The sequence below is a fragment of the Mobula hypostoma genome, chromosome 26 (assembly GCF_963921235.1).
Source record: "Mobula hypostoma chromosome 26, sMobHyp1.1, whole genome shotgun sequence".
Taxonomy (NCBI): Eukaryota; Metazoa; Chordata; class Chondrichthyes; order Myliobatiformes; family Myliobatidae; genus Mobula; species Mobula hypostoma.
The window spans coordinates 28485347-28773704 of record NC_086122.1 but is presented as its reverse complement, the minus strand read 5'-3'; the positions used below and the strand labels follow the sequence as shown (position 1 = coordinate 28773704).

General features: G+C 42.0%; 2 protein-coding genes across 4 annotated transcripts; one reads left to right on the top strand and one right to left on the bottom strand.

The window, feature by feature from the left end:
* Positions 1–107888: 107888 nt before the first annotated feature.
* Positions 107889–171186, top strand: stpg1 (sperm-tail PG-rich repeat containing 1). Its single transcript, XM_063033785.1, has 9 exons — positions 107889–107947; positions 123726–123873; positions 132545–132666; positions 149267–149368; positions 150924–151103; positions 154864–154975; positions 156547–156727; positions 160394–160584; positions 170727–171186. The coding sequence occupies exons 2-9, from the start codon at positions 123774–123776 to the stop codon at positions 170798–170800; spliced, it is 1062 nt and encodes a 353-aa protein (XP_062889855.1). The 5' UTR covers positions 107889–107947; positions 123726–123773; the 3' UTR covers positions 170801–171186.
* A 6710-nt stretch (positions 171187–177896) lies between these two features.
* On the bottom strand, positions 177897–266495 carry LOC134338168 (grainyhead-like protein 3 homolog). 3 transcript variants are annotated; one of them, XM_063033779.1, is made up of 16 exons: positions 266341–266495; positions 232791–232977; positions 230479–230549; positions 228772–229060; positions 225331–225395; positions 223271–223427; positions 218237–218348; positions 217568–217662; positions 204646–204804; positions 198790–198868; positions 194532–194671; positions 192920–192957; positions 190725–190813; positions 188511–188596; positions 185610–185674; positions 177897–181679 (listed from the first exon to the last, which is right to left on the bottom strand). In XM_063033779.1, the coding sequence occupies exons 1-16, from the start codon at positions 266355–266357 to the stop codon at positions 181565–181567; spliced, it is 1764 nt and encodes a 587-aa protein (XP_062889849.1). In that variant the 5' UTR covers positions 266358–266495; the 3' UTR covers positions 177897–181564. The 3 variants fall into 3 exon arrangements, with proteins under 3 accessions (XP_062889849.1, XP_062889850.1, XP_062889851.1); XM_063033780.1 differs by having other exon boundaries at positions 217568–217659; XM_063033781.1 differs by lacking the exon at positions 266341–266495 and adding an exon at positions 265922–265926.
* Between the last annotated feature and the right edge of the window lie 21863 nt (positions 266496–288358).

Below are 288358 nucleotides of genomic sequence, written 5' to 3'. Positions count from 1 at the left end.
GAGATGTCCTTGATGATAGGGAGGGTTGTGTCTATGATGGAGCTGGTGGCATCTACAACCCTGGCAGCCATCTTGCAATCCTGCATATTGGAGCCTCCATTCCAGGCCTTGAAGCAGCCAGTCAGAATGCTCTGTACTGTACATCTATAGAAACTTGCTAGAATCTTTGGTGCCGTGCCAAATCTTCTCAAATTCCTAATGAAGTATAGATGCCAGCGCACCTTCTTTGTAATTGCATCAATATGTAGGGCCCAGGGTATGCTGGAAATGTTGGGATCTCGGAGGTGTTGGCATCCAGGAACTGAAAGCTGCCCACCTTTCCACCACTGATCCCTTAATGGAGGCTGGTGTGGGTTCTCCCCATGTTCTTCCTGAAGTTCCACAATCCATTCCTTGGTCTTGCTGAGGCTGAGTGTGAGCTCGGTTGTCGCTAAAGTAAAGCCATTCATCCCTGGAACGGTTCTGGTAGATCTTTTTCCCTCTGTTTCTCACTTCTTTTGAAGGACAACACATTGAGTTGCTGCCTGTTAGCTGCAGAAACCCAAGTTCAATCCTGACCTGTGCTATATGTGCAATGCTTTGCATGCTCTGCCAGTGATCATGTGCGGTATCCTCTGGGTGCTTTAACTGGTTATTATAAGTTAGTGTGCAGTGAGTGGGGACATTAATAAGGGCAGCACAGTAGTGTTGTGGTTAGCACAACGTTTTACAGTACAGGCGACCTTGGTTCAATTCCTGTCATTGCCTGTAAGGAGTTTGTGCGTTCTCCCTGGGACTATGTGGATTTCCTCCGGGTGCTCCGGTTTCCTCCCACAGTCCAAAGATGTACTAGTTTGTAGGTTAATTGGTCATTGTAAATTGTCCCTTGATTAGGTCAGAATTAAATCGGGCGAATGCTGGGCAGCATGGCTCAAAGGGCTGACAGAGCCTTCTCTGCGCTGTATCTCAATAAACAAATAAATAAGCAAATAAATAAATATATATATATATATAGATAAATAAAGTGATAGACAAATACATAAATAACAACATGGGATTAATGTCGGATTAGTGTAAGGAAGTGCTTGATGGTCAACATGAGGTCAATGGGCCAAAGAATTGGCTTGAAAATAATGTATGTCCTTGTGCCCAGAAATAACTCCCATATTCCTGATGAAATATTAGCAGGAAATGATCTGCTGTCTAATCATTTCAGACTTCCACCCAAATCTGATAAGATTCCAGATAGTCTTATCTGCTCCTTCTCTCAGCAATGGAGTAATGCGAAGTGGCGATTTTTCAAATGTAGCACAATAACAGCCTGCTATATTACCACTTTCAGTAATCACATTATAATTGTTAATGTTTCAGCATGGATGTCATGAAACATCAACTGCCCGGGGCATACTGGCTGTCAAGATCAATCTGAGCATTGCTTTCATAGATTACAGTGTTAAACGAACCATCAGTTAGACCTTTTAATCCCTCCTGGATACTCATTACATTTCATGTTAAAAGAAAATATAGAGCTGACAATATATTCTTCAATTCTCTTTCAGTTGACATCAAATGTCAATGTCTCTTCATTTAATTAATACACTTTTCCCATTTTACTTAGGTATTTCGTTCAGAGTTGCTTTCATGATAGCGTTCATGCTAATTTTGGGCGAACAAGCAATAATTTCCACTCCTGAATTCCTTTTTGAATGTAATTCACTTATGCTGATCAGGACTTTTTTTGAAGGAAAGCATTGAAAACGATTCCTTTCTAACTGGTGAACAAAGAACTTCAGGGTAACGTCACATGATTGCCCTGCCCTTCCCATCCATTATGAATGTCCTATCAATTATTCTCATCATCAAGTCAAGTTGAGCAAAAAAGGAATAAAAAAGGATCAATTTTGGAAACCATTATAAAGTTCACTCACCTTAAAGTTGACGTAAAATCTCGTTGGGTACCCCGATGGCTTCTGTTAATAACTCCAGTTAATATTTTAGTTCCCTACCCACTAAGATCCCATCCACATTATTTTTTTAATTCAAAACAGCACAGGAACAGGATGTCTGGCCCTCGGTCTTGCACTAATGTAATTAAACTAGTTATTAAATATCCAGCTAAACTAATAAAGATTAAGAGATTAGTTTTATTTGTCGCATGTGCACCAAAGCTCTGAAATGTGTCATTTTCCATCAACAATGAATACAGTCTGAGGATGTGCTGGGGAAGCCCACAAGCACCAATGTAGCATGCCCGAAACATACTAATCCAAGCCTGTATGTCTTTGGAATGTGGACGGAAACCAGGACATCCAGAAAAAACCACATGGTCATGGGGAGAACATATGAACTCCTTACAGACGGTGGAATCAAACCCAAATCGCTAGCACTGTAGAGTGTTACTTTAACTGTCACACTATGAGGCCACCCGGATCTCCTCTCTTCTGCCTACGCAACGTACATGTCCCTCCTTTCTCTGAATTTCATGTGCTAATCTGAGAGCTTCTTAAGTGACGCTGCCGCATTTGCCTCCAGTACCACCAATGGCAATGCACTCCAAGTACCCACCACTCTCCGTGTAATTTAGGAAGTTCTAAAGCCTCTCAAACGTTCTCCGAAACACAATCAGAATCAGGTTTATTATCACTGACAGAGAGTGCTGTGCAAAAGTCTTAGGTACATATATATATATACCTAGAGTGCCGAAGACTTTTACACAGTGCTGTATATGTCAAAGTGGAGCAGAAAGCGAGTTTGTAAATCTGGCGGGAGCAAAGGACGTTGGGAATGGCGAGGGTGGAGCTCCACGGGATGGTGTGTGGGACAGGTAGCAGAGAAGGAGTTCCGGGGGCAGGGGATGGGACAGACGCAAGCGCATCAAGCCACGAGACACCAGGCTAGGTCATTTGATTCCAAACCATTGGTTTATTGATCATTACAGGATCTGGTGCTTCCCGCTCCCTCCCCTCTCCCTTCTGCTTTTCTCAACCATAATTCCCTTCTTCCTTCCCCCTTCCCACTCTCAGTCCACAACAGAGTTGCATTTCAGAATCAGCTTTTATCATCACTCACGTACCTAGGTTATGACATTTCTTTTGTTTGTGGCAGCAGTGCAGTGCAATACATAAAATTACTACAGTACTGTGCAGAAGTCTTAGGCACTCTAGTTAAATACTGTATACGTGCCTAAGACATTTGCACTATTCTGTAATTATTTCTGTTGTCTAGATGTTCCAAAGCTGTGTGGAGACAAGGTGAGATTCTGCCTGCCACAGACCCATTGTGAACTCTAACAACTGTTGCTATGTTGTTTCATGCAGTAGTACAGTATTCAATTGATGTTGTGCTACTGTTTGGAACTCCAGACAAATATATTAAAAAAAATCACAATTACCACAGGGTGTAAAATCACAAAAGAGTTCCAACACTTAATACAGTGGAACTGTTTTGCAGTTTGCCTACAAAAACTATCGGCATTTCAAAAGCAATTAACCGGTTGAATTGCTTTGAGATTCTTCAACAACAGAACTTTCCAGGTAAAAATTTGTAACAAATGTTTACTGAAACATTCTAAATAGTTAACAGGTTGCCACTGAGATGCAGAAGTGGTGAGCATCTCGCAGGAAAGGAGACACATTCGACTGTAGTAATTACAAAGGGGTCTCGCTGCTGTTTGCCACAGGGTTGTTAGTTTTGTAAACTAACTCAAAGGAAGATATGGGAGTTTGAAAATGTGGGTCTAATAATGTGTTACTTTAAGCGAGGCATCAACATGATAACATGATGACCTTATACACATAACCTGTAATAATAGTGGGCACGTGGCCAAGTGGTTAAGGCATTGGACTAGTGACCTGAAGGTCATGAGTTCGAGCCCCAGCCGAGGGAACACGTTGTGTCCTTGAGCAAGGCACTTAATCACACATTGCTCTGCAACGACACTGGTGCCAAGATATATGGGTCCTAATGCCCTTCCCTTGGACAATATTGGTGTCGTGGACAGGGGGCACCTGCTGGTCTTCCATACAACCTTGCCCAGGCCTGTGCTTGGAGAGTGAAGACTTTCCAGGCACAGATCCATGGTCTCGCAAGACTAACGGATGCCTTTTTGACTTATATAAACGAACAAGAATGCTTAGTCAATCTAAATATATATATATATATATATATATATATATATATATATATATATATATATATATGTATACACACACAAGATTACTCAAATATTACTTAAATATTAAATACAAAACAAGGACCATTCTCCTCCCTGTCCCATTCATGGATGAAATCCTTCCATCCAGGGACACAGTTGACTTGACCTTCAGGTATAATAACTACAAGAAAAATGCGGGGAGCAGCACCCATCACTATACAGCTTCATGAAATCCTTTGACTTCATTAATGAGGAAGGACTGTGGAATTCCCTCCTCAAATTCAGCTGCCCAGAGGTATTAATCTCCATTTTATACTTGTTCCATGACGGCATGGGTTGACCACAGAATTTCTCTCAGTGGAATCTTGATAACTAATAAAGCTGCATCATAGCCCCAGCATTATTCTCAAAATTTCTTGCTGTGAATTTCATCATATGTCCAAAAAACTTGACAAGGAATTGGAACAGGTATTGAAAGTTACTGGAAAGCTATTCAGTGTCTGGTGACTACACTGCAGAACCCAATTTATCCAAGCCACGGTGTTTTGACTGCTGTACGCAGTTGATGTTTGGGTTTGTGGACATTCAGAAGCCAAGCTCCAAACTATTGTTGATAAGACAATACACTAGTTAAAGAACGATTGCCAACTTGTCCCTGCTGTGACACACTGCCTTCCCGCGATGAGAAGTTGCAGTGAGATCCTGGAATACGAAAATATGGAAGAAACCAAAGGTTCAGGATCCAGTCGTCACTAGGAGATTGGAGGTGAAGAGGGGCAAATTTAAATTCCTTGCATGACCATATAGAAGGTTCTGTCATGGGGCCAGCGCGTAAGTGGCATTACAAAGAAGGTACACCTCTACTGCCTTAGAAGTTTGCACAGATTTGGCATGTCATCTAAAACTTTGACACACTTCTATCGATGTGAGGTGGAGAGTATATAGGCTGGTTGCACCATGGCCTGGTATGGAAGCATCATGGCCAAGAACGGGAAAGTCTACATAAAGTGGTAGATACAGCCACTCCATCAAAGGCAAAACCCTCCCCACCATTGAGCACAAGGAACACTGCACAGGAAAGCAGCATCCATCTGTGGTGGGTGGGGGGGAGGGGGGGAGGTCTTTGCTCTCTTTTTGCTACTGACATCAGAAAGGAGGTACAGAAGCCTCAGGTTTCAAGAACAGCTATCGCCGCTCAGCGACCAAGCTCCTGATCCAGCATGGACAACTTCTGATTCCACAATCTATTGACTGACTTTCATGGAATCTGAAACTCATGTTCTCACTTTCTTTCATATTTACACATTCTGTCTTCTCTTGCACATTGTTTGTTTATCAGCCTTCTGTGTGCAGTTTTTCCATTGCTTCTATTTTATTTCTTTGTTCTACTGTGAATGCCTGCAAGATAATAAATCTAGTGGCATAGACTTACTTTGACAATAAATTTACTGTGATGAACTTTTGAATTTATCATTATCTCAGGAGACACTTATCAGTAAAGAAAAGCATTGATGAGAAAATTCAACAACTCTTTCTAATGCATCAGGACAGGCATTGGTTGAGGGACTTTGTGTTATGAGCTTAATTGGTCCAGCACAACATCAGGGACTGAAGGGGCCAAGCCTGTGCTGTACTGCCCTATGTTCTATTAACAGCCCAAATCTAATCCAATTACACTGCTCTTCCTCTGTAGGAGAACATACTTCGTTAATTTAAATCAAATATTTATCTACTGCTACAAAAATATACACTGGCTTCCTTCTCATCTACTCCCTACAGCAAAGCATTCAATCATTTAGCAATGAAAAATGTTTCTTGTGAACTTTCTTCTTCCTTTCAATGACACTTTCAGTTCTATTTCTTCCCTAGAAAAATCCTTCATGATTTAAAAATATCCATCAAAATTGTCAGATTTTTGGCCTCAGTGGAAAACGGCAGCTGAGGAACACAACTGAGCTTTTAGCAGCTCAGGTATAACTGGGTCAGGGGCAATGCCAACTCATTTATTATGCATCTGCATTTTATTCTCTGCATTACATTTTTTGTTATCGTCAAATGGAGGTTGGTGTGGAAAGAGAACCATGTAAGTTAATTTGTGCTTTCTGGAGAGTTGAAAGAAAAAAAATTAAAGCTCTCAATTCATTTTTAATGAATTCTTGCCCATATTCCACATGGAAGACTTCAATATTTATCATCTTTGGGTGGCACATTAATGTAGTGGTCAGCGCAATGCTTTACAATTCCAGCAACCAGGGGTTCTATTCCTGTCACTGTCTGTAAGGATTTGTATCTTTTTCCCATGACTGCATGGGTCTCGTCCAGTTGTTCCAGTTTCCTCCCACAGTCCAAAGGTGGACTGGGTTGGTAGGCTAATTGATCATTGTAAATTGTCTCATGATTAGGCTAGGATTAAACTGGGTCTTGCTGAGCGGCGTGGCTCGAAGGGCCAGGAGGGCCCACCCTGCACAGTATCTCAATAAATAAATAATAAATAAATCAATCTTTAGCAACACACACAAATACTGGAGGAACTCGGCAGGTCAGGCAGTACCAATGGAGAAGAGTACAGTCAACATTTCAGGCTGAGACCCTTCGACACTCCTGTACTTTTTTCCACAGATGCTGCCTGGCCTGCTGAGTTCCTCTAGCATTTTAGGTGTGTTGCTTGCATTTCCAGCATCTGCATATTTTCTCTTGTTTGTAACTAAATCTTTAGTTGCTCCAGAGCACCTGCACTGACTGAACCGGCTAAGTTCTGAAGGAGATCCTGGCCTGCCTGAGTAGGCTGTGGACCGTGGGTTGGTAAGTTGTTTGGTAGGTTTTTTGCAGGGGTACCATTGAGACAGTCCTGGCAAGCTGCATCTCCATCTGGTATGGGAGCAGCAGGGCATCGGACCAGAAGTCTCCACAAAGACTGTGAGAAAATTGAGAATATCATTGGGGTCTCTCTCCCAACTATCGGGGAGTATTGTGTACGCAGGGCCATTGACATTATCAAGGACTCATCCATCCAGCATCCTCTTTGACTTTCCACCATCAAACAAGAAACTCTGATGCATAAAAACAAAAATGGTCAGGATGGGGAACAGCTTCTTCCCTCAGGCCATTAGGCTTCTGATCTTCCTGCCACATCGCAATCAAAATGTCATCGGATAATTTGTACTGTACCCTACAATATTTAATTTATGCACTTTACTTTGCTTATCTAGGCATAACTGATTTGTAGATTTAATTCTTACTTTGTGTTGTATGTATATTATGCGTACTACTGTGCATTGCACCCTGGTCTGGAGAAACATTGTCTCGTTTGGTGATATACATGTATATAGTTAAATGACAATAAACTTGACTTGACTTAATCAGTCACTATAAATTACCCTGTGGTATGAGCGTGTGTGGCAGAGTCTGTGGGGTGGGGTGGGGGATAAAGGAGAGTCGAAGGGAATGTGGAGGAATAAAATGGGAAATGGGTTAGGTTTTGTGTGCAGATTTGTTGGGCTGAAGGGCCTGTTTCAGAGCCATATTCCTTCATGACTCTAAGAGCAGTGCAGCGATTCAATGGGTTGTGCTGCTGCCTAGCAGTTCCTGTGACCCAGTTTTCATACCCGCTGTTGTCATTGTTGAGTTGTTACATTTTTCCGGTGACCCTATGGCTGTCCCCCTGGATGCTCTGGTTTTCTGTCACATCTCAAAGATGTGCTGGCTTGCCTGGTTAATTGTCATTACCTCCAGTGCAGATGGTGGTGATTGTCATGTGAGAGATAGAATGCAGGGAAATACCATGAGAGAGGTCCACAAAAATGATTCTGGGTTTGATAGGCTTCTCATATGAGGGGCGTTTGAAGGCAGTGGGCCTCTACTCACTGGAACTTAGAAGAATGAGGGGTGACCTCGTGAAACCTATCAAATGCTGAAAGGCTCTGATGGAGTGGATGTGCAGAGGATATTTCTTCTGGTGAGGGAGTCTAATGCCAGAGGACACAGCCTCAGAATAGAGGGATGTCCATTTAGAACGGAGATGAGGAGGTATTTCTTTAGCTAGAGGGTGGTTAATCTGTGGAATTTGTTGCCACAAGCCGTTGTGGAGGCCAAGTCATTGGGTATATTTAGAAATGAGACTGATAGATTCTTGATTAATCAGGGCAGAAGGGATACAGGGAAAAGGCAGGAGGCTGAGGCTGAGAAGGAAATGGATCAGCCATGATGAAATAGTGGAGCAGACTCGATGGGCCAAATGGTCTAATTCTGCTCCTTTATCATGTGGTCTTACAATCTCAATGGGCCAAATGATCTCCTCCTATGCCTGCTTGTCCTCATTGTTGCCAACCCACCTGTGGTACATGCAGTTGTCATTGGTAGTTGTGACTACAGTTTTTATGGAGGCAAAGCCATGGCTTCACAAGGCAGATGCCCTTCATGATGTTATGCATCACCATTGCGCTAAATTGCATAGAGTCAGAGGTCATAGAGGTTCCTATTCAAAACTAAAGCCACAGATGGCCAGAGATGTTTATTCCTGGGCAATTTATCACTTAGTAGCGAGGCAATTAAGATTTGGACATACAGGTTGATGTTGCTGCCAATGCGCGGCTTGGTACCATTGTGGTTAGTATAACTGGGTGGCTTGGTACCGTTGTGGTTAGTATAACTGGGTGGCTTGGTACCGTTGTGGTTAGCACAACTGGGCGGCTTGGTACCGTTGTGGTTAGCACAACTGGGCGGCTTGATACCGTTGTGGTTAGCACAACTGGGCGGCTTGGTACCGTTGTGGTTAGTATAACTGGGTGGCTTGGTACCGTTGTGGTTAGCACAACTGGGTGGCTTGGTACCGTTATGGTTAGCACAACTGGGTGGCTTGGTACCATTGTGGTTAGTAGAACTGGGTGGCTTGGTACCGTTGTGGTTAGCACAACTGGGTGGTTTGGTACCGTTGTGGTTAGTATAACTGGGCGGCTTGGTACCATTGTGGTTAGTATAATGCTTTACAGTACAGGCAACACGGGTTCAATTCCTGACGCTCCCTGTAAGGAGTTTGTACGTTCTCCCTGAGAGTGTGTGGCTTTCCTCTGGGTTCCTCCCACAGTCCGAAGACCTACTAGTTGGTAAGTAACTAGATCATTGCAAATTGTCCCATGATTAGGCTAGAGTTAAATTGGGGGACTGAAAGGGCCTATTCCACGCTGTATCCCAATCAATCAACTAATCAATCAATCAATCAATCAATTAATAAATAAATAAAATGAGCAACTGAAAACGCCATTGCTATTCACTTCTGCTACCAATCTAATGATGAATCTTTGATCCATGGGAAGTGCAATAGCTCAGCACCAGGGACACACATGTATATAAAACTCAGGTGCCAAGTGGCAAATTACAATTGTGAGCAAACCTAACATGCCACACACACACACACACACACACACACAGATAAGTTGTCGTGTAGCTAACAGAACAGACCAAATCTCTGCAGCCCTGCTCCATCCAGTCATGTAGGGAGAAGGGAAATTAAAAGACTAGTGGGAGGAGGGGGCACCAAGCACTGATCCAGCCTCAATGATGTCTCAAGGATTTGTAACTGAGTTTGGCCAGAAATGCCAGGTGAGTGATTCGATTCAACTTCCTCCTGTGATTCTCACCATCACAGATCCCATTCTCCAGTCAGTTTGAATCACTCTTCATAAAGAGGCTGAGAGCAACATTATTTTCAAGAAAACATTGTCTTGAACACCTGGGTAATGAAGATACAGATGTATGGATGCTCTTCATTGACTACAGTTCAGTATTCAACACTACATCCCCTCAAAACTCATCTCTAAGCTCCAAGACCTGGGCCTCGATATCTCCCTGTGCGATTGGATCCTCAATTTCCTCACTTGCAGACTCCGGTCAGTACAGATTGGCAACAAAATCTCCACCACAATCACCATCAGCACAGGGGCATCACGAGGCTGTGTGCTTAGCCCCCTGCTTTACTCACTTTATACATCTGAGCTTGTGTCTGAGTACAGCTCCAACGCTACATTTAAGTTTGCTGACGACACCCGTGTCGTTGGCTGGATCAAAGGTGGTGATGAGTCGGCATATAGGGGGCAGATCAAAAATCTGGCTGAGTGGTGCCACAACAACCTCTCACTCAATGTAAGCAAAATCAAAGAGCTGATCATTGACTACTGGAGGAAGAAGTCAGAGGTCCATGAGCTGGTCCTCATCAGGGAATCAGAGATGGAGAGGACCAGTAGCTTTAAACTCCTTGGAGTTATTGAATCTTGGGACGAGCACCTCTACTTTCTTTTAAGTTTGTGTAGATTCGGCATGTCATCAAAAATTTTGCAAAACTGCTCTAGATGCACTGTTGAGGGTATCAGTTGCATCATGGCATGTTATGGAAACACGAATGCCCAGTGATAGAAATGTCGACAGGAAGTGAAGGGTACAGCCTGGTCCATTACAGCCAAAGTTCTCCCCACCATTGAACACACGTGCATGGAGAGATGTCACAAGAAAGCAGCATCCATTATCAAGGACCACCATTATCCAGGCCATGCTCCCTTCTCTCTACTACCATCGGGCAGGAGGTGCAGAAGCTTTAGGTCCCACACTACCTGGTTCAGGAACAGTTATTACCCTTCACCATCAGGCTCCTGAACCAGTGTGGCATGGATAACTTCACTCACTAATTCTATAACTTACAGACTCACTTCCAAGGACTCTGCAACTCATGTTTTCGGTATTGTTTTTATTTGAACAGTTTCTCTTACACTTCATATTAATTGCTTGTCAGTTTTTATGTATAGTTTTTCACATATATTGCTGTGCAAAAGTCTTGGGCGCATGCGCACAAGTACATGTACACGACAAGGGTGCCTAAGACTTTTGCACATTGCTGTAGTTGTCAATGTGCAGTGGGGAACAAGTTTGTAAATCTGGCGGGAGCAAGGGATGTTGGGAATGGTGAGGGTGGAGTGCCATGAGAGGGGTGTGGGACATGTGGCAGAGAAGGAGTGTGAGGGGCTTGAGATGGTGCAGGTGCAGTCACACCCTCAGCTCTGAGAAACCAGGCAAGATAATTTGATTCCAAACAATTGGTTTATTGATCATTACAGAATGTTTCCCTGGTGCTTCCCACTCCCTCCCCTCTTCATTCCCCTTTTCCCAACTATGATCCCCCTCTTCCCACACTCAGTCCACAATAGAGACCCATATCAGAATCAGGTTTATCATCGCTCACATGGGTCATGAAATTTGTTGTTTTTTTTTGCAGCAGTACAGTGTAATACATAAAATGATGACTATTTTTCTGTAAATGCCTGCAAGAAAGTGAATCTTAAGGTAGTATATACTTACTTTGATAATATAGTTTACTTTGACTTTGATCTTCCTGACTTGTAAATAAAAAATTATTCCTTCTTCATCACTGGACCTAAATCCTCATATCCATTCGTGGCTTAAGAAAGTAACTCAGCATGACCTTTTCAAGGACAATTAGGGACAGACTATAAAAATATGCATTGCTGGTGAATGTGGAGAACCTGCAAATAAATATTCTTCAGGTTGAAATCTTGCTTTCACTACCATAAAACTAAAGATGTGGATTAAATCTTTCTTTCACTGTCCATGCAAGTTCATTACTCCTTTTGCAAACAATATCAGCAGAATTCTCAAACGGATATTGTATTAGCTGCATGCCAGATACCAGAGGAAGTGCCAAAATTAATTTCCATTGAATCTTGGAATAATGGGGCATTCAGGTACGTGCTGAGAAAACTCCGAGAGCTATGAAAATTCCTTTTCAATAGATAAGCAAGAACATTTAGCTTCTATGTTAGAGTCCTGTACTTTTTAATTAATTAATTTTCCTTAATTTCAAATTCATAAATTACACATAATCAAGGACTCTGCTGGTTCTAAACCGGATATTATACTTGCTGTATGCCAGTTTTATTTGTTTGTGCTCAGTGGATATATTTCTGAGTGTGTGTGTAGGTGTACAGTTGACTCACTCCATGGCAAATGTTCCTATTCCATGCCAAGGAAATGTTTGGCAAACGATGGGTCAAGGTTTAAAGAGGAATTGAACTTTCAGTAGAAGCATTATGCTTTCTCAGATGGAAAACATCCTATAACACTGCAAAACATGTCTCTATCATAAGAAGAAAATACTTTGAAATATATTAGGACAAAGTAGCAAAGTGTTAATGATGCTCAGTTTTATTAATGTTCCATTGACTCAAAGAAACTCAGGCAATTCTGAGAGATGTGAATTACAAATATGATGAACCTACCCCAGTAGACATCATATTTGAGATACTTTTGGAAAAAGAGACCTGCCTGACCCAATATTACATGAGAATTTTATATGCTAAAGATTGAAGGTAACAGCAGGACAATTCTATGGTTACAATGTATTTACAATGTTTCCTTTGAATTACATGTAACTTGCAAACACCTCCAGCTTCACTTTCTACACTCCAGACACCCAAAATTAATGTTAATTCCCACTGACTCAGGGCCACATTCTTTCATATATAGGTATCTGGAGTCAAATGGAATGTTTCTTTGAATGCATCAACTCCAAAATGCAGGTCCAGGAAGACCATTGTTCAGAGATGCATTTTAAATTCAATCTACAGTCCACGTTCAGGTCTGAAGACTGGCTGCTGTTGAAATTAGTATTTTCTATATAACATAACTCCAGAATATGCCCTAACACAGGTGATTCATGGCAATTTGTCACTTGCTTTCAAATACATCTTTTTCACCCATTGTTATTTTTTCAGCATGGCACGATTTGCACTTTAATTGCCAAATTAGGGGTGGAAGTTAATGATCTGACAATAATTACATTGCCAGTTAACCTCTCCAATCTTCACAGAGAACAATGTAAATTGTTCAGTCTCATTCTGATGTGTTAAAAAAAATGGACAAGTGAATAATATGAAAATTAATTTGTTTTTGTTACTTTTAAGTTAAAAAAAACCTTTTAAACCAATGTATCTTTCCCTTATTTCTCTTTCTGAATTTGTAATATGTCAATTCACCTCCATTGCTCCCTTCTTTAATCTTTGCTTAAGTTTACCTCAGTAATCACTGTCCCAGTAAGCTATGCCATTATCAACCTACATTACTTGCAAGTTACACTTACAGAAAAAAAACCCAGAGTTGAAGAATGCTGGTAAGATGGTGGCACACACAGACACGGTGACTACTCTGATCCAATTAAAGGCATATTTGTTCATCCTGCATGTCTTTTTTACGATCGCAAGACACAACTGCTACCAAGAGCGCCAAGTACCGCAGGACTATCCCATCAGCGAGTTGCTCGATAGCGATGGAGCTGGACATACTGCTTCCAGTTGTGTGTTGTTGCCTGGACTTGCTGTGTACCATTGTGCCGAGAAGGTGCACTGTCCAACAAATAGAGTGAGAGATTGTTTTGGATGTTTTTATTGTCATCAAAAGGCCCTGCTTATTTATTTTATTTAATTTAGCGATACAGCGCAGAGTAGATCCTTCGAGCCTCACTGTCCCAGCAACCCCTGACAAACCCGATTAATCCTAATCTAATCATGGCACAATTTACAATGAACAATTAACCTAACTGGTACGTCTTTAGACCGTGGGAGGAAATCAGAGGACCTGGAGGAAATCCACACATTCCACGGGGAGGACGTACAGAGATTCCTTACAGGATGGTGCAAGAATTGAACTCTGAACTCCAGAATGCCTCGTGTTGACCACTATGCTACCGTGGGACATGTTGGGCATTCATAACGTGGAATGCTGTAAGTCCTGTTCACTGGTTCATTAGTGAGACCGATGCCCGAGGAGCTATGTTGCCTTGGTTGTGGCGAGGACTATGCCCACACCCCAGGGTTGCTTACTGCAGAGAGGGGATGACTAGGAGAGGAGAAGCCAAGGTGGTGTGGGAGAGCCACTTTGGGCAAGCTGAAATCCATATTGGGTTGGGGGCTGGCCCTCTCCCATTGGTGCTGCCCTCCAGTGTTCACTTGGTGCTGCCCCCTGGTGTTCATTCAGTGCTGCGCTCTGGTATTCGCTTTGTGCTGCTCTCCAGTGTTTGCTCAGAAAGGCATTGGAGTCAGTGCATGAAAGCAGTGTGCAGTCTTACAGCGAGTGATTGTCTTGGACATTTCTCTTGTGATTGCAGGACCCTGTTGGACACCGGAAATGTAAAATACTACAAGTCCATTTTCCTTGTTTATTGGCAAGACAGACAGCGGGAGAGCTGCATGGCCTCAGTTGTAGCGTGGACTAGGCCTCAAGCCACAGGCTTGAGCATTTCCGTGGCCCAGGAGAGGAGATGCTGGAAGTAGTATAGCATGGGGTCCATGCTGGTTTGGGGGCTAGCATTCTCAGCAGTGCTGCCCTCCAGTGTTTACTCGGGGGAAGACAAGCTGGATCTCATGCGTGCATGTGTATGTTCATCTGTGGACTGCTGAGAACAGCTTGTCCTTGCCAATGACATACATGTGCCATCAATATACAGGGCATGTCACTCAGGGACTTGGGCTATATACTGTATTTTTTTGTGTGACTGTATGTTTACTGCTATCTTATTTGTGTTATATGTGCCTTGTGCGGTGCATGACTGTTGGTACTGTGTTTTGCACCTTGGCCCAGGAAGAACTTTGTTTCATTTGGCTGTATTCATGGGTATTCGTGTATGGTTGAAAGATAATCAAACTTCCAGTAAACTTGAACTTGAATGGCAGGGAAGGGGTATCTGGTTTTGTGTTCTATAGCATGAGATTGCATTACCCTGAACTGAACTAATATGACTACGCAATTGTTTCATCGAACATAAATTCTCTCAGCTGTAACATTGCGAGAAGTTCACAACGCTCCCGGTAACACATGGAATGCCACTTTATTGAATTCATTGAAAGTGACATCTTGATGCACAGAGTATTCAGTTTGTAACTGAACTTCTCAATAGAACATGAAGGTCAGGATCCTTTCAACCTGCTAATGTTGCTTCTAAGTGGACAGAATCACTGTACCCCAGGCAACATCAAACCCATCAGACATTGCGATGTACAACTAATCAATTGGTAATGAACCCCGCTGATCTATTGACTTTTATAATTAAATGTTGCTCGTGGAACCTTCATTTCCCTTCACTTTAATTATACAGCAGTGCTTCTGTTAGCAATAGAACCCACAATGTTCATACAACTTTTGCCCATAATTAATCCTGATATTATTTAAGCACTTTGACTTCACAAACTCCATGCAGCATTGGCTCTTGTTATAGATCATTTGACATCAAGCTAGACTTCCAAAATCAGTAACAAAACCAAATGCTATAAATAGTAATGACTTTAGCCCAGATTTTCTTCCAGTGCTGCAACGCGGAACGTTTCCTCTCTGTGATGCTAACCTTTCTGACTTTCCCTTCTCACCTGTTTCAAGCAAGTTGTTTGAGAGTGCTTCTTACCATGCTTTAGTTGTCTCTGATTTTATTTTTATTTGTTTCAATGTATCCTTTACTCCAATGAAGTCGCCTTCTTGGACTATTCACAAATCTGATAGCAATGGGGAAGAAGCAGTTCCTAAATTGTTATGTCTTCAGGTTCCTGATGGTAGCGATGCAAAGAGGGCATGTCTTGCATGGTGAGGATCAATAATAATTGGTGCCCTCTTATTGAGGCCCCACCTCTTGAGGATGGTAGAGGATGGTAATGCCCATGATAGAACTGGCTGAGTCTAGAACCCTCAACTGCCTCTTGCGATCTTGTGCATCAGTGGCTGTGATACAACCAGGCAGAATGCTCTTCACCATACATCCATAGAAATTTGAAAAGGACATTGGTGACATACAAAATCTCCTCAAATTCCTAACAAAATAGAGCTAATGGCTTGCCTTCTTCTGGATTGTATCAATGTGTTGGGTTCAGGATTGATCTTTGTGAGATGTTGATGTCCAGGACACAAGAACATAAGAACATAAGAAATAGGAGCAGGAGTCGGCCATCTGGCCCATTGAGCCTGTACTACCATTTAATAAGATCAAGGCTGATCTGGCCATGGACTCATCTCCACCTACCTGCCTTTTCCCCATAACCCTTCATTCCCCTACTATGCAAAAATCTATCCAACCCTGTCTTAAATATATTTAGTGAGGTAACCTCCACTGCTTCATTGAGCAGAGAATTCCACAGATTCACAACTCACTGGGAAAAGCAGTTCCTCCTCTTCTCCATTCTAAATCTACTCCCCTGAATCTTGAGGCTATGTCCCCTTAGTTCTAGTCTCACCTATCAGTGGAAACAACTTTCCTGCCTCTATCTTACCTATCCCTTTCATAATGTCATATGTTTCTATAACATCTACTCTCATTCTTTTGAATTCCAGCAAGTACAGTATCTTGAAGCTTTGATGACCCTCGCAATGACCTCCCCTTTCTGAAGTCCCCAGTCAGTTCCTAGGTAAATTCCACTATCTATCTTTTGGAAAGTGTTGTGACTGAATGAATGGATGATCCTGTGATGGGAAGTGGTGCACTGGAATTCTCCTGGGCAAAGGAAGGAAAATCTACATTTCGATTAGATTAGATTAGACTATGAGGACACGCAGTCCTCTTTTATTGTCATTTAGTAATGCATGCATTAAGAAATGATACAATGTTCCTCCAGAATGATATCACAGAAACACAAGACAAACAAGACTGAAAAACTGACAAAGACCACATAATTATATCATATAGTTACAACAGTGCAAAACAATACCATAATTTGATAAGAACAGACCATGGGCATGGTAAAATAAAGTCTCAAAGTCTCTCGAAAGTCCCATCATCTCACGCAGTTGGAGAAGGAAGGAAAAACTCTCCCTGCCATGAGCTTCCAGCGCCGCAAACTTGCTGATGCAGCATCCTGGAAGCACCTGACCACAGCCAACTCTGGAGTCCGTCCAAAGACTTCGAGCCTCCGACCAGCCCTCCGACACTAAGAACTGAGCACCAATTAGGACTGGTCCTGCAGGAGACATATCTTTTTCTCTCCCAGATGCTGGGGGTTGGAGGGGTCACAGACTATCTCTAGAATGGGAGGTTGCTCGGGCTGACATAGTGAGGAGATAGGTTTGTCTGCTGCACTTGCTATTAAGACACACTGCTTGCTCCTGTGGCTTGAAGGAAATGAATATGAAGGTTCATCTCCCAGTGTATGGAGCTAGAGTGCCCACTCCAACTGCAGCAATAACAGTCAACATTGCCGAGGTCAGCAGCCTGGAAAAGCCTTGAGGCCTGGACAAGGATCCTGATCTCCAAGGGCCAAGCAGTCCAGGTACACACAGCCTGTACTTGAGGCTGTAGGAGATCTCAATGAGGTCAAGAATGCTTTGGATGTTCAAATTGGGTGGCTCCAGAGGAAATGCAATATGTGAATCCAGGTTGCCCTGTGAGGAAATACCAAATGTTATTTGCAGCACTAGTGAGGCTCAAAATCTGCATGTAGGTATATTATGTTTGGTGACTACTGTTAGCATCATCTGGGGAGTTTTATACCACATAATAAAAAGTATATTGGAAAAAAGAAAATCCTGCTGAAAAGACAGAATTTGAATTTTCCAATGGAAAAGACAACCTCTCTAGTCCACAGTAATCTGTTCTACTAGCACATTTCTTCCACACATTACCATATTTTTTGAACCCACAGACATTATCTTTAGGTCACTCATGTTATTCCAAACTTCCAAGCATGTTATTCTAAATTCAGATTAAAAACTATAATACAGGAATATGAACACATGTTGCAGATTGTTAGTAAAAATCTCTGGATTACTAAATCAGCAATGCAGTTGCTAAGGCACAGTATCCATGCATTAAATGAATTTTAAAAATAATTTGGAATTATTCTTGGAGTTTTGAGTGCTAGGATTTAAATACCTGCCTCCCTGCCCTCAGGGAGTCAATGATGTACTTCAGTTGTGAAAATCTCTGCAATTCAGCAGTTAGTGCATGCATACCAAGTTGCTGTGAATAGCAATCTAAGGACCCCACAGTGGTGTAGTAGTTAGCAGGACACTATTACAGCTTGGGTCAGAGTTCGAAGTTCAATGCTGCCACTGTCTGTAAGAAAGTTGTATGTCCTTCCTGTTAACCTGTGGGTTTCCTCCGGGTGCTCTCGTTTCCTCCCACAGTCCAAAAATGTACTGGTCAGTAGGTTAATTCATCATCATTATGCGCTATGTCCTATGACGTGGGCAATTATGGTCTTTCTTTCTTTTTCAATCTTTTTATTAGTTTCATAATAATAAACATAGCATAGTATTGATACAAAGTTATTGGGAATATATTGTTGTAATTGACATAGTTAAATATAAGCCCAGTTGACACTTAAATGTTAAAACTCCCAGTCATACAGGATACAGATGAACAACATAAAACAAAGAGAAATATCTTTAAAAAAATCATGAAAAAGGAAAAAAATATATAACCCCCCCCCAAAAAAAACTAACCTAAACAGTGTTAATCAACAAAACTGAAAAAAAGACATGGGCTGTTATGTAACATCATTAAAAAAAAGGAACCATTAGTGTCGACAACTCCGTTCCTCTCAACAAATATTACAAAGAAATAGAATAAGTTTGGAAAAGGTCAAATTACATCATATGAAAATGTTGAATAAATGGCCTCCAAGTCTTTTCGAATTTAATAGAGGGATCATAAACAACATTTCTAATTTTTGCCGAAATTAAACACATCATAGTTTGAGAGAACCAATGAAATGTGGTAGGAGGATTAATCTCTTTCCAATTCAGCAAAATGGATCTTCTAGCCATTAATGTAAGAAATGCAATCATCCGACGAGCTGAAGAAGTTAAATGACTTGATTCTATCATTGGTAACCCAAAAATGGCAGTAACTGGGCGAGGTTGTAAATCAATATTCAAGACAATTATGGTCTTTCCATGACCATGATTGTTCTTGGCAAAGTTTTCTACAGAAGTGGTTTGCCATTGCCTTCTCCTGGGCAGTGTCTTTATAAGACAGGTGACCCCAGCCATTATCAATACTCTTCAGAGATTGTCTGCCTGGCGTCAGTGATCGCATAACCAAAATCATCCACCACCTGTTCCCATGGCTTCACGTGACCCTGAGCAGGGGGCTGAGCAGGAGTTATACCTTGCCCAAGGGTGACCTGCAGGCGAGTGGAGGGAAGGAGCACCTTACACCTCCTTTGGTAGAGATGCGCCTCCCCTCTGCCACCTTAACCTAAGTAGGTTAATTGCTCAATGTAAATTATTCTGTGGTTAGACTAGGCTTAAATCTTTGGGTTGCTGGGCAGTGTAGTTCACTGGGCCAGAAGGAATCTCTAAAATAAATAAAAATAACAGAGAATAGATAATTTAATTTAGTACTATTCAGTCCTGAGGAAGGGTCTTGCCCCGAAAAGTTAACTGTTAACTCTTTTCTGTAGATGCTGTCTGACCTACTAAGTTCCTCCAGCATTCTGCATGTGCTGCTTTGGATTTTCAGCACCTGCAGACTGCCTTGTGTTTATGATTTAATTTAGCTTTGCTGGATCACCAGCATAGCAGGCACTTCTTTGAAATGGTACTTTGAATTTTCCACATGCACCCGAGAGAAGACGTTGATTTAATATCTGCCCCAAAGATCAGCTTTTTCAGCAATTGGTTCAGCTATCCCTCTGTAATACATTGGGGGTGACATTCAAAACTCCTGTGCTCAGATTTGTTGAAACAGAACTTGGACCTATTCTGACTTAGAAAACATGAATGATGGAACAAAATAATCTGAGAGAAAATTAAATGAAGATACAGGTTAGGAATATTACTTAAGTATAGTGACAGCAGACTACAGCAGCAGAGAGGACCTATGCAGCACTGAAAATGAAAAACAGTTACATTAATCAGTCCCCGCGGCAATATCATTCTGCTGTGATCGTTTACCATTGTCTGGAAATATAGCTGGCTCATATCTGCTTGTAAAGTCTGCAAGTCCCTGATTGTTTGGGGATTCCAGAAACAGTTTGCCTTGGGCACCTAGGAGATAGAAGGCATTTTCACCAGTGAATTTACACAGGCTGTTGAAGGCACACCCTGCCGTGATTTTATCCTTGAATAATTATCTTCCAACAAAGCCCTGTAATTTAGTTTTAAAAAGCTTAAAATTACTAGAAGGTGGTTAGCCTTTTAGGCAGTCAGATTGGAGTTTCCAAGGGTGTAATGTAGAAACAGAAACGGCTGTCATCCAGTTTCACCTTTTAAAAACTCTACTCTTCCCACTGGTTCAGGAGAATAATTAGAAGTGTGTTGTCTAGAAAGTGAAATTCAGACTGTTTTTTGATGTGCTAAATATATAAGACCATAAGACACAGGTCATTCAGCCCATCGAGTCTGCCCTGCCATTTCTTTGTGGCTGCCTTACTGTCCTTCTCAAAGCTATTTCCCAGTCTTCTCTCCATTTCCCTTGATGCCCTTATTAATCAAAAACCTATCAACCTGCACTATAAATATATATCTAATGAATTGGCCTCCATGGCCATCTGTAGCAATGAATTCCATAGATTCACCACCCTCTGGCTAAAGAAATTGCTCCTCATCTCTTTCCTAAATGTTGCTGATTGTGCTAGTATGAATTCAGATTCCCACAAAAACATATAAAGTTGGCCAACAGTACTTGAATATCAATGCTGTCATGATTTGCATTTAGAACATTAGCAGAAAATATGGCGTCTCTGAAACTGAATGAGAACTCCCAATTTATTATTCTTTGCCAAATGGATGGAGCATCTGACATTGAAAGACCTTACCCAGTAGCAAGAACAGAAACATCCCACTGAGGGATGTGGTAAAGGTGATGGAAGATTCAGGGAGCGGGAGTATGGTGGTCTTCAGTGCCTGTGGCCTGATGACCCTGTGATTTCCGTCACTGAGGCCAACATGAGAGCATCCTTCACAAGGGTGAACCCATGGAAAGCATCAGACCCTGATGGGGTACCAGGCCAAGTACTAAAGATCAACTGGCAGGATTGTTCACTGAGATCTTTAACCTCTTGCTTCAGCAGAAGGTACCCAGCAGCTTTAAACAGGCTTCATTTGTACCCGTGCTTAAGAAGAATGTGGTAACCTATGGGCCAGTCGCAGACCCCAGTTAGTTCGGATCAGTAACAAACACCTCCTTCACAAACTTCATCAGCACAGGCGCACCTCAGGGCTGTGTGCTTAGGCCCCTGCTCGACTTGCTTTTCAATCGGCCCCCATCGAGTCTGCTCTGCCATTTTCTTGTGGCTGACTTATTGTCCTTCTCAATCCTATTCCCCTTCTTCTCTCCATTTCCCGGTGTGGCTGAGCACAGCTCGGCTCGGCCTGATCAACATCAATGGGCCTGCAGTTGAGGGGTGAGTAGTTTCAAGTTCCTTGGTATCTCACCTGGACTGCGCACACCAGCCTTATGGGCAAAAAAAGCACAACAGCATCTCTTCCACCTCAGGCGACTGAGGAAGTTCGGCATTGGCCCCCAGGTCCTCAAGACTTTCTGCAGTGGCACCATTGAGAGCATACTGACTGGCTGTATCACTGTTTGGTACAGGAACTGCACCAACCTTGACTGCTGTGCACTGCAGAGAGTGGTACAGACAGCCCAGTGCATCTGTGGATGTGAACTTCCCTCCATTGAGGACATGTATAGCAGCAGATGCAGAAAGACGGCCCGGAAGATCATCAGGGACACCAGTCACCCCAACCATAAACTGTTTCAGCTGCTTCCATCTGGCAAATGCTACCGCAGCTTTTAAAGCCAGGACCAACAGGCTACAGGACAGCTTCTTTCTACAAGCCATTAGAGGTTTAAATTTACATGTCTGTACATTGCAACGGAGTCATAATGCAAAGATTTACTCCCTCACATTGTGGAAGGGACGTAAGATTTAAATGAATTTGAAATTCTAAATTCTAATGTCATATTTAAGTTCGCTGATGACACCACTGTCGATGGCCGAATCAAAGGTGGTGACAAATCAGTATATAGGAGGGAGATTGAAAATTTGGCTGAGTGGTGCCACAATAACCACCTCTTACTCAATGTCAGCAAGACCAAGGAGCTGATTTTTGACTTCTCAATGGAGGAAACTCGAGGTCCATGAGACAGTCCTCATCAGGGGATCAGAGGTGGATAGGGTCAGGAACACGAAATTCCTTCAGGGTTATCATTTCAGACGATCTGTTCTGTGTCCAGCACAACAAATCTCATGGCCTATGCCAGCGATATTAAACCTGATTCTGATAAGTGCCATTACGAAGAAAGCACAGCAGCGGCTCTACTTTCTTAGAAGTTTGCAAAGATTCGGCCTATCATTTAAATATTTGATTTCCACACTTTGGAGTTTGGAGGTGAGCTCGAGTGCTCTCCCCTCACACATTCACCTGTCTGCATAAATTTCTTCTCCCTTTGCTGACCTTTCCCTCCCCACCTCTTGGTTCCATCTATCATCTATCAGCCCCTGTTCCCTCCCCCCACCTCGTACTCTCACCATATCGGTATTCCTTTCTCTGACCCTCTGAGTCTTGATGCAGGGTCCCGACCTGGAATATTGACACGCACATTTCTACCATCCAGAAAGCAGCAGAGAGAACATGGAATGGAATTGTAATCCATGGGGTGCCTCAAACTGATTTGGAATTTCATTCCTGTTCTTTCAGTTATCTTTAGGTCAGTATTTTGGAAGTCCCCACCTACATGAAATACCTTCACTGTGCAGTTCAAAGATCTTTGTCAACTTTTCAAAAGGGTATAATTAAAGAAGGTCTGAATGTGTCTGGGATGTTTTATCTCATGAATAAATGATTATTTTTTAAAAATGCTGATAAGGACGAAGCAGGCCCCACTTTACTGTGCTGGACACAGACCAGACACTTGTAAGATGAGGCCGGATCACAACAATGTCACTCCGTGTGCTCGTGTGGCACGAGGATGTTGATATGAGGAATTCAATTAGTTCAAATTCTTCAGAGGGCAGAATCCTGCGAATGTTCCAGGCATTCAGTGATGCTAAATAGAACAGGTGTGAGGAGACCAATAATTGAAATATCCCCACTAAGGAAACATAACCATTAATTGGACGATTAATTACACTCCCACGCACGCTAATTTCCTTTTAAAAAGAGACACCTCTTCAGCCAGTTTTATTTTATATTTATTTTACTTAGCCCTAGAGCATGGTAACTGGCTCTCTCAGCCAAACGAGCCCACGCTGCTCAATTATGTCCATGTGACTAATTAACCTACAAACCAATACGACGTTGGAACGTGGGAAGGAACTGGATGAACCCGATTAAACCCACGCAGTCGCATGAAGAACGTACAAACTTCTTACAAACAGCAGTGAATTGAATTTGGGTCATTGGCCCTGTAATATTGTTACATTAACCTCTACATTACCACACAGCCCATTGTCAGCGTGCTTTACCCACAGTTTTCCAATTCAAACCTTTCCATCCATAAAGTGGACAAATCATTATGCACAGTAATCTCACCAAAGGCACCAAAGTACCAGCACATGCTCTGTTCCAATAGAAGGTAGAGCATACACTTAGTAGCTACTTTATTAGATATGCCTTCTTGTTCACGCAAATATCTAATTAGTCAATCATATGGCAGCAACTCAATGCATAAAAGCGTCCATTTATGGTCAAGAGGTTTAGTTGTTCAGAAGGAGGAAGAAATGTGATCTGAGTGACGTTGAATATGGAATGATTGTTGCTGAAAAAGGACCTACTGCTTTCCCAGCGTATATGATGAATAACCTCTTCTCGGGCTTCCAGCTGGGTACAGATATCGATTTTAACTGACGTTTCGATAACAAACTCTGCCATCTTCATCAGGGATGATGCCTGGACATGTCTAGTCCGGTGGTATTTATACCCTGTCATCCATCCCTCCTGATTGGTTAGTCCTCATCCAATCAGGTTTCCGTTGTCCCACCTTGTTTACAATCGAATTCTACAAACGTAGTTCTTACTTAGAGCGAGACCTTTGTCTTTGATAAAATTCTTTTCCTCCAGTTTTATCTTGGGACTGTCTGGTGAAGGAAGCCATTGTCCGAGTTTTCCGGGTCCACATTCTGAGCTTCTCTTGTCTACATTCAAGGTTGTCAAGCTTTTCTGTCCCTCCCATGGCTCTCCAGGGGTCCGAGGACTATACCAGGTTTCTGAATTTGATTCCATGTCTTCGAGTTATATGCAACATTCCCAAGTTTACCAACCCCTCTCAAGAGCATCAGGCCAGTCTCAAGTTTGCCAGCCCTGTCTCAAGTTCCACAAAACCCCCTGAGCCATCAGGTGCCAGCCTTAGGCGGGGGAGTACTGTCATGAGCCCTGCAGACCTGTGCACCTGCATTTATTAATTTTTGTCTTATTTAGTCGTTAAGCCCTTGTGCATTCTGTTTAATCTTGTCACGTTTACTTAGACTGGCATGGGTCTTCCACTGAATGTGATTATTTAAAGTGGAAACCCAATTAGTGATGACTTTCGGGGTCCTCATATTTCGAGAATGACTTACTTCGTGGTGTCATTTGGTTGAGCTACCGATGTCCTATTGGAATTCCTATGAATAAACTCTTGTTTCTGTCTCTACATGGGAGTCTGTCATTCCTCACACCTGAGTCCAGTTGTCTGTTAGCACACGCCATGACAGTCATAATTAAAAAAGGAGAAAATTTAGCTAAGGTTGTCAAAGAGACTTTCCACCCTAAAATCCATGTCTTTCACACAGCAACTACTGATCTCAGTTTTCATTGGCCAGGATATCTGATTCTTCTTTAATGTTTGTAATTTGGTTGCTTGCAGGCTTTTTGTTCTGAGCACCTTGGAGCCTCAAGCTGATATCTCTGCAGCAATTTGGGATTTGGTAGGGCACACCAGTACTTAGGGCATTGACCAGCGTTCAAAGTAAATTTGTTATCCCACTACATAATATAGGCAACCATGAGATTCATTTTCTTGCAGGCATACTCAATAAATCCAATAACCATGATAGAATCAATGAAAGACTGCACCTAACTGGGCAGACAACCAGTGTGCAAAAGATGAAAAAACAGCAAATACAAAATTAATAAATAGGGAATAATCATCGAGAATGTGAGATGAAGAATCCTTGGGAGCGAGCCCTTAGGTTGTTGGAGCAGTTCAATGATTGGACAAGTGAAGTTGAGTGAAGTTATCTCCTCTATCTAGAGCCTGATGGTTGAGGGGTAATAACTGTCCCTGAACCCAGTGTGTGAGTCCTGAGGCTCCTCTACCTTCTTCCTGGTGGTAGCAATGAGAAGAGAGCATGCTCTGGGTGGTGGGGGTCCCTGATAATGGATGCTGCTTTCCTGCAACAATGCTCTGTGGAGATGTACTCAATGGTGGGAATTGAGGAGGAGATCTTGCCAGTCCGAACTGACTGGGGTTCGCAAGTGAGGACATCGAGGATAGAATTTCACAAGGAAGTATTGAGGTCAAAGCCTTGAAACATTGATTAGTTTTGAGGGGATGATAATATTTAATGCTGTTCTGTAGTGATAACGACCACCCTGATGTATGCATCTTTGCTGTCCAGATGCTCCAGGGTTGAGCAAAGAGCCAAAGAAATGCCCTCTGCTTTTGACCTGCTGTGATGGTAGGCAAATTGAAGTGGATGAAGAAAGCTCACCTCTGCCCCAGGATACCGACTGACTTTTACCGCTATACCATTGAGAGCATACTCACCAACTGCATCTCAGTGTGGTATGGCAATTGTCCCGTATTGGACCGCAAAGCACTCCAGCATGTGGTGAAAACTGCCCAGCGGATTATCGGCACCCAATTGCCCACCATTGAGAACATCCACCATAAACGCTGCCTGGGCAGGACGAAAAGCATTATCAGGGATGCATCTCACCCTAACCATGGACTTTTTACTCTCCTCCCCTCCGGTAGGCGCTACAGGAGACTCCGCTCCAGCACCGGCAGGCACAGAAAGAGCTTCTTCCCTGAGGCTGTGACCCTGCTGAACCTCATATCACAGCGCTAAGTAGTATTGCATTCATATTGTACTGTCTCAGTACTTTTATATTTGTGTGCTGTAGCACTTTTTTTATTCACAGTTATTTTGTAAATAACACTATTCTTTGCATTTCTGGTCAGATGCTAAATGCTTTTCATTGGCTTTGTATCTGTAGTCGGCACAATGACAATGAAGTTGAATCTAATCTAAGTAGCTTCTCAGACAGGTGTTGCTATGTTTCATCACCAAAACCTCAAAGTGCTTCATCACAGTGGATGTAAGTGTTACTGGATGATTGCCTTTGAGGCAGGCTACCATGTTCTTCTTAGGCACCAGTATAATTTGAGCCTGCTTCAAGCAGGTGGGTATATGAGACTGCTGAAGGAAAAGGTTCAAGATAGCGGTGAACACTCCACCTAGTTGATCAGCACAGCCCTTCAGTACTGAGCCAGGTACCCTGTCTGGGCCAGGTGCTTTCATGGGTTCATACTCCTGAAGGATGCTCTCATGTCAGTCTCAGAGACTGAAATTACAGGGTCATCTGGGGCTGTGGGAGTTCGTGAAGGTTCCTCCGTGTTTTGACAGTCAAAGTGAGCATAAAAGACCTTGAGCTCGTCTGGGAGCCAAACTTTGTTCTCACATATGTCACTTGGTTTCACTTTGTAGGAGGTGATAACATTCAAGGCCTGCCACAGCTGTCGAGCATCCTTCAGTGATTCAAGTTCGGTCTGCAATTGCCACTTCACATGTGAAATAGCTTTCTGGAGATCGTGCCCAGGCCTCTTCCATTTTACAATGCCAATGTCCTCTGTAAGGGGTCTGTCTGCCCTCCCTGTGACCATGTGGGTTTCTCCGGGTGCTTTGGTTTTCTTCCACAGTCCAAAAATGTTCCTATAACTTGGTTAGTTAGTGAAGAAAATTAAATCAAGTCTAGTTTATTGTCATTTAACTATATACATGTATACCACCAAACAAGACAATGTTTCTCTGGACCAGGGAGTAAAGCACAGTAGTACACATAACACACATGTAACACACAATAACATGGGAAAGTAATGATAAAAGCTATAGATAAACTACGCATAAATAAACAAAGTAAGGTGCATAAATTAAATATTGTCAGGTACAGAACAGATTAACCAGTGACACTTCAAATGCAATGCCACAGCAAGTTCAGAAGCCTAATGGCCTGAGGGGAGAAACTGTTTCCCATCCCGACTGATCTTGCTTTTATGCATCGGAGTCTCCTGCCTGATGGTAGAAAGTCAAAGAGGATGCTGGATGGATGGGTGGAATCCTTGATAATACTAAGGGCCCCACGTACATAGAGCTCCTGATAAATATCCCTGATGGATGGTAGGGAGACCTCTATGATCCTCTCATTCCTTTTCACAGTCCGTTGTAGAGCCTTCCAGTCCAATGCACGGCTGCTCCCAAACCAGGCGGAGATGCAGGTTGTCAGGACCTTCTCAATGGTGCTCCTGTGAAATTTGGTTATGATTTGGGGGTGGGAGGACCTGACTTGCATCAATCTCCTTAGGAAGTGAAGACGCTGCTGTGGCTTCTTGTTTAGGGAGTCATTGTAAATTGTCCCACGATTAGGCTAGTGTTAAATTAGGGGTTGCTTAGTGGCGTGGGTCAAAGGATCTGCTTTGTCCTGTATCTCAACAGATAAATAAACTTCTAGTCAATGGTCAGGATGTTGATGGTGAAGGATTCAGCAAAGGAGTGAATGTCCAGGTGACATAGCCAACTATGTTTAGGATGATGCTTATGGGGTGTACCTATTTCCTGTTGCTTGAATATTGTCATATTTTTGCTGAATATGTGGCACAGATTGCTTCATTATCTGGGGAGCAGCAAATGGAACTAAACATTGTATAACCAATTCCTAGTTTTGACATTTTTGTGGAAGAAAGATCATTGATGAAGAAAGTGAAAATATCAGGCCCAGTGCATTGACGCGGGAATGTCAGATGATTATCTGGGCTGCAATGACAGTCCGTAACCATCACCCTTTCTATTAGCTATGACTGGACAATAAAGAGTTTTGCCTGATTCTTATTAAATTCAACTTACTACACCTTCTTACTGCCACAAGTTTTGAACATTGCCTTGATATCTCTCAGAATTAAACATATTTCAAATAGACAAACCAACCATTCAGACATGTTGCTTTTAGTTTCCATTGCATTAATAACTGTTAATGAATTGTTAAGCATGTCGCAAATGGAACCTCTGCTACTCACAAACTACCTCTTCACAGAATCCCATTAGGTCATTGAATTTTGACAACACTAAACCCATCAATTGATCGTCATGGCAACTTCAATGCTGCATCAGAAATTCTTCAACTGTAATGGATGTATTCAGATGATTATCGTTTCCCAGGATTCCTTGCTGAAGCTGGTTGCCAAGGGAACCACCATTCAAGGAAGACTGAATAAATGAATATATGCCCCCAACACCACCACCCCCCCGATCTGCCAAAAGTAGGGCTGCAGACTTGTTATTAAATATTCAGAACCTTGTTGCCATAGTTATGAATCTAAGGCTGCTTCTTGTTTGGTAAAGAACATTTATTTGATTTAAGAGAGATGGAGAAGAGCCCTAGTTGTTGGTCACCTGTGATATGTTCGCAACTGCTTCCTTTAAGTCCAACTGCATTCATTCCCATGATACAGTTTCTGCAACAAGTGAACTTGTTCAGTCTTCACACACTTTCTGGACACACAAACCTAACCTGCACACAGGGTTAAAGAAGTGTAAATAATGCAGGGGCTGAAATCAGTAACCCCCCCTCCCCCCACATCCAAGAACGGGTACAGGGATCAGTAATTGTGATTAAACCATCCACATATTGAGCAAATCAATGGCTCTGGAAGTCCAGGAGTCAAGGTCTGGGAGAGTCCAGAGGTCAAGGCCTAAAGGTCAAAAGCAGCATAGTCTGGAGGCAAAGCCCAAGGTCAAAGTCTAGAGCATGGTGAACCCAGGGGTAAAAGCCTGAAGGCCGAACAGCCCTGAAGGAGTCATGAACGCTCAAAGGAGTCACAAAAGTGTGGTCACTGGGGTTACATGCCCCTTGCGAGTCTGGAAGTAGAGGTCGGAAAGTCAGAACGGTGATCAGCAGGTCCTGGAGTGAAGGCCAAAGTGGGCCTGATCTCTAAAAGCCTGAGAATCTGGAGACAAGGACTGGAGGCCCAGGAGACGCTGTCTTGGGAATAGAGGCCCATCTGTGTGTGTGAGCGGGTGGGTGTATGGGAGGGGTGGGAGAGGAGCTTATTTGCTATTCCTGTTGTTGCTGTTTGTGTTGTTCTGCAGAGCAGTGTGGGTATGTTATGTTGGTGCCTGAATGTGTGGCAACACTTACTGGCTGCCCCCAGAGAATCCTGGGATACGCTGGCTGTTGATGCAAATGACACGTTTTACTGCATGTTTCTATGTACGTGATAAATAAACCTGAATCCGAATCTGCTCCCTGTTTGACTGAAAGGTTTCAACATTCAGCCATTGCTAAATACATGCCCTGTACTGTGAGTGGTTCATCATCGTAGATAGGTAGATAGGGTAGTTAAGAAAGCTTATGGGGTGTTAGCTTTCATAAGTCAAGGGATAGAGTTTAAGAGTCGCGATGTAATGATGCAGCTCTAAAAAACTCTGGTTAGGCCAGAATTGGAGTACTGTGTCCAGTTCTGGTCGCCTCACTATAGGAAGGATGTGGAAGCATTCGAAAGGGTACAGAAGAGATTTACCAGGATGCTGCCTGGTTTAGAGAGTATGGATTATGATCAGAGATTAAGGGAGCTAGGGCTTTACTCTTTGGAGAGAAGGAGGATGAGAGGAGACATGATAGAGGTATACAAGATATTAAGTGGTATAGATAGAGTGGATAGCCAGTGCCTCTTCCCCAGGGCACCACTGCTCAATACAAGAGGACATGGCTTTAAGGTAAGGGGTGGGAAGTTCAAGGGGGATATTAGAGGAAGCTTTTTTACTCAGAGAGTGGTTGGTGCATGGAATACCCTGCCTGAGTCAGTGGTGGAGGCAAATACACTCGTGAAACTTAAGAAACTACTAGACAGATATATGGAGGAATTTAAGGTGGGGGGGGGAGTTATATGGGAGGTAGGGTTTGAGGGTCAGCACAACAATGTGGGCTGAAGGGCCTGTACTGTGCTGTACTATTCTATGTTCTATCGTCATCATTATGAGCCATGTCATTTGACGTGGGTGATCATGGTCTATCCATGACCATGATCGTTCTAGGCCAACTTAAATGTAAGCTAGAGAGAACCAAACGACACCACATAAAAAACCCAAACTGCAACAATACAGATAATTATAATTAATAAACAGCAGAGAATACAACAAAGAAAATTCAGAGTCCTCAGAATGCTGTACCGATAACCCAGGGTTGAGGCAATAACATTCTATATAGAATTTCCAAATGGGCCGATTCAGCACTTGCAGATGAAAGTCAAAAATGTTCTTATTGGATGTAGTTTAGAAGCCAGCACGGAGCCAGAATCTGCATCAGGTGAGTCACAGAGCAGGAGGACTCTGTGGCTAGTCTGGAACATGGGTGCTAACCCCTCTACAGGTGGGGTGGGGAAACTCCTTGGCAGGGACCCAGAAAAGCAAACAGCTGACAAAGGCGGATGAGCTTAAAGAAATAACTGCTTGGTGACGAGAGAGGAGCTTGTGGAGATGCAGCTGATGGCTAATGTCACAGCTCCCACTGAAAAAGCAAACTGGAGCATCAGACTATCAGAAATGGGTCTTTCTGGTAAAGCAGTTCGCTGACCTGTAAGCTTGCAACGTCGGAAACTATGAAGGCCAGCAAATTTGACGGTCCGTAGAAGAGATGTGGTTTAGTCAGATGTCTAAAAGTTGTTTTCAGTGGCTTCATGGATGGGGGCTGTTCTGGCCTCCCATATCACAGCATTGTCACTTGCTGTCTCACCATTTTCAAATGAGGAAGCGGTCATCAATAGGTCAACATTATTTAAAGCCAAGCTCATATTTGAAATACATGCGTCTGCTGGAACCCAGATCTGGCCTGTTGTCACGGTAACCTTGACAACCACTGGTAATGGATTTCAATCCTTCTCTCAGATTACACCTATGGCAGAGGCAGGTGATTATTTTCGGGGAGTACGAACGTAAAGCCATGTGGATGTTTGCTGCTGAGTTCCAGGTAAGGGAATTGCACTTAGGACAAGAATAGACTCCTGCTGAGAGTCTTCCTCCTCCTCCACTCTTTCTGATCCAAGATTGAGATTAATATGCGTGTCTCATGTACATCAAAAGTGCTCCGTTTGCATCAACAAGGATTGTGCTGGGCAGCCGGCAAGTGTCGCCGTGCTTCCAGTGCCAAGATAGCACGTCCACTAACCTTCACCTTACGTCTTTGGAATGTGGGAGGAAACCAGAGCACCCAGAGGAAACCTACGTGGTCATGGGGAGAACATACAAACTCCTTACAGGGAGTAGCGAGAATTGAACCCTGATCTGTGATTGCTGGTGCTGTAACATGATGCGCTAATCGCTGCTCTAACCAGAATTACCCACAATCCCACTTCTCATCATTTTTATTTTTATTTATTGAGAGATAGCGAGGAATAGGCACTTCCGCCTCTTCGAACCGCGCCTCTCAGCAACCCCCACCTTGACCCTAGCCTAATCACAGGACAATTCACAACGACCAATTAACCTACCAACTGGTACATCTTTGGACTGTGGGAGGAAACCCACACAGTCATGGGGAGAACGTACAAACTCCTTACGGGCAGTGGAGGGAATTGAATCTGGGTCACCTGTACTGTAAAGTGTCATGCCAGCCACTACGCTACTGTGCCGATCTCCGATCAGGTTGCATTCTGAAGGAAATTCCAATGAATGCACCAATGTCCAGTGGTTCACTGCTGCCTATAGACCTTTGTCAAGTGATAGAACTCTGGAAGAGGACCAAAGAAAGTCAGGAGAAACTTGAAGAAACTAACCAATAACTATCCCATAAGAACTGAATGTTTCATTTAAATAACGTCATTTGGCAGCCTTTCCTAATGTTGAGCTGTGTGAGTCCAAAGGAGGCTATAAGCTAGAGTATGGCATTCACAAATGACAACACTAGTATTGGATTTATGTGCTAGCTCATTATCTGCTTGCACCAGAAATGTTCAAGAGGCAATCACTTCATTCGCTCTAATGCCTGGTCAGTACGGTATTCAATCTTACCCACCTTGTTAGTGTGCAGGCTTACAGTTCATAAGACATTCCACTGCTCTAAAAATTCCCAGTGATGAAAGTCCATTCCTCACCCAATGTATCCACTGTGCTATGAAGAGGAAGAACTAGATATTGTTTGGAAAAGTAATCCAATTTCAAAGCGTATTTATTCTCACAGTGGATACACTCAGTAGCCATCTTATTAGAAACCTATTCTACCTAATAAAATGGCCACTGAGTGTATGTTCGTGGTCTTCAAGGTCCAACGTGCTGTGCATTCAGAGATGCTCTGTTGCACACCATTGTTGCAACGTGTGGTTATTTGTGTTATTGCTGTTGCCTTTCTACTTTGACCTCTCCAATTAACAAGGCATTTTCAGTCACCAAACTGCCACTTACTGGACGTTTTCTGGTTTTCATACCATTCTCTGTAAAACCTAGACACTGTTGTACGTGAAAATCCCAGGAGAACTGCAGTTTCTGAGATACTCAAACCACCCTGTCTGGCAACAATAATCATTCCACGGTCAACATCATTTAGATCACATTTCTTCCCCATTCTGATGTTTGGTCTGAACAACAAATAAACCTCTTGACCATGTCCACAAGCTTTTATGCTTTGAGTTGCCGCCACCTGATTGGCTGATTAGGTATCTGCATTAATGAGCAGGTGTAGAGGTGCACCTAGTCAAGTAGCTACTTCTAGCAGATGTCACCATATACTATCCTGAGATTCATTTTCTTGCAGGCCTTCACAGTAGAACAAAGAAATACAAAAGAATAAATGAAAAATTCCACACAAGCAAGGAGGGGGTGTTGGAGACAAAGAAACAAAGTGCAGAAGTAATTTCATCCATACAAAAAGCCTATGTTATCCAACATATGTTGTGCCCTGCATTGGACCTCATTTAACCTACTTAATGCCTACAGGGCAAATTTTGGAACAATTGCTTTCGTATCCATTCACTATCCATCAACCAAGGCAAGTTATTTGGAGGCTCAGTTACTTGTGTACAATTTTGTCATGAACTTACAAATTCTCAGCCTTTTCACACTTTAGATACTGATATGGAAGAAATCATTCCAAGGTTTAATCTCTTTTATGACATAACCCTTTTAAATGTAACTTAATTTGCTCTTGTAACTTAATTATATGTAATTTTCTTACTTGATTAGATGTAACTTAATTTCCTCAAAGTGTCCATGTCTAGCTATGTCGGAACAAGATTCCAGAAACAGGTACAATATTTCTTGTGCTTCAGGGGAGAGAGGAAGATATTTAAGGATGTGCTGAAAGCTTCCTTGATATTGTGTCCGTTAAATAGGGGCCATAGACAATTCTGATTTGATGGAGACGGACGTGAAAGCACAGAGGAACATCTGGAGAAATTTCTGAAACGCTCGTTTGCTGCAGTCATTACTGCGCAGTTGGGAATCTTCCGGAGGGAAGGCCTCAAAATCCCCGGCCTTGCCTGCTGTTGGCGACCGAGATTGAGGTCGAATCGCTCGGACAGAGATGGCGCTCAGTACTCTGTGTCGGAGAGCTGATTCGGAGGCTCGAAGCTTTCGGATAACTCAGAGACGGATTGTGGTTGGGCATGGCAGGGAGAGTTTTTCTTCCTCCTCCCGTCTGCGTGAGATGTGGGACATTTGAGAGGCTTTGAACTTTTTACTGTGCTCATGGACTTCTTCATCAAGTTATGGTATTGTTGCACTGTTGTAACTATATGTTATAATGATGTGGTTTTGTCAGTTTTTTCACCCTTGGTCTGTCCTGTGTTTTGTGATATCACACCGGAGGAAATATTGTATCATTTCTTAATGCATGCATTACTAAATGACAATAAAAGAGGACTGTGTGTCTTCATAATGTAAAAAAAAAGAAAATGCAACATTGCCAGTGATTGCCGGGAATCACAGACCCCTCAGAGTGGTGAATGGTACTGTGAGTCAGGAATACCTGCACAGGCAGTACGTGGATAAGCATCAGAAAGATGGAGTTATCTTGGAAATTATCTGTTGAACTTTGACCTGGTAAACCACCACCTTCCCCATTTGTGAGAGAGCGGTTCTCACTTTGGCCTCAGGAACTACCTCAGAAACCACAAAACCAGAGTTTAACTGAGGGTGCAGCCTAGAAACTGAGAGTCTGAAGGGAGTTACCATGGTCTAAGAAAACTACTCTCGGACATTGGAAATAGCAATGAATCACCAAAAGGAGCACATTTAATTGAAGCTGCAATAAAGCCGTAATAAAAGTAACTGAACGAACAATTTTCTGAATGTTTAGCCTTTGAACTGTAAGTATCTACTGACCAGAAATTTTGCTATCCAAACCGTACACAAAGCTCGATCAGCAGCACGCTGAGTAAATTCAAACACTGGCTGTTAGGAGCAAATGTCCTTTCTCCTCAGGTATCTGGAATATAATCCAAAAACAAGGGTATATAGCCTTTACCCACGACAATCTATCAATACCTGCCGGCTCTTGTGCAGGAGGAAATATGTGAGTGCATAATTCTAAAATGTAAATTCATCAAGTAAGAAGCGATCAAATTTCAATTAATGACTGACATATTTCCTTAACCTTAATTAAAATCAATTTGATAATATTTTTGCTGTTATATTTTTATGATGTTTTCTTTTGTTATTATAGCATAATCAGCTATTATTTTGATTAGTTTCATTACTGAGCCAGACAAACGTTGCATATTAATTGGAGAACTAGGCAGCAGGGCGTCAGACTGTGGCAGAAAGAGCAGACTCCATCAAAGGAAGTGAATGTGTTCGTCACACGTGCTCATTTGGAAGGAAGATTCCAGCTAATATTCCCAAAATCTGGAGTGGAGGGAACTGATGAAAGTATAGGAGATTAAACTGGGCTTTGTGTAGCTGCATGATGGTTACAACTGACTGAGCTGAATAGCCCATTTTTATGCTAAATGATTCTGGTTTCCCTTGAATGGAAAATCCTACACAAAGTAATGGATATGGCCCTGTGTAGAGCCCTCCCCATCATTGAGCCCTTCTACATGAAATGTTGTCGCAGAAAAGCAGCACCCATCATCACGGACCCCCACCACCCAGGTCATGCTCTCTTCTCACTGCCTGCCATCAGGAAGAAAGTACAGGAGCCTCAGGACTCACACCACCAGGTTCAGGAACAGTTATTATCCCTCAGCTGTCAGGCTCCTGAACCAAAGGGGACAACTTCACTCAACTTCACTTGCCCCATTATTGAAATGTTCCCACAACCTATGCACTCACTTTCAAAGAGTCTTCATCTCATGTTCTCAATATTTATTCCTTATTTATTAATTATTATTATTATTTCTTTCTTTTTGTATTGTACATTTTGTTGTCTTCTGCACAGTGGTTGAAAGCCCAAGTTGTTGTGGTCTTTCTTTGATTCTATTATGGTTATTATTCTATTATAGATTTATTATGTCCGCAAGGAAATGAATCTCAGGGTTGTATATGGTGACATATACGTACTTTGATAATAAATTTACTGCGACCTTTGATTTGAATATAGTAGTCTAGGTTGACACTCTGATGTAGCACAGAGGGACTACTGAACTGTTGGAGATGATATTAAGAATTTTCAAATGTCTTGCCCTCTGAGGTAGACACAAAATGTTGCATTGCGTTACGTTGAAGATGCGCATACCTTGTCATCCCTAGCATACCTGGCAACAATGACCTCTCCAACGACATTACAAAAGCACATGTCAATTATCAAATTGGTATCTCTGTGAGCTTATTGTATGTAAGATGGCTGCCACGACTGCCACATAACAGCATGTTCCACACCAAAATGTACTTTATAACAGGAGTCCCGAAAAGGTCATGAAAAATGTTCTAAAAATGCAAGAATTTCTTTTAGTGTTTGGCAGATTTTCTACATCAATGAACAGAGACCTCAGTTTACTCATTTAATGAAAAGTGAAGTAAAAACCTGAAATGATACTTTAGGATTATACAAGCTCAATGAATATTTAGTATTTTTAAAAATACACTAATAATCTTAGAAATGTGTGAATCTCTTTTTCATGATGCAACCACACCAGGAATAAAGGGATTCCTACAGCTTATTGATTCAACGTACATTTATTATCAAAGTATGTAATTCCTATCTTGCTGAAGTAGTGAAATTGTTTCATTTTCACTCCCAGTCGTTTCTGACATTTCTAAACCTGAATGCTTGAAACCGCAGTGAAAAAAACAGTTCTGAATTGTCTTACTGCTTATTTCTTGCCAACTATCAGTGACAAAATATCATTGCTTTTTGAACACAAACATACATAATTGACACTATTTAAAAACTGTTCACTTAAAGCACAATGTTGTGCTTAATAGCCAAGCAAACGCGAGTGACTGACACTAGTTAGAAAATGCTCGGCAATAGTCTCCTATTCCAGTTAAGCAGCATAGTGTCCCAAATAAATGAAGGGTATCCCAGCTATTTTCTCAATTTAGTTTTTGTTAAGAGGTGTCCCAAATGAACAGCTGCCCCGATTAACCAATGGCCCGATGATCCAGAATCCACTTTAAATATTGTGTTAAATTCCCGCCGCTGTCTAAGGAGTTTGTATGTCCTACTCGTGACCCCGTGGTTTGCCTTCCACAGTGGAAAGATGTACTAGTTGGTAGGTTAATTGGCCATTGTAAATTGCCCCATGATCAGCCTGGGGTTAAGTTGGAGTTTGCTTTGAGGCACAGCTCAAAGGGCTGAGGCGACCTATTCCACACTGCATCTCAATAAATAAACAAACAGACAAATAAACAAATAAATAAATGTTACAGATAACAGAATTCAGTTACAGATAATAGATTTCATCTCAGCAGCTCTCCTCTTTTCCTTTTTATATAATTTTTTTTTCCCCTCAACTTTTTTTTAATCTTGACAGGAGTGATGCTTAACAGTCAATTGATGAAGCTGAGCAGTGCGGAGTCAGGTCTACTGTTTGCATCGCTGTATATCTCAAGAGCCCCCTTCTCATTGCACCAACAGGGAGGAGGTATAGCGGTATAGAAGTCAGGTCCAACAGTCAGTGATTTAGGAACAGCTTCTTTCCCTCCACCATCAGAATTCTGAACGGTCCATGAACTGATTATTCTTGTTTTGCCTTCTTCATTTAGTTTTATAATTGATAGTAATTTTACAGTACTGTGCAAAAGTATTAGATTTTCTTACGTGGCTTTAGGTGGTATGGCCTCTACCGAGCCCTGATCTCAACCACATTGAGACTGTCTGGGTTTACCTGGAGATTCAGAAGCACGGGAGAGAGTCAAAGTCTGCAGAAGAACTGTGGCAAGTTCTCTAAGATGCTTGGAACAACCCACCAGCTGATTTTCTTATAAAACTGCCTGACAGTGTACCTAAAAGAATTGATCCAGTTCTAAAGGCAAAGGGTGGTCACACTAAATATTGATTTGATTTGCTTTCGATTTCTAGCATCTGCAGAATTTCTCATGTTTATTGACTTGATTTAGTGTTTTACTGTTTACTGCACTTTACAGTAATTTTTTGATACTTTGCAACTTTTAATTTCATTATTTTTGAAAGCGTCTTCATTTTACAGATTTTATTTTACAATAGAAAACAGACAATAGGTGCAGGAGTAGGCCATTTGGCCCTTCGAGCCAGCACCGCCATTCACTGTGATCATGGCTGATCATCCACAATCAGTACCCTGTTCCTGCCTTCTCCCCATATCCCGTGACTCCACTATCTTTGAGAGCTCTATCTAACTCTTTCTTGAAAGCATCCAGAGAATTGGCCCCCACTGCCTTCTGAGGCAGAGCATTCCACATATCCACAACTCTCTGTGTGAAAAAGTTTTTCCTCAACTCCATTCTGAATGGCTTCTTCTTAAACTGTGGCCTCTGGTTCTGGACTCCCCCAATATCGGGAACATGTTTCCTGCCTCTAGCGTGTCCAATCCCTCAATAATCTTATATGTTTCAATCTTATATGTTTACGTGTGCCTCAGACAGTTGCACAGCACGGTATGCCTTTACACTGTACTGGGGCTGCAATGAACCAAATTTCACATTTTGTACAGTATGAAAGTCACAAATAACAAATCTGAATCTGATTCTGAGAAGAGAGAAGCCCTGGGGCCAGTTCTCCCTGTATCTGAAATGAACTTTAGCATAATATTGTGGAATTAATTAGGATCACCAGCACCAGAAAAGGATCACGGTCCAAACCATAAAAGTGCATGAGCAATCCATTGAAAGTTAAATAATTTAGTACCTGACTCGTATAGAAATCACTTTACACACCCATGAGATTCAGCCATGCTGGTAACTATGCTGCTTCAACCATCCATGATATTTTTTCGTTTTCTTCGTCCTGGGCAGTTCATCTTTTTGAGAGAAAGATGGAGTAGATGCCGTTGAAACCTACTGCCACAACGTCACCCTCTCACATCTGTCTTTGTCTTCTGCAAGATACGGTTGCAAAAACAATTGATTGGATTCTGTTAGGCCATGTACAGTCTATTTTGGTCCTGAACTGCTCCCGAAAGAGGAAATGCTGCAGAGAGACTTTAAACATTGCCCAGTGCCAAAAGAAGAGCTAACTAACTATAACATTTACTTTTGAGAAGGAGAATCTGAAGGAAGCTTCTGAATTCACCGATTCAGTTTGGAATTCATCGCGCCCCTTCGAGCAAGGACAATGCAAGAGCTTCCTTGTTGGATAAGAACAGTTGCCTTTGTAGTTCTCAGTGTTTCAGTTAAAGTAGAATAATATTGTAATGCAAGCTAGCTTCTCATAATGGCTGTCAAAACCCAAGTGACTAATGCATTGTTTACTTGTCCAGATAGACAATCAGTGGTCCTCCATTGGTCGAGCTCGACCGTGGATCTCCACACTGTTGGTGCAGGGCGTCTCTGGCTGATGAGACTAGTGAGAGAGTGACAGTGTCTGGTGCAAGTCCGCTCTGCTGGAGACGCAGTGCCAGCTCACCGTAGGGGATGTCTCTTGGGATGCGGTCATCTTGCACGTGGCAGACACGGCCCAGTCAGCGTGGCCTACGCTGCCTGAGCAGGGAGTACACACTATGGACCCCAACGTGAGAAAGAACCTCAGCATTGGGTCCTCTGTCTCTCCAGGAGGTGGCCAAAATGCGACAAAGGCACCTGAGCTTCCTCTCCTGCTTAGCGCGTGATGTCCTGGTCTCGCTGCTGAACAGCAGTGTGCTAGTGACACCAACACTGTACTCTGCCACCTGTGTTTTGACCGAGAGTTTGGAGTTCTCCCAGACTTGTGTGGTGAAGGAGGCACGAGTTGTTGTAGCCTTCCCGGCGTGCTTGTCGATTTCTGCATCCCAGGAGAGGTTGTTACTGATGATGGATCCCAGATGTATGAACTGATGAGCAACATCTAGTTTGTAGACATCAGTGTTAATGACTGGTGGTGGCTCCAAAGTTCAGACAACATTTATTACCGCAGTGTGTATATATTATACAATATTGAGATTTGCAGGGCAAAAAGCATTATCAGGGATGCATCTCATCCTAACCATGGACTTCTTACTCTCCTCCCATCCGGTAGGTGCTACAGGAGCCTCCGCTCCCGCATCAGCAGGCACAGGAAGAGCTTCTTCCCTGAGGCTGTGACCCTGCTGAACCTCACATCACAGCGCTAAGCAGTATTGCACCCATATTGCACTATTTCAGTACTTTTATATCTGTGTGCTGTAGCACTTTTTTTATTCGCAGTTATTTTGTAAATAACACTATTCTTTGCATTTCTGGTCAGATGCTAAATGCACTTCATTGGCTTTGTATCTGTACTCGGCACAATGACAATGAAGTTGAATCTAAATCTAAATCTAAATCCACGGGCAGCCACAAAGCAAAGAAACACTATAGAACCCAGCAAAAAAAAAGACCGTCAAACACCCAATGTGCAGAGAAGAAAAAACAAATCGTGCAAACAATAAAAGGAAGCAAACCTCATTCAGAAGGAAAGTGAGACCACAGACATGAAGCCAGGTATCACTGCAGCCTCAGTTCAGCATAGACCCAAGTAATCATCGCAGAGCAGTGAGCTAAACTGACCCGATCCTTTCCTCTGGTCCCTACACCCTACCTCTTCAATCTGGCCCAGAATTTAAATTGTCCAAACACTGGGTCACTTCTCACTAAAGGACCCAGGCCCTATCGATCCGATATGCTCTGGATCTGATCCTCCCTGCCGCACTTCGACCCTTACCTGACCTTTACAAATCGGATTGATGCTTCGATCCATCAAACCTCGGGCCTTTCCTCGCTCACGGTTTTGGTGGACGGGACTCGCCTCCGCTCACCTTGACTCTGCCTCACCTCCCCTCGCTTCTCCACTTATCAGAAATTTTACCAGAAATAGTGTTATTAATGGAATATTTGGTCGTATTATTTGTTTCGTTTGCCACCTATAATTAGTCACTGAGCTTCAGCAGTGACATCTTAAACTAGAAGATACATCTGGTCCCTGTCAGCAGAAAGACAAAAATTGGGGAGGTGTTTTGCTGACCACTCAACTGTGGCAGATACAGTTTGAATTTCTGGAATACATTTTACATCTATAGCTTACACAACGAAAGTAATCCCTCTGAACATGCTGAAGTGAATAGTTATTTGTTCGAAGATGGTTCGGGTTCAGATTCAATTATTTATCATGTACATCAAAACGTGAAATGCGTTGTTTGTGTTAACAACCAACACAACAAAAGGATGTGCTGGGGCAGTCTCCAGGTGTCTCCACACATTCCGGCACCAACGTAGCATGCTGAATACAGTATAATGAATCAGAGGCACCTTCCTTTAGGGTGGCATATAGCGTAGTGGTTAGCACAACGCTTTACAGGACCGGCTACCCAGGTTCAATTCCCACCATTGCCTTTAAGGAGTTTTATATGTTCTTCCTGTGAACTCCAGGTGCTCTGGTTGCATCCCACAGTCCAAAGACCTACTGGTTTGTAGGTTGGTTGGTCATTGTAGATTGTCCTGTGAACAGGCTAGGATTAAATCGGGGGACTACTGGGTGGTGCGGCTCAAAGAGCTGAAAGAACCTATTCTGTACTGTATCTCAATAAATAAATGTTTAAATTAACTGATACATTAACCCTATCAGAGCTGGAAAGCAGATGATGTAACAGTTACAGTATTCATGCTAGCTTTTAAAAACACTCCTAAATAAAAATACATTTAACTGCTATTTCAAATGTTACTCTTCCTATGTAGAGGTTATGGCAGGGACTGAATCTGCATACCTGCTGCTAGCAAGATTTTATATATATATGTATGCATGTATACAGAGGTGAGTGATGATAAACCTGATTCCGATATGGGTCTCCTGCATAAGTAACATGGAAACTGTAGCTGATGCAATTGTACATTGGTGAGGGTGATTATTAGTCATAGAGTCATGAAGTAATAGAATACTACAGCACAGAATCAGGCCCTTCAGCCCGTTTGGTCTATGTTGACCTGATCTTCTACCTGTACCAAGACCATATCCCTCCAAACCCCACCCAACCATCCTAAATTTTCTTAAACATTACGGTGGAACACACATTTACCACTTCTACTGGCAGCTCATTCCACCCTCTGAGTGAAGAAGTTTCCCCTTGGATTCTCTTTAAATATGTCACATGTTCTCTAATCCAATGAACTTTGGTTGTAGTCTCATCAAACTTCAATGGAAAAAACCTGCATTGATTCAGTCTATCTATACCCCTCCTAATGTTGTTTCCCTCTATAAGATCTCCCTCCATTTGCCTGTGCTGTAGGGAATAAAGTTCTAACCTATTCAATCATTCCCTCTAACTCAAGTCCTCAAGTGCCGAAAACATCCTTGTAAATTTTCTCCTTACTCTTCCAAGTTTATTGGTTACTACTCTTCAATCAATCATCAGGGTCCTGAACCAGTGTGGAGAACTTCACTCACCTCAGCACTGAACTGATTCCACATCATATTGACTCACTTTCAAGGACATTACAACTCCTGCTATCAGTATTATTTATTTATGAATGTATTTGCATATTATTAATATTGCATTCGTGTAGGGTCCCAACACTAATCCCTGCAGCACACCACTAGTAACACACATAAAAGTTGCTGGTGAACGCAGCAGGCCAGGCAGCATCTCTAGGAAGAGGTGCAGTTGACGTTTCAGGCCGAGACCCTTCGTCAGGACTAAATGAAGGAAGAGTGAGTAAGTAACTCTGCTTGCTATCTCTGAGCCAATTTTGAACCCACCTAAATGGGTCTCCCTGCATAAAACTAATACTACTAGTAATAATAATAAATGTTATTTTTTCTTAATTTATTTATAATTTATGTATAATTTATTTATAATAACAAATACATTATTATTATTATTATTATTTCTTTTGCACATTGTTTATCAGTATTGATTTGTGTGTAGTTTTTCATTGATTCTAGTGTATTTTTTTTCTACTGTAAATGCCTGCAACAAAATGAATTTCAGAGTGGATTATGATGATATATATATATAAAATTAAATAATAGCTACTTTGAATTTTGATATATTTTCCTAAGTAGATGAGCAGAACTCCACACAATAATTTAAATTCAGCCTCATCAATATCTTGTACTTATTGAGTGAGATGACAAAGGAAACAAATACACTTTGATCAGATATCAAGAATGTGAATTATAATTGGCCAAAATGAAGCCTATAGAGATGTTGTGTTGAGAGACGAGGCAACGGAAGAGCTACAACAACATGCATCTAAAAAATGTGGAAGGAAAATACAGAAAAATGTTGGAGGAGTCTAAAAAGTAACTGAGATATCTGTTCCAATTCACAGTTCCTCATTGTTCATGTGTTCACGCCTGTGACAAAATGTGTTTCCATTCACAAAAGAAAGATTACAACCACTGGTGCTGAGATGTATCTGAGGATATATCTAGTGATGTAATCTGAGAACATCAGGTGTTTTGGGTCTTTCAACATCAGACACTCTCGCCAAGGTGACCCAGCCAGGGTCGATCAGGCCTGGCTTGTGTCCCAGCAGCACTGGTCCACAGGTCACACCTCTTGATCCATAGCCATCTGGATGCTCACTCAGCAGCTTCTGATGGCTCTTTTCTTTGCAGCCCTGAAGGCAAAGGGGTAATTAGATAGTCCAGAGTGAGCAGCCAGCAAAATCTCCACACCCCACCTCAGCAGGCTCACAACATGCCCTTCACCCCTGCTTCTGACACTGCTCTACCAGTTGCCGGTATTTGGCTTTATTACGCTCGAATGCCTCCTCATTCCGGTCTCCCCAAGGCACTGTCAGTTCTACCTTGACCATCTGCTTCGAGGTTTCTGACAGAATGACCATGATGTGTTGATGAAAAGGTCAGGGTGTCGGGGCCGGAGGAGAGGGACTGGCTCAGTCCACTGCTCCGCGAGGTTTACTCGGCTCTGCGCTGAACTGGGGCTGTGGCCTGCAGCTAACGGGCTCCTGAATCGGCTGCAGTGATGACTGGCTTCATGGCTGTGGACGCACTTTCGTGAACTTCAGTTCTGAACTTTATTCACTTACTTTCATTTGCTTTGCACGACTTGTTTTTTTCTCCGCATTGGGTGTATGACAGTCTTCATTTTTTAATTGGCTCTATTGGGTTTGTTTTTGTAAGGGGACAAATCTCAAGGTTGTATATACTATGCATACTTCGATAATAAATATACTTTGAACTTTGAAGTCAGGGAACCTTAATCGTTTGCCAAGATATACTTTCAGTTGCCAGTCAGACGCTGTGCTGAGCAATGCTGGTGACTTTAGGCTGAGGCTGTGGTTGGCAATGGATTTTCATGGCTTTTTTTACTCATTTATTTGGCATGTGACTTTGGATGGGCTAGCAATCACCCATCCTGCTTGAACATTTCAGAAACCTACAGAGATACAGAGGGAGTTCTAATATGTCGATTTAACCACATCTGGGAGATTAAGAATACCCTTTAAGAGTGATTGGCGTGGCATCAATATTCTTCAAATTTACTTTCACACTCAACCAAAAATTCATTTATTCTACCCAGACAGGGATAATTTTTCCTGAAAACTTCGAGCACTCATATAAATATAATTTACTCATCTGGAAATGAATGAGAAAATCCTGTTGAAAAAATGATTTCAGAAAAAAGAAATCAATAAAATGCGCCGCAAATTACTCATATGCCAACCAAGAAGGTTAAGCGTATGCTGCTGTCTCTGCCATTCCAAACTCTAATCTATATGGAAATTACACCACATCCATATAATAGAATTGTTATCAACTTTTCTGCCTTGGTCTCTGTGTGAGTTTAATTAGGATTTCTGCTCAAAGGATTCAGACTTATTGCGAAAGAGAAATTAACTCTGACATTAAATCTATCGCTCTTATAGAATGAGTTGGTGACTGTGGATACAGAGTTGTGACTTAATTGCCTTTTTTCTTTGCTCTGTTTCTGCTCTTTTTAAATTAAAACATATCAATCTGTCTTAGTGCTGCACAGAGACTGGAAGTCATCCAAGAAATTGACCTCAGCACTCCTTAACTTGTCAAACTGAGAATACTTTTGATCGGGATCAGTTTGATGACTCTGTTCTGGTGCTTTCAAGAATTGATTCATCTCTAGGACAACAGTGAGTGCAAGATCAAATAGCATTCGGTATCTTAATGCCTCTTCCCCATGGTTCAGAAATACAAAAACTAGTGGTGATTGTGAAGTGCCTGTTAACCCAAGTTGCTGAATTGATGATAAGTATCTTGAGTTAGTCCATTCCTAAGTACCGCCACCTACATTTCACCGATGCTCACCATTTGTGTCCAGTTCTGGTCACCTCACTATAGGAAGGATGTGGAAGCATTGGAAAGGGTACAGAGGAGATTTACCAGGATGCTGCCTGGTTTAGAAAGTATGCATTATGATCAGAGATTAAGGGAGCTAGGGCTTTGCTCTTTGGAGAGAAGGAGGATGAGAGGAGACATGATAGAGGTGTACAAGATAATAAGATAGAGTGGATAGCCAGCGCCTCTTCCCCAGGGCACCACTGCTCAATGCAAGAGGATATGGCTGTAAGGTAAGGGGTGGGAAGTTCAAGGGGGATATTAGAGGAAGGTTTTTTACTCAGAGAGTGGTTGGTGTGTGGAATGCACTGCCTGAGTCAGTGGTGGAGGCAGATACACTAGTGAAGTTTAAGAGACTACTAGACAGGTATATGGAGGAATCTAAGGTGTGGGCTTATATGGGAGGCAGGGTTTGAGGGTCAGCACAGCATTGTGGGCCGAGGGGCCTGTACTGTGCTGTACTATTCTATGTTCTATTTCCTGGTCCTGACAAGGGGCTGACTCGACCTGTATGGTCCAGACAGCATTGTCCGACATGGTGTGTGCACGATATCCTTGAAGCACTTCTGATACTCAACAAAGCTGGAGGCAAGATATTAACAGATCCCTGGCTTCCAGTGATTTTAATACTTTGACGGAAACAATCAAAAACTAACAAAATTAAAATTAATACAATATTTTCAACTTTATTGAAAAGAAGAATAAAGTTAACAAAAACACATAAAATAACAAATTCTAAACTTGAAATTAAAGTAAGATGATTTTAAAAGTAAATTCTTCCCCTTACAAGCCCTGCAGGACTCTATGGCTTGCTGTAGAGCTTTGGGCTCCTAGGTTTCACGAGCACCTGTATTTACTAAATATTGGCTTAATGAGAGTCATTAAGTCCTTCTGCTTTCTGCTTAATCTTGTCAAGTTAATTGTAACTGGCTCGGGTTTTCTGCACTCTATGATTATTAAAAGCGGATGCTTGTTTGGGACTTCTGGGAGTCCTTTTGTGGAGAGTGCTTTGCCTCATGGTGTCACTCAGTTGTGTCGCCGATGCTCTGTTGGTATTTTTATATGTAACCTCTTGTTTCCTTTTCTACATGGGAGTCTGTTGTTCCAGCGCACCTGGGTTGAGTCATTGCCAGTGCACACTGTGACAGAGCCTGACGTTCCTCCATGCCTGGGCTGAATCGTTGCCAGCGCTCACTGTGACAGAATCTGCTGTTCCTCCACACCTGGGTTCAGTCCTGCCAGTGACCACCATGACATCCCCTTTTTTCCTAAAACTTTGCCTTTGACTTCCATTCGAAATTAATGACAGATCCACTGCTTAATGTTTGTGGATGTCAGTAAGTCTCTTTCGTGTCCCTGACTTCCATGGAGCATTTCAGGATATTCAAAGTTCAAAGGAAATGTATTATCTATGTACATATTTGTCAAAATATATTCATTTTCCTGTGCAATCACAGTAAATACAAGAATCCAAGAAAGACAGTACCCAACAGGACAGACAACAACCAGTGTGCGAAAGACACCAAACTGTGGAAATACAAAAAGAAAGAAAAAAATAAATAAGCAATAAATATTGAGAACATGAGATGAAGAGTCCTTGAATCTCAGGCTATGGGTTGTGGGAACAAATCTGTGATGGGGAGACTGAAGTTGAGTGAAGTTATCTCTTCTGTTTCAAGACCCTGATGGGTGAGGGATAATAACTGTTCTTGAACCTGGTGGTGTGTGTCCTGAGGATCTTGTATGCTCTTCCAGATGGCAGCAGTGAGAAGACAGCGTGGCTTGGATGGTGGGAGTCCTTGATGATGGATGCTGCTTTCCTGCAACAGCACTCCATGTAGATGTGCTCAGTGGTGGAGGGGTCTTTACTCGTGGTGGACAATCATACCCCCACCGGATCCCCAACAAGAACATGGTCAGCAGGAAGCTTACAACTTTGCCGACCCTGAGGTAAATGTAGAGATCTGTCCTCAAGTCTCAAACTAACGTTACCCATTTATCTCCGCTCCAGCTCTAGCTCCAACCTGGCAATACACGCCTTGAGCGTTTATCAAGGTGGAAATCGCTTACCAAAGCAATTGTCTCACTCTCACATATTGCTCATCCCTCTGCTGGAGTAGCCAAAGCCAGCCATTGCAGTGCCTGGCACATTAGTAAGCAACCTTGCAGTGCAGAGCAACTGAATCTGGGAAAGATTTGAATCCTTCTTGTTGTTCAAAAGCAGGTATGCAGTGCATCACAAAGCTGGAATTTCTCCCAGTCCAAAGTTACCACAGTAAACTCTGACCCTTTCTTCACTCTGAGGGGCTACTGCGAGTTGGGGGATAATTAAGAGGGCACAACTCACTCCAGAGGTAACCACCTAATTATTATTCTGGGTAAGCAGCATGTCACCTCTCTGCTCAATAGATATATTACCATGAGCATGTGTGTCAACAAAACTGACATTCTTGAAGCGAGTACGGTTAAAGACTGTGTAGTAAGGCTGTTTTCAAATCTAGTTTCTGAAACTATTTGCAGGAAAGCAGCATCCATCATTAGGGAACCCCAAACCTCAAATCCCACCACCCAAGTCATGCTCTCTTCTAACTACTGCCATCAGGAAGAAGGTACAGGAGCCTCAGGACTCACATCGCCGTGTTCAGGAACAATTTCTACCCCTCAACCATCAGGCTCTTGAACCAAAGGGGATAACTTCACTCACCCCATCATTGAAATGTGCCCACAACCAATGGACTAATTTTCAAGGACTTTTCATTTCATGTTTGTGGTATTTATTGTTTATTTATTTATTATGATTTCTTTCTTTTTGAATTTGCGCGGTTTTTTGTCTTTTGCACACCAGTTGAACACATGTGATGCTGTGGTCTTTTACTGATGATAGTTATTGTTTTGTCTGTTATGGTATTGTCCTGTGTTTTATGCTTGGCACTGAAACACAATTAATTCTGGTTTGTTTCACATACTGGCTATAAAGCGATTCTGATTCTGGTTCTAATGAGATCATTGGAAGGAGGAGTAACATTTGGGTTATGATGTGTAAAATTTAACAGTACATGTAGGAGCTTCTGGTACAAATGAAGTTAATGACTCTGCTTCTCATGGAGTAGGTGGTTAGGGTCAGCTGCTTTATACCTGTTGGATATTACAAACAGGATATTGGCAGATCCAAATCTTGTTGTTGAGTAGCTCGCTGAGCTGGCTTGTTAGTTTGCAGACGCTTCATTACCCAGCTAGGCAACATCACCAGTGCAACTTCGAATGAAATGTTGGTGATCTACATTGTTTGTCTTTTATTCGTCCTGTGATTAGTCCATTTGTGTGTGTGTGTGTGTGGGGGGGGGGGCGCGGTATCGTGCCATTTCTATTGGTTACTGATTATATAATCTGCGATTGGTTTGTTAAAACCCAAATCTAGAGGTACTGATCCTCATTGAGTGTACTGTGTTTTTGCCTTCACAATCCTTGAATTGACCAACCTCCAGGCACACTGCCTTGCCACACCAGATTATTCCTTATTCCTGTTGATTCTAATTACCGATAAGAAATCCAATAGTTTATCTGGTGAACCCTTCACCTGCCTGCTTTTTATTCCTAGGTTCTTCACCACATCTATTGCTGTGACCGGGACCTTTGTAGTTACTTATTCTTGTGACTGCTCTCCAAGCTTCGAAGCCTGCTTCTGGCTTATACTGATACTTCCTGCATCTGCTAGGACTGAAGAGGTTAAAAAAGATCCCTTCAGGAAATGTTAATCTGCTAAAATTCCTGTTTGTGAATCTTTTGAGTCTCATTAAACCCTTTAAAAGATGGCTCCATTGTGAGTATTAATCAATTAGGCAATTAGGTTAAACTGAAGAACTGTAACTATTCAGGCATTGTCTCATATCGCTATGTGTGAAAGCACAGAGCTTTCTATGTCCAGAAGAGTGCAATGTGCCGCAGTGCATCAAGGTAGTACTCAGTACTTACAGCCTCTATACATTCTGTGTGTAAGCCTCATTAAATTCGCAGGGTTATTTAAATGAGGGGCTCAAACTATTGTCTGACATATTCAACACCTATTCTAAAACAGGCACTGCTCTTTCAATTAAATGCTATTAAGTGTACGCGGGTCCATCCCCACACATCCGAATATCTCCACATCTAAATCACAGATAAACAAGCTCTTCTGTGGGATCTTGGACAATTTCTTGACCCTGCGTTATTTGGTGTCACTGGGTAATATGTGCAAGAGGTTTAATTCTAGAACAGGCATGAAAAGTAACAAGAGAAATTAGAGGGCTCAGGGTGAGTTTTTTTTATTATCCATTTGAAGGATGGAAGCATCACTGGAAGCCCCTAGTTAGCCCTGAAGTGGCTATTTCAGAAGGTAGCCAATAGCCAGCCACACTGATGTTTGTCTTGCTTCAAATGTAGCCTAGGCAGTGTGGCCTGACAGGTTTCCATCTCTGCAGCCCAACATCAAATAAGATTGTCAGTCCACGTAACAGTTTTCGTATGTATAATGACATGGGAAAGCATTCAACATGTGAGATCAATCTCGTTAATCCAACTTCCCTTTTCCTTATTTCCTTGTCCACCTGTAATTTATTCTTTCTTGTGCACGCCCACCAACCTCACTTTTGGTCCTTTAGACACTAAAGGACAATTTACAGTAGTCAATTGAAGTTCTGTCCTTGAGACCCTCCAGCGCACCTAGAGGAAATCACACTTTCGTGCAGTCAACATGCAAACTCCACACAGACAGTATCCAAGGTAAGGATTGAACCTGGGACCATGAAGCTTGTGAGGTGAAGGCACTAACAAGTGTGCCTCTGCACCAGTCCAATTCCTCCAGTTAAACTGTAACATATTCATTAAGTAGAATCCAACTATTAAGTCTATCGTTCACAATGTTTTGATATCAAACCACAACAACCTTTCCCATGTAACTACCTCCAGAAAAGATGTCTTCACCAACTACACACTGTTGAACATTACTACCTTGAATGCTCCATTTTCTTCCTCACAATTCTATAAAGACTGCCTGCCAAAAGTACTATCAATACATCTAGTATCATTAATTAGAAATTATATTCAAATCTCCTGCTGACCTATTTAGCGAACTTTGTCCTGTTGTTAGCCTGCATGCTCTCCTTGTTCCTAATTATGTGCTGCTCTTTTTCAAGCAAAGCCAAAACAGACAAACAAAGGGTCTTGACCCAAAATGCTGACTGTCCATGCCTCTACAGATGTTACCTGACCCACTGAGTTCCTCCAGCATTTATTTTTCAGATTCTAGAATTTTCTACCTCTTGTAGTTCCAAACAAAATTAACACTGTTTTCCAGGAATAGTCTTGGCCACTTAAAGAAAAACAAATCTTCATCTGGCCATACAATAAAAGTTTCTACCGTGATGGCAGGAGGTAACAATCTCACTTACATTTTCTAGCTTGATTTTGGAATAAATGATCTTCTTCAGTCAAAAGATATGACCATTTATTAAAGCAGTACATCTCCACTTACTTGTCATTCAACTTAGTATCATTTGCATGTTGCATGAATTTTAGAGCGTGTTAACGTAAGCCATCATCTCCTAAACAGAGATCAAGCCCCAGGGTTGAGCAGGACCACCAGAGGGATGGAATATCCAGCTGAAGGGAGTAAAAGAAGGGAAATTGGAAGTTGCTTCACCAATTAGATTTCACTCTATACCTGCACCTTCTGGTAGTTTTGTTGTGTCCAACCAACTAAATTCTGCCAATTAGCCAATGACATTGTTATTGTTTAACTGCTAGTTATCAACAGCATAACCATTGTAGTTACTATTTCCAGAAAATGGCATAGATGGGACTTGGTTCAAACTGATTATCTCATTCTGCTAAAATAAACAAATGAGCATCTGGTGTTTTTTTTGTTACCACTTTCACAAGGGATGTCATTTGAGTAAATCTATTAAGCAAATTCTCCAGTGGGGGAAAAACAGATACCCGGTTTAAGGATTACATTTAACAAACTGTACTTGCTGCATGATTGTAGTAGCCACAAAAACCCACTGAGCGTTGTGGCGGAGCGCACTCAGTAAACACACTCCAAATACACACACACACACACACACACACGCACACACACACAACCATTGCCTTGTCATATTCTGCTGTCACTGATCTGAGTGTGCGCACTTCAATGTCTTCCCCGTGTAGTTTCTCATAAAGGGTCCCAAACTGCGCTCGGGTTGGCTTTATGGTGCCTTTCCCGCCATACACGGTGGAATATTCCATTTCTTTTGTAATGGGGATATGTAAATATGTATATGTTGTTTGTATACTGTATTTAAGGTAAATACTTGTGTTTATTTTGTAATATGATTGTAACTGCATTGTGGGGTGCATCATATTCTAACTCATGTGTAGTCTGAAGCTAACATTGTAGGTAATTAAAGGTGGTATGTCCTGGTGCCTAATAAAGGGAGCTCGTCACCCTCAGTAGGAGAGAGAGAGATTGGAGCTGCCAGGAGTTCCACACTGGACAAAATAGTATGGAGCCTTTATTGTGTTTTCTGATAGATATCTTTGACAGAATTGACAGTTCTCACATTTTTCACTAATTTTTGAAAATTTGATTTTTAATGCACTTTAATGAACACCCTTGCACTAAAGTGCTAAGCGGCTCCAGTCATTATTTTCTTTGGTCATAACCCAGATATTTAACAAGCATGGCAGGAAGGTAGATCTCCCTGGCACACTGATTCGCATGAGGGGTCAGTGATGTGAAACATCAGCTCTGTTTCGCTCCCTGCAGGTGCTCCCTGGCCAGCCCAGTATTTTTGATGTGTTCTGAATTCTAGGACTTGCATTTTGTTCTTGCTTCATTCTCTGTGGAAGAGAACAGATAAGGCATTTTATATTAGCATATTTAAGAAGATGCTTGACTCAGTCATGAAGAGAAAGGAAATGAGATAATCTGGTGTCAGGGCACGAGAAGGTATTTAATTACATTGAGAAGAGGCTTTAATGGAGTAAGACCCATGCATGCTTTCCGTTTGTTAATGACCCATTCCCCTGCTGAAAGTTCTATATATTTCTATGAGAAATGCACCTGATAAGAGACTGTAACCTACTTGAAACTTTGATGCAAAGGAATTTTTGTGTCAGACTCAAAGACATTCATCAAATTATTCTACTGACCCAAAATGTATTCCTCATCACCTACAGATGTAGATATTTCTATAGAGGTAAAATAGTGTGACAACAGACCAAATTATCAGAAGATTGATGCCGATAAGAGGACAATGGGGGAACATTCAGAAATGTTAATGGGGGATGAGAGAGAGTAACGAAAAGGAGACACAGTTCTGAGTATTGTCAAGACCGGTTGCTTTCAACCTGAACTGTTTGAAGTTTGATGGACAGGCGATACCCCAGCAGGGGGATAAAAGGGACAGGTTCACTAAGGCAACAGACACCACGACACCACGAGGTAACGAGACCCTGGAAGCGGTGTGCCCCCACAAGTTGGTGGGAGTTTTGGAGGTCTGGTCGTGGGACCAGCCATAGACGCACAGGGTGGAACGGTACGGTCGGCGGGAACCCGGTGTGTGTGTCCGCCCTTGCCTGGGTGCTGGGTTCACCGCAGAAGAACGATCGTATCTGGAATGGAGGGGTCACAGTCGGTGACCTCAGAAGACATTACAAAGGGCTCGCCCGAAAGCTAACTGCGAGGAATATCGAAGGTCTGTTTGGAATCTGATTTGCATATTCATTCGCTCTCTCTCCCTCCCCAACGGCACAACAGTGATTACTGCGAACTGAACTAAATTGAACTGAACTCTATGTCACTTGAGACTGATCACTTTACCCTTAGACTGCGATAGAGCTTGATTGATCCTATTATCCTAGTTCTGTGTACATGCGTGTTTTATCATTGCTAACCTGTTGCATTTATATCCTTATGAATAGAGTACTGTGTTGCTTATTTCTTTAATAAAACTTTCTTAGTTCCAGTAATCCAGACTCCAACTAAGTGATCCATTTCTGCTGGTTTGGCAACCCAGTTATGGGGTACGTAACATAAGCAACACATCATAAAGCAGCCATCGATCACAAGCTTCCATAAATAAATTCAAAGAGTGTTAAAGTTTAGGGTGGTAGCTCTGGTTGAGTCGTTTGATTTCGCAGTGTACGCAGTGTAATTGCAGCTTGGCAATTGGCTTGCAGACGTTTCATCACCATTCGAGGTGACGTCCCCAGTGCGCAGTTGTTGGTTTTACTCTCTGGGAGTGCTCGCGTTCTTATAGCCCTACCCCCATTCATTTTCCTCAGTACTGAACAAAGCTCAGTAAACACTCCAACATGAAGAGTTGAAGTACCCTACCGTCTAAGTCAGAATTTCACCTACCTTGATGTCATGTGGTCAGCTTGTGACATACCCTTGGTGGTGGATCAGTTTATCCTGAAGGGAAGATCTTCAATGGTTGGCGCTGGAATGTGTGGTGACACTTGCGGGCACATTCTTGAGTGTATTGTTGTTCACACAAATGATGCTTTTCACTGTACCTTTCAATGTATATGTGATAAATAAATCAGAACCTGTAACTGAATTTATTGGAGTCTAGACAAATGGAAGTCCAACCAGAAAAATTAACAAGCAAAGGTTTGTAACAATCCCTTTTGTTCTTGAAAGGGATGACTTAAGCGATCATACAAAATAGAATTCAAAGGATTCAAAGTACATTTATTATTGAAGAATTATGCAGTTTACGACCCTGAGATGCGTCTTCTCCACAAACAGCAACAAAACAAAGAAAACAATAGAACCCAATCAAAGAAAGCATCAAACACCCAAAAACATAAATTGTACAAACGGTGACAAGAAAGAATGAGCAAAAACATTGAAAATAAAACACAAAATTGAAAGAGTCCTTATTCATGAGCTCAGTGTTCATTAGTCCAGCCCACAAACCACAGACCTGGAACTTCAGTACCATCCTCTGACCGCATCAAGGGAAAGAGAGAGGCCATTCCAATGGAGGGGCCTTCCCTCAGGAGCAGCGAGTGAGAGGGAGAGAGAGCGAGAGACTATCACACTCAAACGCCTTCCTCTGGCTGCAGTGAGTGAGAGGTTAGTAGACAGCGCTGAACACTCACTCACTTTCAGCATTCTGCTCAATGTTTCAATCTTCCTTGATGCTTTGAACGGCGAGATCGGTGAGAAATGAAGCCAATTATGGGACTCATGCTCTGTCTCTTGGCCTTGAGGCCACTCGTCTCCTAGAACCTTATCGGAGACAGCAAAGTGCAAGATCGCTCAATCGGCCCAAGAACACCATCAAACAATGTAGCCTGTTTGTACATTAATCAACTTTATTTTTGCCTTTAATTTTTGTCATTCATAACTTAGGAATGTAGAAACATCTTCTCTCAGAGTCTGGTAGAACTCTAGAATACTCTTCCTCGGTGGGTGCCGGAAATTGGGTCTTTCGAAGTATCTAAAGTGGAGTTCTGGTGGCTGGTGGTGCAGTGAGATCAGTGCTGGGCTCGAGAACAGAGGTTCCCGAGTTCGATCCAGTGACAGACCACCCCTGTGTGTGCTCTCCATCCAAGTCGGGTTAATTTCTGCCCCACACAGCCTTTCGAACTGCACCTTGAAAGGCATGAAAATGCCCGATGCTGGCCTCTCAGGTCGGAGTCGATGTCATCATCATCATCATCATCGAAGTGGAGTTGGATAAGCATTTGCTGGAAGGGTGTGGACAATTGCCATGGAAGACAAATTGAGGCCATTGTAGATCAGTCATGATCATATTAAATGACAGGTTAAGCTTGATAGTCCTGAAGACCTGCTCCTGTTTCTATTTTCTACGTTCTTGTGCTCAACGGTATCATACAACCTTGCATCTATTCTGTGAAAAGTGTCATCTGAATAAGACTAATAATTATGTTGCATTGAAGAGTGAAAGGACTCTTCATTAAAACTAAGATATTATTATTGGAGGCATATTTTGATTGATTGCATTAGTAATGAGAAGGGGATGGTTCCGTACTTTGATTAGGATCCGTACTTGACCAATAAGGATTTCAACATCCACACTCTAATTTTTACGGAGGTAAACATAGAACATGCTGATAACACTTAGCAAGTCAGACAGCATTTGTGGACTGAGAAGTAAAGATCAAAGGTCCTGCTTCAGAACTGGGGAAGTCAGCAAAAATAGTTCTTTCTTTGACCATGTGAAAACGAAGATGTGGCTGAAATGGGCAACAAAATGAATGCGATTTTGATTTATATTTTAGTACAAAAATAATCCCCATGTAGTTGCCAATATACAGGAGAAGCATATGAGGGAGGGAACCGAATTAGTGAGTTTTGCAAATTCCACAAAGATCTCCAACAAGCAGCAGGTAAATGAGGCTGCTGGTGGAGAGGTACCTATTATGACCGTCTTCAAAGAAGAAATAGAGGGCACTATGTAATAAGCTCTTCGAGCTTGTACGGGGAGCCAAAGAGTGTTGGGCTCCGAGGTTTTTAGAGCTCATGAATTGGCTAATTGTTGTTCAACAAGAGCCATTAATCATTTAGGTTACTTTGTGATGTTTCTTGAGCGACTCGCTCTTTGTAATGTGGTTGTCCTGGTGATTTCAGTTTAAACTTGTTAAGTTTATCTTGATAGGTTTGGGAATCCCATGTTACTTGTATTTTTTAAGGGGACGCCTGATTGGCATTAGATAGATAGATAAGATAGATATACTTTATTGATCCCGAGGGAAATTGGGTTTTGTTACAGCCGCACCAACCAAGAATAGAGCACAAATATAGCAATACAAAAACCACAAACAATCAAACAACAAAATGCAAACTATGCCAGATGGAAAATAAGTCCAGGACCGGTCTATTGGCTCAGTGTGTATGACCCTCCATGGGAGGAGCTGCAAGTTTGATGGCCACAGGCAGGAACGACCTCCCGTGCCGCCCAGTGTTGTAACTCGGTGGAATATGGCCGAAGTCCAACAGTAAAAAGTTCAATATCCGGTCTACAAACACGTTCCTCGATCGTAATATGACCCGGATTGCACCATCTGTTGTCAACCAGAACAGTAAGCACCCAACTCCTTTATCCCATATCCTCAGGCCGTGGCAGTGTGGAACGATTGTGTAGAAGGATTGTAGGTGAATACGAGCTGTTTGGAATCAGTAAACAGGAAACCGTCAAAGTGGCAAGGAGCATTGAAGATTTCACATAATTAAGTGGAAGGAACTGAACCTGGGAAGTAAGGACAGAGTCATGATTGGAAGAAAAAAGATTAATGGGGCAACATTATGCTGTGTGTGTGGAGAAGAGGTTTGTATGGCTGTTGTTACTTATTCTATGTTGTCTGTGTGTGGTTCAGCTCAACACTGTTGGCCTGCTTTGTTGGCACTGGAATGTGTGGTGACCCAGATGCACTCACATCCACTGTGATTAAGTGCTTTGAGAAGTTAGTCATGGCTAGAATTAATAACTAGAATTAAACAAGGGCCTGGACCTTCTAAAATTTGCCTATCACCACAATAGATCTACAGCAGATGCAATCTCATTGGCTTGCTAGTTGGCTTTGGACCACATGGACAAAACCAATACACACACCAGGCTGCTCTTTATTGATTACAGTTCAGTGTTTAACACCAGCATCCCTCAGTACTAGAATTCTGAGCCTCAGACAGCTGCGGAACCTGTATTTCTGAATTATATAAGAAATCAATGGCATGGGAACCAGACAAATATGAAGAACTGTCACCAAATCTCAGACAATCTCTGGTTTTATTTCACTGGCGAACAGTTTCCAGGGACCATCTGATATATTGTTCAAAAACACTGGAGATCTTCCCAGGCATGGAAATTGTGGGTCGAAATGAAGTTAGAAAGAGAATGAGGAGGGTGGGGGCATGGGAAGTATCAGAGAGATGGTAGAAATCAAATGGGCCACCAAGCGACAGCAAGATTCTGACCAGGAGGGATGGCAGAACTGGGGAGACCTTTCCAGTACATGTGGTATGTTATCACACTGTACCATTGACTACACTGTCAAACGAACTACTGAGGCTGGATTTCACAAAGTACAAATGATCTTAGCCAAAATTGATATAGCACAGAAACACATTCATCAGCCCATCTACATTAATCTCATTTACCTGCATTTTTCAAAATGGGCTATAAAAAGTACTAAAAATAGGGGTCTTTCCTTAACATGATTATTCTTCAAAGCTTGTAACTTTTGCATTGTGGCCGCCCTCTCACAAAAGTCTGGGTTAGAAAATCAGTGAGTGCCGAGAGCTCTCAATCATCACTATGGTCTCTTGACACATGCATTTTGTATTGCTTTCCAATATGAAGTCAAAGTACATTGATTATCAGAGCATGTATACATTATACAACCTTGAGATTCGTCTTCTTACAGGCAGCCACAAAACAAAGAAACCCAACAGAACCCATTAAAACAAAAGAAGACCATCAAACACCCAACGCGCAGAGAAAAAAAAGAGAACAAAACCATTCAGACAATAAAAGTAAGCAAACAGCATTCAGAACTGAAGTTCAGAAAAGTTTGTTCACACTGTGATAGTTGTAGACCACAGCCAATATGAAATGCTTAATACCAATATGATGTGTTCCTTCTTCTTGGGCAGCTCTTACCAAACAAATTTGAATGAATTAGAACAAATATTTTTTGGTCAGAACTTGTTTCAGTGAAGATTGATTTTTTTTTAAACTTAAATAAATTAATAGTTGTTTAGAAGACTAGAAGCGCACATAAAGAGAAAGTCTCCATCACTGCTTTGAGAATTTAATTATTAATTTTTTTCTGAACACTTAAAAGGTGGAGTTCGGACCATTTATTAGTTGGTTCATTGAAATTTATGTTTATTAAAGATACATAAGTCAAATTCATTAATAGTTCATGAGATATTCCACTTATCCACCACCAACTGTGAGAAAAGGAGAACAAACAGATCAATTCTGCACCAATATTTTCAGTACATTAGTTTTCAGCACTATATACATAGAAAATGAGTTATTCACAGCATGGCAACGCACCCTTGTGCAGCACAGACAGGGGTTTGAATGATGCTGCCTGCGAAAATGTCCAGGTGCAGTTGGAACTCAATCCCTGCAGGTTGACAATCACTATTTAAATTTAATATGCTTGCTGGCAGCTTCCAGCATTAACTCACAGCAGGGCTCCATCACCAACTAGAAGTTCTCTTGCATAAATTGTAAAAGAGGCTCCAGAGGGGAGTATTCCTGTTGTTTTATGGATCATGAATCATCACCTTGTGATTGTGATAGAGAAGAGATTGCTTCCTCTATGCTGAAGGAGGAAATGTATAGAGCAACTATGAAGGGCATTCAGCAGCTCCAGTCTCCCTGCAGTGATCTACTCTGCACCCTGAAGCAATGCGGAAAGAAATTTATGTAATCTGCTATGTCCAGTGCAAAACAGGGAGGCACGGTAGCGTAGTGGTTAGCACAACGCTTTGCAGTGCTGGCGATCTGGGTTCAATTCCTGCCACTGCCTGTGGTTTTCCTCCTAGTGCTTCGGTTTCCTCCCACAGTCCAAAGACCTACCAGTTGGTGGGTCAATTGGTCATTGCAAACCGTCCAGTGATTAGGCTAAGATTAAATTACAGGATTGCTGGATGGTGTGGCTCGAAGGGCAGAAAGGGCCTATTATACACTGTGTCTCAATCAATCAATTCTATGTAAATAAATAAATTGATATAAGAGAGGAAAAGATGATGGTGCGACGCAGTGCGCGTGGCCGTTCCAAATGAATATCGATATGTGTAACTAGGGGTGCCGTGCACAATCCGGATTTGACGGAGACAGCCATGAGAAGCACAGAGGAACATCTGGAGTAACTTCTGAAATGCCTGTTTCGCTGCCGCTGCTACTGTGCGATCGAGAATCTCCGGAGATGGAGGCCCCAAATCCTCGGCTTTACGTATCGCCTGTTGCTGGGGCCGGGGTCGAAATGCTTGGCAGAGATGGTGCTCGGTGCTTGGTGTCAAAGAGGTGGCCAGAGGCTCGGAGTTTTCAGACGGACTCAGAGTCGGACTGTGGTCGGGTGCTTCCGGGATGCTGCATCGGCAAGTTGGCGGCGCTGGAGGTTTACCGTCTGCGTGAGATGATGGGACTTTCAAGAGACTTTGAGACTTTTACTGTGCCATGGTCTGTTCTTATCAAATTACGTATTGCTTTGCACTGTTGAAATTATATAATTATGTGGTTTTTGTTAGTTTTTAAGTCAGTTTGTCATGTGTTTTCGTGATATCATTCTAGAAAAACATTTTTATCATTTTGTAATGCATGCATTACTAAATGACAATAAAAGGGGACTGCGTGTCCTCATAATCATAAATTGGCGAACCAATAAATAAATAAATGGACGAATGAATGAACAAACAAAAAAGGAACAAAAAGCAAACAAGCAAACAAACAAACAAATAAATAAAATTCACACATAGAACCAACAATATATATAATTGAGGTCATGTATCAGATCATACATAACATTCCAGAATATTCCACAATACGGCTAGGCTGAAGGAGGGAAGAAACACAAGTATTGTGTCTTCAATATTTCAGTAAATTTGAGTATCATTGTAAATACATTTTTGACAGCATCCTTTGTTTGTTTACATAATTCATTTTGGGTTAGATATAAAAAGAATAAATGTGAATGGCATTCGTTACTATGTCATCATGTCACATGTGTGCATCTCACTAAAGAAAAGAAACTAAGTACACACCAGTATCTCGGGGCTCCAATGTTTTGCTTTCAATTCGTTTTCGGAGTTACAAAACATAACAATGGTCACATGTAAGACTTAAAATGAACCCGAAATGAATACTGACCCGCTGAAGTACAGCACGCTTTTTTTCTTTGCAAGGGGAGAGACAGGGAGAGAGAGAGAGAGAGAGATGTTTGAGTTTAAAAAAAAGCAGCTGTCTTCAGAGATGTTTGAGTAAAAAAAATGTCAGAAAACAGGCAAAATACACGGGTTCATAAACAGTGAATACTGGATTATAATATTAATAAATAAATAAAAGCAAAATGGATGGCTACATTGGAAAGATAGATGTGTTTGATTGTAGAACAGATAACTGGATGATGTATACTGAACAAATTGAGCAATATTTTAAAGCAAATGGAATAGCCGATAAGAAATAAGTGCCAGTTTTGCTGAGAGTAATACTATTGGTGGAAAAGTATACAGTTACTGGTGCCATGTAATCCAGTACTACCTGTCACATGGTCGGATGGTTGGCAACTAAACTGTCTCCCCCACCAGGCTTGCCTGGTGAGGAGGGTGGCTAGACACCCTTCAGGATGAAAAACAAGTCCTGTCAAAGGGTGGATGAACCCTCTCGTAGGGTCAATGGCCATCTAGCAAACATGTGCCGTGAAGCGCAGGAAGGCCATCCCTTGCATCAAAGCTTGGTCTGGCCATTCACTGCAACAGAACTTCCCCCAGCTGTCTTGGACCCCACCATGCCGCTGGATCCGGGAGGGAATGTCGGGAGGGTGGGTCTGGAACTATGCAACCCCCTACTCACCTAAACTCCACTCACGCACATGCTGTTCCTTTCTGAGGAGTGGGGTGTCTTCAACGCACCCAAGTCCTGTAGCGACGGACAAGTGGCGAAGCAGTAGGCTTGACCAGCTGGGAGCCATAGTCACAAGTCTGCATGCAGGTGGCAGGGGGAGAGTGGTCGCACATGGATTACAGAGCGGAGAATCAGTGAGGCAGCAGAGGGAGAGTGGTCGCACATGGATTACAGAGCGGAGATCCGGTGAGGCAGCAGGAGAGAGTGGTCGCACATGGATTACAGAGCGGAGACCGGTGAGGCAGCAGGAGGAGAGTGGTTGCACATGGATTACAGAGCGGAGACCGGTGAGGTGGCAGGGGGAGAGTGGTCACACATGGATTACAGAGCGGAGACCGGTGAGGCAGCGGGGGAGAGTGGTCGCACATGGATTACAGAGCGGAGACCGGTGAGGCAGCGGGGGAGAGTGGTCGCACATGGATTACAGAGCGGAGACCGGTGCGGCAGCGGGGGAGAGTGGTCGCACATGGATTGCAGAGTGGAGATCCAGTGAGGCAGCACCCTTTGCGTCTGAGCAGCCCTGTTTAGGGAGACACTGCTCACCCTATAATTAGGGAAGAACCTAGAAAAGGTGGCTCAAACAAAGCCCGCTCACACCAACCTGGCCATTCTGCCGCGGCTGGCGGGTCGTCCAATGCTAGCGGTAAGAATCACAAACAGAATCTGATCGTCGCCTCATGGAACATACAAACTCTGTTGGACAATGCTAACTCAGATCGCCCAGAGAGACGCACTGCACTTGTTGCTCGTGTGCTCAAGGACTACAGAGTGGGCATTACGGCGCTCCAGGAGTCCCGACTCGCTGGAGAAGGTGCGCTTTGTGAAGAGAAAGGAGAGTACACATTCTTCTGGCCTGGTAGGCCTGAAGAAGGACGAAGAGAATCTGGTTCACACACATCTGCTCTCACCCCATCCTCCCGCCACCCCACTAGGGACAGGGTACCCCTTGTCCTCACCTACCACTGCACCAACCTCCGGGTCCAACATATAATTCTCCATAACTTCCGCCACCTCCAACGGTATCCCACCACCAAGCAGATCTTTCCCTCCCCGCCTTCCTGCTTTCCGCAGGGATCGCTCACTATGCGACCCCCTTGTCCATTCGTCCCCCCCATCCCTCCCCACTGATCTCCCTCCCGGCATTTATCCTTGTATGTGGAACAAGTGCTAGGCATGCCCTTCCACTTCCACCCTCACTACCATTCAGGGCCCCAGACAGTCCTTCCAGGTGAGGTGGCTGGAGTGATATACTGCGTCCGGTGCTCCCGGTGCGGCCTTCTATATATTGGTGAGACCCGACACAGACTGGGAGGCCATTTCGCTGAACACCTACGTTCTGTCCACTAGAGAAAGCAGGATCTCCCAGTGGCCACACATTTTAATTCCACGTCCCATTCCCATTCTTATATGTCCATCCATGGCCTCCTCTGCTGTCAAGATGAAGCCACACTCAGGTTGGAGGAACAACACCTTATATTCCGTCTGGGTAGCCTCCAACCTGATGGCATGAACATTGACTTCTCTAACTTCCATTAATGCCCCTCCTCCCCTTCTTACCCCATCCCTTATTTATTTATTTATTATTATTTTTTTCCCCTTTCTTTCTCTTTTCTCTCCCTCTGTCCCTCTCTCTATATCTTCCTCTGGTGCTCCCCTCCCCCTTTCTTTCCCCCTAGGCCTCCCGTCCCATGATCCTCTCTCTTCTCCAGCCTTGTATGCCTTTTGCCAATCAACTTTCCAGCTCTTAGCTCCATCCCTGCCCCTCCTGTCTTCTCCTATCATTTTGGATCTCCCTCTCCCCCTCCCACTTTCAAATCTCTGACTATCTCTTCTTTCCGTTAGTCCTGACGAAGAGTCTCGGCCCGAAACTTCGACTGTGCTCCTTCCTATAGATGCTGCCTGGCCTGCTGCGTTCCACCAGCATTTTGTGTGTGTTGCTAGAATGTGATGTGCGCTTGGCTATCAAGAACTGCCTCACAGCAAAGCTACCAACCCTGCCTGTTGCTGTAAATGACCAAATCCAGACCTTGCATACACTTTTGCAAGGAAAACACCACCTCACCACAGTCAACGTTTACGCCCCAACCGTGGCTAATCCCAGTGTAGTGAAGGAGGCATTCTACAGTGAGCTGAAAACCAGCATCAGTAGTGTGGCAACTTCCGATAAGCTGCTGTTGCTGGGAGACTTTAATGCTCGGGTTGGCAAGGAGTCCTCTGTGTGGCCTGGTGTGATTGGACGCCAAGAGGTTGGCAACAGTAACAGTAACGGTCTACTGCTCCTCTCGATGTGCACAGAATTCAAACTGTGCATCACTAACACACTGTTCAGATTGCCAGACAAGCTCAAATGCACATGGATGCATCCACGATCTACAAACGTTTGTAAAAGCTGGCATCTCATTGACTATGTCATCACCCCACAACGAGACATCTCCGACGTTCGTATCACCAGAGTTAAGCGTGGAGCTGAGCGCTCAACTGATCATCAGATGGTGTGGTTGGATCTATGTCTATCGATCGAACCTCCACGCAGACTGGATGCTGCCAAACCACCCAAAAAGCTGAACACCACCAAACTGAAACATCGCGAGTGTGCTGATGCCCTGAAATCCTCTATGGAAACTGCTCTAAGCAGACTGGTTGAGAATCCACCAGACGATATTACTGAGCACTGGAATGCCTTCAGAGAAACAGTCTACAGCGCTGCCCAGGACACCATGGGGAAAGCCAAGTGTAAGCATCAGGACTGGTTTGATGAGAGCAACCAATCTGTGCAAGACCTTCTAAGAGCTAAGGCAGCTGCACACCAGGCTCCTCTTCGACACCCAAACTCAAGTTTCAAAAAACGTGCCTTTTTGAGTGCAAAATCAACTTTGCGCAGAGGCAGCTCAGAGCTATGAAAGACCAGTGGTGCGCGAACAAGGCCAAGGAGTTACAAGCCTTCTCTGACTGTAATGATTCAGGAAGCTTCTATGAAGCAATCAACGTTGTGTATGGTCCGTTAAAACAAGGCACCTCACAACTCCTGAGCAAAGATAGTACATCCATCTTCACTGAGAATTCAGAGGACATGCGACGATGGCAAGAGCACTTCCATGAGCTGCTGAACAGACCAGGAACCATCACCGATGAAGCACTGGGCAGAGTACACCCTCGACCCATACTGTTCAAGCTAGATGCTCCCCCTACTCTTCACGAGGTCATCAAAGCCATCAAACGGCTAAAACCCAACAAAGCACCAGGGTCTGATGGTATCGCAGCCCAGATCTACCAGTATGGTGGTCACACACTGACATCATGCCTGCACCAGCTGTTCACAAAGTTGTGGGGAGCTGCAGAACTACCACAAGACTTCAAAGACACATCAATCGTGACCATCTACAAGAACAAGGGAGACAAGAGAGACTGTAACAATTACCGTGGCATCTCTCTTCTGTCAGTCGCGGGAAAATGCCTTGCGAAGATCATCTGTAGATGCTTGGTGTCCAATATCAGTGACAACATCCTTCCAGAAAGCCAGTGTGGTTTTCAAACAGGCCGTAGTACAGTGGACATGATTTTTTCACTGAGGCAGCTCCAAGAGAAATGTGTTGAGCAGCAGAGAAGTCTCTATGTCACATTTGTTGATCTAACCAAAGCGTTTGACACTGTTGGTAGAGATGGCCTGTGGAAGCTCCTACCAAAATCTGGTTGCCCTCCACGCCTAACCAACATCATCCGTCAGTTCCATGAAGGCATGGAAGGCCACATCAACATGTGTGGTGAGTTGTCAGGCCCATTTTCCATCAGCAACGGCATAAAACAGGGTTGTGTTCTGGCTCCTACTCTGTTTGGACTATTCTTCACTGCTGTTCCTCAGGATGCCACATCAGACCTGAAGTTAGGGGTCTTCCTACAAACGAGGGTTGATATCGAGCTCCTCAACCTCGCAAGACTGAGAACAAAAACAAAAGTCAGGGACGTTGTGGCGCCTGAGCTACAGTTTGCTGATGACTGTACACTGGTTGCCCACTCTCTCGAAGACTTACAGGAGATCACCAGTCGCTTTGCCAGTGCAGCCAAAAGCTTCGGACTCACAATCAGCCTGAAAAAAACGGAAGTTTTGTACCAACTGGCTCCTGGCTCAAGCTACGAAGAACCAACTGCCCTCACTGATGACACTCGTCTCAATGCTGTCAACAAGTTTTGCTACCTGGGCAGCATAATAACATCCTCAACTTCTCTGGATGTAGAGATTGAGTCAAGAACCGGAAAAGCCTGGTTTGCCTTTGGTCAGCTGAAAGATCGAGTTTGGTCACAGAACATCAGGTTGGCCGCCAAGTGCAAGGTATACAGGGCCGTTGTCATATCAACCTTGTTATACGGATGTGAGACATGGTGCCCATATCAGAGACACTTACGCCAGCTTGACCAACTGCAGCAGCGTCACCTACGTTCTCTGATGAAGAACACCCGGCGAGACAAGGTCTCCAATACCGAGGTCCTCTCTTGAGCCGGAATGCCAGCAGTTTCAACCTTGGTGATGTCAGCCCAACTGCACTGGGCAGGACATGTTGTCAGAATGTCTGACGGAAGACTGCCCAAGGACATCTTGTACGGCCAACTGTCCAGTGGTACCCGAAAACGAGGAGGCCAGCGACTACGGTACAAGGAAGTTTTGCACAGGAGCCTCAAGAAAGCTGACATGGGAAGATCTGGCTCAAGATCACTCACAGTGGAGGGACGCCATCAGAAAAGGCGTGGACGCCGCTGAGAACAAGCTCAATGGGGCAACAGAGGAAAGGCACAGGAAGCGCCACAACACAGCTTCTGCTCCTGTTGACCCTCCAGGCCTCACCTGCCAAGTATGTGGCAAGCAGTGCCCGTCAAGGATCGGCCTGTACAGCCACTCCAGGACTCACATACCAAACCCACTAACTGACTGAAAGGAACCATCATCATCCTATGGGATGGATAGCCAGAGAGAAAGAGAGAGATACAGTTAGCCTAGAAATTTGACTGCTACAACCAAACCAGCTGAAGTATTTGCTGACACTGTGAGCCTAATGCAGAAACATTTAAAAGCAAAACCATCGTTTATTGCAGAGTAATGCCACCCAGCCAATAATGGCTTGAGGTTTGTCCACAGATCCTGCAAGCAATGTCAGCAGAACACATTACACTAACTCTAAATCAGAAGCTCATCAATTTCCTCCTTGCATATTGCAATCCACAACCAACAATTCATCAGCTGAGCAGTTCCTTGGTTATCCGTGTGCTCACGCTTGGATCTTCTGAAGCCCAGTCTCAGGAGTACGCAGGGCAAACACCTGAGACAAATTGAGGACTCCTCAAAGAAGAAGGTTTGATGTTTCACTACTGGAAAAGCAGTCCTGGCAAGGGACTACAGAGGTGATCAAAAGTTGGCACTTGAGAAGATTAAGTACGGAGCTGGACCACTCTCTTGCACAGTGGAGATTGCGTCTGATGTCATCTGGAGATGACACAGCAATCAGTTGTTAGAGGAGAAAGGTGTTCAGAACTGTCAGAACCACTTCCTGCAGTCCCAGAGTCAACTTCTACAACCGCAACAGATAAGGTCCGAAAACCTGAGAATGTTTCACAGCCAGAATTCTCACCTGCCAAGCAGAGTGAACTCCCTCCCCACCCCCAGTCAGGAAAGATGTTATCTCACAAGAACAAGAAATCGTCTACAGCGATTAAATCAGTAGACCTGAATGAGACAGTTTAAAATTTGCTATGCTGTGGATGTCTATGTCGTAGTTGTATTATATAGTATACTCTGTGCGTATATACAGTAGATGTCTAGAGAGCAATACATTATATATTCCAGTTGAGATGCATTCTATATTGAGTTGCAGGCTATAGCTAAGCAGGGAAGAGTGCTGTGCATTTAATATTTCAGGAATAATTGAGTAATATTGTAAATATACAGTATTGTTTGATTAAGCATTCTTTGTCTACATAATTCATTAGGGGTTATACGTAAGAAGTACATAAATGGCATACGTTATTACGGCACCAGGTCATATGTGAATGCCTCACTAGGGAAAAGAAACTGAGCACATCAGTGTATGAGTATCCCCGGGCTCCTGTGTTTCTCTTTCAATTAATTTTCAGAGTTACAGACCATAATGAATAGCATACAACACAACAGTGGATTCGGAAGTTAGGGGGAAAGGACAAGTAATTCTGTCACTGTAGACGAGACTGCAGGATGATTTCATGCATTCTAGTGCCGGAATCAATGATGGCACTGAACAGCTGACGGTAAAGTCAATGGCCAGAGGAATTTCCTGAAGATGAAATGGTTGACAATTAGAGGGCTCAGATATAAAATATAGAGAACTAGCAGCAACAAAGCAATGGTATTGTTGGAGTCTGAAATGGACTGCCTGCTGATATGCACAAGACAAGTTCTATTGTAACCATCAAAAAAAGTATTGGACAAATGCATGCTGAGGAAAAATTTGCAAGGGGCCCCCAGAGTGACTGGAAATAGAGTGGTTTTGCATAATGATTAATAGCAGGTTTCTCCTGCCTCACACAGCCCCAGGCACTGTTAAAATTAACCTGAACTACAACATTTATCAGGCACCTTGAACCAGGATCTTACTCCTCAAATGGGTTTGGAGCTCACCAAGGTATTTGTTGCCATTTTATCAAAGCTAAGAAAGTCAAATCACTGAAGAAGTTGAAAGTAAGTTTCAACTAGTAGAACTGAAGCAAATAAGACATGCATCTCAACCAACAAACCTCAGCTGCGCAATAACCTCAAATCATCCAGAATTATAAATTGGAGAGAAACTTACATTCTCATTTTCTCCTCAAACTGCTGTGTATTTATGGGATTCAATGCATTATGAAAACAGTGGCAGAGTGTTAATGGAGAATGTGGCTATAATTCTAAATGGTGAATAACTAACAAACCATAAATATTCCAATTAATGGAAATTGATGAATTTTGAGAAAGAGAATAAAACTGGTCCTTCAAATCCACATACTTCAACTAGAACTACTAAATATTAAGTTACTTTTGATGTAGGAGCTGCTTGGCCTGTTGATAACCTCATTTTCTACTATTTTGTAATACTTCCACAGAAGAGAATTTGCTAATAATTTTTTCCTTACTCAATGCAAACTTCCGCTCCATCTGCCAGAAGTGGAACTTCCTGGTGGCCAAATATTTTAATTCTGATTCCCAGTCACATTCCGACATGTCGGTCCATGGCCTCCTCTTGTGCCATGATGAGGCCGCCCTCAGGGTGGATGAGCAACACCTTATCTTCCAGTCTGGGTAGCCTCCAACTTGATGCCCTGAATATCAATTTCTCCTTCTGGTAAAATATTTTCCCTCCTCATTCCTTCCTGCTTATCACCTCCCCTGAGTCCCTTCCTCCTTCCCTTTTTCCTATGGTCTACTTCTCTCTCCTATCAGATTCCTTTCTCTCCAGCCCTTTAAATTTCCTAACCTCCTGGCTTCACCTGTCACCTTCCAGCTATCCTCCTCCCCCTCCTCCCTCCCTTTTTATTCTGGCATCTTCACCCTTCTTTTTCAGCCCTGAAGAAGGGTCTCAGCTTGAAAAATGGACTGTCTATTTACTTCCATGGATGCTGCCAGATCTGCTGAGTTCCTCCAGCATTCTGTGTGTGTGCTGCTTTGCGCCTAAAGGAGATATGCTAATAGTGATGCTACTTCATAGATCCAATGACCCAGGTTCTATCCTATTTTCTGGTGCTATTTGGAGAGTTTGCACATTTTCCCTGTAACTGTCATATGGGGGAGCGTTGGTGGTGGACCCAAATGCAAGACACATACACTGAAGTACTAGGAACAGGACTCGGAGTGTCAAGAAAGCAAGGGAACTGGGAAGAAAGGATGCTGGTCATTGACACAGGCCTTGGATGAGACTAGGATGCAGGGCCCGGGCTAGGACACAGACAAGAAACACAGAACTCGGACAAAGAACTAGGAACAAGGAGCCTGGACTAGTGACACAGAACTCCGGAACCAGAGCCTGGACAAGGACACAGAACCTGGGTCTTGGTTAGGACTTGGATTTTGGGTCTAGACTCAGAAGTGGAATCTGGGTCTAGGCTAGGACTCGGGACTGGGATCTTGGCAAGGACAGGACGTGGCTATAGAACGGGACGTGGAACTCCTGCACAGGACGAGACACATGGACTGGACGAGAACACAAAGCCTTGACTTGGACAGAACAAGGTTCTTGGACGTTGCTTGGACAGGACAAGAGACTCCTGGATAGGATGAGGGAACCCCAGCACAGGATGCGGGAACTCCAGCACCAGGCTGGGCGAGGCACTCCTTGGCTGGGTGAGACACATGGACAGGACGAGAACATGAAGCTTTGAATTGGTCGAGAGAGAACAGGAACGCAGAGCCTTGTCGAGGGAGAACAGCAATGCCGAGCCTTGGTCGAGGGAAAACAGGAACATAGAATACAGAGCTGGGACCCATCCTTGGGAACAGTACTTGGGGCCAGGGCTCTATACAGAGTCAGGACCCCTCCTAGGGAGCAGGACATAGGGCCAGGACTCATACACAGAACACAAAGAGACAGTTCTCAACTCAAGGTAGTGGCAAACGGCCGGACCTACCTAGCGAAGGCTTGGACACAGAGACAGTTCCAAACAACGATAGACAGTTCCTCATCTAGACACAGCAAGGCTCCGGTCTTGCTCCGGCGGTAGAACTTGACAGCGATACAGGTGAGGACGCAGGCAAGGGGAGGGGGGGAGAGGGGGCTGGGGGGTAAGAACAGTCCAGCAACTGAAACTGAACACAGGAGCTGTTTACGTAGCCAGCCCAAGATGAGAATCATGTGTCTCAATTAAGGCACACACAGGACAAGGGAAAACCAGAAAACCTGGAATAATGGACCAGACCGTGAACCAGAATGAGGACTTCACGGACCAGACCATGACAGTAACCACAAGACCACAAGACCACAAGACCACAAGAAAAAGGAGCAGAAGTCGGCCATTCAGCCCATCGAGTCTGCTCCGCCATTTTATCATGAGCTGATCCATTCTCCCATTTAGTCCCACTTCCCCGCCTTCTCATCATAACCTTTGATGCCCTGGCTACTCAGATACCTATCAATCTCTGCCTTAAATACACCCAGTGACTTGGCCTCCACTGCTGCCCGTGGCAAGAAATTCCATAGATTCACCCACCCTCTGACTAAAAAAAATTCTTCGCATTTCTGTTCTGAATGGGCGCCCTTCAATCCTTAAGTCATGCCCTCTCGTACTAGACTCCCCCATCATGGGAAACAACTTTGCCACATCCACTCTTTCCATGCCTTTCAATATTCGAAACCACATGGTTTTGTCTCACATCTCAGAGATGCAAGGGATGGTAGGTTAATTGGGCATTGTATATGGTTCCTAATGCTTAAGGGAGAGATAGAATGGGAGGTGGCATGATGGAATATGACAAGAATAAAATGGAAATAGTGTAGGATCAGTGCAAATAGGTTTCTGATGGTGTGAAGGCTTTGCAAATCTAAAGCAGGGGTCCATGTATCCCTTGGTTAATGGCAGGGATCCATGGCATAAAGAAGATTGGGAACTCCTGGCCTTAAGGGACCTGGGTCCATACACTGAAACTATGGCCTAAACACAGGCCGCTTTCAACCACATGATGAAGTACCTCACCCTCTGAGAGATCATGATTTCTGGCAAGGCTAAACATAGCTACTCAGATTTCATATTATTTAATCTTTTACACTCAGGCTACAACTAATTAAACAAATCACAGTAAACATTTTAAATAATCATGTTCCAAAGATGCCCGGAGGGAACCACAAATTCCAAAGCTAGCAGCATCTCCATTTGCTGACTGTTGATACATCTAACTGCAATGTAAATCTTTGGTTCCAAACTCCAGATTTCCTAGCAGGGAACCCTTGCTTGGAATTTTTAACAGCTTTTTTTTTGCAATAAATCCAACGCGGAAGCAGTAAAATGGTGAATTCTGTTATTCTTGACGTGTCCAAGTTGATTGATCCCCATCATAAATTAACCCTTTCATTGAAGTATTCTTAATCTGTTACAATAATTTTAGTCACCATATTATGAGTGTCAGGGTGGAGATACATCTCTACTAAAGGGGGTGTAAGGCGCTCCTTCCCTCCACTAGCCTGCAGGTCACCCTTGGGCAAGGTGTAGCACCTGCTTTGCCCCCCAGTCAGGGTCACGTAAAGCCATGGGACCAGGCAGTGGATAGTCATATGAGCAGCTGGTACTTTTGAGATCACTGATGCCAGGGCAGCCAATTTCTGAAGAGTATTGAAAATGGTTGAGGTCACCTATCTTGTAAGGACACTGTCCAGAAGAAGGCAATGGAAGCAAGACACATAATAATTGCTGGTGAACGCAACAGGCCAGGCAGCATCTATAGGAAGAGGTACAGTCGACGTTTCGGGCCAAGACCCTTCATCAGGACTAACTGAAAGAAGAGCTAGAAAGAGATTTGAAAGTGGGAGGGGGAGGGGGAGATCTGAAATGATAGGGGAAGACAGGAGGGGGAGGGATGGAGCCAAGAGCTGGACAGTTGATTGGCAAAAGGGATACGAGAGGATCATGGGATGGGAGGCCTAGGGAGAAAGAAAGGGGTGCCTACTCCCATCGACTTGCACCAGGACTCTAGCCCTCAATACACCTATCATTCATGTAACTATTCAAACTTCTCTTAACCGTTGAAATTGAGCTCACATGCACTGCTTGCACTAGCAGCCCATTCTACACTCACACGACCCTCTGTGTGAAGACATTTCCCCTCATGTTCCCCTTAAACTTTTCACCTTTCACCCTTAACCCATGACCTCTAGTTGTAGTCCCACCCAACCTCAGTGGAAAACACCCACTTGCATTTACCCTATCTATACCCCTCATAATTTTGCATACCTGTAGCAAATCTCCCTTCAGTCTCCTACATTCCAAGGAATAAAGTCCTAACCTGTTCAATCTTTCCATGAAACTCAGGTCTTCCAGTCCCTGCAACATCTTTGTAAATTTTCTCTGCACTCTTTCAACCATATACTGCAAATTTGAGAGCCAGAGACAACCTGGAGACCGAAGATGAAAAAAAAAGTCATTCAGATTGTATATATAAAATCCAGCAGCTTCCCTGTTTTCTTACTGGAAATGGTTAAATGGCTGCATTTTTTAAAACTGCCCTAACAGAATCATTATAACTCATTTATAGCAAGGTCTGAAAGTTACTTGAGATCACCTAAGAATAAATGTGACACAGACAGAAAGCTAAAATACAACATTCTTATTGTAAAATTGGATAATATATTAGACCTTAATCCAAATAAAGCTGATAGGCCACCATCACAATTTGCGCAAAATGCTGGAGGAGCTCAGCAGGTCAGGTAGCATCGGTGGAAAGCAGTAAGCACTTTATGTTTCAGGCCAAGGCCCTTCCTCAGGACTGAAAATGAAGGCATTGGAAGCCACAATAGGATTTGGGAGGGGGGTGGTTGGGGGGGAGAGCAAAGAGTACAAGTTGGCAGGTGATAGGTGAAATAAAGGGAGGGAGAAGGTGATTGGTTAAGGGAGGGGGAATGAAGTAAGAAGCTGGGAGGTGATAGGTAGAAGAGGTAAGGAGCTGAGGGAGGAATCTAAATGGATAGGACAGTAGGGCACGGAAAAAAGAGAAGGAGGGGTAGCACCGGAGCGAGGACGTGGGCAGGTGAAGAGAAGGGAAAGGATGAAAGGGAAACCAGAATGGGGAATGGAAAAGGAGTGAAAGGAAAGGGGGCAGAAATGATCAGAAGTTAAAGAAATCGATGTTTGTGCCATCAGACTGGGAACTACTCAGACAGAATACGAGGTGTTGCTCCTCCAACTTGAGTATGGCCTTAGGTTAGAGGATGCCAAGGACAGACATATAGGAATGGGAATGGGAAGTTGAATTGAAATGTACCCAAGATCTCAGTTGAATTGAGATCTTGCCTTATTTTTAGCAGATAGAGTGAAGGTGCTCAAAAAAGTGCTGGAATTCACCAATGTAGAGGAGGTTGCAATGGGAGCAATGTATACTATAGGTGACCCTGACAAACTCACTGGCGAAGTGTCGCCTCATCTGTTTGGGGTCCTGAATGGTGATAAGGGATGAAGTGTTAGGGCAGGTATAGCACATTGGCAGGGATAAGTGCCGGGAGGAACATCAGTGGGGAGGAATAAGTGGACAAGGGAGTCACGTGGAGACTGATCCCTAAGGAAATTGGAGGGAAATGTGTGCTTAGTGATGGGTTCCCATTGTAGATGGCAGAAGCTAAGGAGAACGATGTACTTGATATTGGAGGCTCGTGGGATGGTAATAAAGGACAAGGGAAACCCTATCCCTGTTATGGTGGTAATAAAATGCTATGAGGCAGAGATGTAGGTGAGAGCAGCATTAATGGTGGTGGAATGAAACCTCTATTTTCTTTTTTAGAAAAGAGGACATCTCAGATGTTCTGGAGTGCAAATTCTCATCCTGAGAACAGAGGCAGTGAAGACAGATATTGAAAAAAGGGAATAGCATTTTGCAGGTGACAGGGTGGGAAGAAGTATAGTGAAAATAGCAGCGAGAGTCAGTAAACTTGTAAAATATATCAGTAGGTAGTCTGTCTCCAGAGATGAAGACAGATCAAGAAAAGGGGGAGAAGTGTTTGGGATGGATGAGTAAATTCAGGGGCTGCGTGGAATGCAGTTGATGTAGTGTAGAAAGAGTTGAGAGTGTTACCAGTGTAGGCTTGGAATATGGACTGTCCTACATAGCTGACAAAAAAGCAGGAAAAGCTGGGACCCATGGCTACCTTTGGATTTGGAGAAAATGGGAGGAGCCGAAAGAGAAATTGAGGATGAGAACGAGTTCCACCAGACAGAAGAGGTTGGTGTTATGTTTTATAACCCTAAAACATAAAATTACTTTGAAGAAAAAGACAGGAGTCCAAAATGTGAGTCTAATTTAGTTTTACTTTAAGGGAGACGTGCACGTATCATAGGGTAGTGTCATGACATATGCTTACATATAACTGATTTAAACAACAAAGATACGTAATCAAATAATATATTTATGATATTAACACAAGTATTACTGAAATATTAAATATGCAACAGGTAGTGGTGGAGGGAAACTGGGTAAGTCTGTTGTGCAGAAAGAAGCAGAGAGTTTTAAGGCCTTCCTGATGGGGGATGGAAGTGTGAAGAGACCAGATGTCGATTGCGAAAATGAAGCGATCAGGGCCGGGGAGCGGGAAGTGATTGAAGTGATCGACAGCACGTGAAGTGTCACGGGTGTAGACAGGAAGGGACTGAAACAAGGTGGGGACAAAATGGAGTCGAAGTATTTGGACACGAGGTCAGTGGTGCAGGAGTAGACAGAAACAATGGGCCTACTAGGACAGTCAGGTTTGTGGATCTTAGGGATAGAAACAAGCTACAGAATGTAAAGGTTTCTTTGAGGTTGGTTGACAGTGGATGAGAGATCACCAGAGGTGATGAGGTGCGTGAGACAAAGGCCTGAATCTCCATAGTAGGGTCCTCTTCAATGGGTAAATAGCAGGAGGTTTCTGAGAGTTGCCATCTGACCACAGCAACGTAGAGATCAGACCGCCATTGAGGTTGGGGTTGGTGCAGAGAGAGTGGACGGGGTGAGGTTCAAATAGGAGAGGGGAGTGATGAAGTTGAGATGGTAGAAGTCTCATCAGCAGTTAGTGATGAAAAGATCCAGAGTAGGCAGAAGACCAGAGCAGGGTGTCCAAGAACAGGAGTGGGGTAGAAGGCAGGGGAAGACGTCATTGACACAGGTTGGTGAATCCCGGCCAAATAAATAGGTTTGGAAACGGAGGTGTCAATTGAGAAGCTCCACATCATGGTAGCCATGGAAGCTATTCATTCCACAATAAACTTAAAAGCATTGTTTATAGAATTTACCAAAGGTCAGTAAACAACTCAGGATTCACAGTGCTCTGAAATTAATCCTCACTCATTAATGCAGCTGTGCATTATCCTGTGTTGTAGAAATTTGGTTTCAGTTAATGGAAGAACATGTTGAATATAAAGGATACTGCCATTGCTGTTTAGTGATGTTTAAGCCACCTCAAGAACACATTTCATATCGCCATCTCTGAAGGTCAGGATTTAAAGTCAACAACTATGCTTGAGATTGCTGATAACACAAGCTTACAAATCGACACGCCGGCATTTCAAAGGAGCTTAATAGTAAAATCCACTAACATCCACTGGGCAGGTTTGCTTGGATATCTGCTGCAGGTTCATCATCAACATCATTATGTGCCATGTCATATGACATGGGCGATCATGGTCTTCCACTTGTCCTTAATCTGAGAAGTTCTAATAAACTCTTTCCAAATTTTGCCTCTCCATCACTCTCCATCATGAATGGCATGTGCTGTTGGCTGTGACTTTTTCATCCATCAAATTTTCCCATCACTGCAAGATGTTCGTGCTTCTCTTTCCTCAATGCATGACCAGAAGTTCCAGCTGCCAAATGAGGAAGTGTGTCACAACCAGGGGTCATTTTTAATTAATTTTTTTTTCCCAATTAGTATGTGGACTGTATTTTCTCAGCGTCACCTTGTGGGTACGCATTGTCTCTTGGATTGTTTACCTTTTATGTCTGATTGTTTGTCTTTGGACTAGCTCTGGGTTTTCACTTTGTTCTGCAGGTGTCTCATTTGAGATCATGGGGATTGTTAAGCTCTTTTTGTATTTATCACTGTTACTCAATTTGGAATAATTTAATTAGCATGGCATTTTCAATGTTTTTTTCGATTAGATTATGAGGACATGCAGTCCTCTTTTATTGTCATTTAGTAATGCATGCATTAAGAAATGACACAATATTCCTCCGGTGTGATATCACAGAAACACAGGACAGACCAAGACTGAAAAACTAACAAAGAACACGTAATTATAACATATAGTTAACAACAGTGCAACAATACCATAACTTGATGAAGAACAGTCCATGGCACAGTAAAAAAGCTCAAAGTCCCTCGAATGTCCCACATCTCACGCAGATGGGAGAAGGAAGAAAACTCTCCCTGCCATGCCCGACCACAGTCCGACTCTGAGTCGTCCGAAAACTTCGAGCCTCCGATCAGCCCTCCGACACCGAGTACCGAGCACCATCTCTATCCGAATGATTCGACCTCAGCCTCTGTCACCAGCAGCAGGCAAAGCCAGGGATTTTGGGGCCTTTCCTCTGGAAGATTCTCGATCGCCCAGTAGCAGCGGCAGTGAACCGGCGTTTCAGAAATTTCTGCAGATGTTCCTCTGTGCTTTCATGTTTGTCTGCATCAAATCAGAATTGTCCACGAGACAATATTATTTCACCCGAGAGCTGCGCGCGCTGTGTCGCGCCGCCATCTTCTCCTCCCGCCTTTGCGTTTCATATTGTATTTGTTGGCTTTGGGGATTTATTGTTTCATCTGGACACCTATAATTTCTGATTGGTCCAGAATTCCTAAGTGCTCCAGGGTGCATTTCAGGGGAACATTCCAACCTTGCTTTGCTCAGTCATCGTGGTTCCTAGTCTGTTGAAACTCAGCCCGAGTTCTTCTGTGTATCATGCGTAATTTTAGTTCCTCAAGGTTCTGCTTTGTTTGCTTGAGCTCTTGCCAGCTTTTGTAGTGAATTTATGTAATAAATCTTCAGTTTTTGCTTGAATTGCTGAAGTCTCTGTAATTCCTGCACTTGAGTTTGTTAATGGCCCTTACAAAGTTTTAGGCATTCTTAAAAAACTTCCAAGCCATTTAATATCTGAACATCAAGTGATCTCTTTCTATTATGCACTGATCTAAAGTTCAATGAATAGCCTACGCTCTTTCAGCAAGCCACCACATTTGTGGACAATGGTGATCAATTGCTTCACAATGAAATCTTCACTTCACATTTAAGATTGGGAAAACTCTTTGTGAATTGTGTCAGAGATTTAATTGATTTACAATACCTTTAGATAGCATCACTGGTCCAGGAAATCCAATAATAGTAAACAAAAAGAAGCCTAGAAACAATTGTACTAATTGATCACTCGAGGAAACTATAGTTAACATTAAGACACCTCCTAATGCATTATTTTAAGCATAACAAATCTGTCTTTTATCCAAAAACTCTCAAGGGACGACACAAGCCTGGCAGTGCATTTAAGATTCAATCCAAGATCAGTTGCAAAAATCAGCTGTTAAATACTGGTCAAATACATTAAAATGAAAACATGATATCCAAAAAGCAGACTAGAAGTCGGCATCCAGTGCAAAGTTCTTATCTTCTGCACTTGACATCACACCCACCCTCTGAAACTCAGCAACCTGCTTTTCAAAGAAATTGCCTTCCCACCAGTGAAATATTTTCTATGAAGTCAGAAGCAATTCCTGCTTTACCAATCTGAAGTGAATGAATCGGGTCAGGCAGGTTGCAGTTCAGTCTTCCCACACATCTGTTCTCGGTAAGATTTCAGGAGAATGGGGAATAGTGACCATAAGGATGCGAGCCAATCATCACATCCTCTTCAACACCAGGGAGGGGAAACTCATCTCCCATTCTACATGTTGAACAGAGTCAAACGAACCGCATTTGAAGCATTCACTTGGCACGCACCTTCAGAAGGATAAATATCTTACCCCTTTATGTTTGCAATCATGCTTAACTTTTATATTTCATTTGACCTTGGAAGATTTTTCTGCCCCTCGAGTCTCTGCGGTGTCTGAGCCCACCCATTCTGCCACTTATTTCCCTGTAAGCTCTCATTCGCACGTACTGCTACTCAGGGAAACTCGGAGCAACCAATTAACCTAACTTTCGGATGTGGGAGTAAACTAGAGCACCCAGAGGAAACCTACAGAGAGAAAGAATGTCAACTCCCACAATAGTACATGTGGCCGAAATAAATCTGCTGCTTCAGTGCTGCAAATTTCTAATAATAATAGCATTAAATTCACAAGGTGAATTGCAACTGAGAACTCGTCATCATTATGTGCCATGTCATATTATATTTACAAATTAATCTTGATATGAAAATCTTTTAAATATTTTGTTCGTCATTATCACCATTACGTGGCATGTCATCTGGCACAAGCGACCATGGTCTCATGATCATGATTGTTCTTGGCAAATTTTTCTACAGAAGTGGCTTGCCATTGCCTCCTTGTGGGGAGTGTTTTTACAAGGGGGGTGATCCAAGCCATTATCAATACTCTTCAGAGATTGTCTGCCTGGTGTCAGTGGTTGCATAACCGGGACTTGTGATAGAACCATCCATTACATGGCCTTGATTATGAAGGGGGGAGGCTATGCAGATGCTGCACCTTGCCCAAGGGTGACCTGCAGGCTAACAGAGGGAAGGAAAGCCTCACACCTCCTTTGGTAGAGACGTATCTCTACCCTACCACCCTGAAAACTAAGTGACTTAAAAGACTGGTCGACAGGTACATGGAGAGAATAGATTGAAAATGTTAATGGCTAGTGTTGGCAAATGCCTTCGTGCCTCACAAGACGCAGATTGGAAGTCTGTGTGGGGCGCCACTCCTCGAACAGGTACTAGAGCAACATGTGATTAAGTGCCTTGTTCAAGGATACAAACACACTGCCACAGCTGAGGCTCGAACTAGCGACCTTGAGATCACTAGACGAACGCCTTAACCACTTGGCCACATGCCCACACTAAATGCCCGACGCAGGCCTCTCACGGTCTGAGTCGACGTTGGCAAATGGGGCTAGATTGGATAGGTGTTTCTTGCTCAGCATGGCTCAGATGGGCTCCATGGCCTGTTCCTGTGTTGTTTGTGTTACAACCAGAGGTCATTTAAAAAAAAAGAGAGATTTCATGTCAGTTAGTATGTGGACTGTATTTTCTCTGTGTCACTTCGTGGGTATGCAGTGCTCCTTGGACTGTAAACATTTTATGTCTATTTTGGATATATTTTGGTCTAATAAGGGAATTAAGGGTTATGGGAGACGGCAGGTAGGTGGAGATGAGTCCACGGCCAGGTCAGTCATGATCTTATTGAAAGGCAGAGTAGGTTTGATGGGCCAGATGGCCGACTCCTGCTTCTATTTCTTATGTTCTAATTGTTTGCCTTTGGACTAGCTCAGGTTTTTCACTTTGCGTCGCAGGTGTTCTCGTTTTGAATCATGGGGATTATTGAACTGTCTTTATATTTATCACTTTTATTCAATTTGGGATAATTTAATTATCCCGGCATTTTCAATGTCTTGGACTGTAGTTGTGGGCTTTGGGATTATTGCTTTGTCTGTGTTGTCTGATTAGCCCTGAATTCCTATATGCTCCAGGGTTTATTTCAGGGGGGCATGCCAACCCCTCTTTGCTCAGTCATTGTGGTTCCTTGTCAGGTGAGACACAGACCAGGTTTTTCCGTGTATCGTGAGTGATTTCAGTTTTTCAAGATTCTGTACAGATTGTCTGATGTCTTGTTAGTCTTGCTGGTTAATGTCTGAAATAAATCTTTAGTTTCCTTTGAATAGCCGAAGTCCCTGTGATTCCTGCACTCGAGTTCACTAGTGAGGCCCATGAATGACTGTGGCATGCCCTTCAAACCTTGTCCATTTGTACTCTTGACTATTTCAACAGTAATCGCCAACAAGAAAAGTGGGATCGACAAATTTCAGAATCATAGCTATTGAAAATTAATTGTTACTCAAAGCATACATATTCTACAGCTTGATCACATGTTATCTGGCACGTAATTCAAGCCTATTTACTTTTTCTCTCTCTCTGTCCTTCAGCTGTTCCACAGATGCAGAATTTTTTTTGGCTTCAAGATATTCATTGCTCCAAGTATGATTAATGCACATTTCACTTTGCACAGCCACCTTTCAGAGCAGGGAAGAATAGGAATAAATACCAATCTTACTAAAGGCCAACTCTAATGGTGAGAAATTCAATGTAATGTTTCATCAGGATGTAATTCACGTCTATCAAATTCACAGGGAGAGTCTCTACAGAAACTGCTGCCAAAAGACTAGCAATTGAGATTAAGGCAGTAAGAATCAAGATGGCAACCAATCAAGTGTGATAACTCCTCAAGAATGATCCAAGATCTTTCATTCCGTGGACATGGCCAAAATTTTAAATTCAATGTATTGCAAAAAGTGACATCTGTACACCAAGTCAAAATGAAAGAGTCCAAGGATCAGAGAGTCACTGCTTCATTTTAAATCCAATAATCATTACCTCCTCATTCCTCACTGCTTTGGAGATAATTTAATGGCTCTTTCTTTTGATGGCTTGCGAACCGCGTGATTGAAGATAAGACATGCAAAGTCACAATGCAGACCCTGAGAAGAAATGAAACAAAACAATAAAACAAGGCTACTACTGGGATTTTAGTTAGATCAATTTTCCAAATGGAAATATGTTGGTATAAATACATTTTCCTGGCAGACAGTACCAAATCAGTCTATATAGACCATTGTAAAAAGATGTCAGTAATGAAGCAAAGTTGCATTACTAATTTTAGTAAAATAGCAATTCGATGGGCTGAAGGGAATAACTAATTTATCTTTTCATCAGTTTTTGTATGTAGTCATTTACCAGATCAAGTCCAATGTGAAGCATTGATGCCTGTCAGTATGCTACTGTAAGAGAAACTGGTAGTCAAGGAAAAGTTATTTGACGTGTCAAATAGAGCACTGAGGATTATAACTAGCACGAGAGATGAAGACAAACCATCTCTCAAGGCATCTGTATTTTTAAAAGCAATCAAGTTCAACATGAAGGGATTGTTATAGAAACACAATTAGGGATAAGACATCAAATTCATCTCAAATCAAGTTCTAAGATGAGAATTCTTGACGAGAATGACTTGGACACAAATGCTGGTGTATCTGACGCGAGGATTGAGACACATTTCAAACTGGATGGAGAACCTGAGCACAAAACGAACACTACATGAATTCATGAGTAGGGTTACGATTGAGCACCAAACCTCAATTCAGGTGCCCCTTAAATTCTCAATCCCTGGTGCCCAAAACGTGATTGCCAATTAGCAGGACTGTCCTGAAACTTGAAGGGGGCTGCACCAGCTATCCATACTCCGGGGACTTAGAGTGTCTAAACCTTGGAAGCAGGCATGGATGGGTGCATCGCTTAACAGGACCCCCTCCCCTATGGCCAACTCCTGACAGTCCTGGCTGCTCAGAGAGACGATGATTGTAGCAATGGTTGAAAGCCCGATCCAAGATGTCTCTTTCAGGCACCCAGCACCTCACCTCAAGTCCGAACCCTTCCCAGTCCATGACATGCTGCTGAACGCTTCAAACAGTACCTGAGTCCAAATTTTTTCTCACGGTGAAAATCTGCTCCCCATCAACAAACCTGGGTGGTGTTGGGGCTGATTGTGGTGTGGCTAATGGGCTGCTGTTCACTGGTTTTAACTTGGAAATGTGGGAAGTGGGAATGATCTTGAAAGTCTTGTGGAGCTGCAAGGTATAGACCACCGGATTTACTTTCCTGAGAATCCTGAAGGGTGCATTGAATTTGGGCGCCAATTTTCTGGACTCCATTCAGAGAGGCAAATCCTGAGTTAACAGCCAGATCTATTGCTCAGGCTGCAAAACTGATCCCTGTTTTCTTTTGTGGTTAGCCTTTATTTCAGACTTCTGCATAGAACCTAACAAAATCTCCCTTCCCCTGGTCCATCTCTCCTTGCAGTCAGATGAGATCTTTGGCAGCAGGAACCCCAACCTCTGCCTCCTGCTCAGGGAAGAGTGGCGGAGAATACCCAAATTGGCATTCGAAGGAGTCAGCCCGTGCGCTGACTGCCGTAAAGTGTTGTTGGTGACCTCTGCCCACATCAAATGGACACTCCGTTCGTTCAGTTTTTCAGAGTCCAGGCACCTTAGGGTACGTTCCATAATTTGGTTCTCCCGCTCTGTCTGGCCACTGGACCAAAAGAAAGACTCGCTGCTACCCCAGTCAATTTGCAAAACCCTCTCCAGAAATGTAATGCGAATTGCAGACTGTGATCCATCGGAAACAGTGGATCCAGAAGACCTGCTGCAACAAAATCTCAGTCATCTCCGCTGCAGATGGAAGTCCGTCCAAGGCGATGAATTTGCAGGCCTTCAAAAAATGATCCACAATTACCACGATAACAATCTCAAAAGAATCTCAAAAGCAGTAATCATGACTGGAAGAGGGTAACAATTCTTGACTATTAGGCGACTCAGCCTTTTATAATCAACGCAAGGCCACAGACTCCACTCCTTCTTCTATATGAAGAAGAAACCAGCTCCGGCTGGAGAGGTGAATGGCCAAATGAATCCCAGAGCAAGAGCCCCCTTAATATACTCCTCCATAGTGCTTCCCTCTGGGCCTGACAGTGCGTATAATCGACCTCGTGGAGGAAACGTATCTGGCAGTAAATCTATTGCACATTCATAGGGTCAGTGCAGTGGAAGAGTCCAGGCCTTTCCCTTGCTGAAGACCTCTTCCATTCCTTGTAGATGGAAGGAATTTCTACTGACTTGGGTTCTGTAATTACCCCTGAATCTTCCTCTGAGGATGACATCTGAGACTCTGTTGGGAATGAGGGTGCTTCGGCAGACCCCAGTCTACCCCATAGATCCACAAGAATCTTTAGTGAAAACAGAATCCAACTCACTGTCCAAATCCTTGTCTGTCTCCTCAGACATCTGCAGCAAGGTGTGACAAATAGTCCTTCTGCTCCTGGGAACAGGTTCCAAGGATCTCCATCTTGGAGCTTTCCCCTTAGACGGGGCCTGGCAACTGGAGCCCTTTGACTTGGCTGCTAGACTTCCAGACTGCTTGGGCACCTAGTCTGCTCCTGAGCTAGAGATTTTGTTCCAGCGCACCTCTGACTGGACTGGGTCGGGGCTCACACCTTGCCTATAGGCAGAAGCCGGCTTGTCTTCCCTTGAAGTTAGGACTGGGTTTCCTGAAGGCTCTAGATCACCCTGAGCAGAACTCTGTCTCCTTGCTGGCTGCTGGTCTCAGAAAAGCCTTGGGGTCAGAACGCCAAGCTGAAAACAAACCCTCTAGCAACGGCTGCACCAAGCAGTGATTCTCCCCTCCTTCCAGTCCACAGATGGGTTAAGCTGAAATAGACAGGGTACTGGAGGATCAGGGATATGAGTGGAGAGTCAATAGATAGATAGATAGGTAGATATACTTTACTGATCCCGAGGGAAATTGGGTTTTGTTACAGCCGCACCAACCAAGAATAGAGCATAAATATAGCAATACAAAAACTACAAACAATCAAACAACAAAATGCAAACTATGCCAGATGGAAAATAAGTCCAGGACCAGCCTATTGGCTCAGGGTGTCTGACCCTCCATGGGAGGAGCTGCAAGTTTGATGGCCACAGGCAGGAACGACATCCCGTGACGCCCAGTGTTGTATCTCGGTGGAATATGGCCGAAGTCCAACAGCAAAAAGTTCAATATCCGGTCTACAAACACGTTCCTCGATCGTAATATGACCCGGATTGCACCCAATAATGTAGAAACTAATGTCTTCCACATGATTCCCTATCCTCATCTGCAATTCCACAGTCTGTTGTAGGATCTGCCTGGAGCCTAGCGGGCGACTCTCCAGGATGGTTGCGGGTAAAGTCTGATTCAACTCTCACAGCGGTATATCGAACCGACAGGCGAGTCCTCTATCCAGAAAGTTACCTGCTGCCCCGGAGTCCACAAAAACCTACAACTATCTCAGGTTCTTACCCCAGGTAAACTCCGCCTTCAGCACAAATCCAGGATCCGTGGGGTTGGCTGCAGTGGCTGCTACCACCACAGTCCTCTTGACATCGGCTGGTGTTAGCGGTTCTTCAGGAGGCTGCAGATTCGGACATTCAGCCTGCAGGCGGCCTGCTTCCCCTCAGTAACAGGAGCCACCTTGCCTCCGGCGCAGGGACCGCTGATCCGCCAAGAGTCTAGCGCAAACCATCTGCATGGGTTCAACTGGATTGTGAGCAGGTGACAAGCTGGTTTGTGGTCCGTGGTTGGAGAGTGGGACAACGACAGGATGAGTCTGGGTTCGAGCTGGCGCTCTTTGACCTCATGATGCAGTCCCACTTATGCTCCGTCAGATGATCATTGGGACGGATGAACTGGTCGAAGAGAACCTCTGAGTTCTCTGCCGGCTCTCCCAAGGCAAGGGGATCCTGCAGTTTATCTCAGAATCCATGGTGGTATAGCGTGGCCAGAGCCTTCCCGTTCCTACTGCTCTCCGGGGCCAAGGTCCGAAACTCGATGACCATCGAACCTTCATCAGGCAGTCTGAGGCTCAGCTGGCTCTGGCAGCGTAATGAAATGCCTCCCTCATGGCAGACGTGAATTCCTCCAAGTCTGAGCAAATCAACCTGTGCCCGCAATGCGTGGTGACCCAGGCCAGGGGTCTCCCAGTCAGAACAGAGATAATGGAGGCCAACTTTCTTCACTCCGTAGGAAAGCAAAACAGCTGGAGCTCAGGAGCTGACTAGCACTGGTTGAGGAAGGCGTGGCAGGAACCCGCGTGCTCGCTACTGTGAAGCACATTTTTAGGCAACTTAGCAGAATAACAAGTACAAGTTTCAACTAACTGCATGTTTCTTAAGATTTGGCCTCTGCTATATTATATAGAATGAGTAATAACACATAATATCTTCCTTAGAGAATAAAACAGCACACTGTGCAGTATCATTGAGAGTCTTGATGAAGAGTCTCAGCCTGAAACTGTTTACTTTTTTCCATAGATGCTGACTGGCTTGCTGAGTTCCTCCAGCGTTTTGTGTGTGTTGCTTGGATTTCCAGCATCTGCAGATTTTCTCTTGTTTGAAGGAATGATCAACTTTGGTTTAAGTGCATCACTTGCATCTCAGCCAGAACACAAGTCAATGGACATTATGGATAAACATCCAGAAAAATTAAATTCAAACCTACCAAAACTGTTCCATAACACTGGTTGAAATTTTCCTTACTTCATCACTCTGAATTAACATTTTAGTGACCATTTATAGATACGTTTTAACGCAGGAAACAAATTGAAAGAATGAATTATTATTGCAGCATACCAATTAAAAAAGTTTTAAAGCTTGTCTTCTCTTTGAATAAAGGCATTTTACAGCTGAAGCCAGATCCTCTTCTCACCCAAGTTCCACAGCTTGTACAGGTTGTTGAAAACACAATATTGCTTCCAAGTTTATTAAGTACTTCTAGACATTAAAGATACTGCCCTCCAGCTAAATATTTAGAAGATCTGAAACCAGTAGACAGTAACTCCATTCCTCTGGCCACTAAAGTTACCAAGTTTGCAAACTACAGGCGGAGTAGATTCCTACTGACTGCAATAACAAGAACTCTTATTCTTCCAACCCTTGATCCAATTCAACCCATTTTTTAATCAGAAAATATCAACAAGGGAACTAACGAAAGAAAAGATTCCCTCAACAGCAGCAAAGCCAACCACATGCTCCCTTAGAATGATAAAAGACAAGGAGAATTGTGCTTGAATAAAGGCAGTTGAAATGTACATCCCAAAATAATCATAATTCTAGAAGTCCACTTGAATCCAGTTTTATATCCACAAGGCGTCTATGTTCCTCCAATTCCAGTCTCTGATTTAAAGTTCCTTTGTTGTCAGTTGGAAACTCTGAAGTTCTCCTCAATGCTACAAAAAGTTCCTTAGATACTACTCAAAGCCTAGGGAAACCAAATAACCTTCCATGGTTGAAATTTGTTTGATCAGGTTCTTCTGGGTTACTTTAATCACAATTTAAAATGTCAGGAAAGTCTTGCACTTTCTAGGTCCTAGCTTTCTACTATTTGAACCAAGAGTACATCTTAAATAAACTGATAAAAACCTTCCATTTCCAACATGGGTCATTGCACAGGCAAATTAAGTATATGCAAGACCTATATTCAGTTTGCTTGACCTTCATCATTACCACACCGTAGTTACCAAACACTAGCAGCACAAGAAAACTTCCCAAACTGCTTCACAGCTAAAGGGTCTCAGCTCACAACGGCAACTGTTTATTCCTCTCCATAGATGCTACTTGACTTGTTGAGTCCCTTTAGCATTTTGTGTGTATTACTCTGGATTTCCGGCATCTGCAGTCCCTTGTGTTTATCGCAGCTAAAACTGATAACGGGCTTTCAAGGAGATTAGTGGAGGGAGCATGGTCAAAGAGGAAGGTTTCAAAGTACACCCTTTAACAGTGGATGAGACGTGGGACACAAGCAAGAGCAATCATGACAGATCAGTTAAAGTTGGTGATGACTGAAATGGAGGAATCCTGATTGTGAGGGGCGGGGGAGAGGCTACTGCACAGGATCCAAATAAACTGCAGAAAGTTGTGAACACAGCTCCATCATAGGCACTAGTAGATATATGCTCACTGAAATTCACTGTTTTTATTATTATGTATTGCAATGTACTGCTGTCGCACAACAACTAATTTCATGACCTATGCCGATGATATTAGACCTGATTCTGGTTCTGATCCAAGGTTACAGGAGTTGGAGGAATGAGCGTGAAAATAATTTTTAAAAAATAAAGAACAAGGCACAGATTAATCAGATACCATCAGTAGTCAGAATGCACAAGTCTAATACAGGATGGGACTTACTTGTGGGATAGGACACAATAACAGTGATTTGAGTCACCTGAAATTAATGGGTGGTAAATTATAGATAAGACGAGAGCCCTGCTGGCAGCTGATGGAGTAACATCGTTTTAGATTGCTCCTACCTTATTTACTTTATTGTCTCCTACCAGCTTTTTTTTAAAACCTTATTATAATACTTTAATGCTGCTCTACTGTGGCTGGGAAAAGAACAAAAGCTTCTGCAAATGAAAGGGAAACAGAAGATGAATCCCCATTGGATTCAATCAGTGACTTCCTTAAACGGCAAAAATCAGAATTTTCTGAGGAGGTTCAACGACTTAATGGCAAATTGGATACAATCCAACAAACTTTAACTGAGCATGAGAACCAAATTCAGGAAAATACTTCAAAGCTGGTCACACTTGAAGAGGATCTTGAAGATACACTTAAACTCTGCAAAGAGTTATCCTCATCCAATGAAAGAATGATGAAAAGAATTATCAGTCTAGAAAATAGAAACAGGAGAAGTAACTTGAGAATTCTTGGTCTTGAAGAATCAATTGAAGGTGCTGACCCTACGAAGTTCTTTGCAAACTTTCTGAAACAGCTTTTCCCTCTTCTATTCACTTCTGAGCCGAAGCTCGATCGAGCATATCGCTCGCCAACTTCGAAGGCATTGTCGTCGGCAGCGAGACCTTGGTCGGTCATTCTAAGTTTTCATGAATTTCATGTTAAGGACCTTTTAATTCACCATACCCATCGACAAGGAATGATCAATTTCCAAGGTTACAAGGTCAGATTTGTGGAAGATTATTCGCCTGAAGTTATGGCTGATCATATGAACTATAATGAAGTTATGTCAGGACGTTATAATAAAGGATTTAAACCAACCCTTCGGTTTCCCGCCCATCTGAGTATTGCTTTGAAGAACGGATTGCGAAAAAGAATAAAGTCGGTTGAAGATGCAAAAAGAGTTTCTGAAGGATGAAGTCTAAAACTGTTATATTTCTGATTTGATCAATTTTTTCCTCTGTTAATATGAATTTGAAATAAGGTTTCAATAAGCTTACGTTTTGGCTATTCATATATTCTCTTTTGTTATACTTTTTTTGATATTTTTTATTAAATCCCTTTTTGAGGCTTTATTTTAATATAACTTTCTTTGAATTTGTTTAAGCTGATCCTTTTATATTTTCGAATACTGAGTTATTTTTCTCTTTATGTTGTGTCTTGGTAGGGACATATTTGATCTTGAAGGACCGGACTTTCTGTCACAGGATTTTTTGGGGAGGGAACTTAGTTGTTAGCTCACTGATTGTCTATTGGTCAGCTTTCTGGCTTTGGGTGGGGGAGGAACCAGGGCCTATTTCTCTCTGGGAGCTATGTTGGGTTGATTATATGATTGCCTGTTTGACCATCTTACCTTACGGTTTGCTTTCTAGTTTTAATAACTTATGGCCAGATCTTTTAATTCCATGATGATTTGTATTTAAAATGGTTCAAAATATTAACTTATTTAGTTTGAATGTGAAAGGGCTGAATCACCCCATTAAACGGAACAAAGTGTTTGCTTATATTAAAATTAAATTATAGATAAGACTACATCTACAGCAGTTGTTCCCAACCTTTTTTTTTGCCATGGACCGATACCGTTAAGTAAGAGGTCCATGGACATCAGGTTGGGAACTCGTGCTCTAGAAATACAGAGGTGATTCAGTAGATAAGTCAAAGTGGAGAATCAGTCCTCCAAGGGGACCACAGCCTTGTTGTAGGGTTTGGAGGGCTACGTGCTTCAATGACTCAAAAAGCTACCTTGGTTGGAGTCAGGGCTTTGTAGTTTGGCTCTTGGTAGGGTCACTAATGCCAAACAGGGTAGAGGCCAGACTAAGAGTTGTCCACAGGTTCTCTAGGATCAGTGGTTCAGTTCAGCGTTAACAACCCTGAGTGGTCAAAAAAAATTGTTACGGAAACAGCAATGAAGAATCCTTCTATACCTGTGCAAGGACAGACGGAGATGGATAAATCAGCCAGAGATAAATGCCAATGGCATAACGGGCAGTAAGTAAGTAAGAGAATCGGTGGGATGTTATTACAGAAGGAGAAAGTGGTCAAGTCCATGACTAGTATGTGGTCTGACACGTGTGGTTTATGTTTTTCTTCCAGCTCCTTTCATGCCCAGCTGTCTGGTATTGGGAGACAGTGAAATCTGGAGCAAATGAGAAGATTTGGTTTCATTGTTTCTAATGAGGCAAATCTTTTAAAATATTTTATGAATATACATAAATTGCTTCAAGGATGAATCATCAATAAAAATGAGACTGCAGGTCTTTGAAATCTGTCACATTCCAATGAATGTACAATGTTAATTTTATAAGCAGAATGCATCAATGTTTAACATTTTTTTTTGATTTTATAAGGACAATTACCAAATATGGATTCCTGATCAGCAATCCGTCGCAAGGCCCAGTCAGCTGTCTGCTTCACACTTGGCAGTGTTTCAATAGCATTAAACAAGAACTCCCAAAACAACAGAATGGAAACAAATTAGAATTAGATCAAGAATCCAATATTCCTTTAAAATGGGACAACTCTTCAATAAATAGGTTAATGCTTGTTTGTTCGGGCTACATCTGCCAGCAGCCAATTCCAAATTCACTTCATTGATTATAGAACCTAGAGGATGCAAGAAAATCAAAATTCATAAGTATAAGTAATAAATTGGATTTGGGCATTTAAAATAAAACTCACAGAGGTTAGAAAACACCTTCCATTCGGTGCTGTCCTTAAAAATTACAAATATTTTCTATTAGCTTCTCTTGGTGTTACATTGGAGCTAAAAAGTTGTGCCCCCAGCACCAGTCATTCCCCAAGGTTACACACTCAGCAAGCTAAAGAAACAAAATTAGCCTCTCCTGGTCTCAATTCAAACTCAAAAACAATTTATTTAGAGTCGTAGAAAATCACAGCATAGAAAGAGGTCCTTCGGCCCATCCAGTCCATGCTGAAACATTTAAACTGCCTAGTCCTGCCAACCTGCACCTGGACCATAGCCCTCTAGACTCCTCCTATCCATGTACCTATCTAAACCTCTCTTGAACATTGAAATCAAAATCACATCCACCACTTGCACTGGTAGCTTATTCCACACTCTCACCACTCTGAGTGAAGAAGTTTCCCGTAATGTTCCTCCTAAACTTCTCACCTTTCACTCTTAATCCATGACCTCTCATTGTGGTCCCACCCAACCTCAGTGGAAAAAGCCTGCTTTTGCTTATCCTATCTATACCCCTCATAATCTTGTATACCTCTGTCAAATCTCTCCTCAAGCTTCTATGTTCTAGGAAATAAAGTTCTAACCTATTCAATCTTTCCTTAAAACTCAGGTACTCATCAACATCCTTGTAAATTTTCTTTATATTTTTCCAAATCTTATTTATATACACCGTAAAAAGCATTCTTCTAGGGTGCATCACAACCTGATATGGAAGTTGTCCTGTCCAAGACCGGAAGAAGCTGCAGAAGATCATGAACACGGTGCAGCACATCACACAAACCAATCTTCCGACCGTGGACTCACTTTACACCGCACGCTGTCGGAGCAGTGCTGCCAGGATAATCAAGGACACGACCCACCCAGCCAACACACTTTTCGTCCCTCTTCCCTCCGGGAGAAGGCTCAGGAGCTTGAAGACTCGTACAGCCAGATTTGGGAACAGCTTCTTTCCAACTGTGATAAGACTGCTGAAGGGATCCTGACCCAGATCTGGGCCATACCCTCCAAATATCCGGACCTGCCTCTTGGTTTTTTTTGCACTACCTTACTTTCCATTTTTCTATTTTCTATTTATGATTTATAATTTAAATTTTTAATATTTACTTCGATTTGTAATCCAGGGAGCGAGAAGTGCAGAATCAAATATCGTTATGATGATTGTACATTCTAGCATCAATTGTTTGATGACAATGAAGTATAAAGTATATCTTTCCTGTAGGTAGATGGCTATTACTGCACACACTACTGCAAATTTGGCCTCACCATTGTCTTATACAACTTCAACATAACATCCCAACTCCTGTACTCAGTACCTTGATCTAGGAAGGCCAATGTGCCAACAGCTTTCTTAATGACCCTATCTACCTGTGCCGCCATTTTCAATGAACACTGGTACAGTATTACCAGATCCCTTTGATCTACCACATTCCTCAACGCCCTACCACTCACTGTGTAAGATCTACCCTAGTTGGTACCCAAAGTGCAACACCTCTCTCTTGACTGCATTAAATTCCATGTGCTTTTCTTCAGCCTATTTTTCAGCTGATTCAAATCCTGCTGTAAGATTTGATAGTCTTCTTCACTGTCAACTACACCCCCAATCTTGGTGTCATCTGCAAATTTGCTGATCCAGTTAACCACATTGTCATTGATATAGATGACTTACAAAAATGGATCCAGCACCAATCCCTGTGGCACTCCATTGTCACAGGCCTCCAGTCAGAGAGGCAGTCATCTGCTACTACCCTCCGGCTTCTCCCACAAAGCCAATGTCTAATCCAATTTACTCCCTCATCTTGAATGCCAAGTGACAAACTTCTTGACTAACCTCCCATCCAGGACCTTGACAACTGCTTTGCTCAAGTCCATGGGGCAACACCCACTGCCTTGCCTTTCCTTCATCAACTTTCCTGATAACATCCTGGAAAAATTGTACAAGATTGGTTAGACGTGACCTACCCTGCACAAAGCCATGCAGACTATCCTTAATCAATCCTTGTCCACCTAAATACTCATATAACCAGTCTCTTAGAATAACTTACAATAATTTTCCCACCACTGATGTCAGGCTCCCCGGCCTATAATTTCTTGGTCTTTCTCAATAACTTTTTTTCTACAGGCCACACTCCTTCGGCCATGTCCTATATGCTACATTCATACTTCCTTAAAACACTTAGAATTCCCAAACAAAACAGAATTAGACTTGGGCTTCACATTTTCAGACAGCTACAGTTTGTTAATTTCTCCAACTGAAAGGCAATTGGGAGGTTCAGAGAGAGAAAACAGAAGGCTATGGAATCTCTCATAGTCCACTATCTTCTATATTAAACTAGATTTTAAGAATAACTATATTTTAGGAACTTCTATTCCAGTTAATTGCTTTCTAACATCATCAACCCCATTGGACATTGCATGAAGTTACACAAGAGAATCCCACGCTCCATTGACTAATACATATTTACTCATTAAGGTCTTAGATACTGCCCAAAATGCCCTTGCTTCCAAGTTCAATAAAAGGCAACAACTTACAATGTCTTGAACGTAGCCAAATTTCCGCACTGATTTCGGCTCAGTTTGATTGCTACTGTTGTGTTAGACATTGAAGATTTCATTGCTTCCAACCTTGAAATGTTATCATTTCTCAAATCTGGTCATATTCATTCTGCAACAAACCTGCAGTTGCTCTTCCAAAAAGAATCTTTCTGAGTGTTCATGGCCTTTATGAAGAGGCTTTGGAGGGCAATCGAGTAATTAATTTTTATGAGGCAAATGTGATTGAGTGTACATGGCAGGCTACAAACACAGCTTGGAGAAGAAAATGGAATTTGCAATCTCAGACACATGAAATATTATTTTCAAAAACAAAGTGATGCTGACTGCTGCCTTGGCAGCATTTTTAAACCTTCCCACGTAGGGCGACCACTCTTGTGTTCTAAGCACGCCCTCATCTTGGCAAAACAGTCAATTGGATCTAATGAATTCTGAAATCCTAATGCTCAATGAAAATGAAGCCAGTCGTTATTGTACCACGTTCAACTCTCATTGCTGTTGTAATGTGAACAAAGTCGCTGGAGAACCACTGAAACTAATAGATATAGGAGTGTTTTATTCAGCAAAATCGAGCAACAGGTGTCATATTGAGACACACTTGGAAGACGAGGTCTGCTCAGCACAATATGACATAACATTTTTATATGTTAAAGATCAAAGTTAACAGCAGGACAATTCTATAGTTACAATGTATCTACAATGCTTCCTTTGAATAACATATAGTTTTCAAACACCTCCTTCTTTGCACCCACACTCCGGACACCCAAAATGAATGTTAATTCCCACTGACTCTGTGCTGCATTCATGCATATGCAGGTTTCTGCAGTCAAATAGAAGGCCATTGTTCAGAACTGTATTTAAATTCAATCTATAATCCACATTCAGGTCTGAGGATTGGCTGTAGTTGAAATTAGCATTCACTATAGACCATGACTCGAGAATATGTCCTAACATTGCAACAGATGCAAGTGAGCAATGAAGGTTTAGAGAGATGAAAGGGGCTCCAGGTAAGCTGTTCCATTTTGTTCACTGTGATATTGAGTTTCTTGGGAGTATTGGAGCTATGCTCATTCAGGGCAAGTGAAGAGTATCCCTCGTGTGCCTTGCGGATGGTGGAAAGGCTTTGGGGAATAAAGAACTCAGACATCGTTGGCAAAGCATGACAAGTGGTCCTTGTGCTCCCAGGATTAGGCTCCAAGTATCTCCATTTTGGAGCCTTCCCTTTAACTAGGACCTGGCAACCGGAGCCCTTTGGCTTAGCTGCAAGTGTTCCATACTGCTTAAGCATCTCCTTGGTTTGTTTCTGAACCAGAGATCTCGCTCCAGCACACATCTGACTGGACTGGGTTGAGATTTGCATGGGCCTATAAGCTGGAGCTGGCTTGTCTTCCCGTGAAGGTAGGAGTGTGTATCCTGAAGGATCTAAGTTACCCTGAGCAGAGGTCTGCCCCCTCTTTGGCCGCTGGTCTCGGGAGAGTCCGGGGGTCGGAACACCAGGCTGAAAATAAATCCTCCTACAATGGCTGTACCAAACAGCAGTCTCCCCCTCCTTCCAGCCCAAGGGTGTCCGAGGATCAGGGGTATGTGAGGAGACCCAAAGATATAGAAGCTGATGTCCACGTGATCCTCTATCCTTATCTGCAAGACCAATGTCTGCTGTCGGATCTGCCCAGAGCCAAGCGGATGGCCGTCCAAGACAGTTGAGGGTGTGGGCTGACTCACTTCCTGCAGTGGTATGTTGATCCGATAGGCAGTCCCCAAGTCCGGGAAATTTCCCACTGCTCCAGAGTCCAAAAAAAAAGGATTCACTTCTCATCGGTTCATAGCCCAGGAGAGCTCCACCCTCAGCGTGACACCAGAATCTGTGAGGTTGGGATCAGTGGCTGCTACCGTCACGGGACAGTCTTAGCAGTTCTCCTGGTGGCTGCAGCTTTGAATATTCGGCCTGCAGGTGGACCTGCTTCCCTGAAGACAAAGCAGCAACCTTGACTCTGACGCCGGCATCTCTCATCGGCGGAGAGTCCAGTACAAACTACCTGCATGGTTTCAACTGGATCTTGAGCAGGCGACCGGCTTCTCATGGTCCGAGGTTGGGGAGTGGAACTGCGATGTGTAGGGATTGGGTTCGGTTTGGCTCTCTTTGACTTCCAGAAGTAGTCCCACTTAGACTCTGCCAGACGAATCTCAAGACAGATGGACTGGTTCACCAGAACCTCTAAGTTCTCCTGGCTCTCCCAGGGCAAGAGCATCCTTCAGTTCATCTCGGAGTCAATGGCGGTATAGCATGACCAAGATCTCCCCGTTCCAACCACTCTCCTGGGCCAAGGTCTGAAATTCGATCACGTAGTCAGCCGCTGATCATCCCTCCTCTTGAATCTACATCAGGCGGTCCGAGGCTCATTTGGCTCTGGCAGGCTGGTTCCCTCGTGTCACCATGAATTCCTCCGAAGCCAAACAAACCTCTGACCTACATTCCCAATGTGTGGTGGCCCAGGCCAGTCAGAAGAGAGATGATGAAGGCCGCCTATCTATACTCCAAAGGGAACAGGGTTGGCTGGAGTTCAAATACTAATGAGCATTGGACAACGAAGTTGCAGCATTAACCCGGGTCATTGTCAAAGCTCTTCAGGGTTGGAAGGTGGACTGGCTCTGTAGAGCGACCAGCCGCCTCACCTGAGCAACTTTCGTTTCCTCCCTGCACACAACAATCTGGTGATCATGTATCTCCAGGCTCTGTCTGGAAATTTTCTCGCTGTAGCGGATCACAGCAGACGAAAGACCCTGATACCCCACTGGGTCCATGTTGGCTTAATCGTACTGTGATGAGAGTCCTTGACGAGGATGGCTTGGACCCAAACGCCGCAGTATCCAAAGCAAGGATCGAGACACCGGATCGAGAACTGAGCACAAAACAATTGCCGAATGAAATCACTAGAGGGGCTTATAACTGAGCACTGAGGCTCTGTACAGGTGCATTTTAAGTATTCAATATCTTGGTGCACAAAACACGATTGCCAGTTAGTAGAACGGTCCTGAACACTTATAGGGGCCGTGTCAGCTATCCACACTCCGGAGAGTTAGAGCTTCTAAACCCCGGAATGTGGCACATTTGGGTGTGTGTTGTAACATCCACTGTAGGAAACATCCGATTCAAATCTACTCTATCGAGGCCTTTCAACATTTGATTCATTTCAATGAGATCTCTCCTCATTCTTCTAAACTCCAGCAAGTACAGGTCCATAGCCACCAAATCTTGATCACACATTAACCACTTCATTCCCAGAATCATTCTCATTACCCTCTTCTGGAACCTCTCCAATGCTAACATATCTTTTCTTAGATAAAGGGCCCTAAACTGCTCACAATACTCCAAGGCCTTATCAATCCTCAGCATTACACCCTTACTTTTATATTCTAGCCCTCTCAAAATCAATGCTAACACTGCATTTGCGTTCTTTACCACTGACTCACCTGCAAGTTAACCTTTAGGGAATCCTGCACAAAGTCTCCCAAATCCCTTTCCACATCTGATATTTGAAATTTCTCCCCATTTATCAAATAGTCTAGGCCTTTATTCCTTCTACCAATGCACATGACCATTCACTTCCTTTTACCATATTCCATCTGCCATTTCTTTGCCCATTCTTCTAATCTTTCTAAGTCCTTCTGCAGACCCCCTTTATTCCTACTCTTTGCCTCCCGCCTATCAGCAAATCCTTTGTCCGTCCTAATACCTTTCCTGTAATACCATGGACTCTTATCTTGTTAAGCAGCCTCATGTGAAGCACCTTGTCAAAACCCTTCAGAAAATCCAAGTAAACAAAACCCTCTGACTCTCCTCTACCTACCCTGACTGTTATGTCCTCAAAGAATTCCAACAGATTTGTCAAGCAAGATTTCCTTTTAAGGAAACTTGCTGACTTCGGGCTACTATTTTACCAAGTACCCTGTAACCTTTTTCTTATTAATGGATCCAACATCTTCCTAACCACTGAGGTCAGGCTATGTGGCCTTTGATTTCCTGTCCTTTGCCTCCTTTCCTTCGTAAGAGTGGAGTGATATTTGCAATTTTCCATTCCTCTTGAGCCATTCCAGAATCTAGTGATTCTTGAAAGATCACTACTAACGCCTCCATAATCTCTTCAGTCACCTCTTTCGGAACCCTGGAGTGTAATCCATTTGGTCCAGGTGACTTATCTACCATAAGACCTTTCAACTTCCTATGCACTTACTCCTTAGTACTAGCAATAACACTCACTCCCACCCCCTGACATTCTCAAATTCCTAGCATACTGATAGTGTCTTCAACAGCGAAGACTGACACAAAATACAAAAGTTTGTCTGCCATTTATCTCCCAATGCTCCCTCTCCAGCAGTCCGACTCTAGCCTCTCTTTTATTTTTTAAATATCTGAAAGAACTTCTTAGTGCCTTCTTTTATCTGAGGATTGGAGAATGGGATTGAACATAACATTGCAGAATCATTGCTAATTGTTCGTCTTACGATATGATGGGGGGGAAGAAAGGGCCATGGACGAAGTAGCCAAGACACTGTCTTGCAGCAAAGTCTTGGGAATACCACCATAATGGATCTATGTGGTACGACTGCAACTTTAACTAAATATCAGTAAGCTGTTGATTGCTAAGTGACAGTAGCACTGTTGATGACGTCTACCATGACATTTCTGGTGATTAAGATTGGCTCCCAAGTGGAAAAAGCAATCTCACTGCCCCACTTTAGAGAGGAGTTGGGAAATTATTTGAGGTGTCCTGGCCTTTTTGTTAACCATAAAATAACTTCACCAAGGATGTTTGTGAAGCCTTTGAGTATCCAATGCACCGCTACATCACAGAATGGCTGCTGAGAGTAGCATCAGGAGCTGCAGACTAAGGATAAAGAGTAAGATGAAGAGGCATTTCTAGAGGGTTGTGAACCCGCATTCAGTTGCCAAAACATAAGATGGATACGGTTGTGCTGGAGAGTGTGCAGAAGAGAATCATTGCGATGTTACCTGGATTGCATAGCTTTAGGGAGAGATTGGATTGACAAGGCTTATTTTTCCTAGAGCAAAGTAGGCAGAAGAGGGATACCTGTCTGGGGAATATAAAATTATAAGAGACATGGATTGGATAGATAGTCAGACACGACGAATTCTGCAGATGCTGGAAATTCTAGCAACACACATCAAAGTTGTGGTGAATGCAGCAGGCCAGGCAGCATCTCTGGGAAGAGGTACCGTCGACGTTTCGGGCCGAGACCCTTCGTCAGGACTAACGGAAAGAAGAGCTAGTAAGAGATTTGAAAGTGGGAGGGGGAGGGGGAGATCCCCCTCCTGTCTTCTCCTATCATTTTGGAATGATCCAATTTTGGTCAACATTATCAATTAGCAATCAGGCATGTGCTGTAATTCTGGTTCAAAGTGAAACTGATTCCTACTTTGGGCTAGGCTGCTGATAGCATTTTGTATTGATGTACTTACAGTAGGAGCATGTCTGCAAGGATGAGCATCTCAAAATCTTCATCATAGAAACTACTGTCTTGTGTATTTACTCTACTAAAGGCAAAAATCAGTTTTATTGATGTGGTGATAATAATACTAGATGAGTTTTGTTATAATCTGCCTACCTCCTCTCCTTGGGTTCCCTCCTCCTTCCCTTTCTCCTGTGGTCCACCCTGCTCTCCTATCAGATTTTTTCCCCCCCCTGCCCTTCTCTTAGCACCTTCTAGCCGTCTTCCTTCCCCTCACCCCAGCTTTTTACTCTGGCATATTCCCCTTCCTTTCCAGTCCGGAAGAAGGGTCTCGGCCTGAAAGGTCGACTGTTTATTAATTTCCATAGATGCTGCCTGACTTGCTGAGTTCCTCCAGCATTTTGGGTGTGTTGATTTGTTGTAGTTGCTTACATCCTCCCTCAATCAATGATTATGTTTTATTTAGTGGCAAAGCCAATGAATTAAATTAACTTTAGGAAATCACAATCTTCTTGCCTGCATTCTTTTAACACCAACTCTCTGAGACTATTTTGAACTGATGGAATTAAAATTATAACGGCTTCCCTTGCTGCATTTGGGGTAACACTGAGGTGCTGCTTGCAGAACCCCTTTCTCAGATTCCCTGTTCAATCCAGACCCTTTGACACTGTCAGAAAGGCCTAAGCCCAGTGTGTATTACTGCAGCGGGGCCTGAGTCCTAGTGCGCGGCACGATCTGGTGTTTGGACGATTTAAACGCCGTCCCAGATAGTCTGAAAAGGCAGGGTGTCGACACCGGAGGTGAGGGTCGGGCCAATTCCACTCACTCTTCCATGATGTTTGCTCCACTCTCTGTAGCACCAAGGCTGTGGGACTGTTCCGGTTGCTAGGCGCTTCGGATTTGCTGAGCGTGCCCACAAGAAAATGAACCTCAGGGTTGTATATGGTGATATATACAGTATGTACTTTACAAATATACTTTGAGATTTGAATCTAACCTTGCGGAAGGTACCATTCTTTCTTTGGGACTCAAAGCAGCTCCTACTGCTGAGAGTATAAACAGCTTCAAAAGCCAGGAGAGGTGAGAGCTGCACTGAGTGTAACTCCAAGTGTTTGCATTTGCTTCGTTTTTGCCATAACAATGCTTAAGTGTATATTTATTTATTCAGACACAGTGTAGAACAGGCCCTTCGTGCCTTCGAGCCATGCTGCCCAGCAGTCCTTCGATTTAATCCTAGCCAATTTACAATGACCAATTAACCTACCACCTGGCAGGAAACTGGAACACCCGGAGGAAACCCACACAGTCACGGAGAGAATGTACAAACTCCTTACGGGCAGTGGCAGGAATTGAACGTGGGTCCCCTGTACTGTAAAGCGTTGTGCCAACCACTACACTACCGTGCTACCCCAAGTATCCTGGCAAAGAAGTATTCTTCTGTTGATTCAGATCTAATACATTGGCTGGAATACAATTGACATGGCTGTTGATGTTCCATTTGTAATTCTTGGCATTCAGTTTGAATGAAATAGAGCAGAACCTCCAATTTTTTTTCCCACAAATGCTCTATGCTTTGGAATTATGAATTGCACAGTGAACCCAACTGCTCACTCCATTTTCCCATTCCCCTGTCTATTTTTAATATCATTTCAGCTTCACAAATTAGCAATCATAATGTACGTCATAAAAATGTCAACAAAGAAATAGAAATATGGTTTGTTATGCTCTTTTGGGGCTTCACAGCAGAGCTAATCAATCATTTCTCCCTTCATCTGATTTTTTTTTCATGATCAACTATTTAATTATCATTAATAACCACATTAGTAAATTTTCATCTCCCCAGAACATGCTGGTGCAATTCTGCATAATATAATTCTTTATTCATTCTAATTGTTGAATATTGTTATTTGTGTTGTGTGCTGCTTCAACACACCACAGCAAGTTCCTAATACATGTAAATGTGTTTGGTGAATAAAGTTAAATCTTGATCCCTGATGTGGCAGTGCATGTTATCTTGTGATAAAGTTTATACTAAACCACGCAGCTACAATATTCACATTTCTATTAACACTTGCTCACATCAAGAGTACAACTGCATTGCTCCAACGCTTCTTTGGGTGAGACTAAAATATTCACTTATAGAAGTCAGCTGTGCAGGGATATTGTATAAACTAGGATTATTTTGTTTTCTTAAAGCAACAATGACTAAGGGGAAACTAAAATAAAAGTATTGATTCATTTTGATGGGTCAACTAGGAAGAAATAGAGTCGTTTAGAAAACAGAAGACTAGTCACAGGGTTATTGAATTAAAATATTTGTAAAAGGAATGAGACAGGGTCTGAGGAGGAGAATTCAGTCCGCTGCTAAGATCAGGAGTGTATTAAATTGTCATTACTGAAAATAAAATAAAATACCTAACTGGTCCAGAACCCACACACACGTACGACTCAAACATACTTTATTTTACTTGTGCACAAGGAGAACGGTGGCTGGCCACTGTCACCACACTGTTTTGAAGTCTAAGCAGAGAAATGCCATTTTTATACAGAATTTACTAGCGGTTATGGACATGCACATTTGGTAAACTGTATGTGTTTGAATTCATTACTTGTAAGGACAATGGCCATTCTCAATATGTGTCTTAAAAGTCAATAGAAACTGCAAGCTGGAAATCAGTGATACTTTGAAGTTAGTGAAGCAATTTTCCTTTAGTTGGTGTTTGTGCCTTGGACTGCTTATCTCACCTCCAGAACACTGCTATGCAAAGGGAAACTATGCTCTTCAGAGATCTTTCTTGCTTGGGCTGTCTACGATTTATCAGCAGACTATCCTTACCTGGATATTGTGTTAAACCTTGCCTTCACCGCAACTTCCACAAAATGAAGGGGGAGTGGATTCAAATTCTATAGGAACATTTAGTGTTTAAATTTGAAAAAAAAATTAGTGTTGTTTATGATCCCTCTATTAAATTCGAAAAGACTTGGAGGCCATTTATTCAACATTTTCATATGATGTAATTTGAACATTTCCAAACTTATTTTATTTCTCTGTAATGTTGGTTGAGAGGAACGGAGTCGTCAACACTAAGATTTTCTTTTTTCTCTTTTTTAAAGATGTTACAAAACAGCCCATGTCTTTTTTTCTAGTTTAGTTGATTAATTCTATTTAGATTATTTTTTTTTGGGGAGGGGGTTATTATCTTTTTTTCCTTTTTCATGATTGTTTTAGATATTTTTCTTTGTTTTATATTATTCGTTTGTATCCTATATGATTGGGAGTTTTATCATTTAAGTGTTACCTGGCTTTATAATCACTTATGTTAATTATAACAATGTACTCCCAATAACTTTGTACTGCTACCATGTTATGTTTATTTTTATGAAATTAATAAAAAGATTGAAAAAGAAAAGGAACATTTGAAGAGTATTTGAGTGATTGGCGGATTGACTGGTTATAAGTTCTAAATTAGGGCTGGTAGAAGAAATCAGTGAAGGTGGTGGGACAATAATAAATATGCAAGAGGGAACAAGTTTCTAGGTAATAGCAGGGCAAATGGAATTGCCCTGAGAGCCTGCCATACGTTTGCTTGGCTGATGAGCTTCCTTCTACGGAGTGTGAAAATGGTGTAGGAGCCATATACGTATCTTTTTTTGTCTGTATTGGATTTTGTGATGCATGTTTTTTATGTTTATAATGGGTAATTTGTCACGAGGGTTACCGTGTTATAGAAACAAAGGGTTTTGCTTTGACGTTAGTTCAGTTTAGTTAGCGTAGAGGTAGCGGGAGATATCTTTTCATTGACTCCCTAACTGCGCTTGAATACGCTAAATACTCAAATACATTTAAGAATGTTTGGCTTAAGTATGATTAAATACGCAAAGACTGTTGATTTTGTTATATTGCGAGTTTTAGTTTCATTAGTCTTTATCAATTCAAGATTGTTTTGCTAATAAAGGATCGAATGTACATTCTTCGACTTTGGAACTTCATTACTGTGGGTAGCACTTCATACAGTGTCAACTCCTGTTCTTAGTCTCTGAGCAGTTTTGCTTGTTTTCAAGTGACCGCGACAAATGGAATGGACACTTACTTGGTAAATTAATTTCCAAGTTTATGGAAAGCAAGATCATGCTCAAAAGACAATGAAGGTATGTCTGGCTTGTGGAAAAGTCACCGGTCAAACCAATAAGACAACTTTGATTATATACGGCATTCAGCGTCATTAAAAATATTGAAACACTATTAATTTTTTTAATCAATTAAGAAAGTAAAATGATTTTATTAAACAATGGATACATTAAATATTCAAATCAGTACATCAAATGGAAATAGTTGGAGTATGGTTGCTGTCTAATTGTGACAGAAACTGGGAGAAATCTTTTGCTTATATCTTATCTTTCAGAATTCAGAAATTATTCTCAATTTCTGAAGCCATAATGTTGATAGTTTGACAATGAGAAGGGAAGCAGACTGAAATTTTAGAGGATTAGAATAAAATATTGTTCGGATGGGGGGGGGAATCCCATTTGAATAATCTGATGATGTAATTGAGGGTAATGAAATAGCTTAGTTGATGTTATGTTTATGGACTTTAAAAGACACTGGATGTAAGAAATTAAAATTTAGTTAGCAAGATAAAAGTCCTTAAGCTAAAGCAGCATTGGCAACATGTCTATGAAATTGGTCATGGAATAGAAAGTGCAGAGTATTTTTTCACTTTGATGAAAGAGAAGTTTAGCGTGGTGTTCGATACAGGTAAGTATTAGAAACACTATTCTTTTTGACATGCATTGATGATCTGGACATGGATACCCAGGTCAGACTAAATCTTTGCAAACAGTCGAAAATTTTAAAAAATTCCAACAGGAATAAAGAAGTCAACACCAGAGTATTGAAGATATGGACATGTCGATAAAATTAACAGACACACGACATTATAGAACTTAGCACAAATACAATGGTGAGACAAATTTTGTTGGAACAATGAAGTATGGTTGGGTTTTTATAGCTTTACAGACAGTGAAAAAGTTAGGACATGCCATTATTTCACTGCACCTTTGCCATATGCACATGCTCTACTGCGTGCTCCAAAGCAGAAATACTTTTCAGTGATTTGTGCTCCTTGGGAGACTGTGTTGTTGGTGGGTTTTGTGCAGTCACCTTCAGATATCACTGATTTACTGAGAAGCTTATGATATTTACAAACTAATCTTGATAGAAAAATCTTTGAAAATATTCTGTTGTTCATCATCGTCATCATAACGTGCCATGTCATGTGGTGTAGGCGATCATTGTCTCATAACCATGAAGGTACTTGGCAAATTCTTCTACAGAAGTGGTTTGCCTATGCCTTCTTCTGGCCAGTGCCTTTACAAGATGGGTGACTCCAGCCATTATCAATGCTCTTCAGAGACTGCCTGCTTGGAGTCAGTGGTTGCATAACCAGGACTTGTGATATGTGACCACCTACCCCCCGACCCTGATCAGGGATTGTTGGGGAGGATGGAAGCTAAGCAGAATGTGCTACCACCTTGCCCAGGGGTGACTGCAGGCTTGCGGAGGGGAGGAGCGATTTACACACCACCACCCAATAATTATGTTGTTACCTGAAGTAAAATATTCTTGGTACAGGTCGACCTTCACTAATCCGGCACCACTGGGACCTGAGGAGTGCCGGATTAGTGAAAATGCCGAATTACAGAAGGATCACATTAAACGTAATCAGTGCTGGATTATTGAAGGAACTGGATTACAGGTAGTCAGATTAGTGAAAATCGACCTGTAGTAAGCAAACTCTGGCTTTGAAAAAAATTAACTAAATTTATGAAAATTTAAATTTTCTTAGGGAAATTCAAAATTGATAATAAATATATTTATTTATGCATTTTATTGGTAATCTGAGCTTCGGTCATAACCTTGTTTGCATTGCCTATTATGCATTTAATGTTTAAAATATTGCTTATGTTTAAAGTATTACTTGAAGTACTGTCTCAGTACTTCTCTATTTGAGTGCTGTAGCACTTCTTTTATTCGCAGTTATTTTGTAAATAACACTATCCTTTGCATTTCTGGTCAGATGCTAAATGCGTTTCATTGGCTTTGTATCTGTACTCGGCACAATGACAATAAAGTTGAATCTAATCCAATCTAAGCTAATCTAAAGAATTTCCCCTCCTGGTTTGCTATCCATGAAAAGTCTTTGCTGAGAATGGTTGTTCAGCAGCACATTGCTGGATGCCATGGATCCAGTTCAATTGAAATCTGCCAATAACAAATAATAAAATGATATTAACTCCTCAGAGATCACTGGATCTTTCACAACTTCCGCCAAGGTCAACACTGGAGGCAGTTGCTTGGTTACTCACCACAAAGGTCAAGGCTAACATCAGATTACAGAAGTTGCAGAAGGTGTGAAAGCTGGCAGTATGAAATCATTGGAGGTGGAAGGCAAGTTGAAATAATGGTGAAAGCAGCGGGTGGGTCAGTTTTTTTTTCCTGGAGCCCGGGATGGCATGCTGAATCTTTAATAAAATATGAGTTTATTTAAGCCTCAGGTGGAGTGTTGCCATCAGCTTAGAGTGCCACTTACAGGGAGCATGAGGGTTACTAGAGTGTATGGCCTCAATTTAGCAGAGAGACTTCAGCTAATGGATTTTTTTCTCCTTTCAGGATTTTAAAGATTAGCTGTATCTGTCACATGTACAGTACGTCGAAACTGCAAAGCATACAGCGAAATGCATCTTTCTCCAGTCAAATCAAATCAGTGAAGATTGCGTTGGGCAGCACGCAAATCTCGTCATGCCTCCAGCGCCATATGACATACCGACAATTTACTAACTCCAGCCGTATATCTTTACCGCTCAAGGGCCAACCCTACGTCCACGTTGTGGAGGTGGAAACGGCGAAGGCTGGCCAACAGGGCTCTGGCGAAGCTCTATAGGCCGGTCTGCTGTACAGCGCACACAACGGATTACAGAAACATTGATGAACTCCAGAGGCAGGTCATCGACGGCCTTTGCTCCAGCAGGAGCTGAGGGCCCAAGAAGGAAGAAGAACCGTATAGCTCTGGAATGTGGGAGGAACCCAGGGCACCAAGAGGAAACCCAACGTGGTCACGGGGAGATCATTCGAACTCCTAGCAGGCAGCAGCAGGAAGGGATGGTGTGGTAGTGTAGTGGTTAGCGCAACCCTTAGCACAAGTTAGCACAAGTACCAGCGATTGAGGTTCAATTCCCGCTGCTGGTACTATAATAATATATTATAATAATATAATAATACTATAATAATAATTCAATTACTCCTACCAGCGTTCTCCTTCCCACCCTTTCCCACTTTCTTTGTAGGGCCTCTGCCTCTTCCCTCTTCAGTCCTGACGAAGAGTTCCGGCCCGAAATGTCGGCTCATCATTTCCACGGATGCTGGCCGACCTGCTGAGTTCCTCCAGTGTGTTGTGAGTGTCGCTTTCATCCCAGCATCTGCGGATTATTTTGTGCCTGTAAGGAGTTTGTACGTTCTCCCCATGACTGCATGGGTTTCCTCCGGGTGCTCCAGTTTCCTCCCACAGTCCAAAGATGTACTGGTTGATAAGTTAATTGGCGTTGTAAATTGTCCCGTCACTAGGCTAGGGTTAAAATCACGGCTTGAAGGGCTGGAAGGGGCTATTCCGCACGGTATCTCAATAAAAAAAAAATAATTGAACCCTAATCGGAGTTCAGTGGCGCTGTAATAGTGTTACGCTAGCACTTAGGGCAATGAAAGCTTAGGTTTAATGGAGGTGCCGATGTCATAAATGGCTTTGAGATGGTAAACAAAGGTAAATTGTTCAGAGGAGGTAGTGGAGGCTGGAGCAGTAATAACATTTAAGTGACATCTAGAAAGGTGCTTGAATGAGCAGTACATAAACAAGATGTAATGAATGCAGACAAATAGGATCAGTATAAATAGACATAATGGTCGATATACTCATGGTGGGTTAAAGAGTTTCTACGTTATACAACTCAAAGACTCTGTGAGGTGGACCCTAAGTCATAATCAGAATCAGATTCAGGTTTAATATCACTGGCATATGTCATGAAATTTGTTTACTTTACAGCAGCAGTACAATGAAATACATGTTAAACAAATATAGAGAAAAATGACTGAATTACATAAGTAGTGCAAAAAAAAAGAAATAATAAAGTGGTGAGGTAGTGTTCGTGGGTTCGAAGTCCATTCAGAAATTGGATGGCAGAGGGGAGGAAGCTGTTCCTGAATCACTGAGTGTGTGCCTTCAGGTTCCTGTACCTCCTTCCTGACGGTAACAATGAGAAGAGGGCATGTCCTGGGTGGTGGGGGTCCTTACTAGTGGACGCCTCCTTCCTAAGGCACTGCTTCTTGTAGATATCATGATTATTACAGAGGCTAGTGCCCCTAATGGAGCTGACGAGTTTTACATGTTTCTGCAACTTACTTCGATCTTGTGCAGTAGCCCCTGCCCCTCCGCCCCATCACCAGACGCTGATGCAGCCTGTAAGATGCTCTCCAGAAGTTTTCGTTGACAAACCAAATCGTTTCAAACTCTGAATGAAATATAGCTGCTGTCTTGCATTTATTTTAGATACATTAGAATATACCGCATCCAGGTTAGGTCCTCAGAGATATTGACACCCAGGAATTTGAAATTGCTTACTATCTCAACTTCTGATCCCTCTATGAGGACTGGTTTCCCTCGTCTAACCCTTTCTGAAGTCTGCAATCAGCTCTTTGGTCTTGCTGATATTGAGTGCAAGATTGTTGTTGTGAGACCACCCAATGAACTGGTATATCTCACTCCTGTACGCCCTTTTATCACCATCTGAAATTCTGCCTACAACGTTTGTATCATCAGGAAGGTTATAGATCCCACCTGAGCTGTGCCTAGCCACACAGTTGTGGCTGTAGAGAGAATAGAGCAGTGGGCTAAGCACACATCCCTGAGGTGCGCCAGCGTTGATCGTCAGCGAGGTGGAGATGTTATTTCCAATCTGCACAGATTGTGGTCTTCTGGTTAGGAAGTCGAGGATCCAGTTGCAGAGGGAGGTACAGAGGCCCACATTCTGGAGCTTTTCAATCAGGACTGTAGGAATGATGGTGTTACATGCTGAGCTATAGTCAACAAACAGCATCCTGACATAGGTATTTGCATTGAGCATTTTGTGCATTTTTGATGGAGGCATAATATTCAGTCGAATTCTGTTTGTGCTAGACTGTTATGCCCTGTTATTGTAATGTGGTTCTTGGGGTGCATGGGGTGTCCAAGGAGGGGTAGCACCTGTGGTGGGGGGCCTGTTGTGCTCTTTTTCAGGACACCTCATCCACCTTTGGTCCCCACCTGGCGCTCACTCTCACCTGTGGCTCCAAGTAGTTGTAACATGCGCAGCGGCCACACCCTGGTAAACCGTCTCAGCAGACGGGCCAAACCAGGTGAGGGTAGCCGACAGATCTTTGACCCTTGGTGAGGTAGGGGATCTGTCTGTCCCAGCATGTGAAGTCTGGCCCTGGCAGATTGAACGGAGGAGACCGATTGATAGTCCAACGGTCAAGAAGGCAGGCCAGCAGGTGTTGGTGGAGTGCTAAGAGCACGACAAGACACGTAGATGACCTGGTCATCCACTGCAAGAGGTGGTGATCTCTTTAAACTCACCCGGCAGTAGGCAAATACAAACCACTGCTGTAACCTGCCACGTACATGATTTCCCAATATGTCAGAGCGGCGTGGAGGGAAATCGTCCACCAACTGGAAATTCCAGATGCGACCTAATGATGACGATGAACGTGGTTTTAAATGGGATGAGGTTACTGTAAATTCAATAAATATAACCTTCAGAAAAATCAATTAATTCATTCTGTTTTGAGCTAAAGGGCACATTCATTGCTGTGCAATACAAAACACAGTAGCGAAGTGGTCAGCACAACACTTTACAGTACAGACGACGCAGGTTCAGTTCCCACCACCTCCTGTAAGGAGGTTGTACGTTCTCCCTGTGACCACGTAGGTTTCCTCTGGGTGCTCTGCTTTCCTCCCACAGTCCAACGATGTACTGGTTGGTAGGTTAACTGATCATTGTAAATTGTCACACGATTAGGCTGGGGTTATATCGGGGGATTGCTTGGTGCCGTGGCTCGAAGGGCCTATTCTGCGTTCAATCTCAATAAGCAAATAACAAAAAAAATCACAAAAACTGCTTTTTTTTTGGATTATGGAACAAACTAATGTTATCTGTAATGCACTAACTGAAAGTGAGATAGAATTTTCAGAGAGCTGGACAAATACTTGAAAGGAAGGCATTTAAAATACTGAGTGGGATTATCAGATAGCTCTGCCCAGAAGCAAGCATTTCCACAATGGGACGAATGGCCTCATTGCTTCATCATTAGAAGATTACGATGTAAATAAATGGTTATTCTGTACAATTGTAGTCGAAGCTGATCTATTCCATACTCCCTACGACTTGGCCGCAGAGAACCTTGTTGCCCACACAAAATATGATTGGCAGAGCCGGTCAGGCGCTTCTCCCATTGGCGGAAGAAGGTAAGAAGTTATTACTGAATGGAATGGAACGGGAGGCGGCCCGGCTGTGCCGTTGCCACGGTGACGAGTATAAACAAGTCCCCGATGCCCAGAAATGAGGCACCGTCGGCAACGGAGGCAGAGCTTGGCGGAGGCGAAAGGGCAGCGGGTAAGGGGGACGCTGGGCGATCGCATGGGGTCGGGGTAATTGTTGACAGGCTCAGGCCGCCGGCAGCGTGTAAACACGAGGAGCCCCAGGCTTTCAAGTGAACAGAACGTCGGCTTCTTTCACTTTGCGATTAAAAAAAAAGTCAGGGAATGCAAAAGTAATTAATGAAGAATTCATCACTGTGATTTTATGTCAACTTGGTAACCCTTCGGGAAAGCAGTACAAATAAAGTTCAGAATTATCGCTTAAGTGTTCCTCTTCTGTAGACATTGATAAAAACAAAATGGTGAATATTCCGAACTACAGTATTCCCAGGTCAGAGAACACCTATGGAAAGGAATAGGTCAAGGTAACGGGCCTGGACTCTTCTTCGGGACTGCTTTTTAAGCTGCTTTTGCTTATCATCCCTCTGACACATATGGATCACTCTCTGCCCAGCATCAGGCTGACATGTTACCTTTTGCTTGGAACCTGTATTCCTTGAGCTCCTGAGACATTGCTTGCTCAACCCTGTGTTTCCAAGTGGCCTGACCTCTGCTTTACGTGGAAAACTCAGGGGTGCAAAACAAAAGCAGTGATTCATAAACCCCCCAGGGTGCCCTCATAATCAGTAGTGTGCCTGTTGGTATATTCTGGGCATCTCCAAGAATAGGTGACAGTCGAAGCTTCCCTTAAATACTCTCTTCAATGAAGGTGATTTCTTTGATGTTCTGCACTATTTTGATTAAATAGTTTTGCATTCCATTCACTTTTGATCCCTCCTCATGACCATGTTATTGATCAAGCTAAGCGTTGAATTTGACCTTCTGTTTTGGCTGGGGAAGATTCGGAACCTGGATTGGATTTATTATCATTGACTTGGTTGATGTGAAGTTTGTTGATTTGGGGACATGGCTAGAAGGTGTTGAAGAGCTGACGAATAGTTGGGTTGGTTATCGTTGAGTGGAGCAAATCCTGTGATATTTGTACTTGCATGCTTCCAGTGGTTTCAAGGCCTGCAATAACCTGCGGTGTTATTTCATTTTATTGACCAACCAGCAAAACGAAGTACATTTGATTGTTTTGAAGGTTATATTCATTGAAATGCAATTTCATCCTATTTAAAACCATGTTGTAAAGGAGATAGAGTACTGTGCAAAACTCTTAGGTACCCTGAGCAACACACACAAAATGCTGGAGAACTCAGCAGGTCAGGCAGCGTCTGTGGAAATGAATAAGCAGTCAACGTTTTGAGCCAAGACTCTTCTTGACTGGTAAGGAAGGAGGACGATGTCAGAATAAAAAGTTGGGTGGAGGTAGAGGAAGATAGCTGGAAAATGATGGGCGAAGCCAGTTGTGTGGGAAGAGTCAAGGACTGGAGAAGAAAGAACCTGATAGGAGAGGAGAGTGGACCATGGGAGAAAGGGAAGGAGGAGGGGACCCAGGGGAGGTGAGGTAAGAGGCCGGAGTGGGGAATAGAAGAAAAAGGAAGGGGGAGGGATTTTTTTTATGAGAAAGATTTTCCGCATCTGCAGACTTTCTCGTGTTTAGGCACCCTTGATTTTTTATATGGGTTCAGATGGTATGGCTTCTACAGAGCCCTGACCTCAACATCATTGAGACTGCCTGGGGTTACCTGGAGAGACAGAAGCAAGTGAGGCAGCCAAAGTCTGCAGAAGAACTGGGGCAAGTTCTCCAAGATGATGGGACAGCCTACCAGCTGATTCTCTTGTAAAACTGCACGACAGTTTACTTAAGAGAATTGATGCAGCTTTAAGGCAAAGGATGGTCACACCAAATATTGATTTGATTTAGTTTTTTACTGTTCACTGCTCTTTATAGTAATTTTTTTGATTTTTAGAAACTTTTCATTTCATTATTTTTGAAAGCATCATCACCTTTACTGGATGTTTTACATGTGCCTAAGACTTTTGCACAGTATTGTAAACATGTGTCACAGACAGATTATGACTGAAAATATGTATCTATTAAAAAACTGAATACACCTTATGGCTTAGAGTCCAGCTCATGGTGTCATTGCCTTCTTCTGGGCAGTGTCTTTACAAGATGGGTGACCTCGGCCACTCTCAATGTGCTTCAGAGATTGTCTGCCTGGCATCAGTGGTCGCATAACCAGGACTTGTGATATGCATTAGCTGCTCATACGACCATCCACCACCTGCTCCTATGGCTTCACATGACCCTGATCAGGGGCCTAAGAAGATGCTACTCCTTGCCCAAGGGTGACCTACAGGATCGCGGAGGCAAGGAGTGCCTTGCACCTCCTTTGTTAGAGATGTAACTTCACCCTGCCACCTAAGATTGCTTAGAAACGCATCTTAATCTGGAAACGGATAAACCCAGATGTTGAAATAAAAACAGAAAATGCAGAAATTGTTCTGGTCAGGCAGTATTACTGCAGGTAGTTTCCTTCCACATTTTCCAATTTTATTACACATTTTGCATCGGTTAAAGTAACTAAAATGCACAAGTAACTTCACTTGGAGTTGCCTGTAATCTTCCACTTCAATTAGTTCTGAAATCATAGATGATTTATCTTAAGATAATGGGACGACACAATAATGTAGTTGTTAGTGTACCACTGTTGCAATCCCGGTTGTAAGATCAGGGTTCAATTTCCTTCACTGTCGGTAAGGAGGTAGTACATTCTTCCTGTGTTTTCTCCGGAAGCTTTGGATTTCCCCCTACATTCTGAAGAAATATGGATAGGATTAGTGAGTTATGGGCATGCATTATTGGCACCAGAGGCATGACAATACTTATGGACTGCCCAGCACAATCCTCACTGATTTGATTTGCTGCACAATAATGCATTTCACTGTAGGTTTCGATATACGTATGACAAATAAAGCTGATCTTTATCTTTGTATAAAATCCAATTTTATAGAAAAAAATGCAGCAATGGAAAGGTTCTGGGTAACTTCCCTTTCTTTCGGTTGCCCTTTGCATCAGTCTAATCACGCCTGACAGCTGAAGAGTATTTTATATTTTTGTATTAGTTCATCAGCGTACCCCAGGACTCGCACAGTTCCAACCTTTGATGAACACGTGCAGAAGAAGCATCTAGGCTCGAAACGTCGACTACCGTATTCATTTCCATGGATGCTGCCTGACCTGCTGAGTTCCTCCAGCATTTTATATTTTTTGGACTTCCAGCATCTGCAAGAACTTCTTGCGCTTGTGATTTGACGAAGAATGTGCTGATAAAACAATGGTATTATGATTGGAATATAGCAGCTAAATGTTAAAACTGCAGATCTTAAATGTGAAATAAAGATATCACTTTTTGAATGCTTGCTGCAATGGTACATTTCATCTGCTGGCTGCTTCCACTCATTGTCATTATTTTCACACTATCTATCATCCAAATTCTATAGCCTGCAGTATTGACCCATACGCAAGGGCTGTTCAATGACACTGTTTTATTGCCGTTCCTCAGAGAATGCAGCAACTAAAGTGACAGCTTTCATTGATTCAAGTTTCTTATGAAATACCTAACAATACCTTTCAGTTCTGCCCTTTTGTACAGCTGGGAGGTGAAAATCAGGCACAAAATCACAACAATCATGGGGATTTTTAGTTCATGTCTTTCATTTTGTTGAAATCAGATGAAATATTGTACAAATCTTGCCTTCAGTAGAGTTCCAATTTGTCTTAGAAAAAAAACATAATTAGAAATGACCAAAAAATTTAATAATTGTCTTAGAGAGATAATGATCTTCATGCCAGCAAAAGTCAAATTGTCAAATGGCAGTGGGCTGATTCATGTTTTGTGTGTGAGTCTGCAGCTGGAAAATTCACCTTCCAAAGCTTCAGAGTTTGCACAGGAAGTTATTTATTGAAATATAGCACGGAATCGGCCCTTCTGACTCTCTGAGCCACACCGCCCAGCAATCCGCCCGATTTAATCCTCGCCTAATCATGGGATAATTTACAATGAACAATTAATCTACCAACCGGTATACCTTTGGACTGTGGAGGGAAACCAGAGCACCTGGAAGAAACCCATGTAGTCCCGGGGAGTAAATAGAAATTCCTTACAGGCAGCAGTGGGAATTGAACCCCAGTTGCCTGTCGTCGTCGTGGCTATCCCTCGAGGTCGAGGATGATGGTCTTCATTCTGAAGAAGTGGCCCACAGAGTGAAGATGCCTGTGCGTATATTTGTTTAAAGTGTACTTGCTGTTGCACTCTAAGAAGCACACGATACTTCACAAATCAACGGCATGGAAACCACGACGATTGGAGCTGATGGATTTGTTGCAGCCTTCATCCGCCTTCACGGCCGTTGAATTCGAAGTAACTTCATCCGCCTGTTCCACCGTTGAGGTCTTGGTTGGATTGTTCTTTGTCAGGGACCTCACCCTCGACCTTACCGCCATGGGTGACCCTACCAGGAGCATAGCACCATACGGCAATGCTCTCGGGATCACAGGACCACACAAGCTTCTCCACCACGACAAGGTGACAATCCACAGAGAAGAGTTACCTTTACTGAAAAGGCGTTGTGCTAACCACTACACCACTGTGCTGCCCGAAGTATGCCTGTCTCCACTCATCCCCAAATGCTAGAATCATTCTTCCTTCCTCTCTCTCTCCCTCACGCCCTCTCCGTTCCCATTTTTTCCCTCCCTCTCCCCGACCCACACACACACACACACACACACACACACACACGCTTGTTGACCACACACGGACATCTAAATTCGTAGAACGACATTTTCCACAAGAATTATTTTATTAATAACGGAAGGTAGGACCCTAGCAGAGTGTCGTAATAATGGTAGCCTTCATGCTGATTCATGGCACAGTCAGATGCAGACTCAGCAAGTTGTGCGTGGGTGAAGGGATGGGGGATGCAGTGAAACTGTGTGTTTCCCACAGGAAGTGAAGAAAAGCCAGGGGACTGTCTCTTCCAGTCACTGAGCAGTTTCCTGAGCAGCTCTCCTGTCAGCTTGTGTGTGATAGATAATTGAAAATGAAATCATTGTTCTAATTTTTAAAACAATAGCTGCATTCAATGTTTATTTTTTAAAGTTGTTGTGTAGCTTTCCTTGGTGTCGACATAATGAGCTCCCATCAGGACAGATAAAGGGTCTAGACCCGAAATGTCGACTGTGCTCTTTTCCATAGATGCTGCCTGGCCTGCTGTGTTCCTCCAGCCTTTTGTGTGTGTTGCTTGGATTTCCAGCATCTGCAGATTTTCTCTTGTTTCCCTTCTTGATAATATTGAGCTGACTCTAGAAAGTGTAAAGGCATTTCCAAATTGGATTTAATTTCCTGATAGAGCATCAAAATGTATGTAGAAACTTCCTGTTACTTGTAGATTTATGACCAGAATGTCCTCCCTTTATAAGCTAATCAAAGCCCAGAACACTTTGTGGGTTGGATATCTTGCGCCCTCTGGTGGTAGGCCAATTCCCAGTAGCTGCTTCAGCGAGAAAATAATGTCTCAGGATGTATAATGTGACAAAATTATTTTTAATTAACCAGCCAAAGTAATTTATAGGTCTTTCAAATTTCTTTTGATGTAGAAGATTCTTCCTTTTTCTTCTTCGGCTGCCCTCAGGATTGAGAATGGTTTCATTCCAGTTCTGTGGGAACTGCAAATTTTGCCGTAGGGGCAGCAGAAAGTGCTTGATTAAGTGGATGTGTGTGTGTTTCTTTTGGGGGGGGGGCTGGGGCAGTTTGCTGTACTGTTAGTTTTTGCTGGCCTTTCATATATTCCCAATGCATGGATTCAAGGTTCTCTGTTTTCATTGGGAAATGGATGTGAAGTTTAATAAGAGGACTTTCAAGAACCCTTGAATAATTTCCTCTGTCCTCCAGCAATCTCCTGCTGTGAACAACGTACCCGTTCCTGGAGTTTGGTGACAACTGTGTGAATGGCATGGCCTGCCATCACAATATGAATGTACTAAGAAACTCAATGAAAGAAACATCGGGACAGGAGATGACACTGATATTGCTTCTCCAATGCTGCCAGTATTTGGCAGAGGATTTTTCAGAGATGGTGTTGGTGGAATTTCTCTCGTGCATTGAGATGCCATGTTTTAAGTAGTCCATTACAGGGTAAAGTACAGCCAGGGATGAATCACTACTGCTGGTAGACAGATATATATTTCTAACCAGTTTGCCGGAGCACTTTTAGAATAGGATAGAATAGATTAGAACTTTACCACCGTTGCTCAAGACAACGAGATTGCGGTGCTACTCCAGTCAGTGCAAAATAGGTATATATAAGCATGTGATATGGCTTAATTTTTTTTTAAATCCCATATTTTCATGCAGCAAGTGACTTCGATAGTCCATAACACTCAAAAGCTATTGGCAAGCCCGAGTGTAGCTTTATACTTTATACTTTATTGTTGCCAAACAATTGATACTAGAATGTACAATCATCACAGCGATATTTGATTCCGCGATTCCCACTCCCTGGATTACAAATATTAAATATTAAAAATAGTAAAAATTAGTAAATATTTAACAGCCCTCGGGAAGAAGCTGTTTTTCAGACTCACTGTCTTGGCTAAGAAGTTTCTGTATGTCCTACCAGGTGGCAGGAGATTGAACGGACAGTGTCCGGGTTGGATGGGTCTTTAATGATGTTATGAGCGTGCAGTAGGCATTGAGATTGTCTCCAGGTAAAGTAGTTGAGTCCCAGTGATGAGCTGAGCCATTCTAATCACCCGCTGGATTACTTTGTGATTGGTCTAGCTGCATTTAGAGTACCACACTGTCACTCTTTTTCTCAGACGGACAAAGTCTTGCTTGTGCAAGGATAAGAGTTCTCCATCCACATCTGACTTCAATGAGTGACCCTATTTGCAGGATCTTGTTGCGGCTATTTACTGTGGATTGCCATCTTGTGCCAATGTTCTCTTTGGTGTTTATGCCCAGATGTACCTTGGAGAGCATTCTAACTGGCCGCATCATCGTCTGGCGTGGAAGGCCACTGCACGCAATCGGGAGAAAAAGCTGCAGAAAGCTAAAAATTCAGCCAGCTCCATCACGGGCACCAGCCTCCTCTACATCAAGGACACCTCCAAATAGAAATACCTTAAGAAGGTGGCATCCATCATTCAGGACTCCCATCATCCAAGACATGCCCTCTCTCTTTGCTACCATCAAGGAGGAGGTACAGGAACCAGAGACACACACTCTATGTTTCCGGATCAGCTTCTTCCCCTAAGCCATCAGATTTCTGAATGGACAATGAACCCACGAACACTACCTCAGTATTTTTTCTCCTCTCTTTTTGACCTACATATTAATTTATTTTTTAATGCATTGTAATTTATAGTTTTTATTATTTATTGTTTCAAATGTACTGCTGCCACAAAACAGATTTCACAACATATGCCAATGTTATTAAACCTGATTCTGATCTAGATTTTCTTGTACCCTTAAGTGAATGAGATAATGATGAGTTGGACTTCAACTTGGTGACTGAGTTCAAAATAAATCAAAGTTCAAAGTAAGTTTATTATCAAAGTGCATACTTTAAATGTCACCATATACATCCTGAGATTCATTTTCTTTTGGGCACACTCAAAAAAACTCATAATAGAATAATAACCTTAACAGAATTAAGTTCAAGACCGAACCAACTTGGGTGTTCAACCAGTGTGCAAAAGACAACAAACTGTGCAAATACAAAAAAAAAAGAAATAATAACAAGGATAAATGAGCTATAATTATTGAGACCATGAGATGAAGAGTCTTTGAAAGTGAGTCCATTGGTTGTGGGAATATTTCAATGATGGGACAAGTGAAACTGAGTGAAGCTATCCACTTTGGTTTAAGAGCCTGATGCTTGAGGGGTAGTAACAGTTCCAGCACCTGATGGCATGAACCCTGAGGCTCTTGTACCTTCTTGCTGATGGCAGCAGCAAGAAGAGAGCATGAGCTGGGTAGCAGGGCTCCCTGATGATGGATGCTGCTTTCTTATGACAGAGTATCATGTAGATGTATTCAATGATGGGAAGGGCTTTGCTTGTGATGGACTGGGCCGTATCCACTACTCTTCGTAAGAATTTGCATTCAAGGGCACTCCAGATTATGATGCAGCCAGTCAATATACTTTCCATTACATATCTATAGAAGTTTGTCAAAGAGTTTGGACTGACCTTAATTTTTAAGGTAGTACAGTTTCCCATTTATCATATCAATTAGCTCCATTCCCAAGGAAGTCAATATATTTTGTGCAGGAAATAATAGAAAAACAATTGTCTGAATATTCTGACCAATGATGCTCAAGTAACATTTTGTGTTTAGAACATTTTAATATGGAAATACAGCTGTCTCTTAAGAAGTAATATTTAAATTAAAATCAATCATTTGATTAATAATAAAAGCAAAACACATTGGAAACGTAGCAGGACAGGCGGTATCTGTGGAAAAAGTTGACATTTCAGGTTGAAGAGCCTTTGTCAACTGGGAAACTGATAAAACAAGTTAGTTGTAAGAAGTACCGGCCAATCACCAAACATCATGAGTTTAAAAATTACACAGTAAACAAAATTGATTTTCAAAAATGTAATTGTAAGGGAGATGGATATTGACAGCACATTTGATGTAGGCATATTTGACCAAGTCCTATACAACAGTCTGATCATGAAAAAGAAAGCACATGGGATCCAGGAACATCCAAAATTGGCTCAGTAGCAACGTACAGTACTGTGCAAAAGTCTTAGGCACACACACACACACACACACACACACACACATATATATATATATATATAGCTAGCAAATTTCCCTCTAAGACGTGCGCGTGTGCGTACGCACTTATCTTTTGCTACTAATGCACAAAGGAATTGTAAATTGTTTTAGGAGCCCTGCTACCCAGCTCATGCTCTCTTCTTGCTGCTGCCATCAGGAAGAAGGTACAGGAGCCTCAGGGTTCATACCATCAGCTGCTGGAACTGTTACTACCCCTCAACCATCAGGTTCTCGAACCAAAGGGATAACTTCACTCAACTTCACTTGTCCCGTCATTGAAATATTCCCACAACCAATGGACTCACTTTCAAAGACTCTTCATCTCATGGCCTCAATATTTATTGCTCATTTATTAATTGTAAAATGAGGCTAGGGTTAAGTCCGTGGGTTGATGACAGATCGAATGGCAGGAAGAGCCTAATCCACACTGTATCTCTAAATAAAATAAATATAGTTGCAATGTAATACGTAAGCTCAATAACTACAGGGTATCGTTTCCATGAGCTCCTCTGGGGAGGATGCTGTTCATCAGTGTTGCCTGTGAGGTGTGAGTGTGCACAAATCTTCTGCTACTAGTGCACAAAGGAATTTAAACTGCGCACAAATGATTGTCACCCTCTACCTGGTTGGCATGTTAAGTATATTTCACAATTCTACACAGTCACAATTCCTTTTCCGGTTTCTGATGCAGACAGTGTTGACCATGTGGAGTTTGCATTGATTTGTCTGCAGATTTTAAAGCTGGCTTATTTATACTGTTTTTCTTGAAGAAATTATTGATTCACTATGTCGAATTCCAAAGAAGCAAAGGGCGTGAAGTGCAAAAGAACTGCTAGTTCATTTGAAGTGGAATGACTTAATAAACCAGTAGAAACAGATACAACGAAAGCTCATGAGGCCATGAATGTACGGATATGAGAAGTGTTTATGTGTGATACGGGAGTTACCTGCATGTATTAGCGGGACAGAAGCATGGTTGCATTGTGTATTCCAGGGACCAGCTGATTGAGTTTATGCTGGCCGGTTTAGCAAGCAGAGCAGCGGACACCCCTGCTGAAATCTGAAGGAAAACACACAGAGGATGCAGAGGGGGATCACAAAGTCGAGGAAAGAGGACTGGGTTGAGACAACAGAGACATATGGAGAAGAGGAGTTCGGTGGGTTATAAAATGGACGAGTTCACGTCGCTAGCCAGGCATCAGAGAACATTTCGGGAGTGCAGTGTTATGTGTTTCACTGGAACGGGGCTGCACGAGGACATACCTGATCAAAACTTTTCCATGGACGGCTTCCAGACCATTCGGGCTGACTGGAAGTGCACTGAGAGCGGTAAGCGTAAAGGAGTTGGGTGCTTACTGTTCTGGTTAACAACAGATGGTGCAATCCGGGTCATATTACGATTGAAGAACGTGCTTGTAGACCAGATATTGAACTTTTTACTGTTGGACTTCGGCCATATTCCACCAAGATACAACACTGGGCGGCACGGGAGGTCGTTCCTGCCTGTGGCCATCGAACTTGCAGCTCCTCCTGTGGAGGGTCAGACACCCTGAGCCAATAGACTGGTCCTGGACTTATTTTCCATCTGGCATAGTTTGCATTTGTTGTTTGATTGTTTGTGGTTTTTGTACTGCTATATTTATGCTCTATTCTTGGTTGGTGCGGCTGTAACAAAACCCAATTTCCCTTGGGATCAATAAAGTATATCTATCTATCTATCTAGTCGTGATGCAAAAGTTGCTGGAGAAATTGCACGCGGGAAGAAATGGAGAGACATTTGGAAACTTGACTTTTTAAGGCAATCAGATCACATATGGATGGTGTTCAAAAGCTCTGGTGGGAAAATTATTCATAAACCTCGCATGACCTAATGATCAAATGCAGAGGAGATCAAAGTTTTTATTGACAGTTATTTTATTTCTTTTAAACAATGAACAAAAAACTGGACTTTGTAGCTTATTTTCCTTAGAATAACTTCAGGTTTACTTCCACTTAAATTTTTATGTTGTTCCCTCTGGGCAAAAAATTGCACAGCACAAGATTTTTGGGCACAAGTCGTCAATACAAATTAGAGGGAACGTTGATAGCTAGGGTGCTGAAGATTTTTGCACAGTACTGTGTTTGTCAACGTGGAGCAGATCAAGCTTGTAAATCTGGTGGGCTCACAGGATGCTGGGAATGGCGAGGGTGTAGTGCCCCGGGAGGGGTGTGATTGACAGGTGGCAGAGAAGGAGTGCCAGGGCAGGAAGGAGGGGGAGGTGGTGCGGGTGCAGACACACCCAGTCTTGAGATACCAGGCAAGGTAATTTGATTCCAAACAGTTGGTTTATTGACCATTACAGAATGTCTCTCTGGTGCTTCCTGCTCCCTCCCCTCTCCCTTCCCCTTTTGCCAACCATGATTCCCTTCTCTCTGGACCCCTTCCCATTTTCAGACCACAACGGAGACTCTTGTCAGAATCAGGTTTATCATCAGTCACATATATTATAAAATATGTTTTTTTTGCAGCAGTACAGTGCAATGCATAAAATTACTATAGTACTATGTAAATGTCCTAGGCACCCCAGCTATAAGCAGTATATATGTGCCTAAGACTTCTACACAGTATCGTAAATTTAATCAAAGTCTGTAATTGCTGTTACAAGATGATCACTTGCTAAGCAATTTAAAGTTTTCATCTCTTACCACATTTCAAGGATTCAAAACAGTATGCAAAGTGTTTACAGGAATGATAATAATCATCACAGATAACACACTGTGCTATAATTTCAGGAGTGCTTATGAACTGAAGATGTTTTTCTCTGCTTAATCCGCAGAGCAGACATTTCCTGTGTGTACAGATGAAAACAATAAGGGGAGAGACCCACGGTGGGAAGACTCTGCTGTATTTATGGTTGATGAACTTCTATAGTGCTTAAGACTTCCTGCTGTTTGTTGAATGAAATTTAAATAGTTCTGCTTGACAGAAGCTGAATGACTGAAATAGGCAACAGAGATTGGGAGCACTATCTTCAAAGATTTTAAATAAAATGGATAAACAAATTTTGGATTAGCTCCACAGTTTTCTTTTAAGAGTTGCACCTGCTAGTGATCAAGAGATTAAACTTTGTGGATCCAGGTGTGGTTGGCAACTCTGTTTCATTATCACTAGGTGACGTGGGCGATCACAGCCTTTCCATGACCATGATTGTGCCAAGCAAATTTTTCTGCAGGACTGGTTTGCCATTGTCTTCTTCTGGGCAGTGTCTTTACAAAGGCGGGTGACCCCAGCCGTTATCAATACGCTTCAGACATAACCAGGACTTGTGGTCACATCACCAGGACTTGTGATGTGCACCAGCTGCTCATACGACCATCCACCACCAGCCCCCATGGCTTCACATAACCCTGATCAGGTGGGCTAAGCAGGTGTTACACCTGCAGGCTAGAGAAGGGAAGGAGCATCTTACACCTCCTTTGGTAGAGGCGTACCTCCACACCGCCACCCAGTCACTTATTATGATTATGATTATGAGGACACGCAGTCCCCTTTTATTGTCATTTAGTAATGCATGCATTAAGAAATGATAAAATGTTTTTCCAGAATGATATCACGAAAACGCATGACAAACCGACTTAAAAACTAACAAAAACTACATAATTGTAACATATAGTTACAACAGTGCAAAGCAATACCGTAATTTGAGAAGAACAGACCATGGCACAGTAAAAATCTCAGAGTCTCTCGGAAGTCCCATCATCTCACGCAGACGGTGAACCTCCAGTGCCGCCAACTTGCCAGTGCAGCATCCTGGAAGCATCCGACCACAGTCCGACTCTGAGTCCACCCGAGAAACTCCGAGCCTCCGACCCACCTCTTCGACACCGAGCACCGAGCACCATCTCTGCCGGGCTCTTCGACCCCGGCCCCGGCAACAGGCGATACGCAAAGCCGAGGATTTGGGGCCTTCGTCTCCGTTTAGTTTGCCTTTCCCAAAACCTACCCAATGAAGTGGGCTGTGGGGTGATCACATCCAAACCGAGGGTGCTTACAGAGGCAATTAACAATTTTCACAGAGTGAGGAATATGGTTGAGAATGTAACGGGACACACTCCCTGAATGGCCTAATTCTGCTCCTATGTCTTATGATCAGGACACTCCTGTTTAAGGTGCAATTAGTGATGACACCTATGTCCTTTTTACCTTACAACTTGCATCAAAAGTAGTTATGAGGTAACAAATCGATGTGATCTAAGTATCACCACAAATTTAGGTCCTGCAAGCCCAGGGTTGAAGTAAGGACTGATTTTCAGAGGTTGGATCTGCCTGCTGCTCATGTGAACTATGTAATGATATGAACTTTACAGAATGCTGATGTTGGGTTTTGATTGGAAAATTTATCCTACAATTTTAAATGGGAGGCAGCATTCCCCCCAGTTTTTTTAACAGCTTGAAAACCGCGCGACACTTTAATAAAACATTATACAAAAGAAAATTCCAGCTGCGTAGCAACAAAGGCTATGTGCGTGGGAGCATTTCCGTGACGGCGCATCTTAGAGGGCATAGTGATGGGCGGGGCATAGGATGCAGGAGCTGACAAGCAAGGAAGATATATTGCTGATGAAGGGCGTCGGTCTGAAACGTCGACTGTACTCCTTTCCATAGATGCTGCCTGGCCTGCTGAGTTGCTCCGGCATTTTGTGTGTGTGTTGTTTGAATACATGCCAGCCCTCACCGAGGGATCAGCAGGGGAAAGGATGAGCAGTTTCAGGTCTAGGGTGTAAACATCTCTGTAGACCCATCCTCGGTCTAACATGTTGATGCAGTCACAAAGATGGAATGACAATGGCAAAAGTTCATTAGGAGTTTGAGGAGATTTTGAATGTTACTAAAAAAGATGTGCCATTCTAACTGGCTGAATTGCTATCTGGTATGGAGGGGCCTCTGCAAAGGATCGGAAAAAGCTGCCAGAAGGTTGCAAACGCAGCCAAATCCATCATGGGCACTAGCCTTCCCAGCATCCAGGACAGCTTCAAAAGGCAATGCCTCAAAAAGGCAGCATCCTTCATTAAGGACCTCTGTCACTCGGGATATGCCCTTTTCTCATTGCTACCATTAAGGAAAGGTACAGGAGCCTGAAGTCACACACTCAGAGTTCTAGAGAAAGCTTTTTCCCCACTGCCATCAGGTTTTTGAACAGACAATGAACCCATAAATGCTGCCTCAGTATTTATTGCTGTCTTTTTGCACTACTTTATTATATGTGACCCCGGCTGGTGGCGTAGTGGCATCAGTGTTGGACTTCGGGACGAAAGGTCCCGAGTTCAAATCCAGCTGGCTCCCCTGCATGCTTTCCATCTGTGCTGGGCTACGAGCTGGTGATCTCTTTGGAAACTCACTCGGCAGAAGACAATGGTAAACCGCTGCTGTAGCTTGCCTCTACGTCAGAGAGGCGTGGAGGGAAATCGTCCGCTAACCGGAAAAACTCCAGACGAAGACGTACCTTTCCTTTCCTTTATCATATGTATATAAGGTTTTTTTATTGTAATTTATATTTTTTTATGTATTACACTGTACTGCTCCCACAAATGAACAAATTCTATGACATACATGATGTTGAGGCTGACTCTGATTATGATTCTGAGATTGAAAGCTAGAATGAGCGGTGGCTGGGATCTGAGAGCCAGTGTGGTGTAATCAGATCCAGCCAGATGGTGGAAAAAATGGTAGATTGGGGCTTGAGGGTAGAGAACAAGTCTGCGTGAATGTGAGGAGATGGAAGGCTAGCCTTGGGAGATCCGTGAAGGGTTGCCTTAGGGTTATGAACTGGGGTTTGGCGGGAGTATTAGGCTGGTTTAATGAAGTGTGGAGAGGGTTATGGTGGTAATACTTTGGGAACACATGAGCTGAAACTAGGCAGTACTTTTAACATAAACCTACCACAGCAATTTATTCAGTATTGATTTCTATACAAGTGCCTGGTATAATTTCCTGTGCAGTTTTCTAACTGGCCAGTAGGAGGTGCATCGGTATGATTCAGGCTCTTCTGTGCTGTCACTGTGAATGAGTACCTGTTTGCATGAACCGGCAGGGTGAGGTCAAGCCCTTATTTTCTTCTTTTAGTAAATTTAGTTGGCTATCTATGTGGATTCCTGAACCATCCTGTCTGAGTAGGTAGATTTTGTGATAACATTCTAGTTTTATGGTTCCTTAAGGTTGTAATAGCACATTACCTACAAAATGCTCCCAATGGCATGTACCTCAAATAGTCTCTGACAACCAAGTCCAGCTCCTGGTATTCACGCATGGTTTAGCTACTAAGCCTAGCAGAACTGTTTCTACTGACAGAAGAAGGGGCAAAGGCAAGTTACTGGTGCCTTAAAACTAGTAGATGGGGCTCGTTAGCAGTGGCTGGCAGCTCATCTAGGAGAAGGAAAACTCTGACCTCAAACCGCTGCCTTGCGGTTATACCCACACATGCAGAAAGCTTCAGAAGTAAACCCCAAGAGAGAGAGAGCTGGAGTCCCTGAAGCAGCCTTATATTGGGTTCAACGCTGACTGGCAACTTCTGCGGTGCCACTGGTGCCAAAAAGTATTGGTCTCTGCCGTGGCTTTGGATTCATCAGCTGCATGGAGAGGAGGAGTGTGCCACATAGGCAGCAACTTGCTCTCCACGTCGTACTCCCCTAGCTTCTGTATCATGAAGAGAGCTGGGATGCACATAGTGGAGCCTGACCAACAAAGGGCCTCTCCTCTATAGATACAACCTTTGCTAATTCCTTACCACCAGAGCTAACTGGATCAAATACGTGCTTAAAGATTTATTTAAACTTGTGTAAAAATTTTCTCCTTGACCTCTGCCAATGCTGTTCTCCTGGAAGCAAATGTAAGGAGAGGACATGAATGCTAATATCATGAATCCTTTGTTTTCCTCCCTAAATCCCTAGACAAGATTCGGTAGCTAGCATTGAGAAGTCACTACAAGATTATTGGTTCCAAAAATGCATGAGCAGTTCCTCTTTTGTCTGATTATTGATTCCAAAGATGCCTAACAAGTTCTACTTTTATCTGATTAGATGTTCACAGCCTAAGACTGGAATACTTTGACTATCATCAGGGACGTTATGGTAGATTATATCCAGCCCTCGGTGCCTGAGAATAAACAGATTGACAAGCCTGAGTACAAAAAGCTTCACTACTTACCAACAGGATATTCCAGTAAAGGTAATACTAAACATGTCGGCCATATTTATCGTTATAATCTTCGTGCCTTTTTATTGGAAATTCTCAACCCAAGCTTGTCTGTCAGACTAAACTCTAATGAATTTACTGGTGAGTGTTTACTTTCAAAAGTATTGCCCTCCACCCCTCCACAATACTTTAAAAGTGTAATTTCAAAAAGAAATTAAAAGTGACCAAATCTTTGAGGAAGTAAAATACAATTCACAGAGTGTGGGTTGGTTTAGAGTCATGAGCTGGAGCTGGTGTTTAGATCAGAGCGGTGAAGGGTAGCGAAGAAGTGGGCAATTTAGGTTCCCATGGCTGGGATAGGATCTGGTCAGGGAATTACCCTGTAAATCAGAGGTAAAAACGCTATTAAAAATCAGTTATCCTCAGACTGCCAACAAGATGCATCCTCAGTGCAATGTAAACTAATTTTCCCATCAATGAGTTAAGGAGCATTTCAGAAGGAACAATGTAATGATCCAAGGGTAAAAGCATCATCCATGCCAGTGAGGTTCACAACCAGAGCTGCCTGCTGTTATTTCTGGAGTGATGTATTTCAACATGGAAGTCATACATCAACACTTGGACAAATGTCGATGTGTGACTAGCTCCTGAATTCCTGGTCCAATTAAATTTTACAAATTGCGGAGGTGTTGAAAGGAAGGATACCTTCATCCCAGCTGCCACCATAGGTGGGATGCCCAGGTGGACACCCATTGTAACTCCATGTCCCATTCCCATTCAGGGTTGTCAGTTCATGGCCTCCTCTACTGCCATGACGAGGGCACTCTCAGCTTGCAGGAGCAACACTCCATCTACCGTCTGGGTAGCCTCCAGCCTGATGGCATGAATACTGATTTCTTTAACTACCAGTAATTTCTACCCTCTCCCCCTCTCTCTGTAACACCCCATTCTCGCTCCCCTCTTACCCCTTCTTTTCTCCCCACTTGCCCATCACCTTCCTCATGTGCCCTTCCTCTTTTCCCTTCTCTCATGGTCCACTTTCTTCTTATATCAGACTTTTCCTTCTTCTTCAGCCCTTCACCTTTTCCATCTATCATCTCCCAGCTCCTCACTTCATCCGCCCACTTTCCCCTCACCTGATTTCACCTGCCGGCTGTCAGTTTGTTCACCTCCCTAACCTTCTTATCCTGGCATCTTCCCCCTTCCTTTCCAATCCCGATGAAGGTTCTTGGGCAGAAACATCAACTATATATTCCATCCATAGATGCTTCCTGACCAAAGACCTTAAGACATAGGAGCAGAATTAGGCCAGTTGACCCATCGAATCTACTCTGCCATTTCAACCCCAGCTCCCCCTCAACCCCATTCTTCTGCCTTCTTCATGTAACATTTCACGCCCTGACAAATCAAGAACCTATCAGTCTCCACCTTAAATGCACCCAGTGACCTGGCCTGCACAACTGGCTGTGGCAATTAGTTCTAAAGATCCATTTCCCTCTGGCTAAAGAAATTCTTCCTCAACTCCGTTCTAGATAAGTGTCCCTCTATTCTGAGGCTGTACCCCATGGTCCTAGACTCCTCCACTATAGGAAACATACTCTTCACATCCACTCTATCTAGGTCTTTTAACATTGGACAGGTTTCAATGAGATCCCCCCTCATTCTTCTAATCCCTGTGAATACAGGCACAGACCATCAAATGCTCCTCATATGGTAACTATTTCATTCCTGGAATCATTTTCGTACACCTGCTCTGAATCCTTTCCAATGTCAGCACATCCCTTAGATAAGAGGCCCAAAACTCCTCACAATGCTCCAAGTGTGGCCTCAGAAGAGCTTTATAAAGCCTCAGCTTTATATCCTTGCCCTTATGTTCTAGCCCTTGCAAAATGAATGCTAACTTTGCATGTGCCTTCCTCACCACCGACTTAACCTGCACGTTAACCTTTAGAGGATCTTGCACCTCAGATTTTAGAATTTTTTCCGAGTTCAGATGAGTCTATGCTTTTTTCCTCTACCAAAGTGTATGACTATACACTTCCTGACACTGCATTCAGCCTGCCACTTCTTTGCCTATTATCCTAATCTGTTTAAATCCTCCTGTAGCCACTCTGCTTCCTCAACCTATTTTCCACCTATTTTCGTATCACCTGCAAATTTAGCCACAAGGCCATCGATTCCATCATCCAAATCATTGACATACAAAGTAAGAAGAAGCAGTCACTGACCCCTGTGGAACACCACTATCACTGGCAGCCAACCAAAAAAAGTTCTCTTTATTCCCACTCTTTTCCTTTTGCCAGTCAGCCAATACTCTATCTTTCCTATAATACCGTAGGCTCTTGTCTTGCTGAGAGCCTCATGTGTGGCACCTTATCAAAGGCCTTCTGAAAATCCAACTACACAACATCCATTGATTCTCCTTTTTCTATCCTGCTTGTTATTTCCTCAACAGATTTGGCAGGCAAGATTTCCCCTTAAGGAAACCATGCTGTCTTTGGCCTATTTTATCATGTGCCTCCAAGTACCCCAAAACTTCATCCTTAATAATCGACTTCAACATCTTCCCAACCACTAATATCAGACTAACTGGCCTATAATGTCCTTCCTTCTGCCTCCCTCTCTTCTTGAAGAGTGGAGCGACATTCACAATTTTCCAGTGCTCTGGAACCATGCCAGAAACTATTGATTCTTGAAAGATCATTATAAGTGCCTCCATAATCTCGACAATTACCTCTTTTAGAACCCTGGGGTGTATTCCATCTGGTCCAGGTGACTTATCTATCTTCGGACATTTCAGCTTCCCAAGTACCTCCTCCCTAGTAATGGCAACTGTACTCACTTGTGCTCCCGACACTCTTCAACATTTTTTGCATATTGCTAGTGTCTTCCACAGTGATGACTGATGCAAAATATTTATTCAGATCATCCGCCATTTCCTTATCCCCTATTACTACCTCTCCAGCATTATTTGCAGCAGTCTGGCATCCATTCTCATCTCTCTTTTACTTATATATCTGAAAAAAACCTTTGCTATCCTCTTTGATATTATTGGCTAGATTACCTTCATGTTTTACCTTTTCCTTTTTTATGGCTTTTTGGTTGCCTCGTGTTGTTTTTTAAAAGAATCCCAATCCTCTAACTTGCCCATTAATTTTAGCTCTATTTTATGCTCTCAATTTTGTTTTTATGTTGTTTTTGACTTCCAAGGTTGTATCATTCTGCCTTTATAATATTTTCTCTTCTTTGGGATGTAATAATCCTGTACCTTCCAAATTGCTCCCAGAAACTCCAACCATTGTTGCTCTGCCATCTTCCCTGCCAGTGTTCTTTTCCAATCAATTCTGGTCAACTCCTCTCTCATGCCTCTGTAATTCCACTTACTCCACTGATACTGATACAACTGGCTTTACCCTTTCCCTCTCAGACGGCAGGGTGAATTCTATGCTATTGTGATCATTGTTTCCCAAGGGTCCATTTACCTTAAGCTCCCTAATCAAATATGATTCATTACATAACATCCAGTCCAGATTTATTGATGCCCTAATGGGTTCAACCACAAGCTGCTCTAAAAAGCCATCTCATAGGCATTCTACAAATTCTCTCTCATGGGATCAGCACCAACCTGATTTTCTCAATCCACCTGAATATTGAAATCCCCCATGACTATCATAACATTGTCCTTTTGGCATGAATTTTCTATCTCCCATTGTAATTTGCATCCCACATCCTGGCTAGCGTTTGCAGATCTGTATATAACTTACTTCTTTTACCCTTGCAGTTTCCTAACTAGATCGCACAGTGACGACTGAAGTTCTCCATCTTCTGATCCTATGTCACCTCTTTCTAAGGATTTGATTTCATTTTTTACCAACAGGGCTACGCCACACCCTCTGCCTACCTCCCTGTCCTTTTGATACAATGTGTAACCTTGGATTTTGAGCTCCCAACTATAATCTCCTTTCAACCACGACACAGTGATGTCCACAATGTCATTCCTGCCAATTTCTAACTGAACTACAAGATCATCTACCTTATTCTGTATACTGTGTGCATTAAAATATAACATCTTCAGTCCTGTGTTCATCACCCTTTTCATTTTTCTCTCCCTGTTACACTGCAACTCATCCCACTGACTGCAATTTTGCCCTATCATTTGCCTGTCCTTCCTTTCAGTCTCACTACACACTGCCTCTGCTTGTAACCCAACTGCCCCATCCTCAGCCCTATCACTCCGGTTCACATCCCCATGTCAAATTAGTTTAAAACCTCCACAACAGTTCTAACAAAAACCTGCCCACGAGGATAGTGGCTTCCTTCATGTTCAGGTGTAAACCGTCCCCTTTGTTCAAGCCATACCTTCTTCAAAAGAGATTCCAGTGATCCAGAAAGCTGAAGCACTGTCCCCTGCCCCAGTCCCTCAGCCATGTATTCATCTGCCAAATCATCCTATTCTCACCCTCGCTGGCAGATAGCACAGCCAGCAATCCAGAGATTACTACCCTGGAGGTCCTGCTTTTCAGCTTTCTATGAAGCTCCCTAAATTCCATATCCACGACCTCCTTCCTTTTCCAACCTATTTCATTGGTGCAAAAATGTACCAAGACTACTGACTGCTCACCCTCCCACATTAGAATGCTGCAGACCTGATCTGAGACATCTCCGACTCTGTCACCTGGGAGACAACATACCATACAGGTTTCTCTATTGCATCCACAGAATCGCATCTCTGCTCCTCTAACTATCGAAACCCCCATCCCTGCTGCTGTCATATAACCATATAACAATTATAGCACGGAAACAGGCCATCTCGGCCCTTCTAGTCCGTGCTGAACTCTTACTCTCACCTAGTCTCACCAACCTGCACTCGGCCCATAACCCTCCATTCCTTTCCTGTCCATATATCTGTCTAATTTAACTTTAAACGACAACATCGAACCTGCCTCAACCACTTCTGTTGGAAGCTCGTTCCACACAGCTACCACTCTCTGAGTAAAGAAGTTCCCCCTCATGTTACCCCTGAACTTTTACCCTTTAACTCTCAACTCATGTCTTCTTGTTTGAATCTTCCCCACTCTCAATGGAAAAGGCCTATCCACGTCAACTCTATCAATACCCCTCATAATTTTATACACCTCTATCAAGTCCCCCCCTCAACCTTCTACGCTCCAAAGAATAAAGACCTAACTTGTTCAACCTTTCTCTGTAACTTAGGAGATGAAACCCAGGCAACATTTTAGTAAACCTCCTCTGTACTCTCTCAATTTTATTGACATCTTTCCTATAATTCGGTGACCAGAACTGTACACGATACTCCAAATTCGGCCTTACCAATGCCCTATACAATTTCAACATTACATCCCAACTGCTATACTCAATGCTTTGATTAATAAAGGCCAGGATACTAGCATATCAACTTCTCCCACTTCCCTTCTGAGCCACAACACCTGACACTGTGCCAGAGACTCAGTTGTTGTGTCTCCCCTCTGGTAAGTCGTCCCCCTCAACAGTATCAAAAGTTGCATACTTATTACCATACACAACACATGTATAACCATTGTTAGCTGAGTTTCAGATTGTGATAAGAGGGTGTACAGGAGCGAGATATACCAGCTAGTTTAGTGGTGTCAAAGCAACAACTGTGCATTCATTGTTCGTGAGACCAAAGAACCGATTGTCGATTTTAGAAAGGGTAAGATTAGCGAACACACACCAATCCTCATAGAGGGGTCAGAAATGGAGAGAGTGAGCAATTTCAAGTTCCTGGGTGTCAAGATCTCTGAAGATCTAACCTGGACCCAACATATCGATGCAGCTACAAAGTAGAGATGAGAGTAGCTATATTTCATTCGGGATTTGAGGAGATTTGGTATGACTCCAAAAACATCTGCAGATTTCCAGAGATGTACTGTGGAGAGCATTCTAACTGGATGCATCACCGTCTGGTGTGGGGGGGATGTACTGTGGAGAGCATTCTAACTGGATGCGTCACTGTCTGGTGTGGGGGGGATGTACTGTGGAGAGCATTCTAACTGGATGCGTCACCGTCTGGTGTGTGCGGGGGGGGGGCTACTGCAAAGGATCGAAGTACGCTGCAGAATGTTGTAAAGTTAGTGAGCTGCATCATGAGCACTAGCCTTGGTTGCATCCAGGACATCTTCAAGGAGCGAACCCTCAGAAAGGTGGCACCCATCATTAAGGACCTCCATCACCCAGATCATGCCTTGTTCGCATTGCTGGCATCAGGCAGGAAGCACAGAAGCCTGAAGGCACACACCCAGCTTCTTCCCCTCTGCCACCCAATTTCTGAATGAATACTGAGCCCAGTAACACTACCTCACTGCTTTTTTTATTTCTATTTTTGCACTACTTATTTAGTTTAACTATTTAAAATATATATACTTACGATAATTCACAGTTTTTATATTGTTATGTATTGCGTTGTACTGCTGCCGCAAAGTTAAAACGTTTCATGACATACTAGTGACATTAAAACTGATTCTAAGCTGACTCTGATTACGAAGAGGAACAGCCACAGGGGTACTCTCCCTCTCCTGACAGTCACCCAGGGACCCGCCGCATGCAACTTAGGAGTTACTCCAGCATTTTAAGTGTGTTGCATCAGAGAGTCAGATGATGAAATCATTGTTCATGGTCTGTGGTTTTTCCTCCAGCTTTCAACAGATGTAAGCTAAAGAAAATGCTCAGAAATTAAGTTCTTCTTTGCAGCAATTGAATTTAATTTCTGGCTATGGATAAAATCTTCCATCTCACAGATCTAAAAAAAAACAATGTCACCTTTGAGCCTGATGGTAACTATAAAATAGAAGTCAGAAACGAAGAACCATCAAAACAATTACTTAAAAAATTGCAGAATTAGTCCAGGTTTATCAATCTGAACCCAGAAGAATGCAGTTAATGTCAAAGAGATCCTCACAGATAAAGTGACATTTAAAGTCTACACTATCTCCCCAATCGGTACAAATGACAAGGACACAAATCAGAAGGAGATTTTCTACCTAAGATAAGACATTCTTTCCATGTCACCTGGGTGTTTCGCACTTGGCTGTTATTGATGCAGAAACTATTTCAGCACAATTTATGCTCCTTATTGATGGGGTTAAATCAGGAATACAGCAATAAATGGCACAAAGGTTTTGGGCAATTAATCAGCCAGACAGAATCTGAAAGGATGCTCAGGCAAAATACTTTACAATAAAATCAGACTAGTTGCATTTTTTTTTTTAGCATTTTCACTATGGCTGCATCAGTGTGCTTCTAAAGTGGAACAAATATGTGATTTTATCACGACCCAAACTCACAGGAAGTGTTCAAAGTGTAAAGTAAGAACATCATAATCTGCTGAATGCCAAATAGTTCTTTGATCTGTCAGCAAGGTGGGAAGTCGCCCACACTGCAGGGCTACCTGACCCTTTTTACAAAGCTGTTCAAGTGGGACAGGTACTATATCTTCCTGAGTTTCTGGGGTTGGTGATGAACAGGGATGCCTTTACTTAATCAAAAATCATTATGAAAAACCTTAAAGGTACATAGTTTCAGGCCCAAGTTGGCCATTTCCTCCTGGGCGTAGGGAGGAGAGCAGGGGAGAAGGCTAAAAACCGGGAGTGCGGTAAGCAGGGAAATTGTATTGGCAGGAAGTTAACGATAGGCTGCACAGCTCCTTCCTTTGAAAATCTGGAAAGATGTTCTCCATGTAACTTTGTACAAAGTACAAAAATTGCAAGCCTAATTTCACAACATTCTAAGATTAGTACATACATATTTTCTAACATATTTGTAAATTACGTTGTTTTGGTACTAGTTACTCAGAGAAGGAAACCGGTCAGTAAAGATTTAGGCAAGATTAATCAGAATCAGAATCAGGATTAATATCACCCGCATATGTCATGATCTTTGTCATCTTTGCTTGCAGTACAATGCAATACATAATGACAGGAAAAAACCTGTGAATTACAGTAAGTATATATGTATTTAAAAAGCTAAATAAATAGAGAAAAAAGAGGAAAAAAAGTAGTGAGGTAGTTTCATGAGTTCAATATCCATTCAGAAATCAGATGGCGGAGGGGAAGAAGCCGTTCCTGAATCACTGAATGTGTGCCTTCGTGCTTCTGTACCCCTTTCCTGATGGTAACAGGGAGAACAAGGCATGACCAGGGTGACAGGGGTCCTTTATGATGGGCGCCACCTTTTTGAGGTATTATTCCTTGAAGGTGTCCTGGATTCAATGGAATCCTTGCACAATAACTTGATGTTATCTTTAGTAGCAATAAGTTAGCATATTTTAAGCTCTTTAATGCTTAAGGTATCAATCAATTTTCAGTTATAGTTACCACACTTGATCCTGGCAAACCGGGATTCCCAACCTTTTTTATGCTAAGGACCAGTGCCATCAACTGAGGGGTCTGTGGACCGTAGCTTGGGAACTGCTGCTGGCAAACGTTTTGGAATTGATGGCATGCAAATACACCAAAGTTACAGCGCAAACAATTCAGTTAGAGTTATTTTGTATCTCAATCAATCAATAAGTAACGCAGACTGGAGGTGCCTGTTCCAATTTACCACATTATATGTAATCGTTATTCATTATTTCTTGGCAGGATAGATTTTACTAGTTGATGAATGAAATAGATGTTCCATTCCCTGCATCTAATATCGTTGTTACTCTGTACTTGTGGCACTGTAGGGTTCCAGCCATCCATGGTGACCTCAACAATACCATCCAAATATCAAACTGTGATGTATGAAATCCCTGAGAAAAAAGGGTTTGGTTCTCGGGCAAGAAGGTTTGATGATAATTTAAATCAGGTAACCAATTTCTTTAAGTTTTCACTAAACGACTACAATGACAAAAAAAAACTTCTGAAAAATAAATTAAACCAATATATCTTCACAAAGATAACTCACTAGACAATTCCATCTTGGCTTTGGGGTGACTTGTCCACACCAGGGGTGTGTGAAAAGAGCTACTTTTTAATCAGGGCGGCGATCAAAATTTCAAAGGCAGAGTTTCATGGCAGTTTTTCTGATTTGAGGAGCGACCAGTGAGCAAGAGGGGTTCATTAGAAAGGGGGAATATAAGTAATGCAGCAAAGCAGCCATTCTCTTTGAGTGTACCGGTCTTTAGAGTGGCTTTGGCGAGATCAGGCTTGGGTGAGGTAGATTGCCTTGCAAGTTACTCTCTGAGTTCTTATTAGTTCATTTCTCATCTATTATTGCACAGTATCATGAGAATGGATCCGGGGGCAGTATTTCATACTGCATGTGGGATGTGAGATAAACACCTCTGCATCAGGTGTACTGAGCTTTCGGTCCTGAGGGAACATGGTAAGGAGCTGGAGCTGCAACTCGATGACCTTCCACTCAAACAAAAGAATGAGGAGGTGATGGACAGGAGCTACAGGGAGGTAGCCACCCCTAGGCTGTAGGAGAAAGGCAGCTGGGTGACTGTCAGGAGAAGGAGGGGAAATGAACTGCCAGGGTGGAGTTCCCCTCAATAATAAGTTTATAACTTTAGATACTGTTGAGGGGGCAACCTACCAGGGGGAGCCACGGTGACCAGGTCTCGGGCACTGAGTCTGGTGCTGTGGCTCAGAAGAACAGAGAGATGAAGAGGACTGCAGTGTTGATAGTTCTTTCCCTCAGAGGAACCGAGACAAGGTTCTGTTGGAGTGTTAGGGGCACTCGTATGGTACATTGCCTCCCTGGTGCCAGGATCAGGGATGTCTTGGATCATATCCATGGCATTCTCAAGGGTGAGGGTACACAGCCAGAAGTCTTGGTACATATTGGCACCAATGACATAGGTAGAGAAGGTGAGGGGGTCCTGTAGAGAGCTTTTAGGGAGCTAGGTAGAAAGCTGAGAAACAGGACCTCCGGGGTAGTAATCTCTGGAATGCTGCCTGGGCATGTGCCACTTGTCAGGGAGGGTAAGATTTGGTAGGTGAATGCTTGGCTGAGAAGCTGCTGCAGGGGTAGGGGTTCAGATTTATGGATCATTGGGATCTCTCCTGGGGAAGGTATGACCCGTACCAAAGGGACGGGTTACACCTGAACCCGAGGGGGTCTAACAACCTTGGGGGCAGGTTGGCTTGAGTTGCTCAGGTGGTTTAAACTAACTTGGCAGGAGGATGGGAACTGGAGTGACGGTGCTGAAGATGAGGTAGTTGAGTTACAGATAGAGGCAATGTGTAATGAGACTCCTAGAAAGGAGAGACTGTTCATAGGGCAAAATTGCAATCAACAGGATGAATTGCAACATAAAAGGCAGACAAAATCAAAAATGGTGAAGACAGGACTAAAGGTGTTATAGTTCAATGCTCATAGTGTATGGAATGAGGTCGATGAGCATAGCGCAGTTACAGATTAGCAAGTATGATGTTGTAGGCATCACTGGATCATGCCTGAGAGAAGATTATGGCTGGCAGAGAGGTGGCATGCCTCTGCTGGTAAGAAATGATATTAAATCATTAGAGGTGACATAGGGTCGGAAGGTGTTGAATCAAGGATTTAATGTTAAGACTTTATAAAGCACTGGTGAGGCCTCACTTGGAGTTACTGTGAGCAGTTCTGGGCCCCTTGTCCTTCAAAGGATGTGCTGAAACTGGAGAGGGTTGAAAGGAAGCTCACGGAAATGGCCCAGGATTAAACGGCTTGCCATATGAAGACCGCTTGATGGCTCAGGGCCTGTATTCACTGGAATTCAGAAGAATGAGAGGCGACCTCATTGAAACCTATCAAATGGTGAAAGGGCTTGATGGAGTGAATGTGAAGAGGATGTTTCCTGTGGTAGGAGTGTCGAAGACACGAAGTGACAGCCTCAGAATAGAGGGATATCCTTTGAGAACGGAGCTGAGGAGGAATTTCTTTAACCATAGGGTAGTAAATCTCTGGAATTCATTGCTCCAGGCAGCTGAGGAGGCCAAGTCTTTAGGTATATTTAAGGCAGAGATTGATAGATTGCTCATTGGTCAGGGCTTGAAGGGATACAGAGGGAAGGCAGGAGGTTGGAGCTGTGAGGAAAAATGGATCAGCCATGATGAAATGGCGGAATAGAATTGATGGGCCAAATGGCCTACTTCTGATCCTATATCTTAAGGTCTTATGGCCATAGTCCTGAATTTCTAAATGCAAATCAGGTGAGAGACAAGTATCTGTCATTTCTTAGATATACATGAAGCAGGACATTAGACTGCGGCACATTAAGTTGTGAGCCCTGTTTTCCAAATTCACTCATAATCTGTGAGATGCCATGATGAAATGGCAGAACAGACTCGATGGGCCAAATGGCCCAATTCTGCTCCAATGTCTTCTGGTCTTATAACATGTAATAGTTACAATATTCAGATTGAAGAGTAAGAATGTAGCTCGTGTCTGGTATATGACAGGTGGTCAACTCAGTTGTCGCAAATCTCTGTCAAATAGGAGTCACACCTAACATTCAAATATTTTATCTCAGCTCTGCTTGCCTAGTGCTGCTTCAAGCCTCGCACATTTCTCTTGCAGCCAGCGCAGACTGGGACCTGTTCAACATGCGTGATGCTCTCTGACACACGCACCTCCCTCTCAATGAGAGGCGTCAAAGTGCTTGCATGCACGAAACTCTGACCGAGACGATGCTAACTGTGACTGGAATAATAATTGCTTGGGGCCTGGGATTAAATTTTCAGAGATGAGCTACCTCCTAGCTAATCCACGTCTTGCTCCTTCCCCATTCCACAGTCTGCTATGATTCATAAGCTGCAGATCATGTAAGCACACACCAATTGTGTTCCTTCTTCCTCATCACAGCTTTTAGGCTTTGCCTTTCAGATGATCGAGAATCTACTTAATTGGGCAACGAGCAAAAAAGATTGATTTAAACATCCCATCTCTGAATTTCAATCTCACTGTCGGAGATGTGTACCTCTTTCCTGTCTGTATTGTATTTTGTGTTACAAGTTTATAATGGGTAGCTTGTCATTTGGTTGGGGCATGGTAGAAGGGAAAAGTATAGTTATGTATTCATGCTTTGCCTTTAGTTCAGTTTATTTTGGTTAGAGCAGGTGGTAGGCCAGGGGATTGATATTTTTTGTAGACCAGTAACATTTAAATGTGCTAAGATCGCTAACACTTAAGTATGTTTTAATACACTTGGACTGCTCACTAGTTCTATCACTAGTTTTAGTTTCATTAGCTTTTCCACGTTCATCCTTGTTTTTTTAATAAAGGATTAAATGTACTTTCTTCGACTTAGAAATTTGTAATTGCGGAATGCTTCATACAGTGGTTCATTTCTCAAGTAACCACGACACTCACAGTCTCCAAATATTGACATGCAAGTTCAAGAATACACAGAGATAAGATCTGCCTGAGGAGAATATTGAGCAAATACGGCCTTTAGTGAGATATGGTCAATGGTTTCTCTGGTCCCAATAGGCCGAAAGGTGAGATTACTACAAGGTTCATTGGCGTTGTGCTCTAAAGAAGGCTGAGTCAAGATTCAAGATTAATTTATTATCAAAGAGTATATAAATTATACAACCTTGAGATCTGCTTGCTCAAGGGTGGCCACAAAGCAAGAATCCCAAAAGAGCCAATTAAAGGAAAAAAAGAACAAAAATAAAAATAAAAGACCAACATTTGATGTGCAAGTTAAAGAAAACAAAATACCAATCATGTAAACAATTGAAGCGAATAACATCATTCCAAACCAAAGCTGACTCCTCTGATCCCAACCCCAGAGCACCTGGAGTGGGCCCATAGCCTTATTTATCAGCTCATCATATTAGCGGGACAGAGCACAGCAGCCAGGGCAGTACTCATAGCCTCTGCACCATGGAGATGACCATCACGGAGAACAAGCGAAATCGGCTCTCCTCCCAACAGGGACCCTGTCTTTTCAGATTATCTGGGCCTGTGCATAAATTAGCTCAATGAAGGAACATCAAAAAGCTTTAACACCATGGACAGAAGGGCGAAGATTGTGGAGAGCGAGCAAAATCAGCTCTCACCTCTGATCAGGTATTCCGCTGCTGAGAAAGGCTTCGGGCCTAAACCATGCCACCCAGCGACCTACTCCGGGCCCAGATTCCATCATCCAGCACGGCCGCCCTCAAGCTCTTCAGATCAGCTCGGCACCCAAACATTGCACCCGGGCCATGATGTTATGCACATAATGCTTACCATTTTGGGAACCTGCCTGAAAGTCGGCAATTCATCCCAAGGAGCTTGGAGGAATCCAGCACCAACTTGGAAAATAATTTTGGAAAGAATTTGAAGATTGTCCAGTCTAGCATGCAGATGGTGGTCAACCACTGTTACATATTTGTGGACCCTGTTAGAATGCAACACACACGAGCAGGTGCACGTGCAGGCAATGCAGCACAAACAATGGCTAACTTCTGAAGGGAGCTTCGATCTGTAAAGACAGCTTGGATTATTGCCTTATTATCAAAGGATTATAACATACACAGGGGCTCTTAAGGGATCAACAAACTCTTGTTGAGCCGTAACAATAACCAGAGAAACTCAACCAGCAATTAACCTGCAAGTAGTTAATGTTACCGTTGAGTGATTTCCATTACAAATATGCACCCATGTGTTGGGCACCAGTTTCATCCACATAGCACCATGGTATCAAAACCACGGACTCTATGACTTCCTATTTTCTGCCCACTCTTTTAATTGACTGAATCACAGGGAATATTGATTTCCAATGAACCATTGGCTATGCTAAACCTAAGGAATGATAGACTTCATAAAACAGCAATGTTGTACTTTATATGATAACTTTATTTGAATGAATCCGGCTTGGTGAAGTCAAGCAATTGAACTACTTATATTGGGAGATGGCTATTTTACCTGATATCAGGCCCAAAGTAGACCTGGCCTAGGGAAAGACGACATATTCACTGCTCTGACTCATGGCTGACACAAGACCTTAAATTGTCAAAACATTTGGATATGGCCTAAGTGTGGAGAGAGAGAGAGAGAGAGACACTGAAGCAGGTCAACAGAATTTAAAGGAAAAGAAAAACAATAAACTCTAGGTGAATACGGCCATTAACTAAAACTCTCAAACTGAAAGTTAATGCCAATACTGCGGTTGGAAGTAGTGACTACATACTATCGTTTGTAAATGAATACCGCTCCTTTGCAGTGTCAATCAAAAGGATAGTCTTTTCCCAGACAAGGATGGGTGTAGGCAGGGTGTGTAAATGTTGCTGTGCTTTTGGTCAAGTGTTGACAAGATTAGAATGGAAGCAGGGAGTTAAGTACCATCATAATGATACAGTAATTAGCTGGAACGTGTGTACTCACGAGCGTGATTTTCGAATTTGTTCTGTAGCTTGCCTGCGCGGGTGCGTAGACAACGCAGCAGAGTCTGTGGTTGTGACATAAATTCACTCTTCTCTTTAACACTGACATGTGAAATTTCAACTCTGTCCAGGATTCATTCATACCTGAAAGGCTCTTAATGCCTAGGTTACAGGAGGTGTTCTGGGTTCAAGGTTGTTTTAGGTGGTTTTAGGGGTGTCAGGCACAGCTGCAAATGAATACCACAGCCTTTCCATCTCATATTAAATAATAAAGTAAAATAATGCTGTATCTTAAGTTATGTAATAACTTGTCTTCTTATCAAAAAAAGTCATGTTATTCCTTTCACTAGATTTTGTGCAGGTGGACAGCTTACTGATTTGTCCAATATGTGAAGCGTTGAGTTTCTTTATTCCCAAGAAATTGAATAAGCTTTTGTTTTGATCACTAGATTCAACTGATACTATGTCTTGTCAAGACACATAATTCTAGCATAATAATCCTCCAAGTCAGGAGGAATACCAGTCCTAACATCTTTCCAGTTAGAAGTTTGACTGCATATTTACCTCAATGTCTGAGAATCGAGCAAAATACTGTGAGTGCAAGAAAGCTGAAATAGAAAATTCTGGAAGCAGCAAGTCAAGGCAGCATCTGTGGAAAGAAATAGATGAAAGGTCTTTGATTTGAAACATTAACTCTCTTTCATTGTCCACAGGTGAGTCTGACTTGCTGAATATTCCCGGAATTTTCTCTTACTGTGAACATGTGTCCCTGTTTTCAAAATAATCAAAGGAAATGAGCTGTGCCAGATAATTTCTGAATATCCATAACCTTCCACTTCCAAAATCAGGTGGCCTTAAATTACTGATCTGTTTTTCATCCTAAATTTTATTTAATTATTTATTTTATTGCTTTGATCCTTTGAATAAAACTAAATTCATAGTTCCCTTGCACTTAAATATAATACCACCCCCAGTGCAAGTGGATGGTTGTATGAGCAGCTGGTGCATATCACAAGTCTTGATTACATGACCACTGACACCAGGCAGACAATCTCTGAAGAGTATTGATAATGGCTGGGGTCACCCATCATGTAAAGACACTGCCTGGAAGAAGGCAATGGCAAACCACTTCTGTAGAAATCTTTGCCAAGAACAATCATGGTCATGGAAAGACCATGATCACCTACGCCATACAACACAGCACATAACAAACGAATGAAGTCCATTACAATGGACAAACAAATCCTGAAGCATGGCAGGACTGGTAAGGGAATTTTCAACCTCTTCCATAAAGTTTAGGAAGATAAAGCATATAAAAAATAGGAGAAGTGTTGTCTTTATATCCTGTTGTTTATACACTCAAAGCTTATGATCTTCCCTATCTGATTATCCCAAAAGAGCATAGGGAGTCGATGTATCAGCCACCACTCTTCAAGGTAACCTCAATATCTTCAGTATCATATATCATGATTATGTTGCTTGTTATGTCTTACAAGTGTGGGCACGTGGCCAAGTGGTTAAGGATTTGGACTAGCGACCTGAAGGTCGTGAGTTCAAGCCCCAGCCGAGGGAACGTGTTGTGTCCTTGAGCAAGGCACTTCATCACACGTTGCTCTGCGACGACACTGGTGCCAAGCTGTATGGGTTCTAATGCCCTTCCCTTGGTCAACATCGGTGTCGTGGAGAGGGGAGACTTGCAGCATGGGCAACTGCTGGTCTTCCAGACAACCTTGCCCAGGCCTGTGCCCTGGAGAGTGAAGACTTTCCAGGCGCAGATCCATGGTCTCGCAAGACTAACGGATGCCTTTATGTTTTACGTTTGTACATTTTGAGTTCGGTGCTGAAGCAGTTGCACATCAATGTTCTAACAGGCAGGAGCAGGATGGCTAGAAGAGACGGCTTGAGCAAGAAGTAAACAAGCAGCGAGATGAGGAAGTTAATCTGAAGGATAAAAGTTATGCACTGGAATGTAAGTCCAAGGAAGAGATTGATTATCAGTCATGCATTCCAACCCATACCTTCTTTTTTTTTGGCGTGCGCCTGCGTGCGTGAGAGTCTGCGTGCGCATCTGTGTGTGTGAGTCTGCATGTGCATCCGTGCGTTCATGTGTGCGTCTGTGATGATGTCTTTTTCATGGCTTTTTGCAAGGCGCAGAACGAGAGAGAGGGACTGTGTGACACGCCACTCCCCACACAGACACTTTCGCAGTATTTTCCCTTTATTTTACAAGGTCGAGTTGCGATCTCGACACTCAACCTGGCATGGATGGAAAGCGTACTCGGGGGGCAGACCCGACTGGTTTCGAACCCGGGAACCTCCGCTCCCGGGTCCGGCGCCGATGTCGTTGCGCCACCAGCCGGCCCCAACCCATACCTTCTAATACACTTGCTACAGCAGTAGAGTATCGAGAAGCAGTTCAACACACAGAGGCACCATTTCTGAATCAAGTTCACCCGATTTCATCAATTAAGCTGCAGAATGCAGACAATGACTGTGTGGCTGGGCACAACTCTAATGTCATCTATAAATTTGCTGATAACACCACCGTTGTTGCAGGAAACTCAGATGGAGGCAAGAAGGTTTACAAGAGTGAGATAGATCAGCTAGCTGAATGGAGTCATAAAAACAACCTCACACTCAACATCAACAAGACTAAGGAATTGGTTATGGATTTCAGGAAGGGGAAGTCATGGATTCATTGAGGGGGCAGCTTCAAGTTCGTGGACATCAATATCTCTGAGGATCTATCCTTGCCCTAACACCTTAATGCAAACATGAAGAAAGCATGTCAGTGGCTCTGCTTCATGGGGAGCTTGAGAAGATTCGATGAGTCACCAACGATTCTTGCAAATTTCTACAGACATACAGTGGAGAGCAGCCTAACTGATCACATCACTGCCTAGAATGGGACCTCCAATGCACAGGCTCGCGAGAGACGGCAGAGGGCTGTAGATTCAGCTAGATGTATCACAGGCACGAACTTCCCTACCATCAAGGACATCTTCAAGAAGTGGAGCCTCAAGAAAGCAGCACCCATCATTCATTAAAGATCTTCACCATCTGGGTCATGGGTGGATCCAGGGGACAGAGGAAAGGATTCAGGGGTTTTTCTGAATCCTCCTAAATCTCTGACCCTCAGACAATAAAAATAGAGAAGGAACACTTGGGGAGGTATTGTGACTCGTTGTGCTATCCAAGGAGCCACATAGAGCCCTGTGTGAAGGGCCTCAAACCAATGGCAGTCCTGCCAGCCGTCACTTGCTCCCTCCGCGGACGAGTCTGCAGCCCCACCTTGGCCTCAGAAGCAGAGAAGAAGATTGGAAGTAAATCATTCTTAATCCCAGGGACCTCTCCAACCTGGCCTACAGGTGCTGGGAACTTTGGCCCTAACATTTACTCAATTGCCTGTGAGGCGAATTTGGAGGATTCTGCAGTGACTGCATAATAAGAAGGTATGATTATGTAGATTACATCTCTGCAGGGTTAGCATCTGGTTACTGAATTGAAGGAGACCAAAGATGGGCTCCAGGGTGGCAGTGTGGCACAGCCAACAGAGCTGCCTCATGGCACCAGAGATTTGGGTTTAACTCTGATCTCAGATACTCTCCTTGTGGAGTTTGCTCATTCTCCCCATGACCACACGGGCTCCCCTGCGTGCTCTGATTTCCCCTTTCCATCCCGGGCACGTGCAGGTTGGGAAGTTGACTGGCCACTTTGATAGTGAATGGTTAAATCCAAGAGGGATTCGACGAGAGTGTAACCTGAAGAGAAAAAAATAAATGGGATAAATGTAGATGGGCGGTTGATGGTCAGTATGTACTCAGCGGGCCGAAGGGTCTGTATCCATGCTATATGATGCTGCAATATACTGGAAGTGACAGCGCAGAGATCCAAAATAGTCATCCTAAATAGCAGTGGTGATCTTGATAATGTATTTATTTTCTGCCCAATACCTTATTCACCATTTACAAGAAGACCAGGTAGTTAAAGAGATGTGGGTTTAGTGCCTACCCCTCAAAAACTCTCTGTGGGGAGTTTGACAGTCTCCCTGCACTGTTAATGTTCTTGTTCTCAATGTGTGGAGTATAGTGAGTTACAGGAAAGACCACCAGGTGGCGACACATACCACACTGAAGGGTGTTGAGCAGGCCATGTTTGATGCAGGTGAGGAGAAAGTCACGTCTGCATTCAAGTAGAGAATGGCTGTAAAATAGGCACAGATACGGCTAAAACCACAGTGCATGTATTCCAATTAACATTTACTGACCGGCCATGGGTGAAAACCATCGGCAAAATTAGGCAGCTTGGTCCCACAGCAGTTGGTGGTGCTGCCGCACAGCTCTGGTGACCTGGGTTTGAGTCTGATTCGCAGATTCGTCTTACGTATGAGCGCAGGGATTTTCCCTGCGTGTCCCAGTCTCTCCTCACTTCCGAGAGAGCTGCTGGCTGGTTAATTATCCCTAATTTATCCCCAGTGCTGGTGGGTAGCAGGAAAATTGAGGGGAGTTGATGGCGACGTGAGAGAGAAAATGTAACAGGGTAAGAGTGGAGGAAATCGGATTGATGGGAATGCTCTTCATAGACTTGATGGGCAGAGTGGGCTTGCTTCTATGTAAAAGAGAAACTGAGATATATCCTTGGTGTCACAGAGCTTTCCCTCCTCCCGGATTGTCATAGGAACTGGGACTAGCTTCAGTAGAGTAAATGAATTTAGCTCAGACAGACAATTGATGCAACTCAAGTCAAGATGAGTTTAATGTCATGTGTGCATGTATAGCGATAAGACCATAAGATATAAGAGCAGAATTAGGTCATCTGGTCCATCGAGTCTGCTGCGCCATTTCATCATGGCTGACTCATTTTCCCTCTCAGCCCCTATCTCCTGCATCTTCCCTGTATCCCTTGATGCCCTGACTAATCAAGAACAATCACCCTTTGCTTTAAAGATACCCAATGAATTGGCCTCCATGACGCCTGTGGCAACAAATTCCACAGGTTCACCATTCTTCTTCATCTCTGTTCTAGAAGTTCACTCCTCTATTCTGAGGCTGTGTCCTCTGGTCTCCCCTATCATAAGAAACATCCTCTCCACATCCACTCTATCGCGGCTTTTCACCATTTGATAGGTTTCAGTGAGGTCACCCCCTCCCCCCCCCAATTCTTCTGAATTCCAGTGAGTACAGGCCCAGAGCCATCAAATGCTCCTCATATGACTCGCCTTTCAATCCTGGAATCTTTTTTGTGAACCTCCTCTCAACCCTCTCCAATGTCAGCACATGCTTTATTAGGTAAGGGGCCCAGAACGATTCACAATACTCCAAGCAAGCAATCACCAATGCTTTATAAAGCCACAAGACTACACCCTTGCTTTTATTTTCTAGTCCTTGCACCTGCAGATGTACCTGTAGGTGCGCAGGTACAATGAAAACTTGCTTGCAACAGCGTCACCTGTAGGTACAGGCAACGCATGAAGTATCAATAGCCCATAAGTTATACAACATAAGGAATTAAATAAAAAGACATCAGAGCAAAAAAAACAGTCAGAGACAAATGCGAACAGCCCATCTTCTTCATGCAGACATCTTGGTCTGCATGAAGAAGATGGGCTGAAGGGCCCATTTCTGTATTGCACAACTCAATAATTGGCAGTCTTGGCAATTTACAGCTCAGTTCGGCTGTCACCTTGTCCCTCAGCACAGCCCGTTACTTTTGCCAGCTGTCACTGTCCTGGAAATCTGGATTAGGCTGTGATATGTTAACTTTATAAAACTGTTATATGAATTATGTCTCCATCACTGGAACCACCAACTGTGCAATTTTTCTCTGTGCATTTAAGAGATGACGAACAAGATTGTATTTTTAAGAAATTGCACTTGGTAGAATGCTGTGTTCTTTTGTCCATTTCACAGGCAAGTTGAAGAAGGTATTTGTCTGCAGAATAAAACTATTGTATTAGTTAGATGTTTTAATACGCAGAGAAAAAACAATCTACACTAGAATTGTCGTAGTGATGACGTGGAAGATGGAGGGCTTGCGTTCATAATTGTAGGCAGAGTTTTTCTATGGTGACAATTATCTTACAGGAGATAAGAGCTCCATGTCAATCTCTCTTATAAACAAAAAAATGGTTAAGCCAGAGAAAGGTTTTCAATGGGATTTGGAAGGAGATGAACAAAATGGTTATAGTATCCACAGGATCATTTCTTTGGCTGTGCCCAGAGTCATATTTGATCTTTCTAAATCTGTTAACAGGCCATGTTCTGTAGTTGTGTGGAGAATCATCTCAATTTTCAGTATAGTCGCGACGAAAGTCCTTGATGAGAATGGCTTGGACCCAAGTGCTGGAGTACCCATGGCCAGGATTGAGACACATTTCAAACTGGATAGATACCCTAAGTATGAAACAAACACTACGCAAAATCACATATAGGCTTATGATTGAACACTGAACCTCGGTTCATGTGCTCCTTAAATTCTCAATCCTTGGCGCCCAAAACAAGATTAGCGGGACAGTCCTGAATCTTTAAAGGGGCAGTGCCAGCAATCCGTACTTCGGTGAGTTAGAGCATCTTAACCTGTCGTGGATCGGTGTGTGTTGCATCAGGACCCCCTCGCCAGTGGCCGACTCCTGACAGTCCTGGCCACTTAGAGAGACGATGATTGTAGTCAGGGATTAGAGCCGGATCAGGCACCCAGCACCTCTCCTCCAGTCCGAATTCTTCCCAGCTCATGAGATTTTCAGAATACCTCAAACAGTACCTGAGTCCAAACTTCTTCTCACAGGGCAAACCTGTTCCCCATCAACAAACCTAGGTAGTGCTGGGGCTTGATGGTGGTGGGGCTAACAGCCTGGTGTTCACTGGCTTTAAGTTGGCAATGTGGAAAGTGGCATTGATCTTGAGGGTCTTGGGGAGCTCCATCTGGCTGTTGGACTGAGGGTGAAACCCAAAGGAAGGACTCACCATTACCCCAATCAGTTTGCAAAACGCCCTCCAGAAAAGTGATGCAAATTGTGGACCGCGATGCAACACAGTGTCCACCAGAAAACCATGGATCCCAAAGACCTGCTGCAGGACAATCTCAGCCATCTCCACTGCAGAAGGAAGTCTGACCTAGGCGATGAATCTGCAGATCTTCTAAATAAGATCCACAGTTACCATGACAGCAGTCTTTCCCTTGGAAGGAGGAGAACCTGTGACAAAGTCCATGGAAATGTGAGCCCATGGTCTTTCCAGAACAGGCAGAGGTGAAGCAGCCCCTCAGGCTGGGTGCAGGGCTCCTTGTTGCTTTTTTCTTTTTCAATCTTTTTATTAGTTTCATAATGATAAACATAACATAGTATTGATACAAAGTTATTGGCAATACATTATAATTAACATATTTAAATATAAACCCAGTTGGCACACGGGTATTAAACCTCCCAATCGTACAAGATACAAATAAAATATACAAAAAAAAGCATAAAAAGGGAAAAAAAAACCCAAAAGAATAACTAATCTAAACAATGCTAACCAACTAAACTAAAGAAAGAAAAAGACATGGGCTGTTGTGTAACGTCACAAAAAACGGGAACCATTAGTGTCGTTAACTCTGCTCCTCTCGACGTATATTTAAAAAAATAGAATAGGTTTGGAAAAGGTCAAATTACATCATATGGAAGTGTTGAATAAATGGCCTCCAAGTCTTTTCGAATTTAATAGGGGAATCATAAATAACACTACTAATTTTTTCTAAGTTTAAACACAGCATAGTTTGAGAGAACCAATGAAATGTGATGGGGGGATTGATCTCTTTCCAATTCAGCAAAATGGATCTTCTAGCCATTAGTGTAAGAAATGCAGTCATCTGACGAGCTGAAGGGCTTCTTGTTCTGGATGCACACCTCGCATGCCTGCATATATTTACAGAACTCCCTTGCCATTTCAGGCCACCGATATCTTCTCCTAATGAGCTTGAGGGTCCTGGCAATCTCTGGGTGCGATGTCAATCTCAGTGCATGTCCCCATCGAAGAACCTGAGACTGGCTGGGACTAGGAACAGACAGTCGACCCAGAGGGACGTTCTGAGGAATCTCCCCTTGTGTCTGGGCCTTGTGAACAAGTGTGTTGATGCCCCAATGAACTGACGCTATCACCTTGGCTTGGGGCAAAATGGTGGTAGACTGCTTTTCTCGTTTGGGTTGGTCTAACTGACAGGACAAGGCATCTGCCTTCTGGTCCTTAAATCCCGGTTGACAGGTCAGGATGACATTAAAACAGTCAAAAAAAAAAGAGACCACCTCACCTGCCTGGAATTCAGTCTCTTGACCTCCTGAGTATAAGCCAGGTTCTTGTAGTCCATCCATGTGATAAAAGGGTTCCTGGCCCCTTCGAGCCGGTGACGCTATTCCTCCAGAGCCAACTTGACCCTGAGCAGCTCCCTATTCCCAATGTAGTAATTCATCCCTGCCAGGGATAGTCACCTGGAAAAGAATTACATAGGTGCAGTTAATTGTCAGAAGGTGTCCATTGAGACAACACTGCACCCACTCTGACCTCTGAGGCATCCACTTCCGAAAGGTGTGGAAGGTCTAGGTTAGGTGCAACCAAACTGGGAGTTGTCGGGAACCACTGTTTGAGTTCTACAAAACCAGCCTCCACCTCAGTAGTCCAAACAAAAGGGCCTGTGGATCTCTTGGTCAGTGCTATCAGCAAAGCCCCCACTGAGCTAAAGTTTCTGATAAACTTTCAATAAAAGTTGCCAGATCCCTGGAATTCACAATGGATGGCTGTGACCAATCTCCTACTGCCTGCATCTTACTAGGGCCCATCATGAGAATGGCATTTGAGATGATGAAGCCCAAAAAATAAATAGTGGTTAGGTGAAATTCGGACTTTTCCAACTTGACATAAACTCCATGATCAAGAAGTCTCTTCAGGGTAACTCTGACATGAGCAACGTGCTCTTCCGTGGACTTCGAGAAAATTAGAATGTTATCCAAGTAGACAAAGACGAGCTTATGGAGTGCATTCCAGAACACGTTGTTTATAAAGGCCTGGAGAACTGCTGGTGCATGAACTCAGCAAGTCCAGCTTCAAGAATACTCTTGCCCCTTGGAGAATCTCAAAAGCAGTGTTCATGAGTGGAAGGGAGTAACAATTCCTGACTGTTATGCGATTCAGCCCTTTATAATCAATGCGAAACCACAGACTCCCATCCTTCTTCTGTATGAAGAAGACAGCGCCGGATGGAGAGATGGATGGCCAAATGAATCCCAGGGCAAGAGCCTCCTTAATATACTCCTACATAGCTGTTCTCTCCAGGCCTGAGAGCATGTATAATCAACCCCTAGAAGGCTACGTACCTGGCAGTAGATCTATTGCACAGTGGTAGGGTCAATGGGGTGGAGAAGTCAAGGCCTTCCCTTACTGAAGACCTCTTCCAAATCCTTGTAGATGGAAGGGATTTCTACCAGTTTGGGTACTGTAATTACCCCCAAACCCTCCTCCTATGATGACTTTTGTGACACCGTTGGTGGTGGGGCTGCTTCAGCAGACCCCAGGGTCTCCTCCATAGGCCCACAAGAGTCCTTAATGAAAACAGAAGCCAAATCTTCATCCATTGCCTCAGACATCGGCAGTGAGCTGCGACAAATGGTCCTTGTGCTCCTGGGACTAGGTTCTAAGGATCTCCGTCCTGGAGCCTTCCCCTTAAACAGGACTTGGCGCACAAAACATGATTACCAATTAGCGGGACTGTCCTGAATCTTGAAAAGGGGCCATGCCAGCTACCCATACTCCAGGGAGTTAGAGATTCTGAACCACAGAAGTTGGCGCGAATGAGTGCGTGCCATAACAATAGTGTTCAAGCATGAAAGCCAGGAAGGGAAGAGAACTCATCATGATTCGTGTTGTAATTGGGATTGGACTTCTCTAAAAGCAATGAGGGTTAAGGATTACAGCATGTTCCTGAGTATTCAAAGCAGATGAGGAAGAATTGCTGAAAGGCCTCTAGTCTTGGATATAAAGGAATCCATTAGTGGCTTTCAATGTTTGCATTCGAAGAGGGTGGGGGACAGAAACACCAAGTACATTGTCATTTGCAGTATTAATCAGTCACCAACGTCATTGTGTTCACGACAGTGAAGAATCCATAGGTAGTGTTTTAAGTTATGTAGCATGTAAGGAAGGAGCATAACAAAAGGGAAACAATATAATGACTCAGTAAAGCAGCCAGAATAATCAAAGACTCCACCCACACCAGACAGTCTGTTTTCTCTCCCCCTCCCCACAGGGCAGAAGATATAAAAGCCTGAAAGCACGTACCACCAGCTTCTGTCCCACTGTAATCAAACCCTTGAACCAACTTCTTCGGTGATAGGAAGGAATCTTGACCTCAAAATCTACTGCATTATGATCTTGCACTTTATCATTGTCCTGTGGGAGGTGTGCCTTGTTCTGATTGTCGAAGGTTGCTTCTGTTGTGATTGGCTAGTTTAGAAGCTGCAGCTGCTTTTCCCATTGGACAGATGCCTGGCGTCCAGTTTCAAATATCCTGGGTATATACAACCGCACATGGAAGGGACTTACTCTCTTCTCCCTTTGTTTAAGACAAGACCATTGGGAAGGTGCGCTCTGCATGCACTTTTAACTATGTATGTTTGTTGAATATACGTGTGTTTGTTAAATATTCAGCTTTGTAGTGTCTGTAACTTGGGGAACATGAATGTTTGGTCAAGTTTTTACTGTTTGTAAATAAATGATTAATATACCCACTCGCAGAGAGTGCTTTTTGTGTCACTTACTAGACCCACGAAACTGATCGAACATTACAGTCATTTACCTGCACTGCCCTTTTTTGGTGGTTTTTACTCTTTCTACCACTTGTTATTGTTTAACCTTACTTCACCTCAATGCACTGTGTAATGACTTGATCTGTATGAACAATATGTAAGACAAACTTTCACTGTATATTGGTACAGGTGACATTAAAGAACTAACACCAATACTGATATGGCAGGTATATAGAGAGGACGGAGCTTGGGCTCGTTTATAATAATAAATACTTTTTAATTCCCTGCTGATGGTTTGAATCAGTTCCAATCAGTTGTAATATTAATTTTCTTTTAGAGTGAAAACCCGGGGCCAGGTACATACGACTGCATTCATGCGCCGCTCGAAACCATCAGCACCTCCTTCTCCAAAAGAGGAATGGGTGGTCTTGCATCCAAGGTAAGTTTCATATCTCCACCCTACAGTGTTTGAAATATGTTTTATTTTTCCATAATGGGCAAAGTCCAGCTGATGATTACATGGTGCGGAACTGCAGAACGTGTGAATGATCTGATGTCCCTGCATCTGAGCTCTTGCTCTGCCGCTGTGTCACCACTGAATCCAGGAGTATTCGAGAACTAAGTGAAGCAGTGACCGTATACACATCTGTCCTTAAGCCTGTAAGACCTACAGTACTGTGCAAAAGTGTTAGGCACTCGAGCAATATATACGTACCTAAAAATTTTCCACAATACTGTAGAAGCAGAATTAGGCCATTCAGCCCATAAAGTCTGCTCCACCATTTCCATGGCTGATTTATTATCTCACTCAACCCCGTTCTCCTGCCTTCTCCCAGTAACCTTTGGTGCCCTGACTAACCAAGAACCATTCAAATTCACCCCCTCAAATTCATGCCTATCTTAGCTGGCACTTCTGTCATAATGTATTGCATTGCTGAACTTCAGTAAAGAGATGAGAAGGTAAATAGTTTGTTTATTTTATTTAATACATTGTTTCTAAGATCATTTGCAAATTTGAATGTGATTTTAGATTTTTTAGATTATGAGAACACTCAGTCCTCTTTTATTGTCATTTAGAAATGCATACATGCATTAAGAAATGATACAATGTTTCTCTGGGGTGATACCACAGAAAACAGGACAAACCAAAGCCTAACACTGACAGAACCACATAATTATAACATATAGTTACAGCAGTGCAAAGCAATACCATAATTTGAAGAACGGACCATGGGCACAGTAAAAAAAGTCTCAAAGTCCCGAGTCGATCGACTCCCGAGTCCCCGATAGCAGGCGGAAAAAGGGAGAAACTCCCTGCCATAAACCTCCAAGCACCATCAACTTGCCAACACCTTGGAAGCACCCGACATTGAGTCCATCCATCTGAAAACTTCGAGCTTCCGACCAGCCTCTCCGATACAGCCTCCCGAGCGCCATCCTCTGCCGAGCGCCTTCGACCTCTCCCCGGCCGCTGAAACACGCAAAGCCAAGGATTTCGGGGCCTTCAGCTCCAGAGGTTCCGGTTACCACACAGTAGCAGCGGCAGCGAAGCGGGCATTTCAGAAGTTTTCCAGATGTTGCTCCGTGCTCTCACATCTGTCTCCATCAAATCAGAATTGTGCACGGTCCCCTACTCGACAGATAACAGATATCATCACCGAAGTGGCCCCCCGCACTGCCGTCGGGCCGCCATCTTCTCCCCCCTTCCAGGAGAATTTTGAGAAGTTTTTTAATTAATCATTTTTATTTCTTTAAATTTATGTCATTGTTTCCATGGTTTCTAAATCTCGGTAATCATCAGAAACAGTGGATAGGGGCTCTGATGCCATAAGCTATTGTATACGATCAGGACCCCTCCAGATTTATCAGGAATGGGAGGATGTTACGGAAACTGCACAGATGAAGTGGGACATGAACTAACTTAGTGAAAGGAAGGGGGTTGTGACTTAGGGTCCATCAACACACCTGTCTGTTGTTCTCTTGATCCTGCTTAGGTACCCCGTGAGCAACGGAAGAAATTTATTCATACCCCAGGAGCAAATGCATACAACATTCCTTCCACAATCCTGACAAAAGCAGACTATCACTTCGGGAACAGCAGCATGTTCCAGCCGCCTATCGCTGTGAAGCTGGACAATGACAAAGACAGGACACCAGCTCCTAATGAATATAATGTGAGTTGTGAAGTTCAAAAAAGATGAGTACTTGGGTGGTACTTTGTTGTCCTAAATTCAAATAAGATTCCAATTTATTTTTCAGATCACGTAAAGCAATCTGACAAATACAGTCCAAATGAAGGTGTAAAGTAGTTTGCTGTTTGTTATTTAAATTTATTTTAATATCTTTTGCTGCACCTCAGGGCATTTGTGGGAAATTGATATAGTCATGAAGAACATGCAAACTCCACACTGACAGCATTCAGGGTCAGGATCAAACCCAGGAGTCCCGGAGCTGTGAGCTTTGAGGTTCAAGTCCATAGCCTCTTGAAGAGAGAATGGTGAAGAAGGTATCTGGCATGCTTAAGGAACTCAGCAGGTCAGGCAGCATCTACGGAAAAGAGTAAGTAGTTGACGTTTTGGGCAGAGACCCTTCTTCAAGACACTTCACGAGTCCTGATGAAGGGTCTCGGCCTAAAACATCAACCGTTTACTCTATTCCATAGATGCTGCCTGACCTGCTGAGTTCCTCCAGCATTTTGTGGGTGTTGCCTTGGATCTCCAGCATCTGCAAATTTTCTCATGTATATGACATGCTTACCTTCAAAAATCAGGGGATAAAATATATAAAAAAAAAAGGACATTATGTTGCACTTTATCAAAACCCTAGATCTACCTCACCTGGACTATTGTGTGTAGTTCTGGTTTGTCACACTGTAGGAAGGCTGGAGTTGCTTTGGAGAGAGTGCAGAGGTGATTCAACAGGATTTTGCCTACATTGGAAGACTTTAGTAATGAAGCAAGATTGGATAGGTTAGGCTAGTTTTCCCTACAGCGAAGGAGGATGAGGTGTAACGTGATAGAACTATATAAATTTTAAAGAGGCATTAATAGAGTTTATCCATTAATTATGTGCCGGGTTATGTGGGTGATCTTGGCCTTGACTATGATTGTTCTCGGCAAAATTTTCTACAGAAGTGGTTTGCCATTGTCTTCTTCTGGGTAGTGTCTTTACAGGACAGGTGACCCCAGCCATTATCAATACTCTTCAGAGAGGTCACACAAACAGGGCTTGTGATAAAGTTCAAAGTAAATTTATTATCAAAGTACATATATGTCACCATATACAACCCTGAGATTCATTTTCTTGCGGGCATACTCAGCAAATCTGGTAGAATTTTAACTACAAAAGGATCAATGACAGATCAACCAGAGTGCAGAAGACAACAAACTGTGCAATTGCAAAAGAAGAAATGGAATCAATAAGTAAATAAGTAACGAATATCAAGAACATGAAATGAAGAATCCTTGAAAATGAGTCTGTTGGTTGTGGTAATGGAGTTGATGTTCGAAATCTGAATCATCCATGCAGGATCCAGAAGCAGTAAGGCTTTATGATAAGAGGAATGAGTTTTTTTTTAAATTAAGATCTGAGGGGAGCGCTTTTTACACAGAGTGATCGAAATCTGGAACTGAGAGGTAGTAGAATCAGGTACATTCACTACGCTGAAGAAACCTTTGTATCAGACTCTTGAATATGAAGCTAATGTGACCAGATGGGATTAATGCAGATCAGTATACAAATTCCAGCATGCTTATGGTAAGCTGAAGGGCCTGTTTTAACACTGTTCAATTCTTTGACTCTACTATAGTCTGCCATTGCACGGTACTTGGAGGAAAGGCTTTTCAGTCCATCAGTGTAAGAACATTTTACAATACCTTAGGCCTCATGCTAAAATATTTGCAATGTTGGGCCCTTGGGGGAAGAAGTATTCTTTGGTCCAATCTGCACAGCTTGTTTTATATGGCTCCCAACAGCCTAGGAATTTCCTATGCATGGATTTCAACTTCCTTTTTGTTGCTTTATATCACTGTGGCTCATTAACATAAGGAATCTATATAGTATGCAAATGTACTTGAAACCTCAACAGTTATAAGCAGCCACGTTCACTGCAGGAAAATATTGTGGCAAGCATTTGGTCCATAATGACAGACGAGGAAGCTCATTAACTCAACAACTGTTTTACTGCGATGAACACAAAACAGACCGGGCACCCTGGCCCAGAGAGTGAACCCAAGCAGTCCCAAACTGACAGGGGAGGCGAGCATCACACACCCCGGTTACAGTCAGGGTGACCCACAAATACACAAGCAATTAACTGCATAACCCGAGCTAAAATGTAACAATAAACGAACTGGAACTTCCCACCATAGTCCCACAAAAGCATTTTAACACAAGAACAATAAATAGTATCGGTCATTAGAAATGCAGGGGCAGGCTGCCGACCGCGCCCCCACCTAGAACGTCACACTATCAATATTTTGTTCCATAACTATAGTAATAACACATTAGCACACTATTCTAATCCGGAAAATAATCTATTTAGTACATTGTGATTGAGGGAAATTCCTTGCTTTTCTTGCGCGAGTTGACATAGAAGAAAAAGATCAAGTTTCAAAATACATTTATTATCAAAGTATGTATAAGTTATACAACCTTGAGATTTGTTTCCAGGTAGCCACAAAGCAAGAAACCCAAAAGAACCCAATTAAAGAAAAATAAACAAATAAATAAAACCAACACCTGATGCGCAAGAGAAAGGGGAGATAAAACACAAATCATGCAAACAACATTCCAAACCAAATTGAGTCCTCAGATCCAAACGCTGGAGCATCCCAGAGTAGGCCCAAAGCCTCGGTATCAGTGCATTATTTTTGTGGCCACGGACCACAGCAGCCGGGGCAGTCTTCGTAGCCTCAGCCCCATGAAGAGAGGTGTCACCATCGTGGAGAGCGAGGAAAATCGGCTCTCGTCTCCGATCCTGACACTTGGTCTTTCCAATCGGCACTTAAGTTGTCCAAACAACCAACCGTACTTTGCACTAGGACCCGGGAGCCACTGCAACGAAATTCTCCAGTGCTCTGGGGAGAGCGAGCAAAATAGGCTTTCACCTCTGATCTGGGCAGGCGTTTAAATTGTCTGAACAGCGAATTGTACCTTGCATTAGATGCAAGCTTGATTATTATTTTAATCATATAGTTTTCAGTGGAGTTCACTTGAGTGTATTACTTGCTCAAACAACCGTTTTGTTTCAAGTTATGTCTATAGATGTACCATGGAGAGCATTCTGACAGGTTTCATAACTGTCTGGTATGGGGCTGGGTGGAGGGGGCGGTGGGCTACTACACAGGACCGAAAGAAGCTGTCAAGGGTTGTAAATCTAGTCAGCTCCATCTTAGGTACTAGCCTACAAAGTACCCAGGACATCTTCAAGGAGCGGTGTCTCAGAAAGGCAGTGTCCATTATTAAGGACCTCCAGCACCCAGGGCATGCCCTTTTCTCACTGTTACCATCAGTTAGGAGGTACAGAAGCCTGAGGGCACACACGCAGCGATTCAGGAACAGCTTCTTCCCCTCTGCCATCCGATTCCTAAATGGACATTGAACCCTTGAACACTACCTCACTTTTTTAATATACATTATTTCTGTTTTTTTGCATGATTTTTAATCTATTCAATCTCTGTTTACTGTAATTGATTTACTTATTTATTTATTATTTTTTCTTCTATATTATGTATTGCGTTGAACTGTTGTTGCCAAGTTAAAAAAATTGGTTAACTTAACAGCAGCAGTTCAATGCAACGCATAATGACATGCCGATGATAATAGACCTGTTTCTGATTCTGTTCAACAGAAGGTGGAGAGGCCAGTGAGTGAGACGACATTCAATGCAGTGTTTTGTGTTGCAGGAATTCATGTGTATATCTCTTTCTCCAGATTTCCAAGGTATTTCTTGGGAAAGCAAACAATGTCTCTGCCGAATCAGCATTTTTATCAAGAACCAAGAGAGGGGCATTTCCGCAAGGATTACTGCATGGACCCTCCCCATGTAAGTATGCACATTTTGTAACTTCAGGAGGAATAATCAAAAGTTAGTGGGTTTGTGCAATAATATAACAAGACTGCATTCCTCACTGAAGGGACCAGCTGAGCTATAGAAGAAGCTGAAATATGAACAACTTTAAACTGTAGTCTGATTTGCACATCATATTTTATTTCACTTTAGCTCCCAATATTTATTGTTGATAGTATTAAACATATCTTCTGTCACAAAGCAATAATAATTTCACATAACTCCATTAAAAAATTTATCAATCATTTTCCATTATTTCAGGTTTAATGGTTGGAGTTGTGAAGCTGTGGAAAGAAAAAGAACAAGTGACAAAAGATTTTAATCTCTTTTCCATTAAATCGGCCTGTTTACTGAAGTGCTTTGAACGTTTAACTCATAAAATAGTTTTCTGAAGTCAGATAATCAACGTTCATCTGTCCTGAAATGCTGGAGGAACTGAACAAGTCAGGCAACATCTATGGAGAAGAATAAAGAGTTGAAATTTTGGGCTGATATCCTTCAGTCCTGAAGAAGGGTCTCGGCCTGAAACGTCGACTCTTTATGCTTTTCCATGGATACTGCCTGAATTACTGAGTCGCTCCAGCATTTTGTGTGCATTGCAGACCTTTGTGGGTTTGTGATTCATCTCTCCTGACTGCCTGAGTAAAGTCTGAATCTTCAGTAGTGGCATATAAGCAGTTTCTCTTTCCTTCCCTGCATTTATGTTTTTTTTAAAATAAATATATGCCCAAACTTGCCAATAATTTGATCCAGCATGAAGAACTATCAATTCATTTATGTCTATGTCATCTCTGCTGCTGGGTTGTTCATGCATTGATCACAGCCATTAACCCATGTCATTGCAAGATTGAATAGAAGAAAAGTCCAGGGAGATTAATGAACATTTGCCAGTGTTACCATCACAGTGTGCACTCGCTTGACTGGACCCACGTGCGGAAGAACGGAAGGTTTTCTCCGTCACGAGGGTGCCTGGCACCGACTCAACCCAGGAGCGGCGGATGGCAGATTCCCCATGAAGAGACGGGAATAAGAGATTAGACATAGGAACAACAACAGAGCCCCGGAGGGACAACTGAGCAACGCTCGGAGACAATCCACTCTCTCCAAAACAATGACTCCACTGAGGCACTAAACGGGAGTCCTCTTCAAATAATCATAGATCGCGAGCAACCCGTGCCAGTCACAATTAACTGACTAGATTAATCAGAAAGCAAAGGGTTTTACGACTCTCGTTGAGACAACATTTAGTAACTACAGGTACTGGAGAACCCTCAAAGCCCAATGCTCAATACTGATGACATTCCCAAAGATGTTTTCCCTACCTGTGTGTAGGTAAGGCAGAATGCTTGTCAATCGGGGAAATCTTGTCACTGTTTGGCATAAGTTTCAAAGATATTAGACAATATAAATTTTCTAATTTTAACATAGTTTTCTGTATAACAAGGTTCTGTTATTGCAATTGTCATTGGGAAATAATTAGCAAAGTATATCTGTTTTTACATGCAGCACCACCAATGTTTTGCGTCAGCTTTTAAATTCTTTTCCAGGCCATTACAGAATCAACCACTCCCTGACCAAGGAGTCACCAAAGGCAATAGTTTCTGCTTTCAAATCCAAGACGGTGCGTCTGAAGTATCCAACTGACTCAACAAACCCCGGACCAGCAACCTATCAACCTTACAAGTCAATGGCAGAAGACAAGGTTCAATTCACACGTTTGCATCCTTGGTATGGGTGGCTGACTCCATTTCAGTAGCTGCTTTTGAAATGAATATCAAAAAGGCAGACTTGTCTGTGAGGGGAAAACAGTTGTGTGCAGATTCAGAATTTGCAGAAGGGGTGAAGATTTTATCCTTTGTCCACGTTAGATATTTTAGGGTTAGGAGTTAGTGAACAAAGGCCTAGATGTAGCAAGACCTCCAAGAGGACCACAACCTTGTCATAGGGTTTAGAGGCCTGCGTGCCTCAATGACCCAGGGATCTCTGTTGGCTAGAGTTAGGGCCTTGTTCTTTGGCTCACCCATGCCAAACAGATCAAAGGATAGAGGCTAGACTAAGGGTGATCCACTGGTCATCCAGGTTTGGGGGTTCAGCTCAGGGCAAATAACCCTGACTAGTCAAAAACAATTGTTACAGAAACAACAATGAAGAACCCTTATAAATTTATGTGCCAGGTATTGTCAGACAGAGATGGAGGACCTTCAATACTGCCCTAAACGCAAATGGCATAATGGACAGTAAGTAAGTCAGAAAGATGTAGCAAGAAAAAAGACACAGTGCAGATTTTGAGAACCAAAGCCATATTCACAATGGAATATGCATGATAGAGAAACTAAGACCATGTTTTCCCTCAAGTTTATTCTGGTTGAATTGATCTTCAACTTCATTTACTGGCCATTGTTCTATATACTTAGATTCCCAAATTGTCAAGAGAAACTAATGATCTTTGTCTTGATTGTGACATGTGAGTTATGTTCCTACTTTAGAGTCACAGAGCCATAGAGCCCTAGAGCACAGAAACAGGCCTTTCAGCCCATTTAATCTGTGCTGAATTATTTTCCTGTCTAGTCCCATCGACCCACACATGAATCAAAGCTCTCCATACCCCTCCCATCCAAGTACTTAGCAATGAACTACCCTCTGAGTGCAAAAGTCCCTGTCAGGTTCTCCTTAAATATTTCATCTTTCACCCTAAACCTATGATCTCTCGTTCAACCTCAGTAGAACCAGCTTGCTTGTACTTACCCTATCTATACCCCTCATAACCGTGTATCCCTCTGTCAAATCTCTCCGCATTTTCCTACATTCCAGTGGAGAACGTTCTAACCTATTCACCCTTTCATGTCTCCAGTCTTCATGTCTGTTTTCTCTAAGTATGGACAATGCAACGTGAATCCTGTTGTTAGCCAAAATCGATTTCATGTAGTCATGCAGTAACTGGATGGTACATGATGTGTAAAGCAAAACATTAAAATTAAAGATTTGTTTTATTTGTCACATATACATCAAAGCATACAGTGAAATGCGTCATTTGCATCAAATCAGATCAGTGAGGATTGTGCTGGAAAACCCAACAAATTTCATCAGGCTTCTGCTGCCAACATAGCATATCCAAAACTTGCTAACCCTAACCATACATCTTTGGAATGTGGGAGGAAACCAGGACACCTAGAGGAAACCCACATGGTCACAAGGAGTGCATACAAACTCCTTACAGACAGCAGCAGGAATTTCACCCCGATCTAAGGAGGGAGGAGAAGATGGCGGCGTGACGCAGTGCACGTGGCCATTCCGAATGAATATCGATATGTGTAACTAGGGGCCATGCATCAATCTGGATTTGATGGGGGACAGCCGTGAAAGCGCAAAGGAACATCTGGAGTAATTTCTGAAATGCCTGCTTCGCCGCTGCTGCTACTGTGCGAGCGAGAATCTCCGGAGATGAAGGCCCCAAATCCTCGGCTTTGCGAATCGCCTGTTGCCGGGGCTGGGGTCAAAACGCTCGGCCGTGATGGTGTTCAGTGCATCGGTGTCGGGAGGTGGTCGTAGGCTCGGAGTTTTTTGGACGGACTCGGAGTCAGACTGTGCTTGGATGCTTCCGGGATGCTGCATCGGCAAATTGGCGGTGCTGGGAGTTTACCGTCTGCGTGAGATGATGGGACTTTGAGAGACTCTGAGACCTTTACTGTGCTATGGTCTGTTCTTAGGAAATTATGGTATTGCTTTGCACTGTTGTAACTATATGTTATAATTATGTGGTTTTTGTTAGTTTTTAAGTTGGTTTGTCATGTGTTTTTCGTGATATCGTTCTGGAAAAACATTTTTATCATTTCTTGATGCAAGCATTACTAAATGACAATAAAAGGGGACTGTGTGTCCTCATAATCATAATCATATAATAATAATAATCTTTTAATAGCTTTACACTAACCACTACACTACCATGTCGCTAAACGTACAGTGCAATGTGTGAGAACCTAAACCAATTGGACGTGGCAGAATATGAGTAAGCAGCCATCAAAAATATTCACAGTTCAGTGGATAAGTATATTTGGCATTGTTAATTCTCAGTCATTCACTTCTGCTTGACATTCTGAGACCAGCTATATTTTAAAAATAAAATGCAACCATCTGTCTGCTTTAAAGTAATATTTTTAAAAATGTGTTAAGCCCTTGATCATTTTTATAAATGTCACTTGTAGCCGTGAAGAATTGCTAGAAACCTGCAGGCAGCCAGGGAGGAGCAGATGGAATGGGGGTGGAAGGGGAAGAGTTGGGGAAGGGTTGGGCGAGGGAAAAACACCAAATTGTTTGTTAAGGAGGTACCATTTTGTCTGGGATTCCACTGGTGGGGTCTTCTACTTTCCTTCAACACAGCAATAAACATTAGCATCAGCGCCACAGTGTGGTATGCCAGCTGCACGGCCGCTGAGCGACAAGACCTGCATCGCGTGGTGAAGGCGGCCCAGCGAATTGTCAGGATGGAGCTCCCAGGACTGGACACCATCTACTCCAGCAGACTCAGGAGGAAAGCAATCAGCATGACCAGAGACACCACACACCCCGGCCACTCCCTGTTTGACCCGCTGCCGTCCAGCAAAAGGTTCAGGACACTAAAAGCCAGAACAAATAGACTGAGGAACAGCTTCTATCCCAGAGCTGTGACCTCCATCACACCACTCCCACAGAACCATGACTGAAACTGTGAGCACACCCAAGGACTCAAATACTTGCACTAATGACACTTTGAGCATTACTGTGATATTCTGGTGCTGCTGAAACTTATTTTTTGTTACTTATCTATTTAAGACTGTTTTTCTATTACTGTCTTGTTTTTATCTACCGCTTTATTTACTCGCCTGAGAGGAAGCCAAACAGAGTTTCATTGTACCTATGTATAATGATAATAAAGATCATTCAATTCAATTAAATACCTGGCACCCTGAAGATGCTAAAACCAAACGACCCCAAAGATGGTGGAAGCCCTGTTGCAGGTAGATGTTCTGTACCTCAGAAACAATAGGACTGCTAGAGTTAGGAGATAAGCATCAGGATACTTACTCACAGAATCTTTTGAAACAGGATACAGCTTGAAACTTGATGGGAAATGAACCATAAATGATAACAAACAATCAGAATGAAATTTTTCTCATCTCTGAAACTCCAGGAAATGGTGATGCTGATTTTAGACACCCTAGCCAGGAGAATGACATAGCCAAGAAACAAAATAGTTCAGATTGAGTGCAAGACCGATAACAAATTAAAATGAGTTGTGGTCACCCTCACAAGTCTCCGAGTTTAATTTACAATTATTGTAACATGGGCTTATAATTTGATAAAATGTTTGTTATTTCTCATGTTGTTTTGTTGCCTTACAATTTTCTTTTTCTCCAGGAAGAAGCATTACATGTGCATTTCAGCTCCTCCTTTCCCAGTCCGCAGAAACCCAACACCTCCAGGACCCGGCTATTATGATGTGGTCGATTTTCACGATCCACCAAAACGCTACATGACTGGTGCAGTGTTTGTGTCCAACACTAGTCGTTGGACTGGAAATGTCCATGTCAAAGATGGTCCAGGACCAGGTAGGATGCTCTAGCAGTTGTAAGATAAGGAAAAAAAAAAGAGCAATGCTGTACTATTAAAATAATTGGTGTTTGTTATTGTTTCAGGGACACTCAGTGTCCACATTCTTAGGTACCTCCTGTATCTAATCTCATGGCCATTGAGTGCATGTTCATGGTCTTCTGCTGCTGTAGCCTATCCACTTCAAGGTTCAACAAGCTGTGTGTTCAGAGATGCTCTTCTGCACACCAATATTGTATTGTGTGGTTATTTGAGTTACTGTCACCTTCCTGTCAGCTTGAACCAGTCTGGCCATTCTCCTCTGACCTCCCTCATTTTAACAAGACACTTTAATCCACAGAACTTCTTCTCACTGGATTTTTTTTAACATTTTCGCACCTTTCTCTGTAAACTTCAGGGAATGTTATGAGTGAAATCCCAGAAGATCAGCAATTTCTGAAATACTCAAACCACCCTGTCTGGCACCAACAATCATTCCATGGTCAAAGCCACTAAGGTCAAATTTCTTCCCCATTCTGATGTTCGGTTTGAATAACAACTGAACCTCTTGATTAGGTCTGCATGCTTTTATGCATTGAGTTGCTGCCAAATGATTGGCTGATTAGATATTTACATTTACAAGCATGCGTCAAGGTGTACCTAATAAAGTGGCCACTGAGTGTATATTGATCACATCTGACTTCACATGCTTTATTGTGGCAGGGCCATGCAGCACTAAGATCTACAAACAGCTACCATCAGGAATCATTTTTCTATCCCTCGATCAGGGCGAGCACCACACTAACATTTTTTTAACATTACTTAGCAGGAGGGGACTTTCAGATCGTTGTGTCTGTTTCGCCATTCAATAAGGTGACGGCCGATCATTTATTTCAATGTCATTTTCCAACATTTACGCTGGACATTTTTATTAATTTGAAATTTAAAACACTATCAGCTTCTATCCTGAATATACTCAGCAATCAAACCTCCAGAACCCTCCTGGAGAAAGTTTAAAAGGTTACTACCTTAAAAGGCTGAAAGGCACCAACCTCATCAGCATCCAGGCCATCTTCAAGTAGTGGTGCCTTAAGAAGGCAGCATCCATCATTAAGGACCCCCACCACCAAGGACATGCTCTCTTCTCATTGCTACCATTAGGGAGGAGGTATAGAACCCTGAAGGCACACACTCAATGATTCAGGAACAGCTTCTTCCCTGCTGCCGTCCAATTTCTGAATGAACATTGAACCCATGATTTCCAGAACTAATTGCAGCGTCAAATGATGCCCTCAAGATAAATCAATTGAACAATAATTGGGATGTGATCTATCATGGGCACTAGCCTCCACAGTATTCAGGTCATCTGAAAGGAGCAATGCCTCAGAAAGGCGGCATCCATCACTAAGAACCTCCACCACCCAGGACATGCCCTCTTCTCATTGCTATCATCAGAAAGGAGGTACAGAAGTCTGAAGGCACTCACTCGATGATTCAGGAATAGCTTCTTCCCTGCTGCCATCAGATTGCTGAATGGACATTGAATCCATAAACACTACCTCACTATTTTTTTATGTCTATTTTTTACTAAGTTATTTTTTGTATGTACATATACTCACTGTAATTTACAATTTTTATTATTATGTATTGCAATGGACTGCTGCCATAAAGACAACAAATTTCACGACATGTGCCACTGATATCAAAACTGATTCTGATTCACAATCCCCTGGTGATAGAATATCTTCTTTGTATGGAAAGGAAGTTTTGTGTGCCACTCTGTTAGAAGTCATCAAGTATTCCCATTTAGGACTGCTACAACTGAAATCCGCGTCACTGCCTATAGGTACTTCTGTAAGCAACATTGTCTTAAGATATTTGAAAGATCTATCAATACTCAAAATCAGCCGACCCCAGACTGTAGACTCGGGTGATAAATGCAGATCCCCTTTAAGAAAAAGAAGGTGCGGAAGGTGAGCACATCTGCAGATACAATTGAAACACAGAGGCCTTAGACACAACTCCTGACTATCCTGCTGGCAAATGTACAGTCTCTGGAAAATAAAATTGAAGACCTCAGAGCTAAAGCTAGATTGCAGTATCAGAGAGACATCAGGGACTGCAGTGTACATGGCTTCATGGAAGCATGGCTCACTGCTGCCAATCTGGGCACAGCACTGCAGCCCAATGGCTCAAAATTTGCTATTACACAACTATTGTTTGCTGAATTTCAGATGATAATGACGAGACATGCAGGAGTGAGCTAGATCAGCTGGTTGAGTGGTAGCACAACAATAACCTTGCACTCAACGTCAGTTGGACCGAGGAATTAATTGTGGACTTCAGGAAGGGGAAGTTGAGAAAACACACACCAGTCCTCAATGAGGGATAAGAAGTGAAAAGGGTGAGCAGTTTCAAGTTCCTGGGTGTCAACATCTCTGAAGGTCTATCCTGGGTCCAACACATTGGCACAATTACAAAGAAGGCACAACAGAGACGGTATTTCATTAGGATTTTGAAGAGACTTGGTATGTCCACCAAAGGCATAGAAATTTCTACAAATGTACCTTGGAGAGCATTCTAACTGGTTGCATCAGTGTCTGGCGTGGAAGTGCCACTGCACAAGTTCGGAAATAGCTGCAGAATGTTGTAAGTTAAGCCAGCTCCATCATGGGCGCTATCCTCCTTAGCATCTAGGACACCTTCAAAGGGTGATGCCTCAAAAAGGTGGCATCCATCATTCAGTATCCCCATCACCTCTTCTCCTTGCTCCCACCAAGAAAGGGAATCCAGGAACCTGAAGACATACACTCAATGTTTCAAGGACGGCTTCTTCCCCTCTGCCATCAGGTTTCTGAATGGTCAATGAATCCATGAACACTACCTCAATACATTTTGCACTATTTATTTAATTTATATACTGTATATATATTTATTATTGCAATTTATAGATTTTTTTATGATTCTGTATTACCATATACTGCTACTGCAACAAATTTCACGACATGTGCAGTTGATATTAATCCCGATTCTGATTCTGCTGGTACAAGTGGAGGGGGAGAGAGGGAGGGTCGATGCTTCTACTACTGTTTGTGTGACAGAAGGAATGGTGCTTCTGGGCATTGATGGTTTTATCTTTCATTCTATGAGGTTTCTTGTTTCTTGGATGTCTGTGAAGAGTAAGAATTTCAGGTTGTATACTTTATACATTGATATTAAAACTAATCTTTGAACACCTTTCAGAATCCAACCATTTAAAATTACTCTATATTTTCACCATGGTGGTTGATTTCACATCATTTTGCATCTTTCTTTCAGTTAGTATGATTACTTTTGAAGACTTTTCACATCCTTTGCAAAGTGTTTTTCCCTAATTCCCTGTTTATTTTGTGGTTCTTCCATTGCAACCAGCACCAGCCATTTAAGGGTGCTAATCACCAGGCAACACTGTGCTACATCTAACTCCCATTAGATCCCTGGGATGTCATAAATGAACTGCTTGCAGTAAAAGCTTAGATACTTGCACAAACATTTGTCACTCCCCCCTTTCAAACAGGCATAAAGTAGCATATCTTGCTGGCTGTCAGCCTTACAAAATGCTTTTACCGGTTGTGTTGGATCCTCAGAAAAGGACTACTTCCATAAGCAGAGTTTCAGGAAGAGGATGAGAGGTCTCTCAACTCCTCCACCACCAACCCAGCAGCTCCCTCAACCCTCCCCCCCCCACCACAACTCCATTCCTTTGCTTATTGATCTGCCACCGTCCGAAGGACTGCAAAGTAGAGAGACCAAGGGCTGATCAAAAGAGAGATAATGCTGCTCCAGGTTCCAGCAACTTGCTTAATATCTCAGCTCAGCCATTGCACAATGTGACGCATCTGCAAACTGTATACCAGCTCTGCTTTGCAAACAAAATGCAAGCACTAAATATTTATCATCTTTTTTTGTTTTCCATCATTGATGCATGAAGATACTTCCTTTGAATGTTGCCAGCTCATCAGTAACTATGGGTCTTTGGAACCATGTTGAGGAAACAGTTTGTTCTGTTTTAAAACCATCTTGAAAGTAGTTTGCTCCTTGGAAGGATTTTGGATTAGCTTCCTTGTTGAGGATAGGCTGGGTTCGGAACTGTTTTGGAGAGTGTGGTGAGGGCGATGGGGTGGAACAGTGGAGGTGAGTTCACTATTGACAATGGATGAGCAGCTAGCAGCAGTGTTTTTGCGCTTGTTCTACACAGATTGAAACGTTCTTTATCCTTGTGTCTCTTCTTTCTCTTCCTCCTTGACGTTTAACTTTTCTGTTCCGGTAAATTTAAAAATTACTCCCTAAAACTGATGATTCAAATATTTTAAAGTGGAATTTTGACTCTGTCAATGGGACTGGCACTGAGAAATTAAACACGTAATGGTTGAGTGTTCTTTCTCCACCTGGCTTTGGATTATGAACAAGTCCATATATAGAGTCTAACACATTGTCCCCTCAACAAGATCAATGCAACAAATTGTAAGTGGATAATGCCCATAGTCTGGCATTTGCTCCACTCACTAACAATGGCAACCAGCTTGAAAATCAATCCATTTATTACTGCTGTTTGTTCACTTTTTTGTTATCAAGGTGTCACACCATGTTATCATCTCCCCAATCCTATCACCGCAGTTGTCCTTCAAATGTATCTTATGTGTGCAGCTTGGTGAATTTTGTCTGAAGTCTAAAAATAATACATCTCCCGATTTTTCTACATCTATCTCGCTACCCCAGGGGTTTCTGCTTTCCATTGAACCTGTTCACTCTGCCTGATCATATTAAGAAGCTGTGAATGCTTAACTCTGATGCGGAACTATGTGTTTCTGCAGCATGCGTGTAAAAGACAGGATAAGAATAAAATGGCAAAGAAAGAGAGAGAGAAAAGTGATTCCAAGTTTACAAACAATTAATTCAGTGCCACTTGAGCATATCAGCACCAAATTGAGGATTTTTTTTTGAGTAAGTTTCTTGCAGTTTGCTGTATTATTGAGGAAATCGGCCTCGAGATCTGTTATGGTTCAGAAGAGTTAATGTTTCCAACCTTTTACTGGATTGTGTAATGTTGTTAAATCAGAACCACTAGTCTCCTTTCTCTATTGCAGACCGATTCCGATTTTCGTCGATATAACCTTAGCACTGCAACATTTTTCTTCTCATTTTGAGAAGTGCAGATGCTGAAGACTGAAGTCATGAGGTTAATTATTTTAGCAAATTCATTTTTTTCTACACAAAAGAAAATTAGGGTCCAAATAGATGTCCAGTGCCTCACTGAGACAAATCTCTGGTCTGTAGTCATAGAGTCATAAAGTCACAGAGTCATAGAAAAGTAAAGTGCAGAAACAGGCCCTTTGGCCCATCTAGTCCATGCCAAAACCATTTAAACTGCCTACTTCTATCAACCTACTCCTGGACCATAGCCCTCCATACCACTCCATGTAGCTATCTAAAACTTCTCTTAAATGTTGAAATCGAGTTCGCATGCACCACTTGTGCTGACAGCTCATTCCACACACTCACGACTCCTGAGTGAAGAAGCTTCCCCCCAACTTCCCCTTAAATTTTCCACTTTCACCCTTAATCCATGACCTCTGGTTGTTGTCCCACCGAAACTCAGAGGAAATAGCCAGCTTACATTTACCCTATCGGTGGCAAAAACAGGAAAACAGATTATTATCTGAATGGTGGCCGATTAGGAAAAGGGGAGGTGCAACGAGACCTGGGTGTCATTATACACCACTCATTGAAAGTGGGCATGCAGGTACAGCAGACAGTGAAAAAGGCAAATGGTATGCTGGCATTTGGATTTGCATTTTGCATTTGCTGGCAAGAGAATTCGAGTACAGGAGCAGGGAGGTACTACTGCAGTTATACAAGCCCTTGGTGAGACCACACCTGGAGTATTGTGTGCAGTTTTGGTCCCCTAATCTGAGGAAAGACATTCTTGCCATAGAGAGAGTGCAAAGAAGGTTCACCAGATTGATTCCTGCGATGGCAGGACTTTCATATGATGAAAGACTGGATCGACTAGGCTTATACTCGTTGGAATTTAGAAGATTGAGGGAGGATCTTATCGAAATGTATAAAACCCTAAAGGGATTGGACAGGCTAGATGCAGGAAGATTGTTCCCGATTTTGGGAAGTCCAGAACTAGGGGTCACAGTTTGAGGATAAAGGGGAAGCCTTTTAGGACCGAGATGAGGAAAAACTTCTTCACACAAGGAGTGGTGAATCTGTGGAATTCTCTGCCACAGGAAACAGTTGAGGCCAGTTCATTGGCTATATTTAAGAGGGAGTTAGATATGGCCCTTGTGTCTAAAGGGATCAGGGGTATGGAGAGAAGGCAGGTATAGGGTTCTGAGTTGGATGATCAGCCATGATCATACTGAATGGTGGTGCAGGCTCGAAGGGCCGATTGGCCTACTCCACCTATTTTCTATGTTTCTATGTTTCTATACTCCTCATAGTTTTGTATACCTCCACCAAGTCTCCCCTCAATCTTCCATGTTCCAAGGAATAAAGTCCTGTTTGGACCTGGACCTGTTCAATCTTTCCATATAACTCAGGTCCTCCAGACCTGGCAACATCCTTGTAAATTTTCTCTGTACTCTTTTAACCTTATTTACATCTTTCCTGTAGGTAGGTAACTAAAACTACACATGATACTCCAAATTAGGCCTCACCAATGTCTTATACAATTTCAACATAACTTCCCATCTTCTGTACTCAATGATTGATATATGAAGGCCAATGTGCCAAAAGCTTTTTAATGAACCTTTCTGACTGACACCACTTTCAATGAATTATGGGCTTGTATTCCCAGATCCCTTTGTTCTACAGCACTCCTGAGTTCACTGCGTAAGACCTACCCTGGTTGGTCCTACTGAAGTGCAATGTCTCGCGCTTGTCTGCATTAAATTCCATCTGCCATTTTTCAGCCCGTTCTTGCTGATGCAGATCCCTCTGCAAGCCATGATAGCCTTCCGCGCTGTCCACTACGCCCCCAATATTGGTGTCATCCACAAATTTGCTGATCCTGTTAACCACATTGTCATCCAGATCATTGATATTGATGACAAACAACAATGAACCCATCACCAATCCCTGTGGCACACCACTAATCACAGGACTCCAGTGAGTGAGGCGACCATCTTCTCCCACAAAGCCAATGTCTAATCCAATTTACTACTTCATCTTGAATGCCGAGCAACTGAGCCTGTCTGACCAACCACCCATGCTGGACCTTGACAACTGCCTTGATAAAGTCCATGTAGACAACATCTACTGCATTGCCTTCATGAACTTTCCTGCCAACTGCCACCAAATACTCTATAAGATTGGTAAAATAGAACCATAGAACATTACAGCACAGAAACAGGCCTTTTGGCCCCTCTTGGCTGTGCCGAACCATTTTTCTGCCTCGTCCCACTGACCTGCACCTGGACCATATCCTTCTATACACCTCTCATCCATGTACCTGTCCAAGTTTTTAAATGTCAAAACTGAGCCCGCATTTACCACTTCATCTGGCAGCTCATTCCACACTCCCACCACTCTCTGTGTGAAGAAGCCCCCGCTAATGTTCCCTTTAAACTTTCCCCCCTTCACCCTTAACCCACGTCCTCTGGTTTTTTTTCTCCCTCAGCCTCAGCGGAAAAAGCCTGCTTGCATTCACTCTATCTACACTCATCATAATTTTATATACCTCTATCAAATCTCCCCTCATTCTTCTACGCTCCAGGGAATAAAGTCCTAACCTATTCAACCTTTCTCTGTAACTCAGTTTCTCAAGTCCCAGCAACTAACCAGATACTTAAATATCTGGTCACTTAGAATACCCTCTAATAACTTTCCCACTACTCATGTCAGGCTCACTCCTATAATTTCCCGGTTTATGGTTAGAGAATTTCTTATACTTGCCAGATCCTTTCTGATACCATCAAAATTGGCCTTTCTCCAATCTAGAATCTCAACGCATGGACTAGACCAATCTTTTTGCATATTTACTTTGAAACTAATGGCATTGTGGTCACTAGATGCAAAGTGTTTCCCCACACAAATTTTTGTCTTCTGCCCTGTCATATTCCCTAAAAACAGATCCAGTATCGCAAACTCTCTTATTGGCACTTCTGTGTACGGATTAAGAAAACTTTCTTGAACACATTTGATAACTCTATCCAACCTACAGTAATTTTACAGTAATTGTTATGTAATGTTCTATAGAATTATAATAATTAACTTAATTCTAGTGAACATTACATAAAGTTATTATAGCCAAAAAGCAGAAAACTACAGATGTTAGAAGTACAAAGTAAGAACAAAAAAATGATGGAAGTACTCAGTTAGGCAGGCAGTGTCTGTGGAGGAATTAACAGAGAATGGTATACAATGTTCAAAGTACATTTATTATCAATGTATATATACTACATACAACCTTGAGATTGGTCATCGTGTAGGTAGCCATGAAAGAAAAAAGCACAATAGAACCCATTAAAAAATGCACGCACGCACACACACACACACACACACTCATGCGCGTGACAAAGGCCATCAAACACTCAATATGTGAAAATGTGTGGAGTGGAGAGAACAGAAGGAATGCCTGTGATAGGATGGAGGCCAAGAGTAGCAGAGCTACCTGAGAAAAAGTGATGGAGACTTGCTTGTTAATAGATCTGCCCAGACCATGTGTAATTAGGAGATGAATAGGAGCAAGGAGAAGAACAGAGCAGGAGCTATGAAATAGAGAACATAGCTATTGAGGGAGACCTGAAGTATAAGAAAATGGTGGAAATAACCTGCAAATACAACATCTATAAAGAGAGAAAACTAAGTTAAGATTCAAAATTGTTTAATGTCATTTCCAGTACACAAATGTAAAGGAGAAGGAAATAATTGTTACTCCAAATTCAATGCAGCACAAAAAGAGATAAAAACACATAATAGGAAAAACACATTATAGGAAAGATGTCAATAAAATTGAGAGAGTACAGAGGAGGTTTACTAAAATGTTGCCTGGGTTTCCTCTCCTAAGTTACAGAGAAAGGTTGAACAAGTTAGGTCTTTATTCTTTGGAGTGTAGAAGGTTGAGAGGGGGACTTGATAGAGGTGTTTAAGATTTTGAGGGGGATTGATAGAGTTGACGTGGATAGGCTTTTTCCATTGAGAGTGGGGGAGATTCAAACAAGAAGACATGAGTTGAGAGTTAAAGGGCAAAAGTTTAGGGGTAACATGAGGGGGAAATTCTTTACTCAGAGAGTGGTAGCTGTGTGGAACGAGCTTTCAGCAGAAGTGGTTGAGGCAGGTTCGATGTTGTCTTTTAAAGTTAAATTGGACAGCTATATGGACAGGAAAGGAATGGAGGGTTATGGGCTGAGTGCAGGTCAGTGGGATTAGGTGAGAGTAAGAATTCAGCACAGACTCGAAGGGCCGAGATGGCCTTTTTCTGTGCTGTAATTGTTATATGGTTATATGGCTATGGTTAAAATAAAAAATGCAATAAATATACATACTGTACATAAGATGGTTTATATACATAGCCTGTTTGTATGTCCATAAAGTAACACTAGGTGCAGCAGTGTCTGTACCTAAGGTGACTCTGACAGGAAGTGGTAGTGTGGAGAGGTGGGTTAGTGGGTAGAGTTGTTGGTCAGCTCTACTGCTTGGGGAAAGTAACTGTTTTTCAGTCTGGTGGTCCTATGCAGCCTCCTCGCTGATGGGAGTGCGACAACCAGGTGAATATTCATGAAAGGTTCATCCCTCTCTTTAGAACTGACTATGAACGTCAAAATAAAAATCTGCAGCTGCTGGTCAGTCCTGACAGATACTCGAAAGGTTGGTTATCTGAAGTGAGTGCAACATTCAGCTAAAGAAATGATGTATTCTGAAGTATCAAGGAACTTCTGATGAGTACAGGAGTCTGAAAAGTGGTGAAATTATTTACTGGAGTCCATTCAAAATGTAAGTAGAAAAGTTTTTCTTGGCTGAGATCGAAACTCTTAGATAGGAAAAATCATGGGAAAATCTTTAATTGCAGGTATTATTTCATACTTGCCAACCTTGAAAGAGTCACTCAATTTTAACAAATAAGTACTAAAACAACATGTATTCATGTGCTATTTATCTCTCCTGCATCCCACAGCCTCGTATCTGCCAAAGCAAAAGGAAAAACAGTCATTCCTGTACAATCTTAATAGAAAGTGGGCGCCACCATAGACAGTGACGGAAGACCAAGCCTGGAGCCTGTGCCCAGATGGGAGTACTGTTCACTGCACTTCCAGTGAGTTTACCTTGCACAATGGATATGTGCTGTGTTTGATAAACTACATAGCTTTGTAGAACAAAAGAAAACTGATCATAATCAAATGCTGAAGATTATTTATGATTTTTGGGTTGGAAGCTGCTTCACCTGTATCAAGGATTAACTTTATTCGCCATATACATTTACATGTATTAGGAATTTGCTGTGACGTCTTCGCACGGCACGCAATGTAAGAAAAACAACATTCAACAATTATAAAGAATAAAGAATTATATACAAATAATACCAGAAGTGCGGATTTGGACTAAAATGTGCATAAATACATAAATATCAACATGTACTTCCTATCTTAACAGCATTATAAGACCATAAGGCCATAAGACAAAGGAGCAGAAGTCGGCCATTTTGCCCATCAAGTCTGCTCCGCCATTTTATCATGAGCTGATCCATTCTCCCATTTAGTCCCGCTCCCCCACCTTCTCACCATAACCTTTGATGCCCTGGCTACTCAGATACCTATCAATCTCTGCCTTAAATACACCCAATGACTTGGCCTCCACTGCCGCCCATGGCAACAAATTCCATAGATTCTCCACTCTCTGGCTAAAAAAATTTCTTTGCATCTCTGTTCAGAATGGGCGCCCTTCAATCCTTAAGTCATGCCCTTTCGTACTAGACTCCTCCATCATGGGAAACAACTTTGCCACATCCACTCTGTCCATGCCTTTCAACATTTGAAATGTTTCTATGAGGTCTCCCCTCATTCTTCTAAACTCCAAGGAATACAGTCCAAGAGCGGACAAACGTTCCTCATATGTTAACCCTCTCATTCCTGGAATCATTCTAATGTATCTTCTCTGTACCCTCTCCAACGCCATCACATCCTTTCTTAAATAAGGAGACTAAAACTGCCCACAGTACTCCAAGTGAGGTCTCACCAGCGCCTTATAGAGCCTCAACATCACATCCCTGCTCCTATACTCTCTTCCCCTAGAAATGAATGCCAACATTGCATTCGCCTTCTTCACCACCGACTCAACCTGGAGGTTAAAGCAGTATAAAGAGTTTACAGTGCAGTGACTAGATTGGTTGGGATTGCTATCTAGAATGGTTGTATCGTGTAAAGCAAATGTTCCTCATGAACTGTAAAGCATCCTTCCAGAAAAAAAAACTGTGGTTGTTCTGCAGTAATTAGCTATTTTGTCAAGTTTGACAATATCTCAAGTTTCTTTTAAGCTATTACTTTTAACATCAAGGAATATATCAAAGCCTTAGAAGTTTGGCTTTGTTAAACCACGAGAAAAGCACAGAGCTTTCAAGTCCTTTGAACATTCTTCCAGTAGAAGCAGGAGCAATCCCATTCCCAATCAGTGTTACATTTGTAGATCTATATATACAGTACATTAAGAAAATGTGCAGTCTGTTTGACATCTGCTAAAAATTAGTTCGGTCATGGCCTTTGTAGATATATTTTAGTACAACCCCACCCACACTTCCCTCCCCCTCCTAATGTTACCAAAATAATAAATTAAGAAATAAAACAAGCTATACCAATACCAGAGAGAGATGTATAATATTAAAATTAATAAATATTAGAATGATGTTGCAACGTTTGTTCACATCACTCCTGTTGAAAAATAAACAAATGAAAGTGTTAACAATTAGCAAATTCAAACAAATATTTCCCTAATTGATAAGTACATAAAGGCCAAGAATTCAGAGGACACACCATAAATGAACAGTGCACCAATGATGTCTTCTCATATGGTGACAAGTTGCTTGCAAATGGACTGCCAAGATCGGAGAACAACTCAACCCAACCAAGTGTTCTTTTAGGCAACATACATCAAAGTTGCTGGTGAACGCAGCAGGCCAAGCAGCATCTGTAGGAAGAGGTGCAGTCGACGTTTCAGGCCGAGACCCTTCGTCAGGACTAACTGAAGGAAGAGTGAGTAAGGGATTTGAAAGTTGGAGGGGGAAGGGGAGATCCAAAATGATAGGAGAAGACAGGAGGGGGAGGGATAGAGCCGAGAGCTGGACAGGTGATAGGCAAAAGGGGATACGAGAGGATCATGGGACAGGAGGTCAGGGAAGAAAGACAAGGGGGGGGTGACCCAGAGGATGGGCAAGAGGTATATTCAGAGGGACAGAGGGAGAAAAAGGAGAGTGAGAGAAAGAATGTGTGCATAAAAATGAGTAACAGATGGGCTACGAGGGGGAGTTGGGGCCTTAGCGGAAGTTAGAGAAGTCGATGTTCATGCCATCAGGTTGGAGGCTACCCAGACGGAATATAAGGTGTTGTTCCTCCAACCTGAGTGTGGCTTCATCTTTACAGTAGAGGAGGCCATGGATAGACATGTCAGAATGGGAATGGGATGTGGAATTAAAATGTGTGGCCGCTGGGAGATCCTGCTTTCTCTGGCGGACAGAGCGTAGATGTTCAGCAAAGCGGTCTCCCAGTCTGCGTCGGGTCTCGCCAATATATAAAAGGCCACATCGGGAGCACCGGACGCAGTATATCACCCCAGTCGACTCACAGGTGAAGTGATGCCTCACCTGGAAGGACTGTTTGGGGCCCTGAATGGTGGTAAGGGAGGAAGTGTAAGGGCATGTGTAGCACTTGTTCCGTTTACATGGATAAGTGCCAGGAGGGAGATCAGTGGGGAGGGATGGGGGGGACGAATGGACAAGGGAGTTGCGTAGGGAGCAATCCCTGCGGAATGCAGAGGCGGGTGGAGGGAAAGATGTGCTTATTGGTGGGATCCCGTTGGAGGTGGCGGAAGTTACGGAGAATAATATGTTGGACCCGGAGGCTGGTGGGGTGGTAGGTGAGGACCAGGGGAACCCTATTCCTAGTGGGGTGGTGGGAGGATGGAGTGAGAGCAGATGTATGTGAAATGGGGGAGATGCGTTTAAGAGCAGAGTTGATAGCGGAGGAAGGGAAGCCCCTTTCTTTAAAAAAGGAAGACATCTCCCTCGTCCTAGAATGAAAAGCCTCATCCTGAGAGCAGATGCGGCGGAGACGGAGGAATTGCGAGAAGGGGATGGCGTTTTTGCAAGAGACAGGGTGAGAAGAGGAATAGTCCAGATAGCTGTGAGAGTCAGTAGGCTTATAGTAGACATCAGTGGATAAGCTGTCTCCAGAGACAGAGACAGAAAGATCTAGAAAGGGGAGGGAGGTGTCGGAAATGGACCAGGTAAACTTGAGGGCAGGGTGAAAGTTGGAGGCAAAGTTAATAAAGTCAACGAGTTCTGCATGTGTGCAGGAAGCAGCGCCAATGCAGACGTTCTTTTAGGCCAAGTGTTTCCAATCTTTATTTTACACCAAGGTCCAAAACCATTAAGCAAGGAGTCCGTGGACCCCATGTTGGGAACCCTTGATTTAGGCTGTCCCTTCTGCTTAAGGCTGGGCTTCACCTTCTTGTCACAGGTAGATAGGGTCGTAAAGAGAGCTTTTGGTACATTGGCCTTTATTAATCAAAGTATTGAGTATAAGAGCTGCAATGTTATGATGAGGTTGTATAAGGCATTGGTGAGGCCGAATCTGGAGTATTGTGTTCAGTTTTGGTCACCAAATTACAGGAAGGATATAAATAAGGTTGAAAGAGTGCAGAGAAGGTTTACAAGGATGTTGCCAGGACTTGAGAAACTCAGTTACAGAGAGAGGTTGAATAGGTTAGGACTTTATTCCCTGGAGCGTAGAAGAATGAGGGGAGATTTGATAGAGGTATATAAAATTATGATGGGTATAGATAGAGTGAATGCAAGCAGGCTTTTTCCACTGAGGCAAGGGGAGAAAAAAACCAGAGGACATGGGTTAAGGATGAGGGGGGAAAAGTTTAAAGGGAACATTAGGGGGGCTTCTTCACACAGAGAGTGGTGGGAGTGTGGAATGAGCTGCCAGATGAGATGGTAAATGCAGGTTCTTTTTTAACATTTAAGAATAAATTGGACAGATACATGGATGGGAGGTGTATGGAGGGATATGGTCCGTGTGCAGGTCAGTGGGACTAGGCAGAAAATGGTTCGGCACAGCCAAGAAGGGCCAAAAGGCCTGTTTCTGTGCTATAGTTTCTATGGTTTCTATGGTTTCTCCATTTCTGTGGGTTCTGAGATGGTTGAATCCATAGGCTATTCCAGGTCGATGAACAGTACATTATTTCCCTCATGGCACAGTAATTTTTGTGGTCCACTCAAAGAGATACAAGGTTTCCACTGCTTTCTCACCTGTTCCTTCTCCATTTTGATTGGCTGTAGGCCAGGGTTTTCCATCAAATAGCAAGGATGGTACCTTTCTTCGATGAGTTTTTAAGAGCATCCTTGAAGCAATTTCTCAGCCTTCTAATACTCTTTTACCTTGAGGATTGTTATACTTCTCGACCTCTCAGCCATGGGAAATACCCTTCTCACTGCATCTAACCTGCTGAGTTCCATTAGAATGTTGTAAGTTTCAATGTGGTCACCTCTGGTGAACACAGTCCTTATTTAAGTGATATTCAGGGTGTTGCACTGGAAGAGGATGTTTTAGAAGATTTTTCAAATGCAGTATTAGTCTTTAAGGTACCTCCTGTAGGTTTTCCACGACTCTGAAGTATTTTAGAGGACAAGGATCATTTATCAGGTAGACCATATAATTGGTATTGGGATTAAGGTTAAATAGTAGATATGCTCCTATCAGAAAGGCGTATAGTCATACTAATTAGCCATGGGTTTACATGACCCTGGCCTTCATGGTCCCTAACCTGGAGTCAAAGAAATAGATGGAGACACAAGATTATAAGGGACTCAAAAGAACTCTCCTTCAGAGGAGAGTCCAGAACTAGGGTCATAATTTCAGTACAAGTGGTTGCTCCTTTAAAGAGAGATGAGGAGGAATTCATTTCCTCATGTGGCCATGAGTATTTGGAATTCTTAGCACCATAGGATTGCGGAGACTCAGTCAATGCATACGTATGAGGCCAAGTCAAACAGATTTTGGATTATGGCAGAGACAACACTTTACAGAGAATCAGCAAGGAAATGAAATTGTGACTGGGATCAGGTCAGATTGGACACAAGGTAGCTACATTATCACTTTTCACTAGGATGCTCTAGAAGATCTGGGAAATAAAGTACATAAGATCAGAATAGATCACAGCCTTTCAAGCTTGCTGTCCATTCAGTAAGGTCATGGCCTAAGCTCCTCTTTCTTACCTAAACTCTTTAACTCTTCTTCTGAGAGAACCCTTATCTCAACTTTGAATACATTGAATAAATCAACATCTTCAGCACTCTCATGCAGAGAACTCCAAAGAATAGCATCTCAGAGTGAGCAACTTCCTCTTCAACTCCACATCGAATAGCCTTTCCATGCAGATCCCAACCCTGCACTCATTTTTTCTGCATACAGACTAACCACCCAATCTTCTCCCCAATCATCTACTTAACTAGCAGCTCCAAACAACAACTCCCCCAACTAGCTATACCTGACTGATATTTTTGAATATCAATCCCCATGATCATATCAATCTATCAACCTAAGCTACTCCCTTTTTCAGTCAGCTACTCAGTGACAATTCTCATACATTAGATGAAGTATCACTGGCAGAAGTCTCACTGGCAAACAAAACTAGCTCTTCTCCTCCACTGCAATTACAATATATTATGCCTTTTCAGGCACTTTCCAGATTTTAACTCAGAGCGTGTATTGAGAAATTGGCTTCAGCCAGCAGGTCATCAGGGAAGGGGTGTGAATGTAATTGAGTTCATTGCAAATAATCTATAGCATTATAAAGTCAATTTAATTAAACTGAAGCAGTTTTCTCAAGAGCAGAGAAAATAGAATACAACTGAAATCATAGCAACTTTTCCTAGAAGAAGAGGGACAATTAGAACAAATGTTCTGCATAAAGTCAATATTTGCACAACACTGTCAATGGATTGATTGAGCCTCTCTACTTGAGGTGGGAATGGTGTCATGACTATATACAACCTTGAAAAGACTTGGGTTGGCACAGTAGCGTAGTGGTTAGCATAACGCTTTACGGTACCAGCGACCTGGGTTCAATTCCCACCGCTGTCTGTAAGGAGTCTGTACGTCTTCGTGGAATGCGTGGGGTTTTCTCCAGGTGCTTTGGTCACAGTCCAGACGTACCAGTTGCTAAGTTAATTGTTCATTGTAAATTGTTCCGTGATTAGGCTAGGGTTGAATCAGGTTGGCGCGGCTTGAAGGGCTGGAAGTGACTGTTCCACGTTGCATCTCAATAAGTAAATAATAAAATTATGCCATGGTTTAGGAAAAGACTTTCTCCTTCTACTGACAGAATGAAATTAGAAAAACAGAGCAAAATTGACACACATCAGGAAGGAACTAAGCCTTGTTGCAACACACATAAAAGTTGCTGGTGAACGCAGCAGGCCAGGCAGCATCTGTAGGAAGGGGTACAGTTGACGTTTCGGGTCGAGACCCTTTGTCAGGACTAACTGAAAGAAGATCTAGTAAGAGCTAGTAGGAGAGGATCATGGGACGGGAGGCCTAGGGAGAAAGAAAGGGGGAGGGGGAAGCCCAGAGGATGGGCGATAAACTGTCCCATGATCCTCTCATATCCCTTTTGCCAATCAACTGTCCAGCTCTTGGCTCCATCCCTCCCCCTCCCATCTTCTCCTATCATTTTGGATCTCCTCCTCCCCTCCCACTTTCAAATCCCTTACTCACTCTTCCTTCAGTTAGTCCTGATGAAGGGTCTCGGCCTGAAACGTCGACTGTACCTCTTCCTAGAGATGCTGCCTGGCCTGCTGCGTTCACCAGCAACTTTTATGTGTGTTGCTTGAAATTTCAGCATCTGCAGATTTCCTCATGTTTGCGTTTTTACAGCCTTGTTGCATCTGTTTTATCATCACTAAAGCGCATGGGAGAAAATTGATGGGAAAAGTCACATAACCAAAATAAGCAAGTCTAACTCACCACTTTACTTATTGGGTGCATCAACTAGCTGAGGGTTCTAAAATCATTGCAGATCGAAATTCAAGGGTACAAAGAAAAGAAAACACAAAGCAAGCTATAAAATTATTTTATTTACTTTTCATTTAAATTCAAATATAAAACAAATCTTTATCATTTGACAAGGTTTCCCAGTTAATAAAATGTGTCACATGTTCAATCACCATTTTCCTACATGATCTACAATCAGTTGTCACTGTACCTGACTCAAAAAGACAAGGCAAGGATGAACAGGCATTTGCAATTTACCTCATAAGGAAAGGCTAACTCATGAAACCACGAGCAGTATGGGTTCAACAAGGCATTCCATGGTGAACTTTGTCTTCACAACTCTCAATGCTTCCTTGATTCAACCGCCATTGCCATTAATCGGTTGACACTGAATGGGGTTCCCTGATGAAGCAGTGCTGATGGAAATGAAAGATTAACAGTTCTTTGACATTTTTGGAAAGCTTTCCCACTCCACCATCACCACCACCACCTTTATAATTCACTACTCAACATAATGGGCACCATTGGTCACTTTACAAGGAACAGACACAGTGATGACTAGTGAGGAGGACAATGCTTAGTAATGGTCCATGAGACATGTAGAATAATGGTATGGGAGTGGACCTTAACACTCTGTGCATTCTGTTTTGTTCTTACAAGGCTAGAATCAATTTATCTCTAGCAAGAAACACATGGACTTTAGCATGAACTATATTATCTACTGGTTCCCAGGAGGAGTGTGAACATAGAAGAGTGCAGCACAGGAGCTGGCCACCCGGCCCTCGATGTTGTGCCGAACCAGATAAAAAGCAAATGAAATCACCTAACCACTAATCCCTCCTATCCACATCATGTCCATATCCCTCCATCCTCCTAACATCCATATGCCTACCCAAACGTCTCTTTTAAAAGCCTTTAATATATTTACCTCCACCACCATACCAGGCAGCACATCTCCGGCATCCATGACTCTCTGAGCGGAAAACTTACCCCTCACATCCCCTTTGAACCAAACCCCCCTCGCCTTCAATGCATATCCTCTGGTGCTAGACACCTCAACCCAAGAAACAGAGATGCTATCTACCCCTCTCATAATCTTGTAAACCTCTATCGGATTTTCTCTCATCCTCTGGTGTTCCAGAGAAAACAACCCAAGTTTATCCACCCTCTCGTGATAGCACATGCCCTCTAAACGAGGCAGCATCCTGGCAAAACTCTTCTGCACCCTCTCCAAAGCCTCAATATTCTTCCTATAATGGGGTGACCAGAACTGTATGCAAAACTCCAGATGTGACCTAACCAGAGTTTTACAGACTTGCAACATAACCCCTTGACTTTTAAACTCAGTACCTCGACTAATAAAAACAAGCATTCCATAAGCCTTCTTAACCACCTTATCAACTTGCATAGCCACTTTCAAGGAGTTATGAACTTGGATCCCAAGATCTATTTGCTCAGCAACACTGTTAAAGACCTGTGCAATACTTCAGTTTGAGGATAAAGGGGAAGCCTTTTAGGACCTAAATTAGGAAAAACTTCTTCACACAGAGAGTGGTGAATCTGCGGAATTCTCTGCCACAGGAAACAGTTGAGGCCAGTTCATTGGCTATATTTAAGAGGGAGTTAGATATGGCCCTTGTGGCTAAAGGGATCAGGGGGTATGGAGAGAAGGCAGATACAGGGTTCTGAGTTGGATGATCAGCCATGATCATACTGAATGGCGGTGTAGGCTCGAAGGGCCGAATGGCCTACTCCTGCACATATTTTTCTATGTTTCTATGTTTCAGTGTGTATTGAGTAGGAAGCAGTGATGTGTATTAAGGGGAAGGGAGTCCTTATTGTATAATATCTGCGACTGATAGAAATATTATGCATTTTAAGCTTCAATGGAATTTGTTTAGAATGATTAAGTTTAAAAAAACAGCATTGTGAACACTCAACATAGAGCAAATAGGTAATGACACATGGACACAGTTGGAGTACCATTCCCTTGTGAAGTGAGGAATAGAACAATTTGGAGATCTATTTTTAAAACAAGTTACATTTTAATCAATTGAAATTTTTACAGGAATTTGGCAGTGAAGTTTATGTAACTCTTTAATATTTGAACTCAATAGTAACATCCAGAAAGTTACAATATTAGAGTGTTACACCAGACATACTAATTCATTATAATGGAATAACAAAAATATATCCCACCATTGTGAGATCTCATCTTCAGTTTGAAAAACATATCATAAATGTGAAATGTCCATCACCACAATGTCTATACTTGAAGCTAACTCTTTGTATTTACAATATATATGCTTTCACATCGTGGAGATCCTGAGTAAAATATTAAAGAAATTAAAGTAAAGTAAAATTGACCATGTTAGATGCACAAATATAGTAATGACAAAAGACAATTCATTGCAAGAAATGTTCTTGTTTTCCTCTAATAATGTTAGGAAAATATTTGAGCATGTTGCACATCTCTGACTTTATACCCAAGTAAGTGTTCTCAAAAGTATTAGCAAACAATTGGAAATCAACATTTAGTAAATCAGTCGGATGAAGACAGAATTCTCAAATCATCCTTATTACCATATCTTCAGGCATAGAAATGTCACATTTCTGCAAATAATTAGTCAGGTGAATGATCATCAAATTTGCAAACTTAGTAAAAATGCTATTGAACTTAACAGGAAACAATGCTTTTGCAAAGAAAAGCACTCCTTCTTTGATTAATTTCATGTGTCCAATCAAGGAAAATACTTGCTTCAAAGGGGCATAAACAAAATCTTCCTTCATTGAATTGGGCAGTTATTAGGGCTACAAAAATTTAAAACCTGGTAACCCGAATAGTACTTTGGTAACAGAGTTATTATCCTATGATACAGTATTTTACAAGCAAGCATAGTACAATGCTTTAAAGGTCTCAAGCCATGATATGATTACAAAACACCATGACTCTAAAAGTACATAAGTTCTGTACATGCTGATAATCTATGGAAATTCTTGATCACATCAGGATGAGCTTGGACCATCTGCAGCATTAAAAGTGAATACAGGCAAATACTTCTTCCACTGAAACATTAAAGAAGGTTGGGGCAGACTCTTGATGTGTATTAAGGAAGTGTGTTTCAGTGGAACTACACAGTAATATTTAAAGGAGAAATAAATGTTCTTTTTAACTATCGGAGGCAGGGTCCCCCTCCACAGAAGAAATAATGTTTCTTTATGAGCAATGAATTCTTCCAAATACTTCATGAGCACCATAAATAGTAATCCATTTGTGTAAATACTATATATTGAGAAACCGGCTGGAAATCTGAAAATGTTGAATTGTGGTTTTATAAAACAAGTAGATTACAGAAATGAACAAATAGTTCCAAAATATCACATGCTGTGACATACTGAAATATACAAAGACTGGCTGGCATCCTGGTAGATGGTCCAATAGTCCGCGGAGCTTGGTTAGATGGAGTGAAGACATACATGACTTTCAGATCCCAAAAGGAACATCTTGAGCGGTGTAGGTGTAGAAGAAAAATATTGCTTCAGCTATCACCCAGAGAAGTGTAGAATAAAGTTAACTCTTCACACTTGGCTTAAGCAAACCTGTTTTGGTGTTAGCTCAGAAGAGAAGCATGGCACAAAACTCTTTGGTCCAAAGCAGCCAATAGTATATGTTCATGGACAGAGGGACAGAGGTAGAGTAATTCCTGGTCTTTTCTATATTCTGTACTTCTAGGAATGTTGAGTCTGCTTAAACCTCTTTAAGTGTTATTTGATAGCCTCCATACGTGTCCTTTATTTCCACCAAAAATGCAGCATGGTTACAGTAATGCTGCACAATGTTATCATCCATGTTCACCAAAATTCTGTAGGAAGCAGATAGAAAAATGATTGTTAAATAGAGATAATTTATTGTGGTCCAAATTGCCAATGTAAGAAAAATTTTCTCGTTAACTCAAGTTTTATTGTGATAATCGTTAACTCGACACAAAACAGACCGGGCACCATGACCCGGAGAGTGAACCCCGTAAGAAAGTAATTGCACTGTAAGAATTCCATCTACCTGACTAAGAGAGAACATATATAATTACAGTGGCTAGGCACCAGAAGGTTGGAGGTGGAATTAATTTAAAGGTAACTTTCATTCACTAATGGCCTCTCCCTGTGCCATACATTTTCGTGATTCTCTTTTTGAGTACCTCCAGGAGGACCACAAACTTGCTGTTGGGTTTGGAGGCTTGCGTGCCTCAATGACTCGGAGAACTGTGTTGGCTGGGCACACGAAGAGCTGGATTAACTCAGCAGGCCAGGATGGAAAAGAGAAAACAGTCGACATTTCAGGCCGAGATCCTTCGTGAAGCCTGCTGAACTCCTTCAACATTTTGTGTGTGTTGCTTGGGGATTTGCAGCATCTGCAGATTTTCTTGTGTTTGTGCATGTTGGCTGGAGTCTGGGCCTTGTGCTTTGGCTCTTGGTAGGGTCACCCATGCCAAACAGGTCAAAGGGTAGAGGCCAGACTAAGAGTGGTCCACCAGTCCTCCAGGTTCAGGGGTTCAGCTCAGAGCTACCAACTCTGACTGGTAAAACAAAATTGTTACGGAAACAGCAATGAGGAATCCTTCTACATCTGAGGGTGACAGTATTCCTGAGACTGACTGTAGTGAAAACTGAGAGGAAGCTACTGACATGATGAAGGAAGCCCTGAACACTGGCAAAGATGGAGGATCTGTATTGCTGCCCTGACTATGCGTGGTGTAATATACCTCTCTTTATAAGACAGCAAAGTTTCTGACATCAGAGCTTTCTGCCTGACAAGTGTTAACTCCACTTCGTGAGGGAACCAGGAAGAAGACTGCTTCCAAGAAGGTAGCTCAAACAATAGGCAGTTCTCAACTTCTGTGAAATTATACCTTAAACTAGCAATCTCTCTGGTTTAGCATTCAACCTCACCTGTCACTGTGGCAAAAGCTGCCACATCAATTGCTCACCTGCTTGGAAAATAAAGTTACAATAACCTGACTGGCTTACAATATTCATTGTAACTAAAACTAAATAGAAAATTAATTCTAATGAACTGGGAACACCTGTTTTGTGTGCTTTGGATGAGTCATTGAAGAAGGAGCAAAAGTCAGTACTCAAATCAGCAATGGTCACATTCCGATCCAGTCACGAACAAACATTCCAAGGTCTTTAATGATTTGAAAACATTCACTTCCTCTTATTCAGTTCCTATTCCTTTTGTTTTGTATTGCTTTAATATTAGAATAATAAAAGACACATATCATATTTAATTAAGATTTTGACTGACGTTTTTGTGGATTGAATAAAACACCTTAAGGAACATCTAAATTTAATACAAGTCTCCTGCTGTACCTATTCTTCAATGTTTAAAATGCTTCACCTTTGGCATTACATGAATCAAATCATATCAAAATATGCAAATGTAAAAATTTAATGAAGATATTTTTATGAAAGTGTAAATTCCAAGTTCAAAAACAATCTTTGAAATCAAACTACTGGCATTGCAATCAAAATGTAACACTTCCCCAATAACCAACATGAAAATCATTTCATAGTCATGGAATCGTAACCATTTCCTAATCAATGATTACTGTGAATCTTTACAGTGCACTGCTTATTTAATTTAACTATTGTGTATATATATATTTACTGTAATTCATAGTTCTTTTCCTCTATTATTATGTATTGCTGCCGCAAAGTTATAAATTTCATGACATATGCCAGTGCTATTAAACCTGATTCTGATTCAGATTCTGAATGAAGTTAGACTTTGGCCCTTCCTTTGCACACTGTATAATAATCAAGGAATACTTACTTACTTACTGCCTGTTACGCTGCTGGCACTTTGGGAAGCAATGAAGGACCTCTGTCTCTGATGCACAAAGTTATAGAAGGATTCTTCATTGCTATTTCTGAAACAATTTCTCTTTTGAGCAGTCAGGGTTGTTAGCCCTGAGCTGTACCCTGAACGTGGTGGACTGGTGGACCACTCTTAGTCCGGCCTCTACTCTTCGACCTGTTTGGCATGGGTGACCCTACCAAGAGCCAAAGCACAAGCCCTTGACACCAGCCAACATAGCTCTCTGGGTCATTGCAGCACACAAGCCTCCAAAGCCTACGCTAAGGTTGTGGACCTCTTGGGGGAATCCAGGAATAAAACCAAGTAAGTTGGATTCTCTTGAGCAGTGCAGCCCTGCCTTGAGCAGGGAGGTTAAGGATATAATTGACTTAGCAGCATTCATAGAGTACAACAATAAATAATGAAAAGTGAACTTTAAAAGAAAAGTCTGACTGGAGATTATAGAAATAAACGATAACAGGCCCTTTGACTCATGCATTCTGTGCTGCTGTTTATTTTCCATTGAATTAAAATTCTCATCACATTCTTATCTCATTCCCTCATCTTTTTTTCCATCCTTTCCTTTAATTATACAAAATATTGCTAAATATTCAATTACTGTTTCCAAGTCTTCATTACTTTGGCTCTAAATTCTGTCTTCAGCTGTTTCTATGGCGCTGAGTTCATAAGGTAAGGGATTTAATCGAGCAGTTCTGTCTCCTCAATTTAAATCTTTAAGTCGCTGGAAATTGACTATCTATCTCCCCTGACGTGACTCTTCATATTTATTCAACACATGCAAGATGCTGGAGGAACTCAGCAGGCTAGACAGCATCTAAGGCAAAAAGAAAATAGTTGCTATTTCAGGCCAGGACCCTTCATCAGTGCTCTTGGTGAGTCCTGATGAAGGGTCTTGACCCGAAACATCCACTGTTAACTCTTTTGCCTGGGTTTCATCTCCTAAGTTACAGAGAAAGGTTGAAGAGATTAGGTCTTTATTCTTTGGAGCGTAGAAGATTGAGAGGGGACTTGATAGAGGTATTTAAAATCATGAGGGGGAATGATAGAGTTGACGTGGATAGGCTTTTTCCATTGAGAGTGGGGGAGATTCGAACAAGAGGACATGGGTTGAGAATTAGAGGACAAAAGTTTAGGGGTAACATGAGGGGGAACTTCTTTACTCAGAGAGTGGTAGCTGTGTGGAACGAGCTTCCAGCAGAAGTGGTTGAGGCAGGTTCGATGTTGTCGTTTAAAGTTAAATTGGATAGACATATGGACAGGAAAGGAATGGAGGGTTACGGACTGAGTGCAGGTCGGTGGGACTAGGTGAGAGTAAGAGTTCAGCACGGACTAGAAGGGCCGAGATGGCCTGTTTCCATGCTGTAATTGTTATATGGTTATATAGTTACTATTCTACAGAGCTCTTGAGTATGCCCACAAGAAAATGAATCTCACGGTTGTATATGGTGACATGTATATACTTTGATAATAAGACTTACTTTGAATTTTGAACTTTGAAATGCATATATGTATCAAACAAAGGCATACAAATGCATGATTTCAGACACTGTTATACTTTACCGGAAATAAAATGCAAAGCACCAAATTTCTCAAACTACTGATAGATCTTAATATCAGATTTAGTCATTAATGCCAACTTAAAGAGGACTACCTTTTCAAAAATAAAAGCATCATTTTAAATCATGCATGTTCCCTTGTCAACTGAGTGAAATCACTCCATTACTGCCAAGAGATAAAGTTATTCCATTAAGATAAGGAATACCTGATGTTATTTTGATTTCCGTGTTGAATTTGGTATGATATCTACAGTTCATGCACCAGTTTCTATACTCACCAGCCCAATGAAGGTTGCCACTATTGGGGCAGTGTAAACAAAGCACTCCCACCAGAGATAAAAATCTGCCCATTTACTCACCCTTTCATACACTTCTTGTAAACTTTGCAGATTCTTTCCTCAAGCAGCCCATACTTCTCTGAGATCTAGGTGGAGAATATCAAAATACAATTGTCAAAAGGCTCAAGCAAAATTGCTTCAAGGGTCAACTCTTCTCAGGGTTTCGTGCTAGCAAGTCCTAATGAGAACTGAACCATGGGGAAGTCACACAATCTGTTGAAAGCTTTACTGACCATTGCAGTTCTAATGGATTTTAAAACAATCTTTCTTTTAAAAAAAGTACAAAACCATCCTCAATATTAACAAATAGTGAACATACAGATTTACTGGATATTCACTAGTTTTAGGCTCCCCGATAGCACATCTCAGCCTATAAAGTTTTCAAACTCAACTCATTTACTTATGTACGTACAGCCACACTCGAACAGTTACTTCTACATTGTGTTTTATAGGATTTCTTTTTCATAATTATATATTGTGTTTCTTTTTTATTGTGTTCTTTATGCTTATTGTGTTTTTTTTTATGCTGCATCAGATCGGAGTAACAATCACCATGTTCTCCTTATGCTCATACACTGAAGGATAACAAGAAACACTCTTGAATCCTAGATTTGTGAAGTTCAGGATCAGAGAGGTCTCCCTTGTTTCTCCATGCCTTTTTTCTGCTGTGAATTTTATATGAATCAAGGCACATATTGAGAGCAGGAGTAGATCACTCAATCCCTCGAGATGTTTGCAACATTTAAGAAGATCCTGGCAGATCTGACTGTGACCTCAACTCTGGGGCGACACAGTAGTGTAGTGGTTAACACAACGCTTTACAATACAGGCAAGCCGGGTTCAATTCCCACCGCTGATCTGTAAGGAGTTTGTACATTCTCCCCGGGACCACGTGGGTTTCCTCTGGGTGTTCCAGTTTCCTGCCACAGTCCAAAGATGTACCGGTTGGTAGGCTAATTGATCATTGTAAATTGATCTGTTTTGGCTAGGACTAAACTGGGAGACTGCTTGGCGGCAGGGCTCGAAGGAGCAGAAGGACCTATTGTGCACGACATCTCAATAAATAAATTTCTAACTATCTGCAGAAAACTTTCACCCCATACTTGTCAATTGTCTATCTACCTTTGTCTTAAAAAATATTCCAAGTCTCCGCTTCTGCTCCACTTTGAGAAAGCAAAGATGGTGTTAAGGAGTCCGGTGGCAATATTAAGAAATAAAGTTCACGGTGAAAAAGTTCTTGCAGGAGTACAAATTACCACCAGGAATAAAACTTGCAAAATGAATAATCAAAGTATCAGAGGTTCTATTTGTGCCTTAACATATTGCAAGAAAGACTGAAAACCATTAGCTAATTGGTGTGAAGCACATGGCGAAAATTTTAATGTTCTCATTTGAAATTTTAATGTCCTCATTAATATATCAGTCAGAGAAAGGTGCTGAAAAACTCATATGGTTCAACAGCAGAGTACAATTACTTGTTACTGCATTTCAGAAGGAGAAATCATATTTTTTACTGCATATAAATCTAATTCCTCTTTCTGAACAGACACGCCACATCGTATCCATATGCATTTTCATCTGTGCTTTCACTGCTGCTTTATTGACGTTCCTGTCAGGGAGAGCTTCACAGCTGCCAGTCACAATGGGAATGAATGAGATTTGGGGAAGACCTGTATTTCTTGCTCAACCCTAACTTCCTTTGCACTGAATAGTCAGTGATGTTATTTCACAAGACTACTAAAAGTCCCCAGATAGAATCCAAATTGTCCTGTGCTCAAGACAAGGTTAAGAACGCAAATGCTCTTCCTTGAAGGATCTGAGTGAATCAGCTGGAGCTCTTAATCATGGATTGGGTAGTTTTATAGTTATAATTGTTATGTTATCTATTTTGAGGTTCACTGCGTTAAATAACTGCATCAAAATTGCAAAACGTTGAGCTTTTGGCTCTAGATCAGTAATCCATCTTTCTGAATCATCGGCCCAGTGACGTTACCTCTGCAGTAACCATACATCAGTCCTCTGATATTTCACTAAATTAGTCAAGGTCTCATCCTCACCTCCACCTACTCTCATACATACCCAGTAGATCACTTGAGAACTATCAGGAGCTGTAGTTCTAGATAATTTACTCCTCTCTAAATCAGGAAGGGGAAAAAAACAGATGTACCACTCATAGGATCATGCAGGCTGTGATTTCTATATTGATACGGTTTTTCCACTCACTTAAAAAAGTTCTTAAATGCTTAGCAGAATTTTAAAAACATAATTTAGTTGAATTCTGTATCTACCTAGACAACACAAACAGTTGGTTTCCATGTACTTGAGCCACTTTCTTCTCCAATGACAACCACTGTTCTGTGATTTAGTGTTACTTCTCAATTTCAAAGGTGGTAGTATTTTAATAATGATACATCTCACATATAGGTTCATCAAAAAAGCATTAAAAATGATACGGCGGTTGAGCAGCTGTCCTCCACAAACATTCTCAACCTTCAGTCCTGATGAAGGGTCTCGGCCCGAAACTTCAACTGTTCATTCATTTCCACAGGTACTGCCTGACCTGCTGAGTTTCTCCTGCATTTTGTTTGTGTTGCCTTCTGGGCACGGAACCAAGTTAAATGCAAACTGCTGAAGCTATCCACTTTGTGTGCTGATGTAAACAAGCGATAACAATCTGACAGCCCATTTGACACTTTGATTTTTACTTCCTTAAGAGGTAGTGGAAGAGATGCAAAACAGGCTTCTCCACTGAGTTTCTACAAAGTCAGACTGAGACAGTCACGACATTCTTCATTTTGACGTACACACTCAGTTTAATTTTTCAAAATCTACTAACTTACACTGAGATTTTTGACCCAATTTTTCCAATCACAATAAATCACCAGATCTACATTTAAGAGAGCAGTGTAATCTAATACTTACAGCACTCTTCAATCCATTAAGATTAGGAGTTTTCAACATTAAGGCATCGAAAACCTCTTCACACTCCCTACGTACATATAACAGCACTGAGAAAAGAACAGAGAAGCATTTTTGCTTATATTATCTTTTAAACTTGCTCATTATTCCTTAAATTTTCTGGCAAGTCATGTCCTGTAAAATATCAATATTAATGTAAGACCGAACACACTGTATGATTAACCACATATTTTTAGGAAATCCAATAGAGTTGTTCAAATATTTAAATACAAGGAATCTGCATTCTGAATTGTGTTCAATGGCCTTCAAAAATTTCACTCCATCACAAAGTGTGCTGACAATATCGGAACCCAAGTACAGAGGAAAGACTGATGTAGAGACAGTGACCAGAGTTTATTCATAATAATTCCAAAAGAACATCAGTGGCTAGGCCAAGCAACACCACAAGACTTAGCTTTCTCAAAACCAGGAGCCCACGATTAGTGCTAATCAGGCCTCTGCTTAACTAACACAAGGAAAACAGAATCCCTGAGCCAGTCAAAGTAGACATAACAAACTTAAGCAGAAAGCAACAGACATTAGAAAGAGTGAGTTGTTCAATTAAAACACAATGAACTCCAAACAATAATGGCTGTCATTAAACAACAATTAACCAATTCAGATGCTCTAAAAACCATGGAATTCTGGACAGAACCGAAGAGCTCATTACACACAAGGTCTCAATAAAGTTTTAAGGCACTTTTCCATATTTTACAAATTCTGAATTGAAATAGGTTCTTGCTTTGTAAAGTCCTATTGCTAAAACCCTGATGCTAGATAATCAATAAAGAGATTGCACTATTATTACAACAATACATTTACTTCATTCCAGAGATAAATCCAAAAGTGGGCCCATTCAACACTTCCAAATACTTTTAAATCGGTACCACCATGAGGGAACCTACTGCTGATCTTTGACCAATAAAGGTGATCACATTGAGCAAGTAAATTTATTGTTTAAAACTAAAATAAACCACCGGTCACTTTATCTTATAATCTTGAAAAGCTGGAAAATATTTCCTTATATTTTATATTTTTGAACAATTGTCAAATACAATAGTAAATAATCTAGAGAGAAAGGATATGTAAAAAATACTTTTGTGGATGTTTGCATTATACCATATACTTCATGTATTTTAGAATGATTAGATATCTTTACATGGTCTCAGCTTCATTCTCAAAAGAGATAAAATATTTAGAAAAATAATTAATTATTCTTTTAATGAAAATTAATTGGCAATAACACAAGCAACAGGATCCAAGTGTATGAAAAGGGGTCATATATTGTTCTTATAACAGATTGTGATGAGGACTTAGGTTTTCTATAAGTTTATCATTTATTATTAAAAGGCTGAACCAAATACAATCAGCAGACACATTTCCACTAATCAGTAACTTGTATTTTTCCAGGTGATTAGAGGTAGATGTGATAATCAATTTATTATCCAACCTGATGACTGAGGAAGGTCTGAACAGTAGGGTGAACAGAAAGGGAGCAGCACGGTAGCGTAGTGGTTAGCACAACGGTTTACAGTCTTAGCGACCCAGGTTCAAGTCCTGCCACTGCCCGTAAGGAGTTTGTATGTTCTCCCTGTGACCGCATGGGTTTCTTCCAGTTGGTAGGTTAATTGGTTATTGTAAGTTGTTCTACGATTAGGCTAGGATTGCTAGGCAGCATAGCTTGAAGGGCCAGAAGAGCCAATTCAATGGTGTATCTCAATAAATTAAAAATAAACACTTCAAACAGATGTGAGTTTCTGCCCCCTACCTTTCATATAAAAACAGATGCATCATGATCCTAGTCCCAGACAGACAGTATTCACAAACTATGATCTGATGACTGAGGATGAACGTTGTCCACTTCAGGAAAAGTCCAAGTAAATATTTTCAATCTTTACTGAGATATCTCTGGATGATCTATATCTTTAGGTCAATGAGGGTATTTAGCCACTCCCTTGCCACTTCTTCTCAAATCCCATGCCTTCACACCCCACCCTCCTTATTTTTACCACCAGCATAATGTTTGTTGTAGATCCATGCAGGAGAGAATGTTGCTCTATTCAAGTGATATTCAGGAGTTAAAATGGACCAGATACAATTCCCTACAGAAGGTTTCCTTCTGTCCCATGCCCTACCCATCACAAAAATATAGAGTTTTAATGTCTGCTGTTATTGTACCTCTCTCTGGTTCATATAGCTTGGCAAGTTTGATTGGCAAATCCACTTCATCGTTGTACAGTGTCTTGCTTCCCCTTTTTAATGGGAACCTGTGCATTTAAAGCATAGGATTATGAATAAGATTACTTTACAAATAGAATCATAAGTTCAAACAACTAAAAACGTTTGTTTTAAGCCCTAAACATGCCTCAATGTGCGTTGAGATTCCTTAATAGAATACCCATGTTATTTTTTTTAATAGTTCCATTCTAGGTTGTCGCTTGAATCGCATTGTTCAATAGTAAAGTTGGCAAGTAGTTTAGGCTTTGTCATCAAGTTCAACTAGAAATGCCTAGAGGGGCCATCTGTTCTCCAAAACATTTAAATTATACACCTTGCAACCAGTTAGAAAAGTCCCTCCCTATACTGGAAATGTGTTGTGGGAACCGTGTCTTCTGGACAATCTGTTCCTCTTCAACAATTCCTTCCAAAAGTACATCCTCCCCCACAGAAAGGTAAGAGGTTGGTGAGATGTTACCGCCTCCAGGAACACCTACAAATGATGCTCTAATCATCATCATTACACGCTGTGTCGTATGATGTGGGCAATCATGGTCTTTCCACGATGGTTCATGGCAATTCTTTCCACAGAAGTGGTTTGCCATTAGCTTCTTCTAGGCAGTGACCCCAGCCATGACCAATACTCATCAGAGATTGCTTGGCATCAGTGGTCACACAAACAGGACTTATGATAAAGCTGAAAGTAAATTTACAAGACAGGTGACCCCAGCCATTAGCTATACTCTTCAGAGATTGTTTTTCTGGTATCACTGGTTGCATAACCAGGACTTGTGATATGTACCGGCTGCTCGTACGACCATCCACCACCTGCTCCCATGGCTTCCTGTGACCCTGAGCAGGGGCTGCACCTCGCCCAAAGGTGACCTGCAGGAGGGAAGGAGCACCTTGCACCTCCTTTGGTAGAGACGTATCTCCATCTTCCCCCTCCCAGCCAACATACATATATCACTACTTGGAAATTTCCAAATTTGCTGGGTTATAATCCATAGAGAACAGCTCCATTACACAAACAGCACAGAGTCAAGAAGAAAATGGTTCACGGCCTTCTCAAAAAGCATTTAATGGCTGGTGATAAATACTGTCATAGGCTCTCCTTTTCAGAATAATTCAAAATTATCACTGTGACACCGCTTGGACTTCAGGTTACGCTGAGTTATAGCAGTGGGGGAACTTCTCCATCCCCACTCTGGACTGCTGTCAGGTAAACCTGAATCCCAGTTTACACTGTTAGACTTGCACTGAATTATTACTTCAGACTGAAATGAACCACCAGTGTAAATGTCTCCTCTATAAAAGGAATTTCTCAGGCATATGATGTTGTAATCTCTTACATAATCTTTTATACATATGTTTTCTACAAAACATATATACTTGTGGACAAAAAAAACGAGCTTATGTTTCACCATAATAACCTTCCATCAAATTTTTAAGAAATTAAGCCAGTAGCGAAGCAGGAGATGACGGCCAATAAAATAAGAGTGAAGAGAAGTTTTTAGGCGATATGACTGGCAGCAGAGATTAAATAACTGGTGCTGGATAGGATTAGGAGTTGGACATTGGCAGTATAACTGCACAGCAGAATCAATATTAAAAGATCCTGACTTAGAGAACTGGGCAATGATATAAATTTGAAAATTATGAACGTGTTGTTGAGCCTGCAAGTCCAATTAAGCACTACTGATTATACTTCAAACATCAACATACATATGTTTTGCACATCATCGTCTGCATATTTCTACAGACTTTACACCAGAGGTTCCCAACCTTTTTTGATGCCATAGACCAATACCACCAAGTAAGGGGTTCCCCATGCTGGGAATCCCTCCTTTAAAGCCAATTTGATGTACTGTTACTCTTGAAGGAGCACTGAAATGTTAAATTCCAACAACCCCTGTAGGTGTTGTCTGTGCACAAATCCATATGCATTTTCCATGATCTCCTGCATGTTGACCTGGATTATTAAATTACTGTGAAGGGGCGCAGCGAAGTGAAAAGATTTGATTCCTAAAACATATATGCAAAGGATCTTATGATGAAAATCAGATTATATATGCCCATAATACTGTCAGCATAGTGAAATATCCCAAAGCTAACAGAATAACTAATGCGGTGGAGTAACAGAACTCATTTCTTACCTCTCAGGATGTGGGACATCACAACCCATCGAATGCCCCTAAAAACAAACAAAAGTTTTAATATAACTTAATGAATAATAGAGAAATTGTGGCTAAAATTGAAAGAAGGTTTTTAAACTCAGCTATCAATGTGATAGGTTTCAAACTGGGAATGCTGAATGCGGCCATGGTAAGTTTTGTTTACGTCACTTGAATTGTAACTATAGAGATCTGCAGATATTAATGCTAATATTCCTGTATAATATGCTGTTATGGCAACGTAGTTTCTGCTTTAGAGATGCAATGAGGTTAAAGTACTGCAGGGATTACAACTGGGCTTGAGATTGGAGCTCGCTCGTCATCATTATGCACCATCTTATGTGATGTGGGCAATCGTGATCTTGCCACGACAGAAGTGGTTTGCCATTGCCTTCTTCTGGGCAGTGCTTTTACAAGACGGGTGACCCCAGCCATTATCAATACTCTTCAGAGAATGTCTGCCTGGCGTCACTGGTCGCATAACCAGGATTTGTGATCTGCACCAGCTGCTCATACGACCATCCACCACCTGCTCCCACGGCTTCACGTGACCCTGATTGGGGGCCTAAGCTGGTGCTACACCTTGCCCAAGGGTGACCTGAAGGCTAGTGGAGGGAAGGAGAGATGTACTGTATCTCCACGCTGTAAATTCCTTTGGTAGAGATGTATCTCCACCCTGTCACCCATGGAGCTCACTCAAAGCAGATGCTGCCTGACCCTCTGAGTTCCTCCAGCAGTTGGCTTTTTGTTCCATATCCCAGCTTTTGCAGTCTTTTAGGCCTCACTAGAAGCAATGCTGTGTGTTATGACATTCTGGCATATAGCTACATATTTTAATCTTTTGTAAAGGGATTATGCTCTAAATCTTTGATTACCGTAGAGCCTAGAGAGAAGGAATGACTTTTAGATTATAAGACCATAATTAGGCCACTCAGCCCATCGAGTCTGCTCAGACATTCAATTATGGCTGATTTATTATCCCTCTCAGCCCTATTCTCCTGCTAGCTCCCCATAATCTTTGACATCCTGACTTATCAAGAACTTATCAACCTCCACTTTAAATATTCCCAATGACTTGGAGTCTGTGGCAATGAATTCCACATATTCACCACCCTCTGGCTGAAGAAATTCCTCCTCATTTCTGTTCTACATGGACATCCCTCTATTCCGAGTTTGTGCCCTTTGATCCCACCATAGGAACCATCCTCTCCACTTCCACTCTATCTTAATATTCGACAGGCTACAACAAGATCTGCCCTCATTGTTCTAAATGGAGCTACTGACAGGATGAAGGGAGCCCTGAACTCCACCAGCGATGGAGGACCTTCATCATTGCCCTGAACGCCAGCGGTGTAATGGGCAGTAGAACTGTACATTATCAGACTAGAAATCTTTAGTGAGAGAAGAATGAAGCTATTCCATTCTGAAATAGCTCACTTGCCTCCACTATTTCATTCTACATGTGAGGAACAGCTGCCTCAGGAGATCAACGGGACATTACACAAGTAAGAGCGAAAGTAAGGAAAAGTGGTAAGAACAGAAAATTACAATGGGTGTCACATCTAAACAATGGGTCACATTATCATTTACTTACCAATCCAGTTCGCTGTGAATAAATGAAATGGGCTTCTGGGGTGAATAACACAGGAGAAGAAATTACATCTGTCATGGTCTTAAAATATGTGATATCATTTCCTTTGTGGTCTGGCTGTGGAATCCTTCTGTTAGTCACAGCTGTGAAATGGAAAAGAGAAGGAATATAATCAGTCAATGGTTTATCGCTTGTGAATAAATTCTGTTCATATCCCAGGAGCAATCATCTTGGCTTAAATTCCACCTGGCAGAGATAAGGTCAGTTAATAGTGTTTAATCATCTTAAAAAATGCAGAAGTGGAGAATTCAGAATGAACAAACCACAAAGACACATTACCCTTGATTTAGCACCCTATAACAGGCAGCAAAGGTTTGCCAGAGTACACTAGGAGGAGGGAAAAGACTTGTTGTTAATCTTTGAATTGCATGGCACACAACTTCAAAACACCGCCCAAGGATCTGATTCAATTTTTATAGAGAGGATTTTACATCTCTGTAAATGACAACTCCCTAGCTCATTTCCATAGAGAGACAGGACACTTTATTAATGGGCTTTGCCTGTGATTCTATTGTGTGAGTTCCAAAGGGGAGGAAGCAGCAATGAAAGAAAGATGGACTTTCCTTTTCCAGTACTGGCTGCGGCCCAGAGATGTTGATGTGCTCCTCAAGCATAAAAGGGGGTCTTTGGCATTCTCTCTAGCAATAACAGTCTCTCTTGGCACCTGCTTAACTCTAACCCCCAATGGCATTGAGACATGAAGTGAGTCTCGATTCACAAGTCCCCTGAGAATGGGAAGAAAATGTACCCAATTCTGCCCTCATCCTGATGACCACCTTCAAGTTTGGCTGTACTAGTTGGTGTGACCAAAAGTACATGGACCCTGAAGTTCTACCTGTCCCCTGGCATTGCAGATGAAAGGCCTGTCCCTTTTACCTTGTAACACTCCTGTATTGCCACACTAGCGGAGGAGTTCATTCACAAGTCCACAGGTCCATCTTGCAGAGAAGTTTAGGGCAATTAGAAGAGTGGGCTGAAAGATGGCAGATGGAGTTTAATGCTGATAAATGTGAGGTGCTACATTTTGGTAGGACTAATCAAAATGGGACATACATGGTAAATGGTAGGGCATTGAAGAATGCAGTAGAACAGAGGGATCTAGGAATAATGGTGCATAGTTCCCTGAAGGTGGAATCTCATGTGGATAGGGTGGTGAAGAAAGCTTTTGGTTTGCTGGCCTTTATAAATCAGAGCATTGAGTATAGGAGTTGGGATGTAGTGTTGAAATTGTACAAGGCATTGGTAAGGCCAAATTTGGAGTATTGTGTACATTTCTGGTCACCGAATTATAGGAAATAAGTCAACAAAATTGAGAGAGTACAGAGAAGATTTACTAGAATGTTACCTGGGTTTCATCTCCTAAGTTACAGAGAAAGGTTGAACGAGTTGGGTCTTCATCCTTTGGAGCGTAGAAGTTTGAGGGGGAAGTGATAGAGGTATTTAAAATTATGAGAGGGATAGATAGAGTTGACGTGGATAGGCTTTTTCCATTGAGAATGGGGGAGATTCAAATAAGAGGACATGAGTTGAGAGTTAAAGGGCAAAAGTTTAGGGGTAACATGAGGGGGAACTTCTTTACTCAGAGAGTGGTAGCTGTGTGGAACGAGCTTCCAGCAGAAGTGTTTGAGGCAGGTTCGATGTTGTCATTTAAAGTTAAATTAGATAGCTATACGGACAGGAAAGGAATGGAGAGTTATGGGCTGAGTGCAGGTCGGTGGGACTAGGTGAGTGTAAGAGTTCGGCATGGACTGGAAGGGCCGAGATGGCCTGTTTCTGTGCTGTAATTGTTATATGGTTATATGACTTTGTCTACAAATCCAGTTGATAGTGATCAGTGAATAATGTGCAGCAGACACTGTGACACTATGGATTCTGTGATTTGCTCTTTGCCCAAGCCATCTTACAGGACTCTTCATCACGAGATCTGACCAAGAAACATCAAGACCTCACACTGGCAGTGGGAGACGCCCTCCTAGACAAAGCCTTCCTCCACAGACGACATATCACCACCAACATCGGCTGTCATCAGGATGGCTGTGGGAAGAAGTGGTCACCCAGCTCTTTGAAGAATTGATAAGAGGGTGTGGAGACGGAGACAGATGCGAGGATCTGTGTCCCGATTTGTCGCCAGCAGCTGCATAGCAGAGCAATCTCTGATCTACGGGCGGCTTGTGGGGGCACACACCGAGACAGACATCAGGCGTTGTTGGAAGGTTATCAGCTCAGTGAAAGACGCCCTTCGGTGTGCCCGAAACTTATGCTCGGTCCAGAAGGTGAATACTGCTGCCTGGCATACTCCAGGCTGCAGGAGGACATGTGGATGGGCATACTGATCCTCACTGCGACCAGCTAAGACTCTGTGGGGAAGGACCACAGTCTTGGCTACCACCAGCAGGACAGCTGGGTGGGAGAAAACCCTTGAACAATGAAAAGTGTATTTCATCAAGGAGCCATGTGAATGGCAATAGTGCTACTTTTGTTTGTGTTTTCTCTTTAAGTTTTACACTACTGAATGTAGTGAACACAAATGCAGAGTTTTTGTGCTCTTTCTTCCTCTCTGTATATTTTCTATCTTCAATAAAGTCTATTCATGAAACTAATAAAAATGGCCCCGGAAGACATAACCACTATTTCATTCCAAGGCACAGCTTGCTGGCCTTATCTCTTGTCAGGCACAATCTCCCCAGATCTCGCAGCCCAAGTTCGCTGAAGACCATTCCCGAGCATTCTTCCGTCACTGGATCTCTCCACTCCAGCCAGTTCACTAATTTGCCCAGATGGCAAGTGAAAAACTGATTTAAACATAATAGGTTCTTAGATTAAAGGCTCCCTGCTGCTCTTCAACTTCTGTCCCACCTCTCTGCACACTCTCTGTGAATATTTGTGAATACTTTCTTTTAAGATCTTTTGCTGACTCAATTTGTAATGTCATCCTTTCCCAAAGTGATTCAACTGAAGAGTACATCCCAGTACATGCTTGTGAATTTTACTTTGTGTCTTTGTGCTTGCACTGCGTGAGAGACCTACCACTAAAACATTTCAGAAGACACTGGAAGGTAAAGTCTGTTCAATCAGCATTGTTTTGAGAGAAGATAGGTAGTGATATTTTGGGTGTGCAATCTTTATCAGGCAGAACATCAGAGTTAATTTTGTATGGGAAGACAAAAAAGAAGTTGACAGAAAGGAGGAAGGAAAACAAGCTATCCAACCAGACAAGGCTGGTTAATGAATCAAGTCAACTGAATTTTGGTAAGTGCAAAGCAATTGATGAAAGTAATTAAATGTCATTAATGAGATAATACAAACAAGCATAAAGGGCAAAAGAATGTGCAAATAATGAAGAAAGGGATGAAATGACAAAGGTGAGCCTCAGAGCAAATGCACACTTGCGAACTAAATAAACATTAAGAAACAAAAATGTGAAAGATTTTGGGTGCAGCAGAAGGTAAACTGTGGTAAAGAAGGGAAGCAAAATGCTAATCTGAAATGAGAGAGGGTAATGGACTACTGGCTATGCAGTGACTTGATTAAATGTCTATCAGATGTTAGCTTTGGCATGTGGGGGGGGAATTGTGGGAGTTAAAACTTCACTTCACTCAGTTTTAAGTTTCAACATCTGCAATATTGGATGCACATTTATGGCTCTGGAGAAGAACCATACTGGAAGCATAGGAAAGTACAGCACAGAAACAGGCCATTCAGTCCATCATGTCCCTGCTGAACTATTTAAACTGCCTACTCCCATCGACTCCCGGGACCATAGTCCACCATACCCCTACCATCCATGTATCTATCCAAACTTCTCTTCAATATTGAAATCAAGCTCGCATGCACCACTTGTGCTGGCAGCTCATTCCACACTGTCACAGCCCTCTGAGTGAAGAAGTTTCCCCTCATGTTCCCCTTAAACTTTTCACCTTTCATCCTTAATCCATGACCTCCAGGTGTAGCCCCACCCAACCTGAGTAGGAATAACCTGCTCACATTTACTCTGTCTAAACCCCTCATCATCATAAGCCCTTCTCTATAAGATTGTTACTTTGTAAACTCACGTCCCCCCTCCTCGTCCCTTCCCGTTCCAGAGCTGCACGTGTTAACCCAGCATTACAGTCACGCATTTGCTTAGCCAGACGCTGCACCCTGATGGATCGCAGAGAAAGCTGAAAGTAAACGGTCAAATCCCAGTCATTATCTTGCTCACCATCCGTGGTGGAGTCTGGGTACTTGCTTTTTCTTTTAGATTGTTTGCGTTCTTCATCTCTCATTTTTCTCTCAGCGCCCTGTCCCAAAGGATGCAAAAACAGTTTAGAATGATTATCCATAATGAGAATTCCAGATGAATGAATATTGTACAACAAAATGACATACCCTTTCCTTGTACAAAATTCCAAAATATTCATTACAGACCAGTTCTGACTTCATTATGTTCTAAAGGTGCAGGTTATTTACCACTAATTACACATCATAGATTGATTTATCACTGTAGTTCAATCGGCTTACCCTGTCTGTGCCAGACCTTTGGTAACATTTAATGATTCCCTCCATATCTTGTTCTGCCTCTATAACATTGTGATTTGTTATTTTACCCCCTTCAAGTATTTATCCAGTTTTCTTTTGAACATTAACACTACATCTGCTTCCAGTACCTCTCAGGCAGTGCAATTTGGATCACCATAATGTGTCAAGTGAAACAAAAAGCTGATTTTTGTCCATAGTTCTTTTGCTAATAATCTAAGCTAGTGATTATTAAAGTTCAAAGTTCGAACTAAATCAGTTATCAAAGTACACACAAATATATATACGCTACCCTGATTCTTTTTGTATCTGTTCTATCAAAATCTTTTGTAATTGTGATCCAATTGAATCTTTCTGCTCTCAGAGGAACAATCTCTGGTTCTTGATTCCCTCTAGAACTCTGTGGACCCTCATTTCTAGTTAGATTTTAATAAATCCGTGGAAAATTTCTTCCAATGTTTTATCATCATCCAGGTGAAGGGCCCAAAACTGAACACCATTCTTTATCCCAGATTAACTCATATTTTAGAAATTAAAGAAATACTTTACTTACGCTCTCTGTTCCACTATCAGTAGAGTTAAAAATCCCATACACTTTACATCAATAGTCTCAACTTTAATTCCATCTTCAAAGAATTCGTGCATCCCCAGACTTCATTGCTCCTTCAAATCATTTACATTAGGGGCTCCCAAACTTTTTTTATGTCATGGACCAATGCCATTAAGCAAGGGGTCTGTGGACCACAAGGTTGGAACCTCTGCTATAAAACTACGTTATGTCCCAAGAAAGTCTGCAGATGCTGGAAATCCAGAGAAACACACATAAGATGCTGGAGAAACTCCACAGGTCGAGAAGCGTCAATGAAAATGAATGGCCTCCTCTGAATTGGTGAGACCAGTTGTAAGCTGGGGGACCGGCTCAATGAGCTCAATCTGCTACTAGCAGAACTTCCTGGTAGACAAACCTTTTAATCCTGGTCCCCATTCCCATTCTGACATGCAAGTCCAAAGCCTCCTCTTGTGCCAACATGAGGACAGCCTCAGAATGGAGAAGCAATAGCTTATATTCTGTCTGGGTGCACTCCAACCTGATGACATGAATATCTATTTCTCCTTCAGGTTAAAATAACTCTCCCTTCCTCTATTCCCTACTCTGACCTTCTACCTCTTCTCACCTGCCTGTCACTTCCCCCTAGATCTTGTCCTCCTCCCCATTCTCCTAAGGTCCACTCTTATCAGATTCCTTCTTCCCCAGCTCCTGACCTTTCCCACCAACCTGGCTTCAGCTTCCAGCTTGTCTCCTTCACCTCAGCCCACCTTTTTTTTCCAGTGTCTTGCCCCTTCCTTCTCAGTTCCGAAGAAGGGTCTCGGCCCAAAACGTCAGCTGTTTATTCATTTTCATAGATGCTGTCTGACCTGCTGAATTCCTCCAACATTTTGTGCGTTGAGTTCACATTGCTACCTCGAATTCTTCCTACTAATTCTATGTGATAACTTTCTGATTATTTCACCGGTCTAAATTTGTTATATTGTGGATCATTGCTTATAGCATCCCAGTTTAATATCATCTGCAAATATTGAAATTAAGTTAGAGAAACCAATTAATGCATTTGGAAAGGAGCAGTACACCCAATACTGAGCCCTGCGAATACCCCATTCACCCTGTGAATGCTAGTATATAAGTAAAGAAAATCTGCAGACACTGGAAATCCAAAGGAACACACTAAATGCTGGAGGAAATCAGCAGGCCATGCAGAATCTATGGAAAAGAGTAAACAGTTGACGTTTTGGGCTGAGACCCTTCATCAGGACTGGAAAGAAAGGGAAGAACTCAGAATAAAAAGGTGGGAGGAAGTAAGGAGGGGAGGAAGAAGCACGAGGTGGCAGGTGATAGGTGAAGCCGGAAAAGGGGGAGGGGGAGTGAAACAAAGAGCTGGGAAGTTGATTGGTGAAAGAATTAAAGGACTGGGGAAGGGGGCGTCTGATAGGAGAGGACATGAGGCCATGGAAGAAAGGGAAGAGAGAGGAGCACCAGAGGGAGGCGATCGGCAGGTAAGGAGATAAGGTGAGAGAGGGAAACAATAATGGAGAATGGTGAATGTGGGTACAATTACCGGAAGTTCAGAAATCGATGCCCATGCCGAGCACACAAATATTTTGTTATAGCCCACTTGGTCCCGTACATGCCTTATTTCAGACATTTGCTTATCGACTACTTCAATCTGACTAAAAAGTAAAGTGGTGCGATAAGCTGTTTAATCCAGTTTCATCTTCTGCATTCGCGCAGGATGTTTAGTTGGGAAACAAGCCATTACAACGTTTGTTAGATACGAAACTATGTATTTTCATGGCTTATAAAAATATAAGGGTGGAGAATAGGATCAGATATCAAAACACAACATCAACAAAACTTCACCTTGCCGTATTTGGGTATCGGTTAAACTGCACTGAGTTCTTTCTCACCCATAGTCCCTTTCATAGGCACATTCCATTTCAGCTTCATCAGTTATCTTGTGTTGCCCGAACTCACAGGTGTTTATTACATGTCTTTCATTAATTCTAGCTCGGTTTTTAAAAGAGATCCTATCTCTTTTCCTTTCCTATCATTATTCAAAATTAACAAACAAAACTCAGCTCACACCAGAGATCTTAATAAACACTCAAGGTTTCTTTGACAGTAATTACTCAAACAGTGGAAATTTTCTACAGTAAATGTGGTCAACCACTGGTATTTTCCTTCCAGGCTTGTAAAACACTACAAGCCTTTAATTGAAATGAATTTGCAATTAAGTCAGCATAATACCCTAGTTGAACACCGACCAATGCTCAGGTCAGGCGAACTGTCTGCACGTTACCCTAATCAGACATTTTTATTTTTCATTTTGTCCTTGGAGCATAAAAAATGCAGGTGTTGTCAATGGCTGCAGACATAGTTTATGTTGAGCACCTCCACACATTCCACCAGAAGTTTTAAATCTGATTTCAATTCCCTTTCTGACATGTCGGTCCATGGCCTCCTCTTGTGCCAAGATGAGACCATGTTCAGAGTGGAGAAACAATACCTTATATTGTTCAGAGAGGAGAAATAATACCTTGAAATTCCAGCATCTGCAGATTTCCTCATGTTTGCGACCTTATATTCCATCTGGGTAGTCTCCAACCTAATGCCATAAATATCAGATTCGGCTTCTAGTAAACAAATTTCCCACCTGCCTTCCTCTATTCCCCACTCTGAACTTTTACCTCTTCTTATTTGCCTATTACATCCCCCAGATGCCCTCCACCTTCCCTTTTTCCTATGGTCCACTCTCCTCTCCTACTGGGTTCCTTCTTCTCCAGCCCTTGACCTTTCCCACCCACCTGACTTCCTCTAGCCTCCTTCCCCTCCCCCAACCTTTTCATTCTGGCATCTTGCCCTTTCCTTCTCAGTCCTGAAGAAGGATTCCAGCCTGAAACATCGGCTGTCTATTCATTTCCATAGATGCTACCTGACCTGCTGAGTTCCTCCAACATTTGTTGTGTGTTGCTTGGCTTTCCAGCAGCTGCAGACGTTCTTGTGTTTATGACCTATAGTTAATTTGGGAATATTTTCACATTAAACAAAGGTTAGATTTTTTTTTATCATTGGCTGTAATTGATGCAAGTAAGTCCAATCCATCCTAATATTCACTTTTATCAGCTTCGTTAAAGCCAGCTGTCAAGATTACTGTTGTGATGAGGCCACACTCAGGTTGGAGGAACAACACCTTATATTCCTCCTGGGTAGCCTCCAACCTGATGGCATGAACATTGACTTCTCCAGCTTCCGGTAATGACCCCCCTCTCCTTCGCCAATCCCCATCCCCTTTTCCCTCGCTCACATTACCTCCTTGCCTGCCCATCGCCTCCCCCAGTGCTCCTACCCCCTTTTCTTTCTTCCATGGCCTTCTGTTCTCTCCTATCAGACTCCCCCTTCTCCAGCCCTGTATCTCTTTCACCAATCAACCTCCCAGCTGTTTACTTCATCCCTCCCCCTCCCGATTTCACCTATCGCCTTGTGTTTCTCTCTCCCCTCCCCCACATTTTAAATCTACTCCTCATCTTTTTTTTTCCCTCCAGTCTTGCCGAAGGGTCTCAGCCCAAAACGTCGACTATACATTCTTCCATAGATGCTGCATGGCCTGCTGAGTTCCTCCAGCATATTTTGTGCTTGGATTTCCAACATCTGCACATTCTCCCTTGTTCGTGTCAAGATTAGAATATGAGAAAATCTGCAGATGCCAAAGTGCTACTCCTTGGGCATCAATTGCCTATGGTTAATATCCTTTGGGAATGGATATATTTCAATCTATTATAAATCAAATACTTCACATTTATAAATTGACTACAGGGTTATCTGCTCTGCATGAGCTGAAAAGCTCAATAACTGGAAATTTACTTTGAATACTAAACCAAATTCCATGCTATAATTTTGGACTTGCCCACAGATAAATCAAACAGAAACAAAGAAACACCTGCAGGTTCTATTCCGCCACTTTCTCCTGAACATTTTTATCACTTTTGATGCATTAATAAGTCTCAAAGAATTGACACAATCTAATTACTCAACAGTAAGTACTCAAGTCAGGGTACATTCCACAAGTGCACTCATCCAAGCTGCTCAGGAAACAATTTTGGAAGTTTTGGCATTTTAATTGTGCAACACCTATCCTACCCTTAAGACTGTTCTCACTGTAGGCAAATTATTTGCACTTATTTCTGGTGCCTCTTTTCAACAATGAAAAAAATGTTATCTCTGGCATCAATAAGGGCTTTAAAAAGGGAAGGGTGAGGTAGAAGTTCCCATATTCTCCCAAAATACTAATGAAATAAATACCCATTATTAAACATTTGATTTTTTTTTGTTTCAGAAATAAGCACCTTACGCATCATCTGTAGTATATAAATTCTAAGTAGAACTAAACAGAAAACTCATGATAGTTTGTCAAAAGTTTGGAAATTATTTGACCAGTTCCTATGCTCAAAAATATTTAACCAACTTTTAATCAAGTCAGGACTTGATGGTTCTTGGTCAGATCTAGTGATGAAGAACTCTGTCCGATGGCTTGGGTTGTTTGCTCAGGGAACAAACCCACAGAATCCATAGTGTCTCTGTGCCACCGTGTCTGCAGTACGTTGTAAACTGCTCCATTTCACTAAAAAAATCTGATCCAATTTTAAAAGAATGTGAACTTGAACCTCAGATGTGATAAAGACTACATTTCACTGTATCAATGTGTTATTTTCATCTACTGCATGATCCTTAGAAATCCAATTATGCGATAATCAAAGCTCTGTGCGCACTTGTCTTGTGGGTTTGGTTCAGTGGGAGTGAGACCATGCAAATACTGTATATCAGTTTCATTCTGATTTTACTTTGTGGGATCATTTACCCACTTATGTTTCTGTACTTTGATTTATATTTTTAAAATATACAATTTATTCAATAGTCAATAATCTCCAGGTATCAGAAACAGCTGATTTTAAGACATGGCAATAACAGAGAATGCAGACAAAACTGTACCTTGTCCACAAATATCTTAATTTGGCAGACGGCTCGGTGAATAGGCTTGTCTGATTTGCTTTCACAGTCATATGTGTCTATCTGGAGATTCAAGGGTAGACCTTTGACTCCCTTCTGTGTGGAGAAGTCTGTACTCAGGCAGTTAATTCCAATGTGAACCTAATGGAAAGAAAACAAAATTAAATCTCTACACTGTCCGATGCTACATTTTAAATTGAATGGGACAACAAGCTGTTAAAGAACCAAGAATCAGAATATTCCCAGGGCCCAGCTGGCGCAAACAAAGTTTTGTACTTGATGAGAAAAAATCCTTCTTATAATGGATCCTTTTCACTCAGTGTTCGAGTGTGGACGGTATTATTTGTTGGTTTCTGATGCTTTGAATAGAAATGACACATCTATCAACAACATTATAATTTCACAAGCCAACATGAAGAAATGTAACATCGACATCAGCAATTGGGAAACCAATGCCAAGGACAGGAAACTCTGTCAAGCCATCATCTGAGAAGGAACAGCAACTTTCGAAGCCAACAGATGTGCAGAATTAGAAGAAAAGAGAAGAAAATGGAAAGAGAGGCAGCAACAACCAAACCCCGATCTGCCATCTGGAACTACCTGTCCTGAATGTGGAAGAACTTTCAAAGCCAAGATTGGACTCATAAGCCACTTGAGAGCCCATAAGTAGATCAACAGAACAAAGACGACGAATTTCACAAGTAGACCTGTGCTGATTTTAGCTTTCTGTGATGTGTTTTATATATACCGGGGCCCATCATTTTAATTGTTTTAATTTTCTTATCACCATCCACAGCTAATGGTGCAAATTGATGTGCAAGAATAGAGAAACATAACAGCTTATTCCTTAGTCAAGCCCAACGGAAACTATTCCAAGTCTTGCATGCCTCATCTATAGGGAAAGATATATAACAAGAGACAGCATTATGGTGGAATCTGTAGCACCAGTTCAACTGCCGTATGAACTCAAAGGGCCCGGCTGCATCTGCAGAAGCAAAAAAGGTATTTCAGTCAAGATTCAGAATCAAGACTGGTGGGGAGAGGGATGGGAGGGGCTGGAGGAAGGAGTGGGAAGGTGAGTGGTATGAAGGAGTGTAGCGGAGGGGGCGAGACAGAAGAGGGTAATTGATGGACCCAGGTGAGGAGAGGAGTGACAAACCCACTGGGGGAATAGGGAAGGGGTAGAAACGGTGAACCGTGGGAGACAGAATCTGGGTGGATGGTGGGAGTGGGAAAGGAACACAGGCTAATCTAACATCCAAAAATACAAGGTTCATTATAAATATAATTTAAATTGGGGGCCGCTTCGTCAGGCGCCTCCGCTCTGTCCCCCAAAAGCGGAACTTCCCTGTAGCCAAACATTTTAATTCCTATTCCCATTCCTGTTCTGACATGTCGGCCCATGGCCACCTCTCATGCCAAGAAGTGGCCACCCTCAGTGTGGAAAAGCAAAACATTTTCCGTCTGGGTAGCCTCCAACCTAAAAGGCATGAATATCCATTTCTCCTTTCAGTAGAAAAAAAATTCCTTCCCTCCCCTCTTTTCTATTCCCCACTTGTGCTTTATTCCTCCTCTCACCTGCCTATTACCTCCCCCTGGGTCCCCTCCTCCTTCCCTTTCTCCTATGGTCCACTCTCCTCTCCTATCAGATTCCTTCCTCTCCTACCCTTTACCTTTCTTAATGACCTGGCTTCACTTATCACCTTCCAGTTATCCTCCTTCCTCTTCCCCCCACCTTTTTATTCTGGCATACTCCCCCTTCCTTTCCAGTCCTGAAGACGCCTCTTAGCCAGGAAAGTCTACTGTTTATTCACTTCCATAGATGCTACCTGAGCTGCCGAGTTCCTCCAGCATCTTGTGTGTCTTGTTTTCACGTTCAATGTTTGGGTTATAACGTACATTTTTATGTCTTGCAATGTGTGCTGCCCCAGAACAACAAATTTCATGACGGTGCAAGTAAACGATTCTGAATTCTGAATTTGCACAAGTAGGTCACAATGATGAGCTGCTTTTCTGGATTGTACTTAACCTCACTGAGGCAGTGGAGGAGGCCGAGGCAGATCAGATCAGTGTGGGTATGGGAAGGAGGATTGAAATGGCCTAAGAAAGAGTGTTGGAGCCCAGTCATATTGAGATATAGTGTGGAATAGGCTCTTCACCCTTCCAACCGTGCCGTCCAGTAAACCGTGACTTAATCCTAGCCTAATCACGGGATAATTTACAATGACCAATTAACCTACAAAAAAATACGTCTTTGGATTGTGGGAGGAAGCTGGAGCACCTGGAGGAAATCAATGCGCTCACAGGGAGAACGTACAAACTCCTTACAAGCAGTGGTGGGAATTGAACCCTGGGTTGCCTGCAACTGCAAAGCCATGTGCTAACCACTACACAACTGTGCTATTTCAATAAGATATTTCTGAGCTCTCTAGATAGTGAACTTGGCCAGCAATTTGCACCTTCGCAACTGAGTCACAGGAAAATGAACAAAAGATAGGTTTTTAATATTCACTTTTATTACCTAATAATATAAAATATTGCAATACCAAATTTTGATATTGCTGAATAGCCTTAATGTAAACCAATCCTCATTAATGCTTTAAATTTCTATAAATTGAAACAAATAAAGGAAAGTAACAGAAATACTGTTCTGGATGAAATTCCTGCCCTGTAGCACAAATCTGATTAACATTTAGCTCCTTTTCAGAGTCCCAAAAGAAGACATTATGATATTGGTGTACAAATGCAAGCTAATCATTTGATAAATCACAAACTATCATGTCAATCCTACACTGCAAATGTGAAAATTGTTCTTTTTTTCACACAAATAAAGAAAGCCAAATAGAATATTTAGTTCCAAGCTTAATCCCATTCCAGTGATGTGATCTTATTGGATTTTTTTTCTTTGCCTTTCTCAGGTTCCCTTCAACTTGGGACAGCTGCACAATGATTACAATCAGACCCTGAAGGAGTTTCGTTTCAAGTACATCTATAGGCTGTGCTGTCAGAAGAGTTTTGAATCATCTGTCACAGCTGGATTTTTTTTTTCTAATTTATTTCCTTGTTCTGTTTGACAGCGATGGATGTAAATATATCATGTGCACTGAAGGTTGCCTGCATGGCAGGAAGAAATCTCAGTATTGCCAAGAAGATATTGAGGATGTAATTCCAGATTGCTAATTCTAGAAAGAACAGGGTGTCAGAGAGAGGATAAAATACAGTGGACTTGTCATACTAATGAGGCCATCAGTGACTAGTGAGCACTGCAGAAGTCTGGGCACAGTTTAGGTTTTGCTGAAGATTTAATAAATTAATCTTTAAAATAAACCAACCGCAGAGATGCACACTCACAAAAATGGGGTTTTGCGCATAAAACTAAAAAAGCAGAAAAACACTAATAGTGGGGGAGAAATCAATCAATGGGTGCAAATGCAAAGCATGTGGGGGTGTCACTTGCTGATTGCATTCACCTTCCTCGGACTTGGTTCCAATGAAGTCAATTGAATTTACTCCATACTACTCTTATAAGACTTTATTAGGATAATTTGCTCATTTTCAAAATTTAATTCTTTGTCTGTAATTAACTTGAATAAAGTTTGTAATTTCATGCCTCACAGCCTTTAAGGAGAAAAGTTTATAATGTTCAGGTCCCTTTTCAAGGTGTACAATATAAGAAAAAGCCCTCTGGAATGTTAAATACCTCAAGTGTTTTTAATGGGACTATGCCTGATCCCCGCCTCTTAAAATAACATTCATCCAGCAGTGTTTATGTTACACATATTTGGTATGTGTTGAATTTTAAAGCAGCATTGGAACATACCTTGCAAATCTTTCCGCATAGGTTATGGGGAAACCGCATGAACAATGGACTCATTAAAACAATGGATTTAGATCACCGATTAAATAGAATCTTCTTCACTTAGTAATTTGACAACGCCATGGAACTCACCAGTATGACTATCTGTGGTTTGAAAATAACCAAAGTTTGAAGCAATACATTTTTTCACTATTTATTCATTGATGTTTGCTCCTTTCCTCGCCTTGTGGCACATCGGGTGGCAACCTTGCCGTTTCGTCTGTTTTTCTGTCTGAGTTGCTAGCTCGATGCTCAACCCAGCAGGGATGGGAAGTGTGCAAGGAGCCAGCCAGTTTCGAACCCGGGACCGCTCATCTTGAAGTCCGGTGCAAGTGCCCGGCTGGCAAACCATGAAACATAGGCGCAGAATTAGGCCATTCAGACCATTGAGTTTACTCTGCAATTTCATCATGGCTGATCCATTTCCCTCTCAGTCCCATTCCCCTGCCTGCTCCCTGTAGCCTTTCACACCCTGACTTATCAAGAATCTATCAACCTCTGCCTTAAATACACCCAATGACTAGACCCCTACAGCCACCTGTGGCAATGAATTCCGCAGATGGCTAAAGAAATTCCTCCTAGTCTCCATTCAGAATGGATGGCCCTTTATTCTGAGGTTTTGCTCTCTTATTCTAGACTCCCCCACACAGGAAGTGTCTTCTCCACATCTACTCTATCTAGGCCTTTCAACATTCGATAGGTTCCAATTAGATACCCCCACATTCTTCCAAATTCCATTAAGTAAAGGCCCAGAGGCATCAACCGCTCCACATACGAGAAGCTTCTCATCCTGGAATCATTCTCGTATATTTCCTCTGAACCCTCTCCAATGTGAACACCTTCTTCTAAGAGGCCCAAAACTGCTCACAATACTCCAAGTGAGGCCTCACCAATGCCTCAATATTACATCCTTACTCTTGTATTCTAGTCCTCTCGAAATGAATGCTAACACTGCATTTGCCTTTCTTACCACCAACTCTACCTGCAAGTCAGCCTTTAGGTACCCCTGCACGAGGACTCTCAAGTCCCTTCACCCCTCAGATTTTTGAATTTTCTCCCTGTTTAGAAAATAGTCTACGCTTCTATTCCTTCTCTCAAAGTGCATGGCCATACACGGTATTCCACCTGCCACCCCTTTACCCATTCTCCTACTCTGTCCAAGTCCTTCTGCAGCCTCCTGCTTTCTCAACACCACCTGCCCCTCCACCTATCTTCATATTGTCCCCAAATCCAGACGCAAGCATCAATTCCGTCACCAAAATAATTGAAATACAACTTGTAAAGAAGTGGTCCCAATACAGACCCCTATGGGACACCATTAGTTACCAGATGCCAATCAGAAAAGGCCCCCCTTATTCTTACTCTTTGCCTCCTGCCAATGCTCTATCTATGCTCGTATCTTTCCTGTAATACCATAGGCCCTTAAGTTACCAAGCAGCCTCATGTGTGCCACTTTGTCAAAGGCCTTCTGAAAACCCAAGTACACAACGTCCACTGATTCTTTATTCTGCTTGTTTTTCTTTGATTTATTGATATTAGGGTAGCATTCCTTTTCTTCCCAAAGGCCACTTCAACTTATTTTTTTCAGCTCAATTTATTTACACTTTAATCTTCCATGCTCAGGCACATTCAGACTCAGTCTTTACAAGAGTCGCCTATAATCTAAGCTTCAACAGGTGTTTAAATAACAGCAGCAACCAAAAATAAAATGATGTGAAACTGACAGGAAAATAACTCAGAAGTCACAGATCAATAGCACACTTACAGAAGAATGAAGCCATTCAGCATATTATATCCATAGCAACCATTGAAAAGCATTATTCAAATTGGCCCACACCTCTTCTCCCCGCATAAATCTCTGCTTTTGAATGTTAGTTTTGAACTCCCTTTAGATTACTCTGAAATGATATTAACTCAAATTACAGACAAATCATTAACTTTCTTCTAAATCAGGGGGTTCCCAACCTGGGGTGTGTAGATCCCTCGGTTAATGGTCGGCGTCCATGGCATAAAAAAAGTTAACCCCTGCTCTGAAGCATCTATTCAAGCAAGTCATGCTCCAGGACTTTTTCATGAATTCATTAAATATTTAGATACAACTAACATCCATGGAACTTTTGCCAGGCTTGTGATATTCAATGTACCATCTAATTCGAATAAATATTCACAGTGCTAGAGACTTGTAATTGCCTACCATGAAGCCTCAGTCTGTACATGTGATGTGGTGTATCATGATGATGCAATGTGCTGAGGTTACTAACCTCAGCTGTTCCAGTACATAGAAACATTGAAAAGCTACAGCACAATACAGGCCCTTCATCCCACAACGTTGTGCCGAACACGTACTTACTTTAGAAATTACCTAGGGTTACCCATAGCCCTCTATTTTTCTATTTGACAACACCGCCATTTTGTTTGTCACGTTCACAAAAAACAGGCCTAATCACACTTCTCAATTGGCAGTGAAGTGACGCATATCAATGGTGATAACAAGCAATTCGTAATCAACAGTGACCTGTTCACAGTTTCTCCATTTAGGACCAAGTCATGGGCGCTAGCCTCCATAGTATCCAATACATCTTCAAGGAGCGCTGCCTTAGAAATCTGGTGACCATCATTAAGGGCCCCAGCACCCAGAGCATGCCCTTTTCTCAATGTTACCATCAAAAAGGGGGTACAGAAGCCTGAAGACACACACTCAGCCATTCAGGAACAGCTTCTTCCCCTCTGCCATCCAATTTCTGAATGGACACTGAACCCATGAACACTACCTCACTACTTTTTTATTTCTATTTTTGCACTGCTTATTTAACTATTATATATATATACGCAATACATAATAATAGGAAAAAAATGGTGAATTACAGTAAGTATACTGTCTATGTATATATATATATATATATATATACGTAAACAGTATACTTACTATAATTCACTGTTTTTCTCTATTATTATGTACTGCATTTTACTGCTGCCGCAAGGTTAACAAATTTCACGAATATGCCGGTGATATTAAACCTCATTCTGATTCTGATGGCTCCAAAGATTTGACAAAGAGTTGACTTCCAGAAGGGATGTGAGAGTGACATCAAGGAATACTGGTGAACATGAAGTCGGTGTGCGACAAGGAGTAAAAACACAAACTCCAATGGTTGGAGTCGTATTTTGCACAAAGAGGGATTTTGTAGATCGAAGGAAATCAATCATCCCGTTCCAGTACTTCACTACCCAAATTGCACAAGACCCAACCATCTTCAATCGCTTCGTCGGTCACCTTCCGAGTTGCTGTTGCTCCTCCAATCTGAGAGGCCATGGAGAGATGTGTGTGAATGGGAATGGGAGGTCGAAATGAAGTGGGCAGCTGCTGGGACTTTTGTGGCAAACAGGGTGAAAGTCCAATCTGTGTCGGGTCTCACCAATATAGAGGACACCACACTGGGATCACCGGATACAGTAGATGACCCTGACTGTCTCACCTGTTACTGCAGACATTAGTAAGATTAGCCCATTTCTAATTGTTATTCATAGTATATATTATATAGGTTTGGTGAGGCACCGATTTTTACCGTCCTCTTTCTGAATGACCGCCTCTACTACAAAATTAACATCAGAGAAGTGTGCATACATTCCTGTCTATGAATTCTTCTAATCTCTCACATCCCACAACTTCCCACAACTTCCTACAATGGTTATAATTGAATAGTTTTGTTTTAAGATCACTAGCCATTAAAACAGATAGCACAAATTCATACGTTGTTAACATGAAGATATACTAATGACTATAAATCACTCAACTTTCATACACCAAGTTTTGCATAATGCATACAGATGACTCTCTTTAGTGCAGGCTTTCAGGCAGAGATGAATTTCTAGGCCACCACATCAGGAGCGACTTTGGGTGGCCTATTACTGTGATTTGAGTATTGCTAAGTTGCTGTCAGTGGACCAGCTCAATCCAGTCTGGAATGTAACCACAAATAGTTTGTCCTTATTAGTGAGCTATCTTTGTTTGCCTTAAATCCAGTTTATCACCTCTAATTATTATTCTAAAATTATCACTTTCCCTCATGAGAAAATTAATTTTTATCAATTTGTATTCCTTTTGGACACACTTTGGTGATTATGACCGAGGTATGCAAATTACCATCTCCTGGAGTCCAATGTGACAATAAATCACGGGTTACCACCTCCACATTTGAACAATAAAATAGGTGTGGTCCTCAGCATTTGCCTCCAGAGAAATTATTATGTAGTTACAAACGTGAGTTTAAGATTGCTTAGTATTCAAAGCAGGCAAGGCAACTGTTGCAAATGGACAAACTTGTTGGGAAGAAGGAATGCGCCTCAAACCATTACTGCTCTTAGCTTACTCTTCAACTTGATAACTCAACAAAATAATCTATTGCATCTGTCAACTAAACAGTGGCATTGGCTTTATCACTGATCATCCGAACAATTGTTGTTCTTTAAATCCTGGGCCAGACATGGGGTTCCCGGCTTTTCCAGTCTGGATCATCGTACTTAAGCCATTTTTTTTTAATGACGTTGGGTTAGGCATAGAAGGAAAACCAACTCTCAGTGTAACCTAGCAATGAAGAGTTCTCCTGGAGACCAGGAGGAAGGGTCACTTACTAGATAGAATTTCTCCCGTTGCCAAAATGGAATTGGAAGTGACACCTCTGGATACTAGCTCATTAAGCTAACTAATAACTATGTATGGAATTCTTTTTCCCTTAGAACAGGAGTTCCCAAACTGACCTCCATGGACCATTTGCATAATAGTATTGGTCCATAGCCTAAAAAAAAGGTTGGGAGCCCCTGCCTTAGAATAAGTTTCTGACTTAATGAAGGTACAATAGAAAGCTACCTCCAAGAGACATGCTAAAAACAACAGGTTATAGATTGAGTTAGATATTGGATTAGTAAATTCCATAAATATTGCCTTTTTACAGCCATGATAGAAAGGCGCAGATGAATTCAGGACACAAAACTGAAGGATTTTTGCACATGGTTGACCAGAAGTGGGAGATCTTACTAAGGTACCTCTTCCTAAGGTACCACTCTCAAGTTTCCAATGCCCAGTCAGGAATGGTCTAGTACGGGAGAGGTACTAAAACTCTACATGCACTCTCATATGGTGCCAGAGTTTAGAGGTTCACGAACAGGGAAACTTCTTGCCCTGCTCCTTCACTGCACTCTGATGTTACTTCTACTGGATAATGTAAATAAGACCCACTCAAAAGACGTGTGTAAGACTGCAAATCTACAAAAACAGGTTGCCCTTTGCCCTCATTGTAGCATTAACCTAGATATGGATGTAAGGGCTCATCTCAGTCCCATGATATTGCTCCTGCACTTTCCCAGGAGAGAGTTCTTGCTCAGCCATTATCAGCAGATTTATTTTTCCAAGATCTTCTCTCCATGTATTGCATTTGTGTCAATTTGCAACTCCTCACATTTAGTGGGATTTTGGCAACATCCTGTTGGACTGGGCTGTAAAATTGTTACCTTTCTTCTAGTTTGACTTTTTTACAGTATGCGTGTTTGTATTTTATATAATCACCTATATACAGTCCTGTGCAAAAGTCTTAGGCACCCTAGATTATTTATATGGTTTCAGATGGTCTGGCCTCTACAGAGCCCTGATATCAACATCCTCAAGGCTGTCTGGAATTACCTGGAGAGACAGAAACAAGCAAGACAGCCAAAGTCTGCAGAAGAACTGTGGCAAGTTCTCCAAGATGCTTGGAACAACCTACCAGCCAATTGCCCTTTAGAACAGAGGTAAGGAGGCTTTTTTTTAGCCAGAGAATAATAAATCCGTGGAATGCTCTGCCACAGACTGTGGTGGAGGCCAGGCCCGTGCGTATATTTAAGGCAGAAGTTGATCATTTCCTGATCGGTCAGGGCATCAAAGGATATGGCGAGAACGCAGGTGTATGGGGTTGAGTGGGATCTGGGATCAAACATGATGGAATGGTGGAGCAGATTCGATGGGCTGAATAGCCTATTTCTGCTCCTATGTTTTATGGTCTTATAAAACTGCATGACATTGTACTTAAGAGAATTGGTGCAGGTTTAAAGTCAAAGGGTAGTCACACCAAATATTAATTTGATTTAGGTTTTTTTACTGTTAACTGCTCTTTATAGTAATTTTTTTAATATTTAGAAACTTTTCATTCCATTATTTTTGAAAGCATCTCCACTTTACAGAAGTTTTTACATGTGCCTAAGACTTTTGCACAGTACTGTATATGTGATTGTTCAATGAGTTTTCCAGTGCTTACAGTTGCCCTTCTTATGTGATGGGCATCAGGTTACCTGAATTTGGCTATTTAATTGGTTAATTGTTATCTGTTGGAATTTCAATGGAATCAATGTTCTGGTATAAGAAGATCAGACCATCCTTGTTCACTCTCTTTTCCTTCAGCTCTTCCCCTTGCCTCTCCATGCTTCCTCCCTTCTGTTCTCCAACAGAACAGAGGGTGCTTAATAAAATGATCATAAGCAACAAGTTTTATGCCTCATTCTTAACTTCAGAAGAACCTTTAGATCACAAAAGCAGCAGTATCCAACAATCCTTACCCGAACTAAATATAACAATCTTATCTTACAAAAACAACAGGAATTCTGCAGATGCTGGAAATTCAAGCAACACACATAAAAGTTGCTGGTGAACGCAGCAGACCAGGCAGCATCTCTAGAGAGAGGTGCAGTCGACGTTTCAGGCCGAGACCCTTCGTCAGGACTAACTGAAGGAAGAACAATCTTATCTTAACTGCCTTTTGAATTGGATTAGCAAGATAACCACTGAATTGGTTAGGACAAATAAGAATTAGTCATAAATTCTAATCTTACCAGCAATACACGCACCCAAAGTTAGTGTACAAGTATCTTCATTCAATACTCAGATAGGGGGCCTAGGACTCGACTTTTACACAGTACTATATTTGTCAATATGGAGTGGAGATCAAGTTAGTAAATTTGTCAGGAGCAAAGGATGTTGGGACGGCGAGGGTGGAATAAGTTGGGAGGGTTGAGGGAAGTGCTAGGTGCAGACACACCCTGCCCTGAGACACTAGGCAAGGTCATTTGAATCCAAGTAATTGTGTCATGAGCCCTTTGGGCCCATGAGGTGAGCTGTAGTGCATGGGCTCCTAGGTGTCTAGAGTACCTGTATTTGTTAATTGTTGTCCTAACTACATTTATTAGCCTCTTGTGTTTTCTGCTTAATCTTGTCAAGTTTATTTTAACTGGCATGGGTTTTCCATTACTGTGATTATTTAAAGTGGACTCCCAATTGGCACTTATCGCGGGTCCTTGTTTTGAGAATGATTCGTCTCATGGCATTGCTCAGTCAAGCCACCAATGTTCTGCTGGATTTCCTAAGTATAAACTTGTGTCCCCATCTCTACATGGTAGTCTGTCATTCCTTCACACCTAGGTTCAGTCTTTGGCCAGTGTACACCGTGACACAATTGGTTAATTGATCATAACAGAATCTTCCCCCTGGTTCTTCCTTCCTACTCCCTTCCCCTTTTCCTAACCATGATTCCCCTCTCCCTATTCCCTTCCCACTCTCAGTCCACAATAGAGACCCATATCAGAATCAGGTTTACCATCACTCACATATATCACGACATTGGTTTGTTTTTGCGGCAGCAGTACTGTACTATGCAATACATAAAATTACTACAGCATTCTACAAAAGTCTTAGGTGCCCTAGCTGTACATTTGTGTCTAAGACTTTTGCACAGTGCTATAGGAAAACATAAAAAGCTATATAATAACAGTATTTGGATATAAAGAAAGACGTTTCTATGTATTTTATAGCCTTAGTGATGCCTTGATTCAAATTAGTTCTTGATTTTATTTTCAACTCATAATTGACAATCGTAGGCACAAGATTATTGGAAAGCGATTTGAACAAATTGTTGAAATGTCTTTTGGTGCTGAGTTGATAGATTATTTTATAAGAATTATTTTAAGAATATATGTGATTTCTGTTCTATCAAAGAATTATTCAGCTTTTATATCCATACTTCAGATGGTTGCTCTTTTGGGGGTTATAACCTGAGCCAACCATGTACAGAAATTAAATATAGTTTCTTCATTAACGCCTTAACACCTCTGTTAAAGGACAGGAGATGTGATTGGGCATGAGATACTTGCAATTTCAGTAAACTGTTCTCACATTTATATATCGCACTGATCTGTAGACAGACTGTCAAGTATATAGAGATAAACAGATAGCTTTAGATAGCAACTGAAAGAAGGGTGGGATTGTACAGCTTTCATCATTTCTGTTTACACCGTATTATTTTTCCACTCAATCTGTAAAATTCACTGAAGTTGAATCTGACACTTAGCTTTCCTATAATATCCCATATTATTCTATAAGACCATAAGCTGTAGGAGCAGAATTAGGCCATTTGGTCCATCGAGTCTGCTCCACCATTTCATCTTGGCTGATCCATTTTTCCTCTCAGCCCCAATCTCCTACCTTCCCCCCACCGCCCCATATCCCTTCATGCTTTGACCAATCAAGAATCTATCAACCTCAGCCATAAATATACATAAAGACTTGGCCTCCACATCTGCCTGTGGCAATGAAGTCCACAAATTCACCATTCTCTGGCTGGAAAAAGTCCTCATCTTCATTCTAACAGGATGTCCTTCTATTCTGAGGTTGTGTCCTCTGGTTTTAGACTCTCCCATCATAGGAAACATCCTCTCCACATCCACTCTATCAAGGCCTATCACCATTCAATAGGTTTCAATGAAGTCACTTTCATTCTTTTGAATTCCAGTGAATACAGGTCCACAGCCATCAAATGATCTCCACATGACAAGCCGTTTAATCCTGGCATCATTTTCATGAACTTTCTTTGAACCTTCTTCAGTTTCAGCACATTCTTTCAAACGTAAGGGGCCCAAACTCTCACAATCCTCCAAGTGAGGCCCCACCAGTGCTTTATAAAGTCTCAACATTTCATCCTTGCTTTTATATTCTAGTCCTCTTGAAACAAATGCCGACATTGCATTTACCTTTGCTTCTTTGCTGGTATCCCAGATGAACGAGAGGGCATTGAATGCCACTTCTTCAACACAGCTGATGGTGCTGTTGCTTTCCTTGTAATCTGCTGTTAAAGCAAATGGATCCAAATTAGCCAGAGTTTGGACAGCACAAACACCTCAGGCTACCATTGTCATTCTCCTCCCAGTGCAGAAATGAGGACCCTGAGCCACACGAGGCACAATAGAGAAGATGGCCAAGGACAGAGAGAGGTGGAGGACCTGCCGTGTTGCCCTAAACACCAGTGGCATTACGGACAGTAAGTAAATACTATCTTGTGTCATAGGTGATGTTGCCTGCACCAGTATGGCAATACCCAGTTCTCATGTGATACTTTCTTCCAGGAATTAATATCTAATTATGTTTTTAATTTAACAGTCTGGAAATAACAATTTTATGTAATTTTTCATGCAGTTCACTTCATCAATTGATCCATTTAATGTTAAGCATTCAATAAATATTGATAAATCTTGATATTGAATGTTATTTTCCACAATAATGAAAATGAATGTAACTGAGTACCCATGCTGTCTCAGCAATAACTACAGCTTATGACACAAATAGATGAAACAGAATAAAGGAAAATCAATAAAACCTCTTTTTCAAGTAAGCTCAGGTCTATATATTACTAATTTTCTTACCAAAATCAATGATCCTTTGCTTTGCAGTGTGCTGTCGGGAATGCCAGTGTTTCCAATTCTTCATTTGGTCTTCTGGGCTCTTTCCATTGTCAAATACAGCCATTACCATACTCTACACGAAGAAAAAAAAGCAAAAAATGATCAAAATATTGTTGTTTTTACATAAAGTTCAAAGTAAGTTTATGAGGGCACGTGGCCAAGTGGTTAAGGCATTGGAATAGCGACCTGAAGGTCGTGAGTTCGAGCCCCAGCCGAGGCAACGTGTTGTGTCCTTGAGCAAGGCACTTAATCACACATTGTTCTGCGACATTCAAGCTGTATGGGTCCTAATGCCCTTCCCTTGGACAACATTGGTGCCGTGGAGAGGGGAGGCTTGCAGCATGGGAAACTGCTGGCCTTCCATACAAACTTGCCCTGGCCTGCGCCCCGGAGAGTGAAGACTTTCCAGGCGCAGATCCATGGTCTCGCAAGACTAGCGGATGCCTTTAATATATATATATACACACACTTGTGTATGTATATATATAGATATATGTATCACTACATACAACTCTCATATTTGTTTTCTTGTGGGTATACTTAGCAAATCTATGGAATATAACTGTAACAGGATCAATGAAAGATCAACCAGAGTGCAGAAGACAACACACTGTGCAAATGCAAATATAAATAAATAGCAATAAGTAACAAAAACATGAGATAAAGAGTCCTTAAAGTGAGATCATTGGTTGGGGGAACATCTCAATGGATGGGCAAGTGAGTGTAGTTATCCCATTTTTTCAAGAGCTTGGCGGTTTTGGGGTAGTAACTGTGATTTAGAGCGATCTTTAAATTTCCAATTCCCTTCTCAGTGTCCACCTTTACAACATAACTTACTGCATAGAGACTTATTAATCTGCACTAAATTGTTTGCCTAGGTTTCATTTACAAAATTAATCTAAGCCAGGGGTTCCCAACCTGGGGTCCATGAACTCCGCAGATAATGGTCGGGGTCGTTGACATAAAAAAGGTTGGGAATCCCTGATCTAAGTTATTATTAGGGAAATATTTTCAGTAAGGAGATATTGATTTGGTCTCCTGTGAAAAGACTGTCCTTGTTATTCTACCTGATTGTAATTAGTTATGAAAAAATGAATTTGGGCCAGAACATTATTGTATTTTAGTTGAATTTCCATTAATTTAAAATCAGCTGCCGACTTGATTTGGACAAGGTCGTCATGGTTTGCATATCTAGTCAGCTTGGACAGCAACATCCATGGTCGACCCTGACTGACGGAGGTCTCAGGGTTTCAGAAGCGTGCCTCTCTCTGTGGAGAAAGCCACAGTAAGACTACACTGCCCCTGAGCCTGGAAGATCTATTCCCTTATTTGCTAAATATTGTGAATTTGAACCACTGTTCCAGTTCATCAGAGAGTCGGCATGGTAACGTAATGGTGAGCACAATGCTTTACAGTACCAGCGGCCCGGGTACAATCCCTGCTGTTGCCTGCATGGAATTTGTATGTTCTCCCCATGACCGCGTGGCTTTCCCCCGGTTACTCCAGTTTCCTCCCACAGTCAAAAGGCGTCCTGGTTGGGAGGTTGATTGGTCATTGTAAATTGCCCCGTGATTAGGCTTGGATTAAATCAGGAGTTGGGCAGTGTGGCTCAAAGGGCTGGAAGGGCCTATTCTGCCCTGAATCTCAAAAAATTCCCAAAAAAAAGCAACTGAAACAAGTCTGACCAGAAGTTTATGGCTCCTAAACTGTAGCCAAACACAAAATTAGACTTCCTAATACCTACAGTTCAAATAAAATTGCAAAAAAAAATTGCAGGAAGATTTCATGGATCTGATGGTAATAAAACAAAATTGTAAATGATTGAAATTTGAGATGTAAATATAAACTGTCGAAGGAAGAAATTATATTGATCCTTCAATATAATTTTTCTCAAAAGTGAGAAGAAACAGTTGATTTATGAGATAATTCTCAACGGCTTCTTAGTCAATACAAAACAAGCTGAAAATTGTCAGTCTGTTCATTTTGGTTGTCAAGTGAATTAAAACCCTGCGTAGATTTTGTTCGGAGGCGATAACTGCATTGCAAGTACGTACTTGCCAATATTTATTTGAACGCATTTCAGAAAGGAAGTGACGATGTTGGAAGAATAAAGTACTGATAGAAAAGAAAACTCAGGTATTCTCCCTGGAGCTCCGTGCATTATCTCAGCTGGAACATCAGTCAGCCTGTTTCATTTCACGTGGGAAAGTGATGCTGGGGGCTTGGGATCCACATAAACTGAGGATTTCCATCCTGAGATTTTCACACAGATTTGGCTGCTTCAGGCACTGTTGCAATAGCTGTATTTTCCCAACATTTTGTATTCATATGTCCAATGTGAACTAGCTGAGAACCACATCACCATAACAGAGAAAAAAAAAGTTTATTGAGTTTAAAAATAAGCCAACACCCCTTTGACATATTAACTGTGTTGAAAAGTACATTTGGGTGGTCCAGAACTTCCTGGGAGCTTAGAAAATGGAACATTACTGCTAGGTAGAGGCCCTTTGGCCCATCATACTGTGCTGACCTTTTAAGTTCAACCTATCCCTTCTCACCTACATAACTTCCACTTTTCTATCATCCATGTGCCACCTTGCTCTCAAGAGTATTGCCACATCCAGATCAAAGAGACCCTTGAATGGCACAAGAACACAAAAAATGGAGTAAAAGATGCTTACTATTTAACATAAACTACATCATAACTTTATCTTTCCTCATTTACCCCTTACCAAATGTAACAGGAAGTCCACACTGAAATCAAAGGCAATCACTCCAATAATTTCAATGCCACCATCTGGACTGAATTGTAATGGTGTTGATGTTCGGAAATAATGCTGAGAAAGTGGTTCATTTAAAACACCTTAAACCCTTATAAGCATGGAAACCTGTCATTTTTGTAATTCTCAATCAGATGCAAATTAGTTGGAATGCTAGAAAGGAGCAGGTTAATTGCCCTTAAATATTTGCTGTTGGCTTTGGGTAAATGAATGGAGATTATTTCTATGATTGAGTGCAGTCTAGTTCAGTTGAACACTTGCACAAAAAACGTCACTTAACCTGTGAAACTGCTGGGGTCGTCTAGCTCCTGATGCAAGCTCCTCTACATTGCTGAGATCTGTCATAAATTGGGATCCGCTTTGTCCTGCTCCTCTGCTTCATCCGCCAACAGTGGAACTTCCTGGTGGCCAAACATTTTAATTCCCATTTCCCTTCCAATATGTTGGTCCTCGGCCTCCTCTTGTACCTTATATTCCCTCTGGGTAGCCTCCAACCCGAATATTGACCTCCTTCCGGTAAAAAAAAACCCTCCCCCTCCCCTTTCCTTCTATTCCCCAGTCGGGCCTCTTACCTCTTACTACTGCCTATCACTTCCCCCTGGGTCCCCTCCTCTTCCCATTTCTCCTCTGGCCCACTCTCCTCTCCTGTCAGATTCCCTCCTCTGCAGTCCTTTATCTTTCCAACCCACCAGACTTTATCTATCAACTTCCAGCTAGCCTCCTTCCCCTCCGCCCACCTTTTCATTTGGCATCCCCCCACCCCCTTTGTTTCCAGTCCTGAAGAAGGGTCTCAGCCTAACTGTTCATTTCCATTGATGTTGCCCGACCTGCTCAGTTCCTCCAGCGCCCTGTATGTATGGGACAAAGAATTCAAACTGAACAGATTCACGTGCTTGCCAAAACCAATCCACATACAAAGTCCACAGGGGTTTCATCTCTAGCCAATGCTTTTGGAAATTTCCTCAAGAATGAATCAAATCTAAAGGGGCCATTTGTTCTTTCTACTGATTCTAACTGTTTAGCTGATCCTTTGGCCACATTTTCTCATTGCTTTGGATTTGCATATTTGGGTGTTTTTGTTTCTTGAAGAACAGAATATGTAATTACTGCTTCAATAAAAGTCCCAGCCAAATGCCAGATAATGAAGGTACATGTTTGCAGCAGAAGTCCAGGCAGCCTAAAGCACTGAAATCGTGATAATATGCACATGCAGCAAATGCAAAGCAACTGCCAACATAATAAACTGTTTTGGACGAGCATGTTCAATGAAAGCAGCTTTGTATTTCTTGGCTCATCTGAGACAGGGTATAATTGAAGCTCGAGTTTCAACACAACTTTCTCAATGTTTGCTTCCAAAAAAAAAATGGCTGAAATATAGCTGTGATAATCTCCCTTATGTAACCTCAGTGAATATGGGAAAGTACATTTGGTGTTCATGTTGACAATGGTCATATAGAGAAGTCAAGGTGTTTCTGTATCTAACCTGCGGATCTAATATATCAATGCAGCTACAAAAAAGGCTTGACCATGGCTATATTTCATTAGGAGTTTGAGGAGATTCAGTATGGCACCAAAGACACTTGCAAATGTCTACATTTGTACTGTGGAGAGCATTTTAACTGGCTGCATCACTGTCTGGTGGGGGTTTGAGGGGCTACTGCACAGGATCAAAATAAGCTACAGAGAGTTGTAAACTCAGTCAGCTCCATCATGGGCACTAGCCTCCGTAGTATCCAAGGCATCGTCAAGGAACAATGCTTCAGAAAGGTGGCACCCATCATTAAGGACTCCCATCACCCAAGTCATGCCTTGTTCTCATTGCTACCATCAGGGAGAAGATACAGAAGCCTGAAGGGACCCACAACGATTCAGGAACAGCTTCTTCCCCTCTGCCATCCACTCTTTGAATGGACATTGAACCCATGAACACTATCTCAATACTTTTTTGTTTCTGGTTCTGCACAACTTACTTAACTATTTTATATACATATATACTTACTAAAATTCACAGTTTTTTTCTATTATTATGTATTGCATTGTACTGCTGCCACAAAGACAAAAAATTTCACGGCATGCTGTTGATATTTAACCTGATTCTGATTCTGAAAGGATTTGAAATGATTCAAGCACTTTTCCAAGAGTAGAGATAGAAAGGGAGGAGGTGCACAACTTCAGTGTAAACAGAAATCAATGCAAAGAATCCAAGATATCTTACTCGAACTTTGGTTGGTTGTGACTGCAAACATTTGTCACTCTCCACAGCTCTCAGTGTGACTGGATAAAACTGTCCTTTGTTGAGGTAACCCAGCGATTCTTCCCCGAGTTTCTGGTTGACAGATTTAGGTGCCTCCAGCATGTACTCAAAGTCGACCCTTAAGAGATGACAATGTGTGAACGTGAAAGCATCGATGCCACTGTTCTTAAATGAATAAGAGTTCATTTTTCAACTTGACTGTGCCTTTAAGGCAACTTGGCTTTCCGTAGCCAATCTCACTTACTAGGCTATGGTTTTCTGATTATTTGAACACAGGTACCAGTGTAATAAATTGATGGAACAAATTGGCTCTTTCAATGCTGTCATCTTTTCTAAGTTCAATAAAGTTCTGATCTAGGCAGGCACAAAGTAATTCCTCCTTTGTGAAGTCAGCAACAGAAGATTAACCAAATGAATTATTTAGATTTTGTTGCTCTTCCATGTTCCGGCTTAGGAACCTAGTGCTGCACAGTGAGATTTTTTTTAATCATCACCTTGTTATTATTTACATCACAAAACGTATTTATTAATTTAAATATTTATTGCGATGTAGCGTGGAATAGGCCCTTCTGAACCTTCAAACCACGTGGCACAGCAACCCCCAATTTAACCCGAGCCTAATCACAGGACAATTTACAATGACCAATTGGCCTACTAACCAGTACGTCTTTGGATGCGGGAGCAGACCGGAACCTCCGGAGGAAACCCATGCATCCCACGAGGAGGACGTACAGACTCCTTACAGAAGACATCGGAACTGAGCTCAGATTCCGAGCCCCGAGCTGTAATACTGCTGTGCTACCATGGCGCCCACAAATAAACGAGATAAATTTAATAAAATATCAGTTTTATGTACTCTGTAAAGAAACTTCTGGAAATCATTAAAAATCCTAGCCATATCCTAGTACTTTGGAAATAATTTTCCATACGACACATCAAATAAACAAAACAATAATACACGGTATTATTAGATAAGATTTATGAGCTATTCACTTAACTGGAACTTCTTTAATATATTGTCCTTTCTGTCAATGTAACTGAATTTTACAACTAATTATAATAAGCAAATTGCTTTGCTGATCCCGGCCCAGAAACTTGGGTAAAAGGGTTTGAAATATTGGCACCGAACTGCTGGGATCTGGAGTGAGATTGGTTGATCATACTGAGAGGTGGGAAAAAGTGCAATGCAGGGAAGAAATCTATGTGACAAGGATCCCAATCCAAGGCTTCATAACAAAAAAAAATGGCTATCCTGGGAGTAAGCTCAGACAGCTGTGCCTAAATTCTCCCGCAATGCTACTGAAGGACAGTTACACAGGGAATGGTATCTCATCATGCATGGCTGATAAAGAAATCATGTTAGAGACATGGAGGTGATTCACGTCCAGAAACAGCTGGGAGAATTTCTGTAGTGATATAAAACACCTTGGAAATGACTGTTACTGCATTTCAGTCCAGGAAAATAATGTGCTACAGTTACAAAATACACACTACTATACAATCATATTTCTAAGCTGTTATTCCTCTTTGCACCTTGCGGCGTATCAGGTGGCAACCTTGCCATTTCTTTAGCAGTCTTGCTGTTTTTTACGAGGTCGAGTCGCAAACTCGATGCTCAACCCAGCACAGATGGAAAGCGTGCAAAGAACCGGAGCCAGCTGGATTTGATCCCAGGACCACTCACCTTGAAGTCTGGTGCTGATACCATTACACCACCAGCTGGTGTATTTCTAAATACTTACGTGCAATTTCAGTGCAACATGTGTCAGACAAAATAATAGAATAAGCTAAGCTGTATTGAGTACTCTGCCTAAGAATGTTAGTATCCATCAATCAATATCACATCATATCATATTAATATCAATATCAATCATCAATATGAAGTCATCACTTCATTTAATCTGTCCAAGTATTGCATAAGTAAGTCCTGGGAGCATTTGCTTTTCTCACACATCCTTTAACAGTCTAACTTTAATGTGGCAATAAAATCTGACTCTCTGAATAGTGTAGAGTTCACCTACCTTGGGTTATTGTTCGTAACATTGTCTTCATCACAAGGCGGTCTTATCAAATCATTTAAAAAGGCCTATAATATAAAAAAGCAAGAGATATTTAAATTACTTATGGTTCTTAAAGTTATAATAGCCAGAGGTAGGAATGGGGATAAGCTCCCACTACCTATTAAATGCTCCCAATGGCTCCCTCTGACAACCAAGTCCACCTCCCGGCCTTCGCATGTCCTTAGCTACTAACCCGGCACAACTGTTTGTACTGACAGGAGAAGGGGCAAAGGCAGGCTACTGACGTCTTAAAGCCAGTCGCTTCTGGTAGATGGGGCTAGTCAGCCATGGTTGGCAGCTCATCTTGGAGAAGGAAAATTCTGATCTCAGGGCAATCAGTCCTACATTAAGTTCGACGCTGACCGGCAACTCCTGTGATGCTGCTGATACCAAATTTGGTTCATCAACTGTGTGAAGAATGGGAGCTTACTACATGGGCAATAGCTTAAACTCCATATTGTACTGCCCAAGCTTACGTATTTATGCAGTTGGGACACAACAGCCATGGAAGACTCTGGCCAACAGAGGCCTCAGATTTAAATTACTTTTATTTTATTTCTTTTTATTGACCCGGCTGGTGGTGTAGTGGCATCAGTGCCGGACTTCAGGACGAAAGGTCCCGAGTTTGAATCTAGCCGGCTCCCCTGCACGCTTTCCATCCGTGCTGGGTTACGAGCTGGTGATCCTCCTTGGAAACTCACCTGGCAGAAGGCAATGGCCAACCACTGCTGTAACTTGCCTTTTACGTGGTTCCCCAGAAAGGGAAATCGTCTGCTAACTGGAGAAACTCCGTGTGTGACGTACCCTTCCCTTTTTATTACACCCATCTTGTTATTCCTCAAATGCATATTCTAGCCTGCATTTACCCATTGTGATATGGGGACATCAATGCTCTTCAATAGTCTTCCGAGTATGAATAGCAAGAAGGATTTCCCCTCCTTGAGTTTCTATCTTTTTTTTCTCTTAAATTCTTTATCAAGTGAATATATCCATTCAAAAAGCCCTGATAGTCAAAGAACTGCAGATGCTGGAAATCTGAAACAAAAACAGGAACTACTAAAGGAATTCTTCCACTGATGCTGCCTGGCCTGCTGTGTGTTTCTACATCTTTTTATTGTAGCCTTAATCAATCCATGCATATAACCTAACATATGTATTTGTATTTATGGTGTTTTTTTTCATTATTGTTTTCCTTATCTTAATGTCTTTTTACTGTGCTGCATCAGATCCACAGTAATAATTATTTAATTCTCCTTTAAACTCCTGTACTGGAAATGACATTTAAAAACCTTGAATCTAAATGTCAATATAAGTGAAAGCAGTGGTTTTAAATATGCCTCTCTTAAATGTGTTCAATTTTATAGTGTTTTAGCTACAGAATTGCCTCCCTATTTAAATATTCAGCATACCAATAACATTTGCAAGTGTCCTTTATTATTAAACTACCTAAAATAGTGGGTAACTGAACTATTCAGATAAGGAAGTTCATGGATTCAATGATCAATATTGTTCTAAGTTTAACAGTCTCACAGCAACCAATTAAATATAACCACAACTGCCACATCTCTAGCCCTAATGATCAAGGAAAAGGAAATTAGCTCAGATTCTATCACCTGATTTGTATCTAGAGATTCATATTAGACCTATTCCTTGGCTAATACACACTGTCAATGGAAATATATTAATGTTACCCAGAACCTATGGAACAGAACATCAATACTGAAGTGAACTTTTTAGAGCCAAAAGCAAGACGTTTGCAAATCATTCTGGAATGCCTGCCTGTGAAAGCCAGCAAATTTTTGATTGTCTTTTGCTATGTGGGCTCTTTGGACTGCCTCACGGCTCCTGCTTGGATTTTTATAGTTAAATTTAAGGACTTGAATGCTCAAATATTATTGCCCTTTACTGAGAGTTTGAGTGACATTAATGTTAAATCAGTTTTGTTCTGCGTAATTGTCCACCAATCCCAATTGGCGTGGCAGCGCTCTGTGCTGGGAGCAAGGGTGAGTTTCTGCTTTGCTCGTCAGTGCCCTGAGGTATTTTAGGTTACTATATGGATCATTTTAAGACCTTGAAAATTATGTATATACTCAGTGGAAGCTGCTGGGACCACTAAACATTGTGATTTTTTTTTGTTTGGAAAATAAACTTTGTAATGTTAAAGTTATTCATCACATCATGTACTAGTAAGTACATGTATATGTTAACTTAGGTTTATGTGAACTTCTGTTTGTCCTCATCTGTTAATTCATGGTATTTATACTCTATGTTTATATGCCCAGAATAAAGTGAACTTGAACTAGAAGTTCTAACATACTCAAAAACTGAATGGTATAGTAATCCTTCTTCTTAAGGTATGTCCAAAGTGGAGATCCTTTCATACTTCCTGCCCATTCTCGAATCAATCAGTTTTGACAATTATTAAACAACTTTTTTTTTCATCAGTTTCTGTTAATCCCAAGTGTAATTCATTACCATAGGCTGTAGTTCCACTTGACAGATTTAGCTATGTGTTAACTCTGAAGAAATGCCTCATGGAGCCCCAAAAGTTATCAGAGTCCTCTTCCACCCCCAGAAAAGGATATAGAAGCCATTTTCCTCTCTGGATTGTTGCTTCATGTTTACTACCACTTAACAGAAAGTAGAGTCTGCTGACTCATCTTGAGACTTTTACAGAAGTGTTCTACAGACAGCCACAGAGTTATAGAACACCACAGCACAGAAACAGGGCTTTCAATGCATCTAGTCCACGCCAGACTAATAATCTGCCTACTCCCGTCGACCTGCACCCGGTCCATAGCCTTCCATACCCTTCCAATCTATGAACCTATCCAAATGTTGTAATCAAACCTGCATTCACCACTTCCACTGGCAGCTTGTTTCACATTCTTACCATCCTCTGAGTGAAAAAGTCTCCCCTCATATTCCCCCTAAACGTTTCACCTTTCACCCTTTAACCATCATGCAGGATAGGAAAACTACATCTCATCCAACCCCCAACAACGATTGACAATCAAATTAAGATCAACACTCTGCCAAGAGCAGAAATGCAAGTTCTAACCTGCTTTGTATAAATGCCTTTTCTGTGAATCCGATAACAACAATTAGCGTTGTAGATACTTTAACTGGTGTAAGTCAGATATATCATAACCTCACTAAAGTTTTTCAGATGTGGGTATAGTTGACAAGCCCAGCATGTGTTACCCTCAAGAACACGATAAGATTGGGACATGGTTGTTCTAATTATGTCTGTCCTTGTATAATTTTGTGTTCCTTGCGTTTTTCTTGTGAATGTTCTGTCTCTGATGCTACTGAAAGTAAGTTTTTTACTGCACTTGTGCAGATGGTGATAAACTTGACTTTGACTTTGAGATATTTGCATCGCTAAAGGAGATTACGAACCTCATCTGCCATGTTCTCCGCCGTCCACCTTTGTTGTGGCTGTGTCATTAAAATGTTATCAAATGATTCAGTGAGGTTGCAGTCATATAAATCTGTGATACAGGTATCCAACAATGGCTGAGACTTAGGAACAGGAAAGCTCGAGTCTGAATGGAATCGTTGAGATCTTCTGTTTGGATCGGGAAACTCCGTGGACATAATGGTATCTTCAGGCAAAGGTTTCATCGTTGGAATTGAATTTTCCAGAAATGAAATATTGTCAATATCAAATTCAGTCCCAGTGTTATGCCTGTGGAAAAGAAGGATCAGTTGAAAAGGCACTCAACTGAGATTAATATTTCAGCTTGAAAATCCTTCTGCTGACCCTTTGAGTACCTGCAGCATTACCTGTTTTTATTTCGGACTTACAGATACCTGAGGAACTCTGCACTCTGGTTTGACAAATCACTATATGTTATGCTCCATTTCCTTCCACCTAATCTACTTTCCATCCATGCTGCCAGGCTACTTTTAATTCCACAGGCCTTAATCCTGATAAAAAGCTTAATATGCATCACTTTTTCAAATGTCTTTTTGAAAGCACCATGTCAGCTGTGTTCTCTTCGCCTTAATTTGCTAAGTCAGGACCCTGAAGCAGAGAAGGTTATATTGGGCTGTTTTCTTTCCATTTTCCTTGGGATGTCTAGCTTTTCAGGACAGAAAGAGAGAAGGAAATGGTGGGCCTATCGAAATAATTAATTATCATTTAGTGGGTCTGAGTTAGGAATAATTCTCCTGGCTCCACAAAATTAGACTTGGTCACAATTGGTCCCATGCCTTCCATAAGGGATGACCCCACATTCTGTACATTGTTGGAGCAGCCATTTGGCTCACCAACCAGATGTGGATACACTGCTATGAAAACAAGGGAGCCACTAGATACCCTCTGCCCCATTTGAAAGCCCCTGCCACTTCCCGTGGTAAGGTGTCATTATGGAGTTTTGGTGGAGAGCTTTTGCCTGATACCAGCCGCAGGACAAGAATTCATTCTGCCTATGCTGAAAATGAAGCAAATTCTTCTGCGGAATGAATTACAACCGGCTGCATAGCCATCTGGTATGGGGGGTGGGGGAGAAGCCAATGCCCAAGACCGATAAGTTGCAGAAAGTTGTGAACTCAGTCAGCTCCATCATGGGCACCAGCCTCCATAGTGTCCAGGACATCTTCAAGGAAGGATACCTCAAAAAGTTGATATCCTTCATTAAGGATCTCTGTCACCCAGGACATGCCCTCTTCTCGTTGCTACCAATAGGAAGGAGGTACAGAAGCCTGAAGGCACACACTCAATGATTCAGGAACAACGTCTTCCCCTCTGCCATCAGATTTCTGATTGGATATTGAACCCATGAACACTACCTCACAACTTTTTTTTTCTCTTTTTGCACTACATATTTAGTTTAACTATTTTCTATCTATATAGTTTTCTTATGGTAATTCACAGTTTTTCTATTATTACGTATTGCATTGTACTGCTGTCGCAAGGACAACAAATTTCACCATATATGCCAGTGATATTAAACCTGATTCTGATTATTTCAGAGAAAGTTCCATTTGGAATAGAAAGCACAGACCGCCTTTAGAATAATTCAATCTAATACTGTTTATCTCTACTTCAAATGAATACAATATAATGTGGAAAAGAATACATCAGGATTTGATCTCTCATACCTCCTTACTGCATTTGCTTCACAGGGACGATTTACTTTTCCGGGCAGTATAAATCTTTCCTGTTTTGGAACCTTCAGGAGAAATAGCAATGGATTAACCAGCATGAACATGGAAAGCCACGTTATTGAGACTGGTTGAACTAATGGTAGCAATTGTTGAATACATGTTTAAGAAGGTTCACCCACCAGTAATAATCACTTCAGTTATTTATAACCAGATCAAACATTCTAGTGCTTATGTCCAATTACATTATTTTGAAATGTACTCAATGCAGTAATGTTAAACTATACACAGCACAATCCCAGAAAGAAAGTGATATAAATCATGTGATGTCAATGGAGGATAAATATTGGCCAAGGTACCAGAGATGAATGCCAGCTAGTGGTGTAGTGGCATCAGCACTGGACCTTGAGACAGGTGGTACCGGGTTCGAATCCAGCCAGCCCCTTGCATGCTTTCCATCCGTGCTGGGTTGATCATTGAGCTAGCAACTTGACCTCATAAAAAAGCAGACAAAATGCTGAAGAAACAGCAAGGTTGCCACCCGATACACCACAAGGCACGGAGAGAACTAACAACAGCAAAGCAGAGATGAATCAACATCCCTTCTTCAAAGTTGAATGATTAGATCTGCTACATTTTACAAGAAAGTGGCAAGAGTTTTGGTTTGATATCTTATCTGAGAAACTGAACTTGCTCAAGTGTCACTCTGTCCCAGTGCCACAGTGAAGTATCAATTTGATTCACTGTTCAGATCCCACGAAATTCTGCCTTACCACACTGGTGCCATTGGACCAATGTCGATCTTTGCATATTGAGAATGAAATATTAATATTGGTTCCATTTTATTTATCAGAACTCTGTCCATAATTTCTTAGCAACAGTGCGTCCCAGTTGAGACACATTAAAGTTTTGTTTCAAATCCCTATACACTCATTTCTCCTTTCTGATTTGAAGAGAAAATAATTGCATGGTATGCTTTTGTGTTAGCAATATGATCTCTACTAATTTCTCAGTTCCTTGCTTGGTCTTTAGAAGGAGTACATTCTTGCGGACCAAAAGCAAGGAGGTAATATGTACTCTCACTGACCACTTTATTACATACACCTGCACATCCAAACGTTAATGCAAATATCTAATGAGCCAATAATGTGGTAGCAACTGAATGCATAAAAGTATGCAGACATGGTCAAGAGGTTCAGTTGTTGTTCAGACCAAGCATCAGAATAGGGAAGAAATGTGATCTAAATGACTTTGACCATGGAATGATTTGCTGGTGCCAGATGGGGTGGCTTGCATATGTCGAAAACTGCTGATCTCCTGGGATTTTTATACACAATAGTCCCTAGAGCAGGGGTTCCCAACCTTTTTTATGCCATGGATCAGTGGACTAATACCATTAACTGAGGAGCCTGTGGACCCCAGTTTGGGGACCCCGCTCGAAAGTTTGCAGGGAATGGCACGAGAAACAAACGGCAGTTCTGAGGGTGAAAATAGCATGTTAATGAGAGAGTTCAGAGAAGAATGTTCAGACTGGGTAAAGCTGAAAGTAAGGTGACAAGTAACCAGACATTACAACATTAGCGTGCAGAAGAGCATCTCTGAAAGCACAACATGTCGAACCCTGAAGTGGATGGGCTACAGCAGCAGAAGACCATGAACGTACACTCAGCGCTACTTTACTAAGGACCTAATAAGGTGATCACTGAGTTTGTTTGTGAAGTACAGCAATAAAAGGGAAATTTCACTTCCCATTTAGATTATTACGTGCAGAAATATTATGTGGTTAAATTTGCAGGAAATAGTATTAATCTGATGTTAGTAAATCTAACTCAAAAATGATTCTTTAGATTATGTATACATGCAGTAAATTTGGTGATTAAATATTCATATTACCTATAAATTTTTATCGCTTAAGACCTTTAAAATATCAAAAACAATCTTTAAAAATAAATGTCAAATTAGACTGATTTTAACTTTCAGAAAGTCCGAGTGAAGTGCGGAATATGTACTTCTCGCCAAAAATCCAGGAATAATTTCATGCCATCGCTAAAACAAGTTTGGACAACTCCACCCACCCAGTAAAGAAGAGTGATGAGGCAGTAAAGAAATGGAGAAGTACAGAATCGCAGAAAAGGGGAGGGGATCAAAATTTGGAAGAAATTCTCACAACAGTTATTCTGATGTCATGTTGTAATCGAGCAGATACAGAGAGTAGAGAGAAGCTTGGAATGAGATTTTGTTCTTAACACTTGTTTTATACTGCATTAGTATGTCCCTTTGACAGCATGCCCTTCATTCACAACAAATACCTTATAATAGTCATAGAGAAGACTTAAAGCAGCCACACTTTCATCGTCACCATTAATGCTCATCATGGCTTTTGTTGCTGCCGTTAACGGGTTTTCCAGGTAGCTTTTCCAGGCTTCGTCCTCATTGCTGACGGAATGCAATTGGAAGTTAACGCTATCATTGTGCAGAACCATCACTGGCCTCATCCTGTAAACAAATTCACCAGAATTTCTAATGAAAACCAAATAATCGGAGCACATTGCATAAAACCAAAATAAGGTCTTTTGGTAATTATGGTGGTCATCATTATCATTATGTGTCGTGTCATATAACATGGACAATCATTGTCTTCCATTCCATAACCATGGTTATTCTTGGCAAAAAATACAGTGGTGGGTATAAAAAGAACTGCTATTTAATTGCCCTTCGACTTAAGATGCCACAGTCTTAATTGTCCCAGTTTCAGACATGTTTTTAGCCACGCGGGGAATTCTGTACACTCATTGATATCACTTCTCAATAGTCAGCTCGGATGAGATCAGTAAAATGCAGAGAATTGTGGATTGACTTCTGCCTCTAACAATATATTTAGTGCAGCTGGGATTCTAAACGATCCAAATGATTCCTTTGAAGTCTTCACATTATGATAAGCATTTCGTTCCTTGACAAAGGCTACGTCCACACTAGACCAGATAAATCCGTAACCAAAGCTTTTTCTCTTTGTTTCGACCCTCCGTCCACACTGCGACACCGTTTTCCTCCCCCGAAAACAGAGCTTTTCTAAAACACTCTCCAGAGTGTTTAAATCTGAAAACGCCGGTTGGGCATTTTAGTGTGTACGGGGTAACCGGAAGTTTTAAAAAACCTGTTGTCCTTTCATTGGTGAAGAGGCTATGGCTGTAGGAAATGTTTCCAGGGTGACCCCTCTGTGGGAGTGGGGGAGATGTTGGTGGGGCCACCCGGGTGTCTGTGTGTCCGTATGTGTAGCTATTGTAGTGGCTGTGAGGCTGGTAGTGTGGCGGTGAAAACTACGGGGGGAGAGCTATCATATTCCTCATCATTGCAAATCCCTCTGCAACAGAGTTCGTCAGTTTTTCAATGTTCGTCGTCAGCCGGGTCATACTGTCCGCGAACTCCCTGTCGGTTGCCTCCATATGCTCCAGTATTTGTTTTTTCAGTTTTAAGTCCTCCTGCACGAAAGCCAACAGCTGTCTATCGCTTGGCAATTTCCTTTTAAGTTTTTCTAGTCTGTAACTGGACAAATGCGCTCCAACTGTACCGTTTCCTCTTCACCTGTTTTCTGTAGATGTGTCCTGCACATGCCCAGTAGGAGGAGATTCGCCCAAATACCCGTTTTAATGTGGACGGAGGTATTTTCAAAAACACCTGGGGCGGACGCCTATCGTTTTTACGTGAAACTGACGTTTTCAAAATTATCTGGTCTAGTGTGGACATAGCCAAAGACATTGATCTGGGGGACAAATATAGAACTGGGTGCTAGAGCAGAGTTCAGCTTGTAATTCACACCAGAATCACATCAGTGAGCAATCTGATTTGACCCTTTCAAAGGTTCACTTAAAACAAAATAGGAATGTTTGTGAATTAATTGTTATCTGATCAAAATGGCAAGGAATAAAAGAATGATTAACAGAACACCAGAGTTCTGTTGTAAAATATCATTGCCCATACAGAATAGTGTTATCTGAGCATAAGTACTGGTAAGTACCTGCTTTAATGTCCCTAATGGCTCCAGTAATGATGATCTGATTAGTCTTAGTATTGCTTGTTTATTTTTCTATTTTTGAAATATGGTTTGAAAGCTTATCATACCACAGGCGACATTTTAACCATAGTGTTTTCTACGTCACTCCAAAACATTGGCTTTCTAAACCTTCTATGGACAGTCTCATTTAGCAATCTACTTTTTCAAAACAAAATATGAATTTGCTACGCAAAAGGGATATAGGTTGCATTTTTGTGTTCCATCCAGGGCTAACACCAGTGTACTGCTTTATATTGTAATGAGTTAGAATAGACATTGCAGAAATAAGATGGTTTCAAAGTGACACATTCCTAACAAAAGTATACGTTATGTTGTAGGACAGGACAATTCTAAGTCTGTTGAAAAAAACGCACTTTGATTTTCATTTTTAAAGTGATTGATATTATCCAATAAGTAAACACGATCAGCTCCACTGAATTCAGGTTGGCTACAGACATTGTTAAGTCATTTAACATCTGTGTGTAAGTTTGGGGAAGGTCAAAATCTCATAAAATTGATTTAACTATGGGTTTTACAAGATGGTGTACTTCAGAGAAAAAAAAGTTTTAAAATAATTAATAGGTCTTTACAGATTCTCAGTCTGATTTTCCGAGAGAAGTGAAAGGGTGCTGTATCTGTCTGTATTGTACTACTCTTGTGTGTGCCCCATTTCTAACTCCAATATTCCCGCAACAAAATGCAAGGAAACGCTTTCCCTTTTCGGCCAAAGGACTTCAGGGACCAAGACCTGGGGAGCAGATTGTACACTTTTATGTTCAACAAAGAAACCTTTCATTTGTCATTCTGGGCATTATGGTTTCTCAGTAAAAGTGGGCATCCGTTCTCTTTCACCGGAATAAGTAACAGAATAAATTTCAGTAAATGACAGACCAAACAGAAAATTTTGCTTCTTTAGTTCAACAATAAGCCATCATAATGATGCAGTGTTCATACTTATAAATGTTAAAACAACTACCGGCAAAAACTGTCAAACATTTCCTCATTAGAACTTCAGAAGTACTTCAGGATTGAATTTCAGTTGAATGTACCAAAGGAAGTCAATTAAGCTCTTGAATTCATTTGGAAATCTCATAGCCAGAGTTAAAGTTAAGAGAAAATAAAGGTAATACAGCAGATGCTAGATACATAGAAGATGGAACATGGAACATAGAATATAGATCATGGAGCAGTTCAGCACAGGAACAGGACCTTTGGCACACAATGTTCTGCCGAACTAGTTAAAAAGTAAGTGAAAAAACAAATAAGATTCCCTCCTGCCTAGACAATATCCATATCCCTCCATCTTCCTCATATTCATGTGTCTATCTAAAGGTCTTTTAAAAGCCTCTAATGTATTTGCCTCTACCCCCATACCGGGCAGAGCATTTCAGGCGTCCACCTCGGAGTAAAAACTTACCCCTCACATCCCCTTTGAACCAACCCCCCTCACCTTCAATAGATGCCCTCTGGTGTTAGACATTTCTACCCTGTGAGAAAGGTACTCCCTGTCTACTCTCTCTATGCCTCTCATGATCGTATGGACCTCTATCAGATCTCCCCCTCACTCTCCAGCGCTCCAGAGAAAACAACCCAAGTTTGTCCAGCCTCTCATGATAGCACATGCCTCTAAATTGAAATAAAAGTCCCAGACTTGAAATCAGAAATATGTTCTATCTTCTAAAGTTCTGAGATGTTAACTCTGTTTCTCTTTAGTGGAATGCTGTTGGTTTGCTGAGTGATCCCAAGCATTGTCTGTTTATATTGGAGAAAATAACTTAGCTTAAATCCATTTCCCAATGCTGAAAGAATTAACTCACTGTCTGGTGTAATTTGCTTCAAGCCGCGCCTGCCAGCAATCCCCCAATTTAACCCTAGCCTAATCACGGAACAATTTACAACGACCAATTAACCTATCAACCAGTACGCCTTTGGACTGTGGGAGGAAACTGGAGCACCTGGGAGAAACCCACATGCTTACGGGGAGAACATACAAATTCCTTACAGCCAGTGGCGGGAAATAAACCCGGATTGCTGGTACTGTAAAGCATTGTGTCGTCCCAATTCTATGAGAATGGAACAAGATGCCAAAAAGGAACTTCAATTTTTGGAGCATTTTTAATGAATCATTGCCAAGACATACCGAACACAGGTAATCTTCAGCTATTCAAACTAGCTTCCACATTTGCCTTGTTTTCTCCTAAAAGCATATACCTTAATGCTCCTTGCCTGTTCACTTGAAGTTCTATTTAGCAACATCAAGAAATATTCTGGATATAGTTGGGTAGACAATGAAGTGAAAACAATACAAGTTTCTTTTAAACAATACCTTTTATACATCTTCTTCAGAATATTCAAAAAGTGTTGCAAAGTATTATTGAAATGTAGTTGCTATGGAAGTGTTGTCTAGCTGAGAGGACAGTCAAATTTTTTAGTTTTGTGCAGTGTGTGAAAGGTCACTGCTGAGGCTTGTTCTCAAGTACTATGCTGAATTGTCAGCTTGGAACCAAACAGGAGTCATATTAACAATCAAGAATCTGAGTTCTATTGTAATTTGCCCTATTTTAAATGGTACTACTAAGATTCAGATGTCAGCTTTTTTTTTGCTGTAGATCTGCTGAGTGTTAGTAAATATGCATTTAAAATTGACAATTCTATATACATATAAATATGAGAAATGAGTGCAAAAGTGACATTTTGGGGATTTTCATACAGGGATAGAAAAAGGTACATTTCTTTCTCAGTAATCCAAGAGCACCAACAAGTCTCACATGAGCTATCAATCAAAGCAGTAAGGCACGTGGTTATTGAATCAGAAGATAATACTTTTGCCTCCCCAGAGAGAATACGTAACCCTGCAAATGTGGCTTTCACATGCATGCAACTCTCAGGTCTTTCTGACTGCCTGTTATATCACTAGTGTTGAGGGTACCAATGAAAGTCCCCCATCTCTGGCGGTGTTCAGGGCTTCAAAATTCATGTCAGTACCTTTCTCGTGGTTTTCACTACCGTCGGTCATGCAAGTCCTGGGTGGAGACTCAGGAACACTGTCCTGGGTGGAGACGCAGGAACACTGTCCTGGGTGGAGACTCAGGAATACTGTCCTGGGTGGAGACTCAGGAATACCGTCGCACTCAGATGTAGAAAGATCCTTCATTGCTATTTCCATAACAGTTTTGTTTTACGTGTCAGGGTTTTTGGCCCTGAGTTGAACCCCTGAACCTGGAGGACCAGTGGACCAGGCCTAGCCCTTTGACCTATTTTGTTTAGCTCTCCAGGTCACTGAGGCACGCAAGCCTCCAATCCATGACAAGGTTGTAGTCCCCTTGGAGGCAAATCTCAGGTATTAGTGAGTTGCAGATTGTTCCAACCTGCCTGTGCATTTGCACACATTCCCTCACACACAGGATTAGAGAAGCAAACTACCTACTGGAGGACCTCACTGGGTTGAGCAGCATCTGGTCCAGACGTCCTGATGCAAGATCACAACCCGAAAAAAACAACCATTCTTTCCCTTAGCAGTCACTGCTCAATCCACTGAGTTCCTCCAGTAGGTTGCATGTGTCTCCTAGTTCCAGCATCCGTAGTCTCTCTCATCTCCGCAGAATCAGAGAACCAGGCCGCATCTCCTCTGTAATAATCGCAACAGCAAGAAAATGAACATATTTGTGTCACGATTTAAGTGGCATTTAGAGATGTTATTGACTGAATACCCTTCAAGTTTATTTGTGAATTACTGGCATAAATGCCATGTGAATTTCAGGATATTTCAAAATTCGAAACAGTAAATGGTAATATGTAGAAATATTTTTAATTCACAGGATGAAATAAATTTTAAGCAATTTCTTCTGATGGTATAGAATAGTTTGTGTCACAAAAAGTATCTTGATGCGTTCAGGTAAATCAGAACAAAAGTTGTCTTTAATTAAGTGGGTTAACTGTGCAAGTTCATCTCCCAGAAAAGTAGAGGAGTTTGAAAACTGAGCCAACTTTTTAAATGTTTTAAGCCACTTCCTTGTCATCCATTTTGACAATTATAATGATGCTGGTGAATTTGCTGCAGCAGTAGCTGGTAGAGGTGATGCCTCACTGTTCCAGGGAAACGGTTGTCCACCAGAGCTGTCTGTATGGCAATTGCAAGTTCTCGCTGTAACCCCATGGGTTTCCCCTGGGGCTCCAGTCTTCTCCTTCGTTCGAAGGACATGGTGACTAAGAATTATCCCTAGTACACAAGAGAGTTGATGGGAATGAGGAGAAGATGTATTTATTTTTAAATGTCTTGATGAAGGGTCTCGGACCAGTACATTGACTGTTTATTCCCCTCTATTGATGCTGCCTGACTTGCTGAGTTCCTCCAGCATTTTGTGTATTGCTTTTTAATTCATTATTGTCATGTGTACAGCAATAGAGTGAAAAAGTTTGCTTGCGTATTATCCAGGCAGATAAATGCATTGAGGTAACAAACAAAATAACAGAATACAAAACATAGTGTAGCATCTACAGATAAAGGGCAGCACAAGTAAACAAGTAGAGTGCACAGACCACTACTAGGTCCTTTGAAGGTCAATAATTCACCTTTAGCAAATTAAAAATCTGTTCCCTTGAATGGAAAATCCTACAAGAAGTACTGGATACAGCTGAGTCCATCATGGCTAAAGCCCCCCTCCCCACCATTGAACACATCTGCACAAAGCGTTGTAGCAGGAAAGCAACGTCCATCATCTAGGGTCCCCACCAGCCAAGCCATGCCCTCTTCTTGCTGCTGCCATCAGGAAGAAGGTACAGGAGCCTCAGGACTCATGCCATTAGATTTGTTCTTGAACCAAGGTGGCTAATTTCACTCAACTTCACTTGTTCCATCATTGAAATGTTCCCACAACCTATGGACTCACTTTCAAGGAGACTTCATCTCGTGTTCTCTACATTTATTGCTTATTTGTTTATAAATACTATTTCCTTCTTTTTTTTTAATTTAAACTGTTTGTTATCTACTGCACTCTGATTGAACACCCAGGTTGGTGTGGTCTTTCCATGATTCTGTTATGGTTATTATTCTATAGATTTATTGAGAATACCTCCAAGAAAATTATCTCAGGGTTGTATATGGTGACATATATATACTTTGATAATGAATTTGCTTTGGATTTTGTGAGCTTGATAATAACATGATTGAAGTTATCTTGAGTCTAGCGGTATGTGCCTAAAGATTTCTTATCTTTGGCCCAACATGAGAGTGGTAAAGGGAGAATGACCAGGATGGGACTATGATCTTTATGGTCCTTGATATTGTTGGCTGCTAGAATTAGTGTAAACAGGTGCTTGATGATCACCTCAGACACAATGGGACAAAGAGTTTTTTTCCATTCTCCAGGATGCTATGCTTCTAATGTTAGGCCATATTATTTCAATAACTCAAAATGGAACATTACCAGAAAATAAGTCCAGGTCTGCTAAAGCTGGTCACACCATCTTGATGGAGCTCAAGGGTAAAATGAATGCAAAAGGTTCCATGTTTGTGTAATGGTCATAAGTAAATGGTCCCTATCAAGCTTAAAGAAACAAGGACAGCAATCTGGGTTGAAACTTTGAGCCCGTACATTGCTCGAGACAAAGATAATACTTGGTTACTCCCAACACTGATCCTAAAGGCAATGTCATTACCTTCCATGCATTTTAGAAGCTACTGTTTACCAGTTGGATTAGCAGACCACCAGCCATCTATCATTGATACTTACTTAACCACACATCAGCAAGTGGGAGCAGGACAGTGCCACTCTGAAAATAATGATGGCAGCCCTTAGCTGATCCAGTCCTGTAGCCCCTGCTACCAATTTCAATCTGTCCTGAAATGGAGACAGTTAACTTTGATTTACTAACTGGCATCTTGCATAATTTACAACACTCCAAGGTTATATGGGTGGACAGCCTTCCTGGATGTTTTCACCTACTGCTGGCTCAAAATGCCCTCTGTTTCTCCTCCCTCAACTCTACAGGAAATATGGGCTCTCCACTTGCCCTTTTCTACACAATCACTCCATGTCTCCCAGCCTTCAATGATCCAGAACCTCCTTCAGATACATGGGGAAAAGACTGAAAACTATTGTTTTCAATCTCTGCCACAAAGGTTCAAAGGTTCATTTATTATCAAAGTGTACAACTCTGAAATTCTTCTTCTCCAGATCACCACAAAACCAAGAAAGAAAAATAACGGCAGTACAATCATCGACCCTCAAATCCCGCACAAAAAAACGAACAAAAATGGAACAGGCACATCGGCTCCCATATCCCCTACCTCCACACACAAGAAACTGAGAAAAATTGGGCAAAAAACACAGAATATAAAAAACTTTAAGACTAAGAAAGAAAAGGTCTATAGTCCAAGTTTATATGCAAAACGGAGAAAACCTGGCTATCAGAATTGAGGCATCGATCACGTGGATAGTCAGAGGCTTTTTCCCAGGGCTGAAATGGCTAACATGAAAGGGCACGGTTTTAACGTGCTTGGAAGTAAGTACATAGGAGATCTCAGGGGTAAATTTTTTACGTCGAGAGTGGTGAGTGCTTGGAATGGGCTGCTGGCGACTGTGGTGGAGGCCGATACAATAGGGTCTTTTAAGAGACTCCTGGAGGGCCTGTATTGTGCTGTAGTTTTTCTATGTTTATATGTTTCTAGAATATAAGAACATAAGAAATAGGAACAGGAGTAGGCCATCCGGCCCATCGAGCCTGTTCCACCATTCAATAAGATCATGGCTGATCTGGCCATGGACTCATCTCCACCTACCTGCCTTTTCCCCATAACCCTTAATTCATCAACTTGTCTTAAATATACTTACTGAGGTAGCCTCCACTGCTTCATTGGACAGAGAATTCCACAGATTCACCACTCTTAGGGAAAAGCAGTTCCTCCTCATCTCCATCCTAAATCTATTCCCCCGATTACCATCATCAAATTTATTCTGTTGGTCTCCACTATATAGTTTGAATCTTTGAGGCTCATGTAACCTCCAGCAAGGATATCTTCACCAATGACAATCTACTTCCATTTATGAAACCACTCCAAGCACCTCAATTCCTCTGCTGCTAGAACCTTCATCTATGCCGGGGGTTCCAATTTTCTTAATGCCATGGACCCTGAACACTAACTGAGGGGTCTGCACACAGTAGGTTGGGAACCCCTGATCCATTTGCTTTTGTTCCCCTCAAGTGCAGCAATTGCAATGCTCCCTTGTTTATCTTTGCTCTATTCTCCATAAACAAAGCAATTTCTTCTTCATTCACCTCTCCCCTGTATTAACTTCCAGTCTTCTAATATTTTGAATTATCTTATGTTGTAATTTCCTTGGTGTCTTCTTTTTAACCTCTCAGCCACTATCTGCCCACCTAAACACTGTTTTCTATCTACAGATAACTTGTGCTCACCGCTTCATCTGCTCGCGCTAATCATTCTTTCATCTGACAATATCCTAAGCTTTGGACTTCATTGCCTAAACACCCTCCGCATCTTTCCATCTCCATCTGCCTTCATTTTGGCATTCTTATCCACTTCCACCTCTGTGAAATGGCCTTGTATGTTGATCTATAGAAAGGCACTAATGATTGTTGCAGAGTATCCATTCAGACATTATGCACACTCATGCATTCAACAATGCAGAATGGCATTTTATTAATCGTGTGATCTGTTATTCTTTTCTTTTGCAGTGAGCAGAAAGCTGGAGGGAGTGTGCACCCAAATTCCTGGTGTGCAAGCCGAATATAAACAGCCACATGGAATCAGTCAATGATTCCTTATACCCCTGTTGAATGACATGATAGAAAGTAGCTTCAATACAGGTGGCCACACATCCCCACCTTATTGTTAACCAATACAGGGAGGCGAAACTAAGGCCCCGAGTTGAAAATCTTGGAGTCAGCCTATCAGTTTTGTAACTGTATCAGTATTATGATATTGAAAGCTTAAAATTTTTGACATATTTTAACATCAAGTTATTTTCATTTATTTAAGTTTATTTCATTTATTTATTGGGAAACAGTGGAGAATAGGCCATTCTGGTCCCATTGAGCCATGCCACCCACAATCCCCCTGTTGAATTCCAGCCCAGTCACAGGACTATTTACAACAAACAATTAACCCACCAATCGATACTTCTTGGGACTGTGGGAGGAAACACCGGCAGTCACAGGGAGAAGGTACAAACTCCTTACAGGCAGCAGTGGGGATTGAACCCCAGTTGCCTGTACTGTAAAGCGCTGTGCTAACCACCACAATCAAACCAAGCCACCCATGAGGTTAGTAGGGCAATACTTAAATACATACTGACTGGTTGAAGGAGATCTGATTCCAGAGCTGGGATATTTTAAGCAGTTGAACCCTCTCATTTAGGTTATACAGAATTTCCCACACGAACTAAACCTATTATCAAACTACAGTATATGTCATCATATATTACTTAGAGTTTCACTTTCTTGCAGGCATTCACAGTAGAGCAAAGAAATATAATAGAATCAATGAGAAACTATACATAAAGACTTTCAAACAACCAATGTGCAAAAGACAAGCTGTGCAAATCCCATAAATAATAGTGAAAACATGAAGTCTAGAATCCTTGAAAGTGAGCCCATAGTTCGTGGAATCAGTTCAGTGTTGATGTGAGTGAGGTTGTCCAGGCTGGTTCAGGAGCCTGATGTTTAAGGGTAATAACTGTTCCTGAACCAAGTGGTGTGGGATCTCGGGCTCCTGTAAGTCCTTCCCAATGGCAACAGTGAGAAGAGAGCATGGCCTGGATGTTGTGGGGTCCTTGATGATCGATGCTGCTTTGCTCAATGGTGGTGAGGGTTTTTCCTGTCATTATTACACTAATAGTGGATGGATGAAAACATTATAAATTGCAGCAATATTATGAGTAATCAGTTAAGAGTAGGCAAAAATCATGGGGGATATTGCACTTATAGAGCGATCCACATCTGGAAGTAGCTACCACCAACAATCAACATCTGGATCTCATGCAGAATCAAACTCAGCAAGGATCTGGTGATCTTGGCCACGAAGATCTACAATCAAAGCACTTGTCTATTATTTTTTTCCCATGAAACGGTTCTGTTCTTTCAACTAGCTGCCTGAATGCACAGATTGGAGAACCTGGCACCTGCTTGTACCATAGCGAAGATCAGCCCAAAACTGGCCTCAGTGAAGAGGAAAACACATTAATTTTAACTTTCTGTTTACACTACAGAAGCCTTTGAAGAGTTTGGTGGGTCTGTGAAAAAAGTTACAACATGATAAGCCATTAATATTCATTGCTGAAAATTTTGTATAATTATCAACAATCTTCTGCAAAGAATGCAGACTTCCTGTCCGCAAACCTCACTTCCTATGGTCATTTTTTCTCTGCATTCTTTTGTCAGTTGTTACCACCGGGTGGCAGGGTGGAGATACGTCTCTACAAAAGGAGGTGTAAGGCGCTGCTTCCCTCCGCTAGCCTGCAGGTCACCCTTCAGCAAGGTGTAGTATCTGTTTAGCCCCACGATCAGGGTCATGTGAAGCCATGGGAGCCAGTGGTGGATGGTTGTATGATCAGCTGGTGCATATCACAAGTCCTGGTTATGCAACCACTGACATCAGACAGACAATCGCTGAAGAGCATTGGTAATGGCTAGGGTCACCCATCTTGTAAAGACACTGCCCAGAAGAAGGCGATGTCAAACCACTTCTGCAGAAAAATTTGCCAAGAGCAATGGGATCATGATCGCCCACGTCAAATGACATGACACATAATGACGATGAAATCACTGAAATCTGGTATTCATCCAGTTTTCATCTTCAATGCACTTCAAATACATTATTTGAATACATCTCCTGACATAATAATGCCACGTAGTATAAATAAGTAAAAGACAGTTGTACATTTATAAAGCAACTTTCATAACTTCAGTTCATCCCAAAACACACCACGGACAATGAGGCATTGTTGATATACAGTCACCAAAGAAGTGTAGCAATACCAAATATTAATGCCATTTTACTCTTGAGTACTATTACTGCACATAGGTAATGTAGTAAAGAAGAAATCTCAGTTATTTATTTGTATATTTCTTGGTACAACAAAAACAGACAGTGAGTTAATCGGATGACTTGTTCACCCAAGATGGCTGTCCAATATGGTCAATTAACCAATAACAGTAAGCTATTGTGCTTTGAGTGAGGGAAAACCTAGAATACTGTGGTGCCACAGCAATGCCAACAAGACCAGGGAGATGATTACTGACTTCTGGAGGAGGAAACCAGAGGTCCATGAGCCAGTCCTCATCAGGATATCAGAGGTGGAGAGGATCAACAACATTATAAATTCTTCTGTGTTATCATTTCAGAGGATTGCCCTTGGGTCCAGCACGAAGTGCCATTGCAAAGAAAGCACGGCAGCGTATCTACTTTCTTAGAAGTTTGCAAAGATTTGGTGTGTCATCTAAAATTTTGACAAACTACTATTGATGTGCGATGAAGAGTATTTTGACTGGTTGCACCACAGTCTGGTGTGGAAACACCAATGTCCTTGTATGGAAAGCCTACAAAAAGTAATAGACAGCCCAGTCCTTCACGGGTAAAGGCCTCCCCACCATTCAGCACATCTACATGAAACATTGTCACAGGAAAGCAGCATCCTTCATTAAGGTCCCCCACCATCTAGGCCATGCTCTCTTCTCACTGCTGCCACCAGAAAGAAGGTACAGAAGCATTAGGACCCACACCACCAGGTACAGGAAGAGTTATTTCCCCTCAACCATCAGGCTCTTGACCCAGCAAGGATAACGTCACTCAATTTCACTCACCTCATCACTGAACTGTTCTCACAGCCTATGGACTCACCTTCTGGGACTCCATCTCATGCTCTTGCTATTTATGCTTATTTATTAATTGTTATTATCATTATTTTCTTTTTTCCCTTTCTTTTTGTGTTTGCAGATTAGTTGCCATCCCTCCTGTTGTGCAGTCTTTCATTGATTCTACTGTGTTTCTTGTATTTACTGTGATTGCCCACATGAGAATGAAACTCGAGGTTGAATGTGGTGACATATATGTTATTCTATAATAAATTTACTTTGAACTTCGTAATTTGAACTCTGGGGATTGAGGCATGAAAAGGGACTGCTGATAATTGGATGCTGGGGATGATGAAATTTAGGCAATATCTGAGGATGGTGATGAAATGGTCATATATGGCATCTGAAAAAGCATGCAATGAATTTTACAACCTGAGTGAGGTCAATGGAAATTTTATGGCATTGTATTCAAATCTCCAGATCTATTGGCACTAATCTTCATGACTATCAAACGCTTCTACCTACAGACTTTGTTAGTTTAGCCTCATCTTCCCTTGTTCATGGAACAGTTTCCTACCGAGATCTCCAATAAAACAGCAGAAAATCCTATATGAAGAGTTCCTCCCCTTGGTGTTGTGCCCAGGTCAAAGTCCCTCAAATCAGAATGGCCACCAAAGTGAATTTCAGCCAAAGTATAAGAAATGTGGCCAAGTGGTTAGGGCGTTCATCTAGTGATCTGAAGGTCACTAGTTTGAGCCTCAGCTGTGGCAGCATGTTTGTGTCCTTGAACAAGGCACTTAACCACACATTACGAGTGGCCCCCCCACACAGACTTCCAATCTGCACCTTGTAAGGCATGAAAATGCCCAACTCAGGCCTCTCAAGGTCTGAGTCGATATTCTCTCCCTTAAGAAATGCAGTTATTCTTGGTGATTAAAAATGAGGCACGTAGCCACTCAGCTCTGCCTCCTATTGGCCACCTTCTGCAATTACGTCTGAGTAGGGAGCACAAGTTTGCATGCTACCTGTTTTGAAAGCACCAGTCCTGGGCTAATTGTGCATCACAGTCCCCATATTCACTTACAAAGTCGTTCTGACTTTGCACCCTCTTATTTGTTCTTATAGCTATGTGTTCCTTATTTTCCAGGAGCAGAGACATCCAATGTCTCTTTCAATGTTCGGCAGGGTACTCCCACAGGAATCTAACATTTTAATGAAATTCCAACATTGCGTAATAAGTCCTGAAACCATTGCACAATTTTTACATTTTGGAACTGTTTGGAGGGAAGGCTCGTTAATTTCCTAAAGCGTTAGTCATGAGCGAAACCTGACAAATCCAGACATGTTGTTGCTATGGGCGGTTCGAAACTACAAACTCTTTCTATCCCTGAACTGTTATATGTTATAGTGGGCAGCACACCCATGCTTCTGTTCTTGGAGAATCCCTGTACAAAGGGTGACAGAGAGTGCTAATCACACAATTATACATTCAGTCTAAAAGATCTAAGTCTCTGTTTATTCTTCATTCAGCCTTTCTCCCAACTATTAACTTTCTACTCTTTCACCTTTCTGTATAATTAGTTTCAACATGAATAAGTAATAGTCATTTGTCTCAACTATTCCCGATCGTAAGATCCATCATTCTCAGAGTAAAATATTCCTGAAGGACTATCTCATAAAATGCTGCATTTTGCTAACTCAGAGTACTTGAAAAGAGCAATATGAAAATTCTGATGTGTGCCTGCAAAACATAAGCCAAAGTGAAAATCAAAAACTGCATATGCTGGAAATCTGATAAGGGCCCTTTGTCCTCAAACATTAGTTCCGCTTCCCTGTCCACAGGTTCTGTCTGACCTTCCATATCCCACGTGGTTTGTGCATTCGGAAGCCACTTAATTAGGTACACCTGTACACCGGCTTGTTAATGCAAATATCTAATCAGCCAATCATATGGCAGCAATTCATTGCATAAAACCATGCAAATGTGGTCAAGAGGTTCAGCTGTCGTTCAGACTAAATGTCAGAATGGGGAAGAAATGTGTCGACTAAGTGGCTTTGACTGTGGATTGATTGTTGGTGCCATACAGGGTGGTTTGAGTATCTCAGAAACTGCTGACCTCCTGGGATTTTCAGGCACAACGGTCTACAGAGAATGGTGCGAAAGGAAAAGAATCCATGAGCAGCAGTTCTCTGGGTGAAAGTGTCTTGTTAATGAGAGAGGTCAGAGGAGAATGGCCAAACTGGTTCAAGCTGACAGGAAAGTGACTGTAACTCAAATAAGCATGCAGTGGTTACAACAGCGGTGTGCAGACGTGTATCTCTGAATACACAACACATCGAACCTCGAAGTGGATGGGCTACAGCAGCAGAAGACCATGAACATACACTCAGTGGCCAGTTTATTAGGTATAAAAGGTACCGAATAAAATGATCACTGAGTGTACTTATTACATAAGCTACTGTGTGGATTCTCGAAAAGACCTTGAATTGATATTGACCTCATGAAAGCTGGAGACTATGCTGTGAGCAGCCAATGCTCAACACAGACAACATGAGGAAAGGGTTATCACTGAATATGCTTTATGATCCAAATATCACATTAACCGGTCTGGTACAATAAGAAAATCAACGCACTGGATCGTAAACAAGAGAAAATCGGCAGATGCTGGTCCTTCCAACATTTTGTGTGCGCTGCACTGGATTGTAAAGTCACTTCTATAGCCCCGGCTAATAACCAGCCAGTCTACTGTGGATAAATACATCCCATGCCTGCAGAGCAATGGGCAGAGATCGTTTAATGCTACCAGACATCTTATGGACTCGTTTGGTCATGCTGCCTGTGCAGTTTGTCAATGGAGAGTGATTACAAGAAGTTTTGGGGAAAAAGAGTTAAGAATACAAATAATTTTTTTTGAATGTGATACAAATATAAATATATACAGTAGGATGTAGAATCCTGATTCATACTCAAGTTCAGAAGGTGGCTGTAATACACCTAAAGCTCTTTGTCAATGCTATAACACCTCAGAAGAAGAAGGAGAGGAAAGAAAACGCAATAACTGTGCAATTGATCATTCACAACCATTCACACATTTGGAAGAAAGCGGGTTGAATGAGGAACGATAAACATGAGAAAGTCCGCAGATACTGAAAATCCAAAGCAACACCCACAAAGCGCTGGAGGAACTCGGCAGGTCAGGCAGCATCTACGGAGAGGAATAAACAGTCGACGTTTTAAGCCAAGACCTTTCTTCAGGACTGAGAAGGAAGGGGGAAGACAGCAGAATAAAATGGTGGGGGTTGCGGGCAGTAAGGGAAGGGGGATAGCTAGAAGGTGATAGATGAAGCCAGGTAGGCGAGAAAGGAGGTTGAATGTACTTTTCAAAAAGGTTTTTATTTGTACTGGTCTCAAATTGTATCATTGCATGAGAATAATTATTAGTCTTTTAATTCTAGCTCTATTTGCAGAAATTTGTTCAGTTTTTCATTGGGGAAAAAGAGAAATATTATCAGTAAACATAAGGGTATTTGTGTTCAGTCACTTCATTTGAATTCCAGATCATATCAGTTATAACTTGAAAGGCAATCACACAACTTCTGTCATCCATTAAAACACTGGAAACATACTGTATAAATCCAAGTCTGTGCTGAATAGTCTGCCACAAAGCTGCTAAGATCTCCAGGGCTGCTATTATAATTTTTCCCTGGGACTGACAGAAACATTACTCAGTATATAAATTAGATATTATATTGACCAAATTTCCTATTTATATGCCGTGGTCCTTTGTTATATCGTAACTCATTTTGCTATGGTACCTTTCTGAGTTACAAACTGATATACAGTACTGTGCAAAAGTTTTAGGCACATAAATATAAAGCTAGGGTGCCTAAGACTCTTGCAGAGTACTGTATTTGTCAATGTGGAGCGGAGAGCGAGTCCGTAAACCTGGCGGGAGCAAAGGATGTTGGAATGTGAGGGAGGGTCATTGCAGGAGGGGTGTGGGACAGGTGGGCAGAGAAAGGTGGGGGGGTGGTGCAGGTGCTAACATACCCAGCCCTGAGACCCCAGGCAAGCTCATATGATTCCTAACAATAGGTTTGCTGATCATCACAGAATGTCTCTCTGGTGCTTCCCTCTCCCTTCCCCTTTCCCCAAACGTAATTCCCTTCTCCCTGCCCCCTTCCCACTCTCAGTCCACAATAGAGACCCGTACAGATGCTTGCACAAGACTTTTGCACAGTACTGTATATATGAGAATGGTTTGATTTAAGAATATTGGTGAAAGCGTGTTAGACTTGGTATTCCAGGTCAGATATTTAATTCCAGCGGGATTTCGAGAGAAGAGTGAGGTAAGGTGAGTACAAAGAGGCAGATGAATTCCTCTATCTGTTGCGTGCATCTCTGTAAAATGTTACATCTTCACTATGGAGGATCTGAAAACCATGGCATTTCATAGCATGTCTGAAGAACGCCAATGAGCCAGTGATGTTAATCCAGAGATTTGATTTCGAGTCAGTTTGATTATTAGCTATAGATTGTGATGTTATGTCCTTCACTAACAGGTGCTGGAATTAATTAAATCCAATCATCTGTAATATCTCCATTGGGCAGGGGCACAGAATTCTTAAGTCCCACCCCACCAGGTTCAGGAACCCTACAACCATCAGGCTCCTGAACCGCTGCGGATAATTTCGTTCTCCGCTACTCCGAAATGATACTGCGACCTACTGACTCACTTTCAAACACTCTTTACAGCTCATGTTCTCATTATTAGTTTTTATTAGCACAGTTTGCCTTCCTTTGCACATTGGCTGTTTGTCAGTCTTGCTCTGTTTATGTGCAGTTTTTCGTAAATTCTGTTTTATTTCATTTTACCTAAAAATGCCTGCAAGTACACGAATGCCAAGGTGGTACAGAGTAACGTATATACTTTGATAATATATTTACAGTACTTTCAACTTTGAGCTTGGACATTGCTATTCTATTCTTATCACAGCCTCAGAATACAAGCACGTCCCTTTAGAACAGAGATGAGAAATTTCTTTAGCCAGAGGGTGGTGAATCTGTGGAATTCATTGCCACAGATGGCTGTGAAGGTCAAGTCATTGGGTATACTTAAAATTGAATTTGATAGGCTCTTGATTAGTAATGGTGTCAAAGATTACGGGGAGAAGAGAATGTGGGTTTTGAGGAATAATAAATCAGCCATGATGGAATGGTGGAGTAGACTCAATGGGCCAAATGGCCTAATTCTGCTCCTATGGCTTATGGATTTATGGTCGTAGTAGTCTACCGAGTCCATCAGGAGCGGGAACTTTGCTCACATCCTGATATCCCCTCATTGTTTGACAGTTGAAAAAATCACAACTGTTTATAATGTGGGAGCATGACCCATAGCCAAGAATCTGAAGAGAACACCCATTTCCTCCTCATTGCAGTGGGTAATGGGAATTGTACATTCACCAACCCAAGGAAACATTAAGAGTCGATCCCCACAAGGAAAAAAGAAGATGGGTGAGTTCAATATCCTGATTGTCCGACAAACGCTATTTTGACTGCATAGCTAAAGTTATTTTGTCTGTCCTGACAATGTTATTGGATTCTAATGAATCTCTGGTGCCAAACCACATTCCGATTGTAATTGTTTCCTACAACCAGTCTGATATAGAAGTGCATCTATACATAAAAATGCTGGCCGTGTAAAGATTCCACAAAAGCTGCTCCTGGGTGTATCAATGTTTAAAAATAAGTGATATGGAAAACACACTGAAAACCACGAAAGGTAAAGTTTTCTTCCCTGTGCCTTGTTCGGTGCATCGGGCCATTTCTTTACCGTTTGCATGTTTTACGAGGCCGAGTTGCTAGCTCGACGCACATCCCAGCACGGATGGAAAGCATGCAAGGAGCCGGTCCTTTTCGAAGCAGGGACCTCTTGTTCCAAGGTTCGGGTGCAGATACCACTACACCTCCGGCACAGACACTGAAACCTATACAGACCATTAAATAATGTAACATGGCAAATAATTATCTCAAAGTTGGTGTTACTCATCATATAGTTCACAGAGTTCTTGAATTACAATGTGTCATAATAGCCAAATAATTTCGTAAAACATCACAGGTTCAATAATGAAGTAATAACCGAGTACAACTTGTTGCTAACATTGAGTGAAATGTCAGACCTATTTTATATTAAATGGTCAAATATGATATATGCATTTTCCTCCTACCAATGTACACTCTGATTGCTTGAGGGAGTATGCAATCAAAGTCTAATATATGGAATGAATACTTATAAACACAATCCTTTAATTTCTTTATAAGATGGGCTACGAGAAAGCGCAAGTCTAACTTTATGCATGTGAAAGAAGTTTGAGGATCAGAAAAAGATTCTTAGCTTCTACAAGCCTGTCCTATTTGACTGATTTCCAGCCAACTCCCTGTGTTTTCAGCTTATCCTTCAGTCTCCTTTCTCTCTCCTGAGATATGTAGTTGTGCCCTGAACCCATCTATTTATTATACAATTGCTTCACTTTTAAAAGACATCACCTAGTAAATTAAAGCACAAGCCATTTACCTTTTGTGAAAATTAATTCCACACTTGTCACTTTTAACTTCTGAACTTGCATCTTCAGATATTTGGATTTCTTAAGGCAATAAATGATTGCTTTCGTTTACTTTGTCCTTCTCTTAGATAATGTTTAAAATATGATTTTTCCCATTGCCAAATTATTATCCGAGAAATCACTTATATTCTTCCCTTGTGACTTTAAATTCCTGGTGTTGATCATTTTTGTTGGTTGGAGAGTGGAAATGATTTCTGTCATAGCATGAAGAATCTGATGAAGCTTTTGCAATTAAAACAATTTTTAAGATGTTTAAATTTAACAGAAAATATTTACTCTGCAGGTCAGGGTGCAATTGAGTTAATGCTGCCGGTCAGAGACCCTGGTCAGAACTAGAAACAGTCACTTTATACCTCACTTGCCAATTTCTGACAGAAAATCTTCAACCTAAGTAATAACTCTGGTTCTTTTTCACCAGATGGTACTGAATGTACTGAGTTATTTACAACGTTTCCCATCTTTATTTCAGCAAATGCAGTTTTTAACTTCCAATTTCCTTTGATAGGTATTCCCTTTGTTTGCTAATAAACACATTAGCCTAACTGTTGTTTTCAGTAATGTTGCATAAGGCTACGTTTTCCATTTACCTGCAGATTGTAAACCAACTATAACACCGAGGTATTAAGCAAAGAGAAAGTGAATCATGAAAGTCAGCAAAATTCACGCAATTCTGAAGTCATTTCGAAAGAATGGAGAAATCACACTTAGCATCAAGGGTGGACTGTGGTCTTAAAATATCGTTAAAATAAATTACAGTGAAATATGGATATTATGATAAATTAATCATTGGTATAAATTAAAATGTGCAGGAAAGTGTAATCAATATTGAGATGAAATCTCAAATGATTGAGATTTTAATTCTTATGTGTTATACTCTGCTCTAAACTAACATCAGTTTCAATAAAATCAGGGTCTGCAATACCATTTTAAAAAGAGTTGTACTCTGATAACACTGAGTATCTAACTATCTTGAAATGTTATTAGAAACATAGAAAACCTACAGCACAATACAGGCCCTTCGGCCCTCAAAGCTGTGCTGAACATGTCCTTACCTCAGAAATTACTTGGTTACTGAAGGACCCCTTTACATATTGTGGGGTATGTAAGAAACCTTGAATTCTCATGTGTGTTGCGGGGGAAAAAATCCATCTTACAGTGAACTACTTATATTCCAGCAATGCTTAGTGATATGATTACTACAATAATGCTAAAGAGGCATTTAGACAGATACAGGGAATTGAGGGATACAGGCAGATGTGCAGTTTCAGTTAGTATCACGATCGGCACAGACATTGTAGGTTGAAGGGCCGTTTCAATGTTGCAACATTCTACGTTCTATTATGTTTCAAAAACATTAAGGACATTCTGAGTTTATGAAAGCTGCCCTATAAAAGTATTCTTTTTTTTTTAGAATGTTTTCTGATTGTTATTTGGTGTTCAGCCTGCTCATATTGTACAATCTAATATAGAAGAATTTGTAACGTGAAAGGTAAAGGTCTGAGATATCCAGCAGTAGCTCGACATTTAATTTGCCTCAGAGTGCGACAGAAAAAGCCGACAGGCAGAAGTTCCGATATGTTGACCTTTCTCATTTCCTCCTACTTTATATTTGACTGAGCTCTAGTGATACAAATGTTGAGAGAATATATATAACAGGAATACAGAACAGTCCAACATGGTACAAGTCCTTCAGCCCACGATATTGTGCTGATTTTTTAACCTACTCCAAGATCAATCTCACCCTTCCCTTTCACAAAGCCCTCCATCTTGCTTTCATCCATGTGTCTGCCTAACAGTCTCTTGAATGACCTAAATGTACCTACCTCTACCATCACCCCTGGTGGTATATTTGCGAATTTATGTCATTACTAGAATGTACTCTGACCTAATATCCAGGAATGGGAAGAGCTAGAGAGTCACTTAGATGAAATATCTCAATCCCAGAGGAAACGTTTGAAACTTTCAATCAGCTGACACAAACATTTAACAAATGTAGTAAAGCTCTCTGTCACCTGAGTCATTCTGAGGACTCCAGTGCATTCTCAGTTCTCCTGTCTTCATCACTTCTACTCTGATTTCACCGCCCTCCACTCTGATACATCTGAAATATTTTATTTTTTCCTAAAAACACATTTTACAATGCACAACAATGACGAGAGTGACTTTGGAAGATCTGACCCGGTGTTGACAAACTTTCATCAGAACTGGAACATGTAAAAGATGCCCTTCCCCTAAAGTTGACCCAGCTTTCAAACATAATGGTTTCACTTCTAGCTGATGCTTTCATGTTCTTCCTTCCAAATCAGCTTACACATGATAAAAAGTTACAGTTTGAAAACAGGCAATTTTTGTTGCAAAAACCCAGATTACAGCAGATGTTAAGCTGAGTTTCCCCTTATCCTCATCCTCCACACTACCATTTCCACATTAGCAGATAATTCTGCAGAAGCTGGAAATCTTGAGGAACACACATAAGGCAGAGCCTATGGAGAGGAATAAGTGGTTACCTTTTCGGGCCGATTCCTGATGAAGTCCAAAACATGGACTGTTCATTCCTCTCCATAGGTATTACCTGACCTGCTGAGTTCCTCCAGCACTTTGTGTGTGTTCCTGTTTATTTAATCTATTGTCTGCAACGTTATATTTATGCCCCCATGGTCCAGTCTCACAAGTGGAAACAGTTTCTCCAGATCCATTGTTTCAAATCCTTTCTTTACTTTTGAAAAGCTTTGTCAGGTCCTTCTTCTTCAGAGTAGAGAGCTCGTTTTTTCCAGAATCACTGCAATCTCTTTATTCCCATAATGTTCAATACTTGAGCTTTTTTTAAGAATGAAACTTGGAAAGAATTGCAAAAGGTTTCAACAGTTAAGAGATGTCCGAATAAGTACATGGATCGGAGGGTAATGGTGGCCTGTGGTCCAGGAGCTGGTCGATTGAACTAGTCAGAATAAGAGTTCAGCATGGCCTAGGTGATTTGAAAGGTCTGTTTCTGTACTGTAGTGCTCTATGACTCTAAACATACATTAATTTTGGGTTTTTTTCAGATTTAGACTACAAATCATAGATGCTTCACTGAACAGTTGGTACCAAATTGTCACACAATTTTGCTTTCCTTTCTGATTCGCTCACACGACAGTATAATTTGGAAAGGAGCTCTGAGTAGAAAATGTGTTAAGACTTATCAGTATGATATGACAGTAAATTATAAGTAAATACAGTTTATCGGGCTTTCATAATGGAAAGTCATTACTGCATATTGGATCCAAATATTGTTCTACAGGCAGGTAGAATGACAACTGCTTATTTGATATATATTTCGTGGATCCAGATTCTTTCCTTTCTTCCACACAACCAGCTATATCCAGATCTTTCATTTGTCATATTTATTGCATGTACCTTTTGTTAGCCCAGTTGGAGGGATCATGAGTCTCCAATTTATCTGCTACAGTTGAATATCTTTGAATATGAATCCAATCTCTCTAACAATACCATACTCCAAATGTGGCTCTCACTGACAGTGCTGTAATAATGTGTGAAACGAAGGGTTCTAGCCCGAAACATCGACCCATCTTTTCCACAGATGCTGCCCGGCCTGCTGAATTCCTCCAGCGTGTTGTGAGTGTTGCTTTGACCCCAGCATCTGCAGATTATTTTGTGTTAACGTCATCTTTAATTTGCTGGACCATATATAGAACTACAGTTTGCTCAAACTTGACTTGTTGTGGAAAATCTGTTTTCTTGAAGTCTCGCTGTTCAGCTTTGAAGGAGGTAAAGGACCAGATATTATGAATCCCTCGCGCACCCCCAACCTGTGTATCAGATTGCGAGCCCGTCCTGAGACCCAGCACAACAAAAGCCGAGTTGTTGGCGGGCTCGTTCATTAAAAAAGCTGGCAGGACTCTTGGTAACGCGATTCTGCTACATGCTCACTGTTGTACTAACAAGGGAGTAAGAATGTTTCGAAGGAGAGACTTGATACAGAGCAATATCTTCAGGCAAAAGCACTATGAAATACAACAGCTGTAACCAGCAAGAAGGTTGGCAATAAAGCAGTAATTTTAATAACTGATAATGTTCCCAATGTACAATCATAATCTTTAATTATTGTTTTTAACACATCTGTATCTGTCTCAGAACTTACAATTGCCTCGAGTCAAAATAAACTCTGACCTCAAAAACCAGGAGCAAACAGGTGCCCTCTCATTCATGTTACTCGGGACAACCTATTTGTGATGTTTTGTGTAAAGGGTCTTCACTTTACAGCAGTTAAGGATTATTTTAATGTCTAAGTGAGAGCCCAGCTTTGCAGATATGGGCAGTGTTACTTTTTCTGAATCAGAATCTTCACTTTCCCAACACCCATTTAATAAGGAAGAAAATTGCATGCATAAAAATTTGCCTCCGGCAACACTGTGTTCTGCTGTCGAAACCGCCAAATGACAACAGAGTACTTTAAGTTTGTTTAATTCTAATGGTGGGCTTGGTCTGACAACGTGACAAGTTATCTGTGATCACTTTGACTTACGATATCATAACAGAAACTAAGAGTTTTATTGACAATAGAAAGCCTTTCCTAACCTGCTCCCTTCAACTCACGCAATCAAGTTTAAGTGCATTACAACACAAGGGAGTTGCTTTAAAAGAAAGGCATATTTTTATGCCGTTTTCATTGTCACAATTTTTAAACTAGGCAAATGCTGCAGCAATATTCACATGATACTGTACCTTTCTTTTTCTGCTCATTGGTTTCTGAAAGGAAGGAGTAAGAAAAGAATGCGTGTGTTAAGTATATCAGTTTTGGAAATAAAAACCTGCTGCTATAACATTACCTCCAAGAGGACCACAACCTTGTTGTTGGGTTTGGAAGCTTCTGTGCCTCAATGACCCGGAGACCTATGTTGGCTGGCGTCAGGGCTTTATGCTTTGACTCTTGGTAGGGTCACCCATGCCAAACAGGTCAAAGGGTAGAGGCCAGACTCAGAGTGGTCCACTGATCCTGCAGGTTCAAGGGTTCAGCTCAGGGCTAACAACCCTGACTGGTAAAGCAAAACTGTTACAGGAGCAGCAATGAAGAACCCTTCTACATCTTAGTCTGATGATATTCCTGAGTCTCCAGCCGGGACTTGTATGACTGACAGTAGTGAAAACCAAGAGGATGCTATTGACATGACGAACACCATCAGAGATGAAGGACATTCAGGGCTGCCCTAAATGCCAGCAGCATAATGGGCAGTAAGTAAGCTATAACATAAATTGTATCTGTGTCCTTTATAAGAAATACTCTCCCTCTGTTTCATTTTAACAACAGTCATTATACTTCAAACATCATTCAGGCTCTTTGGATCATTTTGAACTGAAGACACTTTATAAAAGTAACCTCTTTCTTCATTTCTACTTCTATACCCTGAAGTTGCTGTCCAATATTAACATATGAACATACAAATAAGGAGAAGGAATGGGCCATTCAGTCCTTCAAACTTGTTTCATCATTGAATAAGGTAAATTCTGATCCAATTGTAATTTCAAACCTGCATTCTTGTTGCCCCACAGTAACTTTTCACCCCTTAGCAAGGATCTCAGAAATATTCAAAGACTTTTCTCCAACAGCCTTTTGAGGACAGGAGTTTAAAAAAAAAGACCTTCTGAGAGAAGAGGCTTCATCTTATCTCAATGTTAAATAGTTGACCCCTTATTTTTAACCAACAATCTCTAGTTGTAGGATTTTCATATCATATGCCCTCATAGGTATTCTGCCCTCATCCTCCATGCTGAGACCCCACTAGATCTTATATGTTTGAATCAACTCTCCTGTACACCAGCAAGTGAGCTTATCTCCTGCTACCTTTCCTCATAAACAATCTACCCATTCCATGTAGCAATCTAGTGAATTTCCTCTGAAATGTTTCCAACACATTTATTTTTTTCTCAGTAGGAGACTAATATAATTATTCAGGTATTCTGTCTCTTATGTACCATCTAAGTGAAACATAATTGCCCTACTTTTCTGTTCAGTTCCCCAGCAATAGACAATTACATTCTGTCAGCTTTCCTAATTACTTACTGTATTTGCACTCTTCTCTCATGCAATTCATGCAATTGGACACCCGGATATCCTTCTGCATCTTAAACATCCACAATATCTCATCATTTAGATCAGATACTTCTTGTTCACAGTACTGTGCCAAAGTCTTAAGCACCCTAGATTTTTTAATACGGTTTCAGTTGGTCTGGTCTCCACAGAGCCCTGATCTCAACATTATCGAGGCTGTCTGGGATTCTGTCCAAGAGAGAGAAGCAAGCAAGACAACCCATGTCTGCAGAAGGCCTGTGGCAAGTTCTCCAAGATGCTTGAAACAACCAACCAGCTGATTTTCTTACAGAACTGCAAGACAGTGTATTTATGATAATTTATAGAGTTTTAAAGGCAAAGGGTGATCACACTAAATATTGAATTGATTTCGGTTTTTTTACTGTTAATTGCTCTCTATAGTATTTTTTGATATTTAGAAACTTTATATTTCATTTTTTTGAAAATTTCTTCATTTTAAAGAATTTTTTACATGTGCCCAAGACTTTTGCACATAGTCTACGTTACCTGCCAAAACAGACAACTCCACATCTTCCCATATTCCCATATCATTCGATATGTGATATCTCCACATCATTCCCATATGTGAGTGCCAGAGCTTTGCTCAATCAATTAACCATCATATAAGTATTATTGCAAAAAAAGCACAACAGCGCCTCCACTTCCTCAGGCATCTGCGGAGGTTCAGCATGTCATCGAAAACCTTGACAAGCTTCTAGAGACGTGTAATAGAAAGTGTATTGACTGGCTGCATTACAGCCTGGTATGGGTACACCAATGCTTTTGAGTGAAAAATCCTACAATTGGATTTGGTAGTGGATTTGGCCCAGTACATCACAGGTAAAACCCTCCAACCATTGAGTACATCTACACGAAACGCTGTAGTAGAAAAGCAGCATCCATCATCAAAAATCGTCACCACCCAGGCTATGCTCTTTTCTCGCTGCTGTGGAAGGTGGAAGGTCTCAGGACTCGTACCACCAGGTTCAAGAACAGTTACTACCCCTCAACCATCAGGCTCTTGAACAAAAGGAGGTAGCTATACTCATTTAAGGACTCTTTTATCTTGTTATTTCCTGCTCGTTATTCATTGCTATTTGTTTATATCTGCATTTGTCCAGTTTGTTTACAGTTTATAGTTTCTGATGCTTACTGTTTACAGTTACTGTTCTATGAATTTGGTAAGAATGGCCATAAAAAAAGGAAACGAATCTCAGGGGTTGTGTGTAGTGACATGTATGTATTCTGGTAATAAATTTTATTTCAAACTTTATTTCAATGCAGCCTTCTTATATCCTTGCCATAATTTACATTCCCACCTATCTTTATGCCACCAGTAAACTTAACAACTTTACCCTTGGTCAAATCATTTAAATAAGTTTAATAAATTTGATGCCACAGGACCGGTCCTTGTGGCATATCACTCATTACATCTTGACAACCAGAAAAAAAGACACTTTTATGTCAACTCTCTATTTCCTGTTAATCAGCCAGACATTTTGGTGCATAGTTCCCTGAAGGTGGAATCTCATGTGAATAGATTGGTGAAGAAAGCTTTTGGTATGCTGGCCTTTATAAATCAGAGCATTGAGTATAGAAGTTGGGATGTAATGTTGAAATTGTACAAGGCATTGGTGAGGCCAAATTTGGAGTATTGTGTACAGTTTTGGTCACCGAATTATAGGAAAGATGTCAACAAAATAGACAGAGTACAGAGAACATTTACTAGAATGTTACCTGGGTTTCATCACCTAAGTTACAGAGAAAGGCTGAACAAGTTGGGTCTTTTTTCTTTGGAACGTAGAAGGTTGAGGGGGGACAATAGAGGTATTTAAAATTATGAGGGCAAGATAGATAGATATCATAGATATGATAGAGTTGACGTGGATAGGCTTTTTCCATTGATGGGGAGATTCAAACAAGAGGGCATGAGTTGAGAGTTAAAGGGCAAAAGTTTAGGGGTAACATGAGGGGGAACTTCTTTACTCAGAGAGTGGTAGCTGTGTGGAACGAGCTTCCAGCAGAAGTGGTTGAGGCAGGTTCAATGTTGTCGTTTAAAGTTAAATTAGAAAGCTATATGGACAGAAAAGGAATGAAGGTTTATGGGCTGAGTTCAGGTCGGTGGGACTAGATAAGAGTAAGAGTTCGGCACTGACTAGAAGGGCCGAGATGGCCTGTTTCTGTGCTGTAATTGTTATGTGGTTATATGGTTATTTTGTCTATATCAATGTGTAATCCTGCACACCATGAGCTTTTATACCAGAAATAACACTTGATGCAGTACCTTATCAAGTTCCTTCTGGAAATCTAACTAATGGTCATCTAACCATCTCCCTTTCATCTGCAGTCCATGTTACCTCTTCAAAGAATTCCAATAAATTGTTCAGACCTAACTTCCCGTTCATGAAACCATGGTGAATTTGTTCACCTGTATTTTTCTGAGCTCTTATTAAAGATCTTTAATAACAGCTTCTAACACTTTCCCTATGACAGACATCAAGCTAGCTAGTCTGTAGTTTCTTGCTTTCTGTCTCTGTCCGCTTTTGAATAAGGAAGTTACATTTTCCATTCTTGTGGGACGGTCCTAAGTCAAGATTTTGGAAAATTAAAACCAATGCGTCACCCGCGTCACCAGTTCCATGTTTTAAGACCCCAGGGTGATACCAGAAGACGTTTCAGCTAGAAATTTGAACAACCTGCCCAGGATCACTGTGCTGGTGATAGTTATTTTCTTGAGTTCCTCCTTCTAATCCAGTTCCTATTTAAAGCCTGAGTTAAAACGGGATTGGGGTGGGGGAACTATCAGTTTAATTAGTCTGCTATCTTCCTCTTTTCCAATTTAATTCCCCAGACTCGTTTTTTGTAAGACCAACTCCATTCATTTTTAAATATCTAAATGAATTCTCACTGTTCGCTTTTATATTTCTGACTGGCTTTATTTCATGCTTCAATTTCTCCTTGCTTATGAATCTTTTGGTCATTAATTGCTGTTCTTTATTTCCCATTCAATCTCCTTATCATGCATGTCCACAGTTATAGGGTAAAGCTATTATCAAGTCCTGCAGCAGAATCTTTTAGGCTTCAAAATCCCCTGGGCTAAGCAGAGTGCCATAGCAGACAGCATAGATTGAGTAAGGTGATGTGAAAGTTCCTCCTAGTGTCTGCTCATTTTTCTTCATTGTGACGTTTCACTAACTATTCATTCTGAATCTGTGAGACCAGAAACGATGGCACCAGCATTAAATTGGCATTAATAGATCCCACCATTTTCATTATTCCCAGTAATGGGACAACATGGTTAGCACAACGATTTACAGTGCCATCGATTCCGGTTCAATTCCTGCTGCTGTCTGTAAGGAGTTTGTACTTTCTCCCCGTGACCGCGTGGGTTTCCTCCGGGTGCTCCGGTTTCCTCCCACAGTCCAAAGATGTACCGGTCTGTAGGTTAACTTGTCATTGTAAATTGTCCCGTGATTAGGCTAGGGTTAAACAGGGGTTGCTGGGCAGCGTGGCTCGATAAAAATAAAATAAAATTTTGATTCAATAAAAATTTAAAATATAGATATATACCAGATGAATTTTTGTAGAATCTGAGTCCAGCTAAAAGCTAATTGCTAATGAAAGCTTTCATGTGTGACATTCTTTAATGTTCTTTGACCAGGCTCAGCTGTTGACTTTCAGCTCCAATGTATCATCAAACTTCCACCAACGTGTTCTCAGGGCTCCACAAGGTGGGTGTTCAGATTAATCTGGAAATGATGCAAACATCTCCTTCCTCAAGATAAAAGGCCCTGATCATCAAATTTGGGAGGAGTCGCAGGTTAAAAAAAACACTAATGGAAATCCTAAGGATCAAGTAGTACTATAATTATGTGACTGACAATGTCCAGCCACTTGTACACACGTGGAGTAGGATCCTGTTTGTAACTACAGGTCTTTATTTATTTAGCGATTCAGCACAAATCAGGCCCTTCCATTCCTTCAAGCCATCACCGCCCCAGCAACTCTACAACCCCAATTAACCCTAACCTAATGACCGATTAACCTACTGGGAATGTCTTTGGACGGTAGGAGGGAACTACAGCACCTGGGGAAAATGCAAGCTCCCACGGGGAGGATGTACAGAGACTCCTTACAGAACAGTGCCAGAATTGAACTCTGAACTCCAGAATGCCCCTGGCTGTAATCGCATCATGCTAACCACCCCGTTACCGTGGTGCCCTCAGCTAGTTTGAGCTACAAAGTCCAAGTTCAAGCATTATGCTCTCTGGGTTTCTCCTACCTGAGTCCTTGGAAAAGATTATAATATTTAAGAGAAGTTTGGATAAGTGCATGGATGAGAGGGTCATGGAGGGCTATTGTGCAGGAGCAAGTCAATGGGATAAAGCAAGATAACAGTTGTGCATAGACTACATAGGTCAAAGAGCCAGCCTCTGCGCTGTAGTGCTCTATGTCGCTATAACTCCATAATTACTTAATAACGTCATTGGTGGTTGTCCAAAATTTCATCACCTATCCTTTTATCCTTGTGGACCACTAGTTTCATCAAAAATATTCACTTTGCATGATGAAGAAATCGTCAGTTAAATATTGGTCATTTAAAGAAAAAGTTAGAGTCAGTTTTGAAGTGCACTGATACTTAAGCAAAATAAGCTAACACTGATTCTCAAACTAAATTAAAGTACACAATATTATGGCTTTTTTGAGAATCATACCCCATCATTTCTCCTTAATGACAAGGCACATTTCTGTGAAATGGATCACAAATGGCTCTCAGCACTGTGTATCTGATATTAAGTAGTGATGTATGTTTTCTGCTCTGCAAGCTGTACCTGTAAAATATTTCCCCTAACTCCCCCAATTTATTACTAGACAGATTTTTACTTGCTCCTTTGCATTTACAATAATGAGTCTGGGACTAACTTAAAGAGCAGAATGGTTATATTCTGTCCACAGTGAGGCAATTAAGTGATTAACATGCAACAGATGGCACAATACAACCCCCAAAAGAAAATTCACAATCCTGTACCATTGGCAGCTCAGATTAGTAAGGGGTGAAAAGATAGCTTCTGCTTTTATACAAAATTGCACTTACATAAATAGGCAAACTCTTGGAGTTCAGGCTGATCTATCCAGAATATATACTTAAAGAAAAAAAATATTAAATGCTGTCTCAAAAAAACTCTGCTGACCTCAGAAAACATCAGAGAGGAAGACAGTAGTCCAAATTATAGATGAAGCATCACCATTTGAATCCCATTGACTAAATCCTACTTTTAAAGTTAGTTTCTGTTCCCTTTTTACTCTTTATTTATTGAACATTCAACTCTGTTCCTCTGTGTATTAGTTTTTAAATCTTCACTTTTAATTGCTGAGGAACTCGGCATTTGACTGATCATGTTAATCATATTGTTGCATATACATATATATATATATACATATATATATATAGTCCTCATTTATCTAAACAAGAATGAGCATGGGAATCAGGCCAGCTCTGCTGCTCGTGAACGGTGGATCAGTCCCCAGGCACTGCGTGACCTATTCCTTTCTTGTGAGGTCCATGCCTCTTGAGATGAGAATGTTCCTGCCTGAAATCCGCTGAAGCTCATGTCAACCGAGGGGTGGAATGAACAGAATTTCGTGCCTCTCACCGTTTGCCATTACTATTGAACCTTGGCATTGTGCTGTTGGCCGTAAATTCACCTCCCTCACTGCAAAGTCAAACATTCTAAACCTTCAGTTAAGTTCCTTGCAAATCAAATTAATAAATAAAAAGCGTCCTAGGGCTAAGATTCAGAATTATTCCCTGTTGAAGTTTGAAGGTAGTTGTGATTTGGTAGACACTGATAACAAAAGTTAACATAATTCAGGCAAGAGATGAAGAAATGGAAACTGAACAATATGGTGTCAAAAATACATACTGCAGCAATGTCCTGTAATATACATTAACTAATTTTAAAAACTTTTTTTAGTATTCACATTGGTGATGAGAGAAAGTGACAAAGTTCACGAATCCCCATCTCACAAAATGATTGGGCATACTTGCTCACAATATTCTCCAATATAGAAGCCAGAGGCAACATCTCTGATGGACTCTGGTTATTTAACACACACCTTCATTCTTTTTAGTGTCACTCCCAGGCAGAATGATGGAGGAGGTCTAATACATTAAAAGTAATGTTTTGCCAAAAGACACAAAACATTGCTGTTCGAACATTCAGTGCCAACTAAAACAAACGCCTTTAAGACACACTGGACTGTCAGCAACGGACATTTGCTTTGATCAACGGTGTCTCAATGACAGCTTTAGTCTGTGTCCCCTGCTATTTTCCCATCACTGAATACCAACCCCAAACCGGTGGAAATACAAACAAAATGAGCAGATTCGTAATTGCTCTGGAATTTTAAAATTGATCTTTAATAAGCATTCACCGGATGTTGGTCACTCCACTTTAAATCAGGAATTGCGTTTAGAAAGGTTATGGATCTTGACAGTTCATCTTTCACTTCAGTGGCTTCTGCCTATTCTTGAACATGTACTATATATTTAAGTGGGTGTATTTTTTTTAAGTTAATAGGCTCAGCTAAGCTTGCTAGTTTTTACTTGTCTACATGGTACTACGTAATAAAATAAAATCACCCAGATTAGGGAGGAGACTTCAGTCCTGCCTAGAATATGTGTCAATAAATAACACCATTTCTAAACTACTTGCATCATATCACATTACACTTCTGTAACACGCAGGCAAACTTAAACAGAGGCAAATGGGAGTAGCTTCAATAGGCATCCTGGCTAGCATTGGCATGTTGGGCCGAAGGGCCTACTTCAGTGCTACGTTACACTATGACTCTATGGGATCCATTGCAATTAAATGTAGGTTTTGTGTTGGTTGAGCAGCATGAGAGATAAATGTTTGTTATGTTTGCCAGCTGCTCAATATTATAGCCATTGCATCCATATCTTGTCCAGCAATCTCTAAATAGCAGCTTGGGATCCGAAGAAGTAGTCAGAATGGGGTGACTTCCCTGCGTTGTACCCAGGCTGTTGTCCTTATAGGGCTGTGAACCTGACTAATAAAGGTCCGGGGAGAAAAAGAGACTTGACTGTGGAAATAGAGCTTGGTTCAATGAATGTAAAGAATGGGCATTCATAAGTGCTTCTAAGCCCACAAGGGAACAATCAAAATAACGGCGACGCTGGAGACTGCAGATGCTGGAATCTGGAGCATTCACAGTCTGCTTGCAGAACTGAGGGGTCAGGCAGCATCTGTGTGTTGGGGAGGGGGGCAGAAACAGGAATATTTTGAGTCAAAGTGCTTCAAGATGACCACAACCTTGTCCTATGCTGGTTGGAGTCGAGGCTTTATGCTTTGGCTTTTGGCCGGGTCACCCATGCCAAACAGGTCAAAGGGCAGAGGCCAGACTAAGAGTGGTCCACCAGCCCTCCAGGTTTGAGGGTTCAGCTCAGGATTACCAACTCTGACTGGCGAAATAAAATTGTTACAGAAACGGTAATTAAGAATCCTTCTACATTTGAATGCAATGGTGGTCCTGAGTCTCCATCTGGGACTTGCATGAGAACCGAGGTACTGACATGATGAAGGAAGCCCTGAACACTGGCAGGGATGGAGGACATTTATTAATGCTAGTGGCATAACAGGCAGTAAGTAAGTAAATTAGTCAAACCATGCGTCAGGATTGAGAGCGACAAGGAGAGTGTCCAGTAAATAAAAACAGTGGTCTTCCAGTTTCAAAGTGAATTTAAGTATATGATAATCAAATTCAGTTTATGAGTGAATCTATCACTGGACAGTGAAATGGATCACATAGCATAATTAAAAAATTAAGTCAGAACTTACCTAACTCGCCCATCATATTTCCTTTTTGATGTTTCAATTCTAATTACTAACCATTGCTAAGATAAAACTCAACAATTGCTGAAACCATGGTTACAGGATGCTCTGATGCCATCACGTGGCCAGAATTAAGAGTTAATTATACAGCCCGGGCAAGGGAAGACGCTGATCCCCTGGAGAGCAAACGAGCAGTGGAAACCTCCACTAATGTTCAATTCTTCCTCACTGAATAGCCAAAAGTACACAGCAAAAATAAAAGGAAAACAGACACTTGTCTCAGAAACCACATTGGTCCTGTCAGTAAGCACAGCAACATAATAACATGGTTTAATCTGGTCTGTGATTTGACTATTCCAAGTTAGGAGTTATAGATTAAAATAAAGTTATAACAACTATAGCGACTAGCCAGAAGATTCACTTACCCAAGCTCTTTGGACATAGTCTGCCTCTTCACACTAACCTTCACAAGGGATATATTTTTACAACAGCTGCTCTTTCTCTCTCAGGACAAAAACATCCAGGTGGTTTTGTGTGATATTTCAAGTTAAAAGCAAACCACATCAATGATAGATCTGTATTTATTTCCCTTAAGGTTCACTGCAGGAATTTTGCTGACAGGTAGGTTCTCCTGCCTTGATTCTGATTGGCTTCCCCAGATACAGGTACGCCTGCAGGTGAGTCAGACAGGTGTACAATAACAGGTGCAATATCTTAACCCTTTACCTACCGGATTCTTGGAAAATTAAATTTCCTAAATTTTTAACTTATGTGTGTATACAGAAAGAAGAAACTTTATATTGGACATCTCACGTTATTCTAAGATACTCATGGTCAACCAACTATTTTTGAATGATTGAAATTCAGAAAGGTGGCACCCAGATGTACAAGAATAAGACTTCCATAAAGCAATGAAATAAGTTATCACATCATCCACTGTACATTCTGGCTGCAGAATAAGTGTTTCCCAGGACACCAGAAGAAATTGCTGATCTTTTTCAAAAAGACCAGAGGGGTCTTCAAGCCATTTCTTTACATTTATCACTTGGCCACTGGCATTTCTCTAAGAAACTAATGGCAAGCTATCAGTAGAAATCTTTGCGCTTATCCTGTGCCCTTTACAAATTTATCTGCTGTACTTTGTAATCTTAGCTCCAGATCATATCGGAACATTTTAAAAGCTCCTCCTCTAGGCTTTCATGGGACCAACATTGATGAGATCTCCAAGCTGCTCATTTTCACTGCATGGATCCTATAAGCTAATATATTGAGAATTGATTTTAATCAAATAATTCTCTTATTTATTGTGATATGGTGCAGAATAGGCCCTTCTGGCCCTTCGAGCCATGCTGCCCAGCAACCCCTGACTTAACCCTAGCCTAATCACGGGACATTTTACAATGCCCAATTAGCCTATCAGTCAGCATGCTTTTGGACTGTGGGAGGTAACCCGAGCACCAGGAGAAAGCCCACACATTCCACGGGAAGGATGAACAGATGCCTTACAGATAACGCTGAAATTGAACTCCAAACTCCATTTTAACAACATCGCGCTATTACACTACATGGCACTGAGGTGGTATTTATTTCAAATAATTCCTCATTTCATTTGTATTTGTACCAGCCTTCCAGATGAACTGTATAATAATGGACTGTAAACAAAACAAATTATAACTTCTAAATGTAAAATCTTGTGCTTCAATATCATCAAAATACCTCTGTCACATCCTCAAAGAAAATTAGTAAATTGATTTCACAATTGTTTTGTGAATATATACACATAACTTACACGTCTCTTAGTTACTTCCTAGTTCCTCAATAATCTCATCATTAATAAAGTTTAGTATAACTTTACTGGAATTGAGTTTGGTTTATGCTTTTTCTTGTAAGTGTTGTATTTATGATGTGATGTGCTTATAATGCAGCTGCAAGTAAGTGTGGCAATATGCTTAACTTTGACTTTTAACTTTGACAATGAGCTTCAAAAGACATGCTTCTTGTTTTCTGGGTCAGTTCTGTCACCTTTCTGACAAACAGGATTAATTTCTGCTATTTCCCACTTCTCAGGCATCTCTCAAGCCTCAAATCGTTCTGACGAGATTTGTGCCAAAGCTTCTGCAGCTTCCCGAGGGTCATTGAATCTACCTCGAGCAGGCATTGAGATTTTGTTTGCATTATATTTTTATACCAGTTTAACAAGCATGATGGTAGCAATATGAATAGTGAATAATATCAAAGCTTAAATCTACAAAACCATTTCCAGATCAACTGAGGTACCAACAAAAGCCACACATCTGCCTTGCAACATTTGTGCCGTCCATTCATCTGGGCTTAACAATTTCTTGTTTCCATCTACAACCCTTTTCATTTTGCCTTATTCAATTCTTTACTTTGTCTTTTCAATGCTGGTTTTTGAACATCTGACACACTCTGCGCATCCTGATACTCCACCATTTTCCATCATTCCTTTAAATTCCCTTTCTCGCCCTTTATAGTTTGCATGGTTAACCAGCACAGGCACCATCTCTGCTATTCACAGGTAAAGTGTATAATTGGTTTCCTTATTTCAAAACCATTTCCTTGAATGAATTTCAGAATTCCTTCATTTTTCTATTTATATTTCGAAACTGACAACAGTCCTTGAGTACTTAAGAGAATTTTTAATATTTTGGTTCTATTCACACCACTGTTCCCTAAGCTGTACTGGTGCGTAATTGAAATGCTTCTGGGCCCATAACTTTTGTTGCCACGTAAGAAAGACAGATAAGAATGGTAGTGTTGTGGCTACGCAACGCTTTGCAGTAAAGGCGAAAGGGGTTAAATTCCTGTCACTGCCTATAAGGAGTTCTCACGTTCTCCCTGTGACTGTGTGGGTCTCCTCCCACTGTCCAAAGATGTACCAGTTTCTAGGTTAATTGGTCATTGTAAATTGTCCCATGATTAGGCTCGGATTAAATCGTGGGATTGTGTGGCTCGAAAGGGCCTACTCTGCGCTGTATCTCAATCAACCACTCAATCAATCAATCAATAAATAAATAGTTTATGAAATGTGAAAGATTTGGAGGAGGAGAAAGATGGTGGCGCGATGCAGCGCACGCGGCCACTCCAGAATGATATCTGTATTTGTTAAGTAAGTACCGTGCACAATCCTGATTTGATGGAGACAGGTGTGAGAAGCACGGAGGAACATCTGGAGAAACTTCTGAAATGCCCGCTTCGCTGCCACTGCTACTGTGCGATCGAGAATCTCCAGAGGGGAAGGCCCCAAATCCTTGGATTTGCCTATTGCTTGGCAGCCGGGGCCAGGGTCGAAGCGCTCGGCAGAAATGGTGCTCGGTACTCAGTGTCGGAGGGCTGGTCGGAGGTTCGAAGTTTTCAGATGGACTCAAGAGTTGCTCTGGTCAGGTGCTTCCAGGGTGCTGCATCGGCAAGCTTGCAGTGCTGGAGGTTCATGGCAGGGAGAGTTTTTCTTCCTTCTACCGTCTGCATGAGATGATGGGACTTCCAAGAGACTTTGAGACTTTTTTTTACTGTGCCCATGGTCTGTTCTATCAAATTACGGTATTGCTTTGTACTGTTGTAAGTATATGTTATAATTATGTGGTTTTTGTCAGTTTTTCAGTCTTGGTCTGTCTTGTGTTTCTGTGATATCATACTGGAGGAACATTGTATCATTTCTTAATGCATGCATTACTAAATGACAATAAAAGAGGACTGCGTGTCCTCATAATCTAATCTAATTTTCTTCATTATATTTTATTTCATTATATCTCTCAATTAATAAATAAAATCAAAAGTATGTGATTATTCAATTTTTATTCTGTTATTCAGAGTATGCATGTTTGCAAAAAAACATGTAATGTGCCATGCAGTTTTCAGGCCGTGTAAAAATTTCCTACTCAGAGCAAAGATTGGACCGTGCAACTGTAAAAAGAGTTAGAGGGCACAGTGATTCATACAGCTAATTTATTAACGTCAAATGTAATTACATTATGACTACTGATACTTATAGCCTTACCCAATGTTGTGCTGAGAATTTGATCATCCCTATTACTCATGGAAACTTAATTGCTTTATTTTATGGTTGGCTCTTTGACAAGCTGAGTCATAAAACAAATCACAATCGACTCTAAGAATTTCTCTCCTTCTTTACTAGTGCAGAGGCAGGTCCAGGATTGTAGGAAAATGGGTGACACCAATAATGGAGATACCAGAGATTTCTAATGCTGTAGTCAGTGAAACCAATAATGTTGCCCATTACTTATCTGGCAAGTGGAAAGCATTTTCCAGTGAGATCATGTGGAATTAATTGGGTAAATTGGGAAGCTTCTGTAACACCCTGGGAAAGGTTTCACTGCTAATGAAATGGTCTTTCTGTAGAAGCAGTGTTTGGGTTATGGTTAGAGATAACGGGTGCTTTGGAATGTGAGACGTCCAATGGCGGGAGGGTGTTTTCGTGCTGTGTGCCTGACACCGGAGTGATCTGGTTATTTTGTTCGGTGGAAGATGGAGCGAGGAGACGCGGGAAGGAAGAGGTCGTAGGACTCGACCCGGAGTGGAGTCATGATCCGACAAAGGCGGGGAGATCGAAGGAGGACTGGCGACGGGGAAGCCATGAGCTCCAACTTGTGCACATTAGACTGTTTTATTAAAATGGGCACTTCCCTTTTTTTGTTTTTTCTTCACTAGCCCTGTAGTTAAATTAAGAATTATAAAGCTAAATCGTTTAATTGTATGCGGTGTACTGTCTGTTATTTTGTGGTATTTTATTTGTAACAGGGGAACAAATCACACAGCATCCATAAAAACAGGGTGGTTTCGCGGTGGATTCGCATCGCAATCTCACCCGTTTGGCGGGGTCAGAGATTGCCTTCCCCAGACTTACACAGCCAACAGAACCTAAGGGTTACACTTCTGTTTTTCGATGCCCTGTATCTTGGAAAGCTCCACAATTAGTTTGCCAAGGGAAACAGCTTTCAAATGTACTAACTTTATTATAAAATACTCTTCATTCAAGAACTAGTTCAAAACTGTGGTCTCCCAATAAGGAAGGTGTAGATTCATTGGCAGAGAGCGGTCCAGGAACCCAGGTTTTGAACCTTTATGCTGAGGGGATGAAGGTGTTGACCACAGGGCTGTAATCGATAAACAGCAGCCTGATATATATTTTGTGGTTGTCTGCGTGTTCCACAGCAGGCTGGAGAGCCTGTGAGACTTTTCTCTACATTCCTATTATTTATTATTATCCTGTCATTATTTTTTTTTGATTTCTGTAAATGATTTGACATTGCTTTTGACTTTCATTCTGATTTAGGTTCAGGAGGTAAAGGGTTGCTTTACCTCTTCCTCCAGAAACTGGAGATTCCCTGCAGATTTCTGCAATTTTTGATTAGGTGGTTGCCAAGAACCTTCAACACAAAGCTCGTTAACATTTTCGAGGCAACTACAAATGTTACAGACATCTTTGGCAGAATGCTCACTGCTTACATCAAAATGTGCCCCTTTTCAATCAAATCATTTCATGATGAATTCATTGTGTATCTACGAATTACCTGCATTTTCTTATTGTCTTATCAATCATTTCAAAATCAGGAAGAGACGAAGGATGTTTAACATGCACGTACAACACTTCTCCAATATTCCTTATATCATCACAAAAAAATAGTCTAGAAGTTCAGCTATACATATATGGTGATATTTTCCTAATATAATAGTCTAAAATTTACAGTCTAAAATAATAATCTAGAAATTCAGTTGTATATAGTGTTCTTTTCTGATATCTCTCTGGGGCCTCCATTGGTCACAGTTGACAATGAATGTTGCATCCTAGCTGTGTAGATACGCAAGCCTGGGCAGTAGAATATGGAGAGAAAGCTCCCCCTCTCCACGCATCTGATGAACCCAAAGGAACAGCAGAGACCAATACAGCTTGGCACCTGCAGTATCGCTTGAGTCGTCAGTCAGCGTTAAACTCAACGTAGGACTGCCTTAGGGATGCTAACTCCAGATTTTTCCCTTGGGGTTTACTCCCAAAGCCTTCCCCATGAGTGGATATAGCCATAAGGCAGAGGAGGTTTGAGATCAGAGTTTTCCTTCTCCTAGGTGAGCTGCCAACCACAGCTGATGAGCCCCATCTGCCCGAAGTGGCTGGTTTTAAGATGACATTTGCCCCTTCTCCTGTCAGTAGAAATAGTTCTGTCAGACTTAAGGCACCGGTGACCCCTGTTTCCATCCAAGGGGTCAGTGTGGACATGGTGGAGGATTACAAATACCTGGGGATACGAATTGACAATAAACTGGACTGGTCAAAGAACACTGAGGCTGTCTACAAGAAAGGTCAGAGCCGTCTCTATTTCCTGAGGAGACTGAGGTCCTTTAACATCTGTCGGACGATGCTGAGGATGTTCTACGAGTCTGTGGTGGCCAGTGCTATCATGTTTGCTGTTGTATGTTGGGGCAGCAGGCTGAGGGTAGCAGACAACAACAGAATCAACAAAATCATTCGTAAGGCCAGTGATGTTGTGGGGATGGAACTGGACTCTCTGACGGTGGTGTCTGAAAAGAGGATGCTGTCCAAGTTGCATGCCATCTTGGACAATGTCTCCCATCCACTACATTAGGTACTGGTTGGGCACAGGAGTAGATTCAGCCAGAGACTCATTCCACTGAGATGCAACACTGAGCGTCATAGGAAGTCATTCCTGCCCGTGGCCATCAAACTTTACAACTCCTCCCTTGGAGGGTCAGATACCCTGAGCCAATAGGCTGGTCCTGGACTTATTTCCATCTGGCATAATTTATATAGTACTATTTAATTATTTATGATTTTATTACTATTTAATTATTTATGGTGCAACTGTAACAAAAACCAATTTCCCTCAGGATCAATAAAGTATGACTATGACTATGACTTAGTAGCTAAGCCACACGTGACGGCCAGGAGCCGGACTTGGTGGTCAGAGACCATCTGAGGTACACACCATTGAGGCATTTAATAGGTAGTCAGAGCTTGTCGCCATTACCACCCTGGCTATAACAACCATAGGATGTAACATTCTGGATTTACCTGTCTAAGGTAATAGTCTAGATAATTGTGCTCTCTTTGTATGAAAATTGCTTGCTTTTGTGGTGGAACATATTTACATCTACTTCCAGGTGAATGTCCATGCTTGTAGGATTCTGACAGGACACTTCTGATGTAAGTCACCTTTGCAACAATAATGACATTTCTGCTCCAGGTGTACATGGGATGATGTCATTGTTGAGAGCGCCTGTGGATTATTACCTGGGAACTTAACTCACTCCCTTCTGAGGAGTGACCATTGTTTCACTGTGCTGTGGCAACTTTATATAAAGGAAGCCTCCTGTTTGCTAGTTCATTTTCAGGATCAGGCAATATTCTGAAAAACCCAGACCTGCAGTTATTGTCTATACCTAGCTGGCCTTGAGAAATTAGAGGTTTGGCCACTCGGTTAAAGTACTAAACACAAAATATCTGCAGATGCTGTTGTCAAAGGAACACCCACAATGCACTGGAGGAACTCAGCAGGTCAGTCAGCATCAGTTGAAAAGATTAGTCGACATTTTGAGCCGAAACCCTTCGTCAGGACTGAAGGAAGAACTTTGGGGAGGGTTTGAAGAATGCTGGTAGTTGAAAAAAACAGTGATTTGAAAGACAAAGGGGTGGGGGAGGGGAAGCAGGGAGGTGATTGGCAGGAAAACAATGCGCAGTAGTAGAAGGAGGCAGAACTATGAGGGAGGTGATGTGAAATAGGGATAGAGGAAGGGAGGGGCAGGGAATTACCAGAAGTTGGAGAATTCTATGTTCATACCAAGGGGCTGGAGACTACCTCTACGGTATATGAGGTGTTGCTTCTCCAACTTGAGCTTAGCTTCATCATGGCAGTAGAGGAGGCCATGTATGGACATATCCGAATGGGAATGGGAAGCAGAGTTGAAGTGGGTGGCTACCGGGAGATCCTAAACAAGGAACATAGAATTCTCCAACTTCAGGTAATTCCCTGCCCCTCCTTTCCTCTATCCCTATTTCACATCACCTCCCTCATAGTTCTGCCTCCTTCTACTACTGCGCATTGTTCTCCTGCCAATCACCTCCCTGCTTCCCCTCCCCCACCCCTTTGTCTTTCAAATTACTGTTTTTTTCAACTACCAGCATTCTTCAAACCCTCCCCAAAGTTCTTCCTTCAGTCCTGACGAAGGGTTTCGGCCCGAAACATCGACTAATCTTTTCAACTGATGCTGACTGACCCGCTGAGTTCCTCCAGCGCATTGTGAGTGTTCATTTAAAGCACTGCCAAGCTTCTGGTGAAGGTCCTCCTGTGGGGCTGAGTTCCAGACCTGGACCTGATGATAATGAACTTTCTGCCACATATTTCCACTTTGCGGTGTTGTGTGATAAAGAGGAGGATTTGCCAATGGTGGTGTGAAGCACCATCACCAACTCTTCCTAGTCCCTACCCATGAAGATCGAGAGGAGCACAAATTTGACTGGGCATCAGTGAAAGTCACGGTGTAATTCCTAGAATCATCATTATCTGCGAATAATTCTATAAACAAGCACATAGACCTCGATCCTATTTATGAGCCGATGAGGGTAAAATTCCACACCACAATGCATGAAGTTTGCCACACAGCCAACCAGTGCCAAGATGTCCTCCCCACATCCCAGATGAGTTTCCGAAATGATGTCCAATCAGCTGATTGAAAAGCATTCACCACAATCAATAGCGCACTGACGGTGTCTCCTCACACAGTAATGAAACGCTTGTGAGTAACTTGGTAACGTTGGAGAACAACTCAAGCTAACCACATTCTGCACAGTTCAGGAAAGCTCACCATTGCCTCTACTTGCTGATGGGGCTGAAGAGGGCTAGTGTGCGCACATTCGTACGTACTCATATCATCGTACAGCTGCACAGTAACAAGCTGCATCACTGCATGCTTTGAAACTGCACTGCTGCAGACAGGGAAGCTTTACACCAGGTAATCAAAACTGCCCACCCCATCACTGGCACCTGCCTACCTGCCGCCAAGGACATACTGTATATACAGCAAGGTGCTGGAAAAGGGCTAGTAACATCATGAAGTATCCCACCCACCCTGCACATTGACTGTTTGTCCCACTCCCATCAGGGGGGCGACATAGCATCCACACCAGGACCACCAGACTTAAAAGTAGTTACTTTCCCCAAGCAGTAAGGTTGACCAACACCCCCACCCACTAACCCACCCGTCCACACCCACAACCACCACTACTTTATCATTTCCTGTCAGTCACCTTATATACAGACTTTCCTGGGCCTAGAGTCACTGTATGGACATGCAATCAATCTATTTCTATAAGCCATCTTATGTATTTATATTTATTGTGTGTGTGTTTTTTTTTGCGCTGCATTGGAGCCAGAGTAACAATTGTTTTGTTCTCCTTTACACCTGTGTACTGGAAATGACATTAAACAATCTTGATTGTGACATGCGATAAGTAAATGAATCTGAATTTGAATTTTCGCCAAGCCTACCCTGTGTTTTGATTTGGATATCAGGAAGTGTGTCATAATGCCCGGGAATCATACGACTGGTCAAGTTTAGATTGTGGAAAGGTCTTGGTGTGCCATTCAGTGCATGATGTGCAGCCTGTGATTGTAGCCACAGTATTTATGTGACGGGTCCTGCTGATTATCTCGTCAAGCGTGATCATTGGGATGTTGATGCTGGGAGACACACCAATGGTAATGGCAAGGAATTGTGGTTAGATTCTGTCTTGAGGCACAAGAGATTCTGCACATGCTGGAGGTCTTCAACAGCACACACAAAACTCAGCTGGTCAGGCACATCTATGGAGGGTCCTGAAACTTTGATGGCTCACTTCCCTCCATAGATGCTACCTGACGAGCTGAGTTCCTCCAGCTTTTTATGTATGTTAGATTCTCTCTTGTTCGACATGGTCATTGTCTGACACTATTCTGGCATGAGTGTTAAAATACCACAAATCTGACCATGTCTGAATCTTGCTGCACACAAGGGGAGGTGTCAATGGAAAAGAAAACAATCCACAGTGGACTTTCTCAATTCTGGCTTTGTAGAAGTTCATTGATGGACTACGTGAAGATGGCTGGACCTTGGACAGTGCTTGAAGAGACTCCTGCACTGATGGGGTGATAAACCTCACACAACCACATTCACCATCCTTTGTGCAAAGCATGACTCCAATTACTGGATTGTTTCCTCTTTGTCCCTTTTATTGAACCTTCAAAGTTCAAGTTTATTCTCAATGTTTACAACCCCAGATTCATCTTTTTGCTGGCACTTGCAAAACAAAGAAATACAGCAGAATTTGCTATAAGACACAAACAAAACCATCACATATCCAATTTGCAAAAGCAAACAAATCCGAATAGTAGAAAAAAGGGAAACAAAACAAGAACGCATGGAACGTGGACCCAAGATTCCCCAAAACCAAGTCCACAGCTGTGGAGGCTGTTCAGCGCTGAGGCAAGTGGATCCCGTCCAGGAGCCTGATGGCTGCAGGGAAACAACTACTCTCGATCCTAGCCGTGTGGGACCCAAGACTCCTGTACCTCCCGCCAGATGGTAGTGCAAGAAGAAAGGGAAACAGGCTAAATACAGACAGACGATGCTGAATATCTGTTTTTTGCACTCATCCTCGATGATTTTAATCTTGCCGTGAAGTAATGGAGCCCACTACAGGCTTGGCTTTCGCTATCAGTCTCCGGCGCAGTTCCATCTCACAGCAATGGCTGCCCAGCACTCTCGAGACACTAGTTCACTGAATGCCCCAGTAGACCGTAAAAGTGCCAAATCAAAAGTGCATCCTTAAAAGGGAAATTACAGGCTGCAGACTACAGCAATTGCTTTCCACATCTACTCTGTATAGGGCTTTCAATATTCGAAGGATCCAATGAGATCCTCCCTCATCTTTTTAAATTCCACTGGGTACAGACCCTGAGCCATCGAACGTTCCTCATATGATAACACTTTCATTCCCAGAATCATCCTTGTGAATCTCCTCTGGACCCTCTCCAATGCCAGCACATCTTTTCTTAGATGAGGAGCCCAAAACTGTTCACAATACTCAAGGTGAGGCCTCACAGTGCCTTATAAAGCCTTAGCATTACATCCCTGCTTTTGTTTTCTAGACCACTTGAAATGAATGCTAACATTGCATTTGCCTTCCTCACCACCGATTCAACCTTTATGGTGTTCTGTACAAGGATTCCCACCCAAGTGCCTTTGCATCTCAGATTTTTGGATCTTCTCCCCATTTAGAAAATAATCTGCACATTTATTTCTTCAAGCAAAGTGCATGACTGTGCATTTTCCAACATTGAATTTCATTTTCCCCTTTCTTGCCATTCTCTTAATCTAAATCCCTCTGCAGCCTATCTGTTTAGCTCTATTTTGCTATTTGAATATTCATTTGTTTTTGAAATACATCTATGCACTTTCCTCACTTTTCCCAGAAACTCAAACCATTGTTGCTCTGCTGTCATCCCTGCCAGCATCTCCTTCCAATTTACTTTGGCCAACTCCTTTCTCATTCCACTGTAATTTTCTTTACTCTGCTGAAATACAGACTTTACTTTCTCCCTATCAAATTTCACGTCAAACTTAATCATATTGTGATCACTGCTTCCTCAGGATTCCTTTACCTTAAGCTCCCTAATCACCACTGGTTCATTACATAACACCCAATCCAGTATAGCTGATTCCCTAGTAGGCTCAATGATAAAACTGCTCTAAAAAGCCATCTCGTAGGCATTCAACAAAATCATTCTCTTGAGATCCATTACCAATCTGATTTTCCCAATCTACCTCCATGTCAAACTCTCCCATGACTATCATAACATGCCTTTTGACATGCCTTTTCTATGTCCTGTAGTAACCTGTAGTCCACATCCCTGCCACTGTTGGGAGGCCTTTTACCCTGGCAGTTTCTTATCTCTACCCACAAGACTTCAACATCTTCTGATCCTATGTCACACCTTTCTAATGATTTGATGCCATTCTTTACCTGGAGAACCACACCACCTGTCCCTCCTATACAATGTGTAACCTTGGACATTCAGCTCCCAACTACAACCATCCTTCAGCCATGATTCAGTGACAGCCACAAAATCATACCTGACAAACTGTAAAAGTGCAACAAGATCATCTACATTATTTTTTATTCTCCATGTATTGAGATATAGCACTAGTGCTCTATTTGTTACCCTGTTTGATTCTGCATCCCTAATTCACAGATAGTATATCTACTAGAGTATCTAGTAGTTTTGCGAGCTGTCTGGAAAACATCACTATTCTTGTCTTGATCTAACCGAGTGTTAAATTCTGCCTTGATGTTGGAGCAGTCATTTTTCTGCATCTCTGGAACTCTACTCTTTAGTCAAGCTTGACTCAATGCTGGAATGAGTTTCAGAGACATATGCCCTTGGCAAAACACTGACTGATCTCCTCTGAGGTATGAATTGTGGCTGTCTACGTGATACACACGTCAGATATGGAAAGCAAGCTGTTGCCTGTGCAGCGAGCTCCCCCCTCTCCACGCATCTGATGAATCCAGTGGAATGATTTGGCACCAGCAGTGTTTCAGGAGTTGCCAGTCAGTGTTGAACACAATGTAGGGCTACCTTAGGGAACCCAGCTCCGGATTTTGCCTCGGGGTTCACTCGCAAAACCTACCCAAAGAGTGGGTATAGCTGCAAGACAGTGAAGGTTTGAGATCAGAGTTTTCTTTCTCCTAAATGACCTGCCAACCATGGCTGACAAGCCCCATCTGCCCCAGGTGACTGGTTTTAAAGGCTCCCGTATCCGTTTTTGCCCCTTCTCCTGTTAGCGGAAACAGTTCCACCAGACTTAGTAGCTAAGTCACATGTGAATGCTAGAAGCCGGCCTTGGTTGTCGAGGCTATTTGAGACTCATGCCATTGGAATCACAGTGTGTTGGTCATTAGTGAGTTAGTGAACATCAACAAGATCCTCCATCACTTTGCTGTTGTTTTAGTGCAGATTGCACAGTGGTTAGATCATCAACAGGAGGAGGGGAGGAGAAGATGGCGGCGCGACGCAGCGCGTGCAGCCGGTCCGAGTTGATATCATATTTGTTAAATAGAGGCCGTGCACAATCCTGATTTGATGGAGACGGACGTGAGAAGCACAGAGAAACATCTGGAGAAACTTCTGAAATGCCCGCTTCGCTGCCGCTGCTACTGTGCGATCGAGAATCTCCGGAGGGGAAGGCCCCAAATCCTCAGCTTTGCCTATTGCCTGTTGCCAGGGCCGGGGTCGAAGCACTCGGCAGAGATAGTGCTCAGTGCTCGGTGTCGGAGAGCTGGTCGGAGGCTCGAAGTTTTCGGGTGGACTCAGAGTCGGACTGTGGTCGGGGTGCTTCCAGGATGCTGCATCGGCAAGTTTACTGCGCTGGAAGCTCATGGCAGGGAGAGTTCCTCCCTTCAGCCATCTGCATGAGATGATGGGACTTTCAAGAGACTTTGATACTTTTTTTTTACCTTCCCCATGGTCTGTTCTTCATCATTTGCACTGTTGTAACTATATGTTATAATTATGTGGTTTTTGTCAGTTTTTTTTAGTCTTGGTTTGTCTTGTGTTTCTGTGATATCATTCTGGAGGACAAATTGTATCATTTCTTATTGCATGCATTACTAAATGACAATAAAAGAGGACTGTGTGTCCTCATAACCTAATCACTGATGTATCTAACAGATGCTGGATATCTTGGGCAACACACACAAAATGCTGGAAGAACTCAACAAATCAGGCAGCATCTATGGAGGGGAATAAACAGTGAGCATTTTGGCCAAGACACTTCTTCAGGACTGTAAAGGAAGGGCGAAGAAGACAGAATAAGAAGGTGGGGGGAGGAGAAGTAGTACATGCTAGGCAGGTGATGGGTGAAACCAGATGAGAAGGAAGGTGGACGGGTGCTGGGGGGCATGAAGTAAGAAACTGGTGTTGTGAAAGGGGAAAAGGTGTAAAGAGCTGAAGAAGAAAAAATCTAATAGGAGAGAACAGTGGATCACGAAAGAACGGGAGGAAGGAGGGGAACCAGAGGGAGCTAATGGGCAGAGGAGGAAGAGGAGGAAGAGGGAAACCGGAATAGGGAATGGGAAAACCGTAAAGGAGGGTGTGGGAGTAATTACTGGAAGTTAGAGAAATTGATGTTTGTACCATCAGGTTGGAGGCTACCAGTAATTAGTTGGGTTGGATTTGAACAGCTTTCTCTGAGCAGGACATATCCGGTAATTTTTCTACATGGTTAACTCCGCTGGAACAGTTTCTCTAGAGGTGCACTATTTTAGGTATTTTAGGTTAGTCTTCAGTTCTACAGCTGAGACGTTTCTTGACCTTTGCTGTACCTAGTTAATTATATTGACCGATGACTAGTTTCTGTGTTTCTGGAGGTCTCACTGGGAGTTGAAATGCATTATCTGTGCAGCACGTTTGGGTGAACACGTTGGAAAATGCTTGAGAAATTTCTTTAGTGTTCACATGCTGTCCTCTGCCATTGTTGAGAGTGGGGATGTTCTAATCAGCCCCCTCCTGCTATCGGAGGTTTAGTCGTCCACCACCATTCACAACTAGATTTGGCAACACCACATATCTTTGATCTCAGCCAGTGGTTGTGAGGTCGTTTAGCTGCATGTTAAATGCTGCTTTCGTACTTTAGCATAAATAGTCAACCTCTTTGACTCAGTACCATCAGGAAGGAGGTAGAGAAGCATCAGGACTAGGACTGCCAGACTGGATAACAGTTTCTTCCCTCAGGCTGTGAGTACCTGCCACCACCAAGGTCTCACCACTAGGACACTGAGCTTGCTATTGTTTATCTCTATTGTACTTTACTACTTGCATTTGGAATTATATAGATGTTGTGAGAGTGCACCATGGTATGGAGGAACATTGTTTCATTTAGTTGTATATATGCACGGTCAGATGACAATGAAGTTGAACTTGACCTTGTAATCATGTATTCTAAAGTGCTGCCCATCATTTTACATATGGTTTGTGCTTCTCGTGGCGTGCTCTCTTCACTTCTCATTGTTTCTGGGTTAGGTTCCTTGGTATGGATGTAATGCGAGAATGAGGTATATGTCAGTGCACAAAGTCCAAGTAGTGTTCTTCTCCGCTGCTAATGGCCCACAGTATGTCATGATTACCTAGCTCTGAGCTTCCAGATCTGTTCTTAGTTTTCTATATTTGGGTATATTTGTAAATGACACACTACATTTTCTTGTCAATGATCCGTTGCTCATTTCTACCAGTGTCAACATGGATAGAGGCATCTGCCACAGGCAGATTGGGGAGGGCAATGTCAAGTGATTTATATCTTTGGATAATGTATACATTTCCTACCGCCAGCCTAGTCCACCAACTACGTCCATCAGGACATGGTGAAGTTCGTCTGTGGTGATCCGACCAAACCAGTCTTGGCAGTGGAGGTTGAAATCCCAAGTCCAAAGTATATCTCTCTACTTTGATTGCTTCTTCCATGTGTTGCTCAACACGAAGGAACACCGATTCACTGAATTAGGGAAGATGATATGTAGTTAAGGACAAGAGGTTTCCTCGTCCAGATTCAACCTGATGGCATTAAATTTCATAGCATTTGCAGTCAACGTTGAGGATGCAAGGCTACTTCCTCCAGCCTGCATATCACTGTGCCAATACATCTGGTTGGTCCATTCTATTAATGAGACAAGACTCACCAGGGAAGGAATCCAACCCATGGGTCCCATTTAATATTTTGATTTATCCACTTGGATATCTCGTCTGTCAACACCCACCCATTCCTATGACCATTTTGTTGTCCACCCAGACCCCTCAGCCCCAATCTCTGAACCATCCTTCAGCTTCTTAAATAGACTTATCACCAACCATCCCTCATGGACATATCCACTCACCATATCTGGACAGTCCCTCTAGGTTATGATCTCTGAAGCCAAACCCGCGAACCCTTCCCCTCTCCCTCGAGCCCAATCTTTAGATAGGGAGAAGCTCCCATACCACTGTATCCACTTCCCAGTTCCCAACCTGGGCTCTGTCTCCAACTACCATCTTCACCTCAGCACCTCCTCAAGAGGGCTTCCCACAAGTCACTCACCAATTCACCAGTTTGGCTCTCAACTACCAGTAGTCTCCCTGCGGCACCAAATGACCAAAGTCGAAACGCAATCTCAAATTTGCTTTTTCTCTCTGCACGCAGTAACAACGGATGCAGAACTGAAACCATCAGGATGCCACACGATAATCCCTTAGTGACATTTTAAAAGGCCAAAAGAACTTCTGGACCACCTTTCCCTTTTCATATTTAATATCTTCTCCTTCCTGTCTATATGTATTATTATATACAGTACACCATACTCTTTTCTCTAATACAGGCTCCTTAAACACAACATGCTTCCTTTCAGATATGCATCTCCTTAAATAAAGTCATTTCACCACCTCTGTTTAAGGCTAATAATGTCCCAAGTTTTCATCATTGGACAGGGCTTTCTAATTTATATATTTCCTCACTTTCACTTTTTGTCAAATGAACAAAAATAAACCAGAGCATTCCCAACAGTTGAAGAACCGGAGAAGGTAGATGTGAGACTAAGTGGTCCCAAGTTATTCATGCATTCTCTCATTTGACTGTGTAAGAAAGGCTTTTACAGAGGACTCTAAAATGTTATCTTGCCTGCCTAGCAACTGGGGAATGGTTGGTGTTTCAGACTGGATCAACCTATATTAAAAATTGATGGAAATAAGCAAGCTTTTACAGAAGAAAGGAAAAATCAATAGTAAAGATAATTCTTTTTCTATAAATAATACTATCTTGTCTATACTGCTGACTGAGTTAGTACTTCAACAGTTTCAAAGTTCAAAGTAAATTTTATTATCAGAGTGCATATATGTCCCCACATACATCCCTGAGATGCCTTTTCCTGTGGGCATGTTCAGCAGATCAATAAAATAGAAACAATAACAGGATCAATGAAAGCTCAAGTCCAGCATAGAATACAACAACCTGTGCAAAAGCAAATATAAATAAATAGCAATAAATATTGAGAGGATGGAATAACAAGATGAAGAATCCTCAAAGTGATCTAGTCACAAACAGGAGAAAATCTGCAGATACTGGAAACCCAAGCAGCGCGCACAAAATGCTGGAGGAACTCAGCAGGCCAGGCAGCATCTATGGAAAAGAGTACAGTTGACGTTTCGGGCTGAGACCCTTCAGGCGGACTGAAGAAAAAACGTTGAGGAGTAGATTTAATAAGTAGGGGGAGGGGAAGCAAGAATATGAGATGGTAGGTGAAACTTGAAGCGGGGGCTGAAGAAAAGAGCTGGGAAGTTGATTGGTGAAAGAGATACAGGGCTGGAGAAATGGCAGGGAGGGTTGTACTAGAAGAGGACAGAAGGCCATGGAAGAAAGAAAAAGGGAGAGGAGCGCCAAAGGAAGGTGGTGGGTGGGCAAGGAGATAAGGTGAGAGAAGGAAAAGGGGATTGGGGAATGGTGAAGGAGAACGGTGGGGATCGTTACCGGAAGTTTGAGAAATCAATGTTCATACCATCAGGATGGAGGTTACCCAGATAGAATATAAGGTGTCGTTCCTCCAACCTAAGTGTGGCCTCATCACAACAGTCAAGGAGACCATTGTTATTCATGCCAGAATTGAAATGGAAAGTGGAATTAAAATGGGTGTCTACTGAGAGATCCCACTCTTTCTGGTGGACAGAGCATAGGTGCTCGGCAAAGCGGTCTCCCAATCTACGTTAGGTCTCACTGATGTATGGGAGGCCACACCGGGAGCACTGGGTGTAGTATATGACCCCAACAGACTCACAGGTGAAGTGTCACCTCACCTGGAAGGACTGTTTGGGGCCCTGAATGGTGGTGAGGAAGGAGGTGTAGCACTTGTTCCACTAGCATGGAGCTTAAAGTGAGCTCATTTGTTGTGGGAACATCTCAATAGATGAGTTATCTTCTTTGTTCAAGAGTCTCATGGTTGAGGGGTAGAAACTGTTCTTGAACCTGGTGGTGCGAGTCCTGAGGTATTTCTACCTTCTACTTGAAGGCAGCAGCGAGATAAGGTCATGGCCTGGATGGAGGGAATTGTTGATGGTGGATGCTGCTACATGAAATGGCACCAATTCATGTAGATGTGCTCAATGGTTGGGAGGGCTTTACCCGCGATGTACTGGGCCGAATCCACTACCTTATATAGGGTTTTCCATTCAAAGGCATTGACGTTCCCGTACCAGGCCACAATGCAGCCAGTCTATACATTTTCCATTACACATCTATAGAAGTTAGTCAAAGTTTTTGATGTCATGCTGAGTGTCTGCAGTCCCCTAAGTTTGATAGCAAATAGCTAACCCCAAACAGATAGCTTCAGTTGTAAAATTCACTTTAAGTTGAACAATTACTGAAACAAAATGACAAATATTTTGCTGGTCCTCAAAAAGAAAGCAAATATGATTTCAGGTTTTAAATGGTGCAATGTGCAACATTATTTTCAGTGGAGCTAGACAACAAAGTCATGAGCAAAAGAAAACAGCCCATTTAAACTCAGGTACATAACAAAAAGTTGGCTGAAAATGACTTCATAGATTGATACAAATAATTAGATGAGAAATAAATAACTCGCAGATACCCAGAACTAAATTTCCAGCTGGGGCTTAATAGTGATCGTACAGGCAATATGCTTGCTCAAGAAATGGCAGTTTTTCTTTATATTTAGATAATTGTTGAATATTACTTACTTAATGTCAAGTGTTATTTTGATATTCAATTGCCCTTTCTGAAAGCATTTGTAGTATGAAACATTGACGGAAGGGACCGACAACTGCTTCAAAATTTATATTGGAATCAAACAGCGGCAGTAAAAATTGATGATAATATAAGCAGTTGGACTAAAATTCAAAGAGGAGTTAGACAGGGATGCTTTGCTTCACTACAATTATTTAATATCTATACTGAAATAGTGAAATGATTCTCAGAGAAATAGAAGACCTAGATGGGATAAAAATTGGAGGTGTTAACATCAACAATATAAGATATGCAAACAATACCACCCTAATAGCAAGAGCTGCAGAAGACCTACAAATCCTCCTAGACAAAGTAGTACAAACAAGTGCAGATTTTGGTCTAACCATCAACTGTAAAAAAAAACAAATGTGTGGTAATATCAAAACAGCAGGATACTCACAAATGCCAATTGTACATCAGTAACCAAGAGATTGAACAAAAGATCAGCTTTAATTACCTTGGTAGCTTCATATCATAAGATGCTAGAACTAAAGTAAAAATAAAATTGCCATTGCCAGAACCAACTTCCAAAAAATGAAACCCATTTTTACCAACAGACACATTTCCATGACAACAAAGCTTAGGCTACTAAAATGTTACATCTGGTCAATCTTGCTGTATGCTTCTGAAACATGGACTAGAACACCAGAACTCCAAAGAAACTTTGAAGCAACAGAAATGTGGTTTCTTAGAAGAATGCTGAAAATATCATATAGAGATAGGGTAACCAATGAGACAGTACTCCAATGTGCCCATACAAAAAGATCTTTAATGAGAACATTAAATGAGAGAAAACTTAAATTCCTGGGCCATGTCATCAGAAAGGGAGAAATAGAATGCTTTACATTACAAGGCCATATGCCTGGGAAACACGGAAGAAGAAAGCAAAGAAGAAAATATATGGACACTGTGAAAGAATTAACAGATCTAAGTGTACGAGACATCATTGACGCTGCGAGGGATCATTCGATGTGGAGAGCCATGATTGCCCAAGTGTGTAAAGCGCAAGGCATGCGAAGAAGAAGAATGTCAAGTGTTGTATATGAACAGTGACTACCCAGCTAAGATGTTAAGAATAGCAAACACTGCATTAATAAAGCTAGTGGAATCATACCTTTCCAAAATAGAAAGATTGTACAAAATCATGGGTGATGTACGTTACATCTGAAATATTTGCTTGAAGTTCCCAGATGTACCCATTTATACAAATATATACCTACACTCAGTGGCCACTTTATTACGTATGCCTGCTTATTAATGCAAATATCTAATCAGCAAATCATGTGGCAGCAACTCAATGCATAAAAGCATGAAGACATGGTTAAGAGGTTCACTTGTTGTTCAAACCAAATATCAGAGTGGGGAAGAAATGTGATCTAAGTAACTTTCACCATGGAATGATTGTTGGTGCCAGATGGGGTGGTTTGAGTATCTCAGAAACTGATGATGTGCTGGGATTATCACACCCAACAGTTTCTAGAGTTTATAGAGAACGGTACAAAAAATGTTTAAAAAAATCCTGTGAGTGATAATTCTGTGGGCGAAAATGCCTTGTTCATGAGAAAGGTCAGAGGAGAATGGCTAGACTGGTTCAAGCTTATGGGAAGGCGTCAGTAACTCAAATAACCATGCGTTATAATAGTGGTGTGCAGATGAGCATCACTCCATGTATATCACCTTGAACCTTGAAGTGGATAGGCTATAGCAGCAGAAGATCATGGATGGCTACTCAGTGGCTACTTTACTAGGTACAGGAGGTAAGTAATAAAGTAGACACAGAGTGTACACATACAACATTGACAGTGCATAAATACAGATATCACACAAGTTGGTCTTTCTATGTAAAAATAGGAGTCCATTAATTGGTAACAATAAATTCCTATAACAAAGAGGTTATACCTTATCTGATAGGTCACTAATTCTTACCATTTTAAGGATATTCCATTTCTTGTTAAGATTCCAGTAGTGGGCACAGTTTGAGCTATGTTTGTACATTAATTTCAATATTGAAGTCTGCTTATTGAGCACATCAAATCCTGTGGGCATTTTTATGTCCCATTTGTGTGCCTATGGTTATGTTTTACTGGTGCTATTATGGATAACTCTAGGTGGTCCTTAAAGTCAGAGAGTAATGGCCTGGTCACAGCCTTAACTAGCTTTGTTAAACATAGCTTAAAGCCTCTAGACAATTCCATAATAATTTCTTTCAATATTACATCCTGAAGTACAAATACACTGATGTACAAACATATGAGTAAAAGAAACAATGCTTAAACCAGACAGAAAACTAACAAAAATAAATCCCCTTTAACAAAAGGAACTGAACTGCACATTCTGTAGAATCATTACTCAGTCAGCTTGGCTACCTACAGTCAGCATGTACTTCATGTTAGTAATTGTGCATTTACTTAACATATCAAGTAAATCCTTTCAAAAGTAATGTATTGACTTTGCACACAATGACATTGTAGATTTGTTGGGGATTTTTAGGTCAATCACGTATCATTCATTAACAATGACTTCATGAAATCACTGGTGATTTCACAACACGCCTGTCAGCAGTACTAGATTCACGGCTTGAGCATTTTGAAAACATTGAGATGCAATCCATGTAAAATTATAAAGCTGCATACAAAGAAATATGCAGCAACGTGCACAAAATGCTGGAGGAACTTGACGGGCCAAGCAGCATCTGTGGAAATGAATGAACTGTTAGCGTTTCATACTGGGACCTTGCATGTGGATGTGACCTTGTGATTTCTCATTGGGACGTCTATGAACGTTGCCACCAAGTGAATCATCATAGAAACATAGAAAATAGGTGCAGGAATAGGCCATTCGGCCCTTCGAGCCTGCACCGCCATTTATTATGATCATGGCTGATCATCCAACTCAGAACCCCGCACCAGCCTTCCCTCCATACCCCCTGACCCCCGTAGCCACAAGGGCCATATCTAACTCCCTCTTAAATATAGCCAATGAACTGGCCTCAACTGTTTCCTGTGGCAGAGAATTCCACAGATTCACCACTCTCTGTGTGAAGAAGTTTTTCCTAATCTCGGTCCTAAAAGGCTTCCCCTCTATCCTCAAACTGTGGCCCCTCGTTCTGGACTCCCCCAACATCGGGAACAATCTTCCTGCATCTAGCCTGTCCAATCCCTTTAGGATCTTATCCATTTCAATCAGATCCCCCCTCAATCTTCTAAATTCCAACGAGTACAAGCCCAGTTCATCCAGTCTTTCTTCATATGAAAGTCCTGCCATCCCAGGAATCAATCTGGTGAACCTTCTTTGTACTCCCTCTATGGCAAGGATGTCTTTCCTCAGATTAGGGGACCAAAACTGCACACAATACTCCAGGTGTGGTCTCACCAAGGCCTTGTACAACTGCAGTAGTACCTCCCTGCTCCTGTACTTGAATCCTCTCGCTATAAATGCCAGCATACCATTCGCCTTTTTCACCGCCTGCTGTACCTGCATGCCCACTTTCAATGACTGGTGTATAATGACACCCAGGTCTCATTGCACCTCCCCTTTTCCTAATTGGCCACCATTCAGATAATAATCTGTTTTCCTATTTTTGCCACCAAAGTG

What these genes read in the sequence shown, in the direction of transcription:
- stpg1 (XM_063033785.1), top strand. Translation starts at nt 123,774, where the DNA reads ATGGTAGATTATATCCAGCCCTCGGTGCCTGAGAATAAACAGATTGAC. An exon ending in ACTGCATGGACCCTCCCCAT is followed by an intron (nt 154,976 to 156,546) that starts GTAAGTATGCAC and finishes ATTCTTTTCCAG; the next exon opens with GCCATTACAGAATCAACCAC. An exon ending in CAAAGATGGTCCAGGACCAG is followed by an intron (nt 160,585 to 170,726) that starts GTAGGATGCTCT and finishes TGCATCCCACAG; the next exon opens with CCTCGTATCTGCCAAAGCAA.
- LOC134338168 (XM_063033779.1), bottom strand. An exon ending in ATACCAGCAAAGAAGCAAAG is followed by an intron (nt 204,805 to 217,567) that starts GTAAATGCAATG and finishes TCTTTCCATTAG; the next exon opens with GTTCACATTGGAATTAACTG. An exon ending in GATGTCCCACATCCTGAGAG is followed by an intron (nt 190,814 to 192,919) that starts GTAAGAAATGAG and finishes TTAAATGCACAG; the next exon opens with GTTCCCATTAAAAAGGGGAA.